Here is a 288,358-nt window from a genome sequence, read left to right on the forward strand (position 1 = left end):
GAGAAAAAATTTCTTATGTTATTAGGTAACTTGCTGCTTACTATAGACCCTAATGACCAACATCGTTGCCATTTATCTACAAAGCCTGGTTATGTATGTGTCTTTTTTATTTTTATTATTTTATTTATTTATTTATTCTAGAAACAGGGTCTCACTATATTGCCTAGGCTGGTCTTGAACTCCTTGGCTCAAGTGATCCACCCACCTCAGCCTCCCAAACTGCTGGGATTACAGGTGTGAGCCACTGCACCCAGCCATATATGTTTCTTTAATGTTCAAATAGATATATATTTGATAAAGTAACAGGTGGTCTTTTCTATATTATTCATGTTAATCTGATTAACAATTTGTGTATTTATGGTTTTCCCTTATTTTTGCTAACTACCAAAATCCCACATTTTCCTAAAACCTGGAATAAAAGCAGCAACCTGTTAGTTGGGCCTGGTTGTACATGCTTGTAATCCCAGCTACTGAGAAGGCTGAGGCAAGAGGATTCCTTGAGCCTAGGAGTTCAAGACCAACCTGGGCAATATAGAAAGACCTCATCTTTAGAAATTAAAAAGAAAAGAAACAAAGCAATATTCTGTTAATATAGAATGGGGAGCAGGGGAGGACTCTCTTTCAACCACCAAAAAGAAAATTTTTATGTGTACAGAAAGAAGAAAATTACCTTTAAAATTCTGAACACCTTTGCATCATTCGTTACAATGAATATTATTCATTGAATTCTTTCACCTTTCCAAGCCGAAAGGAGTAGATACTGGCTCAGTAACAACTACATCAAAAGTAAGAATATTGGCGGTTTCTCCTCAAGTTAAATGTACTTGTATTATAATGACCTAGTAATTCCACTCTTAGGTATTTACTCAACAGTAATGAAAACATATGTTCCAAAAAAGAGTTGTAAAACAATGTTTGTAGCTTTATTTAAAACAGTAAACCACTGAAAACAGCCCAAATGTCCATCAACAGGTGAATGGATAAACAATTGTGATATATTCACACAACAGAACACTGCACAGCAATAAAAAGAAGCAATAAATATATGCAAGAACTTGCATAAACCTCAAAAACAATGTGATAGACAAAAGAAGCATGCCCACTGCATGACTGCATTTATATGTAATGTTCTAAAACAGGCAAAACTAAATTATGGTGACAGAATTCAACAGAGTTAGGGCAGTGGTGAGAACTGCTGGACTAGAAAGGCATGAGGAATTCTTGATGATAACAGAATTGTTCTATAGCTTGATTGAGGTGGGCATTACATCAATTCTCATGGAACTGAGCACTTAAAACTTGTGCAGATACAGATAATAAAATAAATTCAAAATTAAATAAAAACTTTAAAAAAGAATAAAAGTAAAATGGCCACTTTTATTCAAACTATAGTTACGGTATGCTCTTGAGTGACAGCATTTTGTCTCTGCAACTCTATTTTACAAATACTTTAATGCCCCCTTTTCCCTCTCAATTCATGCTAAGGATGAACAATGAATGGTCTCTTGATGACCGTTTTCACTGAAGAACTAATATTAACTGAAAATACGGATGGGGATTTGCCATCCACTCACACTTCTCTGCCATTTCTACAATACTTTTTTTGCAGGTATTCAATGGTGACAAATGGTTTTACAAAGGGTAAACAATTAGAATATAGGATTCAGCACATTAAACAGACTTCACAGTCTCTTTATTAATCTTGAACTTGGTAATTTCTGAAAATTTTGAATCAATGTGTTTCTGGATACTTTCCAATGACATTTAACAGTTAGACTTAAAAATACAGAAGAAAGCATTATAAGTTTTATCCAAAATGATTATGGCCATCATTTGAATAAAATACAGATTTTGCAAGCTGTAAAGCATATCATTACTACATACTGGTCTAAGTAAGGTTTGGTTCACAAACTACAGAGCTCTAACCAAGTCATTGAATCTATCTAAAAGGGCCTCATTTGAGAAGCAATAAAATTTTTAATCATTTTATTATTAAAAGAGTGTTTAATATGTAGCTAATTAAATGCCAAAGGCAGGTTATCTGAGTTTAACCTTCAAAAAGAAAATGATGTATCAAAATCTGCCTCTGGCATCATGGGATAGAAATGTCATCCTCATAATCATTGCGTGACAACTAGCTGGTGGCCTTTTCTAGAGCTATACTTAAATTACCTGATTAAATTAATAGCCGTTTAGATGTTTTAGGAACTGCACAGACCTATACCAAATGAAAATTAGGTCCATTACATTTTCTGAGTGGGCTAGATAGACCCTAAAATAAAACACGTATGCCATTGCCCACATTACTTAGATTAAGCAATTAAAAGCTCTTTCTAAAAAGTGACTAATTCCCCATAATGTACAGACAACTGAATTTACACTAATGACCAGAGGTAAGTTTTTGGGGGTTTTTTTGGCTGTTTTTCCTTTTCCTCAGATAAAGTCTCTGCATTTGTTTATTTTAAAATAAGAGATTAAAATTTGAACATATCACTTAAATATCTAGGTAGATAAAACTATTTGTTCCATATCTGTAAGACAACGAACAATGATTATGTGTAAGTAAAACAGTAAAGTAGGAAATCATCCTGAGAATTCACCTTACCATCAATGAAGCATTCTAGGAAATAGCTTTCAAACTATTCAATCTCAATTATTTGGAAATAATTTTTAAAAATTAATGCACTCTTTCCTCACTAATTATTTCATATAAAATCCAGATCCTCAACTTATTAAATATATCACAAAAATGCAAACAATATGTTTGTTAATACATTTAAGAAGCAAACCATTATTCCTTCCATATTTCTCCAGTTGAAAATGGATATGATTGAGTGTGAGCTTCAAGAACAGGTTTGATCGGGTGTGATGACTCACACCTGTAATCTCAATGCTTTGGGAAGCTGAGTCAGGTGGATTCCTTGATTCCAGGAGTTCGAGGTCACAGTGAGGCTGCTACTAGACTCCAGCAGCCTGGGCAACAGAGTGAGACTCTCTCTCTTAAAAAAAAAAAAAAGAAAAAAAGTTTGGTCACTGTTATGCCCCAAGTACCTAGAACCGTGTCTAACATGTAGTAGGTATTCAATAAATATTTGTTGGGTTAAAGGCAAGACTGGATTTTTTTTTCAGTTTTAATTAGTATCATTTACTTAAAAATCATCTCAAAATCTTGAAATCCCGTATTTTGACAGTATGTTACAAAATTACAGCTTGGCAAGAAAGTTTTAGGCCAGTGTCATTTGGTATGCGAGTGTGCAATAAACTAACTGCATCAATGTAGTGGGTTCTTTTATTCATATTTAAGGTTTTGCTTAACTTCATTTCATTTCACTTCATTTCATATTTATCAAAGATACAATCTTATATCCTATTCGTGATCTTTAAGGGGCTCAAGATAGATATAAATCCTTAACAATATTTACCTTCAGAATCCTCCCTGTGGCTACAAAACTTTGATCTACTATAAGATCTGGTGCTATTTACAGATAAATTCCACCTGTGACATGTTCATGATGTTCCTAATATTACGTAGAAAGAACCAAGGGGACATTGATAAGATTATGTAAACACAATTCTTTTGGAATCAAAAACACTTACGTATAACTTAGTTGAATGTATATCAGTCTTTCTTCATTAAATTAACATTTAGTGAGGGCTTATGGTGTATCTGCATTGTGCTAGACTCTTTGTAGAAATACAAAGATTCCTAAAACAACCACTGTCTTAAATCTGGTGTGAATGAATAACTAAATTGAGTATGAAAGAGTAATAATAAAAAAAGTACATGGGTAATATTGGAAATATATACATATACGATGGCTATGGAGATGCAGAAAGGTTGAAGTTCCTAGTAGGTGGCTGAGGCAAATTGGGAAAGGGGTTGTAAGTGACTATGTTCAAAACTGTCATATGACAAAACAAAGAGGAAACTTTTACCTGAGGATGGCTAATCTTAAAAAATCCGTAAAAACAGTGTGTGAGAAACTAAATTCAACTTAATACAGGTCCTTTTCAGAAAATGTCAGAATCTGATTTAATGGATTGAGTTAAAAAATTATTTTATTGGCATATTAAAAAATAGTCCAAGTGTAATGCATTTGAACTACTGTGTGATTTTTCATAGTTACCATGGAAAAAAATTCCTACACAGGAACATCATGGGACAATTCCATAATAGAAAAGACAGAGGAATATCACATTTGTAGAAGAGCACAGAAATAACAATGTAAGATTTCCCGCCAGGCGCGGTGGCTCACGCCTGTAATTCCAGCACTTTGGAAGGCCGAGGCAGGCAGATCATGAGGTCAGAAAATCGAAACCATCCTGGCCAACATTGTGAAACCCCTGTCTGTACTAAAATACAAAAAATTAGCTGGGCGTGGTGACGCGCGCCTGTAGTCCCAGCTACCCAGAAAGCTGAAGCAGGGGAATCGCTTGAACCCGGGAGGCGGAAGTTGCAGTGAACCGAGATCACGCCACCGCACTCCAGCCTGGCAACAGAGCAAGACTCCGTCTCAAAAAAAAAAAAAAAAAGATTTCCAAGAGCTCAGGAGCTTTAGGATGTATTTTATAAATAGTGTGCAATATCTCACTGACCCCAAAGCCTGATTATCCTGGGAAGAAGGCTGCGAAGAAGGCCAAAATCTTGCAAGGATTTCAGTGCATGGTAATGCAGGTGGGAGAGAGTGGGAAGGAATAGCCAGGTTACCATAACAGAGATCCATTTTTTTTTTTTTTGAGATGGGGGGGTCTCACTCTGTCACTCAAGCTGGAGGGCAGTGGCACAATCTCGGCTCCCTGCAGCCTCCGCCTCCTGGGCTCGAGTGATCCTCCCACCTCAGCCTCCCAAGTAGCTGGGACTACAGGCATGCACCACCTTGCTGGGCTAATTTTTGTATTTGGGTAGAGATGGAGTTTTACTCTGTTGCCCAGGCTGAGAGATCTAAATTTTAAATGGTATTTTCAGCCTATGCCTGTCTTAGGTTTTGGTTGTCATGTATATTAAGAGGTTTGCTATTTGACATACAATAATATTGACAGGAAAATTCCTTTAATCATTCATAGAAGTCGGTCTCAGCCTAGATATTATTTTGAATGTTACTGGAGCTATTGAGAATGGTATTCAAGTTGTTCAGATGATTATATATATCTTCAAGGAAACCTAGGAATTAATTCATTGTAAGAGATGGGGAAATATTTCATCTCCCCCCTACTCATGATGTGTCTATTTCATATCAGATCTAGTATTGAAATATTGTGGGTAATAGTAATAACCACCATTCCCTGCCTACCTGCTCTGTGTGCTGTGCATACCAGGGTTTCTCAGCCTCTACACTATCCACACTTGGACCAGATAACTCTCTGTCATGGGGCCTGTCTTGTGTATTATAGGGTTTTAGCAGCATCGCTGGCCTCTACCCACCGGAACACTCCCTCCCTAGTTGTGATAACAAAAATATCACTAGATTTTTCCACTGCCCCCTGGCAGGAGGTAGGGAGGTAAAAATTATTCCAAGATGAGAACCACCGTTGTATTTGACACTTTATTTGGTTACCTGTCTATTCTCATTACAATCTTGCGTGGCAGGAATTATTATTCCTGTTTTTAAAATGAGAAAGCTGAGGTTCATAGAAGGATTTAAGATTTAAACCTGGGCATTTTCATCTTTATTCTCTTCACTATACCTGTACCATATTGTCCCCATCTTTAAAGATTTTTGTGCTCCGAATTTTCTAAAAGATTTAACACTAATTCCAGAAACATGCTCATGATACAGATCTAGAAATGTGGTAAAGCGTATAATCACGTTGAGTTTGTGAAGGGCAGTGGGTCCAGTCCAGATTGTCTTGTGGGGTTGCTCTGCCCTCCCGGGGCTGCCACCAAGGTACTCTCCTACTCTGTGACAGCCTTGTGACTGTTTTTAGATAGCAAGTGAAAAAGATCTGAATCATTGGCTGACATTGGTTGTTTTCTGATTTTCAAGCAAAGGGAAGGGGCATTCTTGAAAAATGCCCCTGCTTTTTCTTTGAATTAAGTAACATTTTAAAGTTTTAATTTGAGATCGTGAGCTGGGTCTCTATTTTGACATTTGATTCCAGGGAGCGCAAACATCATTACCAGAACGTTGAGTGAGTTTTCTTTTTCTAAATCCCCCCTGATGATATGGGTTGAGATTTCTACCAGTTATAAGCAGGAGGCCTTGAGTTAGTCTCCTAACCTTTCTTCGCCTGTTTTCTCTTATAGTAAACAAGTGCTTCAGCTATGATCTCTGAAGTCTTTTCTGGCATTTCTTTTCTGCAGCTGCTATTGGATTTTCCTTCTACAAAACTCAGACTTATTTTCTTAGCCTCAATATGGACGAGGGTTACAATCTATTTTAAAGATTTGTTTTTGGAAACTTTCCATCCGTTGAGCTGCTATTTGATTGTCGAAAGAAAGTTTCTAGGAATATCCCTCTTGCAAATAACTTTTCAAGTAGAGAGTTAGAATCCATAATGAACACAAGGAATAAAAGAATTTCACAATTTAAAAGAATTAGAGGTCAGGTGTGGTGGCTCACGCCTGTAATCCCAGCACTTTGGGAGGCCAAGGCAGGCAGATCACTGAGCTCAGGAGTTTGATACCAGCCTGGCCAAAATGGCAAAACCCTGTGTCTACTAAAAATACAAAAAGATAAAAAAAAATAGCCTGGCGTGGTGGCAAGTGCCTGTAGTCCCAGCTGCTCAGGAGGCTGAGGTGGGGGGATTGCTTGCTTGAGCCTGGGCAGTGGAGTTTGCAGTGAGCCGTGATTGTACCACTGCCCTTCAGCCTGGGTGACAGAATGAGAACCTGTCTCAAAAAAAAAAAAAAAAAAATCAGGTCATGACCATCCTAACAAACATACTAAGAACACATTTCCCACTAAGGATACCACAAATAGCAAAAATTTATTGGGTATTCACTGTTATGCTCAGTTCTCACTTCCCTTTACTTGATCTTCTTAGAGATCTCATCTACCATCATGTCTACCTTTGTTTTGTCACAGAAAATCTCTCTTCTGAGCCCCAGATCTATACAAACAATTGCATATTGGAAATCATTTTCACATTTGTTCCACCTTCTTGGTACCTAATGCAGTAAGTTCCAAACTGTTCTTTCCACCCACCCACTCTCTAATTCTAATCCTCTTCCAACATTTTCTACATATGTGAAGAGCTCTACAATTTCTCCAGTTTTCTGGAAGACTCTGAGGGCAGATAAAGGACAATGAAATTTGAAAACAGGTGAATACCAGAGCTGGGTGCAGTGGCACATGCATGTAATCCTAGCCACTAGGGAGGCTTCAGATGGGAGGATCCGTTGAGGCCAGGAGTTCAAGACCAGCCTGGGCAACAGCTGGGCAACAGAGTGAGACCCCTATCTCTGAAAATATAAAATAAACTAAGAAATAAAAATAAAATTAAAAAGATAAGAAAATAGTAAATACAAAAGACAAAGAAACAGAGGGTAGGAAAATAAGCAAGAGGTTGTTATAACTGACCAGGCACAATGGGATGAAGATTTGGAATGGGGAATGGGCTTGACCACTTTATAAATAAATGAATGAATAGGTGATTGGCTGTGTAATTTGTTTGTAGTGGCACATAGTTGTACATTATATGCTTGCATGTAATTTGTATGTAGTTCATTAACAAAAATAATAGGACAAAGAAGAGACATTGAAGGGAATAACACTGATACACTAACTCTGAAGTCACCTAAAATGCATGGTATCATTAATTCTTATTTTTTCGTTACCATGTTCATAGAAAGAGCATGCCCACTTTTATTAAAAGAGTAGCAGGAGGTGTAAAATCTGAAAGCTGTAATTATTTTCGAACTAATTGTGGCTTGGCTCAATATGGTTTGGGGCAAGGAATGACAGTGAAACACCTATTTTTTCAGTGTAGGCTTTTCACTTGGTGTCATTCCTTGGAAAAGGCTAGCAACTTATTCTTCCCTTTCAGGGTTTGTAATGACTTTATCAACAGCCTTGATGCATCTTTCTCAGTTCCTTTTCCTGTACCAAGACATGTGATGACATTTCCAAAAAGGTGATGTCAACATGTTAATAATTTCCCAGGTAAACACACATATTTCTGTGTCAGTAAATCACCAGACATGAATTTTAATTACATGTTGTTCTTAGTCACTAGTGTTGGTACTAGAACTCAGTACTCCTGACCCAACTTATTTCTCCCATCTTTGCTGTTTCCTGAATGAGGTTTCCCAGACCTAGTAAAATCACCAGAAGCCTTTTTGTCTCTCATACAAAATAGCTGTCGAGATCAATAAGAGTTCTGTGTCTAGAGCAGTCTCAGAGATTGCTTATGGGTTTTATTCCATCAATGGAAAAAACAGAAGAAGTGTACCTGCACTACTCTGATTTTGATTTATTTGCTTTGCCTTTAGAAGAAAAAATGAGTATGAAAAATATATGTTTTTTCTGAAAAATTTTCCCCTAGCATTTCCTTTTGTATTTCTCAGGCAAAGTTGGCTGCCATCTTAATGGCAATATAAGGTATCATGGCCTTTTTTCACCCACCCGTTACTCAGAGTCAGTTTTTCACCATCTAGAATTTAGTGCATCTTTGGTGAAGCCTGACAGGTACATGGAGGGTGAGCAGGGGGAGGTTGGAGAAAGGTAAGAGGGCTAAGAAAACAGCTATATAATTTACAATCCTCATTCCCATAAAAGGACAGCAAGCAGGTAAGGTCGAGTATGCTGTCAGAGGGGCACCAGCCAGGCCTCCAAAAGCTACAGGACCCTATTTCATTATCCCACAACCTGCATTGCAGTGCACCAATGTCCCACTCTAGGACCATAGCTAATCTGCTTTGATGAAAGAGGAAAACAATAACCAGGAACCTGAATATGAATGATAGAACTAGCATTGCCTGGTTGCCAACATTCATTTGGAGAACAGTAGTGACAAGTTAGGATAACTAGAACTTATGACCAGAGTCCGTGACATTGTAGCTGTTACCACAGTGCTTCATCAGTGCTAAGTGCATGGGCTTTGAGTCCAGACTCTGATTCTATCATTTGTGAGCTGGATAACCTTAACCTTTCTAAGTTTCAACTTCCTTAATAGGTGATTAGAATGAAGCCAAACCCTTAGAGTTGTTGAGAGAAATGACAACAATAAAAAAAAGTATTCACGTCAAATGCATAATACAGAGATTGGCACATGCTGAGCACACACTAAAAATTAGCTGTTATGATTATGACAGATACCTCACCAGTGTATCTGTGGTGTCAGGCTAATTTTTTGGATTTGCCTACGTAACTTTTGGCTATCTGCCTTTAGCTACTAGAGACTTTCCTCAGTTTCTGTAAGATAGTGTATTAGTCACTTCACACTGCAAACAAAGACGTACCCGACACTGGGTAATTTATAAAGAAAAAGAGGTTAACGAACTCACGGTTCCACATAGCTGGGGAGGCCTCACAATTATCACAGAAGGCGAAAGGCACGTCTTACCTGGCGGCAGGCAAGAGAGAGAAATGAGAGTCAAGTGAAAGGCGAAACCCCTGATCAAACCATCAAATCTCATGAGACTTATTCACTACCACAACAACAGTATGGGGGAAACTGCCCCATGATGCAATTGTCTCCCACCAGATCCCTCTCACAACACGTGGGAATTATGGGAGCTACAATTCGAGATGAGATTTGGGTTGGACACAGCAAAACCATATCAGATAGACTGACCAACTTGGCAAGACACAATAATTAAAAACTCATGCCTTGATCACATCACCACAATTATCAGAATACCCGAGAAGAGAGTTACAAATGTGTTCTGGAAAAGAGAGATGAACAAAATGTTCCTACTGTGCATCACACAGCCTGTATTCATTTCTTATAATTAGTTCTTATCCTTCCCTTGACATAGCTCACCACAGAATAGCATAAAAAGTACAATGAGAATACAACTATAGAAAAATAATCGCATGTGCTATATTGCCATTTACAAAACACAATGCCACTTACAGCAGTTCACAAATGCTGTCTTACAATAAAGAGTTCCATTAACATTAGAGAAACTGAATGTCTCATCCAGAGTGGCCTTTGTGTCAATGATTCCTTTTGTTAGTGGACAGGGAAACGAAGGGGGGAGCAGTAAGTGCTCGCTCTTAACATTTTAGATTTGTAAAGAAAATGATCCATGGGGATGTTTTTGATCTACAGTGAAATGTAATATTCTGTTCAGGAGTTGACATAGTATCACCGCATTGAGCAGGGCAGGTGGGGACAAAGAGGCCCTGCATATTTTTTGCTTGTTTCTTCTCTCATCGACTGGAAATGTGACAGTGTTAGTAGCAAACCTTCTATCCAGTGTATAAAAACCAGGCACTTAGGCATTTTTGAGTGATAATTCAATAGGATTAAATTACACTCATGTGACAACTCAACCTCACTAATGAGGTACATTTCAGTAAACTGTTGACAGAACTGTCTGGAAGCTTCCTTTAATTTACCAACATGTAACAACATGGGAAAAGCATTAGTCAACTAGATGAAGATGAATAAGCAGTGAGGTCTAGGGGTATTTTACATTAATACCCGACAACCAGAAAGAGTTTTTGTCACCTGCTGTATTTAGCCCAAGGCAGGCAGAAAATAACTGGTACCTGTTAGTGTGATTGACTTACCAAAGCAATGAAAGGAATTATCTTGAAGAGGTCTGGTTGGAAAATATGTCAGAAAAATTTCTTTTCCTTTCAGTTAGCAGGAAGCATGTTCCTTGCAAAGTGGGTGATGGTTGCAATGAAGTTGAAAGAATGCTTCAAATCTTTTCAGATGGCAACACCAACACTTTCATTTTTCAAATTCGTTGAGTGAGTCCTGATAGATTTTTAAAATCTGTCTGTATATATTTCTACCCCTGTGTTGATTAAGACTAATGCAGAGTTACCCTTGCCCAACTAAATAATTTATTCCAAGCCAAGAAAAGAAAGAAAATATAAGGAAGGCAGAAGAGCAATAAATAGGAGACAAGGAAACCTGCCTCATTGAAGCATCAAATGCTTATCGAAAAGTAGCTCAAGCTAAGATTATACTGGCTAATAAGAAGAGGGCTATGAAATTATTTGCATGCTTTGAGAAGTGTTCTGAAACTAATGCTTCTATAATGTCTGGCAAGCAATATGGCTGAAGGAAAAAGCAGATTAACTCTATGTGGATGAATACGGTAACCGTTAGGGGGCACTATGGATTCCCAAATGGATATTTAGGTCCCAGGATTTACTGGTCTCAATAGTTATTTTCCATACCTAATTTTTCTAAAAAATGAGAATTTACAGATGTATTTGCAAGAGAACGTGTGTCACAAAGAAAAGGTGGGGACAAAACTGAGACTATTATCTTACTGCATCTGTTGGCCATAAATTAAACAACTGTGCATTTAAGAAGAATTAACGCTTTGAGTATCAAACATAGTAGAGGGGAATGTTGGTTTAGCTAATCCAGACTGTTAGCTAATTCATAAACCATATCTATTTGGTTTTGAAAGCAGAATAGGTTTATAGGGTTTCTTTGCAACAAGTTACCTTTCTCATTTCACCTCAGTATGACTATTGTTCTAGTGAGTTTGCATTTCCAGAACATACAGTGATTTGTTAGAGACCACTGGCAGACAAAGTAGGAGGGAGATGATGGGAAGACCCCATGAGAAAGGAAAAGAACCTTTACAGTTTCAAGTGAGCCAGCTGAAACTGTGCATGGGAACAAAGAAAAGAAAATTATTCAGTGTGATTGTCAACACATTTGTATATAAAATTCCCAGCTGGACCATGAGTAAGAGAAAAGTTCTGCCAATGGATAAGCTCTAGTAGGTCTGAAAATACTGACAAGGTGTTTGTATAACAGAATGGGAAGTACTACAAAAGAGCCAGCTAATTTCAGAGATGAAAGAGTGAAAAAAAAAAAAAAAAGAAATGGTGCTTCTCCAGCCTACCTGGCAGAGCTTCTTCTGTTACTGGCCCCCAAGTACTATAATATCTCTGCCTCTCTGAACATTGTTTCCAATCTTGATAGGAATTATAATGACAATAATCACTAGCATTTATCCCATCCTCTATTATTCATAAAGAACTTTCATCATCTTATTTGTTCCTGAAGTAAGTAGGGCCAGTATTTTTTAATAACACTCGACAGATATTTTATAACACTTGACTTCAGCAACTGCCCTACTGAAGGTAAAAAAACACCCAAATCCTCTAATTCCAAATCCAAGTGCTTTTTTCACTGTGCCAAATTATCTCAAACTGTCAATCCTTGGAACATCCAGAGGCAAAGTTGCAGACTTTGAGAAGGGCTGGTCCAATCCAGGTGAGAATCAAATATCCCAGAAAACAATTGATTACAGTAGTCCTCACAGAGAATTCTAGCAGAGACTTCAGCTTTGTATAGTCAGGCTAGGCATCAGGGAGACAACTGACATGAAACTTGATTGTATCTTTCCTTTACGTTTGTTAAAAAAAAAAAAAAAAAAGGAAGAGGAGATCCAAAGTATTAAAGGCCAAATTTTTTTTAATACATTCACTTTATAGGAAAATACAAAATTAATAATAAAGTAAACTGGCAACAGAGAAAGAAACAATTAGGAATTTATACCTTTAAAATATTTTAGTATAAGGTCTCATTTGAAAATACTCACTTGAACAACAATACTCTTCTCTTCTAATAATGTATATACAGTAGTGGCTAACCTTTGTGTTAAATCTACTTATAAGACTATTCCAGTGTTAGGTCAAATTGATTGTTCTGTCTGTTATTATAACCAATTAACACTCAATTGCCAAGTAAGAGCTTGAGGAGAATAATTTAAAAATTAAAAATAAACAAACGTTATCTAAGATAAACTCAACTGTCTAATCAACTATTAGGACAGTTTTAATCATGTTAATAGCTGATAATAGTTAAGAATTGTGAACTGCTTACTATGAGACAGAAATTGCATTTACAAGCATTATGTAACTTCATCTCTCTATGATTCTATGAATATTGGTGCTGTTATTAGCCACATAGAGATGAGAAAAGATGACTGAGAGCCTGGGCAACTCACCTGCTTCACAAGAGTTAGTAACTAGTAGATCCAACATTTGAATCTAGGTATGTTTTATTCCAGCGTCCTCACCACACTGGCTTGACTTTACCTTAGCTAGATCCTGTTTCTCAGCTAGTTTTCTAATGTTCTGCCCTATTCCTAGTTTTCCTAATCTTTCATTTGTTTTGCTCTGTTCTGGTGATCTAACACAAACAGCTTAGTTTAGAAACATGGGATGAAGTTGAAGCAAGTGGGAGCAAATGGAGTAGATATTAATAGAAAAACCCACTTTTTTTTGATAGGGGAGGTTAGCACCAAGCTGAGTAGCCAGTGCATGGCTATGAATAATATCAAGAGTGATTTTTTTTAAAAAATAAGGAATTCATCTTCTTAATATACTTAAATTTGCATATAAAGATATATTACAAAGATTTTAATAATGTTTATAATAAGAAAGGATAAAAATCTAAATGGCTATCAAAAGGATTATATAAATTATGACAAATACATAAATTGGAATGTTGTGTTACTATTAAACGAAATGGATGCATTTGTGCTAATATAAATCAATCACCAAGACATAGTGTTAAGTGAACAATCAAAGTTCTGAGTAGGTTATGTCTAGTATGTTACCAAATACTTTTTTTTTTTTGAGACGGTGTCTCACTCTGTTGCCCAGGCTGGAGTACAGTGGCGTGATTTGGCTCACTGCAAGCTCTGCCTCCCAGGTTCACGCCATTCTCCTGCCTTAGCTTCCCAAGTAGCTGGGACCACAGGCACCCGCCACCACACCCAGCTAATTTTTTGTATTATTAGTAGAGACTGGGTTTCACCATGTTAGCAAGGATGGTCTCAATCTCCTGACCTCATGATCCACCTGCCTCGGCCTCCCAAAGTGTTGGGATTACAGGCGTGAGCCACCGTGCCCGGCCCCCAAATATTTTTTAAAAGATAGACATATAAACTAATATAGAATAGACTATCAGTGTTATTAATTGTTTCTGTAAAGGGTAACTGAATCAAAGAAAATAATTATTTGTTATTCTAATTATTTTTTATCATATGCATGAATTACTTAAAAGTATTTTAACATTAATAAAAATTAATAGATGCTCAATCAACGTTCGTTGACCTGAACAGTGATTAGAACACATGAGCCATGTGAATCCAGAAGCACTAGACTTGGAATCAGACGTCAATTTTAAATTTGGCTCTGTCACCACTAGCTGGATTTCTTTGTATAAGATCTGAATCTTTTAGTTTCAATTTCTTCTTAAGGGAAATTGGTATACTAATATCTACCCCACAACTCACAGGTTCTCAAGGATCAGATGAGGTAATATAAAGATTCTCTAAAGTGTAAAAATGGTATTGTTGTTATTTATGGGTGAGGCATGTTCTAGTTCATGCAGTCAGAAAGGGAAGAGTTAACATATACAGTTAGATTTGCTACATCAAGCAAATCAACCAAATATATGTCAAATATCCACTTGGAACCATATTCCTATTGTATTAACATCGACTGTGAAGACATTTTTCATCTCATAAAGGGGAAAATATTCACTTGAAAACATACTTGCGTGAATCTTTGTGATAGAAGGTAAACCACACAGGAGATCTGGGAAGACAGAGAGAAACAGTACTGTTCCTTGGAAGAAGAAGAGAAAGAGGAGAGAAGAAAGGATGATAACTAGATTAGTCAAAGATCAGGGGCTCAGCAATGTGACCCCACCACATCACTTGCCAATAAAACCCCGAAAGGGTGGAGGTGAGTAGATTGTGAAGAAAGCCAGTAAAAGGGCTAAGCACTACATTCAGGGAGCCGCTCAGAAAAAAAAAAAAAAAAAAAAAAAAAAAAGGAGAATTCAAGCGAGATGGAGAGAAAAGAATAAGGAAGTAAAAATGCAGAGCCCCTGGGGAATAAAAGGAGGAGTTTTGTAATGCCACTGACAAGGATTGAGATCCAGGCCAGACTGACTTTAGAAGTCTAAGGGGCAGGGGCCCCAGCTGACTTCAGGGTAACATACTATTTCCCCAAATATGTGCTTGGCCATTAAAGTTCAATACACTGTAACGTGAGTCTGCGGTTGCAGAATACAACTCCCGGATAGCCAGCCCAGTGGATTGATTATCCACAATCAGCAGGAACATTCCTAGGTGAAGTGCAAATTGCTTCCCTGGTGCTTGACCCTTCCAAACCATAATGATAATTGCTGCTGTGTTGCAAGCTGGGCTTATGAACAACTCCAGGGTTGGTGCCCTCCCCTCCAGTAAGGCTACCAAGTAGTGTGGACTATGTACATCTGATTGTGACAAATTACTGGTTTACGTGCTCATCAGTGCACAGTGGTAGGTACTTTGTAACGTCACCAAAGCAGAAAACAACACTCCTCTCTCCTCAAAATAATAAAACAAAATTACTGCTTCTATATATTTTTGGTAGAAAATAAAATAGGTTCAAATTTAATCACATAAGCAGTAAATCAAATATCAAATTTAAAACAATGAACTACAAAGAGCCTCCTCGAAGTCATTTAGCATTGATAAATTAGTAATGTATTATTAAATTATTCATATCTTTTTTCCTTTGGACTATAATGATATACTGTACACAGCACTGATAATTTACTTAGGCTGAGTCCTTTCATTTAATTATGCTGCTAAACTTGGTAGGCCAATTGGTCATCATGAGAATTTCCAGGCAAGCTAATCACAAATATATAGAACATGTCCCTTATTGTCCCCAGCGGCTAAGTGCTAAAATGCTATTTAGTGCTCAGAAGGTTAATGTCCTGCTTATGTAAATTGTCCAATTTAACATTCAGCAGCAGTATCATAAATTCTGGCTCCAGGATTTCATTAAACGTATGTTCAAACTAGTTGACCTTAAAGGTTAACAAGCACAAGTTAAACAGGACAATTATTTAACTCACTTCTTATCAAGAGACTGAAGCGTACTAGACATTTAATAGCTCTGCATACTTCACAATTAGAATTCTTATAAGGCCTCTGATAAAACTGCAGGTCATGAATTTTCATAAGGATGTCAGATAATAACTATTTATCTGCACTTGTTTTTCTTTCTTATAAACTTAAACTTTGCTCTTAACATTCAATTAGAAATGATTCCACAGAGAAAGACTAGGTGACTCAAAGAGCTAGTATTCACTTTCTTTTGGGGCTGCATGAAGATTTAAAACATGTTATCTGCATTGTCATTGATGGAAATTAATATAAAAGTCAGAGGCTCACTATCAAGTGCACAAGACTCAAGCGAGATATTTGGCCCAATGTTGAGTCACAACGTTGCTTACTGTTTTTGGACATTAGACTAAACATTTGATTATTTTCTTAAAAGTCTCCCTCAGTTCCTATTGATCTACCGGAGAAAATTTATTTTCCATTGCATTTATTTTGTTATGAGTTTTAATACGATGTGAAAGAAAGATGATGTGAGACATCCTTTTCCTCTCCAGTCTTGTTTTCTCTCCTTGTTCTCCTTGGGCATTGTGAAATATGAGCAAAATCTGGGAGTGATTGCCACAGTCTTGTTACCTACAGCTCAGGTGAGGCATTGAGAGAAGTCTGGGGGCTGGCTGACATTTCCACACACTTCTCACTGCGGCAGGATCAAGCAACGGCTTTGGGGATATATTAAATTGGTAATCATGCACCAGCAATCTCAATAGTTGAAAGCCACTGTACACCAGGAAAGGCACAGGAAGCATTATCTCCTTGCAGGTTCAACTGTTCATAATGCATGCTATTTGGAAGATAAAGCCACAAATAAGAGCAAACAGGATTTTATTAATAAACCATGAGCTGAATTTCTGTTAGGAGCTGAAATGGAGCAAACTATGTCGTAATTGCCTATAGGTAAATTTACTGGGTGCATAGTAACTTTTAAAATTTGGTAATGATCATTAAAAATAATTAAATGTAATAATAGAAAAAGAATAGTAGATAGATAGATAGATAGATAGATAGATAGATAGATAGATAGATATAGATAGATTAAATAATACCTATCCTTGGCCCAGTTCCTTATTCTGCACTTCTTATTTCCCCCAGAGGTTACTTATTGTTAGGAGCTGTTTAAAGAAATGATATAAGGAAGAAATATTTTCTAGCATGAAAAAGTGTGACAGTGTTTTATACCTTCTTGTGTTGCTCTTCATCCAAACTTCATCTTTTGAATATTTGCTTCAAATCCCGCCTGAAAGGGGACATAAATAAAGTGAAATGGCTAATGGACTAAAAACACTTATGATCAGGTTTTCATAACTAACATTATTGATAGCTTCTCTCACACATGTACTCGCACATAGTGCAATATCCATTTCTAAAATAAGATTTAGAGCCCTATTTGCAATAAAAAGGCGAGCGCATGCAAATAAAGAATGCCAAAGTGAGGCCTAGGGATGGTATTTCCCTAGAGAGGGAGAAAAGGACCTCCTTCTAAAGCAGAGCATCAGAGTTGACCACAGAGGGGGCACAGAATACTTTTTCAGATTTCAGACTTAGCTGTGCTTTTTTGTGTGTCCTCTGGAAGGGTCTTAAAAAGCAGCGAGTTGTGTCTTTCGTTTGGAAATGACTACTTTTTTCTACTTAATGGCACTAGTTTTTGAACTTGCTTGTGTAAATAGATTCCTATGTCTGTGCATTAAATACAATAACAAAGAGTGTCATGCAGGAAATGTGACACAGTACAAATAAAGAGGCTGGCAAGATGGAAATATTTTCATGGGATCTAGTGTTTTCTATTATCAATTTGAATGTGGTTTTCCTTCTTCTGATCTCTATTATAGCAAAGACAGTAGAAGAAATGCTTTTTCAATGCCTAGAAATTCATTTGGGGAAAAAAATAATTTTTATAAATCACTTTCTCTTTAAAAATATTTTAGCTGTAATTGCAATAAGAAGATGCTAACAAAGTAGAAAGCATTTTATCTGTTTTTTGCTATTTTAATATTTGGGGAAATAATTTTCTTTCATTTTAGGTTCTATTTTTCCCATGTCAGCAGAAATTTTTTTTCTTCAAAATCTGGACTTTAAAACGTTATTCTATAAACAATTAAATGCAGATTACATGGTAAACAGTAAATTATGTTGTTATTAAATTAATTTCAAAGAGCATAGTATTTGTGGGATTGATATACATAGCCACTCATGTTTACAGCTTCTATCATGGTAGGATACCCTCTCTCAATTATGATCAAAAAGTTCTAGCTCATCACTTAATAAGCTATAACCTTTGGCCAGGAAGTTTACTCCTTCATTCCACCAATAAATACTGACCATCCAGTACATTCTGGACTCTGCAATTTAAACAGTTAAACAACTCAAACATGAAACCTTCATTCAAGAAATTTTATTCTACTTAACTAACTTCTCCAAAGCTCAGTTGCTCCTTCTATTAATATGGGGCTATAAAACATCTAATTTGTGAGGAGCATGTGGGGTACAAGGAATGGATGAGATAATTCATGTGAAGGAATTGTAAGTCCCAATAAATCAGCTAATATTTCTACTGGATTATAATTTTTTTAAGAGTTAGAGCAGTTTCCTATTTACTTTTGTATCCCCTGCACTTTGCACAATGCTCAGCATTTAGTAGACACTTCGTAAATATTGGTTGCATAATTATGAACAACAAACATAGACCAAATTAGTCACTGCCTCATCCTGCTGTTCTTCTTACATTTGGTACGGTGCTTTTAACAATACCACACAAAGTGAGAGCATGTCTTGTTCATCTTTGTATTCCTCTTCCCCTTACCTGACACAATCCCTACACATAGAGGATACTTGAAATTTATTTGATTAAAAAGTCTGTTGGTTAATTATCATTGAAAATAGAAAACTTAAGCACTTAGGAGAAGTGGAGCAAGATGGCAGAGTAAGAACCTCCAGCAATCATCCTCCCACAGAAACATCAATTTGAAAAATTATTTACACACAAAAATGCCTTCATAAGAGCTAAGGAAAACAGGTGAGAGATCAAAGTACCTTGTTGTGATGCACCGAAGAGGATAGGAAAGACAGGTTTACATTACCTGTTTCACCCTTTCCCTAACCCCAAGCAGTACAATGCAGAGAGAGATTCTGTATGCTTGGGGGAAAGAGAGGGAAGTTAGCACAGGACTTGTCCCTGGACCCCACAGCTCCAGGGTTCAGGCTTGCATGGTGGACTTGATCTCTAGTCTGCATTGCCACCAGGCTGATATCAGTGGCCCTGGGCTCCAGGCAGCCCTCAATGACAGGCATCCTTCAGTGTGTCTGGGCTTCTTGCAGCACCATGCCAGCCACAGTTGCCTAGGGCTTCTAGTATGCCCCAGTGCCACCCCTGCTATAGAGCTTTCCCAGACAAAGCCAGTCTGCAAAGACTAGAATAAGTAGCTACTTCTTCAAATGTGCGGATATTGATGTGTGACTACAAAGATCAAGAACAATCAGGGGTATACAACCTCCAAGTGCTAAATTTTACTGGCTTAAAAAATAATAATAGAAAGAACAATCAGGGAAACATGTCATCACCAAATGGAAAAAATAAGGTACAAATGACCAACCCTTAAGAAATGGAGATGTAGAAACTACCTGACAAAGGATTCAAAATAACTGTTTTAAGGAAGCTCAGCAAACTTCAAGAAAATACAGAGAAACCCTAATACAGGTACAGAATTGAATGTGAATTTAGAATGAGAAAATAAATCACAACAATTTATTGGACTCTTGGGAAAAAAAAATACAGAGAAACAGTTAAACAAAATGAGGAAAACAATGTGACCAGAATTAGAAACGTAATGAAAAATTAAAATAATACTTTTTAAAAATAAAACAGAAATCCTGGAGCTGAAAATACAATAAAGAAAATGAGAAATGCAATAGAGAATGTCAACAAGAGAATTGATCAGGCATAAGAAAACTCAAGAACTTAGCCATGTCCACATGGACCCCTTTGGAACTGGTCTCCACCACAGCCCTATCCCATTGGCTAGCTGCCAATACTGAAAATTTTAAATCTGTAGTCTCAGTCCTACCCAGTATTTAAGACAATTCTAACAATGTGTGTAAGCATGTAAGAGGCTAGTTGGACATTAGTAAAGGTTTCCCTGAGGAAGGGACTTTTAAAGTAGCATTTAGATGATGAGTAGGAAGAATTGCAGGGGAGAAAAAACATCCTTCAAAGAAAATAACATGTACAAAGGATGATAAATGGAAGAGAAGATAGCAAATTTGTGAAACTAAAAGAAATCCAGCATGCCTGAAGCATAAGTTAGGAGAGTGGTCTGGATTTCTCAACCCCCGGACCATTGACATTATTTGTGGCCAGATAATTTTTTGTTGTGGGGGTGGGGTCCGTCTCGTACTTTGTAGGGTGTTTTGCAGCATACCCACTAGGTGGCAATAACACACCTCAATGTGACAATGAAAAATGTCTCAGATAATGACCCTCTGGAGAAAAACTCTCTGGGGTTGAAATACTGAGCTATTAGGCAATTGCGGAATCATGCAGGCAACGTAGGTTTTGAAGAGGAATGTATAGGAGATTATTATGATCTGACTTGCATTAAAAAAAAAAATTCCCTATATCTCTGAGAGCACGCAGACAGACAGGTTAGAGTTGATTCCAGAATCCACTGGAGGAGCGATGAGGTTTGGACTGAGGTAGTGGTAGCAGAATGGAGAAAAGCTGATAGATTTGAGAGGTATTAGGTAGTAGAATGCAAGTAGCATTAATAATCTTTATGACAATTTTCACTGTTTTATCTGATCTGTTCTGCTGGTTCTTCCTCAAGCTTTGAGCTGGGCTTCTGGTTGTGTTATAACTTCTGATTTCAATTGATTACATTTTTTTTTTTTTTAGATTCAGGAAACTTCTTTGCTTATTTATTTCAGAGGATAATTTTTAACTCTGCACTTCTTATTAAGTCTGACCGCGGACTGTGTGTGTGTTCTGAAAAACGTTGTTTGCATTTTCTCTTGAAGTGAAACCCAGGCTAAACGTGTACCTTTTGGTGATCTACCTGTTTTTCCTGAGAGTAGGATTACTAGAAGCTTGTCAAAGCAGTTCCTATCATTCCGCTGATCTTTATTTGACAAGAAAAACTCGGGGAGGAATCTCAAGTTTAAAGGAAAAAGCATCATTGTTGAGTCTTCCAGAGTCTAAGCATCTGCTAAAGTTGACAGAATAGTCTTTTGGTTATCTCACAGAAAAATCAACAATAGTCAAAATATATGTATTGCCCTATTTACTGGGTTTCAGTACAATTTTATTATGCCCACCCTCACACAGTACAAGGCCTTTTCCATTAGTAAAAGAAGGAACAAAAGGTCATAGCTTCCCTGCAACTTTTATCCACTAATTAGAGAGACCTTTTACTAGAGAACATAATTGGGCCATTACTAAATTTCTCTACAAAATAAAAAATATACAATTTCATTATTGTTGGTTTTCTTTTGAGTAAGACACAGATCATCCATGGATGTTCAAAAATTAGTAAGAACATTACTGATGGGTTTTCTAAATGTGAGATTCCAGCCCCAGGGATTCTATTAGTATTCTTTGTATTTAAAAGCCTATTGGCTAGGTAGGCATTTGGAAGCTGCTTCTTATCCAAACCATTCCAAATATATAATTTTACAATAATGAATCACATTAAATGTCAAGTGCAGAAATACTATTGGCACTGAGACAAAAAATATTTCATTTAGCAAGAACACTGAGGTTTCCTTAAAGCCAGCAATGTTTCATAAACAACATAAAAAGACCCCCTCATAAAGATCTGTGAGTAGACACATACAGTAACAAGATCAGTGGTACCCATTACAACCAAGGTTGTAGGTATATATCTGGATCAGCACATCCGAATCCAGCCTCCGAGAGCCAATTGCTTCACAGAGACATCTTCCTTGAGGTGAAGCTTCCTCTAAATTCTATTGCAAATGTCAACATTCTTCTTCCATTTTCTCCTGTACAGTGCCAAGTTCCTAGTGCAATGAGTTTGATGAAGTCAACACCCAATTGTGTCTAGTTTCCTTCTAAAGAAAATTAAATGTTAGGTTTTCTACTTTCATTTGAATAAGTTGATCTTAAATGGCAAAATGACCAAAGTTTTCTTTTTAAAAATTAGAAAATCCAATAGGCAATGTGATATAGCTTACTTTGTAAGTATTTGTTATATAATAGCTGGGCACAGTGGCTCATGCCTGTAACCCCAGCACTTTGAGGGGCCGAGGTGAGAGGATCACTTGAGACCAGGAGTTCAAGACAAGTCTGGGCAACATAGCAAGATACCATCTCTACAAAAAAAATTAAAAATTAAAAAAGTATTTATTGTAATAATGCCCATTTTCCATGTGTTGTAATAATGCCTATAATGAGTCCTGATGAAACACATGACTATCCCCATTTTTTCTTTTCTTTTTTTTGAGACAGAGTCTCACTCTTTTGCCCAGGCTGGTGTGCAGTGGCATGAAATCTGTTCACTGCAACCTCTGCCTCCCGGGTTCAAATGATTCTCGTGCCTCAGCCTCCCGAGTAGCTGGGATTACAGGAATGCACCACCATGCTCAGCTAATTTTTGTATTTTTAGTAGAGACGGGGTTTCGCCATGTTAATCAGGACGGTCTCAAACTCCTGATCTCAGGTGATCCACCCGCCTCAGCCTCCTAAAGTGCTGGGATTACAGGCATGAGCCACCTCGCCTATCCTGTATTTTGCTTAAGGAAAGTTCTTCCTATCAATACCACAACAACTCCTCAAGGTAGTGAAGTTCAAGAAACTGGAAGTTAATATGTCAGTAGAGGCTGGAAGAAAGTCTGAAAAAGCTAAGCTTGTTAGCCACGGAGAGGCAACATGGTGCAGAGGAAAGAGCACAGACATAAGAGTTAGACATATGAGTGCTGGACAGTTCCTCCTAGGTGGCCTTGGGCATATTTGTCTCAACCCACGTGAGTCTCTTAATAGTATATAGCTAAAGACTTCTCAGACATTAAAATTCTATGCCTATAAGAAAGAAATCCAGAAGATTACATGTTTTCTTTTGCTCTTCTCTGACTTTAGTATGGTCATAAGGGGCAACAAAAAAATAAATTCCCTTGTTAAGAATACACAAGTTTGTCTTTTGGTGATTAATTCCCTAATCTCTTTCTCAACTCAGGAGCTGCTTCACTAGACTCACTGCATATTGCGATCCCTTTCCGTTCAGGTCCAGGATTATTCTGAAAATGGAAATGTTTTTCTCTTACTGCTAGGCATCAAGTGTTCAGATCAAGCCTGGGAGGCTAAACAAATTTCTGAATTGTCAAAACTTTAAACTTCCTGTCACTACCCATCTGTGAATCAGAAATTCCACCAAGAGAATACCTACTTTCTTAGACAAAGAAGGCTGAGGGCTGAGTGGTGCATTGTGCCTCTTGTTGAGTTCATATTTTGATCCCAGTAAGTGTAGCCAATACTCACAAATTCGGTAAGAAAAAAAGACTGCAAAACATCTGTAGGGTAATAGCATTAGTCCTCTGTGCTTACCATCCTCTCCAGATACTGAGAAAAAAATCATACTTTAGTTCTGGCAATAGTGCAGTAAAAGAGAAGAAAATCTAATGATAGAAGTCCTCATCCTCATGTCGTGGTATAATGGACATTGGAGACCCAGAAGCAGGGAGAGGACCAGGCGCAATGGTTCATGCCTGTAATGCCAGCACTGTGGGAGGCCAAGGGAGTGAATCACTTGAGCTCAGGAGTTCCAAACCAGCCTGGGCAACATAGCGAGAGGCCTCCTCTCTATTATTATTATTATTATTATTATTAGAAGAAGAAGAAGAGAAGAGAAGCTGGGAAGGTGAGAGATAGGTGAGGGATTAAAAAAAAAAAAACACCTATTGGGTGAGGGCTGGTGGCTCATACCTGGAATCCCAGCACTGTGGAAGCCGAGGTGGGCAGATCGCTTGAGCCCAGGAGTTCAGGACCAGCCTGGACAATATGGCAAAACTCTGTCTCCACAAAAAATATGAAGACATTAGCCAGGCATGGTGGCATGCACCTGTAGTCCCAGCTACTGGGGGGCTGAGGTGGGAAGATGACTTGAGCTTTGGAGGCGGAGGTTGCAGTAAGCCAAGATCACACTACTGCACTCCAGCCTGGGTGACAATGTGAGACCCTGTCTCAAAAAAAAAAAAAAAAAGAAAAAGAGAGAGAGAAAGAAAAAGAAAGAAAGAAAGAGAGAGAGAGAGAAAGAAAAAGAAAGAAAGAAAGAAAGAAAGAAAGAAAGAGAAAGAAAGAAAGAAGAAAAGAAAAGAAAAGAAAAAAGAAAAGAAAGGTCACTTGTTGGGTACAATGTACACTATTGGGTTGACATTAAAAGCCCAAACTTCACCACTATATAATTCATCAGTGTAACCAAAAATTACTTGTACCCCTAAAGCTACTGAAAAATAAAATGAAATAAAAATTCTCATGTCACAATATTTAGGATACAAGTAGTATATATACCACAATTATGATCCATGTTATATTTAAATATAAATAAATGTAAGGTTCTTTCTCCATAAGCAACTTTTTCAAAATTCTTACAATGAAAATTTATTATTTTATTGTTAAAAAAAAAAAAAACAATAAAGGCCGGGAACCATGGCTCACACCTGTAATCCCAGCACTTCAGGAGGCTGAGGCAGGTGAATCACTTGAGGCCAGGAGTTCAAGACCAGCCTGGCCAACATAGCAAAACTCTGTCTCTACTGAAAATACAAAAAAATTAGCCAAGCATGATGGCACACACCTGTAATCCCAGATACTCAGGGTCTGAGGCAGGAGAATCACTTGAATCCAGGAGGCAGAGGTTGCAGTGAGCCAAGATTGTGCCACTGCACTCCAGCCTGGGCAACAGAGTGAGAAAAAAAAAAGAATTATCTTAGTTTGTCTCAAGCTCATCCATGGTTGGGCTCTGTGTCCTCACCTAGAATAGTGTCTGGCATATAAAGGGTACCCAACAATTTTTTTTTATTGAAAGATATTAACAAGTACATAAGACGATTTCATATCCCAGTAATGCTATGAAGATTCCTTATAATAACTATGGTTCTCAACACTTGCCTGAACTAAATATTTCCTACAAGGGGAGTCTGGATAATAATTTGGAGATATGAATTTGTATTTTGCTCTCTAACCCCTCCCTCCTTTTCAGTTTTAAGTAGATAACTAGGCCTTTGTATTTCCCTGACCTTGTGACTTGTGCAGAGTTGTAAATGAGCTGTCTGAAATCTGGTACTCTTCAAGTTTTTGTAAAATCATGAACTCACTCTAAGAGATTATGTGTTTGAGGGGTGTTGGAAGAGAGAATGCCTTTAAGAGTAACAAAGGAGAGGAGAGAAATTTCCTGTGGACTGATAACAGGGAGAGGGGGGTTATTCCAAGGCTGCAGCACAGGGAGGCCATGAATGTGTGGAAAAGGGTCACCCCCAAGTCATCACACCATCTTTCTTAGGTGAGACGGCCTGGCCCATAGGCTGCCATAGGATTTCGTAGTTGCTTCATGACCTCATATCTCCCAAAGAAAGACGTTCAACTGTATCTGAATTTTGACTACGTTCCACTAATTGATGATATGAACTCCATCATTATTGCATTGTATTAGTCAGGGTTCTCTAGAGGGACAGAACTAATGGAATAGGTATATACATATAAAGGGGAGTTTACTAAGTATTAACTCACATGATCACAAGGTCTCAGGCTGAGGAGCAAGGAGAGCCAGTCTGAGTTCCAAAACTGAAGCACTTGGAGTCTGATATTCCAGGGCAGGAAGCATCCAGAACAGGAGATAATGTAGGCTGGGAGGCTAGGTCTGTCTCTCTTTTCACATTTTTCTGCCTGCTTATATTCTAGCCATGCTGGCAGCTGATTAGATGGTGCCTACCCACATTAAGGATAAGTCTGTCTTTCCCAGTCCACTGACTCAAATGTTAATCTCCTTTGGCAACACCCTCACAGACACACCCAGGATCAATACTTTGTATCCTTCAATCCAATCAAGTTGACACTCAGTATTACCATCACATGCATCTCCCAGTTTCCATAAATCACCACTTGAAGCCTCCTAGGTCATCCATTTTCACCTAGACACTTGTCCTATGCTGCTTGGAAAAATCTCTAATGTGATCCAATATCTCTACTCCCTGTCCTTGCAAACCCATCTACTATTCCCTACATCAACCAAAATCTTCCATCAGCAAATTCCCAACCTCTTCTTTCAGAAATCCTTTCACATCCTTGTTCAACTGGAACTTGGCTGGCCTTAGAGCTCTTTCACAGGTAGGCTGTTTTTCCTTTTACTGCCACACCTAAGGTAGATGAACTATCCTTCACGTTTCTCTTTGCCAATCTTCTCCTCTTTGAAAACCAAGGCTTCTCTGAAGTGTCTGATCCATATTTGTCTTATAGTATCATCCTTCAGTCTCAGCACCTATTCATTAGGAATACTAGCACCTGTTGTCCACTTCGAAGACCTCAGCATTCACGTAGACCTATGGTTCTCACCCTCACTGTACATTAGAATAAGCTGCTTTTTTTTTTTTTAATACGACTGCTAATACTCTATCCCCAGAGATTTAGATTTGGTTATTCATGAATAGGACTTGACTCTCAGTAGGAAGCAGATCTTCTCGCCAACCCACCCCTAGTCTGTCCCATAGAAGCACTCTAATTTCCCTGCCCAGAGGTATTCAGGGAGAATAGACAATTGATTTTCAATTCACTGCCTAATAGAAGCAGGCAGTGCTTTGATGCTTTGATTCCCCTGCCAGGTGATGTAAAAGGCTGAATGGGGAGAAGTCTTCCATGCCCTGCTCTGCCATATGGTGCTCTGATTCCCTCACCAAGATAGTGTCAGTAGAGCCCAGCAAATAGCTGAGCCTCCACCCCACCTGGCAGCAAAAAGGCCTAGTGTCACTGGGGCCTTGCACAACAAAGCTTGTGTCAGATCACCACGTCTTTCCTCCTTGGAGTCAGTATGGTCCAACAGGAAGCTGAGCTTACCCCTCTACTCGGAAGCATTTGGTGGTATGAGTCAGTGTTCTAATTGCTGGGGTGGTATTAGTAAAGTCCAGTGGGAAAATGAGCACACACAGCTACTTGGCTCTTATGTTATACCTTAACAGGGGGACTGTCTGCTAAGAAAAGAAAATTAAACAGATCCAGAATCTCATAATATAACATCTAGAATTTTTAATAGGGTCTAGAGTCATAATATCATATCTAAGCAGTCCGAAATACAATTTAGAAAATCACCTGGCTCGGTGCAGTGGCTCACACCTGTAATCCTAGCACTTTGGGAGGCTGAGGCAGGAAGATAGCTTGAGCTCAGGAGTTCGAGACCAGCCTGGGCAACATAGTGAGACCTTGTCTCTGCAGAAAAAAATTTAAAATTAGCCAAATGTCGTGGTATGCGCCTGTGGTCCCAGCTACTCGGGAGGCTGACGTGGGAGGATCACTTGAGCCTAGGAGCTTGATACTGCAGGTGAGCTATGATTGTACCACTGCACTCCAGCCTGAGCAACAGTGTGAGACCCTGTCTCAAAAAAAAATTTTTTTTTAATTACTTATTGTCTTAGTCTGTTTTGTTCTGTTTAACAGAATACCTGAGACTGGGTGATTTATAATAAACAGAAATTTATTGGCTCACAGTTTTGGAGACTGGGAAGTCCAAGATTCAGGGGCTGGCATTTGGCAAGGGTCTTCTTGCTGTGTCATCACATAGCAGAAGGCAAGAGGGCAAGAAACGGTGACAGAGAGAGCAAGAGAGAACTAAACTTGTCCTTTTATAAGGATCCCACGCCCATGATAATGGCATTAATCCATTCATGAGGGCAGTTTCCTCATGACTTAAAAAACCTCCCATCAGGCCCCATCTCCCAACACTGCCACATGGAGGATCAAGTTTCCAACACATGAACTTTGGCGGACACATTCAAACCATAAAACTTGTCATAGTAAAAATCAGTGAAATCACAATTTGAATGGAAAGAGGCAGTCCATAGACTCCAACACCGAAAATCAGATGTTGGATTATCTGATAAAAAATTTTAAAAGAGGCATTATAAAAATGCTTAAACAAGTATTTATGATTTTTTGAAACAAATGAAAAAATAGAAAAATCTCAGCAAAGAAATAGAAGTTATAGAGAGAGAAAAAAAATGAAAATTATAGAAGTAGAAAATACAATAGCCAAATAAAATGCAAGAAATTGCCTGGATGGGTTCAATAATAGAGTAGAAGTGACAGAAGATGAATCATTGAACTTCATGATAGATCAATAGAATTTAGTCAATCTGAATAATGGAGAGAAAAACAGACAAGATCTGAAGAAAAATAACAAAAGAGCTAACACATATATCATCAGAGTCTCAGAAAAAAAGGAGAGAAAGGGAAGGAGATTGAAAAAATAATTCAAGAAAATAATGGCTGAAAACTTTCTAAATGTGGTGAAAGATTTAAATCTACAGATTCAAGAAGCTGAGCAAACCCTAATTAGGATAAATCTGTAGGAATCAACTCCAAGAGACATCATAGTTAAATTCGAAAAACTAAAGACCAAAATTTTATTTAATCTTAAAATCAGCCAGAGAGAAAAGACTCATTCTATATAGAGGAACATCAATTCAAACAACAGCAAGTGTCTCATTTCAAACCATCAAGGCCAAAAGGTAGTGGCACAATACTTTTCAATAACTGAAGAAAAAGAACTGTCAGCTGCAAATTCTGTATCTGATGAAAACATCCTTTAGAAATGAAGGGAGAATAAAGACATTTTCAGAAGAATAAAAAATCAGAGAAATTGTTTCTAGCAAGTCCTCCTTTAAAGAATGGCTGGAGGAAGTTCCCTAAACAGAAAGAAAATGGTAACACAAGAAAGCTTGAAATTTTAGAAAGGGAAGAACACTGGAATGGCTAAAATAGGAGTAAATATAATAGACTATGCTCAGGAATTTCTTAAATCATATTTTATGGTTGAAGTACAAATTTTAACATTATATGATATGGTGCTCAATGAGTATAAAGGAAATACTTAAGACAATTATACTTAAAAAGTGTGGCAGGTAAAGAAACCTAAATGGAAGTAAGGTTTCTACATTTCACTCCAAGTGGTAAAGCTTCAGTATCAGTAGACAGGGAAGTTATGTATGTCCATTATAATACCTTGAGCAAGCACCAAGAAAACTATGTAATATGATATATCCAAAGTACTATAAACAAGTCAGAAAGGAATCCTAAAAAATTTTAAAGTAAGCCACAGAAAGGTAAGAAAAGAGAAACAGAAAGAAATAAGAAACAGAGAAAACAAATAATGAAATGGCAAATTTACATCTTTGCATATCAATAGTTACTTTATTTATTTCTTTGAGACAGGGTCTCACTCTGTAGCCCAAGCTGGAGTGCAATGGTATGATCATAGCTCACTGCAACTTTGAATTCCTATGCTCAAGCAATCTTCCTGCTTCAGCCTCTCGAGTAGCCAGGAATACAGGCATGTGCCTCAATGCCTGGCTAATTTTTAAATTTTTTGTAGAGATGGGGTCTCACCATGTTGCCCAGACTGGGCTCAAACGTCTGACCGCAAGTGATCCTCCCACTTTGGCCTCCCAAAGTGCTGGGATTACAGGCATAAGCCACCGCATCCAGCCAATAGTTACTTTAAATACAAATGGTCTAAATAAACCTATTTCAAAAACAGAGATTGACAGAGTAGGTTTAAAAACGTGATTCAATAATACGCTGGCTACAAAAAATCTCACTGCAAATACTTCATAGGTAGGTTGAAAATAAAAGGAAGGGAAAAGGTATACCATGTAAATATTTTTGAAAAAACCCAAAGGGGCTCTATTAATATCAGGTAAAGTAGACTTCAGAGCAAAGAAAATCACTAGGAATAAAGAAAAGTATTATGTAACAATAAAATAATTAATTCATCTGGAAGATATAACAATCTTAAATGTGTCTACACCAATAGAGACTCAAAATAAATAAAGGCTGGGTACAGTGGCTCACACCTGCAATGCCAGCACTTTGGGAGACTGAAGGTGGCAGATCACGTGAGCTCAGGTGTTCGAGACTAGCCTGGGCAAAATGAAGAAACCCCATCTCTATAAAAAAAAAAAAAAAAAATTAGCTGAGTTTGGTGGCACGTGCCTGTAGTCCAGGCTACTTGGGAGGCTGAGGTGGGACGATCGCTTGAGCCTGGGAGGTGGAGGTTGCAGTGAACTGAGATCTCACCACTGCACTCCAGCCTGGTGACAGAGTGAGACCCTGTTTCAAAAAAGAAAGGAAGGAAGGAAGGAAGGGAGGAAAATAAATGAAGCAAAAACTGATAGAGCTGAAATCCATGGCTCAGGGCATCTCACTTACTATTTCTGACCCAAAATATATCCTCATCTGTAAAATGAGGATATTAAGAACCTATGTATATTTCCTGGTATATAGTAAGTACTCAGTAAATGGAGCACTGACAATCTTAGCTTCTGATGGCTATTGAGAAGTGTTACAAAATGGTATAGCCCACCTGATCTGCTTTACTCAAGAAAAGCCTCTCCTCTCACCATTGCAGCAGCTAATGATTGGGGCTGCAGCTCATCAGAAAACTCAGGGCTGCTCTAGCCAAGAGCTTCGTGGGACTCCACAAAGTTGAGTTTCGGGTTCCTGGCCTAGCCAAGCAAAAACAGGGATCTATATACTCGTAAGGAGATACAGGCACCCAGCAGGCTGCCAGGTTTAGCAGTGTAGTCTCTGATCATGACAATGTGGACTTCAGAGAGTATCGTGTCTGCGAAATAAGGCCACCTACCACTCATAAGCTTCTGAGATAGATGAGGTCATCCCCCTTTTACAGGAGAAGAAACAGAGATTCAGAGAGATTCAAAGAATTATGCAATTCATGTAAAGGTACTGAAAGCCTGATCTAACTCTAGGTCTGAGTTTTTGATGAAACCATAGGGATTGACAAAAAGAGAGGAGCTGGACATTAGATGTTGTGCTTACTTCAGGACATCTGGCAAAGCCTGGAGCCATTCATTTTATTCAATACATGACTACTGAGCACCACCTCATCCCCCAAGAAAAGCTAGGCAACTATTTATAGGTGTTCCATATCAAGAGGCTTTTCTTTGCACATCTTGTTCATTATATTGTTGGAAACTGAAGTTGTTGTTTTTTTTTTTTTTTGAGACAGAGTCTCCCTCTGTTTCCCAGCCTGGAGTGCAGTGGTGCCATCTCGGCTCGCTGCAAGCTCCGCCTCCCGGGTTCACGCCGTTCTCCTGCCTCAGCCTCCTGAGCAGCTGGGACTACAGGCGCCCGCCACCACGCCCGGCTAATTTTTTTTGTATTTTTAGTAGAGACGGGGTTTCACCGTGTTAGTCAGGATGGTCTCTATCTCCTGACCTCTTGATCCGCCCGCCTCGGCCTCCCAAAGTGCTGGGATTACAGGCGTGAGCCACCGCGCCCGGCCGGAAACTGAAGTTTTTATTTATTGTTTAGCCCTTCCACCATAACTTTCTTTCCCATTATTCTACCAGACACTTGACAAATTTCCTAATAATCTTCACTTAAAAAAAAATCTCATGGACACACCCTTATCCTCGCCTAGCTTGGCCTCACAATAGCATTTAACAAAATCTCTGCTTCCTTTTGAAACGTGAAGTTCTCTGGCTTTCCTCATTTCATGATTCTTTCTGCTCTTGATATACATTTGTATATGTTGTCTCCTCTACTTCTAAATATTGGAGTTCCTGCCAACTGGATTTTGGCTTCTTTTTCTTCTTCTTCCTATAAAACCTCATCCATTTTCTCGGCTTTAAAAACCACCAATATGGTGCTGTTAACATTTATACCTATTGTCTCTAGCCCTGGTCTCTCCCTTGGAATCCAATTACTTAATCAATATCTTTACTTAGATGTTTCTATAGACTATATATTTATGTCCCTCCTAAATTCACATGTGGAAATCCTAACTCTCAATGTGATGGTATTTGGAGGTGGGGCCGTTGGTAGGCAGAGCCCTTATGAATGGGATAAGTGCCCTTATAAAAGAGCCCCCAGAGAGCTCCCTCACCCCTTGTGTTATGTGAGGACACAGCAAGAAGAAAGCTGTCTATAAGCTAGGAATTGAGCCCTCTCCAGATACCTTGATCTTAGACTTCTCAGCATTCAGAATCATGGGAAAAAGGAAAAATTTCTGTTGTTTATAAGCCGCCTAGTCTGTGGCATTCTGTTGTAGTAGCCCAAGCAGACTAAAACAGATGTCAAGACCTTAAACCTAACAAGTCAGACTCTTTTGCTTTTCCTCATAAAAGCTGTTCTTCTCTGGCCTTTCTCATACTAGCAAATGCGCCATCGTCTACCTAGCTGTAAAGTCAAAAACCTATGTGTCATTTTTAATTCTTTCCTTCTCGTATTCAACCCATCAACAACAGTTTGTGTCAGGTTTCCACATCTAAAACATACCCTAAGTGTGTCCACTTTTATTTATCTCTGCCCTAGTCTAAGCCCTCATGGTCTTCCACATTAGGCTTCCACAATGGCCTAACTGGTCTGTGTGTTTACACTCTGACCCCCACATTCTCCAACAAAACTAAAGGAGCCTTTCAGAAATGAGTTCTGTCCTGTCATGACCCTGTGTAAAATAGTACCATGGCTCCCTAGGTCTCTTGGGGCAAAGTTGAATGTCCTTCTCATGGCCCTCAAGAGCACACTTGCCCTGGACTCTTCTCTCCCCTCCCCCATCCATGTGCACCCCACCTCCCCGCTCACTATTCCTTACTTACACTGTCTTTTCCTCCTCAAAGGGGCTCATTGCATTTTCCTGGAAAATTCTGTCCTAGATTTTCACATGCCATTTCAGTCACACCACTCCTATATCAGCTCAAATGTCACATCCTGAGAGCATCTCTGACCTCCAACTAGAGCAAGAGTCCCCAACCCCAGAGTAACGGACCACTACTGGTCCATGGCCTGTTAGGAACTGGGCCGCACAGCAGGAGGTGAGTGATGGATGAGTGAGCATTACCGCCTGAGCTCCAGCTCCTGTCAGATCAGCTGCAGCATCAGATTCACAGGAGCGGGACCCCTATTGTGAACTGCGCATGCGAGGGATCTAGGATTCTCCTTATGAGAATCTAACTAATGCCTGATGATCTGAGGTGGATCAGTTTCATCCTGAAACCATCCCTTACCAGTGGAAAAATTGTCTTCCATGAAACCACTTTCTGGTGCCAAAAAGGTTGGGGACCACTGATCTAAAGTGTCCCACACCAGCCACCTTTCAGTCCCCAAACCATTCTCTATTCTACTACTCTGTTTCATCTTCCTGATACTGCTTTCTTCAGCAATTTGTTCTATTTTTAAAATTTACAAGTTTATTGTTGTCTCACTCAAACAGAAGCAAAGCATCATAAGAACAAGGAATTGTCTGTCTTGCTAGAAATCCTCAGTGCCTAAAAAGAACTTAGCACTAGGCATATACCCGAAAGAAAGGAAATCAGTATATTGAAGAGATATCTGCATTGCTATGTTTATTGCAGCACTATTCACAATAGTCAAGATTTGGAATCATCCTAAGTGTCCATCAACAGATAAATTGACAGAGAAAATTTGGTGCATACACGTAATTGATACTATTCAGCTGTAAAAAGAATGAGATCCTGTCATTTGCAACAATATGGATGGAACTGGAGGACATTATGTTAAGTGAAAGAATCCAGGTACAGAAAGACAAACTTCACATGTTCTCACTCATCTATGGGAGCTAAAAATTAATCATTTGAACTCATGGACATAGAGAGTAGAATTATGGTTACCAGAGGCTGTAAGGATTTGGGGTGGGAGAGAAATGGGGTTGGTTAATGGGTACAAAAATACAGTTAGATACAATGAATAAGATCTAGCCTTTGATAGCACAACAGAGTGAGTACAGTTAGCAATAATTTGTTGGACATTTTAGAATAACTGAAGGAGTACAATTGGAATGTTTGTACCACAAAGAAATGATGAATTCTTGAGGTGATGGAAACCCCATTTACTCTGATGTAATTATTACACATTGTATGACTGTATCAAAAGAGCTTATGCACCCCATAAATATATACACCTACTGTGTACCCAAAAGAATAAAAAGTAAAAACTAAAATGAAGAGAACTTGGTACAAGGCTCATTGAATATTTTTCAAATGAGTGAATGGCATTTTGAGGAAGGCTGGACCCTGAGACTTCATCACTGGACAAACAATCACTGGTCCTGGATGACACGGCCACTCAACTTTAGAAGAATGGAATAAAAAGACTGCACTCTTGAGGCCTCTTTCAGTTGTGTCTCTGGTCTATTAGGGACACAGGTTGGGGTTAACTGTCACAATGAAAGGAAGTGGTAGTTCCTCATACACAACTCAGGATGCACTTTCTACTGGCAGAAAGAAATGTCTGAAAGTCTGGCAGGATCAAAGTCAGAAATGCTGGGCAATCTTGTCATTGCTGACGAATACTGCCTAAGAGACAGTTAAGTCCCATAGCGAGGTGAGTTTTTAATGGAAGGGTTTTATGCAAGGTGGAATATGTCTCCTTGATGCATGATAGTACCAGTCTCACTAATACAGGCTCTGAGACCAGGAGTCCAAGAGTAATTTGTTCAAATGAAATAAAGCCTATTAGTCTTGCCAGTATTCACCTGCTCCATTGTTTAACACCAACCAGATGATGTAATCTGTCCCTTTCTTGTTTACAGGGAGGTTTCTAAAGAGGCAATCAAACATAGTACAAAGGGCTCAGTGTGGTTAGTAATAATGAGGCCTGGGTCTTAATTATATCACATGCAGTAGTTCAGTGCCAGAGGAAAGTAAAGATAAAGAAGAAAGATATCTTCTTTAAAAAAAAAAAAAAAGTGTTCCAAAGGGCCTTTTTTTAAACACTGTCCTTAAAACTGAGTAAATTAAAACAAACCATAGTAAGCTGAATAATAGACCCAAAGATTCCCTGTCCTAATCCCTGGAACCTGTGAATGCTACCTTATACAGATGGTCCCTGATTTACAGTGGTTCAATTTAGGATTTTTCTGCTTTATGATGGTGTGAAAGTGATATGCATTCAGTAGAAGCTGTACTTCAAGTACTCATATGCTGTGATTTGAATGTTTATCGCCTTGGAAACTCATGTTGAACCTTAATCCCCAATGTGGCAGTATTGAAAGGTGGGGCCTTTAAGAGGTGATTGGGCCATGAGGTCAGAGCTCTCATAAATAGATTAATCCACTTACGAATTAATGGATTAATAGATTATTACTTTCATGGATTAATGGGTTTTCATGGGAATGGGACTGATAGCTTTCTAAGAGGAAGAGAAACCTGAGCTAGCCTCCTCAGCATGGGATGCCCTGTGTTGCTTTGGGACTCTGCAGAGAGTTCCCACCAGCATGAAGGCCATCACCATATATAACCCCTTGGCCGTGGACTTCTCAGCCTCCATAACTGTAATAAATAAATCTCATTTCTTGATAAATTAGTAAGTTTCAGATATTCTGTTATAAGCAACAGAAAATGGACTAGGACCCCATAGAACAATTTTGTTTTTCACTTTCAGCACAGTATTCAGTAATTTACATGAGATTATTCAACACTTAATTATAAAATAGGCTTTGGTTAGATAATTTTGCCTCACTGTAAGCTAATGTAAGTGTTTTGAGTATGTTTAAGGTAGGCTAGGACAAGCTGTGATGTTTAAGTGTATTAGATATATTTTTGACTTACTATCTTTTCAACTTAGGGTGGGTTTTTGGGATATAACCTCATCATAAATTGAGAAGCATCTGTACAGCAAAAGGGGCTTTGCTGATGTGATTAAATTAAGAATCCTGAGATGGAAAGAATATCCTGGATTATCCAGGTGAGCCCTAAAATGCAATCACAAGTGTCCTAGAAAGATGGAGGCAGACGGACGTTTGACTGCAGAAGAGGAGTAAGGAATGTCACAATGGAAGCAAGAGGTTGGAGTGATGTGAGGAAGGGGTCCTGAGCTAAGGAATACAGATGGTCTCTGGAAGCTACAAAAGGCAAGAAAATTTATTCTCCCATACATACACCAGAAAGCATCAGCCTGCAGACACCTGGATTACCCTAGTGAAACTGATTTTGGACATATAGCTTCCAGAACTGCAAGAAAGTAAATCTGTGCTGCTTTAAGCCACCAAGTTTGTGTTATTCTGTTACAGTAGCCATACAGTTTTCTCATATTTGGTTCATGTTTGTATTTCTTATTTTGTGTATTTCCCTAGTCAATTGTATGTATTTTTTACCAGCTATATTAAGGCATAACTGACTTACAGTAAACTGCAGATATTAAAGTGTGCTATTTTATGTTTCCTGGTATCTATATATCTATACTGGGAAACTCACCACAATCTAAATAATAAACATGTCCATTGCTTCAAAAAGTTTCCTTGTGCCTCATGATAACTCTGCCCCTTCATAGCCCTTCTAACCTCCCACCCCTTCAGCAGCCATTGATCTTATTTCTGTCACCATAGAAAAATTTATATTTGTAAAGAGCGTAAGGCCAGGTGCTGTGACTCATGTCTGTAATCCCAGCACTTTGAGAGACAGAGGCAGGCGGATTGCTTGGAGCTCAGGAGTTCAAGACCAGCCTGGGCAACATGACGAAACTCTGTCTCTGCAAAAAAATACAAAAATTACCTGGGTGTGGTGGTGCATGCCCATAGCACACCTGTAGTCCCAGCTACTTGGGAGGCTGAGGTGGGAGGATCATTTGAGCCCAGGAGATCAAAGCTGCAGTAAACCATGATCATGCTACTGCATTCCAGCCTGGGTGACAGAGTGAGACCCCGTAACAAAAAAAAAAAAAAAAAGGTTTAATACAACTGGAATCATACAGTATGCACTCTTTTTTTCTGGCATAATTATTTTCAGATTCACCTAGTTGTTTTGTAGATCCATAGTTTGTTCCTTTTTATTGTTGGGTATAGCTCTCTACTGCATGGTCATACCACAATTTATTTATTCATTCACCTATTGATGGATATTTGAGTTGCTTTCAGTTTGGAAGTATTATGAGTGAAGCTGCTATGAATATTCATGTGGAAGTCTTTACATGGAAATAAGTTTATGTTTCTCTGGGTCAATAACTAGGGGTGGAATGGCTAGATCATGTGGTAAGTGTATGATTAATTTTTTAAGAAGCTGACCACCTGCCTTCCCATTGGTTGACCATTTCACATTCTCACTAGCAGCCTGTGAGAGCTCTGGTTGTTCCACATCTTCATCGATGCTTAGTGTAGTTAGTCTTCTTATTTTTAGCCATTCTAAAAGGTGTATGGTCGTATCTGATTATGTGGTTTTCTTTCTACATTTCCTTAGTGACTTACAATGTTGAACATCTTTTCATGTGTTATCTGCCATTGGTATATCTTCTTTGGTGAAGTGTCAATATTCAAGTGAATACTGAATTGGAGAATTCTTTATGCATTCTAGACACAATCTTTTATCAGATGTATGCTTTGCAAATATTTTCTCCCCGCCTGTGGCCTGTCTTTTCATTCTTTATACTTTGTCTTTCAGGTAGCAGGTTCTAAATTTTGATAAAGTTCAATTTAACAAGTTGTCCCTTTATAGATCATGCTTGTGGTTGTACCTAGGAAATCTTTGCCTAACCCAAGGGCACAATGGTTTTCTCCAGTGCTTCGTATAGAAGCTTTATAGTTGCGTGTTTTGTCTTCAGGGCTATTCCGTTTTGAGTCAATTTTTATGTATGGTGTGAGGTATAAATTGAAGTACAGGTTTTTGTATATAGATATCCAATTTTTTTCTCTTTTCTTTTTTTGGTATATGAATATCCAATTGTTCCAAGAACATTTGTTGAAAATACTATCTTTTCTCCATTGTATTGACTTTATGCCTTTGTCAACAATCAGTTTTTCATAGATAGACAGATAGATAGATAGATAGATAGATAGATAGATAGATGTCTTTTCTTTATGCCCTATTCTGTTTAATTGTTCTATTTGTCTACCTTGATTTAATACTACACTGTTTTAATAACCACACGCTTATCATAAGTCTTGAAATCAGGTAGTGTTAGGCCTTCAAATTTTTTCTTCTTTTTCAAAGTTGTTTCTTTGCTATTCTAGATCATTTGAAATTCCATATAAATTTTAGGATAAACTTACTAACTTCTACAAAGAAGTCTGCTGGAATTTTTATAGGGATTGCATTGAATCTGTAGGTCAATTTGGGAAGAATTAACATCTTAATAATTTTAAGTCTTCTGACCCAGGAACATTGTATATCTCCATGTAGTTTGATCTTCTTTAATTTTGCTAAGCAATGCTTTTTATTGTTTAATGTACAGGCATTTATCCCTAATTATTTCACATATTTTTAATGCTATTGTAAATAGCTTAAAGTTCCTCTCCTGTAAGGCAGCCTACTGCATGTGGTGTCATCTGATCCTCTTTGTGTCACTCTGTGGGAACTGCCGATATGCTTCTACTGCTATTGTCCAGAACAATAAATTAACTGCCCATTGTCTCCTACCCAGGAGTCTTATATCTCCTACAAGCACTCATGAAATTTTGGCAGGCTATCTGTTAGTCTGCAAGTATGATAAAAATCTCACACCTTCATAGTTTCTAACAGGTACCCTAACCAGTGCCTAGTGGGAATGGAGACTATAATCAGCCTTGTGTATGTGTCGATAACAACTGTTGCCTCTAATTCTTTCTTGTGGTTCTTTCTCTGGCCTTGCGTAGTTTCCTCACATGTGTGCACTGGTCAGTAATCACCTAAATTCTTAAGGGATCCTCTTCGCAGATCTCTTGAGTTCTCTCTCTCTTCTCTGGCATTCTGCCCTTCCAACTCCAGTCACCTCGGTCTCGCCTGACTCTCAGCTATATCTCTTCAACTTGGAGAGTCTTCCAGGCTCAGCTTAGGTCCCTGCTTCCTGTGCTAGGGTCTGGAAATTTTCTCAAAGCAGTATGCTGGAGTAATTGTGGGGCTCACCTGATTTGCTTTCCATCTCTCAGTGATTATTAGGCTTCATTATCTAATGTCCAGTGTCTTGAAAACTGTTGTTCTATAGGTTTTGTCTGTTTTGGGTTGTTTCAAGTGACAAGGTAGATTTGCTCCCTGCTACTCCATCTTGATAAAGAAGTCCTATCCATGCCGAAGTCCCATGAATTCGTTATGTAGTTATTTCAAACTTGATGTTCTGTCTTATATTTATTTACATTCTATTTACCTTTAACTTGGAAAGTTGTTTCTACAATCCAGATAAATCAGATTGTCACTTATTTTTCTTTTTTTCTTTTCTTACAGCTTATTTTCATAATCCTGAAATTAATTTTAGGGTAAGACATGAGCCTGTAATTTTTTTCTCTCTTTTTTTTGTGTTCCTAGTCCCTCAATTAGTTAATTAGTTCATTGCTAATCAACTTTTTGTTTTTTATTATTTTTTTAGACAGGTTCTGGCTTTGTCACCCAGGCTGCAGTGCAGTGGTATGATCTCAGCTCTCTGCAACCTCCGCCTCCTGGGCTCAAGCCATCCTCCCACCTCAGCCTCCTGAGTAGCTGGGACTACAGGTGCTCACAACCACACCTGGCTTATTTTTTGTGTGTTTTTTGTAGAGACAGGATTTTGCCATTTGCCAGGGTAGTCTCAAACTCCTGAGCCCAAGCGATCCTCCCGCCTAAGCCTCCCAAAGTTCTGGGATTACAGGCATGAGCCACCACACCTGGCCTCTTTCTCTTCTAATCATCAATTTTATAACACAATTTTTGCATAATATATTCTTTTACTTGTAATACTTCCTTTATAATATTTTAAGATTTTACATATTCTAGGATTTATTTCATCTCCATTTAGTTTTTCTTTTGATCTATATATTTTAATTGTTGTAGATTTATAGTATATTCTAATACCTGAATGGGCAAATTTTGCCTCAAGACTCTTTTTCTATTTTTTTAATTATCCTTTACTTCTTTTGTACCTGATAATTATTTTAACAAGACCTCTCTCTCTCTGCTCCTCTCCTGTCAAAATTAATTCCAGTGAAATTTTGGTTGAAACAAACATCTTTAGAATATCTGGTCTATCCTTCTGGAAATACATATTTTTTTAAAGTTTTCCTTTACGTCTCCCATTATAGCGTCAAGTTAATTACATGTAAGATTTAATTAATGTATGTTAATTGTGTATGATTCCTTTTTCTCTGAGACTATAGTAGAATTTTTTTTTTTTTTTTTTTTTTTTGGTCCTCATTGAGAGGGAGTCTCGCTCTGTCTCCCTGGCTGGAGCGCAGTGGCGCGATCTCGGCTCACCGCAAGCTCCGCCTCCCGGGTTCACGCCATTCTCCAGCCTCAGCCTCCCAAGTAGCTGGGACTACAGGCGCCTGCCACCATGCCAGGCTAATTTTTTTGTATTTTTAGTAGAGACAGGGTTTCACCGTGTTAGCCAGGATGGTCTCGATCTCCTGACCTCGTGATCCGCCTGCCTCGGCCTCCCAAAGTGCTGGGAATACAGGCGTGAGCCACTGCGCTGGGCCAACTATAGTAGAATTTAACATCAGTGGCAATCTCTTTTTTGGGGGACTTCATTTCACTAGTGTTTAGGGACTTAGCACTGCTCTTCTCATAACTCTCTATCCTGATCTTTCTTTCTCGTTCCTTCTCAACTAGGAGCTCTGGTATCCTCTATAATTCTGAGATGTCTTCTTTCTCTTTACTCTCTCCCTTTATAGATCCTCTGTATGTAGAGAATCCCAAGAACTATTCTGTAACCAGAATCTCTGTCCAGGGCTCCTATCAAGTTAGCTTTATGCTCAGACCTTCCCAGAGGACCACCCTTCTGCTTGGGATACCCTGGGCAATTACCCCTCTCTCTTTTCTGTTCCATGTCTATTAGCTTAGACCACTTCGAGGCACTCATATCAGCCAAGCTGCACAAATTATTCAGAAGAAAAATATTTTATCTGTTATTCTTCTATAACTATTGGCATTTCAACAGGAAACTCTCATAACCACCCTGCCTCTGGCCTTTCCCAAAGTGAGAAACTCCCCGTAAAACTTTCTAACCATGCTGTAGGCAGGCAAAGAAGGTATGTGGGTGCTGATATTTTCGTTACAACACCCATTCTAGATTTATATCATTCAGGGCCACTCAGGAGACAGAAACTGCTTTAGTAATTTGAATAGGATAATTTAATATAAAGAATCATTAGCTATATCAGAAGGTTGAAGTAAAAAGGGATTGTTAGTAAGAGGTTAAGTAAACTCTATAGAATATAGTAATGGCAGATATAAGGAGCAGTGACACTGTAAAATGCAGCATCCAAGGAAGAGGCCTATCTTTCTACCCACAGCTGAGATACAGCTCTTGTGGGAGGGCACAGTTGTGGTTCACTGGGTGGCGGAGGAGTTGCTGTGATACTGCCCTGTCAGAACTTGTTGAAAATTGCCAATGGGGTGGCTTGCACCTGTGGTCCCAGCTACTTAGGGGGCTGAGGTGGGAGGATCACTTAAGCCCATAATTTTGAGGCTGCAGTGAGCCAAGATCATGTCACTGCACTCCAGCATAGGCAACAGAGTGTGATCTCATCTTTAAAAAACAAAAGCAAAACAAAAAAACTCGTTCAAAAATCCGCCTTCCTGAAATTTCCCTTTGAGGTGCTAGAAGAAGCTGTGGATGGCCAGGTGTCTCGCTAGAGGCATTCAGGAGTCAGATGCTGGAGAAGCCTTCTATGCTACAGGAGAACGTGAATATACTTCAGCACCCTGATGCTGGAGAAGTTTCCACAGGAGTCTGTAGAGAAAAGCACATCAGAACCAGGAAGATGGCCCCTTTTTCTTATAATGTCACTCTAATGCCCTCTACTGACAAATCTGAACATCTGGCCTTCAGGCAAATAAAAATATTTAAGAGCCCAGCTCAATTTTCACAGAGCAGCCAAAAAGGATGAATTTAGAGCCGAGAGGCAATAAGCTGATAACTAGCATAGGTTTGTTTGTAAAACTCTTACACAAGCATTTAGGTGACTTCAGTTATTTCCACCATACAGTGGGCATTCCGTTTCAATATTGTCAGCTATTTTGGTTCATTGTAACAGCAGAAACTATTTTTTTAATTCATGAATTCCAGTGCTTGTTAGAAATTTCTGTTGCCTAAATCAAAACCACAATGAGATACCATCTCATGCAAGTCAGAATAGTGATTATTAAAAAGTCAAGAAACAATAGACGCTGGAGAGGCTGTGGAGAAATAAGAATGCTTTTACACTGTTGGTGGGAATGTAAATTAGTTCAACCATTGTGGAAGAAACTGTGGCAATTCCTCAAGGATCTAGAACCAGAAATATCATTTGACCCAGCAATCCAATTACTGGGTATATACCCAAAAAATATAAATCATTCTACTATAAAGACACAGGCACACATATGTTTATTGCAGCACTATTTACAATAGCGAAGACATGGAACCCATCTAAATGCCCATTAATGATAGACTGGATAAAGAAAATGCGGGTACATAGACATTAGGAAATACTATGCAGCCATAAAAAGGAATGGGATCATGTCTTTCACAGGGACATAGATGAAGCTAGAAGCCATCATCCTCAGCAAACTAACGCAGGAACAGAAAACCACATACCACACGTTCTCACTCATAAGTGGGAGCTGAACAATGAGAACGCATGGACACAGGAAGGGGAACAACACACACCAGGGCCAATCGGGGATTGGGGTGTGACAGGAGGGAGAGCGTTAGGACAAATAGCTAATGCATGCAGGGCTTAAAACCTAGATGACGGGTTGAAAGGTGCAGCAAACCACCACGGCACATGTACACCTACGTAAGAAACCTACACGTTCTGCACTTGTATCCCAGAATGTAAAGTAAAATTTAAAAAAAGAAAAAACAGGAAGAAAAAAGGAAATTTTTGTTGCCTATTCTGACTGTATGCTAAGTGATAAAGCACAACCCTCTGAGTGGGCAGTGCAACTCCGTGGTTGAGCAGACTCTGCAGTGGAGTGCTTGGGTCTGAATGTGATTCTGCCATGTACTGGTTGTGTGACGGTCAGCAGTTATTTACCCTGTGCCTCTGTTTCCTCATCTATAAAATGGAAAAAATAATAGTACTTAACTCATTAGCTTATTGTGAAGATTAAATAAGCTAACATAGGTATCTCCAACTTAACAGCAGTAATCAATTTCTGAAAATCAGACTTCTGGATAAAAACCTGGATCCTATTTTATATTATTTTAAAGGAAGAAAAATGTGAATGTGTAACAAATCAGCCATTCCTACCCTCCAGGCAATTTCTTAAATTGCAACTAAACACAAAAAAAATTTCTATATATACGTAAACTCACATTAACATGTTAAATGCACAAAACATCACTTCTTGATCACTAAATAACACTAACATTAATGCAGGAACTTTGTGTTTAATATGCAGGAACATGTTTTCCATTGAACCACTGCAATCATTTTTTTTTAACTTTGCTTCCTTCTCTACAACTTTCTCCAGTGCATTCCCAACTTTATTTGGAACTCCTTGTTCCAATTTACATTTAGCCCTAGGCAAAAGCAAGCATTAGCTATGAAAGACAGCAAAAAAATAGGTTCCAGATCAGGACACAGTGGTAATGAAAGGATCACACTGAGCAGGATGGTGAGAGCTGCTGGGCATCAGCAGCATCCTAAAGGGCACCTCTAAAGTGCACCCCTTTTTATTTTGTCAAGAGTAAGGGTCTCACTTTGTCACCCAGGCTGGAATGCAGTAGTGCAGTCATGGCTCACTGCAGCCTCGAACTCCTGGACTCAAGTGATCCTCCCATCTCAGCCTTGGAGAAGCCAGGATTACAGGCTGGAGCCACCATACCTGCCATCTTGGCTCACTGCAATCTTTGCCCCTCCCCGCCCCTCTGGGTTCAAGCAATTCTCACCTCAGCCTCCTGAGTAGCTGAGTAGCTGGGACTACAGGTGCTCACCACCATGGCTGGCGAATTTTTGTATTTTTAGTGGAGACGGGGTTTCACCATGTCGTCCAGCCTAGTCTCTTAACTCCTGGCCTCAAGAGATCCTCCCGCCTCCGCCTCCCAAGGTGCTGGAAATACAGGCATGAGTCACCACGCCTGGTCAATACCTGCACTTTTTAAAGGTTTAAACTGGAATCTCATCTCTTACCAACTGTATTCAAAATGTCATTTTTTTTCTGCACAATTTTTTGTTGTTGGTGGTGGTGGTGGTAGATTTTGTTTGTTTGTTTTTGAGACAGAGTCTCGCTCTGTCGCCGAGGCTGGAGTGCAGAGTCGCGATCTCCGCTCACTGCAACCTCCGCCTCCAAGGTTCAAGCGATTCTCCTGCTTCAGCCTCCCGAGTAACTGGGACTACAGGCACTCGTCACTGCGTTTGGCTAATTTGTGTATTTTTAGTAGAGATGGGGTTTCACCATGTTGGCCAGGCTGTTCTCAAACTCCTGGACTCAAGCGATCCACTTATCTCAGCCTCCCAAAGTGCTGGGATTACAGGTGTGAGCCACCGCACCCGGCTAGACCCTCTCTCTCTTAAAAGACAAAAAAATTAAAAACCAAGTTTAAAAATGTTGTATTGAGTTTTTAGGATGTGAATATATATTTATTTCCTACATAAACATCTACTGGAATATGTCAAAATGAGGATTCTTGTTTTTGTTTTTGACTTATGGGTATCACAATCTATGAACCTCCTTAAGAGGGGAAAGGGAAAACGCTAAGTTTGGGGAAAGCCTTTAGAACAAGTCTAGCCAGTAAAGGTTTGCTGCATTATCCATCTGAGTCATTAACTTTGTCAATAGTTATATTCTGTCACTCATTCATTGATTCATTCATCCCTTCCAAAAATATTTTTGGAAAATTCACTTCAGGCCAACTTCTGTTGCTAACCTTGAGGGGACATGGTAAATGAAATACGTTCCCCTCCTGCGAGAAGCCAACATTTTAGGGGGGAAAATGAAGGCCGACTGTGGTAGGTGCTTCGATGGAACTAGGAGCTGGTGACAGAGGCTAACTTCAGAGAAAAGCTAGCCCCGGGTGGGAGGCAGGATCCTCGCGCGGATAGCAAGGTATTCGCACCCTCGGTCTGCACTGCGCAGTCGGGCGCCAGAAACCCTCCAGGCCCCAGCCGGGTCCGAGGGAGAAGGGTGCGGTTGGATTCAACACCCGCCCCAGGGAAAGAAGGTGAGTCTATTCGGTTTGCAAGAAAGGTCTCGCGTGTTATCTTGGGCGGGGGGATGATACGATCGTATTCTAATTATCGGCCCCCAGTGGATCTGTCCCGCGTCCTAGCTGCTGCGGCGTTCAGTGGGCACGTAAGAGACACCTGAGGAGGACACTAAACCAACATTAAGGCAGCAGACAAGGGAAGCCGCCGAGGCTAGGAAATCAAAGTGGACCGCGCTGGGCTGGGGACGGGCTGGGGACGCACTGGGGCGGAGGACCAGGGCACAGGCGAGCTAGCGGAGGAGTCGGCTGAGGCCATTCAGCCGCTGATTTTCGTCCTGGAACGGACTTCGCGTAAACACACCGAGCCATTCAGAGCTCTCTCCAAGTCACATTCTGAGGCTCCGGCCCCGGAACTCTGGGCTAGACGACCCCGCCCCGGAACCTTGTGTTACCGGCACTAAATGCAGAAGTTCCTCTGGTTGCCACCGGACGCAACTGTCAGGTGACGCTTCCGGCGCAGAAAAATGGCAGCCGCCGCTCCGGACTCACGTGTGAGTGAGGAAGAAAACCTGAAAAAGACCCCAAAGAAGAAGATGAAAATGGTAACTGGAGCCGTAGCGTCGGTGCTGGAAGACGAGGCCACAGACACTTCTGATAGTGAAGGTAATGTGGTAGGGCTGAGCTTTGGTGTCTGGGAGGAAAGGCGGGGCTGAGTTCGTGTCAAGCAGCGCTTGCGACTTCATTTGCTGCTAGCCACCTGGGTTTTATCTTGGCACCACTTCAGAGGGGCGACTTTGGCTTAGTGAGGAGGCTTGGGGAAGTCGTGTTCAGAGAAGTAACGCTGTCAACTGTAATTTTGAGTTTCCACATTCTTTTACTAGGTATTTTCAGGGTCACCATTATTAATTATAATAAAATGGGTGAAACACCTGCAGCTACCGAGAAACTTACAGTAGCAAAGGGTGAAAGGAAGAGGGTACTTGAAAACAGGAGAAGAATGGGTCTCATAGGGTGTAAGAAGCAAAAGGTTAAAAGAGGTAAGAGGAAGAAGGGGGTGTACTTGACTTTTTGTGCGGTAGATGTGTGCGTGTTTTAGAGACTAAATAATAGTGAATGAAAGAAGAGTTTGGTGGTTAAGGTCGATTAAAAACTGGTAGTGTTTGATAACTATGTCTCTCAGAGACGCTTGATAATAAAAGGAAGGAAGGATGTGTTTTTGAGGCTTTCAACCATGCTGTGTCTGTTGCTCCTCTTTACCATCATTCTTGGCACCAGCTTATTAGGTTACAAGGAATTGCAGGTAATCCCTGACTTCCTACTGCCCAGTTATTGCTCCTTTGTACCAGCTGATACCCAAAAAACAGACAGAGCTATTCTTTTATAACGTATTTCTAATTATGCCCGCTGTCTGTTTGAGATGATCCAGTGGCTTCTCATCTCAGTATATAATATCCAAAATCCTTAGGCTGTATGATTTGGGCCAGGTTGTCTGTCATAGGCCAATATGCCCCTCACAAACCACTAACTGTAATCATGCCATACCGGTATGCTTGTGTTTAACACCTTAAACATGCTCCCACACCATGGTTTCTTCATTTGTTGGCTCCGCTGCCTAGAATAGTTTTCAAATGCTTGGCATGTCTCTCCCTCACCAGCCTCTGATCCAGTGCCTTACCAGAGAGACTTGTCCCTGACTACCCTATGTAACGTACCACCACTACTCTTCTTCCTGCCTTCTTTTCTTCACTTTTTGACTTATTGCCCTGCTTTATTTTTTCTCAACCCTGCCCAAACCATTTGATGTATGTATTTGCTGCTTTCCCAATTGGAATATAAGTTCCATAAAAATAGAGCCTACTGTATCCCCAGTTCCTATTGCCTTGTGGGTCCTTCACAGATATTTAAGTAAATGAATGAATTAACCTGGACTTCCAGGACCAAGAAGAAAGTGTCATATGCTACTGCAATTCCTAGGTAATTAGAGTCTTCATCTCCTGCCACATTGTTAAGGAAAACAAACTATTTGTTGGGCCAAAATTAGAACTTCTGGTTCTGATATTTTTTAAATTCATTAGACTAGTTCAAACACTATTGTTCAAGAAGGGAAGAGTACTATATTTGCTATATTTGGAGCAAAATGTCAGTACTGCTTACAAATTGGATTTTTCTTTTTCTTTTTGAGACAGGGTCTTGCTTTGCCACCCAGGCTAGAGTGCAGTGGCACAAACAGGGCTCACTGCAACCTTGACCTCCTCCCCCACCGCCCCCCAAAGCGATCCTCTTGCTTCAGCTTCCCCAGGTAGCTAGGACTACAGGCGCATACCACTGTACCTGGCTAATTTTTTTTTTCTTTTTTTTTTTTTTTTTTGGTAGAGATGGGATTTTGCCATGTTGCCCAGGCATGTCTCGAACTCCTAGGTTCAAGTGATCCACCCGTCTCGGCCTCCCAAAGTGCTGAGATTACAGGTGTGAGCCAGCACACCTGGCCAAATTGGATTTTTCTATTCAAATACTGGATAATTCCAAGTTGGAACTGTTCTGACTTTTCAGCGTATTATTATAAATGCTGATTAGGTTTTAAGGTTCTCTTGCTGTTATAGATCAGCCACATTACGGGTTAAAAAGGTTTTTGGCCAATATGGAAACCTAATTTATCTAATTCAATTCAATGAACACTTGTTGTGTTCCCTTAGGTTCCAGTCACCCTCTAGGTGTTGAGGATACAAAGGATGAATATATTTCTGCATTAAAATTTCAGTTTTAGGAAAGATATTAAACACAGGACTGTAATATAGTGTATTAGTATAATTAAAAGGTAGTTTTCAAGATCATGGTTCAATTTTGGAAAGGTAAGGATGGAGACAGAGAAATTCATATCCTCTGGAACCCAGCCTAGGCGTTGCTTACTTATATCTTACGTGTATTATTGATAATATACTATGTTATTATATTTTAACATATCTCTCTCCTTATAGAGATAAGTTCCCCAAATGTCAAAAGTATGTCTTGTTTATTTTCACAGGGTCTTCTTTGCATACTTTAGTATTCAGTAAATTGTTTTGTTGAATAAATGTATAAGGTGGCATTCTATCTAGGCTTTAGAAGGATGAATAGTTTTCCTGACCTGGGAGTATAGAGGGCAGTTTTCTCAGACATAAAAGCATATACAGTGGCATGCGGTCTCTTAAAATTCATGGCCTATTTCAGACAAAGTAATCTTCTGTTATGGCTCCAGCTGTTCAGAGAAGTGACTAGAAGTAAAACTGGAAACAATGGTTAAAAGTAGATTATAAAGGGCCTTGTGTATTTGTAGGCAGCAGGGAGCTATTGAGAACTTTTAAGCAAGATGGTGACAGTTGTTTATAAATATTACTGCCAGATGTACGGTGACTGCCAAAGAGTGCCAGGACAGTTTGTAGGCAATTGCAAAATTCTATGTTAGGATCTGCACTAGGACACAGCAGTGAAGACAGAGAAGGGCCCCACTTGAAATATTTTTCAAAAAGAAAGTATTCAATTTTGCAAACAGGCAACTTTCATGTGAGCTTATAGCACCATAGGTTTTGGGCATACTACACTGTTAGAGGAATTGGATAATAACAATAGTTATACTTTTGGAACTTTCCTATGTGCCTGGTTCTGTTCTGAGTTCCTTCTATATATCAGCTCAGAGAATTCTGACAACTCTATGAGATAGATGCTGCTATTATCCTCCTGTTACATTTAAAAAACTGAGGCACAGAGGCTTATAACTTGCCCACTTCTGTACATAAGCAGATAAGCAAGTTGATAAATGATACAACAATTATTGAAGTTTGATTGTAGAGCTTATGCTCTTGACCACTACCTTAATATGTTTGAGGAATCAGGAGGACATAGATAATTTTAAAAAGTATCTGGAAAGTGAAAGCGTTGGGCCTTTGAATCTAAGGAAAGAAAGGATTGGGGACAAGGAGACTTTGGTATGGAGACAAACTTTTCTCCCTCCCACTCAAGAAGATTTCATCACCAAGGGACATTTTTGTGTTCAGATTTCTATAGCACTTCCAATGTTTATAACCAGAGTATTCTTTCCTTCCTTCCTTTCTCCTAAAATCCATATGTTATTTCTGGAAGCAAATTCCCCTGTTCACTCAATTGTATAAGAGGCACCTGTGATGGTACTACCTTTCAGAGTGACTTTGTGCTAGTTATTATTATCTACCCCAATTTCCTCATCTACAAAATGAGGATAATAATAATGTCTACTTTAGGATTGTTGTAACAATTAAATGAGTTTATATATGGTAAGCATTTAATATTTGGCACATGGTACCCACTCATAAATATTAGTGATGACGATGATGTCTCTTCTGACCTAAAAAAACTGCTAGTCCCATCTCTTTTTGCCAAATAAGTTTTCCCACCTTTGGTAATGTGGTATTTGTAAGCTGGAGCTCTCCCCAGAAAAGAGGTTTGAATTATTCTAGTAACCCTGTAAGGTAGCTGATGGCATTTCTATTTTACAGATAAGAAAAGAAGCTTGGAAATAGTGCTTCCAGTATATCATATTGCTTCCTAGTAGAAAACTGTTACCTCCATAGGTGCAAGATGTTATCTGTTATTCCACTCGTTTTATTCCATAATCTAACCATTAGATCATATATTTTTGGTAAAATTCAAGATCAGTGATAACGATGTTGATAACAATTGATTGTGTCTGCTTGGTTATGCCATAGACACATTTTCTTTGCCAAAGCTGCTTCTGTCTCTAAGAAAGACACTGCCATCTACTCCCATCCAAGCTGGAAACACAAGTGTCATCCTTTAGTCTTCCTGTTGCTTCCATATCTATTTGGTTTAATTAATCCATTTATTCTGTTGCCACTACTTTAGTTCTTGCCCGCATCTCTCTCTCTCTCTTTTTTGAGATGGAGTTTTGCTCTTGTTGCCCAGGCTGGAGTGCAATGGTATGATCTCAGGTCACCCCAACCTCCACCTCCAGGGTTCAAGTGATTCTTCTGCCTCAGCCTCCCAAGTAGCTGGGATTACAGGCATGCACCACCACACCCAGCTAATTTTGTATTTTTAGTAGAGACAGAGTTTCTCCATGTTGGTCAGGCTGGTCTTGAACTCCTGACCTCAGGTGATCCACCCACCTTGGCCTCCCAAAGTGCTGGGATTACAGGCATGAGCCACTGTGCCTGGCCTTGCCTGCATCTCTTTTGTTTACATTAGTTCATAGGGTACCTATCTGTTGGGCCTGTCATTGCAGCCTTACTCCCTTCAGTCTTCTAGGCAATTGCTTCTTTAACCATCAATGTTGAAGGACCATTCTGAGTTTTGTTTTTTAATCTCCAATCTGTAATAGACAGGTGTTTTTTTTAAAAAAAATCAATGAAAAAGAGTAACTGGAAACATGACCACATTGTTGGACATCATGGTAATATCAAATTACTATAAATGTTTATAAATACTTACTCTCAATTTGTGAATTCGCAGTTGATTCTAGTTACAGTAATGTTCAGTAAAGTTGCAGGAAACCCTGAATCCCTGAATTAGTGAACCATTGCTTCTAGAGGAAATACAGTTTTAGGCTCCTGTGAGCCTCTGGTCAGAACATTTTTGTCATTTTATCAATACATAACCTTGTCTTATGTGGATTTTTTTTGGGTTTTTTGTTTGTTTGTTTGTTTTTGTTTTTGTTTTCTGAAACAAGATCTGGCTCTATTACCCAGGCTGCTGGAGTGCAGTGGTGCAATCTTGGCTCACTGCAACCTCTGCCTGTTAGGCTCAAGCCATCCTCCCACCTCAGCCTCTGGATTAGCTGGGACTATAGGCGTACACTACCCACACCTGGCTGATTTTTGTATTTTTGGAAGAGATGAGGTTTTGCCATGTTGCTCAGACTGGTCTTGAACTCATGAGCTCAATTGATCTGCCTGCCTTGGCCTCCCAAAGTGCTGGGATTACAGGCATGAGCCACTGCTCCCAGCCTTATGTGTGTTTTTGTTTGAAGACAAAGAAGAGCTCCACTTGAAATGGTTTTCAGAAAGAAAGTGTTTGATTTTCCTTGGCCACATGCGGGGGGCATACATCTGTAATCTCAGCACTTTGGAGGCTGAGGTGGGAGGATTGCTTGAACCCAGGAGTCTGAGGCCAGCCTAGGCAACATAGTGAGACCCCGTCACTACAAAAAAAATGGAAAAAACTAGCTGGATATGGTGGTGTGTGCCGTGTGCCTGTAATCCCAGCTACTTGGGAGGCTAAGGTGGGAGGGTTGCTTGAGCCTGGGAGTTCGAGACTGCAGTGAGCTGTGACTGTGCCACTGTACTCCAGCCTGGGTGACACAGCATGACCCTGTCCCAAAAAATAAAAAATTTAGACTGGACATGGTGGCTCACACCTGTAATCCCAGCACTTTGGGAGGCCAAGGTGGGCAGATCACTTAAAGTCAGGAATTTGAGACCAGCCTGGCTAACATGGCAAAACCCATCTCTACCAAAAAAAAAATATACAAAAAATTAGCCCAACATGGTGGTGTATGCCTGTAGTGCCAGCTACTTGTGAGGCTAAGGCATAAGAATCACTTGAACCTGGGAGGCAGAGGTTGCAGTGGGCCAAGATTGTGCCACTGCACTCCAGCCTGGCTGACAGAGTGAGACTCTGTCTCAAAAATGAATAAATAAATTTTAAAAACAAAACTCTGAGATTAAAGAAAAAGGAAAAAAAAAAGAAAGAAATCATTGAATTTTCCTTTTTTTTTTTTTTTTTTTTTTGAGATGGAGTCTCGTTCTGTTGCCAGGCTGGAGTACAGTGGTGCTATCTCGGTTCACCACAACCTCCGCCTCCCAGGTTCAAGCAATTCTTCTGCCTCAGCCTTCCGAGTAGCTGGTACTACAGGCACGTGCCACCACGCCCGGCTAATTTTTGTATTTTTAGTAGAGACGGGGTTTCAACATGTTGGCCAGGATAGTCTGGATCTCTTGACCTCATGATACACCCACCTTGGTCTCCCAAAGTGTTGGGATTACAGGCGTGAGCCACCGCGGCTGGCCCCCCACTCCCCACCCCCTTTTTTTTTAAGACAAAGTCTTGGTCTGTTGCCTAGGCTGGAGTGCAGTGGCATAATCAGAGCTCTCTGCAGTCTTAACCTCCCAGGCTCAAGCAGTTCTCCCACTTCAGCCTCCAAAGTAGCTAGGACCACAAGTGCGTGCCATCATGTCCAGCTAATTTTTCATTTTTTGTAAAGATGGGTCTCACTCTGTTGCCCAGGCTGTTCCCAAACTCCTGGGGTCAAGTGATCCTCCTGCCTCGGCCTCCCGAAGTGTTGGGATTACAGGCATGAGCCACTGCACCCAGCCTTCAATTTTTCAAACAACAAACTTTAATGCAAACTCATAGCACCATACATTTTGGGCATACTGTACTGTTAGAGGAAGTGGATAATAATAGTTATATTTAATATACTTTGTTGATTCATTAACATTTGAACTCATGGATGGCCAATAACGTGCCTGAAAAAAGCTTATTCAACACATATTTTCTCTGAGAGGCACATTGCATCCTTGTGCTTAGGGACACTGCACAACCCGTCAGCATTATGCTTGTGGGCCATTTTAAACATTGCTGTAGCCAAGAAAAAGCACAGAAATGGAAAAAATGTGGCACTAAATAGCTGTAGGAAGAACACCAGTTTACAATGAGAAAGTTAAAACAAGGCAGAGTGTCTCCTTCAGCCTCAGCTAGGAGTGTGCATGTAGGGAGACTCCAACCCTTCACTGCTCTAAGCATGTCTGTGAATGACTGCAAAAGTGCCATGAGTATTGATTTGGGGTTACGAATACATTTTACTGAGTTAGTGAATTCTCAAATACAGAATCCACAAATAACAGTGATTGACTGACTGAATCTCCTTGTAAACTGGCAACAGTCTGCATACCCAACCTGTGTGATCTGACCACTGCTTGCCTCTCAGGCTCACATCTTGTCATTCCCTAGACGACTAGGGTCATAGCATTCTGAACTAGTTTCTGGAATACAGTCTGCTCTCTGTCTTTCTAGTCGTGCTTATGGTACTCTATTGGCATACTCTTTTTATTCTTTACTTTCTCTTAACCAGCTTTTCTCTATCCTTTAGGTTTCAACTTAAATGTCTCCTCCACTTTGTCTTTTACAAATTTTCCTATCTCTGCAATATAGATAAATAATAAAGGATCATATATTTTACTTATTATTTTAAAACTTTTTTTTCTTATTTTTTTTTTTTTGAGACAGGGTCTTGGTATGTTGCCCATGCTGGTGTGCAGTGTGGCATGATCATAGCTCACTGTAACCTCCAATTCCCATGCTCAAGCAATCCTCCTGCCTCAGCCTTTTAATAATTGGGACCATAGGTGCACACCACCATGCCTGGTTAAAGAGTCCTTTATTTAATACAGTTAGTAATATAGGTCTGTTGGTTAAAGATGGGACAATTCTTCTTTGGCTTAACTCAGAATTTGCTATTTAATATAAGAAATTGCTGTTTTCCGCTCATGAAATTAAGTATTTCTGTAAAGGTGACCCATGGAGGTGGATTTTCTAGTCAGGTAGTTGTATACATGTGGTCTTGGTTAAACTATTAAGTTATCAAAAACTTTTATATGATAGTACTGAGAAACTATAAAGGCAGAGTCTTCAGACCTATGAGGAATCAGTGTGTAAATTACAGATATATTTAAAGAGTACTGACTTGTTTTATCAGGAAACTGAATCAGGCACTTATCTTTGAATTTTAACTGGATTATAAAAATTGATAGGGATGTGCCCTATATCGACATTTGAAAAACTTCCTTTAGTAAGACGCTACTTGAGTTTCATAGAAAACCCAGATATAACCCATATGTTGTTTGAATTTTATTTTTCTGGCTTTAATTTCTTTTCACATATTGTATAAGAAAAGTAGAAGAGTGTGCTTTCATGAGAACAAAACTCAAAACTCAAGTATTGTTTGTTAGACTGCAGAAGTTTCCTAAGTTCCATGGGGACAGAGACCTTGTTACTGTGAGGACAGCTATATCTCAGTTTGACATAGAGCCTGATTCATGGTGTAGTACTTGATATCCATTTATTCACTGAATAAATTGGAAATTTCTCTTAACATGATTTTTTTAATACTCTTTTCTCATATACTAGATTATCATGGAGGTGAAATTAGCAGTTATATATATCAACTTGAATAATAGCAAAATGACTAAGATTGAATTTTTGGTGAATTGCAGTACTGTCAGTACGATTTGAAATTTGATCATAATAAAATTGAAGGGGATCACGAATTAGAGATATACAGCCGGTGAATGTGGAAAAAACACCACTCAGTGTGCTTTTCTCTATTTTCTCACTCAGCCACTCAACAGCAACAATCATCACAGAAGACTTCTGTGATTAAATGTGTATGGATTCATTCTCACACCCTAAGCAAGTAATCAATTCTGCAGTGGATACCACCTGTTTGCTCTCCAATTCATTTCAACATTATCTACCTGGAGGTAGTGTCAGACCCCACAGACTGAGGGCTCAGCTTCATAAGACTGCCCAAACCCTTCAGATACCAGTCCTAAATCCAGACCTCTGGAACTTCTGACCAACTGACTTAAAATTGGGGTTCCCATAATCTTCCCTTTGGGTTCGATTAATTTTCTAGAGCAACTCACAGAACTCAGGGAGACACTTAAGTTTATGGGTTTATTATAAAGCATATTACAGAGGATACAGATGAACAGATGCATAGGGTGAAGTATAGGGTGAAGGTGTGTGGAGCTTCCATGCCCTCCCTGGGTGTGCCGTCCTGCAGGAACCTCCAGGAGTTCGGCTATCCAGAAGCTCTCTGAACCCTGTTTTTTTTTTAATGTTTTATGGAGACTTCATTACATAAGCATGGTTGATTAAATCATCGAGGTGACTCATTTAACTTTCAGCTTCCCTCCCTTCCCAGAGGTTGGGGAATGGAGCTGAAAGTCCCAAACTTCTATTCCTGTCTTGGTGCATCTGGTGACCAGCCCTGATCCTGAAGCTGCCTTGGGGCTACCAGCCCTCAATCATTAGCATACAAGAAGATACTCCTTTGGAGATTCCAAGGATTTTAGGAGTTGACCAAATAGATATTTCACAGTATCACAGAAGGTAAAGTGCTACAGTCTGCATTTTAAGTAATATATAAATGACAAGTGTTATAGAGGGGAAGGTGATGGCCCTACCTGAGTTATCCCTGAACTACTCAAATTTATTGACTTGATACCTTGTTGGAAGTTTAGATACAATATATACTCGGTTCTTAAGCTTGTAGTCTTAAAACAATAAAAACCCCAAAACAGAAAAACAGTCTTCCTAGTCAGTAAATCACCTCAGGTGAAAAAATAACAGTGGTTGATGATATCAAGTATGATAAAGGGTAAGATGATAGCCCCTACCTCTGAGTTATCCTTGAGCTACTCAGATTTATGGAAGTTAAGATGCAACTCTAACTAGGTTCTTAAGATTGTAGTCTTGGGACAGGGTGCGGGGGAAGCGTCTGTTGTCTGTAAATCAACCCAGGTTAAAAAAAAGAAGCCTTGATTGTTACTCGGGGCTGTGATCTGATTGACTCCTCCCTCATAGAATGTGCCCATATGACTATAAAACAATAAGGAATATCATTTCAGGTTTTCCAGGCAGCTAAAAAGCCTGAATTGTTCTTGTTATGTATGTGAAAAATGGCCATCTACTTATAACAAAAGACTTGATAACAATTCAGGTTAGAAGGTCCTAGGAGATATCCCTTCATTTTTGATAAACTACAATGCTGTATTTAAGATATAATAACCTAGTGGATAAATGTGCTTTTCATCAAACTGTAGCTTATAGCCTCCTTTATCATTTAAGTTACTTGAAATAGCAAAGGAACATGCCTAAGAAATGAAGTATATCATAGTCCTACTTGAGTGGTTTAGCAATTTATAAGACAGGCTCAGGAAACAGACTACTTCCAGAGTCTATCTGTTTTGGCTTGCCCAATAGCACATGTAATCACATCTGAAAGTGTTTTCCCATGGTACCACTATCATTTTATTTTTGGTTATTTTTATGGAAACCTGGGATGACTTCATTTTTTCAAAGGTAACTTTTTTTTTTTGAAGTTTTAAAGCATCAATTTTGAATATTCTAAATTTAGTAATTGGCAGGAAAGACCATGTGGCATGAGCAGAACAGATGATTTACAGCTGAATGGGGAGCAGTAGTTTTAGAGAGCCTTGAATAACTAGGGGGATATGTATACTTAGGTAAAATCAGAATGAGGATGGTGAGCAGACTGTTCAGCTTAACTGAGGCTTAGATAGAAATTTTTTAAATTCAAGCTTTATTAAACTATGTTTTAAAATATTTAATGAGTAGTTACATTAGTTCAGTACACATTAGTCCAAATTGAATCTCTGATACAAAACTTTGTAGTGTCTCACAAGTTGACAGCCCCGTTAGCTTTGCCTTTTTGACTTTGAGCATGTTTTTAACTTTTCTAAGCTTCAGAATCATCACCTGTGTAAATACAATAATAAAAGCAACTCATAGAAATGTTGTGAAATGAGCTGGGTGTGGTGGCTTACTCCTGAATTCCAGCACTTTGGAAGGCTGAGGTGGGTTGATCATTTGAGCCCAGGAGTTCAAGACCAGCCTGGACAACATAGTGAGACTTCATCTCTACAAAAAATTAGCTCAGCGTGGTGGTGTGTGCCTATAGTCCCAGCTACTTGGGAGGCTGAAAGGAGAGGATTGTGTGAGCCTGGGAGATAGGCTGCAGTGAGCTAAGATTCTGTCACTATACTCCAGCCTGGGCGCCAGAGTGAGACCTTGTCTCAAAAAAAAAAAAAGGAAAAGAAAATAAGTGTTGTGAAATGATAATACATAAAAAGTGCTTTATAAATAGTGCCTACATCTAACTACATGTTAGCTAGTTAGTATTATCATTATTTTACAGTACTTTGGAAAGGTTGTAGCACAGAGACATTGGCCACTCTTGAAATAAGCAAAAGGTGGCCTGCATGTGATGATTCCCTGGCATACGAGTTATAAACTATAACAAGACTTAGGCAGCACTTTTATAATTGAAGTCACACTTATTTTCCCTCTATTTCTTGACATCAATTTTTAAGCTCTCTTCTCTGTTCCCCAGGTCCTCAGGATCTCTGTCTGTCCTCTGATTACTGATTATCATTTATTTAGTGCCTACTATTGTGCCAGGTCTGTGCTAAGCGCTTTTCATGTGTTATCATATTTAATCATCATAGCAACCCAGTGAAGTAGTTACTGTTTTTATCCCTGTTTTACTGATAAAGAAACTGAGACACAGAAGGGTTAGGTAACTTACCCAAAACTAGGCTATTAGAAAGTACTGGAATAAGAACATAACACCCCAAGTCTAATTCAGTAATCTGAGCTCTTAACCCCTATGCTATAACTCTCTAGTCATCTAAAGCTTCTCATTTAACACCTCACATGAATTCAAGATTCCCAGTACCAGAGGCATTCCTTCCTTGTTTCTTTCTCCTTCTCTACCACAGCCACATAAAAATTCTCATTGTATGTGTCTGTGAGTGTATTTCTGCATGTGTGTGTGGTGTGTAATCAGCATTTAAGTGGTGCTTACTAAGGGGTAGGCACTCAAAGAACTTTACATATTTTAATTATGAAAACCCAATGAAGTACCATTTTATTCCTATTTTTACAGATGAAGAAACTAAGACAGAAGACTTAATGTCAGAAAAGCCACTTAGATTAGTGTGTGGAGTTGAAATTGAATCCTGGTAGCCTTACTTCATTGTCCCTTACTAACTGTCCTCAATCACGTTTTTACCGGGAGTTCTGTTTGACTTAGGGCAAATTTTAAAGGTGTGAAGGAAGTTAAAGGTTAACCAATAGGCTTACCACTTTCAGGTGGTATTTACATTTTAAAAGAAAAACTGTAATAGAGAATGTTTTTAAAAGTAAGGACTTAAGATAAGTGCTAAGAGAAAAAATTCCAGCTATTTGGCCTTTTATTGGAAGCACACACCTGGAGTATGAACTTTTAAACTACTTGGTTTTAATCTTGGAATTGATGTGTATTGCATTTCTTGGATCATAAATCATGCTTTTATGAAATCCCAAACTTACTTTCTTTATGCCCAATTTTTACCATCCAATTCTCAAATCTTTTGTTTCAGCCAGTCTCAACTTGGTGTCATTTTATAAATATTTCATCATCTTTAACATTCCTATCCCTTTGGACATGCTGATTTCTTCTGCCTGGAATGCCAATAATAATATGATTACAATAGTAATTTTGATTTTCATACAGAGCACTGACTCAAATCTAGGATGTGTTTGGTTCTAGGTTCAGTGATCTTGCCGTCTGATCAACTGGCTTGGGTTATGGAATCTTACTTCCTTGGCTTCCTCCTTTCTTTTGTCATTCAAATTCTTGCATTAAGAAACAACTTGAATATCATCTTTGTAAAACTTCCTCTAAGCCATCCCAGATATCTCTGGTCACCCTTTCCTCATTGTTTTTCTTTAAGAACACCTACAAATTCTATTACAATTTGGCTATGTAATTTATTCACCCTACTAAACTCCTGAGTTCTTCAAGGAGAGAAACCTAGATTTAGATTTTTCCTTTGTCCTTTCTTGGCCATCACTCATAAGTGCTCAGTGAATGTTGAGGGACTGTGAGCCTTCTTAAAACTTTATCCCAGGCTAAGGAAAATGGCTCACTTTCCTGCCAGCAGCTAACCATTCGTATCTGGGGTCAGGGAACAGATGGCAAGTTTGAAAGGGAGCTGGAGGTTTGGGGGAAAAGGCAGCAGGAGATAAGAAATGCGTTATGACTACCTCAGTACGTCGGAGGTTTAGCCCTGCTCTGTTCAATATGGTAGCCTCTAGCCACATGTGATTTAAATTTAAGGTAATTAAAGAAAATAAAAATTCAGTTCTTCAGTTGTGCTAGCCACATTTGAAATACTCAATAGGCTCTTGTGGCTAGTGGCTACTGAGCAGCTTTAATAGAGAACACTGCCATGATTGGAACTTTTAGTCATTACTTCAATAAGCATCCTTTGTAGTCCTTTAAGTTCCAGATTTTTATAGTAGAATGCAAAATTAATGTTTAAGGCAACACACAGGACTTCAAAGGCATTTTTTACTTGTCTGGTGATTTCCGTCTATGCCCTTAGACACCTGGATATATCTGCTTCTGCTGTTATAAATCAGTGAGTGGAAAATTTTTTTAAAAACCTCATTTGATTAGGATATAATAATATTTTGAGCCAGTTCTATTTTCTGGTTTGCATAGTGATAATCTTTGATATCCTAGAAGTAAATCCTATTTTTTTAGTATGCTGGGAGACTTCATTACTTTGGCATTTTTAATTTGTTCATATTAAATGTCATCATTTTCATTGTCAGTGAATGCCTGATTAAAAACTTCTGAGATAGAGCTTCTTTAAGAAAATAATAAAATAAAACCATGACTTAAGGGAATTCTTCTGGATATTTTTTTAATTGGTGGGGTGAGTGCAGGTTGTATAAAATGGTGCTATAAACTTTTCATGGATTTATTGTGTGTTCATATTATGCATGTTGTGGTAGTCAAGCGGGGTAAGAAATGCACCAAAGAAAAATAGCCATGGTTTTGAAGTGGAGAATTGGTGTGGGTTACACCATCAGAAAGTGTTTCGGCTTGCTTTGGCTGCCTTTACAGTACCATTGAAAAACATGAAATCTGTGGCAATTTGTGTGTGAATACATCAGGACAAAACACTAGATGTCAGTGTTGCAGTTCTGACATGTTACCAGGAGCTAGTCAAGATTTTTCTGCTTTTAATCACCAAGATATTTTTTTATTGACCCAAACTTTTAAGCCATCTTGCCTCCTTACATTTAGTTAAATACTTACTACAGGAAGCACTTTTTCTAAGAATTGTTTATTTTGTTATTAGTGTCTGTGTAATGCTACTGACTCTGAAGAGTAAAACATATACAGTATTAAAATAATACAGTTTTCAGCTAACTATATTCTTCAAACTTTGTTTTCCAGTGTACTTTCCTGGGTACACTGGTCCTAGGAGATGCCTCTTGGGGAAACATTTTGTGGCCCTGGAATAAAATAATTCAGTCTTTTATTGAATTTGTTAATAGTGCTGCCAGCTTTTAATTTAGATACCTTTTTTTTTAGTGTTATGGGCAATAATAAGGTTCTTATATATTAACTATATTTGTATGTTAAAGCCTAGAGTCACAAATGTGTTCAGATTTCTTAAATTGACCCAGCGTATAAGATACAGAAAAAACTTCAAATTAAATGTTTTCATTAATTTTTTTGTCTTTATTAAGAAATATGCAGCTCTATTAGCATGATAGAATTGCAAGTGATTTCTTGTCTTTATAACATTTTCTTTTATACTGTTGGCATTTCGTGTTTTAAGATCATGCTTTTAAAAAATGTGAAATGTTATTGTTCTTTGCTATGTAATGTTCAGTTAGTTTTTTGAAGATACTTTATTTTTACTCATGCTCGAGGTTCATTTTTATATAGGCATGTTTTTATTTCCTACTTTCTAATTTGTTATTAATTTTTACTTGAAACGTATTAATGTTTTACATCATTTTTTGTTTCATGAATTTTCAGCACTGAAAAAATAAAGGTATTACGCAAAAATAATGCCCAAATTGCAAGTATTGTAATCACTTGCTAAAAGTCAGGTCTTTTTATGGCTTAAAGTCAAGAGAGTAGAGGGGATCACTCAGAAGGTAATACCTGACTATACACTGTCTTCCATTTACTTTGGTCATAACAATAAGCTGATATAAAAAGGCTAAGAGGATGTTTAAAGGCAAATTATGAACATTTTGTTGAAATTATTTAAAGAAGAAACTGAGCCTCGGAGTTGAAGAATAGATAATTTTGAAGCAACAACAAGACTCAATCAATAGACTTCTCAGAAGGTAGAAACAGCGGTTATGGTTCTGATGCTTGGCTTTGGTAAGGGTAAATGGACCCAGAGCAGCCTCACTGAAATGCTGCAGTGCTTTTGGCATATGGATTGCTTTCTAATCCTCTGCATTTAAGTGAAGGTTCTGATCCGGGTGGGTGGAACAGAATTGAGTAAAGTAAGGAGCAGCAGGAAACCTGCTTATGCCTTGGCCTTTTTCTTCTAGTGTTAAATAGTATTTTATCTTAATGCAAGTATATCAATATTTAAAAAAATACTTAAACTACTAATATTGTTACATTTGTAGAGGTACTTTGATAGGAAAAGTTTCAGCTAATGGCATTTTCTGTAATAATCTTTTGAGATTCAACTAGTTTTGGAGTCATCCAAAGAAAGTGCAGTTGTTTACCCAAAGACATCACTGCTAAATGGCAGCTGTTTGTATATTACTGAGTTTTCTTTCTTGTTGACTTCTCAGCCTTCTTTGTTAGCTCTTCTTCTGCTAATTAAAAAACACTCCAAGTTACTAAGCTATTGGATGATTGTCTTCTTCCAAGTATTTCCTAATAAGTTCTGCAGGTTTCTGAAGAACAGAAGCTCTCCAGAGGGCTCTGGATCATAGAGATGCATGCATGCAATGCTGGGTGCTTGTGCTCTCCTTGTTAAAGTGCACTTAATTTAAGAAGGTGAAAAAGAGCTGCTCAGCAAGTTGATTTGCAAGACAAGCCGCCTTCTGGACTATTGTTTCTGCTAATCTTCCTCATCCATTTGAATTTTAAATGATGAACTAGTTTGCTGGTAACCTGTAGGTGCTTTTTTTGGTGGTTCTCATGATAAAATTCAATGGTACACTTACACATTTGTATCTTCAATCAGAACTTGGTATTTTCATTCAGTCACTCAGTCCTACAATTGAATCTAGTATCTTGGGCACGTTGTTAGATAATTTTTTTTTCCAAAAATGTTAAAATGCCCAATTTTCTAATGTTATATGCAAATTCTTTTACATGAGGCTGATTTTTAGTTTTAGGCTTTTTTTCTGCATACAAATTCAGAATTTTAAATATCTGGGACAAATCCCTTAGAAGATTTATTCTGATAATACTGTACCTTTTTCTTATTAAAGTTTTCTGTTATTTGTTTTAATAACCTTCATTAGCCCCTTCCATTAGTTTAGTGACACAATTAAGGTTTGTGTACTTGAATATACCTTGCACCAACTCCATGCCAACATCTGTCACCATTTTGACAATAAGGACGTGGCAGAGGCTGTTGGATTTGTTTCTGCTGCCTGGGTCCTGGGTTTGGAAGCTGCTGTGACATCCCCTGTATATGTGGCTGGGCGAGGTCTCTGGGAGCTGATGGCAATGGGATAGATGGTCCTATTGCTCTTCATCATTACTGTAGCTGTGGGACTCAGAAAAGTACCCCCCTTGCAAAAATGGGGACAGGCAGAGCTCCAGGAAGGGTTCGGGGGGCCTTGGCAGCCTCTGCCTAGGATATTAAAGTTTAATTTGCCTTTACTCTTTGGTTCTATAGGAAGCTGTGGATCGGAAAAGGACCACTTTTATTCTGATGATGACGCAATAGAAGCTGACAGTGAGGGTGATGCTGAGCCCTGTGACAAAGAAAATGAAAATGATGGAGAATCAAGTGTTGGGACTAATATGGGCTGGGCAGATGCTATGGCTAAAGTCCTCAACAAGAAAACTCCTGAAAGTAAACCTACTATTCTGGTCAAAAATAAGAAGCTGGAAAAGGAAAAAGAAAAGTTAAAGCAAGAAAGACTAGAGAAAATAAAACAGGTATGTTCCACCAGTTCTCTTGTAGATTAGATTGTTTGTCTAGGCTAGCTCTTATCTTGACCGAACTGTTTCTTGCAGTGTTTGACCAATTAACGTTCCAGTTTTTAACTTGTTTTTTATGTGAAGGTGGATAACTAAGGTTATGTTTAGGAATTTAGTCTAAATTATTCCATTGAGCATGTTCACTTTTTAATCATCTATGCAAAGGCAAAGTAATAGAAATGTAAACGCTGAGGAAACATCTTTTTAAAATCAAGTAATTATACACATGGTAGTGATTCCTGAGCCTATTTTATTTGTTTTAGCTGTCTGTTTGCTGACTTTATTAGGTTGTGAACTAAGAAGCATGTTAGTTACTTTTTTTTTTTGCCAAAACTTATTTTACAATAGGAATCTGTGACAATGTCGTAACTCAAGGATTGGTTGTAGTTCTGAAAACGGATTATTTCAGTGTTAGATACAAATCAGTGTTGGATAAATTTGAATTCATTATGCTTTTGTTGAACTACTGATGATAGTTGTTAGACTAGGTATAATCTATTAATTAAAGGCCAAAAGTTGTACATAAATTTGTGGTTTATTATAAAAGCTAAAAATCCATGATAAGGCTTTCATATCACCTGTACTTGATGATCTCTGTCTAAAATACTTGGTTACTAAATTAAGCATGTTTTTTAATTAAAGAAAAATAACTTTCTACAAATGTACTGGCAGCATAGAAGTACTAATTCCCAAAGTCACTTCATAGGTAAAAATGAAAGAAACATAGGTTTGAACTGACATATATTTCCTTTTATGTTTACCATCTCCTTTTCTTGTTTCAAGATGAATGTTTTCTTTGTTCTTAATACTGGTTGCTCTGTGTGAAAGGTGGAAATTTTTAAGTATTGCTCTTAGAAACACAGCATACTCTATTATTAATTCAATATTCTTATTGTACTTTATTTAAGGTAAGTTTTGTCTTTAAATCTTATGGATAGCTTTTCAACTGAAAATTTGAATCTTTGTTTATTATCTGGCAAATGCTAGAAGAGGCTTCAAAAATATCAGAATCTTTGATTTCCTCTGGTCTCAGAGTTCTAGTGAGGGTAAGAACATTTTGAAGCCAAGAGGAATGAGTCTGTAACTCTGCTCTAGGCCAAAGCTTTGAGTGCTAGAGATGATACTGTCTCCATAATGCATGAAAGCACATGTATTGATACCAGAAGCAAGACATGGCAGCTACAAATGCTCTTTGTGTGTATTTCTTAGAAGAGAATATGTAAATTATTATTTCCTAATTTAACTATTATGGTTTTCCAATATATCAGCTACTTATTTCTAATCATAAATACAAAAACAAATTTCAGAGTTAAGAATGTTTCAGGATTAAGCATACATATTATCCTTTGAGTACGGAATATAATTAAGAATTGACTGTTTCAAACTTAAAAGTAAGATTTTAAAAAAAAATTCCTGTCATAATCTGACAGTGAATTTCATGACCACTAAAATGAATTGTCTGGTTAGGAGAATAATCTATTACTTTAGAAAGCTATCAGGCTAATCTTTATAGTGAGCGCAAGAATTTGGTTTTACTGTGATTAGACACTTTCATTAATACAAAATGAGAAATAGAAGAGTAAAGGCATAGATAAAAAAAGAAATTTTAATAAAAACGTTGTCTTTATTACTGGTTTTGATGCTTGCCAGCATTCATTGATTAATGCATTATATCATTATATTTGATATTTGGTTAAATGTTGGCCTGAGAAGGAGACATGAACATGCAATGTATCAAATCAGATTCCTGGGACCAGGATACTATTTAAAGACAAGTTCAAACTAAATTATGTTACCTAGGGAATTTTCTTATTTCCCACCTCCCCTTCTGCTTCTGTACAGTTTGCTGTAGCTTACAACTGATAAACCATATATGGCAAGACTATTGGTCAGATATGCTACGAGAGGAGAAATGGATTTAAATGATTCTCTGCATAGAAAAATAGTCATTGTATAAGTATCTGGATACGATGCTGTTCTTTTAAAAGCTGATACATTTTCTTAATAGTAATTCTGATGACTGAGGAAGTCATTTTCTGAAAGTAAAGATAAACTTATAATTTTCAAAGAGGGTAGTTTGGAATTCTTCCTTATGCTTCCCTCTGATGATCTGGTGATGGCAGAGCAGGCATGTGGCTCCCTCACACCCTATCTTGTACTGCCTGGCCGAATATGCTGGCAGCTCTCCAGGCCCCTGCTGTCAGAGGGCCTGACAGAAACTCACTTTGTGCCTCTCGCATGACACGCTGAGTGCTAACCACAGGCTCTCGAAGCTAAACCCCTAACATTGTGTTTTTTTAAAAGCCCCTGACAAACTAAGCCAGAATGATTTATTACCTTCACCCTTTCACAGAGTATCATACCAATGTTTGCTGCACTTTCAGAAATATCTAATATTCTTTCACATAACAATATTTATAACGCAGCGTGATAAGAGGCTGGAGTGGGAAATGATGTGCAGAGTAAAGCCAGATGTTGTCCAAGACAAAGAGACAGAGAGAAATCTTCAGAGAATTGCAACAAGGTAAGGTAGTGTTTTTGCCCTTTAAAAAATAAGTATACTAAAGCTATCATAGTGGTTCTATTTTTGACCCAATTTGATTCTTAAGCTCAGCCTTCTCAGAGCCAAGTGATATATATCTAAGCCTGCCTGTTCAACACTGAATTCAACCAAAGATTTTCCAGGTCTCGTGAAGCAAGAATATAATGTGCTAAGTGTATATTTGGTAAGAACCTATTTCAGATCATCTTGTTTTTATAGTCACGAGAACTGTGTAATCAGACCTCTTACTGCATTTCTCTTATGATGCTTGTCTAAATTTGTGGCACTCAATGATGGTTTTTATCTTGCATTATATTTATGGCATAATACATTACACATTATAGCTATTTCATGCTATCTTTTTACTCTGCTTATTTATTCATTGGCACCAAACGTTTACTTGATGCCCTCTGTGTCCAAAGACAAACAGGATATGGTGGCTGCTAGGTGGTCCTTGCCTGGTCATCTGTAGGAATTACAGTCTCTTTGAGAGTAGAATTATGTCTATGTGTTGGGAACATAGAACAGGAGATTGTCTGGGAGAGTTTGAGAAGGCATTACAGAGGAGATAACATTTGGGCTGCTGCTAAAGAACCTAGCAGTTATATTTAGCAGAATTACTTTTAAATTCTTGTTACCTAAATTATTTTGGTCATTTTCTAATCCATCTCGGTGTTACACAGTGCGATAGCGTGGTGTGGTGAATAAGGGCATGAGTGATAGAGCCAGTGCTCGGTTCAAATCGTAGTACTGGCTCTTACTAGCAGTGTGTCCCTGGGCATGCTACTTGATTTCTTTTTCTCTCAGTTTATCTGTAAATAGAGGATAATATACCTAGCCTATAGGGTTTCTTTGATAATTAAATGGATTAATACATATACAGAACTTAGAAAAGTACAGGCTCAGTACATGAGAGTGAGTGCCTCCTTAAAATTTATGTCCTAGGCGCCTCCCTTTCCTCACCCTGGTCCTGTCACTACTGTGAAGGGTCTGGAATTTTACTCTCCTTATAAGCTCATAAGCTAGCCTGTCAAAGTTTCCTGGATGCTGATAGAAGACAAGACACTTTGGATCAAAGACAAAGGACTTTATTATTCATGGCAAAAACAGTAGCAGAGCTTCATGTTCCCACTGTTTCCTTTGTCCCATAGAGGGAGTGCAGGTGTCCTAGATGGATGCCCGCATGTGCAATATGTTGTGTTACAAGAACTGGAACACTGTGCTTGGGATTCTATCACTTTTATACTGATTGGTAACAAGCCTGCTCTTTGTCGGGGGGAGATGTTACCTCATCCCTCAAGGTCACTACCTACAAACACAACCCTGAGAAATGGCCTGGATAAAGAGCAGTCAGGTGCATTCATTCTTGAAAAATCCAGCAACCATATGCAGGGATGCTCAAGGCCCAATAATTATTGGAAGAGGCAGATTGCCTCTTATTAGAGCAAGAAAATTCATAGATTGCAGAATTTTAGAGCCGGAAGGGATCTTAACAGTCTAAATCAACGCTATCCAGGAGAAATGAATGTGAGCTACATTCATTTGTAATTTAATATGTAATTTAAAATGTTCTTATAGCCACAATGAGAAATATAAAATGAAAGAGGTGAAATTAACTTCAATAATATTTTATTTAACTCTGCATTCAAAATATTCATCATGTGGTCAGTATGAAGCAGTTATTAATGATATTTAAGGATTCTATTTTTCATACTGAGTCTTTGAAATCTGGTGTATTTTCATTTACAGCACATGGCAATTCAGACCAGTCACATTTCAAGTGCTCACTAGCCACATGTGGCTTGTGGCTCCTGTATTGGATGCTGCAGGTCTTAATTTTCAGAATTTATCTTTGAATGAACTCAAATAAATACAGAACATAGTTTTTAAAATAAGTATTTTTTAAAGTAGGATTTTACAATGGTTTCATAACACAAGAGTTGCAGATAACGTAGCTAAATACTTTTTAAGCTACTGAGGCATTATTTTTCCAATTTACAGATGAAATTGAGATCCAGAAAAATCTTTCTTGGAGTGAAGCACAAAGTTATGTACCAATCCACATTTGTTATCTGTTTAGAAATTTATATTCATTCATTGAAATGTATATTCATTTTTCAGTTGTATTTATCAAATGTATTTAACCACTTATCCCGTTCTTTCCTTTGAGTACTTGTTAAATGCTTGCCTCTTTTCTAGACAGTGAAAATACATTTTTCCTATCCTCAGAGTTTGTATTCTAGGGTAATTATTTAATACATCATTCTGGTCATTTTATATTCTACAGGGGTGTGGTGCAATTATTTAATGCTGTTCAGAAACATCAAAAGAATGTTGATGAAAAGGTTAAGGAAGCTGGAAGTTCTATGAGAAAGCGTGCTAAGTTGATATCAACTGTTTCCAAGAAAGATTTCATCAGTGTTTTGAGAGGGATGGATGGAAGTACAAATGAGACTGCTTCAAGCAGGAAGAAACCAAAAGCCAAACAGGTAAAAACTTTTCTATAGGATTCAGTGTATCAGACTTTCAGCTCTAAAACTAGTCTTGAGATGGAAAACCAGACTATAGAATTACAGAGTTTTGTGTTTTTTTCCTAAATTTTATTAAAATTCCTCCATGCCCGCAACCTTTAGAGATAGGGCTTGCCTCTCTCCTATCTGAAATCCTGCCATTTTGCACATTTTGGAGAATAGAAGCCTGTGTGGGCCACAGCTTTAATTTCAGACTTTACCCATAGAGGGTGTGTAACTTACAAAATATGAAGAGTCAGAGAGTTTTAGGAAATAATGGTAGAAAGTCATTCTTGCATTGAGGCATCTTTAGTGATGTTTGGTTGAGAGATTAAGAGCATAAATACTTTCTATGACCTTTGGCATGAGAACTTTGCTTCTCCAGCTGCCTCAGTAGTTTCTTTCTTTCTTTTTTTTTTTTTTTTTTTTTTTTTTTTTGATGGAGTCTTGCTCCCTGGCCCAGGCTGGAGTGCAGTGGCGCGATCTCGGCTCACTGAAACCTCCGCCTCCCAGGTTCAAGCAATTCTCTTGCCTCAGCCTCCTGAGTAGCCAGGTTTACAGGCACATGCCATCACCTCCGGCTAATTTTTGTATTTTTAGTAGAGACGGGGTTTCACCATGTTGACCAGGCTGGTCTTGAACTTCTGACCTCAGGTGATCCACTCGCCTCGGCCTTCCAAAGTGCTGGGATTCCAGGTGTGAGCCACCGAGCCCAGCCAGTAATTTCTTTTTAATGTACCAGGTGAAAGGTTTTGAGATGTGCTTTACTTTTATAAGCGGTGGGTTTCTATTGTTGTCGTTTTAAAAAAGCAAAATATGTAGTTATATTTTGATGGCTTGATTTCTGTTGCCAAAACCAAAGGTACTTTTAATCAGTCAGGAAATGAGAATTTCTGTCATAAATTTTTTTGTTTGGGAAAATAATTGAAACCCGAGCAAGAAGAGCATTTAGGAATTTTATGCTAGCCTAGGGTTGGAGCATTTTTTAAAGTTTCTTAAGTTCATATTTTACCTAAGTGACAAAAGTTTTTGAATCTACTTGTCTCTTTCTTGAATATCAAAGGGCTCAAATTGTATTTTTATATAATAATAGTTCTCACTAGTGCTGCTATTTTAAAGTGTCTATCAGAAGTACTTGTAAATACATGAACACTGTGTTTGGGGATTTATACTTTTTAGTTCAAAGGCTTTAATAGGCTGTATTCTCGCTAGTAACATTTTACTGTAAGAGTTAGAGAAAGATTCAGCAACATTGGATGGGAAAGAACTAGTGGGAAGATGAAGAGACTTAGTTTTTTTTCTTTTTCCTATTGGTTTCAAAATAACATTTTATAGAAGCACATACTTTTGCTTTGGGATTATTTCTTTCATGAGTTATGAAAATACACAACAGATTCTTTCCACTGGCATTGTATTTTTTTCTTACCATTTGCACTTGCCCTTGACTTTCTTTTTTTCTACTTCAGTGATCACAGTATTTGTAAGTCTGGGACAAGGTCAAAAATTGCTTGAGACTTAAGCCAAAGTGATTTTGCTCTAAAAGTAATTTGTTTCTAGAACACCCTGCCCCATGCCATCAATACCCTGACATATTTCTTTCTTTTAAAAATGTGTGTTTTCATGTTGATTGCATATTTATGGAAAAACAGACTCCTTTTTAAAAATTTTGCTTGAGTTTGCATCTGAATAACTATGAAAGTACTACACTGTTTGAGATTGGATCAGTTACTGATATAAAGCATATTTCTTGGCTGGATGCGGTGGCTCATGCCTGTAATCCCAGCACTTTGGGAGGCCAAGGTGGGCGGATCACGAGGTCAGGAGTTCGAGACCAGCCTGGCCAACATGGTGAAACACTGTCTCTACTAAAAATACAAAAATTAACTGGGCATGGTGGCACCCACCTGTAATCCCAGCTAATCAGGAGGCTGAGGTGGGAGAATCTCTTGAACCCGGGAGGCAGAGGGTGCAGTGAGCCGAGATTGTGCCACTGCACTCCAGCCTGGGTGACAGAGAGAGACTCCATCTCAAAAAAAAAAAAAAAAAAAAAAAAAACATATTTATTAAGTGCCTGTTTCTACCAGGTGTTATCCTTGTTGTGTCCTTTAAAATCTTACAATTAAGATGGACAAATGACTTCAAGTAAATAAGTAAGCAAGATTAACTTGATAGTAGGCAAATTCTAAATTAGTATGTCAAGTACACGTTAACATTAGTTACACCAGCTCTAACAAGATGTACATTAAGTGGCTACCCCTGTGTGAAGGGAATTTCAGAGTAACGGTGTACTATTTATTTAGAGCATAGATCATTATATCTATGTATGTTACTTGAAATAGGTGAACTTTTAAGGTAGATCAAGGGAAGGCAGGGTGGCAAAGGTGAGCATAGATTTGATGTGCCAAAGTGCTATTCAGAAATGAATCATTGATGAGCTAAATAAAGGAAGAGATTAAGAAAGTAGAAAGTAATATTTGCCATTTTTTCTTATATTTAACCTTGTCCTAGCACCATAGCTATTGTACTCTTTCCTCATAGGTGTTCCTTCTCTCATCATAAAATGGAACAAAAGAAATCTTATTGTTTTCCCTTCCCTGGGCTGTAATGATATTCAGAGCACAGATTTTTAAATTCAATATTCCTAATATTGTGAAGTCTCTAAAATTGGAGGCCACCCACATATAAACTAGATTTCACTGGCAGCCATCTATCAGGATACCAATTTGGAAACACCTTCATTTTAATGACTTCAATTCTTTTTCCCAGTTATATGTGTTATTCAGTTTTGACATTAAAGTCTTATGTTCAATAATCAAAAGAGGCAGGAGTTTTATATTAAATATGGATAGAATTGTAATAATATAACATAGGTTATATACATTGAGCCCATTATAGTTAACCATACTTTAGGAGTGGTTTTGGTGTTTGGTTTTGTTTTCTCCTAATGTACACATGACTTGGGAATTTATTTTAAAGAACTTTTTTAAAAAATAATTGTTATAGAAATTTCATATTTCTTCAAGGTATAAGAAACAGACATTGTGATAAATGTTTTTTAACTGTGATAGGGCCCGAACAAGTCATTTTTCTTTTTCTTTCTTTCTTTTTTTTTTGAGACAAAGTCTTGCTCTGTTGCCCAGGCAGGAGTGCAGTGGAGCAATCTCAGCTCATTGCAACTTCCGCCTCCTGGGTTCAAGCGATTCTCCTGTCTCAGCCTCCCGAGTAGCTGGGATTACAGGCGTGCACCACCATGCCCAGCTAATTTTTGTATTTTTAGTAGAGACAGGGTTTCACCATGTTGATCAGGCTGGTCACGAACTCCTGACCTCAGGTGATCCGCCTGCCTCGGCCTCCCAAAGTGCTGGGATTACAGGCATGACCCACCATGCCCAGCCGAACAAGTCATTTTTCTTAGAGTCTTTTCTGCATTAGAATTTTATTATCAAAGCAATAGGAGCACAGTATGAAAACTGAATTTATGGTTAAATAAAATAACCACTGCCCTTTTCCATTCTTCTCTATACCTTGGCAACTCTTAGTACTTTCTTCTGGTATTTACCTCCATATCTTAAATAATATTTACACTATTTCTTTATCAGTACTAGATACTATCTTTCATGGAAGATAAAGTTGGTTTTCCTCACACCTCTCCACATTCTGTCCTTCCAACATAGTATATTAAAATTTCTTACACTAGATTGAATACTAGTATTCAATGTGAATATTGTTCACTGCTGAGCAAAATAATATACAATAATAATACTTACTTTCTTCAGCTTTGTTACAATTTTTATTTTTCCTGGAGTTATCACTTGCCTTTTTTTTCCTTTAGTTTTGTATATGCCAAAATCCTTCCATACTCTTCAAAAGAACTGTTAAGCCCTTCTCAGTAGTATATTTCTTGTGATCATCCTGCTGCTACTCTCTAAACTGGTTGTTCTTTACCTGCTGTGCACTGTCATTTTGCAACATTGCTTTATCCCCTTCCTGGGAATTCCATTTGCCTCTCGCCTCTCTCCTATGCAGTATCCTCTGTTTTTTCGGACTAAACGTCTTATTTTCTCTTGGCCTTCTCCTGCATTTTAGTGATGGCACAGTTTTCAGCTTTCTGGGAGAGAGTATAGGTGTCCTTATTTTTTATTGATATGTTGGCCCGATAGATGGCTTCCAATATTTGGAAAAGGGTTTTTGCAGATGCAGTTAAATTAATGATCTTGAGATGAAGGAGGTAATCTCGAATTATTCGGGTAGGCCCTAAGACCAGTGACAAGTGTTCTTAGACACATAGGAGAAATTTGACAGACAGAATCGGAGCAGGCAGTGTGACCATGGAGGAATAGGTGGGAGTGATGTGGCTGCAAGTCAAAGAATGCCAAGAAACACCAGAAGCTGGAGGAGACAGCAAGGGATGGGTTCTCCCCTGAAGCCCCAAGAGGGAGTGAGGCTTTGCCAGATATGGGCATCGGGCCTCCACAACTGTGAGAGAGTAAATTGCTATTGTTTTCAGCTACCTAGTTTGTAGCAATTTGTTATGGCAGCCACAGGAAACTAATAGAACATAGATGTCCATGTTGGAAAGTAATTTTCTCTCAGAAGTTTGAGAGAAATTTTTTCTTTCTTTCTTTTTTCTTTTTTTTTTTTTTAGCCATTGAGCGGTTCAGTGCTGCTCTGCTCGTTTTGATTCTTTTCTTTTTGGAACCTTTTAAGACCTTCTCTATCCCCGTTCTTAAAACATTTGTAGTGAATAATTGGTAGTCACTAATTTTATTTTATTTATATTTTTGTGAGATAGGGCTATGAAAAAAGATACTGTTAGTGGATGTGAGAAGACATAAAAAAAGAATGATTCTTAGCCAATAAATAGAACTTTGGGGTAAAATGTTGAATGTTAAATTCAGTGGAGATTTGGTTCTATGGAATGAATCAGATCACCACATATTTCATTTAGAAACAAGAAGAGGAACCTTCTTTGCCAAATTGTTTTAGTAGCTGTTCTGGGTGGTACATATATTGCTCACGAAATTAGAAAATCGTAAAGTTGGAAAAATTGTGATGTGGGGATAGTCATAGGAAATGTGACTCAGGAGGAAAGTACTTTAGAAGAATATAAGAAACTTAGCTTTGATTTTTAAAATGGCATGAAGTAAACATGGTAAGGGGGAAAAAGCCTGCCAGTTCTGTAATTTTTCAGATTCCTTATAGTTTTCTTTCCTGTTTTCTTCCATGGAAGTTGGAATGTAGGATGTTTGCTAATGAGTGGGGAGTTAGAAAAAGGGATTCTGAGGAAGTAGGTTGGCATTAGATTTGAAGTGTCCTATCTTGAGGAATCTGGACTTTATTCCTTACGCATTTGGAGGCCAATGCCATAAGGTAAGTGATCTGGTCAGATTTGATTTTTCTGTCTTTCTCTTTTGATTTATTTCAGCTTTTATTTTAGACTAAGGAGGTACATGTAGAGGTTTGTTACAAGAGTAATATTGTGCAGTGCTGAAGTTTGGGGAATGATTGAATCTGTTGCTCAGTTAGTGAAGATTTCATTATTTTTAAGGAAAAGAAAGGGCTGAAGGATGGTCAGAAGACCAATTAGTGGAAGACAATTGCCATAATTAAAGCAAGGGGAGAGAACGTGAACTAAGATTGTGTGGGGTAAATTGGGTTGGGGTGAAGGGAAAAGAAGAATCAGATTGGAGAGGCAATTTTAAGGTATAGATTGACTTGATTTGTGATTAACATGATGTAGAGGGATATGGGAGAGGGAGGATTTATTAATAACTCAGAGGTTTACAACTTGGGAGACTCAGAAATGGTGACAGCTTTCACCAAAATAGAGAATATAAAATATGGAACATGTCTGAGAGGTAAAGATTTTTGGAGGCAGTGACTGCTCCAGGTTATAATCAGAAATGAGAAGGATGACAGTAAAGATCAGGTTAACAGCAGCAGTGTGGCAGAAGCATTTGGTTAGTGCGGGAAATAGCATGGCCAGAAACAAGGAGGCAACCAGAATAGCAGAGTATGGTGAGGCCACCTGGGGCAGGCACTAATGAGTCCTGTATGTCTTAGTAGGGTTCCTGAATCTTTAAGAATGATTAACTTGTTTACTGAGTCAGGGAAGATGAATAGTCTATTTTAGAGAGTTTTCCACATGAATAAATGTAATATCTTCTAGGTTTAGATAACTAATTTTCAGTTATTTGGAAGGAATTCCCTAATCCAGAAGCTGTAATTCTTCGATCAAATACAGGAAGCATCATCCCAATTACATACCAACATGTGGCAAGGCATATTGACCAATATCTTGATGTTGACCCCGAGTGATTTTTATTTTATTTTATTTTATTTTATTTTATTTTATTTTATGTTTTGTTATTTTATTATTTTTAAAGAGATGGAATCTTGCTATGCTGCCCAGCCTGGTCTCGAACTCCTGGGTTCAAGTGATCCACCCACCTAGGCCTCCCAAAGTGCTGGGATTACAGGCATGAGCCACCATGCCTGGTGACCCTGAGTGATTTTTAAAAATATTACATTGTATTTAGAACACTGTTTAAGGAAGCAACAAAAACATATTTTTTAAGTAAAGTTTTATAAAAAAATTAAGCTTTAACTCTTAAAGGATTAATACCTCTGTTCCTCTATTCAAAACATGTTCTTATCTAGAGTGATTTGTTTCTCAGTATGTTAATCAAGATTTTATTAATGTAGAGGCATTAATTTTTTTTCTTAGCTTTCAAAGTTGTAATTATTCCTTTTAATGTTTTCTTGAAAAGCCAACTAAAATTCAATCAGATTTCTTGGAATGTAATTCTGTTACTCTAAAGGCCGACAGAAGCGGATGTGATGTTAAATCTGTGAGTCTCTAAGGAGAATATATTGGCTGCTCTTAGGAAAGCATTGGCTTTACTTGTACTCTTGAATTACAGACTTTCTACAAGGTTTTCATTTATTTGAAATTGCCAATATATCAATTTCAGGTTTTTTTTTAATAATGAAACTGAAATTATAATTTTATAGTAAGGGAAAATGCTAGCTGGTTTCTGTTAGAAAATGATTTTTTGGCGGGACATGGTGGCTCACATCTGTAATCTCAGCACTTTGGGAGGCCGAGGCAGGCTGATCACAAGGTCAGGAGATCGAAACCATCCTGGCCAACATGGTGAAACCCCGTCTCTACTAAAAAATACAAAAATTAGCCAGGCGTGGTGGTAGGGGCCTGTAATCCCAGCTACTTGGGAGGCTGAGGCAGGAGAATCGCTTGAACCTGGGAGATGGAGGTAGCAGTGTGCTGAGATTGCGCCACTGCACTCCAGCCTGGTGACAGAGAAAGGCTCCATCTCAAAAAAAAAAAAAAAAAAAGAAAGAAAGTGATTTCCTTAGTGATTGCTAGACAATAATTTTTAATAGAAGTCCCTAGGAAAAAGAGTTACTGGAAGAGTCCAGGTATTTATTTTTTCTGATTTTGTGGTATGAGCACTTTAAATGTCATACATAGAGGTAAGGTAGGGTACTCCTCTATTTCTCATTTATTTGTCATAAATGGCAACCTTGTAATTTCTTCATAGGTAAATAATTAGTGGTGAGAATGCTTTTGAAATACCTGGCTTCTTTGGTATCTTACAACTTAGACCCAGACTCCAAATTGCTATGTACTTTTAAAAATGTGCATTTCTTCTGGTTCTTAGATCTGCTGAATTCTTGCTTCTAAAGACAGAAGCCTAGGAAAGGAGGACTTCCTCACCCAGGTCCCTTGGTGGGCCTCTGGCTATTTTCATTATTTACTTTTGGTTTTTCTAAGGCAGGATCTCACTCTGTCGCCCAGGTGGGAGTGCAGTGTCACGATCTTGGCTTACTGCAACCTCTGCCTCCCAGGTTCAAGCAATTCTCATGCCCCAGCCTCTTGAGTAGCTGAGATTACAGGCGCATGCCACCGCACCTGGCTTTATTTTTTTATTATTTTATTTTTTTTTTTTTGTATTTTTAGTAGAGATGGGGTTTTACCATGTTGGCCAGGCTGGTCTCCTCGAACTCCTGGCCTCAAGTGATCCTCCGACCTGGGCCTCCCAAAGTGCTGGGATTACAGGCTTGAGCCACCGTGCCTGGCCAGGATTTAGCTTTTAAATCAAGTTGGGGTGTGGAAGGCAGGCAAGGAGGTAGAGAAAGATGCTGTCCTTAGATTGCCTCTGCATTGCAGGACAACAGTGTTTTACTCTCACGTAAAGCTCTCTAACAGGAATGTGTGGAATCCTAATTTTGTAAATAATTCAGCTTAATGTTTGTTTACTGAAAATGCCTAAATAGAGCTTAGGCAAAAGTGAGACTCCATGTTTGAAATGAGAACAAGCAGGATTATACATATTACTGTTGATGGGAATGGTTTTAAGCCAGTTTCCCATTGTATTTATGTCTTTTAAAATATGCTATTTAGTTTTCATGTAGGGTGGTTTCTGATTTGAACAACAGTTTTAATCAAAATGAACTTAGGTTTGGCAATATGGCACATGCAGCATTTTGACTTATGGAAAATATGGATATTAGTGAAGAATAAGAACTAGTTATTACAGAACTGCTGTAGAAATCTTTAGTTACTGTTAACTTAAAATTAATGGTGCCATACATCTTTTTGCCCCTATATGAATAAATGTGCTATTTGAAGTGGCTGCCTGTATTGGATTTTCTTTAGTGAGGCTGAGGCTTTAAAAAAAAATTATCCTGCACAGATGAGTCTATGCATTTGACTTTTAAAAATGCATTATATTAAGACATCAGTCTTACATGTTAGCACCTATAATGCATTTTTAAAAGTCAGAATAATATTTTATTGCATCTTGGTAAAAATTACCATTTTTGAGTAGTAGGCAGTTGAGACCATTTGTGGGGATATATAACACATAGTACTAAAGCCACAGATTCTAGAACCAGACTGCCTGAGTTCAAAATGCCTGTTATATATAGTAGTAATAACAGTCCCTACCTCATAGGGATGTTGTGAGAGTCAATTAAGTTAATATACATAAAGCACTTAGAATGATGCTTAACACATAGTAAGTGCTGTATAAATGTTTGCAATAATTTTTATTTTCCATTGCATGCCATCAAAACGAGTTCCCTATATTGGTGCTTATTTTTTCTCTAAAAATTGTAGTCAAAGATGAATTCCAAAGTTGGAAACCAATTTGAAGGGGAACTCTTACTACTTTTTATCTGAATTATTGAATAATCCAAAAACCTTCCAATAATTTGATTAAAATTATGTTTAGATTTGGATATTCTCACTCACGTTAGGTGTGATGGCTCTAGTAATGCATAATTCTTAGAAAATATAAAACTAGATTTGAAGGAACTAGAAATGTGTCCACTTTCTCTTGTTCCCCATTTCCACTTATGGTTGAACTAACTGTATTACTTACAAGAATTTACTTATTAAGATAAGTTTGGTTTTTATGGGGGTGCTGTCATACTATTTGAATGTCATCATCTTTGTGAATAATGTGCAGAACATCATTAGAAGATCATACCTGTCCCAAGTTGGGGATTACGTGATACACAATGACTCGGCATCAGCAAGTAAGGATAGTGAGTAGAAGGACTGAGAGGGCACTTACTAGCGTATGCTTTGTGCCAGATGCTGTGGCAGATGTTTTTACGTAATTCCACTTCCAATAGAAAACTTCTCTTCCTTCTCTCACCCAGATGAGCTGGAAGAACTGTGGCTGGCTGATAAGCCACAGTGTCAGCAAGACTAGGAAGAGAATGGTGAAGGAAGCAGCTTGCATTCTGCTTTTTCCTAGGTCTCTCGTGCTGCTCATTTGATGTAAAGCATAATGAAGTCTGACACATTTTAAAATCTGATTTCTCAAAACTGTTATGTAAGATAAAATGTTAAACATAGTAAGATATTTTCAAGTTATGAAACTCATAAAACCAACTTAGAAAATTATTTATAAATTCAAGTTAGAATTGACTTTCTCTTCATTTGTCAAGGAATTAAAATTTACTAGAAATCAAATGCATCATGTATTTGATGATTGTGTGTCGAATACAGATTTTAGAATCTTCCCCCATGCCCCACACCCTTTTTTTTTTTTTTTTTTTTTAATTTAAAGACAGGGTCTTGGTGTGTCACTCAGGCTGGAATATAGTGGTGTGATCACAGCTCACTGCAGCCTCAACCTCCTGGGCTCAAGTGATCCTCCCTCCTCAGCCTCGCGAGTAGCTAGAGCCACAGGCACCATTAGGCCCGGTTGATTTAAAATTTTTTTTTCTAGAGATGGGGGTCTCATCATGTTGCCCAGGCTGATCTTGAATTCCTGGGCTCAAGTGATTCTTCTGCCTCAGCCTCCCAAAGTGCTGGGATTACAGGCGTGAACTCCCAGCTCTTTTATAAAAATTGTCAAACAAGAAGAAAATTACAAAGAATAGTAATATAACCACCTATATTTCTGTATTTCTACTTAGGTTTAAAAGTTGTTAACACTTACTGTGTTTGTGTTAATAGCTATCTGCCTTTCTCTCCATCTAGTTTTTGTTTGTTTAGGTTGATTATTTGAAAGTATTACCCCCATGTGCCCCGAAGATTCTCTTTTTTAAAAAAAAATCAGTTTTATTGAGGTATGATGTTCATATACCATACAATTAAAATTTTTTTATAACTTTTTGAGAATTAGAATTCAATTAAGTCTCACCTATTACATTTGATTCTGTCTTGTTCTCTTTTGTTCTAGACCAATCCCTTGTCTTTTTTTTTCTTTTAAAGACTAGCTTTTTAAAGAGACAAGCCAGTTGTCTTGAAGAATGAATAATGAATCCAGGCCAGTTGTCTTGAAGAATGAATAATGAATCCAGGTTTATGAATTTGTCTGATTACTTCATTATGGTGTCATTTATCTTGTTCTATGCCTTTTTCCTGTAAGCTAGAAGTTAGGACTACGGGCTTGCTGAGATTTAGGTTAAACTTTTTTTGCCATAATTACATCATATGTGTGACAGCTTATACTATGTACTTGCTATTGTAACACATCAGGAGACACATTATCAGAATGTTTCGTGCTAGTGATGCCAGTTTCCACTTGGTTAAAGTGATAATAAATACTTTTTTTTTTTTTATTAAAGGTGCACCCTCCCCACCTCCCAGTTAGAAAGTAATTTCTGGGACAAATAGTTTCACAGGAGCAAGTGTACCTGTCTCCATCTTTTGCCTTTTACCATCAATTAGTGATCCTTGCCTAAAACAGTTAAGTGACTTGAGGTTACAGAATGGTGATTTTCTCATTTGTTTTCTAATTTATTAGCTGACACTTTTCAAGAGATGAATTAAAGTTCCTAAAGATGGGGGTTGTTTCATCCCTTTTAATTATGGTCTTCCAGAGTAAGGAGTTTAATAGTCACCTCCAGTCTCTTCTTTTTTCTTTTGTCTTTTTTTTTTTGAGATGGAGTCTCATTCTTGTCACCCAGGCTGGAGTGCAATGGTGCAATCTCGGCTCGGCTCACTGCAACCTCCACCTCCCGGGTTCAAGTGGTTCTCCTACCTCAGCCTCCTGAGTAGCTGGGATTACAGGCGCCCGCCACGACGCTTAGCTAATTTTTGTATTTTTAGTAGAGATGGGGTTTCACCATGTTGGCCAGGCTAGTCTCAAACTCCTGACCTCAGGTGATCCACCCACCTCAGCCTCCCAAAGTTCTGGGATTACAGACGTGAGCCACTGTGCCCGGCTTGTTTGTCTTTTTAAAATGTCATGGACATAGGGATTTTTATTCAGTGTTTACAGTCAATGAGTGTCATTATACTTTTTGTTGCTTAAGTTTGCAAATGTGGCTGTGAGAACCTGTGTAAACTGGCTCATGTGTCCTTTTGGCATGACCTCATTTTCTTTGAGTGATTCCTTGCATTCTGGGACAGGATGTCCAGCCCAAACCTTGTGCTTTCTGTGTCCCAGACCTAGAATCACCTGTTTCTCCAAAGGGGTCTGATGGGACCAATCTATTTATTTCTAAATTGTTTGTTGAGTTCAGTAGATTTATAGTGTGCATATTCCTTACTAGATGCAGCTTTGTTTTGTTTATATAGCATTTCATAGTTTTGCAAAGCACTTTTACATATGTTTTCTTATGTAAGCTTTTTAGCAAATTTGTGATATCAGGAAGACGTTGGTATCTATTTTTCAGCTGAATTCACAGCTCTGCTAATTTTTTATAAATCTGGATTTTCATTTATATGCTATATAATATAGCAGATAAAATGTGCTTTAAGAGACTAATTGGCAGAGTGTATCTGAATATTTCAAACAACTAATTTACTATGAAAATGAATAGAGCACTGTCAAAAGGCTCCCTGAAGTGTTACATTTGACTTTTCAGGTACCTTAGGTTTTTTTTTTTTTTTACTATGTTTTATTTCTTTTTTTTTCTTTTATTTTATTATTATTATACTTTAAGTTTTAGGGTACATGTGCACAATGTGCAGGTTCGTTACATATGTATACATGTGCCACGCTGGTGTGCTGCACCCATTAACTCATCATTTAGCGTTAGATATATCTCCTAAAGCTATCCCTCCCCCTTCCCCCCACCCCACAACAGTCCCCAGAGTGTGATGTTCCCCTTCCTGTGTCCATGCGTTCTCACTGTTCAATTCCCACCTATGAGTGAGAACATGCGGTGTTTAGTTTTTTGTTCTTGCGATAGTTTACTGAGAATGATGATTTCCAGTTTCATCCATGTCCCTACAAAGGACATGAACTCATCATTTTTTATGGCTGCATAGTATTCCATGGTGTATATGTGCCACATTTTCTTGATCCAGTCTATCATTGTTGGACATTTGGCTTGGTCACCTTAGTTAACTTTAACTTACTTAGAGTTCTTAAGATAATTTAAATGTTGAGGAAAATCAATGTTGAATTAAGAACTAAATGTATGGATAACAAGATGTATAATAATAGAAACCACCAAATAGAACCGCTTTGAACAAGGACATATGTAGTGGGTACATATGTCCACATTTTGCCATAAACGTTTATTATAAAATCAAGTTGTTTTCCACCCCATTCTGCACACTCTTCATAGCTCCTATCTCAGGGGCCGTAAATGAAATTAAAACAAAACAAAAAAAAAATCAGTGGGCGAAAAAAATTGAATCCATAAAGTATGTTTTTAACTACAATTGCAAATAGCTTACTGAAAATTTTTAACAACAAAGATATTAAGATGAATTTAGTCAATGTTAAGAACTTTTTAAAATTTAGGTGAAACTGAGTTAAAATGAAAACTGAACTTTCTTGTTAGGGAAAGCAATGAAATCAACTATTGTTGATTACTAAATATAGATGAGACTATATTGTTTCTTTCTTTATGGTTTGATTTTAATTATCCCCCACCCCAGCAAATGAAATGAAGTTAACCATCTCATTGGTGTGAGATGAATGTGTAATTCCAAACCTTCTTTTTCAGTGTTCAGTGGCTGCCAATGTATGTTTGCGCTTTGAAATGAAAGCTGATTAACATTTTTAAGGGTTGTCTTCACCTTCAAAATGGACACAGACTGCTTCTGTATGGTTTCAATTCAATATTTGTATAAAACTAGGCCAAGGAAGGTGGGGACTGTTTGTTTCCTTGCATCATGCAGTTTTCGTTAAGTTCTTGCATTTAGTCACTTTTACTTTTCATTTGATATAAGCAGAAAGAGTTGTATAGGTTGCTTTAAGTCTTTGAATCAGTGCTGCCTTGCAGCAACACTGAAAGACTCCGTAAGTTGATAAAAGTTTGGTTATTTCAGTTTATACTTTACGATTTATATTACAGTTAGTTATGTTTAACAGCTAACACAGCTTCCATCTATGATAGTAAATACCTATGTCTAACATGTACAGTATGGTTAACTTTATCTTATAGCTATAACCAGTTAATAAAAAATAATAAATTTTTTATTTCTTTCAAGGCCTGTACCTCTAAAACTTTCTAATTTGCAGTACTGGAGTCAATGGCTTATCTAAGATTCAAATCCAGAACTCTCTTTTTATTCCTTTTATAAAAAGAATATACCAAATTGCTACTTCTCTTTTACAAACAAAACAAAAAACCCTTCATTCTCAGGATGTCTTAACATTTAATGAAATCTATTCAGGGATCACCCCAAGCAAGCTTTTCCGATGAATGACACATTTAGAATTTGCCTCAGGCTTTTTTTTTTCTTTTTTCTTATATTAATCTTTGATCTACCTTTTTTTTGTGTGGGTGCTCCAAGTATTTAAGAAGTTTTTATACTTAATGGTAAATCATATTTATGGAAAAGATATAGCAAATTGAAATTATGTCAATCCAGTGTGTAATGTAATTTACTCCAAATCTTTTATGGAAATTACCTTAAGCATATTCAGCATTTTGCATGTATTTTAGTCCTCATTCATAGGTTATAACAGGTTATATAAGAACACAGTATATTACTGTATTGTGTTCATATCATCAGTTAAGTTTTAGAGAAGTTTAGTGTTGTGGAAAGAACATGGGCTTTGGAATCAAATGGATCTGTGTTTGGGTATAGACTCAGCTCTTTATTAACTCTGAACTTGAATAATTACTTCACTTCTCTGAGCCTTAGTTTTCTTATAAGGTAAGCATGATACTTGCTATCTGGCCAGGAATCTTAAGAGAATTAGAAATAAGGCAATATTATATAAAGTGCTTGGCACACAATGAGTTCATAGTATACTTATTGTGTTTGACCCTTTTTCATTTATTGTTAGGAAGTAAAACAGAATCATCATTGTTAATAAAACTAGAAGGATTTCTTAGGATATTTTTGGGACGATCTTGGTAGAAAAAAGCTTGGGAAACTTAGGATTTGTGGAAATGGTTTAGGTGTACTTTTTTTTTTTTCTGTTTCTTGCTGTCCCTTTTTTTTTAAATTCTTTACTTATACATGTAGTTTAAAAAGCCACATTTTGCCATAAACGTTTATTATAAAATAAAGTTGTTTTCCACCCCATTCTGCCTACTCTTCATAGCTCCTATCTCAGGGGCAACTAATTCTTAATTCTCTAGCTAGTCCTGCTGGCATTTATACATCTCTGTATTCTTAATGTTACAGGATCCTTGGGTGTCGCTTCACCAGCTGGAAACCTCTGTGACCAGTGGTGCCTTTGCCTGTTTTGCTCGGTCCTATGGGCTCGTTTTGCCCACTCAGCCTGGCAGTCTGCGCTCGGCTCGTGCTACCAGCCTGGATCCCATGCCTGCCAAGAGCGAGGGATGTATGAGCGAGAGTGGGGTCCTGCCACTGAACACAGCCAGGCATGCCAGCTGCGGCAGGGTCCATAGCTCCCGGCAATGGCATGGGCGCCGGCTACTTGCGAGGCTGCAGCTGGACCAGGTGTACTGTAAGCAGCTTCCATGGCCGACACCAGGGAACGTCGTGGCGTTCTGGAAGCTTGGAGATGCCAGTAACTGCAGAGCCCTAAAGAGGTGTCACAGCCCTGGCTCAGGGAGCTCCTAGGTCTGGGCTTCCCGAAGGGCTGCAGCTCTTCTCTCCTTCTTCTTTCCTTGTCACCTGCAACGTGGTGAGCAAGGGACATATTTCAGCGCTGTTTGTGTTACACCTCTTTTAGCCCCGCCGTTCGGCAGGTCCCGAGTTCTTGTGCTGCATCCAGGAAGAATGAGGTACACAGACAAGTGGAGGATGAGCAAGATGAAGAGGAGCTTTATTGAGCGATAGAACAGAGGAGACCCTGGGGTGGATAGCTCCTCGCTGCAGCTGGTGGTCTTGTTGTCTCTGGGTCTGGCTGAGTTCGGGGCTTTTTATGGGCCTTAGAGGAGAGGAACTGAGTACCAATTGGTCCATGGGCTACCGTGGATGGGCCCAGAAAAAGCACTACAAGTTCCCACTCTGGTCCCCAGGACTGGCAGCCCGGTCCCCAGGCTTCGGGCCCTCCCTGGCCTGAAGGTGGGGCCTCACCGGGGACCCTCCCCCTTCTACCCAGAAGCCTGTCTGCTTCCTGCCACTGCTCATGGCGCCCAGACTGTTCTGGCCAAGGAGTGCCTGCAGGTCAATGCTGAGCTGCCCTTAGCCCCACCTCGGCCTCCCTCTCATGCTTGTTGGCACCCAAAGTCCGGAGGGGGCCAAGGGGGCAGGGGCCTGGCATGTCAGCGCTGCCCCCAGTGTGCGTATACCCAGCTGGGCTGTAACAGTGCCCGGGTTCCGCTCCAACCTTGCTCTGAGATCAGAGCGGGCACTGGGAGCGGGGAGAAACCGGGCAGTGGGAGAAGATACTTCCGAGCCTGCAGGGGCAGGGGGCGCCTTCCTGGCCCCCTCCACTCCAGAGTGCAGCCATACCTAGGTCTGCAGCCGGGACTTGGGTTGCTGCAGCTATTCCTGCGAGGGCGGGGCTTCTGCCTGCTCCCAACTCCCACCAGCTCTGTGGAGCCTGGCACCGTCCCAGGCCCAAGTCCTCCTCTTGGCCCCTCTCAGCCTGCCCCTCCGTGCCTGACTGTGCTGCTCCTTTGCTGGCGGGTGACTTAGTCTGGCCCCATCGCTGTGATTCCCAGGAGCGGGCCTGGGAACTGGTGCCTACTCCATGTTTTCCCTGCAGCAGCAGCTGCAGGGGAGGTGCAGGTGGCATGGCCCCTGCCAACCCCGCACAAATGAACCCGACGCTCTGGGGGCTGGCCCCTTGAGTCTTGCCTGCACCTTCGGCCGGGTACTCGCGGGTTCCCAAGACGCGGCCGGCAGTGAGGTTGAGGCCATGGCAGAGGCTCCGGGCCTGGGAGTGGGTCCTGCCTGCCTGTGTGAGCGTGGGTGTGACACAATTATCTGCCTCAGGGACGCGGGGCACAAGGGTTCCAGCGCCGCCACTGCTGCTTCCGCTCCTGCTACCACCGCCTGCACCTCCCTGCTGCAACTGGTGTGATGGCAGCAGCCACTCCGGATGGTCGGCCACTGCCATCACTAACTCATGTGCATATGTGTAGTCGTATCTTTTGATTAATCAGTTTGAGGCATTATCTATTAGTTTTCTGTTTTAGTAGGCAAAGATTTAATTATCTTACACAGTCTCTTCTCCTTTGGCCACTCAATGTAGTTTACAATTATAGTTGTCAGTATTCAGCATTTCTTATTCGTGTGAAAAAATTATTTACAGCTGAATGTTGTAATATTCCATATTTATATGTTTCCTTTCTATTTTTCCTGAAGTTAATCATTGTCTTGACTTTTCATATTTAATTTCCTTTATTAATTTAGTTTTTTGAAGTCAAATGATCTGAAGTGATGTATCTATTTTAATTATTTTCTCTGAGATATTCTTTCCTAGAGGCCTCTATTTTCCTTTGTATCCCCTGATTGCTTTCTTGGGTTGCTTCACTCTTGTCATCTGGGACTTAAATTTTCTTTGATCCTTGGAATTTCTTCTGGATTGAATTCCCTATGTCTGGGTTCTTGGATCTTCCTTTTTTTCTTGGTTCACTCTCACTCTTTTGGTAAAGCATATTCTCCAGCGGTTTTGTCAAGTTAAAATAACATACAGTGACAGATGTCATGGTGATGACCGCTTTCAGCATGCCGTCCCACGGAGTCACTTGGCTGCAGGTTGTCCTTCATGCGTGATGTGTAGTTGTTATTTTGGAATCTCCATTCATTCTCATCCTGGCTGTTTCCTTCTTTTTCCTTTGGTGGGACTCCTATTTTCTCTATCCCATGTTTTCTTCTTTTTGTTTTACTCCATCTGTTTATGGAGAACATCCTCAGTGTCCTGAGAAAGGCTGCATTGGAAGTAAACTTTTGGGGACCTCGTATGTCTGAAAATACCTCTGTTCAGTATTCACATTTCAATAATAATGTGTCTCAATATTGAATTTTAGGTTGGATATTATTTTCCTTTGACATTTTGAAAGTATTTGTCTATTGCTTCCTTGCTTTCCAATATTGCTACTGGAAAATCTGAATCTTTCGATTTCTGATTATTGGTATGCATGTGACTTTTGTTTTCCTGGAAGCTTATGGGATATTCTTTTAGTTCCTGTTGTCCTGAAGTTTTACAATAATATTCTCATTGTGTCCTGGACACTCGAGGGCTGGTTTTAATCTGGAAATGTGTGTCCTTCACTGGGAAATTTTGTTAAAGTATTTTATTAATTTCCTCCTGTACATTTTTTCTCTGTCTGTAGAACTCCTATTATTTGCATACTGGGCCTCTTGGACTGGTTCTCCAGTTATCTTTTTCTTCCATTTTTCATCTCTTTTCTTTTAGTCTATTTTCTGGGCAATTTCCTCAGCGTTATCTTCTGACTTTTATAATGTGGTTTTTTGTTTTGTTTCTTCCACCATATTTTTAATTTTAAGCTCTTTGTTATTCTCCTAATGTTTCTTTTAAAATAGCAACTGTTGGCCGAGTGTGGTGGTTCAGGCCTGTAATCTTAGCACTTTGGGAGGCCAAGGTGGGTGGATCACGTGAAGTCAGTAGTTTGAGACCAGTTTGGCCAACATGGTGAAACCCCATCTTTACTAAAAATACAAAAAATTAGCTGGGCGTGGTGGCAGGTGCCTGTAATCCCAGCTACTCGGGAGGCTGAGGCAGGATAATCGGTTGAACCCAAGAGGTGGAGGTTGCAGTGAGCCAAGAATGCACCATTGCACTCCAGCCTAGGCAACAAGAGTGAAACTTCATCTCAAAAATAATAAATAAACAAGGTGAAATCAAATAACAACTGTTCTGATTTTATGGATGCAATATATTTTAACTCTTTGAGGATGTTGATGATATTTTTCCCTAAATTTTTTTCTCTTGAGATTTTTGTTCCTACAAGTCGTTTTTTAAATTTTGTGTTTGCATTGTTCTCTTCTTTCTGATAATCCTTAGTTGTGTGTTCATGATTAGAACAAATAGACCAAAAAATTCAACTGGAAGCTATGAATATATGGGTGTCATCCACCTTAAATTTCACTGTAGGGTTCTCTGGGTGAATTTATTAGCAACTTGTCAGGTTTTCAATAAAGTAACTCTTCCAGTCTCCTACTTAGAAGAAAAAGGTCTGCGTACCAGCATTTTGGGAGCCCAGTGTGAGAAGAGAGCTGGGATTCAATATCTGGTTGCTGTGTGTGTGTGTAACTTAATCCCATTTTTGGTTCTATACCTATGCTTTCATCTGTGCAAGCCCATTACCTCTTCAGAATTTAAACCTCCAGGTATTATGCCAGGTTATTGTGGAATGGGATGGGGAAGTAGAGCACTAAATGTTTCTCAAAGCATACCTTTCACCCCAGTGCTTTTTATTTTGGTTCTTCCACTTCAACCCTTAACTTCCAGAAGTCCCTGATACATACTGCCAGTTTCTGTTTCTTTTGCAGATTCTGCAGTGTAAATAGGGTTGGTTTTGTCAGTGTGATAGTTGCAGTCTTAGGATTTAACTTTCCTGGTGTCTTCTGGTCCATCTCCTTCACCTTCAAAATTGTGTTGATATTGTCTTTTCTGATCTTGACCTTCTGAGTTATGTCTTTAAAACAACAAATCACTTTTCTGTAGTTTTATTGAATATAGCAGTTGAGCAAGACTAGTTGTTTATGTTCAAACTGCCACTTTAGCATGGGCCCTCTGCCTTTTTTCTTTCTACGTGTGTCTTTAGCAAATGTAGGGATTAGAATTTAAAGAGTCATTCTGCTGCCTTTAAAACAAGGTTTTCTTTATTTTTTTGAGACAGAGTCTTACTCCGTCGCTCAGGCTGGAGTGCAGTGGTGTGATCTCGGCTCACTGCAACCTCCTCCTCCTAAGTGATTCTCCCTCCTTAGCTTCCCCAGTAGCTGGGATTATAAGCCTGTGCTATCATGCGTAGGCTATTTTTTGTATTTTTAATAGAAGCGGGGTTTCACCATGTTGGCCAGGCTGGTCTGAAACTCCTGACCTCAAGTGATCTGCCCGCCTCAGCCTCCCAAACTCCTGGGATTACAGGTGTGAGCCACCACGCCTGGCCTTAAACAAGGTTTTCTTGAGCTGCCATCTTGACAGATGCCATCTAACATACCTGTTTTTAAAATGTGTTAACAACACTTGTTTTTATAAATTTTCTATTGTGTCTTTTTTTTCCAAATTGTTGCTTCACAGTGTAAAAATGCTACTGTAATGATTAGCTTGAATGATGTCCATACTTAAGGCATACAGTGCTGAATTTTACATTAGATTTACAAAATCGAATATTAGATTTTCTAAAATCTTTCCCTCTCAGCCATAAAGTGTACTTGGTCTTATAGCAGTGAACAAAAACCATCACTAAGAAAAAATGTTTGTTTATGTAAAGCAAATAAATAATTATCTTTAACATGCACCGGAATCACTGACTGGCTTATAAAAACAGATTGCTAGGCCCCATGCCTGGAGTTTCTGATTTAACAGGCCTCGAGATTTTGAATTGCTAATAACATATTTTCAAGTTATGCAGATAATGCTGCTGGTGTAAAGATCACACTTTAAGAATCACTGATACAGACTATATTGATCCTTGAAACCAAGAAACAAAAACATCACCAAAATCCCCCTGTAAAGCTCTTCCTGTTATTCTTTACGTTGGACAATTGAGTAAAACGTTGTACTTAGTCTGTTGTTGCTCTTCTTGCCTAAAATACATGTTTACAGCAATCATCTTTCAAGACAAGCATGCAATATAGTTGGTGTCACCATTTTAATTAGTGAATTCCTTCCTTTGGTCTACTATTGTTCCTTTCTTTCTGAAATACACGTTTAAAGTTTTGTGGGCTGGGCACGGTGGCTCACGCCTGTAATCTCAGCACTTTGGGAGGCCAAGGCGGGCAGATCATGAAGTCAGGAGATTGAGACCATCCTGGCTAACATGGTGAAACCCCATCTCTACTAAAAATACAAAAAGATAAGCCAGGCATGGTGGCAGGTGCCTATAGTCCCAGCTACTCGGGAGGCTGAGGCAGGAGAATGGCGTGAACCCGGGAGGCGGAGCTTGCAGTGAGCCGAGATTGCGCCACTGCACTCCAGCCTGGGCGACAGAGCGAGACTCCGTCTCAAAAAAAAAAAAAATTTTTTTTTCCATGTTCCCTTTTCTTCTTCGTTCTTCTGTTGCCTGCGGGTTTTCTGATGCTACCTAGGAGAGGAGTAGAGGAGTAGCTCAGTCCAACTAGAGGTTGGTTGTCAGGGTGAGCTCTCTTGTAGAAACACTCTGTGTTGAGTCAGTCACATGGGATCAGTGTGCTCTTTCGGTAACGTGTTGATGGCATATTGGGTGTACTTGCCTAACATAGAGGCTTCACACTGAGATTGTACTTGTTCATATGTAAACTCAAATATCAAAGGCAGGATAGGTCTTTGCTAGTCAGCAATTTTGATATGGCTATACACTTTTCCGAATTTAATTGAAAGCTTTGAATTCTTACTTTGACAGGAGAGGTGTTATAATTGTTGGTTCTAAGTGGATTTTTGTTCACTGTGAACATCAGTTTTTTATTTAAAGAAAACCTGGGTTGGCTGGGTGTGGTGGCTCTTGCCTATAATCCCAGCACTTTGGGAAGCCAAGGCAGGTGGATTGCTTGAGCCCAGGAGCTCGAAACCAGCCTGGACCACATGGCAAAACCCTGTCTCTACAAAAAAAAAAAAAAAAAAAAAAAAAAAAAAAAATTAGCCAGGCATGATGGTGTGCACCTGTAGTCCCAGCTACTCTGGAGGCTGAGGTGGGAGGATCACTTGAGCCTGGGAGGTCGAGGCTTCTGTGAGCCATGATAACGCCACTGCACTCCAGCCTGGGTGACAGAGTGAAAATCAGGGAAAATGGCCTTTTATCCAGCTAGCTAACAATCTAATAGAAGTAGAATTTCAGTTTTAAGAGTAGGTTTGATATTGTAGAAATAAATGAAAAGTTGTTAATATACTCCAGTTATCTTCCTACGTTATTGTTCTCCTATCAGTGTGACGTGAGAAGCATTGGAACTGTTTTATGTTGGTTTTTAAATAGCACAGATGTTTTTTATTTATTTCTGTATGTTGGGTAAATTATAGTAAAAAGTGTGCTGATGTTTGATATACGAAGTCAGTTCTGAAATCTTTGCTTACATTTATATCCCATTCAGTCTTCAAGTTATATTTAAGCACAAGCTCTGCTTGATATTTTGACCTCAAGAAGACAAGAGTGAGCCAATAGGACAGTTTTCCTATTTGCTTGTAATAGTGGTCAATTTTTTTTTTTTTAAATGGAATGAATGTTTCAGGGCTATCTTTTTTTAAATAAAGGGAAGCTATAGCAGTTAGGTAAGTAATCTCTTGTAACCCAGCAAATATCTTTAATATATATTATATTTTAAACTGTTTTTATGTAGTTAATGACAGCATAATGATAACACTGTTTTCTAACCAAATGTCATGGGTTCTTGTACCTTAGGTTTTTACAAAATTTTGTATTTCTGTGATTGACATAAATAGATATGCATAGACTGTTAGCCCCCTGAAAACAGGAACTTCGTTTTGTTCATCACTATGTTTCTAACATAGTGCTTGATACACAGCTAATTCTCAATAAATATTTGTGGAAGGAATGAAAAATTTTGAGTGCTGCATCTATTGTATTACTTAATTGATACCACAAGGTGGTACTGTTGTACCATGAAATGAAAGGCTGTAATTAGTACCACATAAATCCTGTGACTAAATGAAACGAATTGACTACCTATTATGTTTATTGCCTGCTTCATTTATTTATAATTTCAACATACGATTAGTCTTTGATTACATGATTGGGTCAGGCAGTGAGCTCATAACCTAAATAAAGAACATTTGGTTCAAATTTTTATAAAAACATTAAGTGAGATGGCATCTTAAAAAACCTAGCATAGTACCAATGTAGTTTCTTTTTCCCACTTTTAATTTACTTTGGGTTAAATGCCTTTGTTAAATTGTCAGTTGCGGTGAAATAATTTGCCCAAAATTTTCTAGTAAATTATCACTGAAGGTTAAATAGTATTGTAAGTCTGTTTTTTGTTGTCAGAAGTGCTTAAAAAATTAATACCAAACCTAGATTTATATTTTTTCCCTCACTTCAAAAAAATTTTTTTATTTTGCTTTCATGTTTCTTTTATGGAGTCCATACAATATTTTATTAATGTTTAGTTCTTTATTATACATTTGTACATATATAATCATAGTATAATCATAGTGTATAAAGTAAGTCGATTTATAATTTCTCTTGGTTTTACCCCTATTTTAAAAACTAAGCATTGAAAAGTTTGTTTTGTAGCTTGTACCTTTTTGTTTCCTTATGATGGAATTGACTTTTGAATATTTTGATTCTATAATTTTCCTTAGACTGAAGTGAAATCAGAAGAAGGCCCAGGTTGGACGATCCTACGTGATGATTTCATGATGGGAGCATCTATGAAAGACTGGGACAAGGAAAGTGATGGGCCAGATGACAGCAGACCAGAATCTGCAAGTGACTCTGATACATAAAGCATCATAGGAAATACAATTGCAGTCGTTTTATTTTTTCTAGAAAAATATGTCATCCTCTGATAGTTGGGGAATTATAAGGATACCATTTGTAAGAAAGCCAAAAGACTTTTGCCAGATTTCATATTTCCCCTTTTCATGTACACTTTATATATACTTCATTAAAATTATATTTTAAACCCTTGTATAATTTTAAGCATTGTTCCTCAGAACATTTGTAAAAGGATATATTTCTGCTTGACCAGCGAGATGTGCATTTTGCCAGGATCATATTGGTCATGTCTATTGGTGTATTATTTCAGTATCACCAATGTTTTCAGAAATACAGTACTAATTCATCATTAAACTCTTTGAAGTTAATATTTTTCTGCCTTCTAACTTATAGACTCAACTATGTATCTGTAGTTTTTGGGAATGGTTGGTGTTTTTTGCTTTGTGTTGGGAAGTTATTGAGAAAACCTATATAATAAAATTTAAAATTATAGTTTTTCAGATTTTGGGTCGTGATTTTAGTTTTAGGTAATCTGGAAGATATGATTTAAGAAACAACAGATTTCAACTTTTTTTTTTTTTTTTTTTTTTTTTTTTTTTTTTTTTTTGAGACGGAGTCTTGCTCTGTGGCCCCGGATGGAATGCAGTGGCGTGATCTCGGCTCACTGCAAGCACCGCCTCCCAGGTTCACGCCATTCTCCCACCTCAACCTCTCAAGTAGCTGGGACTACAGGTGCCTGCCACCACGCCCAGCTAATTTTTTGTTTTTGTATTTTTAGTAGAGACGGGGTTTCACCATGTTAGCCAGGATGGTCTCAATCTCCTGACCTCGTGATCCACCCGCCTCGGCCTCCCAAAGTGCTGGGATTACAGGCGTGAGCCACTGCGCCCGGCCCAGATTTCAACTTTTATTTTATTTCCTTTCATTTATTAAATAATATAAATAATGACAGATTTATTTTAGGTGTTAGCCTATTTTTGCATGAGAGATTTACAGAGGTGGAAATTCTCATGCTTAACTTATGCAATGAGACAATTTCTCAGGAAGCAAGTTTGACATGCTTTAGTCTCTCTCTTCTTTTTTTTCCTCCCAAATATTTGAGTTAGCTTAAATTCTTTTTTATGGACTGCCCAACCAGTGAATTGATGCACTTAGACAACAAGTAATCTGCAGCAGAATATTGCATCCAATTTGAGACTTGATTCCATATTATTGCCTTAAAGGCTATTAAATTGGGTGACTTTTAGTATCCAGCTGTTAAAAAGAGGAAAGACTGTTTAATATCATTCCAAAATTTTTGTGAAATGTGGCCCAAGATCTAAAGTTTTTAAGGGAATTATTTTTAATAAATATGATCTGTCCCTTTTTGAAAAGGATCCATCCCTTTTCATAATAAAAATAATTCCCTCCTACCACCCAGTTGCACATACTTGCATCTGTTATGTATTGAAGGATAATCCCCCCCAAAAAAACTATCCAAGAGCAGAGATGTTTATATTTTGAAACCCATTTGAGTGTTACAGTATTATATGACTAAAGCTGAATCAGTCTGTGGCCTGGTATTTGTTATCATAAAGGAAGATGTACACCTAAGGTATCAAGTGGTTAAAACAGCAAAGTACAAGATGCATTTTTGTATTTATTCTAACTTTTGAACATTAGTGTCTTTCAGTATAAATAAATGTGAACAAATATACCTCAGTAGTAATACAGGAGAACTAAATATCCTGCTATAACTTAATACAGATACATATTTCAATATGACTTAACAAACACACAATTTTGAAAAAAAAAAAAAAAAAGTGCAGCAACTTAAACACATTTTTCTCCCCAGAACTAAGATTACACTTAATTTAATTTAATGTGTTTCTGCGTTATACTAGAGTTTTGCAGGAATTTTTCTGAATAGTACATTCACATGATAGATACGGATAAATACCTTATTTACTAAAATGTTTTGAAACATATTTTATAGTCCCTCATTTGATTTGAAAAAATTTGACAAGATCTTCACATTGAAAGTAAGGACGAGAATATTTGCAGATTTCCTTCGTTCCAAAATTATTTTATTCCAAAGAAAAATTGAGTTGCCACTATCAGGAAAAAAAAAATGTATCACTTCTGTTAGAAGGCTATGAAGTATATATAAATTATATGACAATTTTTATCATATAGATTTGATATCTTCTATGTATTCGTATTTTTGCATCTTGGGTATTAAGCAAAATACCATATGTATAAATATGAAACCAGGAATGTGCATATTTTAGAAACTAATTGTGTATCTTAAGTGAATGTTTTGAGTAGTTCTGTCACCCCTATTCTAAATATTTTACCTACAACATTTAAATTATTCTGATATCAATCAGATAAATAATCCGAGTGTATTTCATCTTTCTACATTGTCTTTGTGGTTTTTGTTTGTTTGTTTTTGAGACGGTCTCACACTGTCACCCAGGCTGGAGTGCAGTGGTGCAATCTCAGCTCACTGCAACCTCCACCTCCCAGGTTCCAGCTATCCTCCCACCTCAGCCTCCCAAGTAGCTAGGACTACAGGTGTGCACCACCATGCCCAGCTAATTTTTTGTCTTTTTGATGTAGATGGGGTTACCCCATGTTGCCCAGGCTGGTTGTGAACTCCTGAGCTCAAGGGATCCCCCCGCCTCTTGCCTCCCAAAGTGCTTGGATTACAGGTGTGAGCCACCATACCACCTGTCTTTGAATTTTTTAACGAGGGGAAAGAAAACTGCAATTCCTGCCTCCCCATTTATTTAAACATAACACCTAGGATTTTATTTTTGGTAACTACTTAGAATAATATAGTAGGTTACTTATCTTCGGTTAGAAAGAACTATGGAAAATAGGAACCAATAATTTGGAAGTATTATTTCCTTATTTCATATATAGAAATAATTATCTTATTTCCTTATTTCATATATAGAATATTCTAGATACTTGGATGGCTGGGGTTGATGTTCTTAGTATTTATCATAGTTTAGCATTGGTTGTTATTTTTAAGCATCAGAATTTGAAAGCCAATGATAATACCTGATTAGGACTGAAAATAGAATTATCTTAGTAGTTTAGCACTTTTTATAATGGAGTTGGAGCACTGAATTTATTTTCAAATTACCTAGAATTCTGCATTGCTCAAACATTATTCAATTGATTGCAAAATATACCTTGGAAACCCTTTGGATAGAACAGTTCAGAGGGTTACCACTAGTACTTAGAGCCTAAAGTCACTCAGTAGGAGGTTCTCAAAGGTCTATTTGAAGGCAATCCAATTTCTTTAAAATAAAATATTTTTTGCCTTTTAAAACAGATGGGTGAAGAAAGGGACGTATAAATTCTGGGAAACCTCTTATGTTTTCCTCCCATTTCCTTCTATGTCTCCATTAATGTGCTAACTTGAAGGAATTTAACTTCAAGGAAAGTTGACTGATGAAGTTTATGTAGAGCTGTGAATATTATAATTTGTCAATACTTTATTGATAATGTTAACTTTGTTTTTATTTGGAAACATTTTTTCCAGTTGACCAAAGCAGAATTCATTCTGTTCTTCCCTCAAATTCATCTATTAGGATCAATGTGATTGACATTTATCTCCACTCTGCATGTCACTGATATGGTATAGACGCTATAAGCCCTGTAGATATTATGGGTATGAAGACTATTTGAGGTGAATTGGCAGTGAGAGCAAATTTTGGAAACAGGAGAGAGAACTACTTCGTGCCTATAAAAAGCTCTCTCACTCCTTCCCCAAGAAAACAGGAGTCTGAATTTTGGCCAGCTGGGTATTTGAATCTTACTGACTGTTGCAGCACTGGTAGTCCTGGTAAATTTTTTCAGTGGGCGAGCTTTTCTGAAATTTGATTAAACATATTAGTCAAGGGAATCTGTGAATAGATTTAGAAGTAGAATGTTTGAGGTGGTTGACAAGACATTTAGAATTGTGATTAATGTTTTAATAAAATGCTAAGTTAGAATGAATAATCATAATTATATAGATGGAAGATATATTCTAACAGTTCTTAAATAATTTTAGATTCTCTAAATTTAGAGTGTTTTCTAGCTTAGAGAGCAATATTAATATTTTTTACCTAGTCTACTGAACATAATTTCAGGGAGTTAGTATTTAGGACTTTTTACCTAGAGATGCGGTAAACCTTTTAAATTTAAATTTGCTTTCTTAAAATACCTGTTCCAACATTGCTCACCTTTCTTCTCCCTCCTTTTTGCCCTCTCCTTCAGTGGGAGGAGCACATATTCAGCTTTCTGTTAAACACTCTTTGGTTTTCAACTGAGTAAGGCAAGCAAGGATATATGTTAGAAGAGTGGGCATAATACTTTATATTAAAATTATAGGGACTAAAAGTCTAAATCATTGCTGTCAATAGGACTTTTTTTGATGATGGAAATAATTTATGTCTGTGCTGTTCAATATGGTAGCCACTCGCAGAGGTGACTACTGAGCATTTCACGTGTGGCTTGTGATACAGAGGAACTAAATTTTTAATTTTACTTAATTACTTTAAATTTTAAAAGTTACACGTGGCTAGTGGGTCTATCCCAACTATGAAGAGAATAAAGCTACAGAGCATCTATCTAGTCTAATGAAACAACAGTGAATTTGGGAATTGTAAATCTGTCTTAAGCTTTTTCCATAAACTTTTATTGATATAATTTAGGCATATACAAATACTGGTGAAATTTTATTGATTGAATTATTGTTGACTTTTTTTTCAGTATTTATATTTTTAAAAAGATATGTTTCTTTATAATTAACTTGTATTGTAGGGTAACCATTGTCCTTAAATGTTAAGCCACTTAGTTAATAACAAATAGCATTTGGTTTTTTAGCATTATTTATCATCTGAGGCTTTCAGAATTAATGCACCAAACCTTAAATATTTTTGTTGTTCTCTAAAAGAATGGGTTTATGATGCACCAAAAGGACATTTTGAGAACTGCCGGAGCAACAGATACCACCATGTAAGGAGTGAATTCCCATGTTTTTCACTTATATCTAGAGGCCTACTTATTTAGGAGGTTTCCTAAGTAAGTGTATTTAGTTGTAGGACCTTAGAGTTGCCTAGGTCCATTCTATTCTAGCATATACTCAACATACTGCCAGAGCAAATGTAGGTTGCAGATTCAGGCAAAACACACACACACACACACACAAAACCCTGAAGAGCACAATGAGCATTATTAGCACAGCCAATTTAAAATGATGAGGTGTTAACCACATTTGTATAAATAATAGTTTCTCTAACCCTGAATCATTATCCTGCATTTTTAATGCAATCGGTTCATAAACATCAAAGTGAAAACACCAAATTTGTAAGAGGTCAGGACCAACTGGGGCTCTAAATGGAGAGACAGCTGAGAGCTGTGTCCCTATGCGTGGGTGGCCTTGCAGCTGTTGATTCACCCTCAGGCTACCAGACAGTTGCCTCTTTGCATTTGCAGAACCAGACTTCAATCTTAGGTAAAAATGTATCCCTCCCATGGACAGGACATAAACAATAGATTGACATCAGCTCTGAAAACAGTGCAGCAGCCAGACTCAGCAGTTGCCCTGAAATACTGAGAAGTACCAAGCATAACATCAAGACTGTTTCTACACAATAATATTTGTCTTTGTACAGCAACACTGGGTTCTCTTAAGTATATTATAAATATAAAAGCTCAAAGTCCAAAAGGTTCAATGTGATGATATCCTTCTCTACAAATGCCAGGAACACCAGGGTAGATTGCATGAGACATGACTGCCGTATCTTGGTCCTTACTAGGATTCCCAAATATACTCCTTAATAACCAGTAAAGTTATATTTACACTGGACATTTTAAGAAATACCAGTGTTCGTTGTTAGATGAGAGACAGCATAATTTTGGAATCACAACTGAGTTCAGAGTTCAGTTTTGAGTCCTACTAGTTTTGTTTCCTTGTGTAAGTTTCTTAACCTTTGTAAGGCTAGCATGTAAATCAGATACAATAATATATAGTTCAGGGTGTAAAGATTGGATTAATGTATGCAGTGTCTATCTAGCACAGTGCCTGTTATGTAGTAGCGTGTCAAGAGATGTTCTCTCTTATGCATTTGGAGGATTAGGTGCTGCACCTATAGGTTTCCATTCATTTCTCATCTATGTAATTCTGAGTCTTCCTTTTCTAGATAGAATTCCCCCCAACAAAAATTTAAAGTCTAACAGGTGGTAGGTGCTTATTGAGGCCCAGCAATTCTACTTCTGGAAACCTTCCTCAGGAAAAGATTCTGATGACAGAAAATGCTGTGTGAACAGTATTATATAGAATTGTTTTTAATAGCAAGAAATTTTTTAAAACTTACAAGTTCAGTGATATGAGGACATTTACATAAACTATCGAACCACCAGTCTTCTGTCAATTCCTTTTAAAATGATGGTTGTGAAGACTGATGAAAACACAGTGTCAATGATATGTTAACTGAAAAAGTAAGATTAAAAACATTATGGATAGTATAAGTTTCTTAAATGCCAACAATGCATGAGGTGAATAGAATAAGACTTTTTTTTAAAGAATGTAATTTTTGACAGTCTGAAAAGACAGGCCTTATATTTATATTGAGAAAAATGATCCTGACATTTAATGAGACACTAAAACAGTTTTTATTTTTTGCTTACTTATTCTGTTCTAGAATCCAAACTCTACATACTGTTTAATAGAGCATTATTGATATTAGCTGTATTAGATGACTGTATGAAGAGTCCTGTTTGCTAGAATCCTACTTTATCTTTTAAGTTTTGCTAATTACCCTGCAATGAATGTTGAACATAAAAAATTTGACTCCCTTTCCATGTGTCCACTGTTTCCTTGTGCCTTTTGATTAATAAAACTTTATTTTTAAGTGAGAACCTCTGTTTTCTTGATTTTTAAAAAAAGCCATTGCTATTTTGTTTTTAACCATCCTATTTTGCATAGTTCTATCACTTATTCAAGTAAAAGTTGGAACAGAACATGTAATAATAATAGCAAACATTTAAACAATATTGATTTTATGCCAGACAATATTTAAGGGTTTCATAATGCCCCTTAATTCATACCCTTTTCCTTATAACCCTGTTAGGTAGATGTTGTTATTGTCCCCATTATACAGATGAGGAAACAAGCAGTAAGTTTCAGTAACCTGCCCAAGGCCACACAGATAGTATAGTCCAATCCAGGTTTGAGTTACAGAGCTGCTATACACAATAGTGATTGCTCACATTGTAGATATTAATGTCTTATAGAAAATTAGATTCTAGAAATTGAACTCTTCTCTGGAAAGAAAAATGGGCATTCAGTATTTTGGTCTCATTTAACCATGACGTAAACCTATGGCCAATGGAAGGTAGTAGTAGATGCCATGCTCTTTCGGGTCCTCACTTCCAAGGTGACAAAAGGAACAATGATCATGCCAAAAAGGGTGGCAGCCACATGTGTGCCCAAGGACAGGGCTATTAAGAATTTCTTTATTCAAAACACAGTAGAGGCTGCAGCAAGTGTCTTCAATGCATATGTGCTTCCCGAGCTGTATGTGAAGCTACATTATTGTGTGAGTTGTGCCATTCACAGCAGGAAGCCTGCAAGAACTGAACATCTCCACTTCTATTTAGACCTGCAGATGCTGGCACCAAAGCTCATGTAAGGAGCTGAGTCTTTAAGGACTGAAGCAAAACTATCCTCTGGAGAAAAGTAAAATGGAAATAGTACTTAAAAAAAATTAATAGATGCCGTTAATCAGAAGGTGAAAATTTTCCTGGCTGTGTCAATTTAGAGTTAACATATCACCCCAGGCTGTTGTTGTCAGTTTATTCTGTAACTTGCTACTGGATAATTCATTATAGGTCTTGCCTGAGCATGTCTGATAATTAAAACTTTATATTTGAATTATCTGGATGCTGCAGAAATGGAACTACTCTACTGAAGTGGTATCCAATAATTTACTATATACAGCTATTGGTTTTTTATTCCTAAGATACAATATATTGGCTATTTGCTGCTCTGTTACTTAATGACATTAGATGACTCATAAATGTAAGTGGTTGACATTTTTGCTATTAAGAATTTAGATATTCAAATTATGCTTTATAAATGAGGATTAGATTTTTATCATGTTATTGCCTAGGAGATAACAGGTAACTAAAACTTGATAATTAAGGATATCCCATTGCTGTTGATCTAGCATCTTTTCTAAAAATGCATGTTTTACAATATTTATGTGAAACTAATTTTTATTTGATGTGCAGTAACAACAAATCAATGCAAAATTATACATTAATGAATTTAACAGTATGAAGTTTTAAGACATACCACAGCTTTCCTCTAGGTGGCATGATTTCAGCTATCATTGAGTCAACTGATAAAAATCCTTTTTCCCTACAAGCACACGAGTATGTAGTTTCTGAACAATCAGTATAAGTGTGACATTGATTAGATTTAATTGTTACAACTGGTTAAATAACCAGATTGACCTTATAATAGTCTATTGTTTAATGATCTTAAGTAACTTAAAATTGTAAGACAAAGTCCTCTTAAAGAAACAGATACAAAAAACTTGTTACCTCCAATAACCCAGCAGGCAAAATTATTTGTCTCTTCAGGTCACAATGACACACCCATTTCTGGATTTATTTCTTTGGCATATATTTATTTCTTATGGTAGATAGTGCTATTTGCTTGGAACAGTAATGATACTGCCTTTTTACTTAAAAGGACTCATATAGATGTAACAAATCTAAAGAGAAACCACAAATGGTAGGATTCTTGATCACAAAAATTTTCACGTTAACAGGAAACAGCCCCTTCAATTATGTGAAAGTAACTTTCCTGGTGTCCCTGGTTTTATGAAGCAGTTACTGTGTGCTAAACAAGAAGGATCAACATGTGAAAAGTCATTATTATGTGACCTGCAAGCATCAAACAACAAACAGAAACACTGTTCTTTTTTTTTCTGTACTGGCACTAAAATGGGAAGGGGGGCCAAACTCGTTTTTACCTTTGGGATTCTTTTTCTGTTGTTGATTTTCAAAAATTTAAAAATGAATTTCTCTGGCTATACAAAGAATACATAAAATGCTTGTTAATCCCATTATTGTTGTATTTATCTTCTCCTACCTTTCTCTGTGGGAGACTGCTTTCATGGAGCTCAAAAGAACTTGACCAAGCACCTCTCGGGGGTTCATTTTTGTGGCAGTGCAGGTTTATATTAATGCTAAAATTGTGCAAGTAGCATTTTCAAAATGTATCTCTGATGGTGATTTTTAGAATATGCTGCATAGGCAAAGGAAAAAAAAGGTCTTGGAAGTATGCAAAATATAATATCACCACTGTAACCGAAAAAAGGTGAAAGACTAACAGATGTATTCTTACAGATTTAAAGTGGCTTCATTTTAAATAAGGTAATTATCTGGGAGAGTCCTGATTTACCCCTGTTGTCTTAGTGTATCAATGAGTGGCATCCTCTTTACTGCAAAAAATGTTTGGATTTGTGTGACAAATGATGTAGCTACCCTAGTTATGAGAACTTTATTTTCTACTAAGATTTCAAATAATCATCAGTGAGAGTTTGTGGTCTGTAGTCTCCCGTTTTATAAATTATAACCATCTATATAGCTGTGCTTTTCAAAATACTTACATACTTAGGCTTTTAAAAATACTTATTTACTAATTTTTCCCTCTATCATAAACTACACTGAGGTTTTCTTTTTTTATGCAATTACTATTGACCCTTGGTTTTTATTTATTTATTTTTTTTTTAATTGCAGGCTAATCGAGGCAGCAGAACGGCATATTTGTTTGAAATGTAGGTTGGTAATTTTGGCAGTGGAAATTTAGACATTTGGAATTTTACCCAATCTATGAAGCCCACTGAGATGATGACAGACACATAAATTCATTTAAAGACCATGTATCTTTAAAAAAAAAAAAAAAACTTTTGTTATATTATACTCATTTTAATTATGAGAACACAGTCATATTTTTCTCTATCACTCACCTTCTCTTTTTCTTTCTCATCTTTTGTGTTTATTTTTAGTTGGCCAAAACACTCTCTCCATTTCTCCCCAGCAACCTCATTCTGGTTTCTTGCTTTGTGAAGTCTATCTGTGAACTTCTGTGGTGACAGAGTAAATGAAGGAGGAGTAGAGATTCTGTAAAGGTGAGTGTCAAGTACTGCCCTAAAAAATAAGGAAAATTCTGCTGCTGGTTTCTTTTTGTCAACATTAGGATTTTGTTAAGCACTTATCCATAGCGTTATGCTGTGTCCCAACTATTACCATATGTTCATTTATTTATATCAGTTACTAAATGCTATCTTAGTGGGTGAATTTCACCAGGGGCAAGAAACCAGAGGCTGCAGCTACAGGGATGACATAGCACAGGCCACTGTGAGACTGCCTCCCAAAGAAAGACTTTCCTGGAGAGCTAAAATTGTAGAGTTATGAGTGGCCCAAAAGCCACAAGCAGTAATCAATCAACTAATCATAATTCCAAAGGGTGAGATAATGTTCCCACAGTGTATCATTAGTGTGATGAGTTTATCTCTTTAAAGCCTCACAACCTGCTGATATGCTGTGGTTTTTCTTGGTCCTATCTCTTTATCTTTTACCACCTCTGATCTCTTTAAACCCACCCTGTTTCCATTTTCCTCCCCGCCCATTGTTTCCTCATTTTTCCTTAACACTTCTTCCTTAGATTAACCTTTAAATACAAATGGAAATAATAATCGGATTATTTTTTGTAAGGAAACCACCTTTCTGTTTCATTATTCATAACTAGAATAATGAAATAAAGCTGTTTATAGAAATGCATCTAGAACATGAGACAAAATTGATATAGACCAAACATTGTTCTTGAATAGTGGTATCAAATATAAAATTATAAATAAAATCTTAAAAGACTTTTGGTGTATTTTCATATTAAAGGGTTATTTTGCATTTATCAAGTATCACTATTTGGGGGGAAATGTAATCAATTACCGTCGTTCCATGTATTTCTTTTTTTCACCTCCTGATTTTTCATGCTTGAAACCGTTCTGGAAAGCTTCCAGAATTGTTACAAATGAAGTTATGCTTTGGTCAATGTTAGTAAGGACCTATGATCCATAGGCGTAAAACTCCAGGACAGGGATGAGTAGTTTTGTTTTCTTCAGCCTCTTGTAGAAATCCCACATTACTTAAGTGAATAGACCCATTGATGAGTGGAGAATGGCTAAGAGTGGAAACAGCTCCACTCTCTACCTCTGTAATTTCAAAACAAAAGATTCCATTTGAGGGCTTTAATAAGAGACTTTAATCGTGAATGCTTAACTGAACTTTGATAGTCATTTAGCATTTTATTCACCAAAAGTGTATTTTCTTGTCCTTCCCTCCTATAATTACTGGGGGCAAAATACCATAATATTTAAAATGTGCCTACAGAAACTACTAGGAGGCAGAACTAGAAGCAAATTCTTCTTGGGTTCTTTCCTGGCTTTTCAGAGAGAGCGAGAGAGAGAGAGAGAGAAGGCCAGATATTTTTATTATAAATTCCTTGACAGAAATAAAGACATGATAGGATAAGAAACTCACAGAGTCAGTGAGTAACTTGTTCAGGATCACAAAGCCAGAAAGTGACAGAAATCTGAACCCAAAAAACCATGACTGGAGCCTGCCCTTTAAACCACTGTGCTCTCCTGCCTCCTTGAAGTAATCAAGATGGGTGTATATCATTTAAATACCCTTTTACCATGAAGACTGTAGAGACCCCGGCACATAAGACCTCCATTAAATATAGAGATGAAAAGGCATTATAAGAGCCATTTAATAGAAGAAATGATTCATTTACGGTTACCAGGGAGACAGCTCTAGCAATCTTGCCGGTTAGGTCTTCAAAGAACTGATCATTTGAGAGGTGGAAAGGGGCTCCTCCTCTCCTGCTATACTCACTTACTGCACTTACCCATTCCAGAAGCTTTTACCAATACCTCCCGTCTTACCCTCCTGGGCTTTGGGGAAATTAAAGTAGCCTCTTATGAGTAAGTCAGGGGTCTCAGGTCTAAGGAGTTGTTAAGTGAGCAATAGGTACTCAGTAAACTAAGTATTATGAACAAAAGTGTGTATGTCTATGTCAGGAAGAGGGGTGGCCATCAGAATTTATGGCTTGCGCTGTTTTCCTAGAAGTGATGTAAATGAACTTTTGCTACTCTATCCACACTCTAATCTGAATCTACTTAAGGTGCATCAGTGTCTGTACCAAGAAGGTTGTCTATAAACATGAAAGATGCTCACTGGCTTGTGGAAGCTGAACCTGTATCCTCAGCAAAATACAGTGATAGCTAATTCAGGTAACCAGCCATATTCCACAGCAGCATCTTCTCTCAGTAGCTCTGGTTTGGAGCTCCTGCTCTGTGTCTATAATGGCCACAGGTGTAAGAATATTCACTTTTTGTCCAATCTGTAGAGCTAGCCTACTGCAGTTCTCAAACTGAACTCAGAGGGAGGACCTAACTGGATGAAACTACTAGTCTGACAGTAGCGCCTCTTGATTATCTTTTTCTTGGGCTACTGGGATGGTAGCTTTGCTTCAACTCAAAACTGGTATCAAGGAAAGGAACCTGCTGGTGCTGATTTATACATAATTTTTAGAATTATTCAGAAGTGGGTTGGAACAATTATTTTATTCCAGAGTTTTTCAATGTGTGATAATGGAAAAAATTCTGTATTCAAGGGAGTTTGGAAAATGCTGGGTTAAAAGAGTGAAAAGGTTTTCTCTTCTACAGGAGTTTCAGAGCCTTTAACATGATAATGTTCCAGAATGAGGAATCTAAGAGGACAGGAGAGTACCCAGTATCTCCCAAACTTGTTTGACTCCAGAATTCCTGTTTGTCAGAACATATTCTGGGACCATTGTTTCTCAGAAGTACATAGTAGGTAAGAACATAGTGGATCCTGACTGCAAAAATCCAGCTCTACCACTTACTGTGGTCTCGAACAAAGTACTTAACTTCTTTGTACCTCAGTCTCCTCATCTGCCAGATATGGATAATAAGACCCACTTTATAGGTTCATAGTGAAGATTAAATGACCATACACAACACACATCAAATTACTAAGTGTAGTATATGTTAGCTATTATTATTTTATTTATTCAGTGCTCTACTAATAACCTAGGCCCCATACACAACTGAAGTATAAATTCCAAAAGTGATAGAAAGTTCTTTGTGACTTTTCTGAACTCAGGAACATCTGAAGTAGAGAACAGTATAGAGATCTTGGGTTTGGGAGTACATTCAACAGAGTTTCCAGTTTAAATCATCTGTCTGGTCAGTATGGCTGCAGAGTCATGCCGAAATGAAAATGTTGACTTTGAGTAACTAAAGGTAAAATAAAAGAAAAAGGGAAGGTGGAACAGTGGTAAGAGTTATTCTTGTATTCATCTAATTTAGACTTAGTTGAAATTGAAAATGTCAAGTTATGAGTAGTGTAGAACAGTAGACATCAAACACTTAAAATTCCAGCTTCCTGGATTAATGCTATGGAAAGAATGAAGTTGGTTGATAATGTTTAGCCTAGCAAGAAGGTGAAGAAGAAAGCCATACAAGAAGTGGCTTAGGCAGCAAATTATAAAGGTGACCATTCATTCAAATCAGTAAAACAAACAAGTATACCTTATTCTTTAGGTAAAATTGATGGATCTCTGTTTTCCAGCAGTTCACAAACAGAGGGGTACATTGTAAACAACAAACTAACAAAATAAATTCTGGGATGGCAACCTGCTAAGGTATCCCAGAAAATAAGAGGTAGGACATGAATTTAAAAGATTGGAAGGTATGTCTTCAGTACTGGCCTGGCCCTGAGTAGACTAGTGCTCCCTCCCATAGGGGTGCGTGTGCACACATAATACAGGAGGGAAGCCTTCCCTTCTAGAGCAAGTGATTCAGCTTGGGAGGCTGTGACTGAGCTACACTAAGTAAAAACGGGAGACTTGATTGTCCTTCCTTCAACAGACCTGTCCAAAATGACTGGAAAGTAAATACCGTAAATCACTGTTGTCAGGGCGCACATTCCACCTCCTTCCTCCCTTACCCACAGCGGTCCTCATTTCCACACTCCCTCAACGGTTCGGGGAGAGCTCGTGGTCTAAGTAACGAGAGGACTTCTGACTGTAATCCTAGCACGTCACTTTGTTGAAGGCAGACACGTGGTTCAGAGAGAACTTATAAATCTCCCCTCCCCGGCAAGATCGTGATGTTATCTGCTGGCAGCAGAAGGTTCGCTCCGAGCGGAGCTCCAGAAGCTCCTGACAAGAGAAAGACAGATTGAGATAGAGATAGAAAGAGAAAGAGAGAAAGAGACAGCAGAGCGAGAGCGCAAGTGAAAGAGGCAGGGGAGGGGGATGGAGAATATTAGCCTGACGGTCTAGGGAGTCATCCAGGAACAAACTGAGGGGCTGCCCGGCTGCAGACAGGAGGAGACAGAGAGGATCTATTTTAGGGTGGCAAGTGCCTACCTACCCTAAGCGAGCAATTCCACGTTGGGGAGAAGCCAGCAGAGGTTGGGAAAGGGTGGGAGTCCAAGGGAGCCCCTGCGCAACCCCCTCAGGAATAAAACTCCCCAGCCAGGGTGTCGCAAGGGCTGCCGTTGTGATCCGCAGGGGGTGAACGCAACCGCGACGGCTGATCGTCTGTGGCTGGGTTGGCGTTTGGAGCAAGAGAAGGAGGAGCAGGAGAAGGAGGGAGCTGGAGGCTGGAAGCGTTTGCAAGCGGCGGCGGCAGCAACGTGGAGTAACCAAGCGGGTCAGCGCGCGCCCGCCAGGGTGTAGGCCACGGAGCGCAGCTCCCAGAGCAGGATCCGCGCCGCCTCAGCAGCCTCTGCGGCCCCTGCGGCACCCGACCGAGTACCGAGCGCCCTGCGAAGCGCACCCTCCTCCCCGCGGTGCGCTGGGCTCGCCCCCAGCGCGCGCACACGCACACACACACACACACACACACACGCACGCACACACGTGTGCGCTTCTCTGCTCCGGAGCTGCTGCTGCTCCTGCTCTCAGCGCCGCAGTGGAAGGCAGGACCGAACCGCTCCTTCTTTAAATATATAAATTTCAGCCCAGGTCAGCCTCGGCGGCCCCCCTCACCGCGCTCCCGGCGCCCCTCCCGTCAGTTCGCCAGCTGCCAGCCCCGGGACCTTTTCATCTCTTCCCTTTTGGCCGGAGGAGCCGAGTTCAGATCCGCCACTCCGCACCCGAGACTGACACACTGAACTCCACTTCCTCCTCTTAAATTTATTTCTACTTAATAGCCACTCGTCTCTTTTTTTCCCCATCTCATTGCTCCAAGAATTTTTTTCTTCTTACTCGCCAAAGTCAGGGTTCCCTCTGCCCGTCCCGTATTAATATTTCCACTTTTGGAACTACTGGCCTTTTCTTTTTAAAGGAATTCAAGCAGGATACGTTTTTCTGTTGGGCATTGACTAGATTGTTTGCAAAAGTTTCGCATCAAAAACAACAACAACAAAAAACCAAACAACTCTCCTTGATCTATACTTTGAGAATTGTTGATTTCTTTTTTTTATTCTGACTTTTAAAAACAACTTTTTTTTCCACTTTTTTAAAAAATGCACTACTGTGTGCTGAGCGCTTTTCTGATCCTGCATCTGGTCACGGTCGCGCTCAGCCTGTCTACCTGCAGCACACTCGATATGGACCAGTTCATGCGCAAGAGGATCGAGGCGATCCGCGGGCAGATCCTGAGCAAGCTGAAGCTCACCAGTCCCCCAGAAGACTATCCTGAGCCCGAGGAAGTCCCCCCGGAGGTGATTTCCATCTACAACAGCACCAGGGACTTGCTCCAGGAGAAGGCGAGCCGGAGGGCGGCCGCCTGCGAGCGCGAGAGGAGCGACGAAGAGTACTACGCCAAGGAGGTTTACAAAATAGACATGCCGCCCTTCTTCCCCTCCGAAAGTAAGTACTTATTTTGACTTCCATCCCCTGAGGTTTAGCTCTGCCCGGAGCTCTCAAAACCGCAGCAGCTCCCGGGATCGCCCTTCCCTCTCGCGGTTCCCGTTCGCTCTTTTCCCGTTCTCCTGTCCTTCACCCCACCACCTCCTTTTCAGTTGTATGCTTGAGGCCATCAGGCTTTAAAATGTTTACTTTCTACTTTATTTTCTCCATCTTTCCCTTCCCCCTAACAATTCGGTGCTTTAAAAGGCGTTATTCTCTTTTTCTCTTCCCTGAAGTTCTTTAGTCGGCCACCAGCTAGGAGTCAGCCCCACTCTGTCAAACTAGAGGTGCTCCCAGGGGCAGAGTTAAACTGAGGAATCTTGGTAGGTTTGTTTTCTTTGCTCCGATTGGCGTGGAGCGCGCCGAACTGGTGCACGAAGGGTTAAAAAAAGTGTCTCAAAACTAGCCTCTCCGGAAGGCGCCCCCTTTCCGTGCTGACCTATCAGCTGGTTCCCCAAGCCTTCTCTATTGTCTCTAACTACCCTAAAAATGTCAGCATCGCCGAGACAAAACCCGGTTTGGAGACCCCTCGAGAAACCTACCTGGCCCTCAGTCCTTGATGTATCATTTGCTATCACTAGGTGTTTCATTACCCAAAGGCAAAATCCTATAACCACGTTCCCTTTTCACTTAACCTGGAGTGTAGAAAGGACAACTCCGTTTCTGACTGTGTTTTAAAAGGTTTTGTTCACGTTATTTTTCAGAATACACTCAAACCTGCCTTCTTCACATCTCCAGTGTAGCAGATCATTTTTCTTACGGGTCTGTTATCCTGCTCCTGCCTTTTCGTAGGCTTCCTGCAGTTACTTCAATGCATTCCTAAAACTCAGAGTAGACGACAGCCGTATTTTTTTTTTTTTTTTTTACTGGCTTCTCTGAGAACAGTGTCCTCAAAACCAGCTGGCATACAGTAGCAATAGGAGTGAAATGATTTATTGCAGAGGAAGGGAACAGACAGTGTAGAATGATTTCAGAGTTCTTAAAAAAAGAAAAAAAAGAAAGAAAGAAAGAAAAGGGGCAGCAGCATCCACTTGATACCTGAGAGGGTTAAATACCAGGAAGAAGAAAAAGAAAAGTGGGGGCGGGGTGGGGGGAACCTCTTCAACATTTGTGTATTCCAAATCCCAAGTCATAAACTTTTCATTGGTTGCTCATTTCTCTCCTCCCCTTTCCATGCCCTGTATACTTGCTGGCTGCCTTTGCAAAGTCTCTGTGTCTTGCCTAAATAGATAATATAGCCATCTTGGTAATTTTCTCTTAAAGGTTCTAGTTGCAGGGTGGTGCTTTTCTTTTTTAATATTTATTTTTAGTTTGACAAGTCCTAGCTATGTGACCTGCCATGTCTTGTACTTGATGGTCTCAGAAGTCAGCCCATGTATCTAACCCCAGTCTTCCTAGTGACCCTTATTTTGCTGCAGTTTCTCCTGTTCTTGTTCAATAGCAGAACAGATGCAGAGAATTCTGGCAAGCAGGATGATTTTATTATTGTAATTATGGCACTATCCGCAACAGCGGTGATAAATACACTCCACCCCTGGTTATCCCCTTTGGGAAGTAAAGCTTTCTATCTGGGGTGGAGCCAAGGAGATATTAGGAAAGAAAGTTCATTGTAATTAGTCCAAAACCATTGAGACAAACAAGGAGTTCAGTCAGTTTGCTTTCTCTAGCATGTGCATCGGTTCTACCGGTATTTGGGCAGAGCGGAAAGTATGTTATGTAGAACCTGAATAACTCATCTTTCAATGTTTATATGCAAAAGGTCTAATAAACTGCCAGCACTTCTATAACACAGAAAGGAGCTCTGATCCCATTTACTGAATAGGTGTGGAGAGAGCAAGTAACCCAAGAGGGCATTAGTTCTTTGTTCTCTGAAGCACACTTCAGTCTGAAGAGCTGAGATGATCCAACCCAGGGTCATGGTCATCAACAAACTGGAAAAATTCCTAGATTATTAGGAGGATTTCAGAGTATGGCATTTAACATCAATGTGTGGATTCTCCTTTCCATTTCACCCCAGCCACCAAATAAATGAAAACCTCCGATACGTCCAAGATAAATAAAATATACTGCCAGTTTTCATACAAAGAATACAGGCTTTAAAAAGTCTGTATTCTGTATGGAAGTTTAGGAGCAGAAAGCCATATTAATAGCAGGTTCGATACTACTGTGCAAGGACTGGATAATTTTATAGAAAATAGGTTAACTGATTTTCCAGCACTTTTTAGTTATACTGGAATATAGCAAACCCTTCCAAAAAAAAGGAAAAAAAGAAAAAAACCATATTTTTAAAAAGCAAATTGAAAGTACAGCATTGGCTTATATACCAGCTTTCCCTCTTTAGGACTTTTCTGCCTAACTTTTAACTCAGCTGTCACTGAAGTGGCTGTGGGGAGGGAGTGTGCCTGTCATTCCTTGCAGTGAATCTGGCGAGGGTCATAAGCCCCAGAGATGAAGCCATGGGAAAGATCACTGGTTCATTTTTTACCATCAACTTATTAGCGTTCAGGGAGTGACTTCAGCTCAAGTATTACAAATATGCTCTAATTATACTCAATGAGCTATATATCATTACAGATTGCTGATAGCCCTTTGTGGGACATTTTATAAAGTTCAGACTACATATTTTTAGCAATGTGGAGATTTAAAAGTAAAAATATAAGAGATATTGTATATGCCCTGAGGCATATTTTGTCTTAAATATTATCCTTGGCCAAGTATACTATATAAATACAGTAAATATGAATAGAACTGGCCAGGTGCCAATCTCCTAGGATGAATTTTAGTCAAGAATGTATTTATGGGATATAAATAATACTGTGTCAACATTTAAAGAAGGGGTCTGATTAGTTTTGAATTTATTCATATTGATCTTTTCACGTGCTGTTAGTTTAAGACTCGAAGTGGAGTTATGCTAAGGTTTACCGATAGTTTGCCCACTGGGAATTAGTGGACCTCTAGTAGTTTAACAATCCATTTGAAGTTCGAGGCACATCTATTCGAAAGATGCTGCACAAGGTTTTAGAAACTTAGAAAGGGTGATTCAGTTATACACAGGAAGAATTCAAATAATTGACATGTAAGAATCTGTAGAGAGTCCGACAATCAAAAAGAGGAAGAGACACAACGTTTCATTTTCTTTCTTTTCTCTCCCTTTTTCATTGTAACCAATCAGCACATGTTGTGGTTCTAACCCTGGTGATTTTGTACTCCCCCCAACACCCGCACCCCTACTCCCACTGGAACGTTTGGCAATGTCCAGAGACACTTTGGGTTGTCATGACTGGAGGTGGAGGGGTGCTACCGGTATTTAGTGGGTCAGCCAGGGATGTTTCTAACCATCCTATAATGCATAGGGCAACCCCCCATTCCCAACATCAAAGAATTATCCTGACCACAATGTCAGTAATGCCTCTGTTGAGGAGCCCTGGTATTTGTTGGGGGTTACTGAATTCTGTTAACAGTACCATTTAGAAAATAATAACAAAAATAAAATATCTTTATGATCAAAGCATATTCAAATGAGAATACTGAATAGGAGGATAGTCAGACAGTTATCTTAATTAAATGGAGTGTGGATTAGACCATTGTATACAGTATGTACTTTATTTTTTGTGGTCTTAAAGCCCCTAAATTAGAGACATCAAAACTTCCCATTTATTTAGCTTAAGTGATGGTGTTGACCTATCCATTACTAGCTTCAGTCAGCAGCAGTGTGATGTTAGAACAGAGAAAAAAGAAGTGAGGAATTATCATGGATTCCCCTTGCAAGGGAAATAAGCAGTTTGTGTTAACAAAGAGTGGAATCTCCAAGCTAGGCAATGGAAGAAAGTAAATAATCATCTTGATTTATTCTACCATTTTGAAGTAGATACACTAAAAATATACAGCCTGAAAAATCACAATGAGATTCCCTTTGTAGTTGTTTCACATGAGTGTTAAACATTTAACATGAAGCAATCTCCTTTTCTATTTCCTCTGTAATTTTCCAAGTTAAATTGTGGAATGTAGAATGAATACCAATGACACTATGGTTTTGGGGAATGTGACTTAGCATTCAATTCATGAATATGTCTTTCTATATACAAGTTGCTGGTCTGTTGGCCACTTGCCCAATGAAGGAAAATGTTAGCGATTGCTGGAACGTAGTGGTATTTTTGCTTTATGTAGTAAGCATTTTTACTATTTTATTTTTTAGGATTCTCTATGTGTGTGTTTGCATGTGGGTGTATGAGATAGAAACAGAAAGAAAAAGAGAGCGTATCAAAGACAGACTTGAACTTCTTGACTTCCAGAATGATTGAGTTATTAATATACAACAGACCAAACTTTAATTCTCCCTTTTTTATTGCATCGTTGCTTGTACTAACTCTAGTGTCTAATTGTGGTTACATTTAAGTTAGGTCACATGCTCCTCCTTCAGGATTTCCTCTTTTTTTTACTTTTCAAAGACTAGAAAAACCTCTCAAAGAAGTATACTATTTATAACGAAAGCAGTTGGGTCGTCTTTGTTGCCAAGTGAGGCCAGCCAGCTTTATGCCTCTCCTGAGGAGACCCCACCCGATGAAAGAGGGGCTTTGCAGAGGTTGAGGGGCAGGTGGGGACCTCTCCACCTCACAGAAGGAAGGGGTTGGGGGAGCCCACTGCGTCTCCACAGCAACCCCTGTGGTCTACTCGAGGAGTTGCACTTTTTGAATGATTTCTCCCTGGTGAAAAGATGGTGATGTAACCTAGTCGCAGCATCTTTCATATAAAGATATGAAAGAATGACAGATCGTTTTTCCTAGAGGAAACTGAGATGTGAAAAAAGGGCTAATGACTCACTGTTGAACCCACATCAAATCTGGGTTAGAACCAAGGAGTTCACTGACTTGTAGGCCTTCGCCCAGAGATTACAACACACTTTAGGCTGCATATTTAGAAGGTTCGAGAAATTAGAGTGGAGGCTCCTGGCCCTGGGAGAGGTGTGCAGGGTCACCACTGGAGTGGGACTCTGGCCCACTGCCACTCCAGCCCGCCTCCCCCTGCCCCTTGCCCACAGCACCCCCACCCCACCCCGCCCCATTATAGGTTCAGGAGTAAGGTGAGCAGCCGAGCAAGAGACTGCATGGAAGAGCTCTGGAAATAGCCCCTTCCGCTATCTTGATGTAGCATTTCCGGTACTGATGGGCTCCCGGAGAGAGGATTTGGATTTGCCAGATGTGCTTGCTCTATTTAGGCAGCGCTTCTGCTCAAGGGTGGATTCCATTTTGCAGATTCTGCACAGCTTGATGAAATGTGGCTCTGCCCGAGATAAACAAATGCCCATTGTCATTTTGAAGGCATATGTGTGCTTTCATTTTAAAAAATATCCTTTAAACAATGATAGTTTTTAACCTGGGAATTCAACGTTCTCCAGGTATTTTATTTTAGATTTAATAATATGTTAGGGGATTCTTTGATGGGTTTGTTTAGACTGAAAAGTTTGCTTCTGTCATTTGTTTGGAATAAATTTGCATCATGCTACAACCACAAGCTGCTTTTGATGGTTGGCTGTTTTGTTTCTTTTCTAAGCGCTGATATCCAGAAGTGGGTGTTTAAGTGCCCCACACTCTCACCACTACCTTACTTCCTGAATTGGCTTGGTGGTCTTGACTCTGAATGAAACTGCCCCTTGGCCTCTTCCCTACCATCTCTAAATTGCCTTCTTTTCCTTCATTGTGATGGAATGTCTGCATGGATGGATGGTCGAGTGCTCACATATCATGTCCCATTTGATACTCTACTGAGTTTGTGGGAGACAGCACCCCCTTTACTTAACCAGGCCTCAGTTTCTTCCCTTGTAAAGATGAAGAAAGTAACACTGGCCTTCTAGGGTTGTAAGGATTGATGATGACATATGTGAAGAAGCACCTAGTGCAGCTGCTCTGGCATGGAGTAGGTCTTCTTTGCCTGGCAGCAATTCTCTGAGTCTCAAATGCCTTTGACTTCAGGGTATACCATTATTTTATGTGCCACTAAGAAAAAAATATCACTTCAGTGATCATGCCATTGATTTTAAGAGAGGGTCTGGATTTTAGGGAGATGAAAATGTGATTATGAGCGATACCCCAGGAACCACTTCCATTAACCTCGGATGTCTTGGAACCTCCAGCTCATTCTTTTCCTTTGCGATAGTTCCACTCAGTGGATCTCTTTCCTTTGCTCACTCAGTTTGTTCCTTAGGTGGCCTCTGACACTTCAGGGCAGGGATGGGATGGGGCTGGAAACAGAGAACATAGGGTTGGTAATTCACCATGTCTGGCACTATCCAGTTCTCCTATGAGAAGGCCTGAGAGTTTAGGCAATTAGATTCAGGCCTTTCAGGGTCTGGTCCCTCCTCCTTGCTCAGCCCCTCCTCTCACTAAATCCCTGCATGAAAACTATACTCCAGTCACATTGTCCTCTTTGCCTTTACCCAAATGGGCCATTTATTTTCATGCCTCTGGGGTCTTTGTTTATGCTGTTTCTTCTACATAGAGATCTATCTTTTCACACCTTTAAAAATCCTTCTGCCTGGTGTGGTGGCCCACGCCTATAATCTTAGCACTTTAGGAAGCTGAGGCGGGAGGATCACTTGAGGGCAGGAGTTGAAGACCAGCCTGGGCAACATAGCAAGATCTTGTCTCTACAGAGAATTTAGTTGGGCCTGGTGGTATGTGCCTGTAGTCCTAGCTACTTGGGCGGCTGAAGCAGGAGGATTGCTTGAGCCTAGGAGTTTGAGGCTGCAGTGAGCTATGACTGCCCCGCTGTCCTCCAGCCTGGGCAACAGAGCGTGACCCTGTCTCTAAACATAACAAAATAAAACAAAATATTTCTGGGCTTAGTCAGATGCCACCTCCTTAGAAAACCTTCCTTGATTGTCCTAGTCTTATTTAATTAGCTCTTCCTTTGCACTCTTACTATACTGATGGTTATCTCTATCTCTCCCTCTTTTCTTTTGATCTTAGTAAGATCTAACTCTGTTCTGGGCTGTCTTCTTCATTGGTTTGTAGACTGCCCCAGGAACAGAAATCAAGTCTAACTTATCTATATTCTTATAGAACTTAGCATATTGTGTTTGATCAAGGAATGTTTGACAAATGGATGAGCATTCCCTTTACAGAATGAGATTGAACTACAGGAAGAAGAAGAATCTGTGAGTTCAAAGAGGTGTCAGGGCCAGGAGATGCGGAGAGATGAAATGTTCTGACCTTCATTATCAGGGAAAATGTGTCTGATGGGTCATGTCACTATGCTAAAGAGCACAGGGATTCTCATAACCATAATATTTTCTGTTTCCAATTCTCAGATAATAATGAAGGTGGTGATAATGATGATTAAAGCTAACCTTTATTGAGGACTTTTTACAGGCCAAGCATAGCTAACCTTTATTGAAGACTTATAAACCAAGCATAGTTTTAAATATTTTACATATATGTACTCTTTAATACTCACAAGCAATCCTATGAGGTTAATACTCATACTGTCCCTTTGACAGCTGAGGAAATGGAAATAGCTATTTCTATTAGTGATGTGTTATGGAAATTAGACTTTCAGCCACCACAGGTAATAGGAGCCCTAATACAGAGCCCAGGAAATAGAGAGCATGACCTTTCTTGCCTTCTTGATAAATGATGTAATACATCCATGGAAGAATGGTGGCTCTCCTCTGTTAACAAGAATTACATTCACAAGCACTGAGAAAATATACCTCTGAAGCACACAACCTGGGTTTTTTTTTCTTGCCTCTTAACACATTCAACTTTTATTTCTGCACTTAATTGATACAAAAAGTGTGATTTATTAAGACTTTGGTTGTTTCTGTTTGTTTGTTTGTGAGACAGAGCCTTGCTCTGTTGTCCAGGCTGGAGTGCAGTGGCACCATCTCAGCTTACTGCAACCTCTGGCTCCCGGGTCCAAGCAATTCTCCTGCCTCAGCCTCCCAACTAGCTGGGATTACAAGCATGTGCCACCACGCCCAGCTAATTTTTGTGTTTTTAGTCAAGATGGGGTTTCACCATGTTGGTCAGGCTGGTCTCGAACTGATCTCAAGTGATCCATCCGCCTCGGTCTCCCAAAGTGCTGGGATTATAGGCCCGAGCCACCGTGCCCAGCCTTGGTTTTGTTTTTGAACTGCAATCATTTTCCTCACAAAAATTTTGATAAATTTTATTGATAGGGCATTCCTATTTCAGAGAATTAATTTATTTGGGAAGGCAAGATGATATACAATGAGCATGATGACTTTGGAGCTGGACAGACCCATTAAATAAAGAAAGGAGAATAAATAAAAGGGAATTGTACCAAAGGAATCTCAAAGGCTGAAATGGAAGCGGTAACATCAAAGACAAGAAATCCTACTCCAGGCCTGTGGCAGTTGTTAAAGAGTGGTCCTGTTTTGGTTAGCAACTTGGCTCTCTCAGTGCAAGTCATTAAAACTGCCTCATTGATATTTAAGTTGCTTCCTACCGAATTCAGATCTTGGCTCTGCCACTGTCGGCTTTGCAGCTGGATTTGAAACCCCTTCACTTAGCCCAGCCTCAGTTTCTTCATTTGTAAAGAAGAACATCGACTTTCTAGGGGTTGTAAAGGATGATGTGTGTGAAAAAGCACCTGGTGCAGCTGCTTCTGGCCTTCTTTCCACAGCAGCTATTATTCATCGAATCTCATTGACTTTAAAATGCACCACTATTTTATGTGCCACTAACAAAGAAATATCACTGCCCATTTAACTATTAGTTATAACATTAACTAAATGTCACTGCCAATTAACTCAGCCATTGATTATAAGAGAGAATCTGGATTTTAGAAATAATAGAATATGAAAAATATATAGAATCAGTGAAATCACATAAAGGTTTGTGAAATAAAGAATAGCGGTCTATGTGCACATGGTATAGAGTGCTATAGCAGAAGTACATGGAAAATGAAATTAAGTGGAGGCATGACATCTGCCCTCAGAAACGTTTTCTAGTTAATGAATGTTAGGAGCCCATCTGTGGAATCAAGAACAGGAGATCCACATAGTATATACTCCTCCCAGCCAGAGTCTTGGAAATCAAAATTTTTTTGTTTTTATTTTATTTTTGACATCTCAAGATTTACCATTTGTTTCAAAGGGTATATAAATTTTTAGGGGAATTTTTTTTTTTTCGAGACAGTCTCACTCTGTTGCCCAGGCTGGAGTAAGTGGCACAGACATGGCTCACTGAAGCCTCCATCTCCTGGGCTCTAGTTATCCTCCTGCCTCAGCCTCTACAATAGTTGGGACCACAGGCATGCACCACCATGCCTGGCTAATTTTTTCAATTTTTTTGTAGAGCTGGGGTCTTGTCATGTTGTTCAAGCTGGTCTTGAACTCTTGGCCTGAAGCAATCCTCCTGCCTCTGCCTTCTAAAGTGCTGGGATCACAGATGTGAGCCACCGCACCCAGCCGGGAAAAATTATTTAAACTATTTGAACTGATCTCTGAAGGTTCATATGTGTCACATAGTACTTGCCTCTTTATTTTTCTGGATCCCAAAGTCCAAAATCAAAGAACAGAGGGGATGTTGCCTATAAAAGACTGACATGCAGGCGGGGCTTCTATGTAATGTGCTTCTGGGGCTGGTTTCGCTTCTCCTCACAGGTGTCCTGTCTCTCATCACTTCCACTGGTTGAAAAGAAACCAGGACATTTGGAGTCAAGGCTGAGGCAGGTCAGGCAGCTGTGGTTATACTCATGTAGACCTCATCTCACCTCCGCAACCAAGCACTGGCCACAGCCGCCTCTTAGCCTTCAGGCAATTCATTTTAAAGGCGGCTTTAGCAATAGTATGACATTACGGTGTAGAAATCTAAAAGAGGAGGCCGGGTGCAGTGGCTGGCGCCTGTAATCCCAGCACTTTGGGAGGCTGAGGCGGGTGGATCACCTGGGGTCAGGAGTTTGAAACTAGCCTGGCCAATATGGTGAAACCCTGTCTCTACTTAAAATACAAAAATTAGCCGGGCATGGTGGTAGGCGCCTGTAATCCCAGCTACTTGGGAGGCTGAGGCAGGAGAATTGCTCGAACCCGGGAGGCAGAGGTTGCAGTGAGCCGAGATTGCGCCACTGCACTCCAGCCTGGGAGACAAGAGCAAGACTTCATCTGAAAAATGAAAAAAAAAAAAAAAGAAATCTCAAAGAGGAAGCTGGATGAGATGAAGGGGAGGGGCTGGTCGAGAGTAACTGCAGAGGGTTTGAGGAGTAGAAATGATATCAGAGAGGGGAAGCCACACTAAGGCCTTGGGTAGTTGTTCACAGTGCAACATATTCTCTCAGTGAGTTAGCATCCTGGCTTTCCTGGGGCAACCCAGTAACACCACTTCAGTGATGTGGAAAAACATTGCTGTCCAAGAGGAATTGAATTCACTGGCTTTAGTGTCTGTTAGGAGGGAAAGCCTCATCGTGCTGAGAAAGCGGTCCTCCCTGGGCCGGGACCATCCCTTCATTCTCTCAAATGAACGCTTGGATTTGTTACTGCCTGATAAGTCAGAAATGTTTGGCTTAGATGTTCCCTCAACCACAATGACTTGAGGAACTTAAGGCAAATGGAAAATGCTTCCTGGATATTGTAAAGTCCAAACCTTCTGGAAATAGTTTGAATGCATTTCCATCCCTCCACAGGCAGCTGTTTTTCTCTCACACTAGCATGTTCCACTAGCGTGTCCCCGTCCCTCAGGCCTTCCAAGCTATCTATATGTCGGTAATTATGAAACAGGTTATTTCTGAAGAAGAGACGCTGCGTTTCTGAAGAAAAAGTCATGGAGTAGCTATTTAAGAATAACACTGGTCTTTTGGAGTTGTTGTTTCAGGAAGTACTGTAGTATCTTTTTGGTCTTCTGAAAGAAAAAGAAAAACGTTGTGACTGTGACTTTGGCTCTGTTTATTTTACTTTTCTTATCTAACCCACACGACACTGACAAATACCACATCTGTCTTGACAAGCTAGTTTGCAAATAACTATTCATTCATAATTTTAGGCTATTGTAAGAATCCTTATTTGTTACTTCATCTTGTAAGCAAGAATGCAAAATTTGGTTTTGAGAAAGACACTGAAATGACCGCAAGTCCACTGGTCTTTGCAAATCTCTCCATCTGAAAAAGATGACTGTGTACTTTTTAGTGGATTTTCAGAGCTCTAAAATATTTATTGTTGCCAAAACATAGATGGGAATTTTCTGAGAAATATAATTTAATTTTAAAGTTTTGGATTCATTTCAGTGTTGGTAATGTCAGTGCTTCTTAGACCAAGTTTATCAGGGATTTTTCTGTTTACACCAGATGTAGCAGTAACTTTGTCATTTCTTCTATTTTGATTTTTTTAAAATATGATCATTTATTCCCCTATCTATTGGCTTAATCTCATTTTCACTTATTTTCACTTTTGCTTTGACATCTTATGGCAATATGACTGCAGTTGTTTCTACTTCCTTTATAGTGAACTCTTTTTTTTTTTTTTTTTTGAGACAGAGTCTCGCTCCGTCACCTAGGCTGGAGTGCAGTGGTGCGATTTCAGCTCACTGCAAGCTCTGCCTCCGGGGTTCATGCCATTCTTCTGCCTCAGCCTCCCGAGTAGCTGGGACTACAGGCACCCCCCACCATGCCCAGCTAATTTTTTTTAGTAGAGACGGGGTTTCACCGTGTTAGCCAGGATGGTCTCAGTCTCCTGACCTCATGATCTGCCTGCCTTGGCCTCCCAAAGTGCTGGGATTACAGTCGTGAGCCACCGCACCCAGCAGTGAACTCTTGTAATAAAACTGCTGGCTTAGAAACTCCAGAAAAGTGTGAATGACTTATTCTGATTCTACTTTAGACAGATAAAGAAACAATCACAGATGGAGGACTTTTCTGTGCAAAGGATGGGTGGTTTGGTCAAGGAACGGTCCCCCCAGAGGTCAGTCAGGGCTTTCTGTGGGGAAAATGTTTCTACATTCAAGTTCATCCTTGGCATTTTGGGCTCTGCAGGTTAACGAGAGGGAGACAGAGGAAGGAGTGCACCAAACCTCTGACTCCTACCTGGAAGTAGCCAAGCAGAAGCAAAGCTGAATAATAGCCATGACCTCAGGCTCTGAAGCAGGAGGTTCCACCTTCAGATGGATCTGTTAAACTTCACCACCCTGGGTTTCTTGTACCTGTCTTCACTGTTTTCTGTCTGAGATATCTTGAGGCATTTTTAAAACATTAAGTTGTTTTGGATAGTAATTTAGTCACTCATTTGTATCTCTTCATAGTATTAAGCCTTAGGTTATTATGTGTGTTAACTAAAATCACTGATCGGATCTCTAAACTAAGTCCTGAACTGCCATGATTCCACCTACTAAACTTACACTTTTCTTCTACGTAGAATGAGGTGACCGGTGCTAGTTTGTCCTGGAGAGAGAGGTATTTCAGAAGAATTCCACTGTCAGAAAATATCACCATCAATAATGAAACTATGTGTGTAAAGTCATGTCTAATTTTATTAACTGTTTGTCACAAGTACTCAGATTATAGAAAGAGGGTCTTGATCTAAGCTGACCCTGAATTGTTATACATTTGGATCAGTTTTCCCTTTCTTGCTGAGAATTCTCTAAGAAGAGTAGAAACTCATTGTAGTTCAGTGTTGGGAGGAATGATTGTACCCACTTACAGAGTTGCTATATCACAAGAGAGATGCATTGTTTGTTTGTGTGGAGAGGCTGGAGGGATTAGGGCAGGAGCTTATTTGATAGGGAGTTTAGTTGTACATTTGTAAGACATCTAATTTTACTTAAGATATCATTGCAGTAAGAATGGCTTTATCTCTATCCTATAGACCCTCACAGTAGACAAAACCACTACCTACTCAGAACAAATAGCCCTTATGAGGGAATAATTTTTCCTTGATTCACCTGATTGGATTGTTTTGAGGTCAAATGAGGTTCTGTAAAAGGCCTTGCTAACCTGTAAGGCATAATAACCTGTACCAGGGTTCTCAAATTTTACCATGCAAAATAATTACTGATGTACCTTTATAAATGTAGATTCCCAAGCCTTTGTCAGCCACTCCAATTCAGATTATAATTCAGTTCGTTTTAAGATGGGCTCCAGAAACCTGCATCTTGATAAGGCGGCCAGGTGATCCTTGTGCAGATAGTTCAGAAACATACTCTGGAAACACTGTGTATTTTTGTTTTGTTGCTTTATTTCTTAGCTGTGTCATTGCAGGCAAAAATAAACCCCAACATTGTTACAGTTAATTAACTTCCTAGTCATTTAATTACTTTGTAAATTACCCATGCGAAGTTTTAATTCTAGGACTGTTTCTATTTTATGACTTGTGTTACCCATAGTCCCCCATCATAAATTAGTGAGTGCCTGCGTTCTTCTAAAAATATCAGGTTTCTCACATGCACGTAGTGAGGGGAACAACACACACTGGGGTCTGTCAGTGGGGATGGGGTAGGGAGAGCATCAGGATTCATTGCTAATGCATGCAGGGCTTGATACCTAGGTGATGGGGTTGATAGGTGCAGCAAACCACCATGGCACACGTTTACCTGTGTCACAAACCTGCACATCCTGCACATGTATCCCGGAACTTAAAATAAAATAAAATAAAATTTAAAATAAAAAAAGTTATGTTTGTAAGACTATAAATGCCTCAGATTTTGAGAATTCTTTACATTTCTTTGTTACAAAGCCTTTTCGCATATATCCAAAGCCTCACTGTTCTAAACAGAGTGTATCCATACCTCAGTGCTGCTTCAATGATGTAGATGATTGAAAACTGATTTTTTTTCCTTTTTCTGAGACAGAGTCTCACTGTGTCACCCAGGCTGGAGTGCAGTGGTGTGATCTCAGTTTACTGCAACCTCCGCCTCCTGGGTTCAAGCGATTCTTCTACCTTAGTCTCCTGAGTAACTGGGACTACAGGCACGTGGCACCACACCCAGTTCATTTTTGTATTTTTAGTAGAGACGGAGTTTCACCATATTGGCCAGGCTGGTCTCAAACTCCTGACCTCGTGGTCTGCCTGCCTCGGCCTCCCAAAGTGTTGGGATTATAGGCGTGAGCCACCGCGCCCGGCCTGAAAACTGATTATTTTAAAACTAAGGTTTGCTTTCTGTAGACTGAACAATCATTAGCATCCTTACATCTCTATCTCATTCATGGTCTTAACTTCTAAGGCATTGGATCAGCACCAGAGCTCCCTGTCCTCCTGCCTTACTTAAAAACAAAAAAGAAAGAAAGGAAAGAAAAGAAGGGATTTTAATGCTGTTTTATAGCAGAGTGAAAGTAAACCAAAGGTGCATACTTGAGAACTGCAGGCTGGAAATTGCAAGTGACAATAATTACCTCATCTTATTCCCACACAGACTTCCTATGACCTGGGTGACCTTGGGATCTGAATTCTGTTTAATAGAATTGTCCCTCTTCTGCACCACGGCGTACACTGGCCTGAAGAAGGTGCTGTTTCCCAGGAAAAGCACTTAAATCCCCCCAAGAAATGCATAGGGCCATAGTTTGAAGAAAAAGTATTGCTAACCAAGTGACTTACTCTGCATATTCTACCTTTCTCTGGTTGTATTCTTTGAGATTTTTATTTAAGATAACTTTCAGCATCTCTTTTTAAAGGTCAGATACGAATGAGAAAACTTTGTCTGACTTGTTAATCTTGTGACAAACCGTTTATATCCAGTGTAGCTTCCTGTCTTTGCTGACTGGTTATTTGAGGGAATTTTCTTCCTGTAAGACTGTGGAGAAGCCTCTAAAAATAAACAGCATGGTTTCTTATTGGTGGGAACATATGTGAGCAGATGTCAGCTGGAAGCAGCATATGGTGGCAACATGATAGCAGTATGTGCTTATAGAATCCCCGCTGTTGGGTCTTCGTCTTCCATGCCACACTGGCCAGTCAGAGCCCCATATCTCAGTTAAAGAGTGTTCCGCCTAGAAGGTGTAATCCACACATTTGTGAAAAATCTGCCACTGGGATCTTGATAGTGGGCTGAATATTGGACATGGTAAGTTCCAGAGTATGGAAAAAGTCTTTGTTATCCATTTAAAAATCAAGTGATAAGAGGCACACATATGGCAAAAATAAAAAATAAATCAAGAGAAGAGTCCACAAAGCCTTTGTCTTGTGTTGAAAGAAGTTTTCAAGTCAGGTCTGAATAGTGGCAGTGTTACTTCTAGAAGACGTGCTCTATAAACATGGAAGGTGCATGGACTCCCAGTGTATGAAAGGAGCCAGGAAAGAATGATATTCATGCCAGGCCCTAATAGGCAGTCAGGGCTTCTTTTGTCACACAAGTTAGACAACTGCTCATATTCCTTGACCACCTTTTGTCTGTCAGTCTGTTTTAAATATATCATCTCATTTCAATTTTATAAAAACCCTCAGAGGCAGGGTTACGTCTGCCTCATCTTACAGACTTCTCCATGGATTCACAGGAAATCAGTGACAGAACAGGGGTTTGAATTAACATCTTCTTCTGCAAAAATTCTATATTTTTATTGACCTTACCACCAATGGAAAAAGTTTTGAACACTCAGCAATATTTCCTCTTCAATTTGAGATATTTTGTGGGGGAGGGGGTGTGCTTTCTTTTCTAAGAATATGGTGGGCAAAATACAAATTGGGTTGCTGTTACTTTAAAGAAAGTGAAGTTCAAATTTTCCAGATGTAATAACTATTGTGGAAGATGCGTTTAGTCCATTTCAGAGAGCTCTAGCTTTTTAAACTGTAGGTAAGTAGCCCCAAACCAATATTCACTTGTATTTTTGACTCATTCAAGAAGGAGTTTTCACATGCGGGTTAGAAATGATGACAGGTGGTTTTAAGAACACTGAAATCTAGGCCAGCCAAATGAAAACCAAAGTTTTATTCTTAATCGGTAGACTGTCTTTTGTCAAAGGAGGTCAAAGCCTTTCTTATTCATCTTTAATATAAATCAAGGTATTTATTTTACCGTTTCAGTATGTAAATTGTACTCTGTTATTTTAACATTAGAACGTGCTAAAGGGAAAACTGAATTCAGGAGTCTGACTGCTGGTTAAGGGATGCCAGAAGATCTGGGACTAAAATCTGGAATCCTCCTTAGATCCTCAGTGTCTAATCCCCTGGCCCCAGGTAGCAGGGACCTTATTTCTGGGGAAATGATAAGAACATTCAATGAGTCCCTCTTCTACTTTGAATCTTTGTATAGTTCTGTGCCAGGCATCTCTTCAGTAAAATAGCTAATGACTGTGCTTTTTAAAACTCCTAGCTGTCTGCCCAGTTGTTACAACACCCTCTGGCTCAGTGGGCAGCTTGTGCTCCAGACAGTCCCAGGTGCTCTGTGGGTACCTTGGTGAGTACACTTGTCTGCTTTATTCCTCGTTTGACATAGTTATATCAAATCCATCTTTAGTGTTTGTCTCCTGTGGGGAACTTGCCAGAGGCAAGATGAGATTCTGAAATGCAGCCTTGTACCTGAGCGATCACAAAGGTGCCTAGAATTTTTTTTAGTAAGAGTTTACATGAGAAAAACTGATGAATAGCTTTGAAGTAATGCAATGACTATATTGCAGCATGTAAAAGAATGACTTGTGGGGATGAGATATGTGTTTTAGGGGTCACAGAGTGATTTGACATACACCTTTCCTGATCCCCATGGAGGCCACTCTCTGGAGGGTTGGACAGCATGGCCTGAATGTCAAGGGAATGTTCCTTTTTATATCTTTATTTGTATCTATGTTCTTGTTCTTGACACATAGTAGTTGCTCAATTAATGTTTCTTGTCCTGAACCAAAGTGAAAGGAGATTTTCTCTCCTTTAAGGTTCTAGAGCAAGCTTGTCCAACCCTCGGCCTGCATGCAGTCCAGGATGGCCTTGAATGCGGCCCAATGTAAATTTGTAAATTTTCTTAAAAAATTATGAGATTTTTTTTTGCAATATTTTTAAAGCTTATCAGCTATCGTTAGTGTTAGTCTATTTTATGTGTGGCCCAAGACAATTCTTGTTTTTCCAGTGAGGCCCAGGGAAGCTGAAAGATTGGACGCCCCTGCTCTAGAGGGAGACCTGTCGGGGAGTTATGCTGCTGATTATTTGTGACCTTTGTATTGACATGTCTCGTTTGCTTAAGGAAATGGATCGTCATGGGTCAGGCCCTCAGCCAACTGGACCTGTGAGCTTGCCACTTGCTCAAACCACTTAGCCCTGACCCTCGGAGCAGGTGCAAGCTCCTCAGAGCCAGCACCAGGTGTTAGGCTGAGGGGTACAAAAGCCAGAAGTCCTCAACCCTTTCTTATTGGGAACACTGATTAATTCAGCCATTTATTGAATGCTTACTATATGCTGGACGATGAGTCCACAACAAAGAATAGAGCTTGGGTGATCCTGACGCTCAAGGAATTCAGTGGCTAAAGTTATCCCTGAACCATGCTCAGGAAAAAAGGAAACAGACTTGCAATCCTGGCATTGGTTCACTGCATATTTTTGAGGCCCTGAGAAGGTTTGGATTATGTTGATTCTAAGTGTGGGTGGAGGTCCCGGCTAGAGACAAAAGAAATGTTTTTATTATCCTAGGAAAAGCCTAGGTCACTGGATACCCTATTCTGCAATGTATCATGCCTACACATTGTTGGTTAGAAATCAGTATAGTTTATTTACAGTGGCCTAAGCTGGGGTTTCCTCAAAAAGAACTCATTCTGTTGAGAATATACGTTGATTTTAGTACAGAGAGCCTCAAAGTGGCTACAAGCTGCAATGTGAATAAAAAGAGTGAAAAGTTTAATCATGCCTTTAAAGCTCCCGTTTGTGAGTCATTACGTTTTGTTTTTATACTCTAAATTCTAATTTTATTTCACTAGCTCAACCAAGGAGTTAAACATCTGATTTTTTCCCCCTAGCTAACTGGCTATTTGGAAAGGAAAACGGGAGGGAATGAGAGAAAGAAAACATTTGTTGAATACCCCCTATGTCCCTGGTACTTAAGACACATCATCCTAATTTTCCCCACATTGGTTGGTCAGGGAGGGCCAGAATGACGATCCCCATTTTTTAGGAAATCGTGGTTTGGAGAGGTAAACACCTTGTCCTTGGTCACAGAGCTGGCTGGTGACAGAGCCAAAATCTGAATTCAGGTCTGGCCCAGATGCCACCATACCACAGAGACCCCAAACTTTTCCCCCCTTTTTTGGCTTTTCCTTTGGAATCCTGTCCTGTTAATTTTGTAACTTTCTTGCCTACTACTTGGGATTAATTTCCTTTTCATCTTTTCCTCCCATAGTAAACAAAGTGAGAGGCCTACCCTGGTTCTTCGGGCGGTTTTTCTTCTCAGACACTCCTCACTTGGGGTTATTTTCGGTCACTTAATTGCTGCGAGCTTCTGTCTTCCTTTGGTGAAAAAGCATTGGAAACCCACCCTGCTCCTCAGCGAGTCAGGGAAAATCAGGAGTGTCTGAGGGTGTGGAAGGGGAGATGGGGCGCAAGCTCCACATAGATTCCCATAACAGTGGGAGGCTCTTCCACCTTGCCTAGCTCGCAGGCTCTGGAAAAACCCTGCAGACCCCTTTCAGACCTTCCCTGCAAGGCTGCTGAGCAGTGGGGCTCTGCATTTTTTTTTTTTTTTGTCTCTGTTCTTAGAAATAGTAATTGAGTAAAAATGTAAGTGAGTGTATGCCAGGGGGCAGGCATCCAGGGTCAGGGTGAATTTCTCCATGCTGAGTGTGATTCTGAACACTCGTTAAGTGAAGTTGGCCTGTGCCAAGCAGCTCCAGGGCCATCCCTGTCACCTTGCGTGAACCGCCTCTCCATTCCAAGGAGATGTTGGGAGCGGCTGAAGTGAGCGTGAGGCCTGTGGCGCCTCTTGCTTTTCTCACTCTAACCTGGGTGTTGTTGATAACGACGTGTTCTGACACTGACAATTGGACTGGCAGCTCTGATGCTGCATCAGCTTTAAATTAAATACCCTGGAGGAGAAAATAGTCCATGCTCCTCACAGCCATGTGACTGCGAAATCATTTTTCTCTTTTCAAGCTTATTATCCCCAATAATATTGGTTAAGATGTGGTTAGCCTGCCTAAAGGTTTTCCTATTAAGACATAAGAATCCAGTGTGTAAGCAGTAGAGATAAGTCTCTCTATGAAGGAATGGATTAATAGTCATGAAGGCAAATATAATTTTTTAAAAAGAGTATTTACTGAATAAGAGGCTTTTAAGTAACTTGGTTAAGATTTAAAGGTGGTATTTCTCTCTCTCTCTCTTTTTTTAGAGACAGAGACAAGGTCTCTCTGTTGTCCAGGCTGGAGTGTGGTAGCATGATCATAGCTCACTGTAACCTCTAACTCCTGGGCTGAAGCAATCCTCCCACCCCAGCCTCCTGAGTAGCTAGGACCACAAGTGTGCACCACCACACTGGCTAATTAAAAAAAAAATTTTTTTTTAGAGATGGGGTCTTGCTATATTGCCCAGGCTGGGCTCAAACTTCTGACCTCACACAGTCCTCCTGCCTCAGCCTTCTGAAGTGCAGCGATTATAAGACATGAGCCACTGCGCCTGACCCGAGGTGGTGTTTCTCAAAGTGTGATATGCATTTCTGTCTCCTGGGACATCCATCAGATTTCTTGGCCCCATTTCAGAGCTGCCAAGTCAGAATCACTGGGGTGGGTGGAGCTGAGGACTCTGCACATTTTAAACAGGCACTGCAGGTGCTTCTGACGTCACTAAAGTTTGCAGCTGCTCAAGTCAAAGGATGCTCTGATTATGCACATCTGTTTACTCAGTCATACCACATGGATGGATTCAGATCCAGTGGACTCTCTGTTTGATCAGCTGGTCCTTCAAGTGTGACCCTGAACCTACAGCCCCTGTGGAGTTTTTGCCACGTGCTTTCCATTTTCCCAAATGCAGGCAAATATTGAGGTAGTTTTTAATAATATTACTTGTTATTAAGAGTACCACACATACCCTCTGCTCACTGTTCATCACAGAGGAGAACAATGAGTGTGCAAGGAAGTAAATTAATCGTGTGTGGGTGTTGGATGTTATGTATTTCTGCACTCAGATGCCTTCAACCGGGCAACGGTGGAGTGGGGAAGGGACTTTCAAAGCTAGTGTTTAATGCATAAGTGACACATACCATGTATAAGGTAATATGTAATTCCCTGAGGTAGCATTTGGCCAAAGCGCTGCTGACCTCTTGGTGGCCTGAATCGTGTTCTGAGACATTCCATGGGGTAAGGACCTAGCAAACAATGGAATGTAAACTTTACTATCTCAGCCAAACTCAGCTTTGGGTAACTGCAGGTTTCTCTTTCCAAACAGTGTTTTGTTCAACCAGAGGCATTAGAGCAGGCAAGAATCTGACCAACCTATTAAGAAGCAAAGTTAATGATAAATCACTTGGTATTTTCTTTGTGCAACCCTGTGCCCCCTGGTATTCTGATGTTTTTGAACCACCTAATACTTTGAAGACAACTGTACAGTATGGATATTCTATAACTACCGTAGATTTTTTGGCTATTGAACTATTTACAGAAATACCCAGTTCTCGTATGTGGTCTACATCACTAAATAATCTGATTGAAGTGTGAGAAGAATGACTTGATAGTGTTCATTTTACCTCCGCATAAGTCTTCAGTTAAAAGAGCTGTACATTAACTGCAAATACAGATATAATTTTAAGATAAATGTCAAATGCATGTAGAGACCTTTGGAAGAGAAAGGTGAAGAGAGGACGTTCATTTTTTTTCTTCTTCTTCTTTTTGAGATGGAGTCTCGCTCCTCGCTCTGTCACCAGGCTAGAAGGCAGTGGTCCATCTCAGCTTACTGCAACCTCCGCCTCCCAGGTTCAAGCAATTCTCCTGCCTCAGCCTCCTGAGTAGCTGGGACTACAGCCGCACGCCGCCACTCCCAGCTAATTTTTGTATTTTTAGTAGCGACAGGGTCTCACCATCTTGGCAAGTATGGTCTCGATCTCTTGACCTCGTGATCCGCCTGCCTCAGCCTCCCAAAGTGCTGGAATCACAGGCATGAGCCACCGTGCCCGGCTGAAGAGAGGACATTCTTATGATATATTAGTTCATTCAGCTGTATTTATTTTATTTTATTTTGAGACGGAGTTTCACTCTTGTTGCCCAGGCTGGAGTACAGCAGCGTGATCTCGGCTCACTGCGACCTCCACCACCCGGGTTCAAGCAATTCTCCTGCCTGAATCTCCCGAGTAGCTGGGATTACAGGCACACACCACCACACCTGGCTAATTTTTAGTAGAGACGGGGTTTCACCATGTTGGCCCCACTGGTCTCGAACTCCTAAACTCAGGTGATCCACCCACCTTGGCATCCCAAAATGCTGGGATTACAGGCATGAGCCACCGTGCCCGGCCTATTCAGCTGTGTTTATTGAGTATTTACTTGTATCAGGCAGCAGTCTAGCTGCTAGTGAATTGAATAGCAAAAATCCTTGCCCATGGGGAGCTTACATTCTGGTGGCATAGGATAGATAATCAATAATAAAGATGAAATAAGAATTTAGAATTGGATAAATGTTTTGCAGGGGAAGTAGAGATTGGTCACAGGGATGAGGATGTGAGGTGTAATTTTATATAAGCTGGGCATGGATGAATTTGTTAAGAAGGGAGTGCATGTAAGCAGACACTTGAAGGATGTTAGAGAGTAATCTGGGACTACCTGGGGAAGGGCATTCTATTCTGTTCCATTCTGGCAGAGGGAATAGCTGGTTCTGTTGTGACATGTTCAAGGATTGTCAAAAGTATCCTAGGGATGAGATTAGAGAGATAATGAGGGATAAGTGATGTGGGGCCTTGTAGGCCATCATCAAGTCTGTGGCTTTTCCTCTGACTAAAACGGAGAGAAGAGTGGTTTTAGCCAGAGGGCCGTGTAGCTGTTAAGAATGGTATGTTGGGCCGGGCACGGTGGCTCATGTCTGTAATCCCACCACTTTGGGAGGCCGAGGCGGGTGGATCACAAGGTCAAGAGATCGAGACCATCCTGGCCAACATGGTGAAACCCTGTCTCTACTAAAAATACAAAAATTAGCTGGGCATGGTGGCATGCATCTGTAGTCCCAGCTACTCAGGAGGCTGAGACAGGAGAATCACTTCAACCCCGGAGGTGGAGGTTGCAGTAAGCCGAGATCGTGCCTCTTCACTCCAGCCTGGGCAACAAAGCAAGATTCCGTCTCAGAAAAAAAAAAAAAAAAAAAAAAAAAAAAAAAAAAAAATGGTATGTTGAATGGCCAAGGTGGAAGTAGGAAATTCAGTGAGGAGGTCTTCGTGATGCATCAGGATGGCACTTGGCAACTGCATTTCTATAGCAAGAATCTCAAACAGACCTGCCTTATGCTGAGTTTTTCCTTTAGCAAACAGTTTGATAGGCAGGCTACAGTGGGTTTTGTATTTAGAAAATGTTTTTCTGTTTGATGGTTTTTAGTTAATAGTCCTTAGTTATTGGCAACTCACCCCCTTCCTTTCTGAGGAGCAGCCAGTTCTGCAGCCTTCTGTGTGTGAAAATAACCCCTTGGGTCTCCCATCTTGTGCTCACGCATGTGGAATGGCAGCTACTGGAGTTCGTACTCGCGGTGAAGCCTAGTCATGGCCGTCTTTGACATGATGGCCAGGGACATGTGGCACTATACCCATAGCTGACCATACTTTGGCCTAGGAGAATGTCAAACTGCCTTTTCCGGTGTGAAATAGAAAGTCAAGCTTGGAAGGATCCTTCTTTGGATCTGTCCAGCTGTGCTCTGCATGCAATAGAAGGGCTTTTGCCTAAACTTTGAAATGAGGTCATAAGCCAGAGAATTTGTAAAACTATGTCTCTTATCAGTCAAAAAGAATTTCTGTGGGACTGAAGTTTGCTTTCTAATTCTTAAGCTTTGAACAGGAAGACTTTACACGGGGATGTTGGTGTTATTTCTTCATCCATCTGTACAAGAAACATGAGTTGAGCCTACTGTGTGCCAGGTGATAGGTGTAAGAAAACTGCATAGATCCTGTCCTCAGGGAGCCTGCACTTAGTGAGGAAGTCAGGCAGACTAAACCAACCAAACAGAAACAAAAAGCCAACCCTGTGGTTGATGACAAGGAAAGCATCTGAGAGGCCAGAAAAAGAATTGTACAACTTGGCCTAGTGGTGAAGGAAGCCTTACTGGGGGAGATGATATTTACCTCTTGAAAGATGGCCTTTGAGATTGTAGTTTGGTAGTCATCAAGCAGCAATAGAAAACTGCTTATGTTTTCTGGAAGGAGATTTGCCCCTTCATGTAATTTCTTTCTCTGTGAGTTTGCATGACTACTGTCTTAATGAGTCATGAAACACCAAGAAATGCTTAGTGTGGTCTTTGAAAAAATTGATGTATTTTTACAAGGGAACAACTTTGAAATACTGAGACTAGAGAATAGGACAATATGGTTACATCAAGTATTTGTTATTCAAAGTTGATATATTCAGAAGACATAATGGGCCTATTGTATATAAACATCCATGTGATGATATAGTATACTGGGACTCTGGAATTTGGCATTATTTTATAAGCTCAGGGTCACTGTCTAGAGCTTTTCTCTCAATCTCAGTGAGTGATAAACAGCACAGGTTTCTCGCACGTTCATATAGATGGCCTTGTGGGATGGCTGTGGCTCTGTTCCATGAGCTCTTTATTCCAGGACCAGGGCTTAGGGAGCAGCCCCTAACCCAGGCATGCTGACCTCATGGCAGAACCAGGAGATGTGGCAGTTGTCTTTACCCACATTCCATTAGCCAAAGCAGGTCACATGGCCACACATGATTTCAGTAGAGTAGGAATTGGGTACAAGGGAGAGAGGCTGTGGGGATGGGCCCAGGGGAGAGGGACAGCCAGCATTTTGAACAAATGATACAGTCTACCACAGTGTAGGTGGAGGAGTTGGGGAACAGGGAAAGGTTTCGCCCACTTTAAAAAAACTTTCTGGCTGGGCGCAGTGGCTCGTGCCTGTAATCCCAGCTCTTTGGAAGGCCCGGTGGGAGGATCACTTGAGCCCAGGAGTTTGAGACAAGCCTGGGCAACATGGTGAAACCCCATCTTTACAAAAAATACAAAAAATAGCCGGGCCTAATGTGGCACGTGCCTGTGGTCCCAGCTATTCAGGAGGCTGAGGTGGGAGGGTCACTTGATCCCGGGAGTTGGAAGGTGCAGTGAGCCGAGATCGCACTACTGCACTCCAGCCTGGGCGATAGAGGGGAGACCCTGTCTCAATCAATCAATAAATAAATAAAAATTTAAAAACAGAAAAGAAAAACTTTCTGTTTTGTGGATATGACATGATTGGATCCACACTATTGCTGTGTCTGTGGGAATATGGGGCACTTTATTGAAATATGAATATTTACTGCATATTTGGTTGGTTTTATAAGACATGCATCATGTTATTTCCCTCCATTTTCATTAATGCCATTCTCCTCCAATCAAGATGAGTTTATCTATTTTAAAAGGCCCTGTTGGCAGTACCAGGTTTCTAAAGCAAGTCCTGATACGTTATATGGAGTTTATGTATGTCCGGCAGACTCTGAAACTCAGGCTTACCTCCAAAGCATGCAGTGATATCTTTGAGCCTTAGGTCCTAGATTGTCACTCTGGTCCTGATATGTCTGGCAGTGTCTGATAGATGTTGTCCACAATAAGAATTCAGGCGAGTTTCCATGAGGTTCTGTAGATGTTTAGCTGTTTGCCAGAAGGAGCATGGCTTTCCTGTTTCTTATCTGTCTTGTGCGAGTTCCATGCCATCTTAAACAGTGTGTACCATGTAGTTCCCTAGAACCCCATCTATAACTTGAACCTTAGTCTCTTGAGAATGACCCACCAGGGTGATTGTTTAGAGCCACGTTCCTACCTGTTGTTTCCGGTGAGCAAACTGGAAAGTAACCCTGCCTGGCATGGGGTGTCTGCTGTGTAACCCTCAACACAGTGACAGTGATCTGCTCTGACCGTCCCTGAGCGTGCTAGGTAGCTCAGGGCTTGCAAGTTCATAAATAATTATCTCCACAGCCTATTCTTAGTAGCAACAGATGCTGAGCTTTTCCAGCCTGCTCTCGGGGTCAGTGGTGGGAAAGAGAAGAAAAAAAATGAAAGCATTGTTTTGCACATGGCTGGACATCTGTATTTCTGAATTGCCCTGTTGTGTGTATGATGCAACTGCTGGAGCTGTTTTGCTGAATGTGAACTTTGTCAACCGACTGGAGTCTAAATTGGTTTTGGATCCCTCTGAAATCTAAATGGTCAGACCATATTTTTCTAATATTCAGCTGGATTGTATCTTTGCTCTGAAGTGGAGCTGACTTCGTATGTGTTCACAGTGGCAGCAGGGGTTGCTTCTCTGTTTTCCTGGTCTGTGTTGTTTGTTTTCCCAAGACTGCTGCTTACCTTGTCCATTGTCTATACTCAGGAGACCAGGAAGGTAACTCCCTATGGAACTGTGGCCACTGGGACTTCAAGGATCGTTAACTCTAGTGTTATTGTTAGGAAGAGAGCAGACTGTTTTTCAGAAATGAAACAGGTGAAGCACCAAGAATAGCTAACCTACTAGGTGCACTGGTACCATGGCAAAGACTTGGACTTGGACTTGGGATATCCAAGCACTTAGGTTCTTTGTTGGGAGCTTTGACAGTCAAGGCTGATGTTTCTGTTTGGTAGCTGTAGTGCAGAGGTTCTCAACTTCACTATGTATCAGAATCACCTGGGGAGCACTTAACATATTACTTATATTACTCAGGCCAGAGTCCAACTCCAGAAATTCTGACTCCGTTGGTCTGGAGTGGGACTTTGCATCTTTAGTTTTAGAAAGTTTCCCGGCTGGGCACGGTGGCTCACGCCTGTAATCCCAGCACTTTGGGAGACTGAGGTGGGCGGATCACCTGAGGTCAGGAGTTCAAGACCAGCCTGATCACCATGGACAAACCCCATCTCTACTAAAAATACAAAAAATTAGCTAGGAGTGGTGGCACATGCCTGTAATCCCAGCTACTCGGGAGGCTGAGGTAGGAGAATCGCTTGAATCTGGGAGGCGGAGGTTGTGGTGAGCTGAGATCGCGCCACTGCACTCCACCCTGGGCAAAAAGAGCAAAGCTCCGTCTCAAAAAAAAGTTTCCCAGGAGATTCTAATGTGCAACTGGAGTTGAGAACCTGTATTTTGGAGGCTTACAAAGCTTTTAATAAAACTGTGTGGCTGTGTCTAGATATCCATGTTAGGTTTTGAGTGAATTTCTGCATGAAGAAAAGACATCTATTTGGGTGGTGATGTTGATGGTTGGGGCAGTGGATCCTGTCTTTTATAACAATATGATTAGTAATAATAATATGACTAATATGATTAGTAATATGATTAGTAATAATATGACTAATATGATTAGTAATATGATTAGTTATAATATGATTATATTACTAATCATATTGTTAATAATACTAACTATCAGTTATGGAATAGTTATATTAGGCTCTGGGCTAATCTCCATATTAGCACTATATATAAACACTATTATTATTCTAAATTTTATAAATAAGGAAACTGAGGTGTAGTAACATCACGTGTAATTTCCTCACGATCACACAGCTGTCTGACTCCAAAGCTCATCCTATTCATCACTCCTCCAAGATGATTAATTTCCATTTAAATAAGGAAAATGTGGATTAAAGAATGAGAAGTCTAAAAAGGAGAATCCTCTGAGTGAGAACCATATGCATCTGTATGTGTCAGGGCATCATTCTCTTCTGATAAAAGGAAAAAAAAGACAAGTCTGGATGTGTTTCTTTTTTTCTCTTAAATGCAGTATTTTTTTCCTAAGAACCTGTGAAAGTTCAAGGCAGGCAGTAGAACCCAAGGGCTTGCATACTGGTATTGGAATTAAGCAGTGGCCTCTGAGCTTAGCTCATGCATGCTCTTCATGTTCCTCATTAGAAGAATGAAAATAGCTTCTTATGTGAATCTATATGGAGGATGAGTGTGTGCTTACAGTTATTTTCTTGTCTAGGCTGGGTAATAATTAGAGTGGGCAATATAAACTCCAGTGTTTTCATTTTGTTCCCTGAATAGGACAACTGTTTTGTTGTTGCTTTTGTTGTTGGCAGATTTGTAAATCAGAGTACATACTTCTTACTTAAAGGACTGTGTTAATTCTCTAATGCCTGTTAAAAGATTAGAATAGTACCAGCACCTATCAATAAGCAGGATCCTGGAAATTCCATAGCCAGTTCCTGATAGGCCCCATACTTATGAAGGAATGTTACATTGAGGCATCCAATAAATATTTATTAAATGAGAGAGTGAATGAATTTTTGCACATATGTACCATAACAGAAATAGCACCCCACGTATTGCTAAGGACTTCTTGGGAAAGGAGAGTGATTTTAGTCAATTGCTATGCTCCCAGTTTCTCCACGGGGCCCCCGTGGTCTGCTGACCAACTCCTAATTGCCTACCAGAAGCAGTTCTCTGTACACTAAACATAGCAATATTAGTAGGCTTTTAAAAAATCTTATCATCACAAGCTTCCGTTTATATCTCTCAGCCTTGATGAAAGGAAGCTGACTTTTGCTTTACTCTAAGTAGCATTCTTCATATTACAAGTTAGAAAAAGTTCTGTTGTCCCCAGGGCACATAAGGAACAGGAGAGAAGTTGCTTGCCAGCCCATGTGAAAGATGAGAAGCCCAACTTGGATTCATTCATGTCCCCTGCTACAGGGACACCTGGATGAGACCCTGCTCCCTCTGTGAGTTCAAACTGCTGTCACTGGAGTTATAAAGGGACATTTAGGCTTGTGTTCTTGGGTCTGTAGCCAGACAGCACAAGTATTTTTAGGGCTCTTTTTGTCTCAATCTGATTTCTGCTTGAAACTTTAACACATGCAGGCTTCACTGAAATACTTTTAAACTACTCTCTGGGCAGTGTAGGAGGGGTTGGATTAGTACTACAGCCTTTAAACAGTTCAAAAAAAGATTTTTTTTTATTGCTAAATATCCAACAGGCTGAACGGAGGAAATTCAAGTCTAACCCTGGAGGGACCCCTGTTTAGTCATCTGTCTAGACAGACGAGTTCATATAATGGGCCTCTATGTTTCTTTTGCTTTGTATAACAGACGGTGGTCCCTTCCTTTAAACTTTGTGAAGATGTCAACCTTTGGTTTTTTTTATCCCAACCTGCTGTTGATAAGCCAAGAAAGTGACTCACACATGAGCCAACAATAACTCTTGAGTGTGACAATTAGTCTTACAATTGAGTAGCAAGAAAATATAGGATTTGCATACAGGGGACCTGGGTAAAATCCTGACTGTGTAACATCGAGAAAGTCAGTTACCCTTTCTGAACTTTTTTTTTTTTCCTAAAATGAGAGTTAATTAAAAAAAAAAAACCCAACATTATTTCTTAATGGTTCTTCAAAAGAAGAAATTATCTAACACAGAAAAATGTTTTTCACATGGTAGAGGCTGAGTAAATTGTCATTCATTCAATCAATCATTTTAAGGTGATCATTGAAGACTTTAGCATTTTTGCTTTCTTATTCTGAAAACCATAGAAAAACTAGAAATTCTAGCCCATATTTTAAATCTCATGTCAGCATACATTGAGAACAGCGAGTGCTTTTTTTTCAGTCTAGAAAAGAAGAAAAGTGGTACCAATTTCTGTGAGAGGAAGATAATATTGGAGATAGTATTTTAAAATACGGGATATTGAGGGAGGAGGGAGAGCATCAGGAGGAATAGCTAATGGATGCTGGCCTTAATACCTAGGTGATGGGATGATCTGTGCAACAAACCACCATGGCACGTTTACCTATGTAACAAACCTTCACATCCTGCATATGTACCCCTGAACTTAAGAAGTTGAAGAAAAAATATGGGATATCTATAATTTATATTCATAAGTTGAATGTATAGAATCAAAGGGAGGATTGGTGGTTGCCAGGGGCTGTAGCGAAGGGGAAATGAGGAGTTACTAATAAATGGGCCTAAAGTTTCAGTTGAGCAAGATGAATAAGATCTAGAGAGCTGCTGCACAACGTCGTACCCACAGTCAACAATAATAGATTGCACACTTAAAAATGTGGTAAGTGCGTACATCTCCCGTTAAGTGTTCTTACACAATAGAATTTAAAATATTGTTAGAAGTGAATAAGGCAGAATGACATTCTTTATCTTGTTAGGAGGGCTGGAAGCTCAGACCTTGCATGAAAGGACAATGTGTGTTAGTAATGATTTCTACAACCAGGCGGAACATCAGCCACCTCAATTCCTTGTCATTTCACTTTAAGCTCTGCCTGGATGGTTCCTGAAAACCATGACCTACAAAATTTTGTTTTATTCTATTTAATTCAGTTATAATTCACCAAGCATATACTGCCTTAAGAATTTGGTGCCTGAATTATGCAGATGAATAAAAAATGAGATAGGTAGGGATGAGTCCCTCTTGGAAGAGGCATCACCAACAGCTCAGAGAGTACTAGGACCATACAACCTAGGTTTAAGTGGAGGCCTTACTGTTTCCAGTTCCATAGCACCGGGCAAGTTCCCTCTTTAAGCCTCAGTTTCTTATCCCCCACCTAAGTGGGATGAATCCAGATGTGTACCTGACAGCTGATGTGCTCCCAGTAGCTAGTAACATTGCTTTTGCTGTTATGCTTATTCTTTTTATTGTTATTACTATATTATCCCTGCCCTCAAGTAGCTTATAGCCTATTTGTGGAGACCCATTTGTACACACTACCCTGCACAAAGCAGAAAAATTAAAAAACTGCTGAATGACATTTACAAGCAAAGTTCAATCCAAACACATAGGAAGATGGTTGGTTAATGAAACCAGCTTTGTTTGTTTTGAGACACGGTCTTGCTCTGTTGCCCAGGCTGGAGTGCAGTGGTGTAATGATAGCTCACTGCAGCCTTGACCTCCTGGGCTCAAGTGACTCTCCCACCTCAGCCTAGGAGGTTAGCTGGGACTACAGATGATGCCACCACACCTGGCTAATTTAAAAAAAAAAATTTTTATAGAGATGAGGTCTCACTTTGTTGCCCGGGCTGGTCTCAGACTCCTGGGCTCAAGGGATCCTCCTAAAGTGCTGGGATTACAGGCGTGAGCCACTGTGCCCAGCTGAAACCAACTTTTAGGAGAAGCAGTCCCTACCATGCCTAGAACAACGTGTATTTCTTAAGTGCTTAGCCACAGCCTTAAAGTGAAAGGGAAATAGAAAAATCAGCCTCCTCTTTAGCTGGTACAGGACAGAAGCAAAACATAGATATCTATGTTGATAGCATAACTTTTCACATTTTGTAGTATAGTTCATGACATTCTCAGACACTGAAATTCCATTGGAACCCAGTGCTTTACGTGGCTTTGAATATGGTATGTGTGAGTCATGTCTCTTTCAATACAACTGCAATCAATAAAAACCCCAGTAAAATGTGGTTAACCACAAGGGCATCCCTCCCCACCAGCTCCACCCCCAAATCAGCACTATGATTCATTCAATGTAGTCCTCCTCCCCCTAATGTATTTTACATTGGGAGATACTTATGCTTCCTCAGCACAAAAATCAGAAATCCTACTCTTCTGCTGGTCGCCTGCCCCTATGTTGTGCCGTCTTGCCCCACCCCCGACCCCTGGGAAGTCCAGTCGTGGCCTATACCCTGGGTAGCTGTGGCTGGGGAGAAACTCTGCCCAGTTTCATGCAGAAGCAGGACAGATGCTTCCAAAGGATGCAGTCTGAGGTCCCAGAAGACCTTACTGAGAAAAAAGTCTTTTCTTCTTTCTTACTAATATAACCCCAGCATCCATCTTCCTGTGTCTTCCTTAAATTGAATCCTGAGATGAGGCTTCCCATTTGCCACCACCTCCTTCGTTTTAATTCATTACATATATTATAGTGTGTTTGTTTGTTTGTTTGTTTGTTTGTTTGTTTTTGATACAGAGCCTTGCTCTGTTTCCCAGGCTGGAGTGCAGTGGTGCCATCTTGGCTCACTGCAACCGCCGCCTCCCGGGTTCAAGCAATTCTCCTGCCTTAGTCTCCTGAGTAGCTGGGATTACAGGCCCCTGTCACTATGCCTGGCTAATTTTGGATTTATTTATTTATTTATTTATTTATTTATTTATTTATTTAAGATGGAGTCTTGCTCTGTCGCACCAGGCACTCTATGAGTGCAATGGTGCGATCTTAGCTCACTGCAACCTCCGCCTCCCGGGTTCATGTGATTCTCCTGCCTCAGCCTCTCGAGTAGTTGGGATTACAGGCGCCCGCCACTGCGCCCAGGTAATTTTTGCATTTTTAGTAGAGACGGGGTTTCGCCATGTTGGCCAGGCTGGTTTCGAAGTCCTGACCTCAGGTGATCCGCCCGCCTCGGCCTCCCAAAGTGCTGGGATTACAGGCGTGAGCTACTGCACCCGGCCATTTTTTGGGTATTTTTAGTAGAGACGAGGTTTCACCATGTTGGCCAGGCTAGTCTCGAACTTCTGACCTCAAGTGCTCCTCCCCCCTCGGCCTCCCAAAGTGCTGGGATTATAGATGTGAGCCACCGTGCCCAGCCTGTTCATTTTGCTGTTGAGACAGAGTCTCACTCTGCCACCCAGTCTGGGGTGCAGGGACCATAGCTCACTGCAGCCTGGAACTCCTGGCCCCAAAGGATCCTTCCGCCTCAACCTCCTAGAGCGCTGGGATCACAGGGGTGCTACACCACACCCGGCCTGTTTTTTTTTTCTTATACAGAAGGGACCTGAGGAAACAATATGCATTGTGAGTGCACACCAGAGGGATAGAGAAAGGCAGACAAGGAAAGGAGAGGAAAGGCGGGTAATGGAAGAAGAGGTGTGGCAAGGGCAGCAGCCTTCACATTGCTTCCTCGCTGGGTCTGTGGCTATTACCCTCCTGAGCAGCACCTTCTCAGGCCAGCTCGGTCTAGAAAGCTGTCTGCCAGCAGATTCTAGTTGTCATCCCAGCAGTCCTTAAAACATGACCTGCCACCCACAAGGGAAATCTGGTCTCATTAGTACCTTTAATTATAAAAGCAGACCGAGAACACATGGTACATTTTCTTTCTTTCTTTCTTTTTTTTTTTTCTTTTTTAGAGACGGAGTCTCACTCTGTCACCCAGGCTGGAGTGCAGTGGTGCGATCTCGGCTCACTGCAAGCTCCGCCTCCCGGGTTCACGCCATTCTCCTGCCTCAGCCTCCTGAGTAGCTGGGACTACAGGCGCCCGCCACCACACCTGGCTAATTTTTTTGTATTTTTAGTAGAGACAGGGTTTCACCGTGGTTCGCCAGGATGGCCTCGATCTCCTGACCTCATGATCCACCCGCCTTGGCCTCCCAAAGTGCTGGGATTACAGGCGTGAGCCACCGTGCCCGGCCAGTACCTTTTCTTTATTTTTTAATTTTATTTCTTTTTCTTTCTTTCTTTCTTTCTTTTTTTTTTTTTTACTTCTGCGAGCCTGGAACATCTTTTCTTTAATTTGATGCTGTCTTTCTTCCTCTCTAATGCTCAAATCTAGCTTTCATATTTTTTCTCAAGGTTGTCATTTGACAGGAGGTTTTATTTAAAAGTTCTGAGGTTAAATACCTGGAAGATAAGATGAAGCCAGTTGAAAACAGTGTCCTTTTTCTGTTCTCATGCCTGAGAGAAGTTCAGTCAGTCCTGATTTTTCAATCGGGGTAGACCAAAGTTTAAGTCAGCTGGCTGTGATACAATCTTATTTTACCATTTTCTTTCACATGCTTTTAGTTAATGGAGGAAGCTGGGTCTTAAAATATCCAATTGCATTTAACTTCTTTTACTTACTTAAGGAACCAGTTACCCTTTGATAAGTACCTATGTCTAGTTCCTTTTATCCACAGTTGGTATTTAGTCAATAATAACAATAACAACAATAATAATACCGATGCGGTGCTTCATATACTCCAGGCACTCTTCTAAACACTTTTAGAGACATCGATATTCATTTGATCCTGGCAATAATAGGTATTATTACTCTCTTTGTTTCACATGTGAGGAAACCAAGGCAGAGAGAGATTAAATAACTTGCCCAAGCTGTGAGATAGTAGAGCTGAGACATTTACCTATCAAAGTCGCTGCCATCGTCAGCACTCACTCGCATTCATTGGAAGCTCAAGTCGGTGACCAATCATGTGTCCCTAAAGCAGCAGTACAGTGTAATGATTAAGGGCACAAACTCTGGAATGAAAATGGCCTAGGTTTGTGTGTTTGGGGACGGACATTCCACTCTAGAAGTAGATTCCACCTGGCCTAAAATGTGTAAATCACTGTGCTATCACACCAAGTTAGAAACTCACATGGTGCACACACATGCTAAGCTCCTTACAGTCTGAAACTGGCAACAGTAATCAGCATGCAAAGTTCTCTTTAGATGGCCTGTTTTTTTTTTCCTAGCTAACCCCTTTGATTAGCAAATAGTACAAATGTTTATAGAGTTGGAAGATTTTTAATATCTTTATTTGAATTGCACAAAGCAGCCAAATGTAGTTTGGCCCTAGGCTGCAGAGTATATGTGTCCGGGTGCCAAGAAGCAACTGCACTCCGCCTGGGATGCCAAGCATTCCAGACCTGTTACCTTGTAAGTGTAATATTTACCAGATTTTTGCTTCATCTGGAGATGAAGAGCAGAGATGAATAGAGTGGGGGTGGGTCAGGCTGCTGGGAAGGGAGCTCAGTGTTGAGAGGAATCCCTGAATGAGTAGGTAGCTGGGAAGGGAACAGAGATTTGCCAGAAAAAGCCCTTTTGCTGGCAACTTGGAATCTAGGAAAAAATAACAGAGGCTAACATGCTGGGGTGCTTACCATGTGCCAGGCATAGTGCCAAATGTTCTGCTTTCATGAGCCTATCTCATCCTTTCAATTCTATGAGATAGATGCTATTATTATCCCTACTTTGTAGATGGGAAAAGTGCAGCTGAGAGAGTTAATTACCCAAGATCAATTCTCTTCTGTTCCAAGGTCTCTTTGTTACTTTAGTAAAACTAGTACAGAGCAAGGAATGACAGTGCATCAAGCCGAACCCCAACAAGTCAAGGCACTTACAGTATCTTCTGTTGGTTCTTACTTTCTCTAACCTTCGCAACTGCCCTGAAAGTTAGGTGTTGTTAACATTTTACAGACGAGGAAACTGAGGCCTTAGAGCTTAAGATATTTGCCAAAGGCACATTTTTGTTTTTGTTTTTGTTTTTTTTTTTTTTTGAGACAGAGTCTCGCTCTGTTGCCCAGGCTGGATTGAAGTGGCACAGTCTTGGCTCACTGCAAGCTCCGCCTCCCGGGTTCACGCCATTCTCCTGCCTCAGCCTCCTGAGTAGGTGGGACTACAGGCAACCGCCACCAAGCCCAGCTAATTTTTGTATTTTTAGTAGAGACGGGGTTTCACCTTGTTAGCCAGGATGGTCTGGATCTCCTGACCTCGTGATCCACCCGCCTCGGCCTCCCAAAGTGCTGGGAGTACAGGTGTGAGCCACAGCGCCCGACTGAAAGGCCAGATTTTTAAGTGGTAAATCCAGGAGTAGAATCTGGGTCTGCTGAATCCCACATCTTAAATCTCTTTGTGTTCAAACATGACGTCTTCATTAGGCACCAGTGACAAGATCACAAATAAAACAAAACTCTATCTCTGGACAAGCTCAATTTTCTGCGATGTTCCTAAAAGGGAAGGGGATTGAGGCAGAGCTCCAGGTAGCTTGTACTGAATCCTGTGTGTGAATAAACAGAGGTAGTAGATGAGATAGTGCTACTAGGTGTGTGTGTAGGGGTGTGTGTGTGTGTGTGCACACGCGCGTGCCTATGCACACAATGGGGCAGTTGTAGGCTGGAGCAGGGAAGATTTATTTTTAAATTGAAGAAATTAGTAGTTGCCAGAGAAGCACATGTGCAATGTCTTATGTTTTACTTTCATCATCTCTCCATCTGATGAATAAATTTTAAGGGGATTCCTGCAGGTCAGCAGAAAGAGAGGGTGAAATCTAGCCCTAGTTCTTTGCTGCCCTTACCAGATGGAGGCCACCATTAAAGCCCTCAACTCAACTGAAAAAAAAAATTTTATGAAGTATTTTTGTGAAAATTAAGCTATAGCATTGGAAACCACTCTTTACATCCCCCTCCCCACCTCCTGCAGTGCTCAAAGCTGTCTTCCAAGGAAGCTGGAAATATAAGTAGAAAAAATATCTTGCCCAGAGGCCCCTGGCAAGAGCTCTTAATCAGCTACTGGTACCTTTGCTTTTGGGGACTGTAGCTTTGGTTGAGTCTCACCCAAAAATCAATGTTTTTAGCTGAAGGCGGAAAATTATAAAAGCAAAGGTGTGAAGTGAAGCTCTTTGGTTAGTGCTGTCAGTGGAAGAACAGTCACCCCAGTGGAGTAATAGGTGCCCCAAGACACATACACACGCTTGAGCAGGACCACTGATTCATCCAGGCGCTCGCTGATGTGAGACTGATAAAGTGACTTATTTTTAAGCAGTTGATCATACTTCTGAATTAAAGTATTCATAGATTATTCAGAAATAATAAATTTGTTTTGTGGAAAGTGAGATTTTTTTTTCTCTACTTACTTCACAGTACCACCATGTCCCACTGGACATTTGGACACATAGGAACTGAATTCAAGGGATGATTTTCTATCACTTGAAATCTTAAAGTAGAAGAGAGATGGAGTGATTTGCTTGTGATGAATCGGCCAGTCTCTGGGTAAAAAAGTCAGGACTAGGAAAACAAGGACTAAAGTCACAAACTTCTGCTCCCAACACAATCACTAAGATCACCTTCAAATGCCACTTCTACTTCCCGTAGGAGTTCTAGTCTTTCATGAGTATTCAATTTTAAGCACTGGTGGTCTATATGGAGGTATGAGGTGGTGTTTCTCTTTTGGCTACTCATCTCAAATTTTGAAAATAAATGTTCATGGGGGTAAGAAGATTGTTTTATGACACTAGCCTACTGTAAATTCTTTTTGGAGTCTTCTTGAAAATATTTGAGTTTTTAAATTAAACACTAGGTGATAAGGAAAGGTTTCAAGGGAGGATAAAGTTAAAAAGAAAGGCAATTCCCAACGAAGAGGAAAGAAACCTATGTGATGGAGTCTTAAGCTTTTGTATTCTGCCCTTGGATATTACAGCAAGGCCCTAGGACTGGATTTATGATGCAACCAGGGGTTTAATTAGAAGACTATGAGCTCGAATGGAGCCACATTTAGACAGAATCTGAAACCTCTGTTTTGTCAATGCATAATTCTACAGGAATTTGCAAGTGACCTTTATTTTTTTAGGAGGGTCCAAAATTCAAAGCTGGAAAGCATGTGTCCTTTTTAATGTATAGTCTATTGCAAATATGAATCTGCCTTTAGAAAAACACAAGACCATTTTAAAATGCAATAATAGGGCTGCTAATTTGCCCTTCAGAAGTCATTTTTCATTTTCTTTGTTGGGAAAGCAGGTGCATGAGAAGTGTGTGTATGTGGGGGGTGTGGGGGAGAGGGAGAGTGTCCTCAGGTGTTCATTGTCACACAGCCCTCAAGTGGCTTCACAGGCAGAAAGTCCTAGCAAGAAATGGCAGTCCTTGCAGAAGCCCTTTGTCCCTTCAGCCATACTGTTTGTGAGTTTTTTTACTGAAGGATTTTCACACAGCTACGTGGCGAAGGACTTGCGAGATTTGATTATATATCCCATGAGTCAGGTTTCGATGGGTTACAGATTGCAATAAAATCAACCACAGGCTTTGGAAAAACTTTCCATGAAAGGCATTTTAGACTAAGAAATATTGGCTTTGGATTTCCCCATCTAGAAAGGTAGAGAGTAAACATGTACTGACAAAAAAGCACCACATTCGGGATCCCGAAAATAATTGTGAAACAACACAAGAATGCTTTTCCTCCTCCCTTTCCTTCCTTTCCACGTCACAGAGTTTGTCATTTATGACGATTTTGTGGTTGTTTTAACAGTTCTGTGAAAATGAGATACAGAGAAAGTATTTTTAAGATTTATTTAAATAATATAAGGTCACAGATATTCCCCCCTCTCCTCTTCTAGAACATCTTGATTCATTAAAAAGAAAAAAAAAAAGGAATTAAATAGCATAAGTATTTTGAATGCATTGGTTATGGGTTTTATTTTTAATAACTGTCTTGTCACTCATTATTTTATTGGGTTAAAAGTTATAATCATTTTCAGGTAGATAATTAAAGTAGCTATGTATGTAGGAATGGAGTTAGAATAATTTGGAATATCGTGGTGGAAAAAGCGTTAGCAGGTATGTGGGATATTTGAAAGCCTTAGAAAAACAAGCATGTTAAATGCTTCCTATACTATTATGTGTTATAAGACAGATTATGTATAATAAGAGGCTATCTTACCTTTTAAAATAAAGTACTAAAAGTGGTTCATTACAAGTCACTTCCGCTCTGGCTGTACCACTTATTAGCTGTGTGACCTTAGATAAATTATTTAATCCTCATAAGCCTTAGTCTCCTCATCTGCAAAATGGAAATGAAAACAGTATCTACCTCGCAGAGTTCTTGTGAGGCTTAAACGAGATAATCCAGGTCAGACCCAGCTGCTGTTATTCTTGGCCCTGTACATATTGAGAGAGGCTGGCTTTCCAGGCAGTGGATTTAACATACGTTTGCTTCATCTCATTTTTCCTTAAACTCAGGGGCTATGGACAGTCCATTCACACCCCTAGAGTCTCACCAGAAAAGGACAGAAGGCAGAATTCAAATCTGCTGAGAATGGATGGTTAACATGAAACGTGGGGGATGACTCATGGCAGGAGGAGGTTCAGTGAAGCCCGATTGTCTCTGACAGTTGAGGACAAAGTGGCTGCAGATGCTTCAGAGGCTGCCCCCAGAGCACATTGCAGCCTGTGCAGTTATTATTCCTAAGGCCGATGCCACAATGATGTCACATAACCACCCGGCAGATGGCTCGTATTATTATATGCATTGAAACCAGAGTGAACCCTTCCCATGTTTGGGATGGGTGTGGTGAGTGGGAGGAACACCTGTTAGGAGGTAGGATCTGGGTTTGATTCTATTTTTTCCCCCTCTCTTACTGGTACTTTCTGGTTGGTAGCTCTGAGCCTCAGTTTCCTTATCTGCAAAAGGGAGATGTACCTCAAAAGTTGTTTAGAAGGGTAGAGTAGAATTAGATAAGATAATGTAAGCAAATGCTTGGTGTTTCTGAATGACCTCTGGAATATGTGGACAGCATATTGTTATTCAATGATAATTAAGAATAAGTTGAAGTACAGTGATGCCACCTTGTACTTATCATTTTGCATTTAACAAAAGGACGTGGACATGCATTATCGTATTTGAGCTTGACGAAAGCCTGTGATCACCGGTTCACAGAGCACAGAGGTTTTGGGCCTTCCCCAAAGTAACACGACTTCAGAGGAAAATGAGAATTCCTGCTAAGAAGTGGCCATCCTTGGTGTATAAGCCCCTTTATCCCTTTAGCCATGATATTTGGGAGATTTTTTGCTGAAGGGTTTTAACATGACCCCATGTCAAGACTAAGACCAAGATCTTCTCACATAGCTGCAGAGGATCACACACAGAGGGTGTCTTTGGCTGGTGAGGGGCTCATGAGATGGAGCATAGCAGGGGCCTCCTAGTGTGTCCTTCAAAACCAAAATTAGGCTTTTCATAAGCTCAGTCTCTGAACTCAGTGCTGTCTGGCTCCTTTCCCATCTTTCCCCTTGGAGGAAAACTGAAGAATTAAGCTGTTAGAACTAGACTTCTCTAATAAGCCTCAGTGTCACAGGTTGTCACAGTTGTTGCATTTTATTTTGTTTTTATTTTTATTTTTTCTTAATTGGGCAGCCTCTCCCCCAGCCTTTTCCCCCAAACCAGAATAAGTTCAGAGAGACTCCCATGGTTGCATTTTAAAGGTCATCTAGTTCTGTCATTACTCCTTGAATCCTGTCATAAGATCCTGGCTACTCGCAGGGATGTTGCTTGAACCTTTTGTAGGTAACTCTGTTTGAAGGCTCTTCACTGTACTGAGCTTGGGCTGTTCTGAGATTTATCACCCCCACCCCATCCTTTAAGTACTACAGAACAAATCTTTATCAGGAGAGGTGGGGACACGGGACAGTGGAAAGAGTGTGGACTTGGGATCAGATAGACTTGATTTGCAAATTTCCAGCTACCTTTCTGTTTCAGCTGTATACTGTTGCACAAGTGACTTGCCTGCTGGAAACCTCAGTCTCTTCATTCACACAATGAGAATGGTGGGGATTGGAAATTATCTAGCCAACCTAGTAGGCACTATCAATAAGATAGCATTTATATGAGATTGCCAGATGTCATTAAAAATGAGATTATGTCGAAGAAAGCCCTTTGTAAGTTGTTTTCAAATGTAGGCACTGCTCCTAGAAAATCACTGGAAGTCTCTTTGTGTAGCTGATTTATCAAGTAATCTAATGGGCCAACAAAACTAATGACTCCAAGAATGGCTTTCTAAGATGTGTCCTACTGAATCAGGCTCAAGCCTGCCCACAGGTTCCTGATGCTAATAGTTACAAACTGAGGAGTAGAGGCAGACCCCAGGGCCATTCTGGTTTGTTTGATTCTGGATGGCAGAGAAAGGGAGGGCTTCCATCCACAAGCTTTTTGATACTGCTCCTGTCTTGAGATTTGTGACCTTTTCTATGTTCCTGCCTAGAAAAGTCTTATTGACATCAGATTCTGAAAGTAGGTGCACCCTTTCCTCTTTGGCTGTCAATGTTCTGTTAATAATATAAGCTTACGTTTACTGAGTACTTACTATGTTCATATTTATTACCTTATTTAATCCTTATGGCAATTCTTAGAGGCAAATGCTAGTATTATCATATTTTAAAGATACAGAAATAAAGTGAGTCCCTGCTCTTTTGCTGTTCCCGTCTATCAAGGTGAACACCTAAAGAGGCCACTATAATACACAGTATGATAAGTGCCAGGATGCAAAGAATGGAGAAATTCATTGTGCTCTGGAAGAGCCAGAGACACTTCTAAAAAGAGGTGACACTAGGCTGGACCTTCAAGGATGAATAGAATTTGCCAAATGTAAAGGTTTCTAGGTGAAAGACTGACATGGCATGGGTGTGGTGGTGCTTGGCATATTTGGAGATTGGAAGTGATGTGGTGCACTTAGGGGCTGGGGCAGAGTCCAGTATGGCAGGGGTGGGAGGGGAGTGGAGGGGAGACAGCAGGGTGCCCATTAAGCTGGAAAGGGAGTTTGGGGTCAGAAGGTACAAAAATTGACATGCCGTGGAGTTGTCTCTTTGGGATATCTGAAATGTATCAAGACTGTGCACTTGTTAGAGGTTAAGAGAGAGAAAAGGATGGTTAAGAATTGAAGTAGGCTTGCTTGGTACCATGCTGTCTATGTTCCTGGAAAAGGCATGCCCAGCTACAGAGGGTAGTGCTTTCTCACCTTGAACCCAGTAACCTCAAGGGCAGGTAGTGTCTCTCCTAGCCTTGGATGGAAGAGTCTCATCCAAGCCCAATTATTCTTTTAGACACGAGGGAACCGAGGCCTGGGAAGTTGATGATACCCTATATGAGATCTACAGAGAAATCAGTTGTACCACTACCTTCTCTTAATGCTCACTCCTGAAAAGCCCCTCCCATATTGCACATCTTAAATCCCTTCACAGCTCAAGTGGTTACTGTACAAGGCCTGTTCCCACCTGACCTTTTTGTTTCTTCTGCCCAAGGCAGACTTGTGAGAAAAGGTGGTCTGATTGAAGGCTGGGAAATTAGGATTGATGACTCTATGTTGCCTGGCTATGAGACTTACAAAATCCTTTTAGGATTCTGGGATCCTTCTCTGAGATATTTGAAAGGGTTCACCATGCCATGAAGTTCATGTCTTTTTCTATGTCCCCCCACCCCCACTGGCATTATTCTACATGGAAATGACTGTGATCTGGAAGGCCCATAGACAGCAAGAACACATCTGTGTCCTCTGCAAGAATAGAAGCTATAGTTAAAGGACCTGTGCACCCACAGAGGAATGGACGTGGAATTAGGCATAGTATATAATTAGAGTAGAGCTATGGAGAAGGCACATTTTGGCTCCTAGAGCTCCCCAGCTTCCTTCTGACAATAAAAAAGGGGTAATGTGCAGTTAGTTGTTTTCAATAAAAGGAAGCAAAGGGATCAACTGGAGTTTTTAAAACTCTGTCTGTGTTTAGGCTGCACCGATTGCCTGTCCAAGGCAGTCTGACCTGCGTCAGGCCATCCTGAGGGAAGAGAGGTCACAGTTGGCCCCCCCACATCCAGAGGGAAATTTTAAAGTTCAGTAAACTACTGGGCAATTATGGATTGCTTGGCACACCAAAAAGTGATTTTGTCTTTGAAGCTGATGCTCAGACAACATCTCTGAGTCTCCGCTGTGCCCACTGAGGTGGACCCGTGGCCCCCTCGCCCACCATGAAAGAAAGAGCAGGCTGTTCTGAAGACATCTTTATTCCTGCTGAAACATGGGGGACCTGGTCCTTTCCTTGCTTGTCCCTCTCTGGATCTTATCCCTAGGTCATTCCCAAAGTACCATTTCCAAAGAAGGTCACCGTATGTCGGGAGCCGCTGAATAGCTGATCCCTGAGTTGGCTGCCTGAACACTAATAACTTTCTCCATCCTGGTCCCTTCCAGACATTGTACACTCTAAGGCTGCTGTGCGTTTAGAGGAAGATACTTCCGCTCTCAGCACTAGTAATAACTATTCACAATCATAATGAAGAGAAAAATCGCTCTTGTCAGAGTATCAGTGCCAGTTGAAAAGGCAGCTTGTTTGTTTTAATGTTGCTGTATCTCTTCAAGTTGGAATATGATGGCGGTCTCAGAATTGGCCTTCTCAGCTGAATGTGCTTGCCCTTTAGAAGGCACTCTATACAGGGTTCGTTATTCCACTGGCTGCTTGATATCCTACAGGGGAGCCTATTCTTGAGCTCGATGTCAGAAGATGAGCGTTGGATTAGCACTGAGAAGTCTGGGGGAGTCACTTACATCGAATCATTTGGCCTCTGAATTGTGGTTTTCTCAACAGTAAAATGGGGGTAATCCTAACCTGGCTTACAGGGTTATCAGGCTAGGATGAAATAGTATATGTGGAGGTGCTTGGTGAAACACTATGAAGACCTAAAGGATTGGGATTAACATTCATCATTGTTATGTGACTTAGCTGTTTGAGAGCGATTAATTTCCTTTTGCTTTGTGATACATGTTGAACACCTATTGTGTACTAAGAGACCTTGTCCTGGGCCTGGAGCTAGGACACAGGAGTGGGAAGATGACAGATTCAGTATCTGTGCTTGTGAAACTTACAAAGGCACCCTCGCCCGATAGAGAGGCTGTTCTTCCTGTACCGGTCCCATATGCACCTGCTTTCAAGTAAAGCAGACCTCTGCCTAGCCTTCAGTGATCTCTAATCCAGTGCTACAGTCAGACAGCAGCACAGCTTGCTTCCGGCTGAAGAACATTCTCAAGTGTTTAAGATCACTGAAAAGAATTGAGAGGAGTTATCAATTTTCCCTGATCAAAACCCCTCTGGCCAATGAATGTACTCAGATAGTATCTCATGGGTGCTCTGTGGTACAGTGTATATGGGTGCTTATCAACTATTCAAGGAACATACGTTCTTTATTGGTAACCTTTCAGGCACTACACACATAGAAGCTGAATTAAGGTATTCAGATGCAATTGTAGAAGTCACTATTTTTTCACTTTTCTGACACAAGGAAATTTTTCAGACATGTCTAACCTTTAAGAGTAGATTAGTGAAACCAATGTAATATGTGAGAAATAAACATCTTCAGTGACATCACTGAGGCACCCTGACATACGAGAAGTGATTCCACTGACTTTAGGATATACTTGAGTACACATAGGTAAGCCCCATGCAGGCTTTGTGTAAAATTCCCATCTCTATATCTTCATTTGCTATTTGTTAATTTTTGTTATATATGTACCACTCCACTATGGTGCTCTATTTACTTTCACCCTCACACATTTATAAACCACTGGCTTTAATCAAGAAACACTTCTTTAAAGAGGACTTAGTAAATGCTTTTCAGGAAGCACAGAACAGCCATTGACTTGGAACTAACTAAAAGCATTTGTCGTGCCCCCACCCCGGTCTACACAACCACTAGTGAGAAAAGAAAGCAGGAAAGCTTTGGGAACCACCTGAGTTTTTTTTGCACCTCCATTGCAAAGACTTCTTGAATGTTCCTAAAGAAAACAGAGAGAGCTATATGACAGATCTTAAGCTTCCCCAAAGAAAAAAAAAAACAGCTTATTTTTTTCTTAAGAATTCTCCTTCCATTCTCAAAACGACTGTGCTTTCCAATAAGTTGGGACCCGCTGGATTAACTCCTTGGAGACCCTAGCTGCCATTTTTCAGTCAGTTTTTTCTCCCAGTGTCCCGAGAGCAGGTTAAAATTCAAACATTTTATAGCCTCTGTGCACAAAAATAATGAGATTGAAGCTAAACTATAGGGGCTTGCTCTCAGCTAGTTCAATTGAATTAAAATAACACATACTTAAACATTTTAAAGTACTTAGCCAGGGTCTAGTTCTGCAATGGAGATTCTTAATTTAAAGGCTGTTTTTCTTCCTCTCACAAACAGTGGCCCAACCTTGAAGAACAGAAAGCTGCTTAGCACCCAAATGAACATGATTCCTTAAAACAAGCATAACACCCTTGGCTCCATTCCAGATCTCGTTCATGCCACAGTTCATCTGGATTCCTATAATTCCTGTATGTTCCCATATCTTAATTGCCCATAGCTGTGTTGCCAGTACAAACAGGATGAGGGAAGAGTGCACACCCTTAATGAATACATCTACCAACCCTAAGAAAGCACCATCATTTGAAACTCTCAATATTCTTTCTGGCACTAAATGGCCATCTACTGAAGTGCTAATATGGATATCTGGTAACTTAACGTTTCTTCCGAGCAATGCTTACTCCCTACTATCTTTATATTCTAGATAGAGGGCTACCATTTGGCATAAACAAAAATTCAGACTTTCCATTCAGCTTTTCAAGGAAGTATATTTTGAAACGAATTCCTCAGAGTGCTGATTAATAGAGGATGGGCATTCTGGGCTAAGGTGGGTTCCAGAACCTTCCTGAGTTCTGTCCCACTGGCCATTTTCCTTGATGATTTGCAGTAGGACACAGCTGGCCTACTGGTCCCCCTTGAAGAAGATGTGCTGCTGGGCAAACTGGAAGACTCACTGTGGTGGTAGTGTGTGCCTGTACAGGTCCAGAGCCCCTGCCCGTAGACTTGGCTGTGTCCCTGGAGTTGAGCAGCACAGTGGGAAGTGCCTAGTACAGAAGAAGCACCTCAGAAGGAATAAGTTCTAGTGTGAATTCAGGTCCTTTTCCACCTAAACAAACTTGAAGACCTTTGTTCCTTATCTGTGAGTTTTGGGGATTGAATGAAATAACATCAACGATTCTTCATTTTATTACACAACACTGTGCCCTGCAGTATCATTTAACAAATGAATGCACAGGCTCACCACATCAGACTTCAAATCCTTCTCAGCATATTTAAAATCAGGACTTAAATCAAATAAGTATACCCTGAATAGGAGTATATTGTAAATATTGCACAGGGTGTAAGCGTAAGATGATGACATCTGCAAAACTGTTTGTGTGGAAAAGACCAAAGACTTGTAATTTATTAGACATTCAGAATACAAAGAATGTATGATGTGAGTGCAAAGGTCAAAAAATAGAATAATTCATTGTTGGGATGCATTCATAAAAGCATAAGTTCCACATAAGGAAGGGGATAGATAGTTCTACTCTATTCTGCCTTGAGAATTATGTTCAGATGTAATGGTTCAGGTTTAAGATTGGGGCAAAGTAGAGAACAACTAGAACAAGTGAATGGCTTTCATGACAAAATGTGAAAGGAAAGATGGGATGTTTGCTTACAGAAGAAAAGAGATGAAGAAGAGAAGATGCAAAAACTGGCTTCAAAAACTGGCTTGATCGGCCAGGCACGGTGGCTCACGCCTGTAATCCCAGCACTTTGGGAGGCCAAGGTGGGCGGATCACAAGGTCAAGAGATCGAGACCATCCTGGCCAATACGTGAAACCCCATCTCTACTAAAAAAATAAGAATAAAATAGCCGGGTATGGTGGCGGGTGCCTGCAGTCCCAGCTACTCAGGAGGCTGAGGCAGGAGAATGGTGTGAACCCAGGAGGCGGAGCTTGCAGTGAGCCGAGATCATGCCACTGCACTCCAGCCTGGACGACAGAGCAAGACTCCGTCTCAAAACAAACAAACAAACAAACAAACAAAAAACTGGCTTGATCTAAGTAGGATCGAGTGGAAAGGGAATAGATCATCTTATGTGGCTGAACTAGACCCACTTATGTGGTGTAGCTCTTGTAGAAAGCAGCTGTCAGCCTGAGGTAGGGAAGAACTCTTGTACTGTTGGAACAATGGTCAGAGGCTGAAGTGGGCCACCTGTCTGGGTTCTAAGTTCTCTGTCACTGAAGGGTTCTGAGAGAAACTGTCTTGTCTTGTCTTGTAAAGAAAATTGCAGTAAGAAGAGTTTGATGCTTATAAGAGAGAGCACCTAGTAGGTGCCAGGCAACCCCTTTGTGTGCTATCATTTCTAATTTCAATAAAGACTTGCAGAGAAATTGAACATCAGCTGTCTTTGCTTTTTACTTCTCTAAAACTGGATAATCCAGACCATGTATTCCTCTTCGTATTTATTCACTCTCAAGCCATTAATTTAATGTGCTAGTAATAACAGCCCATGCCACTTGGTTAAGTTGGTAAACAGCTTGCAATCCTAGCAGGGTGTGCCCCGCCACTTATTAGCTTAAGCTTTAGGGCAGAGCAACAAATCAGCACAGTGCCTCAAAGTAATTAGGCAATTCCCTTACAGAAAAATTAGCCCACAAGCAAGAAGCTTACAGAAAACACAAAGAAAATCTCACAGTACAAGACATGCATTGGCCATTACATGCATCACTGCTATAATTTTGAAAAGATTAGAGAAAGATTTTCGGCTAATAATGACCCGCTACACCCATTAAGCATGTCAAAAGTCCATACTAGTCATTACAGAGCTGCAGGGGAAAGTGCATTCGTTTCTGGAAAGGGGAATGTTGGCGTTTATTTGTTGTGGGATAAGAGTGCTTTCTTTGCAGGGATGAGCAAGAATGTCCAATGCTGAGCAAGGATGTCCAGGGCTGTGTGGTTTAAGTCCTATTTTGCCAATGCTTGGTGTCATCCTGCAAAGATTTTACCCTTCAGTTTCTTAATCTGTAAAAGAGATCAAAATAAAATGTGCTTCTAATCTATTAAAAGGTTAAGGATGAGATCCTAAATTTCCAAGTTTAATTCATTAAAGGAATCAACACAGGCCGGCTTCCTTCTACTGATCTTGTTTGAAGCCTTTACTGCATTCTAGAATGGTATATGGTTATCTGTGTCATGGGCTCACTGGCCTCATTAAAAGCCATGAAAGAACCAAAAAGATGACTATTTTGCTCCCTGGATATCACAGCAAACAAAAGCACAGATTGAAGGGAAGTGAGAAAAAGAGGAGAGAAAGAAAATGGAGCAAAGGAAGTAGAAAAGATAGGAAGGGAGAGAGAAAAAGAAAAAAATAAAGTTATCTGCTTTAAGGGATGAGATTATGGCAGAGAAGAGCTGCTTCAGTGGCCTGTTCCAGCTGTGAGGACCACCTGCCCCGATGAGGCCATTGGGAAGGGACATATCACATTCACGGTTTACCTGCCCACAAACGTGGGTGCAGCCATACTCTTCATGCTCATGGGCTCTGAGACTCCTCTACGTTAGGCATCGGCCTCTTTTTTTTTTTTTTTTAGACAGAGCCTTGCTCTGTCGCCCAGGCTGGAGTCCAGTGGCGCAATCTCGGCTCACTGCAAGCTCCACCTCCCGGGTTAACGCCATTCTCCTGCCTCAGCCTCCCGAGTAGCTGGGATTACAGGTGCCCACCACCATGCCTGGCTAATTTTTTTTTGTATTTTTAGTAGAGACGGGGTTTCACTGCGTTAGCCAGGATGGTCTCGATCTCCTGACCTCGTGATCCGCCCGCCTCGGCCTCCCAAAGTGCTTGGATTATAGGCGTAAGCCACCGCACCCGGCCGGCATTGGCCTCTTAACATCAACAGTTGGCCTGCCCTTTCAGCACCCAATGCTTTTACTGCTAACACCCAGTACACCCTACACAAACTGCCTGCACAACCCTGAGCCTGATGAGGAATGTAGAGGAACTGAAGTGAAATAGGTGTCTCCGTGTAGGTGGGGTTTTATGAGGATGATGGAAACTTTGGAATAGAAACTGGAAACCCCATGTCTGACACAGTTCAAGAAAACTAAACACCATGGGCCGGCACCACTGTTATTTTACTTTTTTTTTGCGCAGTGTAAGAAGGAGCCCAAACACTCATGCTGACAGTACGCACAGTCTCAAATAGCAGTTAGATGAAGGCCAAGTCACGTAAGCTGATGCCGACACAATTAGACTCACCATTGCCAACAGCTCGTCAAGTCTGATATCATCCCCCTCTCGGAGACTCTGTCTTTACATAGCAGATGCTCTGGTGCTGTGTTACATGTAATAGGTGGGATGGCCGGAGAGAAAATCAGAAACCACCGCTGATGCGCTGTTTATTTCTTAGTCATTTTATGTTAAATTGCTGTGACTTGAACGTCAGCAGTGTTTGGGATGTGGTAGTGAAATAAAATCCATATCCAGTGTGCCAAGACAAATTTCAGAAAACCCCAAAACACAATTGTCTTGGTTTCTTGCTGGCTGTGTCTGTGCACACACAAATAGTAGCTAGTTTATTGCCCTCCAACCACTCGGTGGGTTGCTTGTCTTGCCACACTCTGGGGAATGGCTAATGAACCCCAAACTACTTCCTTCAAAGCTGGGGATGTCAGGAATGAGGGGCCACTACACATTCATTAAGCATGTCAGAAGTCCACACCAGTCACTGCTGAGCTGCAGGAAAAGTGCAGTCATTTCTGGAAAGGGAAATGAGGGGGTTTGTTCTCTTCATTCTGTGGGCTTGTGAATAAGAGCCAGGGGATACCACTGAGAACAGCAGCACTAGGCACCAATGTATGGGGATCTGAAAGACCCTGGGCAATACTGGTATTAGTAAAGTGCTTCTCACTGGGAAACTTTCACACTGGGTGAGCCCCCAGGTCTCCACATCAGGTGCGTTCTCTTAGGGAGTATCCGTGAAAATACTATGGCCTTGCATTAAAGTTTTTCAAGCTTTACTTCAAGGTCAAACTTATCTCTAGTGGAGGAGGAGCTGCTGCCTTGTTATTTTATTTGTATTTTGTTGCCACCACGCTCCATTGCATGTGTTGGTGTTTCTGCCTGGCGTGGTAGTCATACCTTCAACTCAGGACTCCTTTGCACAGAAGGCAGGATATTATACTGAAAAGCTTTGGATTCAAAGGCTAGCCTCACTTCGACTTTAGCCCAAAGTTATTTTACTTTCCTCACTCTTGATTTATTTTCTTTTCTTTTTCTTTTTTTTTTTTTTTGTTGAGATGGAGTCTCGCTCTGTCGCCCAGGCTGGAGTGCAGTGGCGCAATCTCGGCTCACTGCAAGCTCTGCCTCCTGGGTTCACACCATTCTCCTGCCTCAGCCTCCAGAGTAGCTGGGACTACAGGCGTCTGCCACCACACCTGGCTAATTTTGTTTTGTATTTTTAGTAGAGACGGGATTTCACCATGTTAGCCAGGATGGTCTCGATCTCCTGACCTCGTGATCCACCCACCTCGGCCTCCCAAAGTGCTGGGATTACAGGTGTGAGCCACCGCGCCAGGCCTTGATTTCTTTATCTGTGAAATGGGGATTAAAAAATGGCCTTTGCAGTGATGAAGTTAGTAAAGGTATTATAAAATGAGAAGGGGACATAAAATAGAATTCTGAGCCTGCAGTGAAATCAGGTCATTCTTTTTGGAGTAGGAAAGGTAGGATGGACATTTTTCATTCCTCTCTAGCTAGTTCATGACGCTGAGTAACCAGAAGGGAAGCCTGGTCAAGTGCATTGTGGTTAGACCATCATAGTCTAGGGCAGAAGTTCTCAAACTTGAGTGTAAAAAAGAATTGCCTACTATTCACCCAGTAGATCTAATATGGAACCAAGTAACAAGCATATTAATAAGCCTATCAGGTGATTTTGATGCAGGGGGTGAGTAAACAAATATCTAACTAACATAGTGGAATTTAGGGAAGAAAAACAATTTTTGGAGGCTCCATCGGTGGAGAGCATGATGTAATGGCAGAACTGGAAGTGGGCTGCCAGGCCATCTAGCTCACCCTGCCACCATATTCAGGAAGCCCCACTGCATCTTTTGGGACAGACTGCGCCTTGTGAGTACACAGGTTCTTCCAGGGAGGCCAGTGAGGTGTGATCTCTCACAACCTTGAAAGAGAGTGAGTTGTTTGGTTTCTTTTTTTTTTTTAATCTTCTAAATTTTTAGAAAATTATTTTTATATTGAGTCAAACTGTGGCTCCTTGGCTATATAGAAAGTAAGTCCCTGAAATCTTTGAAATCCCTTGAGATTTGATATCCCTAAGTCTTCCCTTCTTCAGTCTGAGTACTACCAGTTTCTTTCAGTGAGGGGTGCTGATCCTGGCTGTACATTTAAAATCATCTGAGGAACTTAAAACTAAGTCCACCCCAGTCAATTAACTAGACTTTTAGGGACTTCAACCCAGGCATCAAGATTTTCAAGTTCCTCCGTTGATTAAAATGTGCAGTCAAGGCAGACTACTACTGCAAATCATAGAGGAATCCTATTTTTCCAGTTTAAGAGCTTTAGAACTCTTCCTCTTTTCTCTGTCTTACTCTTTTTTTCTAGGTATAAAGCCTGATCCAAAGTTTAGGTGCTTGAGCCAGGTGCAGTGGCTCACGCCTGTAATCCCAGCACTTTGGGAGGCGGAGGCAGTGGATCACCTGAGGTCAGGAGTTTGAGACCAGCCTGGCCAACATGGTGAAATCCCGTCTCTACTAAAAATACAAAAAATTAGCCAGGCGTGGTGGCAGGCGCCTGTAATCCCAGCTACTCAGGAGGCTGAGACAGGTGAGTTGCGTGAACCCAAGAGGCGGAGGTTGCAGTGAGCTGAGATTGCGCCATTACACTCCAGCCTGGGCCACAGAGCAAGACTCCATCTAAAAAAAAAAAAAAAGGCCGGGCGCGGTGGCTTATGCCTGTAATCCCAGCACTTTGGGAGGCTAAGGCAGGCGGATCACGAGGTCAAGAGATTGAGACCATCCTGGCTAACACGGTGAAACCCCGTCTCTACTAAAAAATACAAAAAATTAGCCGGGCATGGTGGTGGGTGCCTGTAGTCCCAGCTACTCGGGAGGCTGAGGCAGGAGAATGGCGTGAACCCGGGAGGCTGAGCTTGCAGTGAGCCGAGATCGCGCCACTGCACTCCAACCTGTGCAACAGAGCGAGACTCCGTCTCAAAAAAAAAAAAAAAAAAAGTTTAGGTGCTCCTTTGTCTTTCTGTATTTCTTTGTAGATTTCTTTTCTTCTGTCGTATATTTCAGCAGTTCTGAAATGTTAGGGTACATAGGAATTGCTCAAGGAGTTTGCTAAAATGCAGACCACCATCCATACTCTTTAAGAAAGACTGTTATATAGGATCCATATATCCACTGCAATGAGCAGGAACCTGTGCTGCTTTGTAAGCCTCGTTTAGCTTTGCCTCTAGGAGGGGGACTAGCTTGGACTTGATGTTGAGGTAATCGGTGAGTACCTCAGGCAGGAGGATAAACAAAACCTCCAGGCCACTACCAATTCCGTTCATACCCACACCTTCTGTGTTTCACTTTGAACTACTGACCTTTCTGGCTTATCTTGGAAAATCCCCCACGAGGACACTGAGACCAGTGCTTGTCTGTCCTTGACAATTGTGGTCAGTGCTGACTCCAAGAAAGCTGATATTAAACACTAAAGCCTCCTTCTTCTTTTCCCCGGACTTTATCAATCTGCTTTTAATTGTTAACTAGGACTGGTTTCACCAGCTAGGAGTCAACCAGTATGTAGTCACACATTGGTTCTCAAACTTTGATGAAATGGTGCCATCAGACTTTCCTGGATGATTCACATTTATCACGGATTCCTAGGCAAGGCTGATGCCGTGGGCTGGGAGCCTCACTTTAAGAACCACTGCTTTAGCAAATACAGCAAATACCTATAGGTTCTTGACCCAAGCATTTCAACATTCACGCACTTTCTTCCTGCCAGTTTTGTGGTGTAACCAATCTAAGAGGGAATAAACAATAGATAGATGGCTGAAGCATTGCCCTCCTGAAGGGCTGAACCCTAGACATCATTGGGGGACTTCTTGCAAGCCTCAAATCTACATTCTGTTTCAGAGCTCATCACATATGAGTGACATTGTAAGACCTTTATTCAGTTTTGTTTTTTTATTAACCTTTAACTTTATTTTGAAATTATTTTATTTTATTTTATTTTATTTATTTATTTTTTATTTTATTTTTTGAGTTGGAGTCTTTCTCCGTCACCAGGCTGGAGTGCAGTGGTGCAATCTCGGCTCGCTGCAACCTCTGCCTCCCGGGTTCAAGCGATTCTCCTATCTCAGCCTCCCGAGTAGCTGGGGCTATAGACGCCTGCCACCACGCCCAGCTAATTTTTGTATTTTTAGTAGAGACGGGGTTTCACCATGTGGCCAGGATGGTCTTGATCTCTTGACCTCGCGATCTGCCTGCCTCAGCCTCCCACAGTGGTGGGATTACAGGCGTGAGCCACTGTGCCTGGATTATTTTAATTTTTTTTAGAGACAGGTCTCACTCTGTTGCCCAGGCTTCAGTGCAGTGACTCAGTCATGGCTCACTGTAGTCTCACCCTCTCAGGCTCAAGTGATCCTCCCACCTCAGCCTCCCAAGTAGGTGGGAGTTACAGGCACATGCCACATCACCCAGCTAATTTTTTATTTTTTAATAGAAATGGGGTCTTGTCTTGCTTTGTTGCCCAGGCTGGTCTCAAACTCCTAGCCTTAACCAATCCTCCCACTTTGGCCTCCCAGAGTGCTGGGATTTTAGGCATGAGCCACTGTGCCAGGCCTGAAACAATTTTAGACTCACAAGAAATTGCAAAAATAGTACAGAGAGTTCCTATATACCCTTCAACAGCTTCTCCTAATGATGATCACAACTGTAGTACGTTTTCAAAGGGGATGGATAACCCATTTACCATGATGTGATTATTAGGCATTGCATGCCTGTATCGAAGTATTTCATGTATCACATGAATATATACACCCTTACTAGGTAGCCACAAAAATTAAAAATTAAAAAAAATTAGTACATATAAAAACCGAAGAAATCCAAGCCTAGTTAATAGTATTGTACCAATGTCAATTAAACTTTTTAATAAAAATAGTCCTAATATGAACATTGTAGTGAAAGGTGAAATTGCTTGATGCAGAGCTGTTTAGTGGAAAGTTAGGATTTCTCTTGTCACCTTTTCTGATGGTCAGGTTTATAGTAAAACAGGTGAAATGTTAAAGGATAGTGGTGGGGAGTCTGTGAGAACTTTGGGGACTGGAATTGCTCCCTACTCAGTGGAAAGGAATTAGAGTATATAGCGTCATGTATAAACTGCCCCAGGACACTTAGCTCCTCCTGTTCTTTCTCTCCTCTTCTAATTTGGTCTGTCAGGCTATCAGAGCACTGTCTCTCGGGGGCATTCATGAAAGGCCCACTGACCACCTGGCAGTTCTGTTACGGTATGGGAAGGGAGGCAGGGAGGAAACTGTGTGGAAATTTGTGCTAGACCCAGCGCTCCAACTTTCCATCTGCTTACTTATAGAATCCTGACAATATGACCCAATACATATGAGGTAGAAAATTATTTACTTCATTATATAGATGAAGAAACAGGCTCAGAAAAGCCAGATAATATCCCTGTTGCCACAAAACTAGGAACTGGTTGATTCAGTTCAACCAGTTCATTCTTAACTGGATTAGAATTCAGATAGCCTTGAAGGTCCTTTAGTACTTAAGAATCCTATAACTATATGAGGCTTCGGCAGGGCTAGCTACAAAATTTGCAGAATCCTTTTTCAATATGAAAATATGGGGTCTCTTGTTCAAAAAAAAAAAGAAAAGGAGTACTATTGAAGATGCTAAAATATAAAACTTTTTCCTTTGTTCCATGGTCTCCCTCTCTCTGTCTCTCTCGCTCTCCAACTGTCACGGTGTTTTTTTATGTGCTGTTTGATATTGTGCTCACTTGGGCATGGGGATGCTCCCAGAGTGACAGGAGACTTTCATGGGGACCTGAGACCCTTGCCCTAAAACTTGGAACATGTAGTCCAGCAGCTGCTGGGGTCCCCCTGCCACAAGCCCACAAGATTGATAACACATTGAGCCAGGTATCTCCCTTCCCATGGGACTGCCACTTCAACCCATAGGGTTGCAAACTCTGCACTGGGATGTGCTTGGTACCTGGATTAAGAGGGTGCATGAAAATCTCAGAAATCACCCATTAAAGAACTCATTCATGTCACCAAAAAGCACCTGTACCCCAAAAAGTATTGAAAACATTTTAAAAAAAGGAGTGGGTGAGAGACGTGCTTCTACTGGGTTGCTCCCTGAACATATTGTGGCACTGCCAGCTTGTGGTGGGGACAGCTGCCACCAGGCTTTTTCCTGAAATGGCATGGGTTGTGTGCCTGACCCCAACTGTCATTGGGTGGAGGAAAACAGTGGCCACTGGGCGGGCCAGGGAAGGCAGGGTGAGATTGGGGACACCAGAAGGCAAGGGGTAGGAGGCAGAGAGTCCTGGGCAAGTGGACAGGTGACAGGAGGTGGGATGGCACAGGGCTGAGGTCCCCAGCCCTCTGTGCATGCTCCATTGTCCCATAAGACCTCGCTTACAAAGCATCAATTCAAAAATAAAATGATTGAGAATTTCAAGATGGTGACTAGAGAGGCCACAGAGCACTAAATTCAGGTATGAGACCTTTCTGAGGATGGAGACCCTGTGCCCCTGTGCTGGCCACACGCTCATGAAGTGGAGAAAAACTATAAGGAAAGATTTGTGAGTTCAAAATACTTACATACAATACGTTGGTAAATTTTTTGGAGCAGATACAAGTCAACATATAATGTTCATACAGTAGTATGTGATTAAGTGCTGTATTTAAGCTTTTTGTATACTGTTACTTTGGAAATTAGTGACTAGTTAGATTTTCTCAGGTTTTTTTTCTCTCCCTTCCGTCCCCAAAATATGGTTTTGCAGGCATGTGTGGCCAAGGTTGAGGTGAGGGGGACACCACTTGATGACATACTGGAATCTTCTATGTGCAAAATTTTCCCCGGGAGGAAGGCCCATGAGAAAGCCTGGGAGGAGGACCAGAATCAGCCTCCTGGTGTGAAATCCAAAGGGTTGAAGGAAAATCGATTTGATTGAACTGAAAAAGTAGGTCAGAAATTGAGAGAAGGAGCGGGCCAGGATGTGAGTGTGGATAAGTTGGCAAAGGTCAAACACAAGTACCTGACCACCTGGCAATGGAATAGGAACTGGGATGCGCATTACAGAGGACTTTAGCGAGAACTCCCATTCCAAAGGGGGAAATGAGTTCTTGGAGGAAGCAGAGGAAAAAGCTCCATCCCTCCAAGACTAAGCGGGTGGATCAGAGCTGCACAAGCCATTAAGCCCCTACCCCGGGCTCCCTCAGTGGAGGGCGGGAGCCTGCCGCGTCCCGACTGGGCATCAAGGGGCCTTTTTGGGTCTCCCTGCTCCGTGTATAGGGTGTTTATGAAGTAAAGGCAGGGTCAAAGACTGTGCTAGAGCAATTGACAGTAATTTTGTTGTTTCCAAATGAGGAGACATTTGGCCAGTTGCTCATGTTCCTCAGCCAGCCAGGGGGCTTGTGACCCAGAGCAGATGACAGCACAGGACAGCTGGCATCAACCCCTGGAAGGGGTAGTTGGTTCTTCAGTTGACAGTTTTTACCACACTCTCGTATGCTGGAGCAGGAGTACAGGCAGGGAAGGCTACCGGCTCCTCCCGGCCTGGTCGCTTCACCATGGTTACAACACCAAAGCAGTGGCTGATGGGGGCTGCTCAGCAGTCCTTTCACTGTGTGTGTTAGCTACTTCTACTTATAAAACAAGGACCAAAAATGCAGATTTGTGTTATTAGACAGTTGAAATATAAACAGCCTAAATGCTTATAAGAGCCAGAGGGGAGGAGGGCTGTTTGCCAATGTATAGGAAGCCCAGCTGAACAACTGTACTTAACTAGCAAGCTACTCCTGTAAATATTTGCAAACTCCCCTTCAAAGCTCAAAAGCCTAGGACAGGATCATTGGATGATTTGCTTAGAAGAAGAAGAAACAAAATTGACCTCATGGTCTGAGGCAGCCATAAAAAGAAAAGAGTGTGGATGGGCAGAGGACCAGAAAAGGGGGGAAAAAAATGGTCCAAAGTTTAATAAACACAAAAGAGATAAAAATAAATCTCAAGAGCACTTATTTACAAACTTGATGGAAGGATAAGATTGAGGCAGGCGTGTGTGAAAGATGGGTGTTTGTGAAAGTGGAAGAGGCCTGCAGGGATTCCACTGAAAGAGGCGGGGAAAATTGAATGAGATGTTTACTCTTCCTAACGACAGGAAACACGCTAAATTAGCTTCTCTATTCCAGGATGCTCCTTCAAAGGATGTTTGAAGCTTCTGCTGTCTAATGCGGAGGCTCTGCGAAGATGAATGCAGCATCAGCCTGTGGAAGGTTTTGGCCAAGACGGTGTGCAATGCCAGAAAGCCTGGCCCCAGACTGGCCTAGGCTTCTCTGGTTGTCTGGCCTGTTTTCAGCTGAGCTGGTCGGCATAGGACCAGCTGTTCCAATCATGGGGGCGGGCATATTCCAGAGGAGAAAAAGTTCTATTTGTTCTCAGCAGCTACCTTGTCAAAATGCTGTGTGCTAGGGGGCTCCAAAAGCCTTTCTGCGTGCACCAGTGCCCCCTGGCCTGGAAGCCGCCCATCAACTAATTCGCAGTGGTGATGCGGCGGATCATCACCATGTCTGCATGAATACTTTTTTTCTTTGAAACCTGGATACTTTGGATTTTTTGGGGTTTTTTTGTTTGTTTGTTTGTTTCTGAGACTTCTGACTCCTGGGTTATAAAGCCTCAATTCACACAGTCATTTTCTGAACCAGTATGGAGGAGACTGGTGTAGAAATTCCCCGCTTCTCCGTGGGCCTGTGTGCTGAGAGTCACACATATATAGGGGAAGGAGATGGGTTGGGAGAAAGTTCCTATGAAGGAAAAAATTCAGGCTCTTAAGATGAGAAAATGTTGGTGTGTTCCTAGCATCTTTTTTTCTTCAGTGTAATCGTCAGGGCATGGATTTCCCAATAAATCACGGAAGGTATTTATTTCTATTTTAAGATCGGCAAGATGGCTCATTTATTTAATAAGAAGTTAGTGTTGCCAACAGTCAGATGCCTGAGTCTTTCAAGAGACTCCTGTTGATGACCAACTATGCAAACGGGATATTTGGTGAACCCTGTCCAGATACGTGGGAAAGAAGAAAGACCTGGCAAATACAGTCTCTGCCCTCAAGATTCTTAAAATTTCACAGGGGAAACAAAATAAACAAACATAATGCAGAAGTAATAAAAACATTTATAAAGAAACATGAACAACCGTGAATGATTATTTGTAATGAAGTCAGATAATTGAAGAGTGGGTAGAAAGAAATGGAGCCACTAGAGTTGGATGAAACACTCTGGAAAGGGGAAAGAAAGTGTGTAGGAGATTTTGGAAGAAGATTGTAGAAACATACCTGTAACAAGTGGTCTGCACAGTGTAGATGCTTGATAAATGAATATTGTATTTGAAAGCATGGAGTTAGAATAGGACCTGCTCTGGTCTTTGTATAGCCTCAGTTGCATATTCAAAGACATTGGCAGATTACAAAAAAAAAAAAAAAAAAAAGCCAGCACAACTCTAAAGCAACCCAGGAGCTTGATTGATTGATTGACTGATTGATATTTGAGATGGAACCTCACCCTATTGCCCAGGCTAGAGTATAGTGTTGTGATTTCAGCTCACTGCAGCCTCCGCCCCCGGGGTTCAAGCAATTCTCCTGCCTCAGTCTCCGGAGTAGATGGGATTACAGGTGCGCGCCACCACGCCTGGCTAATTTTTGTATTTTTAGTAGAAACAGGGTTTTGCCATGTTGGCCAGGGCTGGTCTCAAACTCCTGACCTTAAGTGGTCTGCCCACCTCAGCCTCCCAAAGTGTTGTTGGAATTACAGGCGTGACCCACTGTGCCCGTCCTTCCCAGAAGCTTTAAAATGTCATGTACCATCAGCAACTCTGTATTTTACATGGTTTAGAACTGAAGGAATTTGTGCCAATTCTTTTTCTTCATTAGCTAGGATGACCTCCCGCCAACAGACATTATCCTGCATAAAGAATTTTAAAACTGGATCTGGTATAAGCTAGTACGTGGGTTATACTTTTGTTTATTCAAATTTCCTCATCATAACTTGACTAGAGAATATGTTAAGTCATATGTGTGTGAAAAACTAAAATATTGAAGCCAAAAGAGATTCGATATATGAGCCTGGTTAAAAAAAGATTATTTGGATGACAAACTTTCAAGGAAAAAAAATACATGGGCAAACTGCTGGCCATTAGGAACTATTTTCTTGGCACATCTGATTAAAGTGTATGCAGGCCTGACAGCTCTCTCCAGGCATGAACTGTCATAAACTTGTTCCAATTCAAAACCATCTATGATTTCCACCAGTCTGTCAGCCTTCAAAGGATGGGGTTAACTGCATGCTTTCAAATGGAGTTGGAAGTGGTTTGTTAATCTCTATTAATTTGCTACTCCTGTAACTAAATGCACATGTTTATTTTATTTCTTTTTTTTCTGGTTACATTGTTAATGGTATTAAACTGGCCGTTGGAAACTATTCTGTAGATATTTCCCTTATGGTTTCTTGGGATTATCTCACGCTACAGTCTTCTCTGAAAGCACAATGGATTTTATCATTTTCAATGATTGCCCTAATTTTTTACAGATGCCATCCCGCCCACTTTCTACAGACCCTACTTCAGAATTGTTCGATTTGACGTCTCAGCAATGGAGAAGAATGCTTCCAATTTGGTGAAAGCAGAGTTCAGAGTCTTTCGTTTGCAGAACCCAAAAGCCAGAGTGCCTGAACAACGGATTGAGCTATATCAGGTAATGTTCATTTGTTGTTGTTGTTGTTGTTGTTGTTGTTGTTTTAGACAGACTCTCTCTCTCTCTCTCTGTCACAGGCTAGAGTACAGTGGCATGATCACAGCTCACTGCAACCTTGAACTCCTGGGTTCAAACGATCCGCTTGCCTCAGCCTCCCTAGTCAATGGGACTGCAGGAGTGCACCATCACACCCGATTATCTTTTTAAAAAACTTTTTTTAGATACGAGGTCTCACCGTGTTGCCCTGGCTGATCTGGAACTCCTGGCCTTAAGCAATCTTCCCACCTTGGCCTCAAAAAGTTTGGGGATTACAGACATGAGCCACCATACCTGGCTCATTTAGGTTGTTGTAATGGGCAATCAGTTTGAGGTCTTAGAGTAAAAGAATTCTAGTGTCTTAGATTTTCTTAGCTGATATAAGCCATGCTATATATTCACAATCGTGATATAGGCCCTCATTTACTATTACTGTTCTAGTAATAGCTTGTTCCTAATCACTCAGGAGGGAAGAACCCTTTAGAATGCAGTATTGAAGCTCTGAGCACACTTCCTCAGTTGCATGAACAGCTGGAGTATGTACTCTTCAGAGGGTTTGGTTCCAGAAGTCAACCCGTTAAACTATAAAGTCAGATAATGTAGGTCCGATTTCTTCCTGGGGAACAGTCAGTTGACCTTCCTTTATTCATCCTATAGCTGTTTCTTTCTCCTTTTCTATGATTTTCTCTTTGTTTTCTTATTGTCTTCTCTCTTCCTTTTTCACTTTTTTCTCCTCTCTTTGCAACCTCCTTCTCTTTATTAACTTTATCCCGTTTCCTTTTCCTTTCTAATTCTACCCACTGTCTCCAGTCTACCCACTCAATACACACACACACACACACACACACTTTCCTCCATTATTTGGACAGCCCTGATGTCTCCTGTTCTCATCTTTGTAGTGGAGTTGGAGTTGGTGGGCAGCTGCGTCAAAATGTAATGATGATGATGATGAAATGCCAACTTGCTGAGATTTTCAGAGATGTTCTTAAAAGCTTGTTACCCGAGTGTAGTCTACAGGGCATTTGCATCGGCATCACCTGGGGCTGTGAGAAATGTAGAATCTCAGGCCCCACCCTAGACTTTACAGAATCAGAATCCCCATTTTAACAAGATCCGCAGGTGCTTCTTGTGCACATTAAAGAACCACTTGAAAAATCCTGAGTCTGGTGCAGCCTTGTAAACAGGCAACTTAAATACATCCTGATGCCATATGAATAGTGGTACTTGCATATAGGGTATAGGCGGGGAAATTTCACCAGGGAGCTGACATTTTGATGAGGCCTTGAGACGTATCTATTAAAACCTGATGGGGGATCATCATTCTTGGCAGGAAGGGCAGGCACTGCAAAGACAGTCTTGAATGGGCTTGCTGAGGGTACCTGATGCATAGCGCTCAGTGCCTGGAGGTGAGGAGAGACTGGGGAGAAGGTGGCCCTCCAAAGATAGTGTGTAGAGTGACACTACAGAGGATTAAGAAAAAACCCCTTGGGATCCCCGTGATAAGGGGTATATATGTGTGACAATATGATTAAAACATGGGATTACTTGAGAAAAAGAAATTGGCATCTATGTGCAGAAACCGCTAGTTTTTCTGGACTCTAATCATTTGGAATTTGTGATAATTAGGATCAAAATTTTCTTTGTATTCATTATGAAAATAGAGAACTACCACACAAATGAATATGAGACCTGAAGAATAGTTTAAAATACTTAAAGCAGTCATTTTGTTTTCTTTTTCTGTTTTTTTGAGACAGCATCTTGCTCTGTCACCCAGGCTAGAATGCAGTGGTGCAGTCATAGCTCACTGCACCCTCAACTTCCAGGGCTCAAGCGATCCTACAGGTGTGCATCCCCACGCCTAACTCTAATGTATTTTTCTGTTTAATTTTTAGTACAGATGAGTTCTCGCTTTGTTGCCAAGGCTGGTCTCTTAATTCTTGAGCTCAAGAGATCATCCCACCTCTGCTTCCCAATGTGCTGGGATTACAGGCATGAGGCACTGTGCCTGGCCCCAGTTTTAAAGTACTAGTTCACATGTGTGTTCATGAAGAATAATTCTTACTTATTTAAATAGGCCCTCGAGAACCTGTTTTTGAGACTTTTAAATCCTAACTGGCATTCTGGGTAGCACCAATGGGCCAGCCGTTGCTCGTCGCCCCAAGGTCAGAGAGCATGCTTGTGTGACCAGACACTATGCTGAGCAAAGACTCAGAAGTATTGTTTCCAATGATACTCACAGCTATACTATGAAGTTTGTACAATGAAGTATTCTTTCTGCTATTATATTCTTTTCCATTTCACAGAGAATGGTGCTAAATCCCAGAGAAATTAAGTAACTTGGCCAGGGTCACACAGGTGGGAAATGGCAGGGCTGGGATACAAATCCACCTCGGACTCCCAAGTCCCTCCTGCCCCTCACCACATACTATGCTATTCCTAGCAAAATTTTCCCTTTCTCTTACCCTTGGGATCAGCCAGAATAGAAGAATAATAAGACAAACTAGGCTAGAGGATGAAGTAATATTTGGAGGGGAAGCAAAAACTGGTTCCTATGAAAAAAAGCCAGATTAAGGGTAGCCAGATAAATTACAAGATGATTTAAACAAACAAACAAAAAACATGATTATATCTCCTTTTTCTTCTCTTTTTTACCAATTAAATCACCCTTAAATTTCCTTCTTTGCTGACGATAGCATCATAGGTTGCTCTCTTTGGCCCTACTTTAGTTACATGGCTTCAGTAAATTGGAGGCAGGGTCACCTAGGTCCTGTTACCTGTAATGGAAGCTGCTAAGTCCCTATTTTTCTGTGGCCCCTTGACCCTGTCCTCTGAGGAGTAGCCTCTGCCAGCAGGCTTGCCAATGGCTTTTTTCCTCCCAGGGCCCATCCCATCTCCAGGAAAGGGTGTTTCTCTTGAGGCTGGCAACTTAGAGGACCTTAGTGAGTTCTTGGTAGATGTGCCTCAGAGGTTTCTGAAGCACCGGCTGCTCCATGACGCAAGTGACATGATGTGCATGGCTTAGAGTCCCACGCTTGAAAGAGGAACGGCCCAAGATGGAAGCTTTTAGTTTGGAGAAGCATGGGCACGTTCACTGTCACTATACACGGGCATCTGGAAGAAGAAGATTCTAGCAGAAAAATATAAAATAATAGCAATTTTTTTATCTTTCTGGGGCTCAGCTATACAACTCCTGAAGCACAGACAAGGTCCAGAGAGCAAGTCAAAGAGATCCTTGAACACCCGAAGAGAAGACAACTCACACACACTTTTGATGGATCAGAAAGGCAGCCTCTTGTCTTTTATTGCTTCAACTAGTTTGACTATCTGTAGGGCCAGAAGAAATTAGAAGCACTGAATTAAAAGAGGAGGGCTAGAGGAGGACACCGTGACATCAACAGCAGGTCCTTTAGACCAGCAGTCCCCAGCCTTTTTGGCACCAGGGACCAGTTTTGTGGAATACAATTTTTCCACAGAGCATTACTTTTATTGTGCACTTTATTTCATTGTAATATATAATGAAATAATTATACAACTCACCATAATATAGAATCAGTGGGAGCGCTGAGCTTGTTTTCCTGCAACTATATATGGTCCCATCTGGCAGTGATGGGAGACAGTGTCCGATCATCAGGCATTTGATTATCATAAGGAGCGTGCAACCTAGATCCCTAGCACGTGCAGTTCACAATAGGGTTCTTGCTCCTTTGAGAATCTAATGCCGCCGCTAATCTGACAGGAGGTGGAGCTCAGGCAGTACTGCAAGCAATGGGGAGTGGCTGTAAACACAGATGAAGCTTTGCTTGCTTGCCTGCTGCTCACCTCCTGCTGTGCGGCCCGGCTCCTGATGGGCCATGGACCTGTACCGTCCAGGTTGGGGACTTCTGCTTTAGACTAAAGATTTTTACCACTGTATCACAGTAACGCTATCTCAGATAATCAGACCACAGAAGCAATGCCTGTTGTGGACAAGTTTTCTGAATCTTACCCTGTTTATAGTTAACCCACTCTTTATCTCTTTGGCTTCCTGTCTGGCTTCTGACTTTTGCTTCTGGCCTCTTTATTTGGAGTCCTATTTTTAGTATGGTGTTCTCCAACTTTCCTTTTGTCTCCGGCTGCCATTTGGAGGTCTTTGTAGTCTTTGGTAATAAACTCCCATCTCTAGTCCTATTACAGGAATTGATGCCGATGGTAATAACCTTGAATTATGAAGATGAGGCTAAATTATAGTCAGGAAACTGAACACATGCAATAAATTTTACAGAGTTTCACATCCAAAATTGCTGAAATATTATTTTGGAAAAAAAAAACAGATTTGATGCTTAAATGGGCAGATCTTCAGCTATTTGGAAAGCTCAGCTCTTCAGAAGAACAAAACCTTTGAAGTTCTTGGATACCCTTTGATTACTGTACTACTTGACACACAATTGGCATCCTAATCCCTAGAGGAAAACAGGGTGACTATGAAAAGGTTCTCAGGTCGTTTACATGGTTGTTTGGATTATTTATTAGGACTCTTCAGGACACTGATGTTCAGTAGGAGGAGAGTATGTATGTGTGTACATGTGTGCACACGTGCCTGTGAACTTACATGTGAGCATAGGCACTCCACCAGGTTTGGAATCCCTGGGGGAGCTTTTACGAAGACTAACCACAGTTTCCTTCAAGGGGATTCTGATTTTCCCTGGAAAGGAAAATGAGAGTTGCCTCGGCACAGATGTTGGTTTCAAAGAGCTCTCCTGGTGACTCACATGTGTGATTGTTCAGATTTGGATCTTCCAATTGGAATTCGCAGATTTAAAATATAGCCCAAGAGTTTTGAGTCATTCTGTCTCATAAAAATGCCGCCAGGTATTCTTTTTAGAGTCACAATATGAGGCTGGATGGACGTAGGATAACAATTCTATACATGAGTTCAGGGTTTGTCTTGTCCAGAGCTGCGAAGGTCTATTGTTTCTCTCCACCTGGGATAGTTAGGAAACCCATGCTTCTGTTGAAGTCACTCTGAGCTTGTTTAAACCTGAAAGCTTGTGAACTTACGATTTTCATTACCCTCCCCTCTCTACAGAACAGTGTGTCAGAATATTAATGAATGATAGGAAAATAAAATCTTTCTTTCCTGCTTTCTCTAACCTCTTTCACGTTAACAAACTCTAAATAGCATCTACTGGTGTGATCAAGATAGGCTTCCCATGTATACCAATAATGGAGGGAATATGAGAGGGATAAAGTGTCTGAAAGATGAAGGGAAAGAGGAGAAAACAAAGATGAAAAACAACTGTTTTTAGATAGTAACGATCTTTGCCATATTTTTAAAGCTTTATGCCAAAGGCAGCCTTTATTGCGATATGTTCAGACAAAACTCCAGTGCTCTAGGAATGCATTCAAACCCATGATAGTTGTTATAGCTCTCAGCCCATTTGTAAATTTGAACACACCTTTCTTTGATTAAGTTTCCCCTGTATGTATGATTAAAATCATGACCAGAAGTATGAGGTAGAGGGAAAGAAAATAGGAAGGAGAATTCTCTTCAAGTTGAACATCTTCTATATGGGCAAGAACACCTGCTGTCTTGGAGTTGGATAAATCCCCATTTTACACATGAAGAAATGCTTGGGGAACTTAATGACATATCTAAGGGTACCCATAACTTCATGGCCCTAAACAATCCTTTGGGACCACCAAAGAATACTTATATTTAAATTTGCTAACCTCAGAGGACTTGGAGCTCTCCAGTATTTCTAGTTTCTTCTCACCAACTCACACCCTTTCAATAGTCATTTCTCATTTAAAACCTTACCACCTCCAGAATAGTATGATTCATACCACTGTCTGGGTTATCTATTTGCTGCACAACAAGCTTCAAAATGTTGTGGCCTCAAATAATAATCATTTTGTTATACTTCACAAGTTTTTGTGGGTCAGAAATTTCATCAGAGCTTGGCTGGATATTGTCTTGCTCCATGTGGCTTTGGCTGGGGTCACTTGGTAGCATTTAGATGACAGTTGGGCTGGTCTGGAGGATTGATGATGGCTTTGTGCCTATGCTTGGAACTTCAGTAGAATGACTGGAAGGCCGGGCTCAGCTGGGCTCCTCCCCCTAGATAGTCTCAGATGTCTCCATGTGGTGTTCCCAGAAGAGTAGTCTTGTTTCTTACATGGGGACTCAGGTGTGCAAATGTCTAAGGTAGAAACTGCAAGTCCTCTTAAAAACAGCCCAGAGGCTGGGCATGGTGGCTTACGCATGTAATCCCAGCACTTTGAGAGGCTGAGGCAGGTGGATCTCTTGAGCCCAGGAGTTCAAGCCTGGGCAACATGGTGAAATACCATCTCTACTAAAAATACAAAAATTACCCAGGCACAGTGGCACACACCTGTAATCCCAGCTACTCAGGAGGCTGAGGCAGGAGAATCGCTTGAACCCGGGAGGTGGAGGTTGCAGTGAGCAGAGATTGCACCACTGCACTCCAGCCTGGGCGACAGAGCCAAATTCAGTCTCAAAAAAAAAAAAAAAAAATAGCAGGCCCAGAAATGACACAGCATCACTTTTGCCTTACTCTATTAATCAAATGAACTACAGGGCAGCCCAGATTCAAAGGGAAAGGAAATAGATCCCATATATCAATGGGAAATGTGTCAAAGAAGTTGCAGCCATCTTTAATCTTGGAACACTAACCCACTGTGTAAAGTAAAGTAATAGTCAGCCGACTGTGAGTGTGCACCTCCTGGCATCAGCATCATACCTGGTGCCAGCCATCTGGAGATAAATTAGCCTCCACCTTCTGGTTACTCAGGGTCTTGTGAAGAAATGTACATATAAGTGATATCTGTCTATGAATAAACATATACCCAAGATACTCTTAGAGCAAAAGCTGGAGAATTCAGAGAAATGCCTCAGAACTCATTCTTGCCAGAAAGGGAGTTGTGAGAATTTGCAGGCAACTTGCCATCTTGGTTGGGCTCCTTTCGTGGGCAGACATGTAATTCCAAGGAACTGAGCCATATGCCTGAATCAAGAGATTCCTTTGAACCCAACAATATTTGTTGCAGAGATATCTGAATAGATTAGATTGAAACAGGAGTGGGTTTGGTTAATTGGTATGCATAGTATTACGTCAGAACGACCTTCCTCGTGTTTCAGTGTGCGTACTCACATCCCAGGATTTGGTGACTACGTCTGTCCTCCCCGTTTACCTTATTGAGGCAGCATGGCATAGTATGCAATGGTATGGGCGTTGTGACCTAAGCTTTCTTAGTAATTCCCAATTAGCTTGGGGTTTATTATGAGGGTGAAATGAAATAATGTCTATGACGGCCAGGTGGGGAGTGCGTGTTCAACATGTGTTAGTTCCCTTCCTTTGCTGTCACTGCTTAGATTTTGACTTCTATGTCTTTGATTCCTCCAGTGGGAAGAGCTCTCTCCTAAGTTACCTGTGAAAGTCAGTTGCCAGGTTGTTTTTAAGACTGATTTATTAGCTTCAGAGCACTGAATAAAGTCATACAAAAATAACTCCCTGGGGGAAGCAGAGTGATGTATTAGGTTCATACATCTTACAATATCAGGAGAAAAAGCCACTAAAATATTGCCTTTTCCCATGGGGCTGATAGTCTCAGGTGTCTCCATGTGGTCTTCCCAGAACAGTAATCTGACTTCTTAGATGGAGATTCAAGTGTGCAAATGTCCAAGGCAGAAGCTGCAAGTCCTCTTAAAAACTAGGCCCAGAGGCTGGGCGCGGTGGCTCACACCTATAATCCCAGCACTTTGGGAGGCTGAGGCAGGTGGATTGCTTGAGCCCAGGAGTTCAAGACCAGCCTGGGCAACATGGTGAAAATCCATCTCTACTAAAAAATACAAAAATTAGCTGGGCGCGGTGGCACATGCCTGTAAACCCAGCTACTCTGGAGGCTGAGGCAGGAGAATCACTTGAACCCGAGAGGCAGAGGTTGCAGTGAGCCGAGATCACACAATCTCTGCCTCCCGGGTTGCGTCACTGTTGGCGCTGGTAGAATATCATCTGCCAATGGGTTCCTGTTAATCAGTAGAAGAGAAATGTGCTGAGGTGAATTTAAAGGGGACCTTAGATTTCTTGACTGTGGCCTGAGAAGGCATCGGCGCTGTGCATTTCTACAGAGAGGCAGGGCATCCAGCTTCAGCTGAAGCCACCGCTAGCATGGCAAAGGGACCCCTCTCTCTACAGAAAACTGTCAAGACTTTGGCAAGTGAAAGTACAGATGGTCCCCTATTTAAGATTTTTTCAACTTTGTGATGGTGTAAAAGTGACTCAACTTACTTTTGTTCATACGTATGATATCAGGACACAATCCCGTTGTAAGTCGAGGAGCATCTGTAAAATAAAATCTGCCCCCCATTTGCTCTGACCTCTTTCCTTCGGATTTTAATGTCTCATTGCATTTGCATTTAAACAGTAACCAGCTTGTCAAATGTGATGAAATGTCATTTCTAGAGGCTATCGGTTGCAAGGATATAAAACAGTGGTGAAATCCTAAGTCATTTACATCCATTTAGTTTTGTATAGTAAATATTAACTGATTTTTCAGACTTGAGGATGATAGGGTGAATTGATGTTTATGGAGCAAAATAAGTAAGGGAAGATGGTAGTGGGGGGAGTGAATCATCAGCTACCTTTACTGGACATTGCATATGTAACATCTCTGCAACAGATTTTAAAATGCACGTTCTTAAGGTTTCATAGTGAAAGTTCAGGGTAGATGGCCTAGGCCTACCTTTTAAGGGATTCTGATGCTGCAAAATTGAAAGGTGGGGTTTTTGTCATACCAGGGAGCACAGCACTAATGGGGTTAATGAAAATTGCCTCTTTTTCCTAACCCTAAACACATGTGCACACACACACACACACACACACACACGCACACACGGTTCAGCTTTCATTTCTCATATTGCCCAAGAGGGTGTAAAATAAAAAGAGGTCAGCCAAAAAACTGTCTGTTAAATTAGACTTGCAAAAATGCTACTGACAAACAAACAAACAAACAAAAAGTCATACTGTGCTCCTGTTGTACATAATTTTACAGCATACAATCTTCTTAATACTGATCCTAGCCCCGGCGCCACATTGGAGACATACATAGCATAGTAACCCACCTAAAAAAAGAATAAAAAACACCATGAGGTATAATAAACACTTTGTTTGCACAAGGCTATTAATATCTCAGGGTTTTTTTTCAAACTGATCAAATGGCGTGCTTGCCTCATAAGGAAACTGGATTGTTACCATTTGCATTAGGTTATAACATTAGTCAGCAGACAAGACCCCCCAAAAAGTAGAATGAACAGCAGACCTTCTCCACTGTATTCAAATAAATGTTAGTGAATATGCAATAGTAACTAATAATCTTATTCTTTTTTCATAATGTGACTCAGTAACAATATTGATAATTATCGCTAATACATGCAGTGATTACTGTGTGCTAAGGTAGGTACTGGTCTCATCCTTATTTTACAAGTGAGGAAACTAGGATACAGTGAAGTTCAGTAGCTTGCCCAGGCCAGGCAGGTAGGAAGAAGCAGAGCCAGGATTTGAACCCAGGCGGTCTGACCCCAGGGATCATGCTCTTGACCATGATTCCATACTAGCAGAAAGAACACAGATTTTGGAGTTGATCAGGGTGGGTGCAAGGCATAGCTTTGGTCCTTTGGGGAGTCTGAGGAAGTCATGTCACTAACACTATTTCCACACCAGTAAAATGCAGATGAAAGCACCTACTTGGCAAAGATTTTATAAGGCATAGAGATAATGCATGGAAACTTCTAGCACAGTATCTGTATCCTCAGCGGTTACTATTATTATCATTACAGTTTCCGAGCATTGAGTTTGAACTGTTGTAAGAAACAGTGTGAAATTTATGATCTGCTCAGAATCTGTTAAAAATGAATGCTTCCCCTAGCCCTTCTTGCTGTAGGGTCTGGGTTCTTGGTTGCTGTCCCAGGAGTTTGCTTCAGGGTCTCCTTCAAGAATATTTTCCACTCACTCAGCTTGTGGTGGTTCATTAAGTTGCAGATGAGCAGGCCGGGCGCGGTGGCTCATGCCTGTAATTCCAGCACTTTGGGAGGCCGAGGTGGGTGGAACACTTGAGGTCAGGAGTTTGAGACCAGCCTGGCTAACATGGTGAAACCCCATTTCTACTATAAATATAAAAATTAGCCAGGCGTGGTGGCGGGCGCCTGTAATCCCAGCTACTCAGGAGGCTGAGGCAGGAGAATCACTTGAACCTGGTAGGCGGAATTTGCAGTGAGCCCAGACTGTGTCACTGCACTCCAGCCTGGGCGACAGAGCGAGACTCTGTCTCAAAAGAAAAAAAAAAAAAAAAAAAAAAAAAGTTGCAGATGAGCATATCAGAGTGGGAAAGGAGGAGACCTTTGCAGCCAGTCAGCCCTTTCTCTGAACCTCAGTTTTTCATCTGAAACTGGAGATAACATTTCTTGCCTAATGAGTTCCTGTGAGGAGAATGCCTAGGTTAAGTGTCTGGCACACAAGATGCGGAAGGAGTAGGTTACTGTCAGGATTTTTCTTGTCATCTTGAACATGGTTCATATTTCCCCTAAGGTTGGCTTGTGATTCTAAAACCACTCAACAGTGGTGTCAGTCATCTCTGCTTGGATGTGGTCTGATCTGTTTTCTGTTAACAGTGGGACAGAGCAGGGTTTTGGGGAACAGCCATTGTTTTATCACTGTGTACATTTGCTTTATCAAGATGTTAAGGGCTGCAGTGCTGAACTGGGGGCTGTGCTCTGTCTTGCTTCTCTTTTTGAAGAGTGATTACAATGACTGACTCCAATAGGGGTGTCTTTTTATCTCATCTCCTGTCTTGTTACTACCTCTCCCTGCTCCACCACCACACAAATAGGTTTGATATATGCTTCCCAATTGATTTTTAATAAGGTTCCTTTTTTTTTTCATGTTGTAAATGTTCAGTATGCCAACTATCCTGTAACCTCCTTTAGGGCAAAAGCTGTTTCAAGGGAGCATGCATGTTTTTTTTCTCAATGCCAACAGTACTCAGGATATTTTTTGGAACCCCGTTCTAGAACTGTGGCAGAGTCCAGCATACATACTTGAGAATTCCCCAAAGGAGACAAATCTGGATTTGCGAAAGGTAGTGTTGATTTTTGAAGACTGCCAAAGTTCTATGGAAGAGGAAAATGATAAGTCATTCAGCTGATTTTACTGGTTCTTATATTTCTGAAAGTCAGCCACCTCCCATGTCTCTGCTGTTACTATGCTTGTCCAAGCAGTTCTTGTCCCTCACCTGGGCCATGGCAGTGGCCTCCTGGTTGGTCCCCCTGTTTCCACCCTGGCCCCTTGATATGGTTTGGCTGTGTCTCCACTCAATCTCATCTTGAATTCAAATGTGTTGTGGGAGGGACTGGGTGGGAGGTAATTGAATCATGGGAGCAAGTCTTTCCCATGCTGCTCTTGTGATAGTGAATAAGTCTCATGAGATCTGATGGTTTTAAATAGAGGTGGTCCCCCGCACAAGCTCTCTTTCTCTTCTCTTGTCTGCCACCATGTGAGATGTGCCTTTCACCTTCTGCCATGACTGTGAGGCCTCCCTAGCCACATGGAACTGTAAGTCCAATAAACCCTTTTCTCTTATAAATTGCCCAGTCTTGCAGCAGTGCGAAAATGGACTAATACAGTGAATTGGTATCAGTAGAGTGGGGTGCTGCTGAAAAGATACCCAAAATGTGGAAGCAACTTTGGAACTGGGTAACGAGCAGAGGTTAAAACAGTTTGGAGGGCTCAGAAGAAGTCAGGAAAATGTGGGAAAGTTTGGAACTTCCTAGAGACCTGTTGAATGGCTTTGACAAAAATGCTGATGGTGATATGAACAATAAGGTCTAGGCTGAGGTGGTCTCAGATGGAGATCAGGAACTTGTTGGGAACTGGAGCAAAGGTGACTCTACGCTTTGTTTTAGCAGAGACAGATGGCATTTTGCCCCTACCCTAGAGATTTGTGGAACTTTGAACTTGAGACAGATGATTTAGGGTATCTGGTGAAAGAAACTTCTAAGCAGCAAAGCATTCAAGAGGTGACTTGGGTGCTGTTAAAGGCATTCAGTTTTAAAAGGGAAACAGAAAATAAAAGTTTGGAAAATTTGCAGCCTGACAATGTAATAGAAAAGAAAATCTCATTTTCTGAGGTGAAATTGAAGCTGGATGCAAAAATTTGCTTAAGTAATGAGGAGCCAAATGTTAATCCCCAAGACAATGGGAAAAATGTCTCCAGAGCATGCCAGAGGTCTTCATGGCAGCCCCTCCCATCATAGGCCTAAAGGCCTAAGAGGAAAATGTGGTTTTGTGGGCCTGGCCCAGGGTCCCTGTGCTGTGTGCAGGCTAGGGATTTGGTGCCCTGCATCCCAGCCACTCCAGCTGTGGCTGAAAAGGGCCAACATAGAGCTTGGGCCATGGCTTCAGAGGGTGCAAGCCCCAAGCCTTGGCAGCTTCTACATGGTGTTGAGCCTGTGAGTGCACAGAAGTAAAGAACTGGGGTTTGGAAACCTCTGCCTAGATTTCAGAAGATGTGTGGAAATGCCTGGATGCCCAGGCAGAAGTTTGCTGTAGGGGCAGGGTCCTCATGGAGAACCTCTGCTAGGGCAGTGCAGAAGCGAAATATGGAGTTGGAGCCCCCACACAGAGTTTCTACTGGGGCACCACCTAGTGGAGCTGTGAAAAGAGGGCCACCATCTTCCAGACCCCAGAATGGTAGATCCACCAACAGCTTGCACCGTATGCCTGGAAAAATCACAAGACACTCAACACTAGCCCATAAAAGCAGCCAAGAGGGGGGCTATACCTTGCAAAGCCATGGGGGCAGAGCTGCCCAAGGCCATGGGAGCCCACTTCTTGCATCAGCGTGACCTGGACTTGAGACGTGGAGTCTAAGGAGATCATTTTGGAGCTTTAAGATTTTACTGCCCTGCTGGATTTCAGACTTTCATGGGGCCTACAGCCCCTTTGTTTTGACCAATTTCTCCCATTTGGAATGACTATATTTACCCAATGCCTGTACCCCCGTTGTATCTAGGAAGTAACTAACTTGCTTTTGATTTTATAGGCTCATAGGCAGAAGGGACTTGCCTTGTCTCAGATGAGACTTTGTACTGTGGACTTTTGAGTTAATGCTGAAATGAGTTAAGACTTTGGGGAGCTGTTGAGAAGGCATGATTGGTTTTGAAATGTGAGGACATGAGATTTGGGAGGGGCTGGGGCAGAATGGTATGGTTTGGCTGTGTCCCCACCCAGATCTCATCTTGAATTTCCATGTGTTGTGGGAGGGACCTAGTGGGAGGTAATTGAATCATGGGGGCAAGTCTTTCCCATGCTGTTCTCGTAATCGTGAATAAGTCTCATGATATCATGATAAGTCTCATGATATGATGGTTTTAAAAAGAGGCATTCTGCTACACAAGCTCTCTCTCTTTGTCTGCTGCCATGCACTTAAGATGTGACTTTCTCCTCCTTGCCTTCCATCATGATTGTGAGGCCTCCTCAGCCAAGTGGAACTGTAAGTCCAATAAACCTTTTTATTTTGTAAATTGCTCAGTCTCAGCTATGTCTTTATCAGCAGCATGAAAATGGACTAATACACCCCCTCAGCAGCTGTTTACAGCATAGCAATCAAAGTGATTCCTGATAAAATATTGGTCAGATCAAAGTCTTCTCTTTAAAGCTCTACAGTGGCTTCGTATCTCACCCTGAGTAGAAGCCAAGTCCTTACCATGACTTAGGAGGCTGGCTCTGACCTGTTCCTTAGTCACCCACCCCTCAGCCATAATTTCCCCCTCATTCATAGGGCTCCCCCATTTGTCAATGACCTCTTTGCTCTTCCTCAGACACTGCACTCACTCCTTCCTGTGGCTTGTGGCCACTGTTCCCTCCACCCACAGTGCTTTTCCCAACTACCCATATGGTTGGTTCTCTTTATTTCTTTAGGTCTTTCCTTAGAGACCACCTGCTCAGGGAGACCTTCTTTGGCCACCGTACCTAAGATCTCAGAGTCGCTTTTCCCAACACATCCTAGCCCCAATGTCTACTGTGCTTTTCTCCTTGATAATCTTCATTATCTGCCATATTTGATCTATTCCATCTTTATGTTGTTTATAATCTTATCTCTACCTCTAGCCATAAACTACTGGAGATGTGTCTGGTCCACAGTGGGTGTTCAATAAGTGTTTTTTAATGAATTTAACTAAAATGTCAAAATAAGATTCAACTATAAGGAATGTCCTTCAAATAAGTATGTAACTTATAAAGGGGATTCTGTTGAGAAACATCACTCATTTATTCGGATTTGGAAATTCTGCTCCATTTGTTTTAAAGATATCTAAATATTGATGAAGAAAGAAATGTATATAACTATGCATCTTCTGTGACTTATTCAGAGCTAATTCTGATGAAGTATTTAATATTAATAGATAATAACCATGTAGGTAAAAAAATAAAATAAAATTATGTAATAAATTAATGAAACTGATATTCTTGGGTACCCCATAAACTTGATGTTTTCAGAAAAAACAAGCTCTTTATTTATTTATTTGGGCTTGTTAGTTTATAGTCACATGCCCTAAATTAAAGTGCTCACTTAAATTATAGTACAGGCCACATATGTTATAGGTGCCAGGAGGTAGGAATCAAGTTAGAAGTCTACTCCCCAAGTTCACATGTGTTAGTGTTAAAGTCAGAGTGGAATTGGAAGGGGGAGGTCAAATAAAAAATTAGAAGATATGGCTCCAGAGAGCTTGAGGTCTTGTGGACAGTCTTTCCCTCAATGGCAGGAAATAGGTAGGTCATTGTCAAAATTTATACTGCTGGGCTGTGTGGTACAGCCTCAAAGACTGTAGGAATTCAGCTAAGAAAAAGACAGTACAGTCTTGATTTAATTCTCCTTCAAATTCTACCATTACGTATTGTACTGCACCCCTCTCTCGCCTGGTCTATACTGATGTGGCTTTAGTCCAGTTGAATCCTTTTCTCTTTTGTGTGATTTATACCTGATGGTCTCATGAATGCTACTGAGCTGCAGCATCTGACAGACTTTCTGTTCACACAAAGGACTCCTTCATCCCTTCAACCTGGAGAAATGGATTTACTTGTTTATGCACATGTGCATTCAGCACAAAGGTTCATCTGTAAAGTTTTTTTTTTTAATGAAGGAAACAATAGGGAATTATAAGGTATTTCATCACAGAGGAGAGACTTTTCTGTGTGTGTGTGCATGTGTGTTGTGTGCGTGTATGTGTGTATGTGTGTAACTTGAAGGCACATCTAGTGACATTTCCATAAAGGTCATCAAAGGTCTGCGTATGCCATACTGTATCATAATTTCACATGGGTATGTATAATACAGGTGTATATCAATGTGTAATACTCTGTACTGTAAAGCGAAAGAGTTCACGTAGTGATGTAATAATGTAGCTATCTGAGCTCCAAAGAGACTTGTATTCTCAGTCTTCTGAGGCTGATATGTATTCCACGGGAGCTGACTGAAGGCCCTCGTGAAGCTCTTGCCAGGTATACATTACTTACGACCTCTTAGACAGATGCAATTATAAAGGAGCCATGACAATTACAGGACATGGTGATGGCAGAAGCAAGGTAAGTACTGGGTGTGTTAAGCCACTTCTGAAGGATAATCATGCAGTGTGTCGGTGTGGTAGGCACCCCCAAAGTGACCCAGCATAATCAAGGAGGCTACAGTTAGACAGGAAGAGAGAGCTCCATTTGTGCCTCCTTGAAATAAAAGCCACTGTACCCAGTTCTGATTCTCTATAAAGCTCCACTGGCTATTATTTGGAAATTCTCTTTCTTGCTTTCTCTCCCTCATTTCATTTTTATAATGAAATAAATAGAAAGGGTAAAATACAGTATTAAATTGCTTATTCTGTCTGATAATTCTTTCTGTCCTTCTTGATATATATAATCTCTGTGGTGGGTTTCTGGATGTGTTTAAAATTCCAAGAAGCAGTTTTTTTTTTTTTTTATCACTATAAAAGACCGATTGTTCAGGGGCTTATTTGTCACTTGATCAAATGTGTCTTTCTAATGAAGTCTGTTAACTAATAAGAATATACCAAGCAGGGATTGGGTAAGCTGCCATGAAAAATACTCTGTGGGGGTAATAAGAGAGAGAAAGAACATTTTTTGCTTTGAAGGAGCTCATAGTTAGATTGAGCATTATACTCCCCACAGTATAATTTATGAATCACTACTGTTAGAAGTGGGATTGTGTCCCTTCCCCTACACATAAAAAAAAGATATGTTGAAGTCATAATCCCCAGTACTTTGGAATGTGATCTGATTTGAAAATAGGCTCATTGCAGATATAATTAGTTGAGATGAGGTCATCCTGCAGGAGGGTGGGTCCCTAATCCAGTATGACTGGTGTCCTTATAAAAAGACAGCCATGTGAAGACTCAGTCACAGGGAGCCTGCCATGTGAAGATGAAGGCAGAAATTGAAGCTATGCAACTATAGCCAAGGAACACCAAAAATTGCCAGCAAACCACCAGATGCTAGAAGAGGCAAAGAAGGATCCTCCCTGGAGGCGTCAGAGAGATCATGGCCCAGCCAACACCGTGATTTCAGACTTCTAGCCCCCAGATTTGTGACAGGATAAGTTAGTGTTATAAGTCACCCAGTTTGTGGTACTTTGTTACTACAGTTCTAGGTTACCCATACACCTATCAAGCCAACTCTCCCTAAATCCTAGTATATATTGTTAGAAAAGATAAAAGGGCACTGAAGAGAGAGGAGGATGCCTTCCTTCCTTCCTTCTTTCTTTCTTTCTTCTTGTTTTTTTTGTTTTTTTGTTTTCTTTTTTTTTGTTTTTGACAGAGTCTCGCTCTGTCACCCAGGCTGGAATGCAGTGGTACAATCTTGGCTCGCTGCAGCCTCAACCTCCCAGGCTCAACAGATCCTCCTGCCCCAGCCTTTTGAGTAACTGGGACTACAGATGTGCACCACCATGTCCAGCTAATTTTTAAAAATGTTTTCATAGAGGTGAGGTCTCATTATGTTGCTCAGACTGGTCTCAAACTTCTGGGCTCAAACGATCCTTCCATCTCAGCGTCCCATAGTGCTGAGATTACAGGCGTGAGGCACCACGCCTGGCCTTGTTCTCCCTTCTAATGAACCAGCACATCCCTATTACCTGGACTGTGTTCTCTTAGTGCTGGTTTTTTGGATGTTCATAGTCATCCTTTTACACTCTCCTCTCTACAGGAAATCTTCCCTGACCTCATCTACCTGGCAAGGATAGATGCCCTGCCTGTAACATTTCCTGGTAACCTATGAACACATCGTTTTAAGTTTTTGTTGAGATGTCTATATTCCCTTACTACCCAATGCACTCCTTTAAGAACAGGCACCATCTTATTATCCTGGGGTATACGTATAATGCAATGCTTTGCTTACAGCCAGTGCTTAATATTTGTTGAACTAAACTGGAGGAAGTGAGGTATAAAATAAAATCAAACAAATGAATAAATGAGGACTCAAGTGCATACAAGATGCTCGGCAATGAATGAATGACTGAACAAACAAATTAACTGATCATATTAAATATTTGAATATTATTAGTTATTATTATTACTTTGAATGAGGGTAAAAGGCTCCTCCAAAGCCAATGAAAGCCTTCCAGAGTATGGATGTGGGAGTGATGTGTTGGAGAATCATTTGTTCCTGCTGTAGGTAAGCCAAGAAATGCTCACAAGAGTGTGTTCTCTGTGCCTGTCTGCCTGAGAGAAAATCTTGGTCTTTAATAACACGGTTTTGACCTAGAGAGTCAGATTTCTCCAAAATTAATCAATGAATATGTATTCTACCAGTGTCAGCAAACCAAAATATAAGGGTTTGTGGGGATTTAAATAAGTTTATGTTTCCCTCTCTCTTGTATGGGCTTAATATTCTATTGGAGGAAATGGACATTTCCACACATCCAGGATTACCCTTGAAGCCACTATGCGCAAGGGACCACATGCTCAGCAAATCCCGTAGCATTGCATGGGGAACTAGGGAAAGGGACCTGACTTTAGTTTAGAGTGAAAGTAAGCATGTCATTGAAAAACTGGGCTTCAAGTTTGGATTAGAAGAGTGGAAAGGCTTGTTTTGTTTTGTTTTTTAGGAGAAAACTGGAGGAGGGAAAGGCATTCTGATAGGGTTGCTAGTTAGAAGCCAAAGTTTGGAAGTTTGGAGTATATAATCCATGTTTTAGAGATATTGTTTAGATTAGGCTTCTAGGGATGAAAGGCGCGTGTGAGATGATAGGTTGGTGGCCAGTTGTGTTATCAATACTGAACTAAGGAATCTGGAGTTTATTCACTAGGCATTAGAAGCCTCTGAAAGTTTTTGACAAGGTAGGGAACATAATCATAACAATAACTCACACGTATTGAATACCAGGCAATGTGACTGATGCTCTCCCTACTCCGTGACACTTAATTTTCTCGACAAACATACAAGGTGCGTTTTACTATTCCTTTTCATTGATGAGAGAATTATAGATCCAGTAAGCCATAGTTTAGGCTTGTCTGACTCCAAAGCCTCTGCACCTTTTCGCTACGCTAATGATTTTCAAAGGCACTTGGCACAGCCCTATGGCTTCTTCAAAGAACTCTAAGGGACCACTGAGTAAATGGAATGGATTGATTGTCAGGTGGCCCAGATGGCCAGGACCCTTAGTCAATGAGTGAAATTCCACTTTTTTCTGCTGTATACCCTGCATATCACAGAGTGTTGATTTCAGAAATGGCCACCAGGAAGGAGGTAACTAAGAAGCCAGCAACAGGTTCTGGTTTTGGCCTTATGATTTTAACATTGTTATCACCAACATGATGAAGACATTGGCTGCACTGTTGCTAGTGCTCTGTGGCTCCGAAGAGTAGCTTATACATTGAATAGCAAACTGAAAATTCAGAGAGATTCCAAAAGGCTAAAACTTGGGTCAGATAATAGAGTTCAACATTAACAGATATATATGTGTAATTTGCATTTATGTTTGAAAAATGAATTATATAAATACAGGCTACAGCAGTGGTTCTCAGAGTAATCCCTGGTTAGCAGCTTCTACATCACCTGGGAACTTGTTAGAAATGCAGATTCTTGGGCCTCCACCTCATCCTATTAAATCAGAGGCTCTGGGGATGGGGCTTAGCAATCTGTGTTAATGAGCACTCCAGATGTTTCTGAAGCAGGCTAACATTGGAGACCACTGGGCTAGAAAGACCAACCCTCCTCCCTTCTTGCTTTGCATTATTTCTTTCTCTTTATTCCACCTCATTCCAGAAAGGATTTGGAGTGGAAAAATCTGACTTAACAACAGTTTGTGAATAAGAACAAAGGTTTTATTTTACAAAAAAATTTCTGTGACTCAATGATGTGTTGTGGCTGCTGCCAAAAGTAAATAGTTTGCATTAAAAGTAGTGACCAGAACAAGGGAAGCAATAGCTACTCCCCTCTTCACATTTGACAGGTTCTGTATATCTCCATATTCTGTTAGACCATATCTGGAGTTTGTTGAGGAACTAATTTTAAGAAGACATTGGAAAGGGTTTTAACAAGGATGGTGACACACCTTGAACTTTTGCCTTAAAGGGATCAGTTGAGGGAAGCCACCTCTTGTGACTAGAGCCTGACATGGAAAAGAAAGAATTTTACATCTTGCTCCAGAGGGCGAAAAACAATATTGGAAAGCCTTCTCCACTGGTATTAAGAGGGAAAGACATTAGTCCAGGCTCTTCCTGAAGGGCTTTGTTAACACACCTAAGTGCTTCAGGCTTCCGTTTTTTGTTTGTTTGTTTGTTTGTTTTTGTTTTTTATTTAGTTGGAGTCTTGCTCCATCACGGAGGCTGGAGTGCAGTGGTGTGTTCTCGGCTCACCACAAGCTCCGTCTCCTGGGTTCACGCCATTCTCCTGCCTCAGCCTCCCGAGTAGCTGGGATTACAGGTGCCAGCCACCACGCCCGGCTAATTTTTTGTATTTTTAGTAGAGACGGGATTTCACCGTGTTAGCCAGGATGGTCTTGATCTCCTGACCTCATAATCTGCCCACCTCAGCCTCCCAAAGTGCTAGGATTACAGATGTGAGCCACCGTGCCCGACCTGGTCTTCTGTTTCTTTTAGAATGCAGATAATAAGGGCCATGATGTTCATCCCACAAGATTTCTGTGAAGGGCTAAAAACATGGCAAAAAGTTCAAATATTTGAAAAACTACAATGGTTGTACAAATATGAGGCAATGGCGCTATTATTAAGGAAGACTAGTTGATGGAAATTTTAAGTCCAAGATAATGGAGAATCTCAACAATATGGATTGTCCAAAAGGGGGACGACCTTTCTCATTAAATAGTGAGTTCACGGTCATGAGAGGCCTTTAGACAAAGAGATGTTAGAGAATGAACTGTATGGGATTGAAGCAGATGGTTTCAAAGTGCCTTGCCAATGCCAGTATTTCATAATGCTGAAGTGAATGACTTGAGGTCAGGCAGATCTGAGAGACTCGTGCTCACAGCCAGCAGAGTGAATGTTTGATTCATCATTTGTTCATCACTACTTGCAAGTCACTGCAAACATTTAAAACATTTAAATACATTTAAACACTGAACACACTTAAAGATATTTAATGATTAAACATATTTAAAGCGTTAAAAACATTAAATGCATTTAAAAACAAGATGGGCCCACACTAATGAACCTGGTGTCAATTTTTCTCTACAGCACTATAGTTAAATTCCCTTTGCATTAGAAGTCTGATTGAATAGCCCCATGGTCTCCTGTGGATCTGTTGATGTATGAATTTGGAAAGTAACATTGAATTCCCAATGCTTTCTTATAACTCTTTGCAATGTCTCATAGACGTGTAAGAGATGTTGCCCTTAGTGTCTAACCCAAGTCCTGAGTTGTTTTACAGCATTTTTATTTTAAGGTTAAGATTTCTTCTGGCTATAATTTTGCATCTAGACTTCTACTTGTTTTTTCCCCCCTCAAACTATTGGGTAACATCAGTGACTTTCACCTTTATCCACTGCCCAGTTGGCTGCTTTCCAATGGCAGAGAAATGAATGGATGCTTTTGTGTAGGGAGTTGTGTAATTCAATGAAGAGCTTGGAGCCTTGCTGAAGGCGATATGTGGGTATTTCACACATATTATATCTAATGATTATATATCAGTAATGTAATGAAGGTGGCATTCAAACATCACTGTGGGTGGCAGCTAAGCCAAAGACAGCTAAATCTTATTTTTAATACATGAGAAGCCCCCTTTTCTAATTCAATCAGAAACAGTTGTTGGTCAGTTAAAGATTAAAAAATCAGTTAAAGCCAGGGATTAGAAAAACATAGGAGAGAGAAACAGAAAGAGAGAGATGCAAACCTTAAATTTTTAAAACTTAAAACAAATATATATGTATGTACATATGGATGTATACATACACATTCACATGCTGAGGCTGAGTTCTTTTTGTGAAAGGCCAAGGACTTTTCTTTGACATGGATGTGCCAATTACCAATCCATGTCATTTTGTTTTGTATAAATCACATTTATAGTGCATCATCTACAATTTCTATTTTTATTTTTCTGAAGTAGAGATGTTTAAGGACAATTGCTGAGCAACCTGAGTGTAGGATTCTTCTAACTTTTTATCGTATTATTTCTTCTGTAGCTGTCTCTCTCACACCTAAAATTAGAAAAAAAATTATTGTGATAAAATATACATAATATAAACATTACAGTTTAACCATCCTTTAAGTATACAAGTCAGCAGCATTAAGTACATTCACCACAATATTGTATAGCCATCACCACTATCCATTTCTAGAACTTTTTTTATCGCCAGCAGAAACTCTGTACCCATTAAACAATACCTTCTAATTACCTTCTACACCCCTACTAACCTCTAACCTCTATTCTGCTTCTTTTTTTTCTTCTTATTTATTTATTTTATTATTATACTTTAAGTTCTAGGGTACATGTGCACAATGTGCAGGTTTGTTACATATGTATACATGTGCCATGTTGGTGTGCTGCACCCATTAACTTGTCATTTACATTAGGTATATCTCCTAATGCTATCCCTCCCCTCTCCCCCCACCTCAGGACAAGCCCCAGTGTGTGATGTTCCCCTTCCTGTGTCCAAGTGTTCTCATTGTTCAATTCCCACCTATGAGTGAGAACATGCGGTGTTTGGTTTTCTGTCCTTGCGATAGTTTGCTGAGAATGATGGTTTCTAGCTTCATCCATGTCCCTACAGAAGACATGAACTCATCCTTTTTTTGACTGTGTAGTATTCCATGGTGTATATGTGCCACATTTTCTTAATCCAGTCTATCATTGATGGGCATTTGGGTTGGTTCCAAGTCTTTGCTATTGTGAATAGTGCCGCAATAAACATTCGTGTGCATGTGTCTTTATAGCAGCATGATTTATAATCCTTTGGGTATATACCCAGTAATGGGATGGCTGGGTCAAATGGTATTTCTACTTCTAGACCCTTGAGGAATTGCCACACTGTCTTCCACAATGGTTGAACTAGTTTACAGTCCCACCAACAGTGTAAAAGTGTTCCTATTTCTCCACATCCTCTCCAGCACCTGTTGTTTCCTGACTTTTTAATGACTGCCATTCTAACTGGTGTGAGATGGTATCTCATTGTGGTTTTGATTTGCATTTCTCTGATGGCCAGTGATGATGAGCATTTTTTCATGTATCTGTTGGCTGCATAAATGTCTTCTTTTGAGAAGTGTCTGTTCATATCCTTTGCCTACTTTTTGATGGGGTTGTTTGATTTTTTCTTGTAAATTTGTTTAAGTTCTTTGTAGATTCTGGATATTAGCCCTTTGTCAGATGGGTAGATTGCAAAAATTTTCTCCCATTCTGTAGGTTGCCTGTTCACTTTGATGGTAGTTTCTTTTTGCTGTGCAGAAGCTCTTTAGTTTAATTAGATCCCATTTGCCAATTTTGGCTTTTGTTGCCATTGCTTTTGGTGTTTTAGACATGAAGTCCTTGCCCATGCCCATGTCCTGAATGGTATTGCCTGGGTTTTCTTCTAGGGCTTTTATGGTTTTAGGTCTAACATTTAAGTCTTTAATCCATCTTGAATTAATTTTTGTATAAGGTGTAAGGAAGGGATCCAATTTCAGCTTTCTACATATGGCTAGCCAGTTTTCCCAGCACCATTTATTAAATAGGGAATCCTTTCTCCATTTCTTGTTTTTGTCAGGTTTGTCAAAGATCAGATGGTCGTAGATGTGTGGTGTTATTTCTGAGGGCTCTGTTCTGTTCCATTGATCTATATCTCTGTTTTGGTACCAGCACCATGCTTTTTTGGTTACTGTAGCCTTGTAGTATAGTTTGAAGTCAGGTAGCATGATGCTTCCAGCTTTGTTCTTTTGGCTTAGGTTTGTCTTGGCAATGTGGGCTCTTTTTTGGTTCCATATGAACTTTAAAGTAGTTTTTTCCAATTCTGTGAAGAAAGCCACTGGTAGCTTGATGGGGATGGCACTGAATCTATAAATTACCTTGGGCAGTATGGCCATTTTCACGATATTGATTCTCCCTATCCATGAGCATCTTTTTTTTTTTTTTTTTTTTTTTTCTGAGACAGAGTCTTGCTCTGTCAGCCAGGCTGGAGTGCAGTGGCACGATCTCAGCTCACTGCAACCTCCGCCTCCTGGGCTCAAGCAATTTTCCTGCCTCAGTCTCCCGAGTAGCTGGGATTACAGGTGTGTGCCACAACACCCAGCTAATTTTTGTATTTTTAATAGAGACGGGGTTTCACCATGTTGGCCAGGCTGGTCTCAAACTCCTGACCTCAGGTAATCCACCTGCCTTGGCCTCCCAAAGAGCTGGGATTACAGGCGTGAGCCACTGTGCCTGGCCTATTCTGCTTTTTATCTCTATGAATTTGCCTATTTAAAGTACCTTTTGTAAGTGGAATCACAATATTTGTCCTTCTGTGTCAGCTTATTTCACTTAGCATAATCCTCAGAGTTCATCCATGTCATGTAGCATGTGTCTGAATTTTATTCTTTCTTATGGCTGAATAATATCTTAGTGGATGAGTGTACTACATTTTGTTTATGCATTCATCTCTTGATGAGTACTTGAATTTTTTCCCACCTTTTGACTATTGTGAGTAATGCTGCTATGAACATTGATGTATAAGTATTGCTTGAGTGCCAGCTTTCAGTTCTTTTGGCTATATATCTTAAGAATGGAATTTCTGGATCATGGGGTAATTCAATGTTTGCCTTTTTGAGGAACTAGCAAACTGTTTTCCAAAAAACTTTCTTTCCTATAGGAACTTGTCTTTATGAAGACTTTCCAAGACAGTCAACTGGCTTTCGGAGAAGAAACAGCTCTCTTTACTTTTGGTCCTGCATTTCATCAGTTTCTAGACCATTTAATTAACTTGCATAATTACAATAACAAGTCCAAGTGTCATAAGCAGGTTTAGAAATGTATATCATTTCATGCTTTCTAGGGAAAAAAAGAAATGTATAAAATTGATATTTGTTAAGCATACAACTCAACTGGTAAGAGTGGAAGTGCTTGGAGAGTAACTTTCCCCAATGATCCCCAGTGTGCTTTGGGCATCAGCCAATATATATTATAAAACACAGAATTAATGGAGAATGCTGGTTACTCTGGCCAGTTAAGGGGAGGCCAGTTAAGAGAGCTTCTACTATTCAACTAAATTATCTTTGTCATGATAAGATACATAAAGAGGCCGGGCGTGGTAGCTCAAGCCTGTAATCCTAGCACTTTGGGAGGCTGAGGTGGGTGGCTCGAGACCAGCCTGGGCAACATGGCAAAACCCCGTCTCTACTAAAAATATAAAAAATTAGCCGGGCATGGGTGGCGCACACCTGTAGTCCCAGCTACTCCGGAGTCTGAGGCGAGAGAATCACTTGAACCCTGGAGGCGGAGGTTGCAGTGAGCCAAGATCACACCACTGTACTCCAACCTGGGTGATAGAGTGAGACCCTGTCTCAAAAAAAAAAAAAGTATAAAGAAATTTAGAAGCAAATGACTCATGAATCTAGAAAAACAATTAACAGCTACATATCCACAACTACTAACATTCAATACTCTTGTTGTTTGGAGACCTGAGAAAGACAGACAGCAAAGGCTAAAATAGAATGGGAAGTTGACTGATCTGGTCACTTCCTGTATAAACTTTTGAATGTAAGCAGCAGGTTGATTTTCCATGCCTTCTTCTCTTACAGTTCAATTTAGTGTGGGTGATAAATGGGAGATAAACAGAGGATAGTGAGGTTGTGCCTATTCTTAGGAAGAAGATACCTTTCAAGTTAAGATTCAAGACTTTACGATGTGATTAGAAGGTTTTCTAGATAGTTCTGAAGCAAAATCATGAAGCTGTAGGAGGAATACTTTTATATAGCATCATTCATCCTTGTTAGCAACCCAAATGATTAAAGGTTTGGGAAATTACACCTTTAAATATGGTCTAAAGGAACTGGGTTTATTTAGTTTAGAGAAAGCAAGCAAGCACGCTGAGGGGGACTTAATCATAGTCTCCAAGAATATGAGGGATATTCTCTGAGTGATGGAAAGCAGCTGTTTCCTGTTTCCACTAAGGACTGGATAAGAAGAATGGAGTTAACATGCAACAAGTGGGTTAAGAACTCTTTGGCCATGAAGTTCAAGACAACAAATCCACCAGACAAAAGTCGCTACTGTGTTTGAGAATTATGTAGCTAACTAACTGTATTTCTTGGGTGGTTTATATGTGGCCTGTTCATGAGTCTGGAGCTAGTGAAAAAGATCCAGAGGACCTTTCACCCAAGTGAGAGGATGAGATTGTCTGTTTTCTGAGCCTACCAGTGCTCTGTGGTTGAGGAAGCTCTTATCGTAGTTCTCCTAGTAGGATTTAAAAGAGAAAAAGCTTCAGAGTCTCTTTGCTGCTCTTTGGACTCTTTCCAAGTAAGATAATCTAAATGTACTCCTTTTCTATAAGGTGGAAGATTTATATAGATTTGGCATTATGTGTCTTTTCTGCTTATTTGGTCGATATGGCCATAATTTTTAAAAATTCTGTGTCTTTAGTGAAACTGGACATATATATACACACATATATACATGTATATGTATGTATATGTCATAGACATTTGACATGTATATCATAAGTAATTAATTCAGCAATGGAGACAATGTTTAGTTCTAGGTAGTATGTCTAAATGTTAGCTATGTGAATAAGATAATACACTGTGCTAATTAGCAGCACAGAAATATGCAAAGCATTTTGTAAAAATGCACTGTTGCAGATTAGCTAGGGGAAGAATTTAGAGACAAAACGATGAGTTCTGTGAATGTTACCAGTTTTTAGTCAATGAGGCAGATCAGAATGCCTGAAAACTGCTTCTCAACCATTGTTTTTCTTATTCCTGTTCCATAGTAGGTTAATTATACCATTTATTCAGAATTAGATAAGTGATGTCTTACTTTCCCAACTGGGAGTATTTTCAAGGCAAGGTTTGATTCCTAGGAGATGGACTGCTATTAAGCTGTATCTTTAAAGCTGTAGCTTTATGCCAACATTCATTGTGTATACGTTCCACTATCTTATATTTTCATCTTGTACCAGCATTTATTTTAATCTTATTTAAAAATCTTTGCCTCTGTCATTGAATGTTTTCTTGACTCAATAACTTGTTTGGCCTTTAAAAATCCAGCACTGAAGTGGGAAAATGACTCGGGATTGAGTTGGATCATCTCTTCACACTTGTTCACTGGGAGGCATTGGGCAAGTTAGTTAACCTCCTTGAGTTTGCTTCCTTAATCTACCCTACAGGAACATTTTGAGGATTAAATAAAATAAAATAATGCATGCCAAGCCCAGAGCGTAGTGTACCCAGCCCTCAAGTCATGTTTATCTGCTTTCTTTAATTCGCAAAGAACATTTCTTACCTATCATAGAGCCATTGTTGCCTCCACATTCTCTTCTTTTAGTGGAGGTTTTGGACCACAGGGGCAGATCTGTAGAATAAGTCTTGTGTAAAATTCATGAGGGCACCCAAGGGTCTAATTGTATGAATCTCCTTCCTTTTCTATATTTACTTAATCCAGAAAAAAGTCTACCATTATGGCAAGTATTTTAGGAAGCGTCTGTTGCCAAATTACCTGAAACAAATCATGTACACACATGGAAGGAAAGTACATTTTCAGATGAGTGGAAAGATGATGCATTTTTGTTTTACAAGGTTTAAAGGATAGTTAATAAATCTTCTAGATACTGAAATAAACATTTAATAGATATTGATTCAATTGAGTGCTATGGTTTGAAACGATATCAAATTGAAGACATGATCCCTGACCTGGGAAGTTTTATGAATTTGCTGGAGAGACCAAGCCCATAGGTATGGAATGACCACAAAACAGAGTAGTACAAAAATCCGGAAGAGTAGTACAAAAATGACAGCTTGAACCCCTAAGTACTGAGGAAAGGCAGCATACAGGGTTTCAGTAGGGATTTACTATAGTAGACTTAGAATCATGATTTAGTTCCTAAAACCACTATCATTTCAAAATAGAATTTTTTTAAAACCACCTAAAATATTCACTTCCTTTCGAAACCTAGGAACATACTACAGTTGCGCTTTACTCATTTGAGATAAATACACCTTTCTTGAAATGTTAACTTTTTCTTTATTTTTTTTGTTTTTGAGAGGCAATCCCACTCTGTCACCCAGGCTGGAGTGCAGTAATGCCACCTCGGCTCACTGCAACCTCCGTCTCCCGGGTTCGGGTGATTGTCCTGCTTCAGCCTCCCGAGTAGCTGGGATTACAGGCGCCCACCACTGTGCCTGGCTAATTTTTGTGTTTAGTAGAGACAGGGTTTTACCATGTTGGCCAGGCTGGTCTTGAACTCCTGACTTCAAGTGATCCGTCCAACTCAGCCTCCCAAAGTGCTGGGATTACGGTGAGCCACCACGCCCAGCCTGAGATAAATACATCTTCCTAAAGCCTCAGTGTTTAGGCTGGTTTGCTTTCAGATATTCATCTATGCACCATACCAAACTACTTCTGCTGAGATTCATTCTGAGTCTGCAGGGGATGGAATACCTTTATAAATCATAACAAATCACATTAAGAGTAAAATATCCCAGCTAGGGACTTACCTCAAAAGCTGAGGCATGACACATATTTTAATGGCAATGGATTTGGAAACCAAGGTTAGGACCGTTCTTTCTTTATTAGAAGGAGATTTATAATTCAGGGCCTTTGAGAGTGAGCCTGGGTCCTCTGAACTGGACTTCTCCTCTTGTCCCTTCCTGTACCCCAACTCCCCAAATTAAATAAGTAGGGAAGCAGAACAAGAAAACCATTAACTTAATAGCATAGAATTTATGGCTGAAATCTTGCAAAGCTTATGTCAGCAAAGTAAAATAATTACTGTCACTTTCTTTTAGACACTTGGCTTTATGGTTCCTGTCACCTTTATCATAACATGCAGCTGATTTAGTAGCTATTTTTTCATGGCAAATAGCCTGGTGTTGTGTTTTTATGCATGTGACCATGCAATTGAGATGACAATGCATGGCTATACTACAGTAGAGCTAAATTTAGGTAATGAATTAGAACACTGTTAATAGTTTTGGTTTAGTCATGCTGTCAGAATGCCAACTCAGCCTTTTCTCTTGCTCTTTTTCCCCTCCAGATTCTCAAGTCCAAAGATTTAACATCTCCAACCCAGCGCTACATCGACAGCAAAGTTGTGAAAACAAGAGCAGAAGGCGAATGGCTCTCCTTCGATGTAACTGATGCTGTTCATGAATGGCTTCACCATAAAGGTTACAAGCCACTCTCTCTTTTCCTCCCAAGATGTTCAGTATCCCTAAGTTACTTTAAATTGATTGCAGATTTAAGGGTATAGACACACATACAAATGACCTCCTTGACTTAATGTTTTCCAGACAGGAACCTGGGATTTAAAATAAGCTTACACTGTCCCTGCTGCACTTTTGTACCATCTAATAATTACATCATCCCAAATAAAAGTGAAGAACTAGAAGCAAGATTTGCAGGTAACCAAAACTTGGTCATATGAGGTGGGGGAGGGAAGGGTCTATATTGATAATCTCATGGGGGATAAAATCAGTTTGCATGTGAAAATGAGACTGGTAAGGCCTGGGGAGTTTCATTCATTTGGACAGTGATATGGTTGGATATACATATGTGAAGGGAGAAAGGATTGGAAGAACGGAATAGGTTCCCAGTTTATAATTCTCAATGCCCAGTGATGACTTGGTCAATAATAACTGATTAACTCATTAACCCTCCAGTAGTAAGTTAAGGCCTTTGTTCTTCATTGTAGCAAACCAACTTTCCATCTATACTGATATTATAGAGAAAGATAGAATGTGTTTAAGAAAATTCATTGATAATCCCCCAAACCAAATGTCAGGAACTGACAACCGTATTTCACAGAAGAAAGGAGTCTCCTCCTGCTACAGCTTCCATAACTAACCTTCCATGTATAAGAACATTCCACCTTTTCTAGTCCATACCCAGTATTTCAAGTGGGTTCCTTATCAGAATTTTATATTAGTTTATAAACACATAAAAATGTTTTGGCTTTCCCCACGCTTACCTTTAAGTAAGTTGGACAAAAGTCATGGAGAGTGAGGCGATACCAAGGGCTCAAGTCACTTCATGTATTAGATGATGAGTTGTTGGATGATGAGAGGTGAGAGGAAATCCATGCCTATGTGCCGATACAGCATCTGCCCACAATGCCAGGCCAGAGAATTGATTTCCCTGCCCTCCTAACATCACCCAGGACCTCCATCCACTTTTAGAAGACTACAGCAGCCCTTGCTCATGGAAAAATACTCCCAGAGGTCTAGAGATTTATTTCAGTCTCTAACCTAGTCATGATTCTCTGGAGTGTGGAGATTAAATGCTTAAACTGGCAGTCTCTTGAGCATGCTTTGGGGAGCTCAAGTTTCTAAATCTCAGATGGAATCAGGAAAGTGTTGAGGATGCCATAAAATAAATGAAAAAGCCCTTTCTTCACAGCTTCCCAAAATAGCATTAGGTAAGGGTGACTTCTGTTTCACTTGAACCTAATTCACTCCAATTCAGTTAAGTCTCAGTTTATGTTCATTAGGAAAGTCTTTTGAGTTTAGTAGTCTTAGGAAGAGTGTGAACCAGCGGGTGACAAGGCATGTTCTATTGCCATGTGTTCAGTTGTTGAGGGCTTGAACGCAGCCTAAACTGAGGATTGACTAAAATAAACTGCCTAGATTGCCCTTGGACTATAGGTCAAAGACTGCTTCTGTAGTGACTTTCATAACCAACAGCCCTGGCTTTGACACCGAACTGCCTTCTGACAAGAGCCCCATTTAGAAGTGTTAATTGTCACGTGGGTTAGTCGTAGTCCTGTTGTGCCATATCTATTTCCATGGGGAATAACTGTTGCCAGCTGATGCTGCTTTGGTGGTCATCACTGCTATTTGTGACAATATACAAAGGAAAAAAATATGGCTGACTATATTTGATGAAGGTGAAGCTAAATGTTTATTACCCAAATGCATTTTTTCAAGGTATTGATGGCACCTCCACATATACCAGTGGTGATCAGAAAACTATAAAGTCCACTAGGAAAAAAAACAGTGGGAAGACCCCACATCTCCTGCTAATGTTATTGCCCTCCTACAGACTTGAGTCACAACAGACCAACCGGCGGAAGAAGCGTGCTTTGGATGCGGCCTATTGCTTTAGGTAAAGGAAAGAAAAGTAAAACCAAGTAATTGCATCTGTTAACTCTTAAACTGCCTTTGCCCTTTCTTTTACTGTGTATTGACCCAAGTGGAACTCACTGCTAAGGCCAGATAGAGTGCAGTACAGCTCCTGTGTCTCATAATACCATTCTTCCCAGAGGCTTATATTCATCAGGTCTTTAGCAGTGAACCAAGTGTGAAGGGAGAAAACTAACCCCCTGAATTTTTTCCCCAAAATTCCTCTGAAGTTCTTTGGTGCTGAAGAAGAAAACAAGCTCTCTGCTCCTCAGAACAAATAAAAGCTTATTTGAGGTGTGTGATGTCAACTCCTTAATTAAGAAAGACCCACCATCTGGATGATGCCTTCATCCTCACCAAGTCCAAGTGCTGATAGTCACACTTCTTTCATAGTAACAGAGATGAGACAGCAGAAGAATGCCGTGTGTCACACCTTTAGCAACAGCATATGAGAGAAGCAAGAAGAATTTATTTCCCATTCCCACATGAGTGCATGGAGGGAGAATGTGAATGTTCTTATGTGGTCTCAGTAAGAGGAGGGCTCTTTCCTTATTTTGAGAGGTACAGGACAGGGAAGGGTCCTCACTGATGAAGTGCTCAAAATGTCAGAGGCCATGAGTAAAGTGGCACTTTTTGGTTGCCAGATCCAGTGGTTGCCCTCAGCAAGACTCCATGTTTCTTGATCTCTGGTTCATTCCTAGATCAGAGAACATGTGGTGAAACAAAGGATCAATTCTCAAAGGAAAACGCCTTAGATGGTTGTTTGAAAATTGCTGTTGTACTTCTTTCATTTTATATTTGAAAGGGCAATAGAGGCTGGATGGCAGAACTGCCCAGTGTTGATTGGAAAGGGCTTCATCATGCCCAGCCACTCTCTGCTTATATCTGGTCATCTGAAGGTAAATGTATGATTTTCCAGGTCACAGACAAGGAAGTCAGGGTATAGAACTCATAAGGGCAAGTAGTCCAGCAAATCACCACCACATACAACACCCTATCATGAAAGTCACTTGAGATTACAATAAAGCCATTAAAACCTGGCCCATGATATTTGCTCATTAGATGTTTGTTGAATAAATGAATGAATCATTTTTCTGGTTTGGGGTGAGGTGGTGGTAGAGTGAGGGTGGTGAATCAGCTTTAAAATCTCCATTGCTTTTTTTTTTTTTTTTTAACAGAAATGTGCAGGATAATTGCTGCCTACGTCCACTTTACATTGATTTCAAGAGGGATCTAGGGTGGAAATGGATACACGAACCCAAAGGGTACAATGCCAACTTCTGTGCTGGAGCATGCCCGTATTTATGGAGTTCAGACACTCAGCACAGCAGGGTGAGTGTTCAGCTTACCTGTTGCCTCTGTTCTTGGGTTACCATGTGCACCTGCTGATAGTATTTCCAAATGAGTTGTAATTAACCTCGTGCTGTCTTACCATCACACATGTATGGGTACTGGAGAAAAATCTTTCATTAGGTTGGTGCAAAAGTATTCGCAGTTTTTGCCATTGAAAATAATGGCAAGAAACTCCCCTAATAGATGAGGAGGAAGAATGTTAACTGTAGGTGAAATCAGAAAGTGACACTGATCGGTTACAAACCATAAGTCTCACCTGCCCAGTTATTAACAACTGGAGGGAAGTTTTGTTTACTTTTTTCTTTATTTTATATTCTTTTTCAAAAACAATTTTTATTGATACATAATTGCATATATTAATGAGGTACATGTGATATTTTGATACATGTATACAATGTGTAATGATGAAATCAGGGTAATTAGGATATCCATTGCCTCAAAAATTTATCATTTCCTCATTTGGGGAACATTCCAGATCATCTCTTCTAGTTACTTTAAAATAGACAATAAATTATTGTTAACTATAGTAACCCTACTGTGCTATAAAACATTAGAATTTATTCCTTCTATCTAACTGTATTTTCATACCTATTAATCAACTTCTCTTCACCCTTACCCTGTTCCCAGCCTCTGGTAACCATCATTCTACTCTCTGCCTCCATAAGTTTTATATTCTTAACAGCTATAAGCATAAATAGCCAAGAAAACACCCTTTTTAGAATCAATATGTCACATAGTATCATATATAGATAAAGTGTGAAGGGACCCAGGTCTCCATCTAAAAAAAAAATCTGCTATCATCTCCATCAGAGACTGTTATATTAGAAAGAACATTGGGGATTTCAGTTAATGCCTGGGAGTGTGTGATTATTAGTAAATACACTATCAATTTACTAATGTATGACAGAATGTAATTTAACATCTCTAAACCTCAGTTTCTTATCAGTAAGAAGGAATGTCTGTATTAAAAGTTATCTTTAAAATAATAATGCCAAACTCAAGAGTTGATATGAAGTACAAAAGATGATATACATGAAAATGACTTGAAAATTCGTTTCTCTACTTTTTTTTTAATGTAACACAAAGTAAATGAGAATCTGAGTATTTTATCAAGTTGTTTCAATGAAGACAGAGTTGATTCAGAAGGTAATTCCCAGATTGGATGGTATGAGTTTCCGGCAAGATTAGAGAAGAGTTTTTCTATGTAATAATGATATTTGTTCACATGCTTCCTCTTGATGGCTCATCAGGATTTTAGAGATAGAAAGGACATCTTATCCAACGCTTTCATTTTCTTAAAGAAATTGGGGACCGGGCGCAGTGACTCATGCCTGTATTTCCAGCACTTCGGGAGGCCGAGGCAGGTGGATCACGAGGTCAGGAGTTCAAGACCAGCCTGGTCAAGATGATGAAACCCCGTCTCTACTAAAAATACAAAAAAATTAACCAGGCATGGTGGCGGGTGCCTGCAATCCCAGCTACTCGGGAGGTTGAGGCAGAGAATCGCTTGAACCCAGGAGGCGGAGGTTGCAGTGAGCCGAGATCGCACCACTGCACTCCAGCCTGGGTGGCAGAGTGAGATCCTGTCTCAAAAAAAAAAAAAAAAAAAAGAAATTGGGGTCTAGATCATGTAGTCTAGATGATACCCAAAACCAAACAGAAAATTAGTGACAAACCAAGGCTTGGCATGCAGGCCTCCTTGTTTTATAACCAGGCCTCCATTTGCTCTATCTTAGTGGGTTTAATTCCTAAAATATGGTTACACGTTAGGGTTTCTATTCTGCTCTTTATGCCTCTGTAAATCTCCCTATTAAAGAAGCATTAGAAAAATTGCCTTCACTGCAGGGTAGGAAAATGGATCAGCTGCCAAAAAAGATCACATACTACATTCAGCTGAATTCATGAGTTTGGGGGTTATCAATTATTTTAGACAATCTGTATTATAAAAATTCCTCTTTAGTTCATATGAAAACTCATGTGTTCAGGGAGCATAAAGTATATTTATTTATAAATACCTACATATGCTGGAATTTAAATTGACAAATACGGCTCCTCTTCCTTCAGCTGTTTTCCCAACTCCCCTGTAGACTTTGGCACTCGGGGGCGACCGTGTGCTTGGCCATGTGAGGGAAGCTTGCTCATGCCTGTCCCTTTGTCTGAGCTCTCTGGCCAGGCTGCCTCCTCTGGGCTGCGGCAGCAGTAGCTGTAATGTGGGCAAGGCCCTGTTGCCAAGTAGAAACATAATTCTCCTCTCTGATACACAGAGGGAGTGTGTGAAGGCTGAGACCATGCTTGTTTTTCAAGGAGAGAGGAAGAATAACTGTCATGGTCACAAATATGTGGTTTGGACAGTTACCCAAGAAGCCAGAGGTAGCTTAATAAAGTAGTCAGTGTTGCTGTGCTGAACAGATCTTCTGTCTTAGGCTGAAAAAATTGCAGTGAATCTCGAGGAAAAGGTCACTTGCTGTTTGACTAACACATTAATGGCATCCTTGGAAATGTCTCTGTATCATCAGTGGGGAACCTACATACTTCCATTAGTAAAAGTCTCACACCCCTCTGATACAGAATGGGGTTGAAGGTGTAAGGCTAATTATAGAACCGTCTCTTCATTCTGTTTTCAGACTTGCCATTAACTCCTCCAACTCAGCAACTACCATTTACCGCATAGGTTAGTGGAGGGTTGATTATGATTGTGATTATGATTATGATCGTTTTAAGCAAAATGTAAGAAAGTGAATAATTATTTCTTATAGGAGATCTTAGAGATCACTTTTATGTCATTTCTAGCATCACTGTGTTTATGAAGCAATGGTAAAAAAACAGGCTTTTTTTTTTTTAATGAAAATTGAGGATACCTTAAATTGGCCTGAGGAGACACTTAACGTAGAAAGATTTCATTTCCTTCCTTCCTTATTTATTTATTTAAAGAAACAGGGTCTGGGTCTGTTGTCCAAGCTGGTCCTGAACTCCTACACTCAAGTGATCCTTCAAAGTGTTGGGATTACAGGCGTGAGCCACCGTGCCCAGCCTGTAGAAAGATTTCACATTGCATACAGGTGTCTTTTTCTATACCCAAAGGTAGATTAAAGCTCTTATGAGAGCTTTGATAAAACTTTTTATTCTTCTACTTATTCATGTATTCATTTCTTCACTTAGTACATGAATCTCATTTTGTCCAGAGAAGACTTACTAGGGCCACAAGATAAAAGCAAAGTCTGTAGAGTTCCTGATCTGGAGGGAGCTCTTAATCTAGATGGGATTGAAATGTATACTCAAGAAACAACTTCATTTACAGAGTAGTGTAGAAATAAGACCAAATGCTATAAGGATCAAGTTTTGTGGGGACCTAGGATGTATGTGCAGCCAAGCACTGATCAGAGGAAAGACTTACTGGAAAAACCGGGAAAATCTGTTGAATGAGCAATTTTTTCCAATCTGACTCTTACAGAATCATTTGCTTAAGATGTGTGGAAAACGAGTTCCGTGTGGGAAAATAATGACTTTGGTGATTGCTAAGGTCACATATCAGTTTGACTGTAATTTAGGAAATTAGCAACCAAAAATAATTTTAAATTGCCTACTCAGTGCTGTGACTGCTAACAATGTGGAATTCTTTTTAAAAACGAATTGCGTTCATTTTCCGTCTTTCCCTATGTTGTCTCTCCTCTCCTGTGTCCTTTCAGGTCCTGAGCTTATATAATACCATAAATCCAGAAGCATCTGCTTCTCCTTGCTGCGTGTCCCAAGATTTAGAACCTCTAACCATTCTCTACTACATTGGCAAAACACCCAAGATTGAACAGCTTTCTAATATGATTGTAAAGTCTTGCAAATGCAGCTAAAATTCTTGGAAAAGTGGCAAGACCAAAATGACAATGATGATGATAATGATGATGACGACGACAACGATGATGCTTGTAACAAGAAAACATAAGAGAGCCTTGGTTCATCAGTGTTAAAAAATTTTTGAAAAGGCGGTACTAGTTCAGACACTTTGGAAGTTTGTGTTCTGTTTGTTAAAACTGGCATCTGACACAAAAAAAGTTGAAGGCCTTATTCTACATTTCACCTACTTTGTAAGTGAGAGAGACAAGAAGCAAATTTTTTTTAAAGAAAAAAATAAACACTGGAAGAATTTATTAGTGTTAATTATGTGAACAACGACAACAACAACAACAACAACAAACAGGAAAATCCCATTAAGTGGAGTTGCTGTACGTACCGTTCCTATCCCGCGCCTCACTTGATTTTTCTGTATTGCTATGCAATAGGCACCCTTCCCATTCTTACTCTTAGAGTTAACAGTGAGTTATTTATTGTGTGTTACTATATAATGAACGTTTCATTGCCCTTGGAAAATAAAACAGGTGTATAAAGTGGAGACCAAATACTTTGCCAGAAACTCATGGATGGCTTAAGGAACTTGAACTCAAACGAGCCAGAAAAAAAGAGGTCATATTAATGGGATGAAAACCCAAGTGAGTTATTATATGACCGAGAAAGTCTGCATTAAGATAAAGACCCTGAAAACACATGTTATGTATCAGCTGCCTAAGGAAGCTTCTTGTAAGGTCCAAAAACTAAAAAGACTGTTAATAAAAGAAACTTTCAGTCAGAATAAGTCTGTAAGTTTTTTTTTTTCTTTTTAATTGTAAATGGTTCTTTGTCAGTTTAGTAAACCAGTGAAATGTTGAAATGTTTTGACATGTACTGGTCAAACTTCAGACCTTAAAATATTGCTGTATAGCTATGCTATAGGTTTTTTCCTTTGTTTTGGTATATGTAACCATACCTATATTATTAAAATAGATGGATATAGAAGCCAGCATAATTGAAAACACATCTGCAGATCTCTTTTGCAAACTATTAAATCAAAACATTAACTACTTTATGTGTAATGTGTAAATTTTTACCATATTTTTTATATTCTGTAATAATGTCAACTATGATTTAGATTGACTTAAATTTGGGCTCTTTTTAATGATCACTCACAAATGTATGTTTCTTTTAGCTGGCCAGTACTTTTGAGTAAAGCCCCTATAGTTTGACTTGCACTACAAATGCATTTTTTTTTTAATAACATTTGCCCTACTTGTGCTTTGTGTTTCTTTCATTATTATGACATAAGCTACCTGGGTCCACTTGTCTTTTCTTTTTTTTGTTTCACAGAAAAGATGGGTTCGAGTTCAGTGGTCTTCATCTTCCAAGCATCATTACTAACCAAGTCAGACGTTAACAAATTTTTATGTTAGGAAAAGGAGGAATGTTATAGATACATAGAAAATTGAAGTAAAATGTTTTCATTTTAGCAAGGATTTAGGGTTCTAACTAAAACTCAGAATCTTTATTGAGTTAAGAAAAGTTTCTCTACCTTGGTTTAATCAATATTTTTGTAAAATCCTATTGTTATTACAAAGAGGACACTTCATAGGAAACATCTTTTTCTTTAGTCAGGTTTTTAATATTCAGGGGGAAATTGAAAGATATATATTTTAGTCGATTTTTCAAAAGGGGAAAAAAGTCCAGGTCAGCATAAGTCATTTTGTGTATTTCACTGAAGTTATAAGGTTTTTATAAATGTTCTTTGAAGGGGAAAAGGCACAAGCCAATTTTTCCTATGATCAAAAAATTCTTTCTTTCCTCTGAGTGAGAGTTATCTATATCTGAGGCTAAAGTTTACCTTGCTTTAATAAATAATTTGCCACATCATTGCAGAAGAGGTATCCTCATGCTGGGGTTAATAGAATATGTCAGTTTATCACTTGTCGCTTATTTAGCTTTAAAATAAAAATTAATAGGCAAAGCAATGGAATATTTGCAGTTTCACCTAAAGAGCAGCATAAGGAGGCGGGAATCCAAAGTGAAGTTGTTTGATATGGTCTACTTCTTTTTTGGAATTTCCTGACCATTAATTAAAGAATTGGATTTGCAAGTTTGAAAACTGGAAAAGCAAGAGATGGGATGCCATAATAGTAAACAGCCCTTGTGTTGGATGTAACCCAATCCCAGATTTGAGTGTGTGTTGATTATTTTTTTGTCTTCCACTTTTCTATTATGTGTAAATCACTTTTATTTCTGCAGACATTTTCCTCTCAGATAGGATGACATTTTGTTTTGTATTATTTTGTCTTTCCTCATGAATGCACTGATAATATTTTAAATGCTCTATTTTAAGATCTCTTGAATCTGTTTTTTTTTTTTTTAATTTGGGGGTTCTGTAAGGTCTTTATTTCCCATAAGTAAATATTGCCATGGGAGGGGGGTGGAGGTGGCAAGGAAGGGGTGAAGTGCTAGTATGCAAGTGGGCAGCAATTATTTTTGTGTTAATCAGCAGTACAATTTGATCGTTGGCATGGTTAAAAAATGGAATATAAGATTAGCTGTTTTGTATTTTGATGACCAATTACGCTGTATTTTAACACGATGTATGTCTGTTTTTGTGGTGCTCTAGTGGTAAATAAATTATTTCGATGATATGTGGATGTCTTTTTCCTATCAGTACCATCATCGAGTCTAGAAAACACCTGTGATGCAATAAGACTATCTCAAGCTGGAAAAGTCATACCACCTTTCCGATTGCCCTCTGTGCTTTCTCCCTTAAGGACAGTCACTTCAGAAGTCATGCTTTAAAGCACAAGAGTCAGGCCATATCCATCAAGGATAGAAGAAATCCCTGTGCCGTCTTTTTATTCCCTTATTTATTGCTATTTGGTAATTGTTTGAGATTTAGTTTCCATCCAGCTTGACTGCCGACCAGAAAAAATGCAGAGAGATGTTTGCACCATGCTTTGGCTTTCTGGTTCTATGTTCTGCCAACGCCAGGGCCAAAAGAACTGGTCTAGACAGTATCCCCTGTAGCCCCATAACTTGGATAGTTGCTGAGCCAGCCAGATATAACAAGAGCCACGTGCTTTCTGGGGTTGGTTGTTTGGGATCAGCTACTTGCCTGTCAGTTTCACTGGTACCACTGCACCACAAACAAAAAAACCCACCCTATTTCCTCCAATTTTTTTGGCTGCTACCTACAAGACCAGACTCCTCAAACGAGTTGCCAATCTCTTAATAAATAGGATTAATAAAAAAAGTAATTGTGACTCAATCTGGTTGTCTTGCTTTGTCTAGTGAAAGAACTAGTGTGTGCCTGTTGTGTTGTCTAAACACCATCTAGAAACAAACCATCAATTCGAGTATTGAGATAGAAGAGAAAATGGTTCCCTTTTCTGCAGTCTCATCTGTGTTTGATCTTTCATAGTAAACTCATAGAGAGAGGAAGTTTGTCACTCTAAACCCATTAGTTCATGCTTCTGTGCAGCCTGGCTAGTCCCAGAGCTATCACCCCAACCCACATTATATTTAATTGATGAGTAAGAATAGAAGGTATTATAGAATCAGAGAGATGAAAAGAGCCACCTAACAGCCTTACCAACTTTGGCAAATTTGTCAGCAACTCTGGGCCTCTGTTTCTTTAAAATGAAGATGACAATCCCTGCTCTATAGCGTTTTGTCTGTGTGTTTTAGTGCCCTTGTTGTAGTTAAGTGAATAGACACGTGAAAAGGTACTTTGCTTAGTGTTTCTTCTGTAATTGGCAGAGTAAATGGCAGGCAGGCTTAACAATATTTCCAAGCCTGTTCTGTTTTTGGTTTCTTGGCAATCTTGTAATGAACTTTTAACCTCCAGACTATAACCTGGGCTCATATTTCTCCATCTTGATACTAAATGTATAAAACCTCCAGACCCTTATCTCATAAATTGATCAGGACATCAGTAATTCCTGAGAATATTCTATAACTCTATATGTTAACCTTTTGGTTACGGGACTGACAGAAGTTATTATAGGGAAAAAGTTCATTTTAAGCTTTACTGAAGTCCACCAATGAAAATTCAAAGTAAAAGAGAACAGTGGCTAGTTGAATGACCCACTCCCTAACATGATAATGCAGTATTGATAACTACAGTATTCTGAGCATCTACCAGACACTGTTCTCTTTTGATTTATTTAATCTCATATTTAATCCTAGGATGTAGGTTTTTAAAAGAATATAACTCCATTTTAAAGGGAAGTGAGCAGACTCAGAATGCTTAAATTACTTGTCCAAGACCACTCAGCTTGTAAGTGAAGGGTCCAGGACTTCATTGTCCATTATATTAGCCACTAGCCACATGTGGCCATTGAGCAATCAAAACATGGCTAATGTGAATTGAGATATGCCAGATGTGTAAAATATACACCAGATTTTGAAGACTTAGTACAAAAAAAGAGTGTAAAATGTAAAATGTCTTATTAATGATTTTTATATTGATTACATGTCTAAATAATACTATTTTGAATATATGGGATTAAATAAAGTATATTATTAATTTTACCTGTTTTTTTTCACTTATTTAATACAGTTACCAGAAAATTTAAAATTACTTATGTGGCTCACATTTGTGTCTTGTGTTCTTGTGTTTCTAGTAGACAGCTCTGGCAAATAATTTGAAAGCAGCTCTGTTTACAAACCATGGTTACATGATTCCCATAAGCTATAATATTACCAGCCTTTGTTTTTGTAATTTACATATGATTGAACAATATTAGGTCATATCTTATGAAAGTGCAGTTTTTGTAGGTCAGAATTTGTTGAATATTCACATTCTGTAGAGTTCAACATAAAAGGTGATGCTGACTGAAAAATGTGGTAATGAAAATACAAATATTACCTAAGCCCCACTGGCAAAGCCCTTGATGAAACTGATGGTTACGTACAAGCAAAGCACCACTAAGTGGAACAGCACAACCTACCCCTAAGCAAGTTGGGCTATTGTATGAAATGATTTCTGCCCTTAGAAATCTTCATTAATGTACCTGTGACAACATTTTCTACCATTTTTAGGGGAGAATAAAAAGAAGAAGCCAAAAACTCACTGTTCCTTGCAGTCACTAGCCTTGAGATGGCATTACTTTTCTATCTGGGAATAAGCTGAGCTGTGCTCCTTTTGCTAATAAGCCTTAGACTATGGTTGGACCTATGCTTTGTCTTCCTGAAACACATATAACGTGTGTGGGAGGAGGACTGCTTTTTTAAAAAAAAAAAGAAGCAAAATTTCAAATACAAAATTAGATTGAAAGTCTTAGGGCCCGTAAAAGCGAAAGACCAGGACTTCAAGCGCATCATGGCAAACCTGTCTCTGAACGTTAGCTAATACATGCCTTTGTTTCTATCAAAGTCTATTACCTTGTAATTCTAGCAAAAACTAGATTGCATCTCTTTTTGCTAATCTACTAAATCATCACTCTATTCTCTAGTCCTTCCCTTGTCTCTGCAACCGCATCCTCTGTACTGAACAAAGAAAACCAGGACCCTGATTTTACTAACATTCCAGGTCAGGTCAGAGATAGTAGAGGAAATGTTATTTTTGTGCCTCTTTTGGAGCATAATAACTAGATCTGATGAGATTCGAGAAATAATTAATGTAAATATGAGGTAATTGTATCAATATATATGAATAATTTTACTCAACGTTGCAAAGGTAATGCTTTTTAATTGCCTTTTTTAAATGAAAGAGTTGCTTCAGGTTTTTCCCTGATTGAGTCTTTATTTCCCTGAAATACTTTGTAGCTAGTTTCTTTATTTCAGCACGTAATGGTCATTTGGAGAAGAGATGAGTGTGTTCCTGTAATTGGGCAGAGACCTTGTAAAGGGAACAGAATGTACTGAGAGAGACTTTGTGCTGTGTGATCAGAACTAGGAAAATCATTCAGCCTAAGAGAACAGACATAATTAAACAGAAAAGCAAAAAATTAGTGGTAAGAGGCCCAATATAATCTCTTAGGCTTTCCCTCCAACATGGGATTTTCTCTCCTATAGATGCCAACCCAACTGAAAGAACACACATGTGTTCCTCAGGTGACATCACCGAGGTCTGGCCAGCCCTGGAGTTGGAAACCCTCTCCTCAGGCCCAAATCTCAATTCTGAAAATCCCGAATCTCAGGCTGTTGGGAGCAAACAAGCTAAGAAGTTATGTAATTCAATACTGCTCTAAAAGCGATGTGAAGTCATGCAGTTTGGCTTGTCCTCAAGCATGGGCGTAACACTAATTTCTTCATTTGAACCAAAATTAAACTCTACCGAAAACTGGGAGAATGTTAAATCAAGTGGCAGTTGTTCATTTAGTAAAGTATCAAATTTCACATCACCACGTGTGCACATCTTCCCCTTGCCCATAACCTGGCCCTCCAAGAAATCACTGACTCCATTCAAATTTCTGAAAGGTGAAATTTAGGCAGAAACTGGTGGGAGAGGCACCAAGGAGCCCCAAGGAAGTCCAGCAACCCCCTTAATATTACCCCTTTGTTACAAGCTCTGAGAGTTATCCATGAGGAATTATTCTTGTAGGATTTTTTCCACAAGCATATACATACATTCATATATATATATATATATATATATATATATATATATATATATAGTTTTAAATATGAAAATCATCAATGGGGCAGCACAGGAAACAATTTCAACCGAAACGTGCTAGAATGGATTTTGATTTATTTAATCTCTATCCAGGACCTGGAAAAGTGAGACCACCATTGAATACCTCAGGGCAAGATAGAAGTAGAAAGGCAGGAGGGACAAATGGAGTTGAGCCAGAAAGGGAGTTGGGAACCCTGAGCACTGACATTATGTGTGCCACACATTTAGTCGAGTTTGATGTCCTGTATATACCATTACAGCAAGTGTAGAGAGAAAAACAAAACAAATTGGTCAACTGAGCTTAACTTCAAGCAAAAGATTCAGTTGAGGAGTCTCACTGTGCCATTGTCTTTCAACAGGAGTCTTTAAAAGCCAAAGTGCTAGTTGTAGAAATGATGTGATGGGAAAACATCTCTCCTTGTTCTCAGTATCCACCCTGTTGTGCTGGGTTTTTGGGATTGTCAGACCCCATTCCCAGGGTCCTCCCTAAAATCAGTGAGTGTTCCCAGTCCTGTGCTTCTTACATGAGGCCATTCCTGATATGATTTGGCCCTGTGTTCCCACCCAAATCTCATCTCGAATTGTAATCCCATAATCCCCATGTGTTGTGGGAGGGACATGATGGGAGGTAATTGAATCATGGGGGCTATTTCCCCCATGCTGTTCTCGTGATAGTTAGAGTTCTCACAAGATCCAATGGTTTATAAGCATCTGGCATTTCCCCTGCTGGCACTCATTCTCTCTCCTGCCGCCCTGTGAAGAGGTGCCTTCCACCATGATTGCACATTTTCTGAGGCCTCCCCAGCCATATGGAACTGTGTCAATTAAAACTCTTTCCTTTATAAATTACCCAGTCGCGGGTATTCCTTCATAGCAGTGTGAGAACAAACTAATACAACTCCTTATTTATCCTGTTTCCAGCCTCTAGTACGCAACTGAGCTTATGGCAATTTGAAAAATGTTTGCTAAATTGAAAAAGGGCATAGATGGGACTATAGCTCCAGTTCTGCCACTGATACTATGGAAGTCAGTAAAATCACCTAACTTTCTCAGAGCTTTCTTTGTCAATAAGACAAAAGCATTGGATTGGATGACCTGTAAAGTCCTGTTTTGTTTACTTGGCAAACCTAGAACCTAAAATCTAAACAAAGTCTGACATATAGAATATGTTCAGTAATTATTTGTTGAATTAATGAATAGACGCTTGCTTCCTGTTCATTGGTACAATCACAGAAAAACACATCAGGGCAACCAAAGAATCAGAAACAAAAATTACAAATGACTTTACAGGTATTGAGAATACAGTGGTGTTGGGAAGACAGATACATGTGAATTATACTATTAGGTTGTAACATATGTGTGAGGTGCATTGAAAATATTGAGGTTACTAGTAACAAGAAAAAATGACTGGCTAAATCATTAGGTTGAACCACATGAACTGGGTTTTTGTTTTTGTTTTTGTTTTTTTGGTGGGCCAAAACTGAAAAAAAAAAAGGCTGACTATTGATTATTTCACATGAGGTTCACAGAGAATAGGACACAGGGAAAACAGACCTGGGGATTAGCAGAGATCAAGGAAGCCCTGGAGGGACTAGAGGCAGAAAAGAGGAAACCCAATTGACTGTTGCAGGAATAGAGGGTGTCTTGGTACATTCAGGCTGCTGTCATCTAGACTGGGTGGCTTATAAACAATGGAAACTTATTCCTCACAGTTTTGAAGACTATGAAGTCTAAGATCAAGGAACCAGCAGATTCAGTGTCTGATAAGACCCTGCTTTTTGGTTCATGGATGGTTATCTTTTCACTGCATCCTCACATGGTAGCAGGGCCAAGGGGCGCATCTCAGGCCACTTTTATAAGGGCATTAATTACATCCATAAAGGCTCTGCCTCCATGAACTAATTACTTCCCAAAGGCCCCACCTTCTACCACCATTACCTTGGGGTTTAGAATCTCAACGTAAGAATTTTTCGGGGACAAGCATTCAGACCATAGCGTCAGGGGAGTCACTGCTGAGACAGACACCACCACTCTGTGGAGGCTATGAGCATGGCCTCCTAATACTTCCTTACTCAGTGCTTCCCTCATTCAAGATGGAAAGTTCCAGAAGAAAGAAATCAGTTGGCTGAACTTAGGTCATGAGCCAGTTCCTTTGCTAGAACATGGGATTTTAGGGAAAGAATCTGAGTTCCTTGGCTTCTGTGGTAGGAAGAGAAACAGGGAGTAGTTACTCTCCCAGCAAGACTGCCTACATAAAGAGAAAATGGTTACACAAGAAAAGTTAAGTTTGTTAGGAAGAAATATGGAGGCTGGGCCACAATGTTTAGGTATTAGTTTGCTGGAACTGCTGGAACTAAGTACCACAAACTGGGTGGTTTAAACAACAGGATTTCATTGTGTCGGTTCTGGAGGCTAGAAGTCTAAAATTAAGGTGTTGACATGGGTGGTGTCATCTGAGGGCTGTGAGGGAAGATCTGTTTCAGGGCCTCTTTTCTTGGTTTGTAGATGGCCATCTTTTCCCTGAATTTCTTCACACTGTCTTCCCTCGATATGTGTCTGATCTTGTGTCCAAATTTCCCTTTTATAAAGACGTCAGTCATATTGGATTAGGGCCCACCCTAATAACTGCATTTTAATTTAGTCTCCTCCATAAAGACCCTATTTCCAAATAAGGTCATATTCTGAGGTACTAGGGGTCAGGACTCCAATCTATCCTTTCTAGAGAGGACACAATTTGACCTATAACAATTTAACTCTGAACTGCAGAAGAGAGTGACTATTAATAGTTATTTCTGGGGAAATTCAAGGAATAATAAACTGAATGAAAAATGGGCTTTACCAACCTGCTAAAGGCCAGATATTTCTGCCAGTAATGGGGAAAAATTTGAGTCAATTAGATCAATCTCTGTAACCCGGTCTTCTTTGTAAGACACTTTGAAAAAGTCTAGAGTTGTAGACTTTCAGAGCAAACCTCGCACATTTCTGTATGGATGGGCACTTCCCCCTGTACTCACTGATCCCAAACCAGGGCACACAACAGTCACCTTGACAGCTTCTAAAATTACAGATTTTCAGGTCTATCCCAAACCTACTGGGTCAGACCATTTGGGGGAATAGAAAGGGAATTTTATAGTAAAGGAGAAATATATTCCAGGTAAATCTGATGCAGTACAATGCTAGCATTTGTCAATTACTAACCAAGTGGGATATAAATGTATGAGGAAATCTTCGCAAAAATGAGGCCATTTCAATGAAAGATATTTTCATGATAACTGCAAATATTTGAACTACTATCAGAAGATGAGGATCTATGATGTGGTCTGGTAACAGACTCATACTCACTTCTCCAGGAATCTCAATCATATCAACTCCATGCTCTGTTAAGAGATGGTTGTATATCTGCCCAGATCTCTAAAAGCAATGTTGCCCATCTCTAAAAAAAGAAGCATCTTTCTCCCCATTCTATTGCATGGCAAGGTCAGGGTTGGAGGCCTTGGGAAAATGTCAAATATCAAACATGAAATGTTTAGAAGATCACGGTTTGTCATTTCCCAAAAAAGACGTATCCTAGGACAAAAAGGAGAATTGTTCCTTCACATGATGGTGCCTGCAAAAGGTTGCCATGGAAGTCTGGCGATTGGGGCAGTCTGTGATCCATCATCTCAACTAGACATTTCCTGTGGGCTTGAAGCTTTCTATGGGAACTTTTTTGAATGTTTCTCTTGTAGAGAGCCCTTCCCTGGTGGCAGCTTTTGATTTTACTTCCCCAACTAATGGTTTTGGCTTTGCTAGTAGTCCCCAGCCAACTCAGTCTCTTCAGTTAAAAAGAGCAATTCAATTCTGCAATTTTCTTTTCCAAAAATTAAATTAATGAGTTGATTAGTTTTAGGTAGCCAAAATAATAATTATTATTTTTACATGTTCAACAACTGTTTTGGTATCTGCATATGCACCTTTAATGAGGAATGTTTCTGAGGTAAGAGGAACATTATCTGAGCTTACTACATTTGAAATGAATGTTTTCCCTACTATGTTGTAGTGTTTGGTTCAAGCATCTGTTTTCCTCCCCAGCACCTGTCTGCCTGGTGCAGAGGAAAGGAGAATGAATAAGCAAAGAACTGATTTGTCTGCGTAGCCCAGTATTTACTACTTAATTGGTTGCCAGGGACCAGATTGCCACAGTTTATTTCTGAAGAAAACAGACGTTGCAATGAGAATGTAAGTACTTGACCTCTGGAGTCGTGCGATAAAATGTGTGAAAATGTCAACTCATAGTGCCTAGCACACAATAGGTGCTCCACAGATGTCCGTGTCCATTCTTCTTCTCCCTAATCATGTTATATGCTTACCTCATGACATCTTTCTTAGTGGCAAATCTCCCCCTACAGATAGCTTCTATGCTTTCTTCAAACCCATTCCAATGATGCTTGCTTGACAGCTATTACCTGGCCATCAGGCAACACTTGTGTAAGTTGCTCATCAATTAGGAGGCACTCACCAAAGCCAGCCCAGGTTCATAGATCCCTCTTCTATACTCACAACTCACCAATTACCCACTTCTTTTGGAAAGCTGCCCTGGCTACAACTGTGCCAGAGCACCCCAGAGGGGAATTGGCCATTGTCTGATGTCCTTGGAGGAAGGAAGGCATCTGCATTTTTAAGGGAAGGGGAAGACAGTGGTGTCCTGACACCTGTTGAAACTTTGGCATCCTGGGAGTTCACTCAGCTGGTTCTTAAAGGTTGTCTGTCTCTTGCCATGGCAGAACACAGTTGTTTTTAAGGAATGTTTGGATAAAACATTTTCCAGGCCACATTTATCCCCCTGCAGGACTATGTTATATGTGACAACATTCCAATTTTGAGGCATGACTTGTGCCAATCCAGACCGGCAATTAGAGCTGACACATTCCATGAGTTATTGGTCAAGCCCTCAAGAGACCAGAAAGAAAACAACAAAGGAAAACTTTACCAATAAAGGGAACCAATTGGAGTTGTGCATGAAGCCTTCAAACAGAAGTTTCTTCCTCAACTTCTCTTGTCTTGTACTGTCTTACTATGTCTTCTGCCTAAAACCTCCACAAGTCTAGGTGGGACATGGTGGTGTGTTGGATGCTGTGCAGTGTGGCTAAATGTGGTTGATCTTCGTGGTACAACACTTGAACATGGACCACCTGAGCTGGAACTTGCAAAACTCAGGAACCATTTCTGACAAATATAGTTCAAAACCTCAAGTCACATCCAGTGACATCAAAGCCTGAAAGCAGCCCTTACACTATAAAGTGCAACAGAGGTGCATGGAAAGAATCTGTCTGCCCCCACCTCCATGACAATCTACTAATCATCCGATGTACAACGTGCACAAATTATGTAGTGAACCAAAATCCCTTCTGGAGAAGGTGCTGTGACATCATTTTCTAATTACAAATACCATTAACTTTTACCTAAGTCTCTCACACAAACAAAATGCTATTTCAAGGTTTCTATGATCTTTGGAAAAATCAACCAGGAGTTCAAAAAGGAAGCCTATTCCATGGATGGTTGTGGAAATTTCCATAGTTCTAGGGGCCTGATTCTCTGATCACTGACCTATTTTTATCCCCTGAGTATCTATGCAAGTATAATTATAGGATGTATTCATTGAACCATTTGAATTAATAGGAAGTCTAAATGCAAGCTATCATTTAAGAATGCAATGTCAATGTTTTCAAGTATTCAGTGTGCAGTGACTCTAGAACAAAGTGTTATATAATAGAAGCTTTGGGAAATCACACAAATGATGTAGATAAGACGCAGAAGAACTATTTTTAATTGTCAGCTTTTGGTATGTAAACAGCTTTTGAAGAGTTTTAAATTATTATCACATATGTTTAATAAGTTCAGTGCAATCTTTTCAAGCTTTGTTAAAAAAAATTATTTCTGATACCACAGTCAACATACTGTCTTGGCACTATTTTAAAAATTCATGTTCTCTCCTTAAGCAGAATGAATTTATACACTCTCTCTACCGAGAAACAGTACACATTGTTGGGCCAGGCACAGTGGCTCACGCCTGTAATCCTAGCACTTTGTGAGGCCGAGGCAGGTGGATCACTTGAGGTCAGGAGTTGCAGACCAGCCTGGCCAGCATGGCGAAATCCCATCTCTACTAAAAATACAAAAATTAGCTGGGCAGGGTGGCACACACCTGTAGTCCCAGCTACTTCAGAGGCTGAGGCAGGAGAATCACTTGAACCTGGGAGGTTGCAGTGAGCTGAGATCATGCCACTGCACTTCAGCCTGGCAAGACTCCATCTCAAAAAAAACAAAAACAAAAAAAAACAGGCCAGGCGCGGTGTCTCACGCCTGTAATCCCAGCACTTTGGGAGGCCGAGGCGGGCAGATCATGAAGTCAGGAGATCGAGACCATCCTGGCTAACACGGTGAAACCCCCATCTCTACTAAAAATACAAAAAATTAGCCAGACGTGGTGGCGGGTGCCTGTAGTCCCAGCTACTAGGAAGGCTGAGGCAGGAGAATGGCATGAACCCAGGAGGCGGAGCTTGCAGTGAGCCGAGATCACGCCACTGCACTCCAGCCTGGGCGACAGAGCGAGACTCCATCTCGAAAAACAAACAAAAAAGAAACAGCATACATCATGATTATATATAGCAGCAAAATAAAATACTACATTAAACCACATAGACTATCCACAGAAATTTAATATATAAATCCAAAAACCCACATAGACTTATGATAAAGCAACAATAGATTACTAAATCAAGGATGATCTATTGTATGTGGGGGTGACTTAAGTTTGTTTTTACAAATATTATTCAATTTTAAAAGCAAATCATTATGCACTTGGACAGCATTGAGAGAAGATGAGAAATGGTTGCCAGAGAAACATCTCTGTTTTGGGTAAAAATTTAAAATATGATCTCTATTATGTTCCTTATGGTTCCACACATAAAATACCACATAATAATTTCTCTTATAGTCAACTGTTAATAAAATATAAATCTTTCCTGATGTCACAGGAAACTTTCTTAAATGAGATTATAAGAATAAAATGCATAGATTATCTGTTTTTATCTTGGCTGCCAGTGAGCTCAGAGCTAAATTTTATAGCTTACCACAGGCATTTCCTTAGCCTAGCCTAGGTTGTCAGGTAGAATTTTCTCCTTTTTCGTTCTCTGCTTTCTATTACTTAACCCCCATTCTGTTACCTCTCTTTTGCTGCAACTCATATTTTTCTGGAGATAGGAAGGAATGGGTAATACCAATAAAAGGAAAAATTAACATTAATGAAAATGAAGACCGTGCCAAGCTCAGTCTCCATATGTATAATTACAATTTCTAAATTAGTGGTGTTTTTTGTTTGTTTGTTTGTTTTGAGACAGAGTCTCGCTTTGTTGCCCAGGCTGGAGTGCAGTGGCATGATCTCGGCTCACTGCAAGCTCTGCCTCCTGGGTTCACGCCATTCTCCTGCCTCAGCCTCCTGAGTAGCTGGGACTACAGGTGCCCGCCACCATGCCCAGCTAATTTTTTTGTAGTATTTTCAGTAGAGACAGGGTTTCACTGTGTTAGCCAGGATGGTCTCAATCTCCTGACCTTGTGATCTGCCCGCCTCAGCCTCCCAAAGTGCTGGGATTACAGGCATGAGCCACCGTGCCCAACCTAGTGTGTTCTTTACTAATAGAGTTTTGCTTCATTTTTACATATTTGTATGTTGTTTTTGTATTTTATCTGTATTTCCCGTCTTCATAATCTAATTTTTTTCCCCCTTGGGATCATAGTCAGTGAGTAACACAATCATAGAAATCAGCAATTTGAGGGCTGTGAGATAGTTTCTTTATGTAGAAAGGCAACATTGAACTTCTTTTTTCTTCAGCTGTAAAATAAGGAAAAGAGAATTTTTTTTTTTTTTTTTTGAGACGGAGTCTTGCTCTGTTGCCCAGGCTGGAGTGCAGTGGCGCGATCTCGGCTCACTGCAACCTCTGCCTCCTGGGTTCAAGCAATTCTCCTGCCTCAGCCTCTCACGTAGCTGGGACTACAGGTGCATGCCACCATGCTTGGCTAATCTTTTTGTATTTTTAGTAGAGACGGGGTTTCACCATGTTAGCCAGGATGGTGTCGATCTCTTGACCTCGTGATCCGCCCGCCTGGGCCTCCCAAAGTGCTGGGATTACAGGCGTGAGCCACCGCGCCCAGCCAAGAGAACATATCTTTAAGAATTACAGATTCTGTCTATAAAATAGCTAAGACAGTTTCTGGCATGTGGTAGAAAAGCATCTCAATAAATAGTAGCTTTTATACAAAGAAAGTGCTCTAACTTTCTTCCAGTGATATAGTAGGAAAGTTCTGGACTCAAAGCTGTAAGACATTATTAGTCCGGTTTTAGTTTTGTTGCTCACCAGATACATAAATACTATGGATACACCATTTAGTCTCAGAGAAAGTACTCTCCACTAGGAGTAGAATGAAAACTGCATATATAGTTTAAATATTCTAGAATCCTGCTATGGTTTGAATGTGTCCTCCAGATTTCATGTGTTGAAAACTTAATTCCCAAATTTGCTTATCGATGGCATTTGGAGGTGGGGCTTTTGGGAGCTAAGTCAGATTAGATAGAGTCATCAAAGTGGTGTCCCATGATGGGACTGGTGGCTTTATAAGAAGAGGAAGTGAAACCTGAGTTGGCATGCTCTTGCCCTCACACCATGTGATGCCCTCTGCCATTTTACAGTGCAGCAAGAAAGCCCTACCCAGGTGCTAGCACCTTGATCTTAGACTTCTCAGCGTCCAGAACTGAGAAATAAAATTTCTTTTCACTATAAATTACTCAGTCTGTGGTATTCAAGTATAGCAATGGAAAACGAACTAAGACCAATTTATATTAAAAATGTGAAAAGAAGTGAAATTATTTTTAACAATATATTTTAACACAGTACAGCCAAAACATTATAATTCCAACGTGTAATTAATGTATAACCTTATTACTAATACATTTTATGTTATTATTTTTTAATCAAAAGTCTTCAGTATCTAGTGTGTATCTTACACTTAACCATACATCTCAATTTGAATAAGCCACACTTTATGTGCTCAGTAGCCACATGTGGCTAGTGGCTACAGTACTAGATAGCACAGAATTAAAACTTGTTTCCACTATTAAGAAATAGAAATAATTGTTAACAATACTGGCGAAGATGTGTGAAATGAACATCTTTCTGCAATGAAGTTAATTCATAAACATGCTTAACTCTTTTAGAACCAATTTTGACTATCAAGATTGTTGTAAACCCATCTGACAAGGGATTAGTAACCAGAATACATAAGGAGCTCAACCACTCTATAGAAAAAAAACTAATAATCCAATAAAAAAATAGGCAAAATATTTGAATAGACATTTCTCAAAAGAAGACATGCAAATGGCAAACAAGCATGTGAAAAGGTGCTCAACATCACTGATCATCAGAGAAACGCAAATCAAAACTACAATGAGATACATCATCCCAGTTAAAATGGCTTATGTCCAAAAGACAGACAGTAACAAATGCTGGCGAGGATGTGGAGAAAAGAGAATCCTTCTACAATGTTGGTTGGAATGTAAATTAGTACAATCACTATAGAAAACAGTTTGGAGTTTCCTCAAAAAGTTAAAAATGGAGCTAACATATGATCTAGCAATCACACTGCTGGGTATATACCCAAAAGAAAGGAAATCAGTATATCAAAGAGATATCTGCACTTCTATGTTTATTGCAGCACTGTTTACAATAGCTAAGATTTGGAAGGAACCTAAGTGTCCATCAACAGATGAACTGATAAAGAAAATGTGGTACATATACACAATGGAGTACTATTCAGCCATAAAAAGAATGAGATCCAGTCATCTGCAACAACGTAGATGGAACTGGAGATCATTATGTTAAATGAAATAAGTCAGGCACAGAAAGACAAATATTGCATGTTTTCACTTATATGTGGGATCTAAAAATCAAAACAACTCAACTCATGGACATAAAGAGTAGAAGGATGGTTACCAAAAGCTAAGAAGGAGAGTGGGAGGGTGAGGGGCAGGTGGGGATGGTTAATGGGTACAAAAAAAGTGGTTAAAAAGAATGAATAAGACCTACTGTTTGATAGTACAAGAGCGTAGATATAACTTAACTGTATATTTTGAAATCACCTAAAGAGTGCATTGGATTGTCCATAACTCAAAGTGTAAATGCATAATCTCCATAACGTGCTTATTTAATGCCTGTATTAAAACATCTCATGTACCCCATAAATATATACACTTATTATGTATCCACAAAAATTAAAAATAGAAAAAGATGGTTATACATAACTATACACATCCAGTAATGCTGTTTGTGGGAAATTATCTTAACAAAATAATCACAATAGCTCCAGGCACAAAGATATTCATTACAGTATTAATTATAGTTACAGAAAATTAAGATAATCCAGACTCCCAAATATATGGATTTAGTTAGATGTATTACTTATGTAATATATATAGCACAGTATAACCCTACAGGGTAATATTACATAGTGGTTAAGATCACTTTGCATTAGAGAGATGGAAGTATTTTCAAGCTATGTTTTGGTGATAGTTGCACAGCAGAATGAATACGTTAACATTTGTCAAACTATACTCTTATGATTGAGTGAATGTTATAGTATGTAAATTATATGCCTCAATCGAGCTATTAAAATGCTATAGCAGAATATTTAGCAAAATGTAAAATGCTCACAATTGTTGGTTAAATTTTGCCAAAATCTCTATATAGAAAAATAATGAGACACATAGTAAATTTGTAACAGTTGTTACCTAAGAGCAGTAAGATTTGGTGACACTGTCATTTTCTTTTTTGTGCTTTTCTATACTTTCTAGATTTTCTATACAAATATTTAATAGTTTATCATTAGAAAGCAGAAATGTTACAAAATTGTTCATGAAGAATTGCTGATATCATACAAAAAATATATCTAGTTCGATTTGAAGTGGCAAGCAGTATAGAAAAGTGCATGCAGAGAATAGCTGAACCTTGAGAAGAGCAAACACTTCCATACTGCTTACTTTATCAGGCACTGATTATCAGCACTATTAAGTGCTTCGCATTTATTAATACACGTAGTCTTTACAACAACCCTATGAGACAGAGTCTATTACAGTCTCCATTTCTCAGGTGAGTAATGTGAGATAACCAGAGAAGTAGATGGGCCAAAGTCATACAGGTCTTAAAAGGAGGAGCTAAGAATACAAAAGCAGGCAATGAGCTCCAGAGCCTACGCGCTGACCTGCTGCTATGCAATGCAGCAGAGAAACGGACCAAAAGGCTCACCGTTCTTATCTCTGTGTGATGCGAGACTAGTTCTTATCTCTTTGGGTTAGTATTATTTTTTGCTTTACTATCTTCACATAGTAAACACACATTATTATACTGACAGATATATTTTATTCAAAAGATAGAATCATTAAACCACATCAATAACCCAAAGCTAATAAGCACTGCCTATGTCAAGGGGTTTGGTAAGGATTCCATATAAACGGAAAGGCCCTCTCTGTGTAAGGTAATGTGACAATTTTGCTAGCATTGTGTCAGCACAGTGCGGGCCCTTGATTGTTCTTGCTGACTTTCTGAAGAGCCACGGGGTGGAGGGGATGAGGCCTGAAAGGGAAGTGCGTGGAGCTTACTTAGGCAGGTGGCCAAAATGGCGGCTTGGCCTCTGCAGCAGAAAGACACCGGGCAAAAGTGCATCTAGGATATTTGGGAATAAGATTCAATTGTCTCGAGTCCATTGCCTTGAACCCTGGGTCTATTTCTCTTTTGTCTGTAGCCTGTCATCTGAAAAGTGTCGTGTTCCAAAAACATTTTATTCATTAAATTTAGCCCCTGCCTTCCTCTCCTAAAAGTGGATCTGTGTTGTCCAGGTTTCTGACGCTCCCCCTCCTCTCCTGGAAGTCCCCTGGGCAAGACAGGAGTAAGTGCAGTGGTCGAGATCATGGCAGCAAAGGTGACCTTGTCTGCAAATTGCACATGTCCTTCCTTGCCACAGAGATGGGATTCCAAAACAGACCCGGTAAAAGCCAGTTGAGGAGTTTCACAGAGTCACAGCAGGGTGTTCAGCTTTATACATAGTTGTGGGATGACTCACTACCAAATGCTTCCTAAAAGAGACTCCTTAAGTTACGGTAACATTTTAGAATGGTATTTATAGTGCCAATAGAAAATAGGAGGGGCAAGTTATTTGGAGCATTGCCTTTTTCTGCACACTCTCCTCCCTGCCAGCTATTTCTCTTTTTCAGTTTTCACATCTTCTTTGTCCCCTGCCTGAAGGCAAAGCCTGCAAGAGACAGCCTTCTGATGGCCAAGGGGCTCTGCAGCTGACCCCATGTACTGGCAATAAACAACCTTTCAAATGTTCCCATTATATCCCCCTCTGTCCCAAATCCCCACCCTAGCCCCTCCAGCTAGACCCTCCAATCTGCTATGCTCCTTCCAACAGTTCTGTTCTCTGTTTATTAACAATTCAGATGTACTGTCTTGAAATGAGTGGAAATGCCAGAGGTTATTTGTTCTGGTTTCCTTCCACTGTGTATGCTCCGTTTCCGTGGCTGTCTGTTGGTTACCTAGGATATGGCCAGGGGAGGCAAAGGATTGGCCAGGAGCTTGGATGGATTCCCTGGGAGGCTGTGGAGCAGGGCTTAGTGGTCAGTAGGATGCCCTAATTGAGTGCCTGATTAACGACTCAATGACCCCTTCTGGGCTGGGCTCACAGTGTCCTCTCTAGGACTCCAGGAGTTCCACATCCATACCCCTGTTTTGGCTCTTCTTCACTGGTATATAAATTTGTCTATCTGTCCACCACAAGGCTATAGGATTCTCTAAAACAATGATTATATATTATTCTGTGTTGTGCCTGGCACAGTTCAAAGCACACAAATGGTGCTTGATATATGTAGGTCAAATTCATACCTAAATAAGCACTTACTCTGGTTTTTCTCTTTTTTTAGTTTGAAATAATTTTGGCTTTTAACATTCCAATAATGATTTTGATGGAAAATACACCGCATATTTATTAATCACCAATTGCATCGAGACCTTTTTAGCTCTATTAACTTCTTTACCCTTCAAAATGACTTTATGATAAAGTAGATATTATTATCATCCTCATCAAATTACATATAAAATCACCATGTTCAGGGAGTGTAAGTAATTTTGCCTGAGATCTCTGTTAGGAAGTGGCGAAGCCAGGATTTGGGTCTCTGGGTGTCTTATTGCTTACACTGCTCCGTAAAGCCCCCAAACTAGACTGCTACCTATATGTATGCTTTAATCATGTGAATTCAACTGGAAAAATGTGCTGTTTTGAAAGTCACTCAAAGAGTTAATACTGGAAATAAATGAATGGCTATGTGGAAATTTTAAAAGTTTATTATCATGGAAAATTTCAAACATATACAAAAGTAGCAAGAAGAATACAGAAGCCTCATGTATCCTTTATTCATCTACAACTGCTTTATTTACATTATTCTTCACTTTCCCTTTTCCTCCACTGGATTATTTGGAAAGAAATCCCAGATAGTGACTCAATTGACTAAGATCTTTAAAATTGTTAACACAATGATATTTCTGCTCCTGGAACATAAACATGCTTAGACAATTTTGGTAAAACCATCCAAAGAAACTGATTCCCTCTGGTTGTTAGAACTATTCAGCTGCTGTGTGTGTGTGTATATATATATATATGAGTGTGTGTGTGTGTGTATACGTATATATATGTATATACACACACACATATATGTGTATATGTATATATGTATATACACATATACACATATATGTGTGTGTGTATATACGTATATATATGTATATACACATACATATGTGTATATATAAACAGCAGCCAAATGGTTGCTGTATATATATATGGCTATATATATATATATAGCCATATATATATGTGGCTAACCGTTCACTATATATGGCTGACAGTTCACATTATCCTCAGACCCTATTAGTTCTTCTATTAGTTCTTTAGAGTATGAAATATACCCTACATAAGTGGAAAGCAAGAGATCCTCTAAAGTGTACTCCTCCGTATTTTAGATAGACTTACATTTGGGAAATAAACATGTAATTTTGCATGTCCCAAGTGAACCTCAACAGAGTGCTCTAGATCAGCATAAATGTATTAAACTTTCAGGTGCTATTACTTTCTTTTCCGTTGCAGATTTTATATGCAGTATCACATAAGTGAGCTTTTTCCATTCTCTTCAACGGAGTCTCTGTCCATTTTTTCAGAGGCTGGTTGTTGGTAGTAACAGCAGGAACATCGCCAGCATTTTACCATGACGCCCTCAAGAGTTCAAGACTGGTTTGGAGAAACATCCAACATTTAAATGTGTATAGAAAAACTTTCAACCACCCCAGCAATTTTTACAAAAGTTTTAGGAGAAAGCCTTATCAAGAATGATCTTTTATCTGGGGGAAACTGTTACAATTTTACTCTTCAGCATGATTTGGGTTTTGATCAAAACTAGAGATTGTGACAGTGGGATTTTATGCAGAGGTCTGAGGTGTATATGCACATGTGTGTGCATGTTTGTGCACATGCACGAACATACCAGACCAAGCAGGTGGGTGGAGAGTGATTTGTAAAAGTGACAGGAGGGGCACATGAGTGAGAACCATTTTGGTGTCTGTAGCTTTATGTACTTGGGGATGTCAGGTCTAAAAATAACTCTCCTTTGGAACCATTGTTGTTTATCTGTATCCTGGGTTTTCCCATTCTTAAAAATACCCTGACATACATAAAAAGACTGTATTCCAAAGGTTAATGCCCATTAATCCGAAGGGAGTGGTGAGTAAATTCCTTATATATCAGTCTAAGAATAGGTCTTGGAGCTATTCAAGTGTGTGCCATCATGTGAGCAGTTTCTTCTTTTTTTAAAGGAAGCAAATGGTAATGGTTGGGGAAGAAAAGGAATAAACGGTAAAAAAAAATGGATAAAAGGGTTTGGATAAAATAAAATTTACCCTAAACATGTCTCTGTGGCTTGAAAGAATCACTGCATAGAAAAGGTTTTATCTGGGGAGGGGTTGTGGGGGGAGAAGTTGTCTGAGAATATTTTCCCCGCTGTGGCATTTCCCATTGGAGCCTAACCCAAAACTCTGAAAATCCAAGGAAAGTGAGCACTTTTATTTTATTTCTTTCTTTTTTAAGGCTGCTTTGCACTGTGATTTTTTTGACTCAAGGGATTCTGATTCTTTCCTCTGCATGCAAGGATAACAGGCCCTAGCCATGTCCAGCTTGCCCCCTCAACACAGGTCAGAATCCCTTTCGGATTTCTGTTTCCAACAGAATGTCTGGCAACCAGACTTTCTGAATCAGCGTTGTTTCTGCACCGCTGCTCCCGACACGCTGGAGGCCAGGCAAAGAGCAAAATACAAAGAATTGAAACTAATTCCGCAAGGCTGCTAAAGGTTTCAGATACAGCCCAGTTTCCTCTCTGAATCCGTTGTTCTCCTCTGTGCCCCTTTATGCTTCTGGGCACCACACTCTAGGCGAAAGAGTCTCCTGGGACCAACACCTAACCAGGTTTCCTCACAGTACCTGTTTGTATGGTGAGTTAAAAACAAGCAAAATTTAAAAACGGTGTACATCTGGACAAGTTGGAAAGGTCAAATGGATTTTTTTTTTTTAAGGATGTATTTCTGCATGACTCACTGGGCCTTCTCACTTCCTGCTAGAATTATTACAAAATATATCTGGAAGACAGTGAGCCCGCTGATGACTTCCCTTCACGGACTACACACAGGCCTGCTGTGGTATCAGGCGCCCCTTGGCCAGCTGCCCTCTTTCTTGGTCCCCTCTCCAGGGTCACTAGCAAAGACACAGACTGGCCACAGATAACAATTACTTCTCCCAAGCTGGCTTGTTCCATTAAGCATTTTGGGAAAACCAAATGGCTATTGATGATGATTGAGATTTTGCTCATGTGCAGCCCTAAAGGGCGGGAAAAACACCACTCTGGAAAGGTATTGGATGATAGCTGTGAATGACATTTCTTATGACGACTGCTATTTTGAAATGTGCTTTGTAATAATATTTCAGGCACTCAGTTTAAATTTCAAGTTCTCAAGCAAAATTATATACAGTAAGGAGGAAACTTTCTGCTCCCCTTGCAAATTTTTGTTGGTGGTATTCTCATAATTCTATTTTTTTTCTTATAGGACAAATTTATGTGTCTTCTGAGATATTATTATTATTATTATTATTATTTTTAGAGGGAGTCTTGCTCTGTCCTTCAGGCTGGCGTGCAGTGGCGCTATCTCGGCTCACTGCAACCTCCGCCTCCCGGGTTCAAGCAATTCTGCTGCCTCAGCCTCCCGAGTAGCTAGGATTACAGACAAGAGCCACCACACCCTGCTAATTTTTGTATTTTAGTAGAGATAGGGTTTCACCACTTTGGCCAGGCTGGTCTGGAACTCCTGACCTCAAGTGATCCGCCCGCCTCGGCCTCCCAAAATGCTAAGATTACAGGCCTGAGCCACTACACCCGGCCCTGAGATATTATTTAGATGTCTCCTGAGATAATTAGTTGTATGTTCCCACCCCTCCTCTTTATTTGTAGTATTTTCAAAGACAGATCTATTTTAAAATGTCACCAATTTAGATAAAGATGGGAACCTTTTAAGTACTTATAAAACATTAGTGTTCATGCAAAAAATAAATGTTATAACAACAGTTATGCTATATCCAGTCCCAGGCCCACCTCTTCTCTTAGATCCTCCTCTTGCCCAGTCCTTGGAATTATTTATTCACATCCAGTGCTGCCAGCTCACCACTCTGAATCTTTAGCCCTAACCTCTCCCCTGAGCATTGTTCACCCATCTCTAAGGGTCAGTTGAATAATTCACTTACATGACCAGTCACCTAAACCTTACGGTTCTCACCTGAGGTGATTTTGCCCCTCAGGGGATATTTGACAATTTCTGGAGGTTTTTTGGTTGTGGAAACTTAAGGGAAAGGTGCTATTAGCATGGTGGGTAGAGGCCAGGGCTGTTGCTAGATACCCTAGAATGCATGAGAAAGGCCCTCATGACAAGGAATTCTCTGACTCACAATATCCATAGTGCCTAGATTGAGAAATCTTGCCTTAATCTAAGAAGAAATTTATTCAGTTTTTCTCCTAAATCCCACTTTTTCCATTAAACATTTTTTTCTGAGTGGGGAGCAGTGGCTCATGCCTGTCATCCCAGCACTTTGGGAGGCCGAGGTGGGTGGGTTACTTGAGCCCAGGAGTTCAAGATCATCTGGGCAACATGGTGAAACCCTCTCTCTACAAAAAAAAAATAATAATAATAAAAATAAAAATAAATTAGCCTTGTGTGGTGGTGCACGCCTGTAGTCCCAGCTAAGCAGGAGGCTGAGGTGAGGTGGGAGGGTCACTGGAGCCAGGGAAGTCAAGCCTGCCATGAGCAATGATTGTACCACTGCACTCCATGCACTCCAGCCTGGGTGACAGAGAGAGATCCGGTCTCAAAACAAAACAAAAACCTTCTCTGAACAATTCTAGTTATTCCTTCCTTTGAACTCTACTGCGTATTTGTCACTAAATGATGTACTGCTCTATATTATTTTTTTGGATGTGTGTGTGTATAGTTCGTCTCCCTAAATGAATTTGAGATTTCCTGGCAGCAGGGCTTATCTCCTCTTTTCTTTTTGTGCTTTGAACTATGCCCACCCCAGTGCTCTGCACTTAGCATATACTCAATATGTTTCAGATAAATGAATATATCTTCAGTGAATGGTTGAATCCTAAAGTTTAAAGACGATACATTGGGGTGATGGCAAGGCTTTCCCAAGAAACTTAGACAAGGGGTAAGAAAGGTTGCTGTTAGAAATCTAAAGAAATTAAATAAGCATATAACAGAAATAGCGTGTCTTCTGGGGTTTATAGAAATAGTAATTAGATGTTAGTTAACTATAATCTTAAACTTTTAAATAAAGACATGCAGCACAAGAAGAAAGGAATAACAGAATTAATAATTTACCTTCAATCTTAGAGGATTGAGATGGCTGAATTTGGGGGACACATATGTGGAGGATTGTTCTCTGTGATATGATGGAAATTTTATTGAACCATGTCTTCACTTAGATGACATGATCCTTGAGACATTTCCCTTCCATTTGTTTCAGTTCCATGCCAACCAAACAACATTCAGATTAATAACCCAGTTTCCCAGCTGGGAAGATGGGAACGTTTCCATCAGCGTGTGCAAAGGGATACCTTAGCTAGGAGGGGCAAACATTCAAGACTCTGGACAGAGATATCACCCATAATAAATTAGTAAATTGGTCTTTTGGCTTATATATTAATCTCCTGTGGACTAGTGTGTGAGTGGCTCCCCAAGATTCTGACCATGTCTGGGATTATTGATAAGGTCCGTTTGCTGGGCTGCAAAGTCTGAGGGCCAGATCCTGGCTTGTGACTCATTCACTAAAGCAATGCCATGTTGAAAACTGCTTGACCAATGGCTAACTGGCTGTTCCCCTGTGACATCCCTGTTTTGCCCCAAGCCATTCTTCTGAGCTTCAACAAATCTTAATGATTTCATCCCAGATCCTGAAATTATCACTTTGTTTTTTAATCTCCTAAGTACTTTGAAAATTCCATTCATACTTGATTTGGAAATATTCTATCGGAAAAAAACCAAAATGCCCACATGCAGCTTCTTTTTAATAAAGGAAACGAAATGGGAAGGTCAAATTGCTTTTAGAACTTTTTATAGGCCTGGCAGCACTGGAGACATTTCATCATTGAAGAACGTGTGACAAGTAACTGGGACCATTTGCTGAGGGTTTCTCGGGGACAGACCAAGAATAGCAAAAGAGATCTTTTCTAAAACACTCCATGATTTGATTCGGTTTTCCTGAGAACAGCTAGGACTAATTAGAAATAACTTACAGCTTGTATTAGTTACATGTGAGCATTTGTTACAAGCTCTCATATGCAAAACAAAGATTGAGTTCAACTTGATTCATCACTCTAGTTCTCTTTCCATGTTCTGCTCACATCTTTTCATTTAATTGCAAGAGTTTCTTGTTTAATGTCATTAATTAACAGAGGAAGTTGGGATGAAAATATCTTGAGTGCTCCACCTAATTATAATCCCAGTCATGAATGCTGGAGAAAATGTGGCTTCTTACTAAAAGGAAAACAGTCTAGAACAATATTATGCAGTTTATAAATTCCACCGAACCGCTGTACAAATAAACAATGCTACTGAATCACACAACAAATCATCTCACAATTAGGCCACACAAGACCAGCTGCTTTATAAAGGAGACTGTGAGCCCAAGAGAAGGACTTTGAAGATAAATATTGCCATATGTGAAAAGGGAAAAAATTCCCAACAAACCTTAATTGCACGGAGCTTCATTTTCAAATGCTATTTGCCATGGGAATAAAGGATTTCGTGTTGTGACCCGTGACTATTGTAAGCATCATCTAAAGTGTGGGAGATAGAATGACGGATCTGATTGGAGGCCCTGTACGCCTGGCTACATGTGAAATGTGCCTCCTTGCTTCATCTCTTCTTCCCTTTTCTCATCCCACTGGCATTTCTCAACACTCAACATATACAATTGATTTCCCATTAATTTATGTGGATTGTCCACTTTGTACCTCAACTGAAGAAAAATGTGAAATGCAGGCTGGCCTCTCAGAACTATAACTTGGTGGGTATCCCCAGGGCTCAGACTTATTTTAATATTTGTTAGAGTTCAGCAAGAAGGCTATCTAAATTTGATGATCCATTCCAAAGCTAAGCATTAATGCCCTCGCTTAACTGCAATTCTTAGATTCTCCTTGCATTTGACAGTAACTGCAATTCTTGGATTATGCTTGTTATCACTTCCTTTTTTTTATACCCTTGACAGTGACTGCATTTTTATCTTCATTTCTCATTTATGTCAACTGGTAGCCAGAGTAGGACAATCATACAGGAAAAAAGAAAAAAATACAAATAAAAAACCTAGAGAAATCCCAAGATACTAGAAGCTTAGGGAATAGAGCCAAGATTTGCAGGTCACAGCCACCATCATGAAGCCCAGAGTGTAAAAGTCACCCAGAAGACTAGAAGGAAAATTCAAGGGATAGCTGACTCCATTTTTAATATTTTAATCTTTGTAAATGCAATGCTAGAACTTTTTAGAAGAAAATGACGTCTTGTTATTCTTACGTATATAATGTTGATGAGGCTACTGTCTCTTAATTCATAGGTGTACAACCTTTCCACTTATAGGGAGCCTTCCTTTGGTCCATGATGGGTGAAGTAGCAACATGGACATTACAGCTGTGCTTTTTCCAGTGTCGTCTTTGCACTCTGTTTCCTGCAACATGTTTTGTTTTGTTTTGTTTTGTTTCGTTTTTTGTACTTCATGAAGGAATTTCTTCTCTCTCCTTTTATTTTCTGTATATAAGTTCAGGGGTCAAACCTGCCTGAAATAAATTAGAACCTCCCAAAAGGACAACCAAGCTTATCAGATACCCATAGTTTATAAGTGTCATAATATGATGCAGAATGTTTTGAGGTTGGTGATGGAATAAATGTTATGTTTTTTGAGCAATTACCATCATCTGTATAAAGTTTTATTTTAGAAAGCCTAAGAAGAAAATTAAAAGGTCAAGAAGAGACCAAATCCTTTATTCTTTTACTATGGGAATGTGTCATTAACAGAAAAAAAATTGTGAAACACTTATTTACTTTAAAAGATACTTAGAATTTAAATTATATATAATCTGGGAGATCTTTTCTCCTGTGTAGTTAGTTACTAGTCACAGGTCATTATCTCCAAGAGTGTAAATCAGACTTCCTCTATTGTTATTTTCTCAGAAGCTGCTTAAGTCATAGCTCTTCCTTTAATTCCGCTTTATACTCGTAATTAGAAGTGCTAACACGATAAATGTCTACAGTGATGTTGAAAAGAATGATGGTCACCTGACCTTTTCTTCTATGTTAAATATGCTAGTTCCTGTTTGTTATGACAGAAGTGTAGCACAATAGTTAAGATTATGGGTTATGGAGACACACATATTTTTCTCATAAAGTCATGTGTGTGCGGCTGGGTACAGTGGCTCACACCTGTAACCCCAGCTTTTTGGGAGGTTGAGGCTGGAGGATTGCTTGAGGCAAAGAGTCTGAGATCAGCCTGGGCAACACAGCAAGACCTCGACTCTACAAAAAACTAAAAATAAAAAATTAGCCAGGCTTGGTGGCACATGCCTGTAGTTCTAGCTATTCACTACTTGGGAGGCTGGGGCAGGAGGATCACTTGAGTTCAGGAGTTTGAGGTTACAGTGAGCTATGATTGTACCACTGCACTCCAGCCTGGGCTGGGCAACAGAATGAGATTCCATCTCTTAAAAAGAAAAGTCATATGTGTATAGAAGTGCTCCATTATTAAAGGAAAATGGTATAAATGAGATCAGCTTGAAGCAGGTATTGAAGGCAAAGGTAAATTGCACATGCAAAGGCACAGATGTTGACTAAAGAAGAAACGATTTCAGCCTGGTTTATAGATCGCTCTTGATGATGTGTGGTCAATGCCCAAAAGTAGATAGCTATATCCCTATAGCCCCACTCTGGGGTGGCCCTAAAGACTGTGGTAAGGAAAAAACCTACCAGCAGGCAGAACTTCAACAAGTGCACCTAGTTGCTCATTTTGCTTGAAAGGAGAAAGGGCAAAAAGTATGGATGTACAGTGACTCATTGACTGTATCTATGAGTATATCTGGAAGGTTAGGGACTTTGAAGAAGCCCTATTAGAAAATTAGTGAAAAAGAGGTCTGGGGAAAAGATTTGTCGATGGACCTCTTTGAATTTGCACCAAAGAGCAGTCTAAGCAGAGGAGGATCTCAATGATCAGGTGTATGAGATAACCTGTCTTATGGACATCAGTCAGTTTCTCTCTCCAGCTACCCCCATCCTTGCCCAAGGGGCTCTATGAAGAAAGTAGGCATAAAAGAAAGGGTAGAAGTTATGCATGGGCTCAGCAACATAGATTTCTACTCATTAAGGCTGACTTGGCTTCAGCCACTGCTAAGGGTCTGTCCTACCAACAGCAAGAACAACACTTGTATGGCACCACTACCTGGTGGGTTTAAGAAGGCACCTGGTTGGAGGCTGATTATATTGGATCAATTCCATCAGGTTACAGACAGCACCAGCACTTTGTTGTTACTAGAACAGACATTTACTCTAGATTTAGATTTGCCTTAACTTCCTGTAGTGCCAATACTACCATCTATGAACTCACAGAATGCTGCTATCACTACACATTGCTGCTGACAAAGCAATTCAGTTTACAGCAAATTAAGTGCAACGTGGGGCTCATACTCATGGAATTTAGTGGTCTTTCTATGTTCCCAATCACTATAAAGCAGTCGGCATGGTAGAACAGTGGGATGGCCTTTTGAAGACTCGGATACCGTGCCAACTGGATGTAAATAACTTGGAAGACAAAAGTAATATCCTCCAGGATGTTTTATTTGCTCTAATTACTGACTAATATATAATGCTCTTTCTGCCAGAGATAAGATTTACCTATTTAGGCAAATGCACCTCTCGAATCCTGGAATGGCAAATCCTCTCTATGGGAATAATAGTTATTCTCCTAGACATAAACTAGTGGAATTTTTGTTTCCTGTTCCTGCTCCGTTAGTCTAGAGGTTTTAGTTTCCAAAGGAGTGAGCACAGTAATGATTTCAGTAAACTGGAAGTTGAGAATGCTACCTGAGCAGTTTCATATGGAGCACTGTGGCAAAGTAAGCCAGTTCTTCTGCAGGTTATACACATATCACTGAAGTTGAGGTTTGGGGGTGAGAGGATAACACAGGTTCCAGTTCATCCTCATAGATTCCAGCTTATTCTCATGGATTTAGTTTGTCTTTGCTCTTCCCTACTTTATGTCTGTCTTTCTTTCTTGTCAGCCTGCTCTGTGGACTTTAAGCCCAGCACCAAATGCAAAAGCAACAGCAGTAAATAGTCTAGCCCGTTCCTCTAACTGTATGATGTCAAATATATATCACTCTTAATAATTTTCTCTGATTGAATCTTAACTAACCAATCAATTGGGAATCCAATATCTGCCTCTAACTATACATGTGAACTTAGGCGAACATCTCTAAGCCTAGGTTTCCTCATTTATAAGATAGGAATAACATTAACTACCATATAGGATTGTTGTGAAGATTTTATGAGCTAAGGGCTGAGAACTCTGCAAGGCATATAGGAAGCACTCAGTAAGTAGTTACCACTATTTACAAAACTTGGCTTTGACTCCAGCTGATTTTACATAGCATCATGGAGTTTTGGACTGGAAGAGATTTTGAGAAGTCATCTGAACCGGTAGCTTGGCCTAAAAAGTCCAAACTTCCCAGATCTTACCCTTCCTGGCTTAAAGTCACTATACTCAATGTAATTTACAAGATGTGTACTGGAGCGCAATTCATTATTGTTTATTACCACTGAGAGAGAGGTTTTAAAACAAACATTAGATTTTACAATTTGAATGTTGTTCTTCAAAGTAACTTTTCTAAATTTGTTTCCTTCTTCTTCTATAAATAAGGACATTGGAAAAATTTATTTTCAAAGTTCCTAAACTGTAAATTCTAAAATTCTGTAAAGATTAACTGAAAGGCTATTTATTCATCTAATAAAGATGTCTTTGCTTTAAAGATATTTTTGGGGTGTTTCTGCTTAAACATCGTCTTCAGAATTGGTTTTTGAGGCCCATCCAGAATAAGTATCTCATTTCATTATCGCTAAATCTTGTTTGTGACTTAAATGCAGTTTACATTATGAGATGGCATGAGAAGACTTGGGGCTGTTTCTAAACATCTAAGGATGAAGATGGACCATCATTACAAATGTTCTGATAAACATTACCAAAAATGAGGTTCCAAAAATCTTTTGGGTGGTATCAATACTTGAAATATCATTAGAGTTTAATTTAATATTTACCTCGGTAAATCAGAGGAAGAGGAGACTTAGTATATGCCCTAAATTGGAATCTACTTAACAGTTAAGAAGTCTAAATTCAAGTCCTGGTTCCAACATTTACTTGGTGTATTCTCTCAGGAAGCCACTTCATTTGTGGAAGTTTTAGGAACTTCATCCATAGGGTGGGAATAAGGTATCTAGCCAGGCTTCTCATAGAGTTATGGTGAGACGTAAATGACACAGTAAATGTAAGAACACTTTGCTCCTTTGAAAGTACTCAAGACTCTAAAACAGGGGTTGGCAAACTATGGCCCATAGGCCAAATCCAGCCTGTCATCTGCCTTTGTATAGCCCCTGAGCTAAGAATGGTGCAGATGAACATTTGCACCAGTTTGCTAATGGGAAACATTACATTTAAACCCCAACTATAAAAAATATCACTTCCTCCAGGCCCCCTTTAAAGAATTTCTTTCTTCTCATTAGTAGATTGGTATTACAAAAAATTGTGCTAAATTACTGTTATTATATTTTGCATTTCATTAGTAAAAATTTTGTAGATATTTGTATTCTCCCTTGTATAAGCTTCTATTTAATATCCTCTATTTTACCTCTTGGTTCACAAAGACCAAAATATTTACTATCTTATCTTTTACAGAAAAAATGTGTTGATCTCTGCTATAAAGTGTTGTGCTTAAAAGGGATTTGTATTATTAGTAATAAATATAGTCATTGTTCACAAGCAAAGGTTGCTGTAAACTATTTGTTTGCTTTTCCTCCTAGTTATATTAAATCTGTTTGTTTATACCTTTAATTACTATAATACAATATTCTTTCTTACAAACAGCAAAAAAAAAATGAGAGAGAGAGATATCTGTTACTTGCCTAATTATAATCTGAATTTTGTAATCTTTGTTTTCATAAACTGAATTGCAAAATTCTAGATTTGTGTAAATCTGAAGAAAAAAATTAAATTAAATTAAAACATAAACAGAATCCGAAGAACTAAACACAGAGTAGAGATGTTGGCCTGCCCCATGCTCTGAAAGACCATCTGAGGGCTTCTGAGCCTGGTACACCCTGGGGAGTTCTCAGAGAGAGAGAGGGATGTTTAGATCATGCACCAGAGGGCCTCATGCAAGCAGGTACAACTACAGGAGGTCCCTCACCCATCTCTGATGGTAGTTATGGCAGTAATAACACCCTGATGGGTAGTACAATCTTAAGCATGAGACAAAATTAGTTTTGTATGAAAATGGTTTCAAATGTGGGTGTCTTTATTAGAAATCCAAAATATCAAAGTAATCTTCAGAGGCCACGGTTTCTCTTGTGTCATTTCATGATACATGCTGATGTCTTCACATAGGAAAAGAAAAAAGAAGAATAGGGATCAAAAAAGAGGGAAGGTACAAGGAAAGGAATAAGAGATTTTCAAATGTATGCCACCTGCTTTGAATGTTGTTCAGATATGTGTCTTACAGTATGCCTGGTGTGCCTTTGTTAGAGATTAATTGGACAAATTTGATTTTATAGATGATATGAGCCAGAATTGCAAAGGTGGTGTTTCTCCTCTTATGTGAAGAGGAAGTCAGGGGGAGATGAAAGGGAGAATAACCTTTACCTCATAATTTCCTTTCCCCTCCTCTCTGTGTAAGCCACATTAGTCTCTCAGCAAAGGTACTTGGAGAAACTTGCTAAAATTTTCCCTCATGCTTGAAATTTACTTACCCTGGGTAACAGGAAATGTGGAGTCTTGTGATGTAGATTGTTATACCAGATGGTAATCTTAGCACATGCTATTTATGTAGATCAGCCATGTGTGTGAGTCATCCATGTGAGGCTGACCTCAGCCACTGTGAAATCGGGTTCCATACCGCCATTATTAATAAATAATAATAATGGTACTGATTAGGCATCATTTTGATGCACATCTAATGAGGCCATTACCTTTATATGATATTAAATCTGGAATTGTTTTCTTTTTCTAAATAATACTTTATTAACAACTGGCCATGTTGTTAGATTGCTATTTTTTACTGGCAAGGGCAGGCACACAATTTAACTCAGCTAAGATTAGGTAATTAAGGTATCTGCCACTTGCATTGCGCTATTCATTGAATGCCCTAACTACTTTGTTCTTTCTTTGAAGCAAATGCCTGTCCTTATTTAAGTCATCCTCTTCTAGGTCCTGTGGTTTGAGTTATTATTTTACTGATGATAAATTTGAGTGGGTAATCCACACTCTTTCATCTTGTCTCCCTTTTAACCACTAGCTAATTTAGCGATGGAGAATAGTTTCGCTTTTATTACAGCTTTGATTATCTGGTGGTTGCAAATAAGTCAGATAGGGAAGCCTGCGCAAAGATAAATGCTTTAAAAGCAGGAAGTGTGTTTTATTTCCTTTCAACTAGCCATCTGTTCAGGATTCTTGCCTTTAATCCTTCCCTATTTTCTTTCCGCCTTCTTTTCTTGCACTTTCCCTTCATAGTGGCTAGAACTGTGCTCTGCACAAAACAGGCAATATCTTTTTGGCTTTGTAACAACCGCAGAGATTTTCTAATATGACCCACTTTTCCAGAATGTTTCCTGCTTGTCTCTTTGAGAGACATGCCGTCACTTTTTTTTTTCTGTTTCTCTTACCCAAAGATAACATTTCTTACCCAACATCATTAGTGTAAAGATTCTAAGGTTTTAATGGTAATGCATTACATACATTTGTTTTCTCTTGGCTCGTGATTGTGGCTGGAGTCCTTCATTTTGTGACTGAATTCAGATCAGAATACAAAGATAGCAAGTTCATTAGGGTTTTAATTTGCACACAGTTCCATTGGAGCAGCAAAATGATTAAGGGTACAAAAGAGACGGGTTTCAATGAGAAATAAGAGGCATTGATTTACCTCTTGCTAGTGGGAGTTAGGGAGTGAATTGTTACAGAAATTGTGCTGCCAATAATACTTAACCCGAATTTTAGGTAATTTTTTTTCTTAGTTGCTGTCCTGAGTGAGGCGTACAGCTATGAGATGTACGGAATTCTTTAGAGCAAGGTCCTGTATCATCAAAAACTTGCTAGGCATAGATTTCCCTGAGGGCCTACAGTGGAACCCAGGAGCACATCCAGCTCTGTCTTGGCAGTTCACCCTCTCTCTCTCCTGCTTTATAGAAGGAAAAAGTGAAAAGCACCCATTTTTCCTTCAGAGGAAACAACTCTTACAAGTTTATCCAGATCTAAGCAGGGACTCATCTGAGACAGTCTCATCTCAGCACTGGTTAAGTGGTTAAGAGATGAGGCTTTGAAATCAGATCAATGTGGGACTGAGTTCCAGCCCCAGTGACTGTAACCTTTGACAAGTGGCAAAACCTCTCCTTGCCTTGGATTCCTCATGTCTTACATAGGAATAATATAGCACCCATCTCATAAATTGGCTGTGAGTATTCAATGAGAGAATCATGAAAAGTACCTGGCACCAGCAGATGGCAGCTATTTTTATCTATGATCCACTAGGTAGAACATTTCTGTGCTTTCCCCAGTCTGAAATGGAGATGCCTTTACATCATCCTTCATGGCTATTCTTAATTACTCATGTCATTTGACTTTTAAGTGCCCATCATTAGCTTTCTATCAAGCCAAATGCCTATGAAACAATAGGGATAATAATTATATAGGCAGTCTTTGCGGAGCTTTGGAATACTGACATTTTGTCAGAATTTCTGGATCCCTGATCAAGATAAGCAAAAAGCAGAACATTTCTGGTTGAGGATTATTATCAATATTAACCACTTCTTCTGCTCCTGACCCTCTCCCCTGTCCCATAAAATACTAAACTCCTATAATTACACAAGATGCCTAGGTAGTAACAAACGCAAGTGGAACTTAAGAGATCAAGACTGGAGTCAGGAGAGTTTCAGAGCTGGCTCATTCAGCCCTAACATCCCATGATATGTGACTGTGAACTTTTTAGCTAGATTATAAACTCCTTGAAGGGCTTGTTGATTTCTGGAGGGAGGAAGGTGGGGTTAGAATTTGCAGTGATCTGAACTAGGATAACTTCCTATATGTCTTCCAGGGCTTATCTGAAAATTCCACTTGTCTCTGAAAATGAACTTCTTATTCCCAAATACTTAACTTTATTATAATCTCTATACATAGCAAGCATCTATCTGGTGCCTAACAGATCTCTTATTGTACAAAGCTCACACTTCATATATGAGGAACTTACACACTAAGTTGAAGGTGATTATAATAACCTGGTTAAGGAGATAAACAATTCAGTCTTGAAATGTGAAGAACACCCATTAAAAAGATTTTAGGAACATAGACTGTACTTGCCTTCTCAATTTTCCTTAACACATAGAATAAATATTTGATATTGAGTTATTTTGGTATTTTCAGCAACTTTTAAAATTATTTATTAAACTCCTAAATATCATCTTTATAAGATACTGTAGGAAACAAAAATTAGAAAATTCTTGAATACGATTATTATTGGTGTCTATTTTAAAGGCTAGTCATTTGTTAGTTTGAGATTCTGTGTCAACAGATATCAACGTGACGGCTGATCAACATGATGATCCTGTTAGAAAATACCATGAGTCCAGAGACACTTTTGTAATGAGTCATTGCTATTTAGCTTCTTCCACAAATGGTCTTAACTTGAGCAGGACTCTTAAACCAACAAATGTTAGTTGCTAGAAAGGCATTTGGATTTAACAAAGAAGATATTAATTGTTTTGCAGCTTCTATTAGCAGTTCTTTAACCTACAGCATAAAATTTGAAATCTGAAGGGGACTTAGAGACTGAGACAAGTCCTTATCCAGCATGTAACTCCCATCCCAAACTATCTAGAATTGTCTAGCCTCTTTTACTAACTGTTCACTAGAGATAGAATGTGAGCCAAAAAAGCAAACCACATATGTAATTTTAAATTTTCTAGTAGTCATGTTAAATAAGTAATCAGACATAGGTGAAATTGATTTTAATACTATATTTACCTCAATATGTTCAAACGATTACTACTTCAGCATGTGATCATTATAAGAATTAATGAGTGTATTATTTTGTTCTCACGTTGCTATAAAGAACTACCTGAGACTGGGTAATTTTATGAAGAAAAGAGGTTTAATTGACTGGCATTTCTGCAGGCCTAATAGGAAGCATGGTTGGAAGGCCTCGGGAAACATAATCATAGCAGAAGGGGAAGCAAACAGTTCTTTACTATGGCAGAGCAGGAGAGAGAGAGAGATAAGGGGGAGCCACTGCATACTTTTAAACCATCAGATCTCCTGAGAACGAACTCACTGTCACAAGAACAGCATGGGGGAAACTGCCCCCATAATCCAATCACCTCCCACCAGGTCTCGCCCCTGACACATGGGGATTACAATTCCAGATGAGATTTGGTTGGGGACATAGAGCCAAACCATATCAGCAAAGACACTTTTTTTTTTTTTTTTTTTTTTTTTTTTGAGATGGAGTCTCACTCTGTCACCAGGCTGGAGTGCAGTGGTGCGATCTTGGCTCACTGCAACCTCTGCCAACTGGGTTCAAGTGATTCTCCTGCCTCAGCCTCCTGAGTAGCTGGGATTACAGGCACGTGCCACCACGCCCAGCTAATATTTGTATTTTTAGTAGAGACGGGGTTTCACCATGTTGGCCAGGATGGTCTCGATCTCCTGACATCGTGATCTGCCCGCCTTGGACTCCCAAAGTGCTGGGATTACAGGCGTGAGCCACTGTGCCCAGCCATCGGTGAGATACCTTATATTTCTCTTTTTCATACCAAGTCTTCAAAATTCAGAGTGTATTTTACAACTAAAGTACATCTCAATTGGTACCAGCCATAATTCAGGTGCTAACTAGCCATATGTGGTTAGTGGACACTGTACTGGACAAGACAGTTTTATATAGTCACAGAGGAAGAATTCACTCCAGTACTCTCTGATTTTCCTCCAGAAACCCATTACGGTGTTAAACAGTTCTCAATATCGGAAAGTTCTTCCTTGTGTTGCACTAAAGCCTGCATACCATACTTTCCATTTCTACCTTAGTCTTTGTTCTACTTTCTCAATCATATTTTTAATACTACAGAAAATGTCATATTATAATAGCTTTCAGTAGTGGCAGTATATTGTGATATAACTCTCGTTACTTTCAAGTATTCTCTTCTTGAATCTCATTTCACCCTGGCTTACTTTTGAAATTGGAATTTTTAGATCAGCTACAGAATTTTCTACTCAGAGCTATTATACCCATTGCTCCAGAGTGACAAAGCTTCTTTTGGAACAGAATTCTTTCAACTAACTAATCAGGTATCCCTCTCAGCTTATTGTTTTCTATGTATCTATGTAGTCAACACACTGTCAGGATTCTCGTTTAATTCAGTGGTAAACACGTTGACTGAGATAAGGCATAAGACAGAGGAAGAGCCATCCATGGCTCACTCTGAGAATTCTTCTATGTTAAATGCCCTCCATAGTCATCCCACTTAGGATACAGTCATTCGACCAGTTACAAAGTCACCCATGGACTGGTCATCTCAGCCCACATTTCTTCATCTTCTCCACAAGGACATCATGACTCACCTTGTCAACTGTCCTTCCCAAACAGTCAAAGTTCTCAGTTGTCAGAACAGGAAATAAGTTCCTATTTCTTGCTTAATTCGTGAACCTCATGGTGGGCTTGGTCTGGAACCACATTTTTTCTTCTCCAGTGTTCTGTCACCTTTCATATTCTTCATAGTTCCTCAAAACAATTGCTAATGGTTCATGGTTCTCAGCTTTTGGTTTCTTATCTCAGGGATCTTATATAAAATAAATAGTTTTCACTCTATTTCAGCATAAATTATTTTCTATTGATATTTATTCTATGCTTTGGGTATAAAAGTTATTGTCACACATTCTGGTATAGGTTATATGACTATCAGTTTTTAAATAGTTTCCATGGTTAGTTTATGGAAACAGGTGTGTGTGTGTGTATTTTCCTGTCATTGCAAATTTCTACAGTTCGAAGTATCCTGTAATTAGGGTCATGAGAAAGTGTTTATTTCCTGGGTCAGAGGCAGAGAGAAAGCAAACTTTTTGCTATGGAAACCATGATTTCCAAGAGTCTACCAATACCACTTTCTATTTTCTTTATCTTTTTCTCCCCTACCAATTCACTTTTATTGGCAGCACTGGTTGTTCTACTATTCTCTTTCTATTATTCCAACTTGCTGATTCTCTTCAAGTTAAAGAGATGGGCATCAGTTTCTACTAACATGACCAATGGGTCTGAAGCTCTGTCTTTTTGGAAGCACAGAAAATCAACCACTCAGAAGCCCAGTGGAAGAATACAGTCTATTTCTCTAGCTCCTTTTGAAGTCAGGTCTTATGTGTGTCCCAAAGCTGGGTCATTTTGTTAGCTTATTATTGACTATATTGTTTTAATATTCTGCTTTGGTGTGTGTCTCATCTATTGTTTTGTGAACTCCTGGGCTATGTTATGTTAGGGGCTATATTTTTATCAATCTTTGCATTCTCTGTACCCTATGATTACTTAATAAGCACTTCATAAATAATGTGTTATGAGTGAATAAATTAATAAATGAATTGCTTATTTGACACACACACACAGTTTCCACTGGAAAGCTTCCTGTTGTGAAATACTTGTTACTTTGCTTGTCAACCCTATCCAACAATGTTGGATAGCTCTAATGATAGAAAGCTTTTATTTTGTATTAACCTAAATCTTACCCTCAGAACTTCCATTTTCCCATAGAAAACATCTTCTCTTTCCCAAGTATTTATTTTATGTATTAAACTGAAGGCTTCAGGCCTGACAAAGATAGCAATTTTGTTTTCAACAGGAAGTACTGTGCTTATTCCTTTGCTTGTTCAACCATCTTCATTCCAGTGGCATTCCAGTGGCAAGCTTCTGGCATGCCCACCACGCAGGTCATTTAGGGAGAAATCCAAATTCCATTTAGACACATTTTGAACTCCTCTAAATATTGTGCTTTCTCAGGCTTCCAGGGAGCCAGTGTTTATCACTGGATGAATACAGTTACAGAGAGATCAAGGACTTAGTTTATTCTGGGTCACATCCATTATAATGGCATAGTTTAGGCCAAGGAATCCTCTTGTCCCCAACAACTTTCCCAGGTCTAAGACTTACATTTTCTGCTGTGTTGCCCTCCTTTGAGGGATAAACCCATGTGGCCAGGCTGGGACTGCTCTTTCTTTATTCTAGAGCAGCAGGACTGCTTTGCGTAGCTAGCTCTTCCTCTCTCCTACACTCATTGCCAGACAATACAGTATGCAGAACCCAGCATCTGACACTCATACTTGGCTCAGGGCTGGTTTGTGAATCACATGTCAGAGCAGGACTTCAAATCTCATGTCCAACACAAAGAAAGATGACGCCAGTGCTTTGAAATGTCTTTAAACACGAAATATGTCAACTTAGTGACCCCTCAACTCTGTCCCCTCTCTCTCCCTTGCACTTTTTTTCAAGATGTTTAGAAACTGTGTCATCTTTGTTTCTGAAATATTGTTTTAGGATTAAGGTTTGTCAGCATCATGAATCTGCACTAAAAATACTGCAAGGAACATGAGACCATAATTATATCAGCTTTGATCACACTGATTCCACTAATTAAAAATTCCACTGAGAAGAGTGCTGCGGAATCATGTAAACCCTGTGAATTACCTAATAATGATAGAAATATTCAAAGCATTAGTGATTAATGAACAGATGTGAAGAGGCAATACAAGCTTATGGGAAACCATTTCTAATGATGATGTCAGCAAGGAACAATTTGCAGACATAATTACTGAAAAATTATCAGAGACTTCCTTGTCAAGTATTTTGTATGTTTATAAAGCTGTTGGTGACTCATTTTAGAAGTCTGGGAGACTTATTTGATTTGGAATCAGGATTTTATTATAGCTTAGCTGTTATGTAATAGTTTACTCAGACTGATGGGGAGATATTCTTCCATGTCAACATAACTTGTATGGTGTGCAATGAGATTTCCTTGTAGTTATTTCAGCAATTCATATCTGAATGCTTTCCCATATTTTCAGTCCTGAAGTATATTCTCAGTTTGTAAAATGGAGTGCAAGACAGGCTGTGAGATAGATTAATTGTTCAATGATTTATCACGAACTCTAACAGTTTACTACATTGGGACAAAGTTGTTTTGGTTTATAAAGCTGGTAGTGTCATATGGAATGGCTATCTCTGGCATGCCATAAATTCAATATATGAGTGTTTTGCCATACATATGTGTGCTTTACTGTGGTCAGTATCATAATTAGCCAAGCTTTACCCACATGCCCCAAAATTCCAATGCTTGAGAGCAAAGTCATCTGGATACAACTAGTTTTTATGTTGGCTGGGGAACTATTGTTTGATCAACATCTCTAGTTGCTAACTAGCGGTATTTCATTTGGAGTTTCCAAAACACTAATAGCAACCAGATAGATATTGTGTCTGTCCCTTGCCTCAAATTTTAATCATGTTGTTGTCTCCAGAACAATTCCAAAAGAAACATAGCCCGAAAAATGTGGTGCTTTCCAAGAAAGGTTGGGTGTTATCATTGCTCTGAAGGGGACAGTGTGGGGAAATAATTAAATAGGATAAGCAGGGAGGGCTCCCGTATTCCTTTCCTGGCTCTTCAACTGCCTAGCTGCTACTGTACCATTGTTAGTTTTTCTGGTTTCTCTCTAAATAAGTTTCTTTATCTAATGACTAAAGGAAGAAGAATTTAACCATGAGACTACATAATTAGCTTGAGTATTTGCCTACATGGGTTTATATGCAGATATGTGGATCTCATTTAAACACTTTTAAATGAATTTATTTTATTTATGTATTTATGTATTTATTTATTTATTTATTTATCTATTATTTATTTTGAGATGGAGTCTTGCTCTGTCCCCCAGGCTGAAGTGCAGTGGTGCGATCTCGGCTCACTGCAACTTCTGCCTTCTGGGTTCAAGCGATTCTTCTGCCTCAGCCTCCCAAGTAGCTGGGACTACAGGTGCACACCACCACGCTGGGCTAATGTTTGTATTTTTAGTAGAAATGGGGTTTCACCACATTGGCCAGGCTGGTTTCGAACTCCTGACCTCATGATCTGCTTGCCTTGTCCTCCCAAAATGCTGGGATGACAGGTGTGAGCCACTGTGCCTAGTCCGAATTTATTTATTTATTTATTTTATTTTTTGAGATGGAGTCTTGCTCTTTCACCTGGCTGGAATGCAGTGGCATGATCTCAGCTCACTGCAACTTCCGCCTCTGGGGTTCAAGCGATTCCCCTGCCTCAGCCTCCCAAGTAGCTGGGATTACAGGCACGTGACACCACGCCCAGCTATTTTTTTTTTTTTTTTTTTTGTATTTTAGTAAAGATGGGGTTTCACTATGTTGGCCAAGATGGTCTTGATTTCCTGACCTTGTGATCCACCTGACTCAGCCTTCCAAAGTGCTGGGATTACAGGTGTGAGCCACTGCACCCGGCCCCAAATTTATTTTATCACTTTATACTCTATTTGATAGTCATTTCTGTCTATGCTGTATATATTAACACAGAGAGGAGGAAGAGTGGAAGTATGGGATAATGGAAGGTAGAATTTAAAGCAGCAGAAAAAAGAAAGGCACTTTTTCCATTGAATAAATGAAGGTCAATAATATATTTTGGATGATAGGTACATAATTCTTCAACACTAACAACAGAAATGCCTCTGTTTTATAGTAATGAGTAACGAAGAGTATTTTATGATCCAGAAAAGTCACAGTACAAAGGCACTATTTCCTTTTGGCTGGTTTTTAGTTTTCAATCAACAAAGCTTCTATTTTAATTCCTGAAGTACACACTGTGATGCAAGAAGGCCCCAAGAGGAAGAAATTCTGCTTCCTTTTGGCATCTTTTGGAAATTCTTTAACGCAGTGATGCAACTCTATTATTTCATGGTGAACATCTGTAGATCCACGTAATACTTTGTGGCATAAGGCTGAGTGAGAACAAGTGTCCAAGGACCTCTAGTCAGTGTTCCATATACACAGTCAGAAATCAAATGTACTTTGTTGGCCAGGTGCGGTGGCTCACGCCTGTAATCCTAGCATTTTGGGAGGCTGAGGTGGGCTGATCACTTGGGGTCAGGAGTCCGAGACCAGCCTGGCCAACATGGTGAAACCCCGTCTCCACTAACAATACAACAATTAGCTGGGCATGGTGGCGCATGCCTGTAATCCCAGCTACTCGGGAGGCCGAGGCAGGAGAAGTGCTTGAACTCAGGAGGTGGAGATTGCAGTGAGCCATTGCACTCCAACCTGGGCAACAGAGCAGGACTCCATCTCAAAAAAAAACAGGAATAAAGAAATAAAATGTACTTTGTAACTTAGGAGGATGGGCTGGCGAGGTGGATAACAGCATAATCATCAACTTTCAGGAGCTGTTAGAGAATTGAAGTTCAGTCAAGGACAAAAGAGAATAACCAGATTAGTGTTGGAGACAAGAAAGGAGGTTCAGTTTATTGACTGTGTATGAATGCGACTCTGCCTCCCAGTGGTTTTTATTATCCACTTCCATGGATATTTCTTCTTTCTCTCTGATGATCCCATTTTCACTTGATCTTTGTTTGGAGGTTGAACAAGACAAATAATAATAATAATAAAAATAGCAGTTAACCTTTCCTGAGTCTTCACTATGTGGATAACATTTTACTAAATGATTTAATGTATGACTTCATTCAGTCCTTTCAACAGCCTTATGAATTTGTATTATCACTCCCATTTTAAAGATGAAGAAACTGAGGCTTAGAGAGTGACTTGCCTAAAGTCACCAAGCTAGTCAGTGGCAGAAAGGGATTCAAACTCAAGCAATCTGACTCCAGAGCTGATGCTCTTGAACACTATTCTTTATAGTCCCTTGCATATGAATTTTGAAAGGTTTGATACCAGAGAAGACTGATGTCATTGGCCAAAATGCAGAAAGAATTTGAATAATCTGTGGATTCCAGGCCTGTCACGGTTGGCTCATGCCTATAATCCCAACATTTTGGGAGGCCGAGGCAGATGTATCACTTGAGACCAGGAGTTCAAGGTCAGCTTGGCTAACATGTTGAGACCACATCTCTACTAAAAAATACAAAAATTATCCAGGAGTGATGGCACGTGCCTGTAATTCCAGCTACTCGGGAGGCTGAGGTGGGAGAATTGCTTGAACCTGGGAAGAGGAGGTTGCAGTAAGCCGAGATCACACCACTGCTCTCTAGCCTGGGTGAGAGAGCAAGACTCCATCTCAATAAATAAATAAATAAATAAATAAATAAATAAATAAATATAATCTGTGGATTCCAAATGCGTATCTTCCATATTACATCACTAAGTTTTTGCTTTTCATTCCTATTGCTAATATCAGAGCTCAGGTTGCCATTACTTCTTACTCGAACTTCCTTGAAAAATGTTATTTCTTACTACTTAATATTATTACATTTTGTCAAAATTATGGAAAATACGGAAAAATTGGCATCAAAAGAAGCTTCACCTACAAGTTCACTAATTAGGAATAGCAGTTATATTTTCTTTTAGCTATTTTTCCAATTATATTTCAGAGTTATACACACACATATGTATAGTCATGCACCGCATAATGATGTTTCAGTCAGTAATGAAAGGCATATATGATGGTGGTCTCATAAGATTGTAACGGGGATGAAAAATTTCTACTGCCTAGTTCTGTTATGGTGACCCTGATGCTGTAGCGCAATGCATTATTCACGTTTGTTGTGATGCTGGTGTAAACAAACCTACTGCATTGCTACTCATAGAAAAGTATAGTACATACAATAATGTACAATGCATACTAGTTGATAATCATAATACGAAACTATGTTAGGGGTTTATGTATTTACTATGATTTCTTATCATTATTTTTGAGTGTACTCCTTCTACTTATTAAAAAAAGTTAACTGTAAAACAGGCTCAGGCAGGTCCTTTAGGAGTTATCCAGAGGAAGGCATTGTCATCATAGGAGATGACAGCTCCATGCGTGTTATTGCCCCTGAAGACCTTCCGCTGGGACAAGATGTGGAGGTGGAAGACAGCGATACGGATAGTCCTGTCCCTGTCACAGGTAGGCCTAGGCTACTGTGTATGTTTGTGATTTGTTTTTTAACAAAAAAGTTTAAAAAGTTAAAAAAAAATTTAAAAACATAAAAAAGCTTTTAGAACAAGGATATAAAGAAATTATTTTTGTACAGCAGTACAATGTGTTTGTGTTTTAAGCTCACTGATAATACAAAACAAAAAGTTAAAAAACTTAAAAAGTTTATAGAGTTAAAAAAGTTACAGTAAACTAAGGTTAATTTATTATTAAACAAAGAAAATGTTAAAAATAAATTTAGTGTAGCCTAAGTGTACAGTGCTCATGAAGCCTACAGTAGTGTACAGTAATGTCCTAGGCCTTCACATTCACTCACTGACTCACCCAGAGCAACCTCCAGTTCTGCAAGCTGCAGTCATGGTAAGTGACCTATACAGGTGTACCAATTTTTGTCTTTTATACCATATTTTTGCTGTACCTTTTCTATGCTAAATTTAAATAAACAAATTCCATTGTGTTACAGTTGTCTACAGTATTCAGTACAGTAATGTGTTGTACAAATTTGTAGACTAGGAGCAATAAACTATACCGTATATCCTAGCTGTGTAGCTAGGATAGTCGTAGCTGTTGCTGTGTAGATAGCTGTAGCTGTGTAGTAGGCTATACCTTCCAGGTTTGTGAAGTATGTGAAGGATGTTTACACAATGACAAAGTCACCTAACAGTGACATTTCTCAGAGAATATCTTGTTGTAAATGATGCATGAATGTACATACATATATATGTGTGTATATATATATATAATTTGTCTCACAAAATTTTAAGTTTAACTTTATAAAATAGTCATTTTTTCCATGTAATTACAAACTCCTAGTAATCATATTTTAATGGTTGAGTAATAATCCAACTTATTCTTATATCAGTCCTTATAGTAATATTTTTGTGTGTATTTCTGTATTTTTTAGTAGAGACAGGGTTTCACTGTGTTAGCCAGGATGGTCTCAATCTCCTGACCTCGTGATCCACCTGCCTCAGCCTCCCAAAGTGCTGGGATTACAGGCGTGAGCCACCACGCCTGGCCAGTAATTTCTTACTTTCTACCTAATATAAATAATTTAATAATGAGAATCTTTGTGCCAACATCCTCTTCTCTCTTCCTCTTTTCTATGTTTCCCTACTCACAACCATAATGGCAGCTACCAAGCAACTTTCCTAAAACATGTGCCTTGCCTTGATGCAAATCCGCAACATCAGCAAAACAAATTTAAATGCCTTAGCCTGGCATCCAATATACTTCATACGCTGATTCAGTCTACCTTCCAAGTCTCATCTTTGACCTCTCCTGTATTCTAAACTCCAGTCATACTCACAGCTTGGGAAAAGCCACATGCACTTGCAATTCTGCATAACTGTTCATGCCATTCCTTCTACCTAAAATGCTCTTCTCTCCATGCCTATCTGTGAAACTTCTGCCCAATGACCAATCCTCATTCCAAATTTCATTTTCTCTTTCAGCTCTTTCTAACCATATTAAGTTGCTGTGCCTCCTCACTCCTCTGTTTCTCTGAACTCAGACTGTCATGCTTGATTTTATGTTTCATTGTTGTATTTGTGTGTCTGGAACCGTTGGCTCAAAATGTTATTATAGAAGTGAATGAATTGTGTGTGTTTTATATACGTACCTACCACGTTACCTGAGGACAAGGCCTAAGATATATTTATCCATGTTGGCTACAGTGTCTACCAAGGTCCATGCATATATAGGTCCTTAATTTTCAAATAAATTAATCTGTGCTGCTTGGCTTGAGCCCAGGAAACTACAGGAATTTGTAGCTATATAGGCTGAAATTGGAACTACAAGTTCTTGGATTATTGATTATCTAAGGTTGCTAAATTGATGCTATGAAGGACTTCTGAAATATTAGGATATTTACTGAAGTACATAACTATGCTAATGTTACAGACTTCCTAAAACCATGTTATGATGGAACTGTATGGGAACTTTGCAGTCTCTGGATTTGACTATTTAATTTTTTTGATAAGAAAACGGGGCCAGGGAGGTGCCTGATGCCATCAGCCATCACTGTTAGAGCGAGGCATGGGTCGAAAGTCTGTGCTTCTGGTCCAGGGCTCAATTGCTGCAACTTACTGTCTTGATTTTCTCAGGGCAGTCCCTGTTTTGATCCTTTATAATTAAAAGGAAGATCATCTTCAAAAAAACAAAACTTATCTAATCAAATTTAAGTTACCGTTTGTGTCTGGCTTGGGAAAATGGGGCCAATACTCAGAACGTGTAGTTTCTTTTCAATTTAATTGTGATTATTCATGGCTCTTAATTTTGTGTTACTCCTATTAGACTAGGTATTTGCATTTGAAAGCAGGTACCTGATTCTTCGGGACACTTCAAAGGTCAAATTTCACTATTAAGCTACATTTCCCTCAAAATACATGTTTAGGCCAGGTGCGGTGGGTCACGCCTATAATCGCAGCACTATGGGAGGCCAAGGTGGCGGATCACGGATCACGAGGTCAGGAGATCGAGACCATCCTGGCCAACATGGTGAAACCCCTTCTCTACTGAAAATACAAAAATTAGCTAGGTGTGGTGGTGCATGCCTGTAGTCCCAGCTACTCAGGAGGCTGAGGCAGGAGAATCACTTGAACCCGGGAAGTGGAGGTTGCAGTGAGCTGAGATCGCACCACTGCACTCCAGCCTGGGTGACAGAGTGAGACTCCATCTCAAAAAAAAAAAAAAAAAAAAAAAAAAAAAAAAAAAAAAACCATGTTTAGGTGCCAGAAATTCCTTCTAGCTGAGTAATGAATGTTTCTGAGTATTAAATAATCACAGTCACTGGAAGTTAGAAAGGATCTTAAGACTATTGATCTCTGTGATCTTATTTTATATTCAGGGAACTGAATTTTAAAGAGGTAATGGCTTTCTGAAGGCTCCCATAGCAGTCAGGAGCAGGAACAGAAGTCTTTCCAAGATAACACTCAGTTATCATCATCTTTGGGTAAAGTCAGAGGAAAATGAAGGAAGGCTTTGCCCTTATGAGGGTTATATAACAATGTGATAGTTATTGGCCACCTCATTAGTTAACAAGCATAGTAGAGATATTTCCAATGGAAAACAAGCCAGATTCAGACATTGATACGACCTGGATGATTCAAAGATGAGTGTTAAGAGACATCAAGTAGGGTGATGATGGAGATGCAAGCTGTTATTAAAACAACCCCTTGCCTTGTCATGGCCACAGCCTTCAGTCAGTGAGCTCACAGAGGTCTGGCACTTTCTTCCATTTGGTATCTCCAGCATTTGGAACACTGTCTAGCTCACATTAGTGAATGTGTTTCGAATGAATGAAGGGTCTGATGAGAGAGAGGTGACTAAACAAGTATGGCTTTGTAATTAAGAAAAGAAAGGAAGAGAGAGAGAAAAAATAAATAAATAGCAAAAACCAAAACTCAAATATATTTTTGATACTGAGTTATAAACATATAGTGTCTCATTAAGGCTTTGTTAAGTAAATCTGGCTTGGGAAATTGTACTTCAATCACTTAGATATGAAATACGAGGGAAAGATGAGTAAACTACACAGTATTGACCACACAAACAGTGAGTGAGAGACCAGATACAATCTACCCAAAGCTGGACTCCTGGGTATATATTTGCCCAATTATTTATTTATTCATTCATTCATACAACACCTGCATAAGTGCCATTTGGTTCGATACAAAACTGACAAGGTGACTACTTTTAAGGAGCTCACCATGTATCTACTCCAAATATATTCAGCGACTTCCCTCTCCACCCCCACTCTAAATGTGTATGTTCTATAGCATAAAATAAAATGAGAAAATACTAAAAAGACAACATTTTAAGGGAGTTTGATACTATTCTTTATGTGTTGTCAATAGGAATTTAAGGATGCCCACTTAATTCGTGATTTTGTCCCCAGACCTGGGAATTCACAAATGATTCTGGAATTTCCTTCAAACAAGATACCTTTCCTCCAAAGGCATTTGTACATCTCAGGAATGTAGTTAGTGGCAGCTGCTCCCCCCCCCCCCACCCCCGCCACCAACCAGGTCTAATGTCATAAACTCTGCAGGAATCCTGTCTGTGGTTCTGCACATTCAGGACTCGCAATCAGTCCTTACATGGGCAAAAGCTTGTTTGCTCTGCACTTGCATTAACCTCAGATCAGTTAAGCAAACCCAAAAACACAATGGCTTGGGTATAAGATACCATTCTACTTAGAGTGGCCTAAGATTTCTAAAAATGCCCACAGCAAGCAACTCAGGATGACTACCCAAAATGTAGATAGAGTAATAGGGAGATGTGTTCTAGCTAAAATCAACCAATAAACAGAAAACTGGTAACCCATGTCTGATGTTCTAATCCAATGTTGTTGTTGTTTTTATTTCATTGTTCTTGGTGAATTCTATTGAAAAGCAAAGATTCTTTTCAAATTCAAAGAAATTTTATTATATTATACAATGACTGTGTAAAAATTAAGATTATATAGTGAAGCACACTGAGCAGGGATGATAAATAAAATATTTCACTAGAAATGCATTCAACAGTCAGAACAGATACTGACCATAGACAACTGCTATGTTTGTACTGGTGCATATTAATACCAGCCCTGCTTCTGTGCTGAGCTCACTGATTTGTGTTACATGAAAATCACACTATATATCTCTTACAGGTGAAGATCAACACATAAAACATCTAAATTACATTTAATGCCCATTATACAGGTGAATAACAACATCAAACACAAGAATATTTATTCTTTGTCCCAACTTCATCCATTTCATCTTCTCTACTAGACTATTTCTATTAATATAAAAGCATATTGTATATTATGTCTTCCTAGTTAAAAAAACACAAAAAAAAGCCCAAAGCAAAATATTTCCTTTATACTATACTATCCTCTGTCTACTCTGTTCTACTTCTTTTCCTTATAGCAGAATTTCTGGAAATAATTTTTTCACACTCACTGTCTTCCTTTCTCTTTCTTTTACTTGCTCCTGAATCTCCTTTAATTGGGCTTTCCTCCCTCTTCTGAAAATGCTCTCATTAAAGTTACCAGGGTCATGCTCATTGCCAAATCAATGGGCACCTCTCAGACCTCCTCCGTGTGAATGTTTGCAGTATTCAATGCAGTTGCAGTTGGTTTCACTCTCCTTATTGAAGCATTCTTCTTAGCCTTCTTTGCTGAATCCTTCACTTTTCAGTTTTGAATGACATGTACACTCTTGGAGATCTCATCCAACTCCCAGACTTCAGTGACTACTTCTACAGAAACCTCCCCAACAGGGAGGCCTTCCTTGACCACGCACCCTGCAGTAGCAACCATTGCCTGTCTTTAGTCTCTTGCTCTGATTTGTTTTTCTTCATAGCACTTATTACTACCTACTGTTCTATGATCTATCTAGCTTATCTCTATTGTTTGCCTATTGTCTGTCTCCTCTGCCAGAATACAGCTCCAGAGGATAGAAACTATCTTGTTTACTGATGTTATTTTAATACCTGAAAAAAGTGCCTGTCCCAGAGTATGGACTCACTAAATACTTGCTGAGTAAATAAATGAATGTTCACAAATGGGGACTAAAAGGCTAACAAGCAAGATCTTTTTCACGCTATGTAAATTTATGAAAAGTGACCTTATTTTAATTTGCAATGGCAAATTATGGAAGGGCTTGGTCAGGTCTGCCATGGGTCAAATCCAGCCATGCTTGCTTGCTTGCTTGCTTGCTTGCTTGCTTGCTTGCTTGCTTGCTTGCTTTTTCTTTCCTTCCTTCCTTCCTTCCTTCCTTCCTTCCTTCCTTCCTTCCTTCCTTCCTTCCTTCTTTCTTTTCTTTTCTTTTCTTTTCTTTTTTTTTTGAGACAGCGTTTCACTCTGTCGCCCAGGCTGGCGTGCAGTGGTGCGATCTCAGCTCATTGCAACCTCTGCCTCCCAGGTTCGAGCGATTGTCCTGCCTCAGCCTCCGGAATAGCTGGGACTACAGGAGCATGCCACCATGCCTGGCTAAATTTTTGTATTTTTAGTAGAGACAGGGTTTCACCATGTTGGCCAGGCTGGTCTCTAACTCCTGACCTCAAGTTATCCACCCACCTCAGCCTCTCAAAGTGCTGGGATTACAGGTATGAGCCACCGTGCCTGGCCTACACATTTCTTTTACATATTGTCTGTGACTGCTTTCCCATTGCAGTGACACAATAGAGTAGTAAAGGCAGAGATAATGTATGGCCCACAAAGCCAAAAATACTTACTACCTGGGACTTTCCAGAAAAAGTTTGTTGGCCCCTGGTTTATTATACACATTAGGTAGGCAGTAAAATGTAAAGGTTAAGAGTATAGCTCTGGAGCCAGATGTCCTAGGTTCAAATGCCATTTCCTCCTTTGCCCTGCTGCAGCCTTAGTTAAGTCACCTCTCCTCATTCTGTCTCAGTTTTCTCAACCATTAAATGGAGATAACACCAATACTAACCACACTGGGTGGTTGTGAAGATAAAATGAGTTAATACTTGTGAAATACTTAAAATCTTCCAGAAATATACTCATGAATATTACTGTATGGTGAGAAAGTAATTGAAACTGGTTTGAAAGAATTGAGGGCAGGTATATCAAAGTGTAGCTATGTGCATTTAATTTATCCTGACAGACATATTACAAACGACTAAGTTCATTTCCCTCCTTCACTGGTTCATTCTGTTGGATCTTGGGTTAGTTGGTATGAACAGATACATTTTCCTTCTGTTGCAGATGGAAAAATTTACACGTAGACTGTGTTTTTCCTTAACTAATTTTTGCGGGATACATACAAAAAGCAAATAATCGGTGTGTCATCTACTGTCTGTTTTGATGGAATTTGGGAAAAAACTCAGCTGAAATCAGACAGACAGGCACTGTGTGGGAGTCTCTATGACGATTTGTCTGGTGGTCCCCTTTTCACTGGATTTTACCCTGTTAGGTGGACAGTGTCAAAGGCATCCTAGGATGACTCCCCAAGCATCCTCGTAAATTTCCTCCTCTGGTCTTGGTCTTCACACTTGGAATCTCTGGTGTGATTTGTCCTGTCTGCTCTTCAGTGTCCAGGTCAAGTTCTTCCTCTTCTGGGATGGCTTCCAGTGAGCTCTCCATTCTGTCAATGCCTGTGACCCATTCACTTGTCCCCTAGCTGAAGGCACTTGTTAACTTTTTAATTTTTAATCTTCTAAAAAACATCCTATTTTCACTAACTAGAGTTCTATTTGATTGAGGTAAGGGATTGAACCTTCCTCCTTGGTATGCTCAGCACGTAAGAAGAGTGCCCTACACAAAGCATCTGCTTGGAATTGGCTACCATCGATCTATCAATGGAAATTCTTTTTTTGTTTGTTTGTTTTTGAGACATAGTCTCACTCTGTCGCCCAGGGTGGAGTACAGTGGCATCATCATAGCTCACGGCCCTCATGAACTACTGGCCTCAAGGGATCCTCTAAAAGTGCTTGGTTTAACAGGCATGAACCACTATGCCCAGCTAATTGACAGTAGTTCTTAATGTGGTTTCTGGGGTGCAGCACCTGCCAATGTCTTCTGCCTCCTGCATCTTGTTCTCACGTTCTGTGCTCTGGCTATCACGCTCCAACCTTCCATGCTCACGTCCTCCTCATGCTAGTCCCTATGTCTGAATTGCCCTCTCCTCATCTTCACATTGTCAACTGCCAGTCATCTTTCAGATATGAGTTCAACAGTCACTGCTTCAAGGAAGCTTCTGGAACAGGTTTTCTCACTGTAGACCAAGACCATGTTGGGGCCTCTCCTCAGACTGCTCTGCCTTTTCCTTCATGGTACCATCATATCCATAGTTATAGACTGAATTTTTATGTGGTTATCTGGTGAATGTCTATCTCTTCTACTAGAGTGAGCTCTCCATGATGAAGAACAACGTTTGCTTAAATGACATTTTATCTCCAAGATCTAGTGTAGTGATTGACTCATAGTTTTTGAATGAATGAGCAGTGAGTAGCTGACAAAGATAAGGGGATTATTACACTCTTGCATAGTGGGAAAATGTATTCCATAAAATTTTGCTGACTCTCTTCCATGTGCCAGTGCTGCGCTGGGTGTTGGGGATGCAGCACAGAACAAAGTAGGGGTGGGAAGAGGTGAGATGCAAATGCACAACTTTCCACTTTATATCTGTGCTTAGTCCAGTGGACAGCGAGGGTTTCTCTCTTAGTGAGCCTGGCTTGGCTTCCCAGGTGTAGAGAAAGCAACTATTTTGTCTAGAATTTTCTGTCATGGTTTCCCAATATGGTCATTAGTGAGAAGGTATTAAGTCTGCAAAACTGAGGCTTTATACCAGGTACCCCTCAAAGTCACTATGGCCAATTAAGAGCTTTTTATGCAAGAAGGACATTTTCTAATTGGCTTATATCTTTCTTCTCTCCACATTCCAATCCATCTAATATTAAACACCAGCAATTGTGCTGCTTTTTCTATTATCCATACTTTACTAATTATTTGCCCTCATACACTGCTAATTATGAGTTTTGTTTAATCCTTTCTGTTCAAATTTGCATACGTAGTATTCTTATTTTTTTCCTCTCAAATGACCATTGTGTTAAAACATGTACAAGGCAGTCATACTACAAGCTATTAGGGTAATTAATCTAGTTTCCATTTCTGTTTGCCTGTTTGTTTTATTGCACTGACTAGCGTTACAGGTGAAGGATAGAAACTTCACTGAATCTGGACTTACATGTATTCCTTTAAGCACAATGTCCAGTACAGCTCCATTGTATAAAAGCACCAATATCTGATAATAAGGTGTCATAAGTCACAGAATCCCATAATGACAAGATACTTGGGGACAATCTATCTGGTTCCCTTATTTTGCAGATGAGAAAACAGAGATCCATTGAGATTAGATAACATGTCTTTTGAATCTGGGACAAAATCCCAGGTTCTCCTGATTCCCATTCCATGTGCTTTTGATATTTCATTCTATTCTTCATACTACTTTTCAAATCTTTATGAAGTGAGAGATTTCCCCTTACTAGCAAGAGTAGACCTTTGACCAAAAAGCTGAAAAAGAGAAGTGCTGTTAAAACCTCCCTCTGTGCTTTTGTGCCACAAGGCCTTTTTCACATCGTTTAGAGAAAGGAGATTGCATTGCAGGTTGCTCCTTTGTGGCATTTAGGGATCATTTCTCTGTGAGAATAAGACCCTCAGTGGAACTGTTGATTGCGTGGTATATGGTGATTGATGGATATCAATTTCTGCTTACATATCTCTGCTCTATGACATCATGCATTTGGAGACATGCCTCCAAACACACAAGGTTGGCCAAGGGAAAGAAAGACATTTCTCAGCCCAGCCTGTTGACTAAATAGCCATTATATTCTTGAAACCAAGATGATATTGTTTCTCTGAGCTTTTTCTCAGGTTGCTACCCTCAGCTTGGTCTGGAGGCACTAAGAATGCTTTTGCTATACTACTTGAACATGCCCAGTTGCAACTTCTGAGTTTCGTTAGTGGCTTACCAACAACTTTCTGGCACAAAACAAAAGAATGCCTTCCTGAATGGTAAGTCGGGAAAGCCCAGCACCTGCTCTGCCTTTGTATTCTCCCCTCCAGCACCCTGGGGATAACTGCTTTGCAGAACAGGAGCTGGTCTGTGCTGGCTGCCAAATGGAGAACCCTGATTAGAATAATGCCCAGCAGGTTTCTGCTCTCTCTTCTCCTTTCCCACCCTTAAACAAACTAGAGGATGGCTGTTGCTAAGGGCCAAAATAACAAGACCTGCGTGCTTTTAACCGTTATTTTAACAATTAAATTAACGGCTTTTTAATTGTTATTTGGAAGTCCATGAACCGTCATCCACGGGAAGGAAAATTCAAGATACTGGAAAAGTTAAGGTAACTTCCTGAACTTAAAGAAAGAGAGCAATTTATTCAAAGAATGAACAAGGAATAAATACATTTATATCTGAGAAGAAACATTCTCTGTTTTAACTAATATTGGCCAGATCAGACAGTGTGTGAGTGTGGTCAGTAATCCAGTCAAAGTGGGTGATTTAAACACTGTTTTAAATTAGGATTTGAACTTGGGGCTAGGTGGGGCTTTGACTCTTTTAGTATCTTTACTTTTTCTCATTATATAGATGAGGGAGCTGCTTCTCCGGGCTTCTTCTTTCTTCCCTTTCCTTCCATTCCTCTCGCATCCTCTTCTCCTCCTAAAGCTTAAGCAGAGCCCGAGTTGGGGAATAAACAGCAACTACTGAAGTGTCCATTGTTCCCCCACTTCAAGTCCTGCATAAATGTAATGATGGTAGTTCCCAAACAAAATACTTCCTCACTGACCAGACACAATCTATGTAGGGTCAAAGGGCCCTCTGAAGGTTTGCTGAAAAATCAACTCTTGAAAGGCAGACTGATAGGAGAAAAGGTATACAAATTTATTTAACATGCATACATGGAGGGTCTTCAGAATGAACACCCAAGGATACAGAGGAAATCGTCCATTTTTATGCTTGGGTTAAACAAAATATGGACAGCCGTGTAGAAATATGATTAGGCAAAAGGGTTATGGTCTAACGCTAATAGACTGAGTGGGGAAATCCAGCAAGGCCTGTCTGCCTAGATTCTTCTCGGCCTCTCTGATCATCCCTTCTTTCCTTTTAAAAAGGTGGGGTGGGGCCCTTTCTGGAATGGGGGTCTTATGACCTACAGTCAAACAAGGTAGGTCAGATCATTTCTTTATGGCCAGGTTTTACACAGAAAGGGAGAGGGAAAATGAGAATAATATTTTTAGGTCTTATGGCTGGCTTTGGGGCAAAGGGGTTTTGTCCTGGAGACCCGCTAGAAAAGAGGGATTCCAGTTTCTATGCTAGCCTTAGGAGAGAATAAGAGTGAGACAGGAGGGCAGGAGAAGGTCAGAGAAAAACGTCTGCTTTCTGAGGCTGTTGCTGAGGCTGTCGTTTTGGGGTATTCTTTCTTGAGGCCCAACATCTATACAGATTTCAGTAGATAACATGTGTCAACTGAAAATGCTTTTCACGTGAAAATTCCAATGACAGGTCATTTAAGAATTCTAAAAATACTGTCTATCTTCTCTTATGCATTCTTTCTTGGGGACACATTTTTGTAAGAAAATGTGAACTCAATAGGAAAGTTAGACACAAGTAAGTTAGAAGAGTTAGATATGTAATGAAGTCAAAGGAGAGGCAAAAAACTATCTGTATTTTTTGTTGGTATTCAACCAACAAAAAAGCTAAAAGTATAACAAAATAAAAACAAAAATCTTAGAAGATAGTGTCTTTATCATCCAGAGTGGTCAAGCTGTAATCTTGGCCAAAGAAGTAAAGGTGCATTAGAATGGAATATTACCTTGTTCTGTCTATAAATTGTTTTATTTTTTTTTTCTTTGGATGAGATCAGATACTTCTTAGAACACAACTTGATGAGGTCTTGTTAGAATAGAGAGGAATGGAGAAGCAGAGGGCATTAGGATATTGGAAAACATTGCAAGACCCAGCAGTTTTAAAAGCACTTTTTTCCCCATCCCTATAAAAAAAAAAAAAAAAAAGAGAGAGAGAGAGAGGGAGCGAGAGGGAGATGATCTCATTCGATCCTGTGAAGGACTGCTACTCAGTAAGGAAGAAGTCCTGGGCAGTGTGAATCAGTTCAAGTCAACATCAGTGATGACTTATGTTCTGGGCATTTAGGGGAGGGTGGAATTCCAGACCATCCTGCTGGTAACCTCAGAAGGCTTGTGCTCACAGTGACTGTATCCCTTAAGGCAGTTAGAGGCTGAGAATGTAGATGGAGTAATGATGATACAAATGTTACTAAACTTTGTCCTCTGAGAGGAGCCTGGAGTGTTGCAGTATAGGAAGCTGTTGATTATCAAATGATTTTTCCCTCTTGGAACCTTAAGAAGAAAACACTAGTGTGTGTCTTCAGTAAGTCCTCTGATTTATAGGGCGCTGATAATTGATTCAAGAAAAAGAAAGTATAGATTTATATATACACACACATATAATACCTATGCATGTATATCATATGTATATGCATGTTTATGTATGCTTTGTGTATGTGTAAACATCTTTTGGTAAAACTTATTAATGAAATATGAAGTTGATGTAAATATCTTTGGGCTGAAAACAGTTCATATATATATAACAATTAATAAGGGCATAATTTTTCACTTTGCAAAACATTTTTTTCCTTCACAAAATGATTCCTCACAAGATTATAAATGAATGAACTAATAAACTTCCACATGTCTCTTAAAATAGGATTTGCTATATTAGTATTTATTATAATAATAATAAAATTAACATTTTTAAACCTTTTGTGCCAAGTACTGAGCTGAGGGCTTTATGTGAACTACCTCATTTCTGTCTCCCAGTCACGCTAGGATGTAAGGTAACATCATTATCCTCTGCATTTGAAAACTTGAGGTTTACACCTGTTCCCAAAAATCTATTGAAATAAAATAAAAATTAAAAAAATTTTAAAAAGATATTCAGCCTAGTTGAAAAGCAAACAAACAAACAAACCCTTGAGGTTTAGAAAATTTCATAACTCTCCCAGAGTCACACCTTAATAAGAGATGTAGCTGGGATTCTGACCCCATAGCCTGTACCTCCCTCTTCTCAACAGTATTTCTATATTTTGGGATACCATGACTCTTATGCAAAGCAACTCATCTGTACAAATAGCTTGGGCCAAAGCAATCAATCATGTAACAAAGGTGTAAATAGAAATAAAAATATTAACCCTTGGCTTGGATCCAAATGTCATTCATTTTAGCCAATGTTTTCCTTTCCATCATTAAGAATTCTGCTTTTTTTTTTTTTAAGTTTGGGAAAATCTGATATCAAATAAATTCATTGCATTCTTTCTGCATAACCATGTGGTAAATGCTAGTCCCGGGCATGGAAAGACAGGCACAGTAAGCAAAGACAGAATGAGGAAAAACTGTGAATCTAGATTTTTTCCTCTGTGTAAGAAAGTATAGTTCCCTTGGTAGAGAATGCAGAGACTAAAGCCTTTGACTATTGGACAAGAAACTGTTGACATTGCTGTAGTGAATCATCCGTCATACACAGCTCTTAATGGGGATGGGACAAATTACAGCATTTCATGATGCTGCCCAAAGATAATTCAGTCTAGCACCTGGATTGTTTGGAAATCCACTGGATCCCTCCTTGACTCTCACATGCTCATCCTGCATATACACTCCTTGTATAGCAACAAGCATGAGATTGAGCGATAGAGTTGGACAAATGACCAATATTTATTCAGTTAATAAAATACAGAGTTGTTTTCCTAGAAACACCAGCAAGGCAAAGGGAAACAGAGAGAGGAATCCTGCTCCTACCAGAGAGATGAATGGGTGTGAGAAAATGTGAGGGAGACTCATTGCATAAACATAACTGAGGCTAAAGATCGCTGCAGCCCCAGCCAGGCTAAAACATGGAGAAGATGACCATGCGAGGCTGGGCAAGTGGGGTGCTATCTACCGAGGAGTGGGTAGGACAAGGGGTCCAGGCCCCATGCTTATCTATTAGGTGAAGTTTTGATCTCAAGGCTGGGAAAGACATGGCCAGAAATAAATGTTTAGGACATAACATTCTTTCCATGTTAGGACACCACATTCTTGCTATTTGGTGACAAATGACTGAACCGGGAGCTTGGTCCCATTTATGATCTAATTCTATAAAAATGAAATCCCGGGCATCTGGTTCAGAGCATTCCAGGAAAGAGTTAAAGCCCAATATTGCTGCCTCACTCTGTTCTTCCTTTTTGGTGAATGATAGGCTAGGACGTGAACTTGCTGCCTTCTGGAAGTGCTTTCTCTTTCTTTCTGTGGATTTTATTTTCTGCCTTCTATGGGAGAGAACAGCTCTCTTGCCTTTCCACTTCCCCTGGGCTTGAAAACACTCATAGTAGAACATATACCTTCTATCTGAAGACAACATATAGAAGGTAAAAGAAATGGAAAATCATCTGCATAAAGAAGAAAAACAGAGAGTGAGTGAGCATATGGGCGTGTCTGAGTGTGCGTGTTCAGTGTAGGAAGTGTCTGAAGAGAAGTCCAGCTACAAGAACTTGCTGCAATAATTCTCTAACAGCATGAACAAAGACTCCAATAATAAATGGTGACATTTACACAAATATTTGTGGTTGTGCTTTCCATTTCTTCTTATAGGAAACAAGTAAGATTTTTAAATGCTTTAGTGATGTGATCAGTAGACAGTAGTGGGAAAGAATTTCCCTGAAACCTGACTTGCAATCAAAATAAGGAAGGAAGATCTGAGAGAATTGAGAATATTTCAGCTAATCAGGATATGGCACTTTCCGGCATCTGGGTGTCCAAACAAGTGTTTTGAATTCAATACTGTTAACATGTGTCACTTTAATGAATATTTTCCTTTGAAGTTGATTGGATGGTTACATTTTTGGCAATAATCTTGTGGTCTGTTGCTTACATTACCTGACCCACAGTCCATTTTCCTTGTGTTGGCTGTGGGAAAGAAAAAGAGTGAAAAATATCTCAGAACCTGGGAAACAGCACTGAGAATGCGACTCATCTTTTAGTTAAACCACTTCAGATAGAAGCTCTCTAAGGATTGCCTCCTCACTGTCTGTGATATGTGTAACCAAAAAAAAGAAATAAGTTCCCCCGGTGTCAAAAAGATAAGGGGAAAAATCCACAAAATGAGATGAGGCTATTTTTCTTTTTTAAGCCTGAAATAGGAGGTCAGTCCTTTGCACTCTTCCTTTTGACTTCTAACAAAACCAATCACAGTCAAGCTATTCTCTTGAGTTAAAAAGTGTTTTCAGGAAGTCCATAACATGTTCTAATTGATTATTTAAAAATCCCCACACAGGAACATCCCCTCATGGTCTGAATGTCTTTTTAGCCCTCTGCTATTTGCAGAACCTTAAACAAATTGTAAGAGAGAGTCCTTGGCTAACTCCAAGGACCTTTATGAGGAGTGGGAGAGAAAGGGGAGGATGTGGATTGGATGCAGCAAAGTGCTCTCTCAAATCAGCATGAGGCCGGGCATGGTGGCTCACGCCTGTAATTCCAGCACTTTGGGAGGCCGAGGGGGGCGGATCACCTGAGGTAAGGAGTTCCAGACCTGCCTGGTCAACGTGGTGAAACCCCGTCTCTACTAAAAAAACAAAAATTAGCTAGGAGTGGTGGTGGGCGCCTGTAATCCCAGCTACTCAGAAGGCTGAGGCCGGAGAATCCCTTGAACCAGGGAAGTGGAAGTTACAGTGAGCTGAGATCACGCCATTGCACTCCAGCCTGGGCAACAGAGCGAGACTCTGTCTCAAAAAATAAATAAAATAAAATAAAATAAAATAAAAAATTAGCATGCATTGGGAGAGTTTCTATGGGTGGGCAGCCCTAGTGATGTGTGTGTATATGTGTATGTGTTTGTGTGTGTGTGAATATGTTATGCATGTGGGTATATGTGTGAATATGCGTATGTGAGTATATACATATATGCATATATACGTGAATGTGTGTGTGTTTATGTGTATATGTACATGTGTATGTGTATGTGAGTATATGGGTGTATATCAGTGTACCTCTATATGTGACTGTATTTTCTATAAGACTCTAGGCTCTTTCAGGCAGTTTATCAGAATATTTAAAGGCATAGACTTTGGAATTATAGAACAAGGGTTAAATCGAGGTGCCATCATTCTCTAGCTGCATGACTGACTGCAGACATGCTGCTTAATCTGTCTTGGCCTCCGTTTCTTCACCTGTAAATGGTGATGATAGTAACACCCATCTTATTAAGATTGCTGCTATGAGAGGGTATGTGAGAAGTGATTTGCACAGTGCTTGATATAAGCAGTTCTCAATAGTGAGATCTTAGATATCATTAATCGGCAATCTCCTCCCTCCACAGATCCAAGAGCAATTTTCCTCTCCCCTCCCCTCCTCTCTCTTCCCCTCTCTTTTCCTTCTTTCTTTCAGGTGGATGTTTCATGTATGTAGCTGATAGTCTGACTCACAGCAGTGTGAGGATTTTCGTTTCAGAGAGCCGTCTCTCACAGCCATCCAGAGAAGCACTGTCACTCCTGGTTCTGCTTGTATAGCTTCCCACGTAAGGCTATGGGTGCACACGACACACAATTCTGTGGAACTAACACCGGAGTCCTGTATGTGGAGGGAGGGATTCTCCCTCCCTCCACACCATGTGGCCCAGAGCACAGAAAGTCCTCTACAGATGGAGAGGAAAGAAGCCAAATCTAAGGAATGCAATGGGCTTTTAGTTCCAGGGGATCATTTTGTTTCATACAGACTTTAAATACCATCGAGTGGCCTCTTAAGTTCCCACGTGTTCCACTAAGACTCTGTAAGACAGAGACTTAGAAGGCACATGGCCCTTCCCACTTGAGATACATTACCATGCTGGTTTGTTTAAATGCTTTCCTGTGGGATAAATTCTCTCTGGTTGATCATGGCAGTCACTTTCTAGCCACCTTTCATATCTTCAATTTTTGTGTTTTCTAAATTTCCTTTGTAGGGAATGTCATATTTGGAAAGCCAAATTACTTAATTATGGGTTCAGAATTAATTATTGATTCATTCAACAAATATTTATTGAATACCATCTAGGTGGTAGGTACTGGGATGAATACTAGAAGAGAGTTGCTAAAGACACCTTCCTGACCTTCAAAGTACTCACAGTGCAGTTGAGGAAAAAGAGAAGTAAGTGAGTGATTTCAATGTAGTGTAGTAAGTGCTGTGATGATTGTGGTAGCACAGGGTTTAAGGGATGGTGGGCAGAGAAAGGAGAGGTTATGTATTCTGGGTCACAGAGCTTGTGGGGTAGAGGCAGGATTCAATCTCAGTGTCTATGACTATGAAATCTGTGCATGTATACACTAAGATTGATGACTCCTCAGTTGCCCACGTCACTGACTTTGAATAATTAGTAAATAATACTTAGATTCAGAGATAAAATAATACCATGATCATACTCATGTGGGCCATTTCAGTGGAAAATGTGAAATTATGCATTATTTTTAAGAACGAAAATTTTAGCCTGTAATCCCAGCACTTTGGGAGGCCGAGGCGGGCAGATCACAAGGTCAGGAGATCGAGACCATACTGGCTAACACGGTGAAACCCCGTCTCTACTAAAAATGCAAAAAAATTAGCCAGGCGTGGTGGCAGGTGCCTGTAGTCCCAGTTACTCAAGAGGCTGAGGGAGGAGAATGGCGTGAACCCAAGAGGCAGAGCATGCAGTGAGTTGAGATCAAGCCACTGCACTCCAGCCTGGGTGACAGAACAAGACTCTGTCTTAAAAAATAGAAAGAAAATTTTATAGATAATAATAGTGACTGGAAGCAGACTAATAGAGTGGTAGAGCCTAACACATACAACCAGAAAGAAAATATGAATTATTTATAATGTGTCTGTCATGTCTATATCCAATTGCACATAAATGAAACCTTCAGGAGATCAGGAGATTATCCTATCTGTTAGAATTGTGTTTGGCTACGTGTAACAGAAATTTGACAGTTCAGAGCTGGCAATCACTCAAGGAAGCCATCAGGGGCACAGCCTCTTTTTTTTTTTTTTTTGAATTGAGGTCTTACTCTACTGCCCAGGCTGGAGTGTAGGAGTATGATCATAGCTCGCCATAACCTCAAACTGAGCTCAAGTAATCCTCCTGCTTCAGCCTCTCAAGTAGCTGGGACTACAGGTGCATGACACAATGCCCGGCTAATTTTTTTCTTTTTGAAGAGACAGGGCTCCGCCATGTTGCCCAGGTTTGTCTCAAACTCCTGGGCGCAAACAATCCTCCCATCTTGGCCTCCCAAAGCGTTGGGATTACAGGTGTTAGCCACCATGCCCAGCCAAGGGCACAGGCTTTTTCAAACTTCCTGTCCCATCATTCTAACCATGTGCTTTGCATCCTTACATAGATGACTACTTCACTTCCAGCTATTGCATCTCTATTCAGGATGGAGAAAAAGGGAGCAGAGCTAAGAGTAAAAGATGCCTGCCAGCTGAGCTTGGTCTTTTTATTAGGAAAACAACCCTATCACCTTGCACTTTAATTTCAATGTCCTGTGCTGGGTAAGAAAACCACCTTGAGCTGCAAAGAGTCTGGAAAGCTGAATTCTTTTACTGGGCTAAACTGCTGCCCTAAACAAAATCTGGGCTCTGTTAGTAATGAAGACTGGAAGAATGCATATTGAATATGCAGCCAGCACTGTCTGCCACATTCTCCTAAGTAGCTTAAATATTCACTTAAACTCATGTTTATACCACTCACTCTCATAGAATAGATTAAAATATATATGGGGCAAAAATACACTTCAATTCAGGCTTTGTTTGAATTATCACATAGTCTAAATAAGTTGAGTGTAAGTTACAGAATTTGACTGCACAAGGGGAACAGATACTTTTTTTTTTTTTTTACCTTTTTTTTGTATTGCTACAGTCACAAAATGTTCTTTTTTGGTGACAGTGAACTAGTTTCCCAGTTATTTTATGCTTTCAAATGAAATATTACCATACTTCTTTTATTATTTGTTTTTTTAATTTCCTAATTTGTGCCATTAGGTATTTTCCTTGGGTTGTAACCAGAGATTTTGTAAAATATGCCTTGAATTTGGAATAAAAATTAACAGAAAAAAACCGATAGGATTATGAACAAAGAAACCAAAGGATTTAATAATGAATCAATCAACACATATTTATTGAACATCTTTCATGGCTAAGACAATTACATTATAACACAAACCTTTATGATTTCCCTCAGCACCTGGCATACTGGCACATGATGGTCAATAAATGCTATGACTGACAAAATTGCATCTGCCAGAAGATTTAAATAGTTAGATAAATGTATTAGTCCATTTTAATACTGCTATGAAGAAATACCTGAGACTGGGTAATTGATAAAGAAAAAGAGGTTTAATGGACTCACAGCTCCACATGGCTGAGGAGGGCTCACAATCATGGCAGAAGGTGAAGGAGGAGCAAAGGTGTATCTTACGTGGCAGCAGGCAAGAGAATGTGTGCAGGGGAACTGCCCTTTATAAAACCATTAGATCTCATGAGACTTATTCACTATCACTAGAACGGCATGGGAAAAACCCGCCTCCATGATTCAATTACCTCCCATCCAGTCCTTCCTATGACACATGGGGATTATGGAGCTATAATTCAAGATGAGATTTGGGTGGGGACACAAATATGTAATTTTGTAATAGAATGTAATTTCACCTATCATCATCATCATCATCACAGTCTTTACTAATGGGAAATTACAGAATGCCAGTTTTAAAGTGAAGTTGCCAGCTGAGCGTGGTGGCTCATGCTTGTAATCCCAGCACTTTGGGAGGCCGAGGCAGGTGGATCACGAGGTCAGGAGATCGAGACCATCCTGGCTAACACAGTTAAACCCCATCTCTACTAAAAGTACAAAAAATAAGCCAGGCGTGGTGGCACACTCCTGTAGTCCCAGATACTCGAGAGGCTGAGGCAGGAGAATTGCTTGAACCGGGAGGTGGAGGTTGCAGTGAGCCAAGATCACGCCACTGCACTCCGGCCTGGGTGACAGAGCGAGACTCCGCCTCAGGAAAAAAAAAAAAAAAAAAAGTGAAGTAGGTGTAATCTGGGATTGTTCAGAGAAAAGAATAAAAGTTCTGAGCTGGTCAGGAGTCCTGCAAAAGAGAAGTGGAAATAAGCCTACCATCCACAAAGGATCTAATGAAGATCTTCCAGACATTGTGGTGCTGCCACTTTTATTGCTGATTGCTAACATGGTGAAACCCCACCTCTACTAAAAATACAAAAAATTAGCTGGGCGTGGTGACAGACGCCTGTAGTCCCAGCTACTCGGGAGGCTGAGGCAGGAGAATGCCATGAACCCGGGAGGCAGAGCTTGCAGTGAGCTGAGACCATGACACTGCACTCCAGCCTGGGCAACAGAGTGAGACTCCATCTCAGGAAAAAAAAAGTCAACTGCATTTGTTATAGCCCATCTAGAAACCTGCCCATTTGCAGATAGATGCACCTCAGCCTGAATAGCTGTGTAAACCAAGCCCAAATTTAGAGTTGCACTTGAGATCCTTCAAGGAGAACTGAAATTTCAACATGTTTTGGAAGAAGACATGGTAATAAAAATATCAATTGTTTCATTCAATCATTAACAAATATTTATTGAGGGTCTGTGACTTGTCTGGCACTATGTTAAATGCTGTGAATATAGCAGTGAACAAAAACTAAGTTCCTGCTCTCATGAAGCGTCCATTACGGTGAGAGGAGCCAGACAATTAGCAAATAAATAAATAAGTAAAAAGGCATGTACATAAAAACACACACAAAATCAGGTAGTGCTAAGTGCTTATAGGGAGGGTGCTATTTCAGATAGGTTAGTTAGAAAAGGTCTGATAAGGGAACATTAGGACAGAAACCTGGAGATAAGGGAGTAAAATATGTCTCTCTGGAGAAAGAAGCTTCTGTAGTAGAAGGCAAAAGAGACAGGAGCTGCATGGCTTGTTAGAGAAACAGCATGTGGAAGATTCCGTGGATGAAAAAATGAGACAGGGTAGTTCAGAGGCCTGGTGCAATACTCCAGGTGTTGTTTTTGAAACATTAGGGGTTTGATCTAGGTCCTACTTCTCGCCTTGCCACATAGCAAATCACTGAGACGTCAATTATTGCCAAGGAAGAAAGCTTTAATTGGGTGCTGCAGCTGAGGAAATGGGAATTCAGTCTCAAATCCATCTCCATGATGGACTAAAACTAGGGCTTTCTATAGCAGGGAAGAAATGTAACATTGTGCAAGAAAACAGGAACTGGGGAAGGGCAAGAAGCAATCATGATGAATGAGGGGTACAGCATCTCATTGTTTTGATGTGGTGATCTGGTGAGCTTCAGTTTTTTGATACTTTTTTTGTAGAGACCTGAAGGCCCTTTCCTGAGGAAGGAGCTAAGACAAAACAAATATGTTTCAAGCTTTAAGACCAGAAAGGTCAATTTCTTTCTTTCTTCTTCTTTTTTTTTTTTTTTTTTTTTTTAACTTTCTTAAGTTTGGAGTTACCATTGCTGGTTTGTTACATAGGTAAACTTCTGTCATGGGGGTTGGTTGTACAGATTAGTTAATCACCTAGGTATTAAGCCTAGTATCCGTTAGTTGTTTTTCTTTATCCTCTCCCTCCTCCCACCCTCTAACCTCCAATAAACCCCAGTGTGTGTTGTTCCCTTCTGCATCCCTGTAAGAACCTGCAGTATTTGATTTTCTGTTCCTGTTAGTTTGTTAAGGATAATGACCCCCAGGTCCATCCATGTCCCTGCAAAGGACATGATCTTATTCTTTTTTTATGGCTGCATAGTATTTCATGGTGGATAAGTACCACATTTTTCTTTATCCAGTCTATTATTAGTGGGTATTTAGGTTGATTTCATGTCTTTGCTATTGTGAATAGTGCTGTAATAAACATATGTGTGTAATATGGTCTGGCTCTGTGTCCCCACTAAACTCTCATCTTGAATTGTGATCCCCACATGTTGGGGAGGGATCTCATGGCAGGTGATTAGGTCATGGGGGTGGTCCCCTCATGCTGTTCTCATGATAGTGAGTGAGCTCTCATGAGAGCTGATAGTTTTATCAGGGGCTTTTCCCCCTTTTCTTGGCACTTCTCTCTCCTGCCACCATGTGAAGGAGGATGTGTTTGCTTCCCCTTCCACCATGACTGTAAATTTCCCTGCAGATTGTAAATTTCCCTGAGTCAATTTAACCTCTTTCATTTATAAATTAACCAGTCTCAGGAAGTTCTTTATAGTAGTGTGAGAATGGACTAATACAGTAAATTGATACCACAGAGAGTGGGTGCTGCTGTAAAGATACCCGAAAATGTTGAGGCAACTATGGAACTGGGTAACAGACAGAGATTGGAACAGTTTGATGGGCTCAGAAGAAGACAGGTAAATGTGGGAAACTTTGGAACTTCCTAGAGACTTGTTGAATGGTTTTGACCAAAATGCTGATAGTGATATGGACAATGAATTCCAGGGTGAGGAGGTCTCAGATGGAGATGAGGAACTTGTTGGGAACTGGAGTAAATGTCACTCTTGTTATGCAAAGAGACTGGTGGCATTTTGCCCCTGCCCTAGAGATCTGTGGAACTTTGAACTTGAGAGAGATGATTTAGGGTATCTGGCAGAATAAATTTCTAAGCAGCAAAGTGTTCAAGAGGAAGTAGAGCAAAAAAAGTTTGGAAAATCTGCAGCTTGTGGATGCAATAGAAAAGAAAACTCCATTGTATGGGGAGAAATTCAACCCAACTGCAGAAATTTGCATAAGTAATGAGGAGGAGCCAAATGTTAATCACCAAGACAATGGGAAGATGTATCCAGGGCATGTCAGAGACTTTGATGGTAGCTCCTCCCATCACAGGTCCAGAGGCCTAGGAGGAAAAAACGCATTCCTGGGTTGGACCCAGGGCCCCCCTGCTGTATGCAGCCTTGTGACATGGTCCCTGTGTCCTAGGTGCTTTAGCATCAGCTGTGGCTATAAGAGGCCAAGGTACAACTCAGGCTATTGCTTCAGAGGGTGCAAGCCACAAGCCTGGGTGGTTTGCACAAGGTGTTGGGCCTGAAAGTGCACAGAAATCAAGAACTGAGGTTTGGGAACTTCCACCTAAATTTCAGAGGATATATGGAAATGCCTGGATGTCCAGTCAGAAGTTTGCCGCAGGGAAGGAGCCCTCATGGAGAACTTCTGCTAGGGCAGTGTGGGAGGGAAATGTGGGGTCACAGCCCCCACACAGAGTCCCCACTGGGGTACTGCCTAGTGGAGCTATGAGAAGAGGGCCCTCATCCTCCCATCCTCCAGACCCCAGAACAGTAGATCCACCAACAGCTTGCATGGTGAGCCTGGAAAAGCCATAGACAATGCCAGCCCATGAAAGTGTGTCCGGAATTGGTGGGTTCTTGGTCTCACTGACTTCAAGAATGAAGCCGCAGACCCTCACGGTGAGTGTTACAGTTCTTAAAGGTGGCATGTCCAGAGTTTGTTCCTTCTGATGTTCGAATGTGTTCGGAGTTTCTTCCTTCTGGTGGGTTTGTGGTCTTGCTGGCTCAGGAGTGAAGCTGCAGACCTTCGTGGTGAGTGTTACAGCTCTTAAGGCGGCGTGTCTGGAGTTGTTCATTCCTCCTGGTGGGTTCGTGGTCTCTCGCTGGCTTCAGGAGTGAAGCTGCAGACATTCGCGGCGAGTGTTACAGCTCATAAAGGCAGTGTGGACCCAAAGAGTGAGCAGCAGCAAGATTTATTGCAAGGAGCAAAAGAACAAAGCTTCCACAGTGTGGAAGTGGACCCAAGCAGGTTGCCACTGCTGGCTCGGGTAGCCTGCTTTTTTTCTTTTATCTGGCCCCACCCACATCCTACTAGGCTCATAGGCAGAAGGGACTTGCCTGGTCTCAATGAGACTGTGAACTTAAGACTTTTGGGTTAATGCTGAAATGAGTTAAGACTTTGGTGAACTGTTGGCATAATTGTGTCTGTTCTCATGTTGCAATAAAGAACTGCCTGTGACTGGGTAATTTATAAAGGAAAAAGGTTTAATTGACTCATAATTCCACAGGGGCTCAGGAAACTTACAATCATGGCAGAAGGGGAGGCAAATGTGTCCTTCTTCACATGGTGGCGAGAGAGAAGTGCCAAACAAAGGTGGAAAAACACTTGATAAAACCATCAGATCTTGTGAGAACTCACTTGCTATCATTAGAAGAGCATGAGAGAACCATCCCATAATCTAATCACCTCCCATGAGTTCCCTCCCCAACAGGTGGGGATTACAATTCAGATTACAATTCAAGATGGGATTTCAGTGGGGACACAGATCCAGACCATATCATTCTGCCCCTGGTCCCTCCCAAATCTCACCTTTCTCACATTTCAAAACACAATTATGCCAACAGTTCCCCAGCATAATAAAGTGCACAATAAATGTAATGTGCTTGAATCATGCTGAAACCATCACCTGCCGGCACTCCCCCTGCCCACCCCCTATGGTTTGTGGAAAAATTGTCTTCCACAAAACCAGTCCCTAGTGCCAAAAAGGTTGGGGGACTGCTGATCTATGGGACTATTGGGTTGGTTTCAGTGTGAGGTGCTGGTGACTGGCACCAGAGTGGGAGCAGTCAATACACCAGGGTATTATCATTGGTTGTCTCTGAGTGTTAAGATTATGGACTATTTTTCTGCTTCTTTGTGTATTTTTAGTCTTTGCACATGTTCTACAAAGAATAAATTACTTGTGTAATCATAGGAAATAAATACTACCTCTTACCCTCTCCCCTGCCCCAGTCTGGCATAATTGAAAAATGAACGCTTAGAGAAAGGAGGTCACCCAAGATCAGACTTCAGAATTCAAATTTAATAAGATCTACTTGTTATTCACGATAGAGTTTGTCAAACATTTTCACCAAATTTTAGCAACAAGTTTGAGTGCTGCAGGAGATAACGAGAAGTGAAAAGATGGTGAGGGAGACAAAACAAAACAAAATTGGCAAAGAAAAAGATGGCATTTTAAATAGCAACACGAACAGTCTGCCTAAGGACTAATCTACTGTGTGAGAAAATGATTTTTAATTGAAAAGTTCTTTTTGAGAAAGTTTTTTAAAAGTCTTATATAAAAATATGGAATATATAAGAATTTAACTAATACCTTGTGTTTAGGGTGCATTATAACTGTATAAGGAATTTTTACATGAAAATTTGGGAGAACAAGAGAGAACATCATGTAATAATGTGATTAAACTTGTTACTCAGCCATTTTACAAATTCTGGAATATAAAGGACAAGGTAGAGTATGTTCCAAGGCAGGCAGTGGCCACACACTGCTTGGCTTGTAGGCCCTATTAGGGATTTTGGTGTTTCTCCTAAAAACCAGTGGAAAACCACTGAAGTATTTTAAGCAAGAAGTAGCTTGATCAGGCTTGAGTTTCAAAAGGTTCACTTTTTTTTTTTTTTAAACAGGGGTCATATCAGAAAGATATGTTTGATGAAATTAACTACAGAATCAAGAAGTATATACTCAAAAATGCAAATACTACAATATATAAGACAATGTAAGTACATTTTCATTAAAAAATGAATTGTGTGAGTCCCAGAAGTTACAAGATTACACCGAGAAGAACGAGTGATCATAAAGTAAAAATATTCACGATTGAACTGACCACTTATGGAACTAACCCATGCTGTACTTTCTCCCACAACGTGGCCCTGGTTTCTGTTTCTATCGTCTCTGTTCCACCTCTGTCCATCTTATGTTATCTGTCTCTCATTGACTGTTGGTGGTTGACAATACCATGTGAACACAGAGTGAAATTACATCTCTTACAAAATATGAAGGATTTCATACAGACAATAAAGGTGATATTGGAGAACTGCTTCACCAATCATGGTCATTAACTGTGAGGATCTGTGAGACTTTAACCAGCACAGCATCACTGTGGCTGACTCAGCAATTTTTTTCCACTACCAATGATTAACCTAAGCAGATGATGGTAGTCCTGTTCCTTTTACCACTTATTTATTTCAGAATGAGTTAAGCAGGCATTAAAAGCGGACTATAACTGAGGGTCTCTTTTTAAGATTTTCAAGTTGGAAAATTCTGCTTTGATGCTAAGAGGCAGAATAAAACCCAGAAAGATTCATTCAATCTGACTTATTAATATTTGGAAGAGGTCAGTTTATTCTGCTCAGTTCAATTAAAATCAAATAACTTTAGTGGATAGGAATTATTCAAAAGTTTTTAATACTAGGATCTATTACTCTAGGCAAGCCATACCTAAGTAATCTATACAGTTAGGGGCAGGCTAATTTCAGGCAGCAGGAAACAGTCAGCTAAAATAGAGCAGAGACGGAGGAAAATACCACTTGGAGTGCCACTCACATGTTTAAGGGCAGACATGAAAAGGTAGGCAAGTGTTTCTCTTTCTTTTGGCAAGCATTTTATAGGAAAAATTCTACAAAGCTAGGAGACTACCTGGTAAAGCTAAGCCCATTTAGAAGGGGAGGGAAGGAAGAAAATAATGCAAAAAGTCAGAGTTCAGTATTGACAAGGGATCTTTTCATTGCATGTGATTGATGACTGACGGTTTGCCCCTGCTTTTTGATTCCTGTTTGCTGATTTCCCATTTTATTTACCCATAATCCACTCATTACTCTGATAAACCATGGAAGCAGTGGTCCACAAATCTGTGTTAGTTTCTCTGTTCTCTCTGCAGTCTTTTAGAGGTACCTGCTAACACAGCTTTAAAGATCCCCTGTAAGTCAAAATTAGCTATGCTTGGTGGCACATGCCCATAGTCCCAGCTACTTGGGAGGCTGAGGCAGGAGAATTGCTTGAACCCGAGAGGTGGAGGTTGCAGTAAGCAGAGATCACGCCTGGGTGACAGAGCAAGACTCCATCTCAAAAAAAAAAAAAAAAAAAGAAAAATCCCCTGTAAGTTAATGACTTCCACTTTCTATCTCTTGCCTTGAACGCCCATACTTCCTTCTCCCTACAGATAATCTACCTTGAAAGAATTTGCCACCATCTCACTAAACAGGTCAGTTTAATAAAATCATTGACTCCTAATAATCTTTGCCGCTGCGGTGTTCCTGGGCACTAGGCTGGTGCTTCTTAACTCTGGCTGCATGGTAGAAATGTGTGAGGAGTTTTTTTAAAAAAAGACTAATATCATCTCAGCTTGGAGAGACTAGAATTTGATTGGTCTGGGTCGGTTATTTGGTGATTTTTTTTTTTTTTTTTTTTTGACAGAGTCTCGCTCTGTCGCCCAGGCTGGAGTGCAGTGGTGCGATCTTGGCTCACTGCAAGCTCCACCTTCCCAGTTCACACCGTTCTCCTGCCTCAGCCTCCCAAGTGGCTGGGACTACAGGCGCCTGCCACCATGCCTGGCCAGTTTTTTTTTTTGTTTTGTTTTTTGTTTGTTTTTTTTTTTTTTTTGTATTTTTAGTAGAGACGGGTTTCACCGTGTTAGCCAGGATGGTCTCGATCTGATTTCGTGATCCGCCCGCCTCAGCCTCCCAGTGCTGGGGTTACTGGTGTGAGTCACCCCACCTGGTCTATTTGGTGATTTTATTGTGCAGCTAGGGTTAAGACAACCTAACTAAGCCCTGGGTTTTGGCTGCTCTTCTGCATGGTTTGTTCACTGTTCTCTGTGCATTTCTTCAGTCCTCTCTCCTTTGCCTGCACTCCACAACCACAAAGCAAGATGGCGACCCTCTTGCTCTCAACATTTGTGTAGAACCTTTTACAGAGTTGGGCTGTTTTTCTCCTATAGCTCTATTTAGTTGATACACAACAGGAAGTTGTCTTCAAGCATACTTTCTATCAAGGCATTATGCTATCCAGAATTCTGTATTGAATTCTGAATGTCTACTTTAAATAATTAAGATAACAGAACTCAAGGTTACCAACTCATTGACCTTTCCAGGTCCTTTTCCATTTCTCTTTAGAAATTGATCCGTTTTCTGTAGATTTCAAGTAGATTGATACTCTCCATCTCCTTTTCTTTTCTTTTCTTTTTTTTTTTTGAGACAGAGTCTCACTCTGTCTTTCAGGCTGGAGCGCAGTGGCACGATCTCGGCTCACCGCAACCTCTGCCTCCCAGGTTCAAGCAACTCTCCTGCCTCAGCCTCTCTAGTAGCTGGGATTTACAGGTGCCTGCCACCACACTGGTCTAATTTTTTTTGTTGTTGTTTTGTTTTTAGTAGAGATGGGGTTTCACCATGTTGGCCAGGCTGGCCTCGAACTCCTAACCTCAAGTGAACCACCCACCTTGGCCTCCCAAAGGGCTGGGATTACAGATGTGAGCCACTGTGCCTGGCTTCTCCATATTCTTTATATCATTTGTTCCTCCTGTCTTCAATCATCATCCTTTCTATTTTCCTTTCCTTATTGTTAACTTTTTATATTTTAGTTGCATTCTCCTTCACTAACATAATTTATTTCCAGTCACTCCTTAGATAATGCTACTCAATTCAGACAGTTCATTCTGTACTCACGTCTTCCTTTGTACTTTTTAATTGCTTATTTGTTGTTTTTGACATCTTAGTGGAATTTTTGAGCTACTCAAAAGTGAGTGCTGTTTTAACTACCTCTTATAACCAGTAAGTGTTCTGTATACATAAAGCACACAATAAATGGCTAATTAATATCCAGTTTTCTGTTGAACAAGTACAATACTTAAATCTTTTCTGCCTGAGCCAAGTCCGAGATATAACTCTCTTATCTACTATAGTGACTGGCCTGCATAGCCATCTGTCTAAACCCTGAGACTGAAATTCTTTAATGTGGAGATCTCTATCTGCAGACATGAATATGGCTTGATGATGATCAAAAATACTCCCCTCACTGAACACACAAGCCTTTGGTTGGCAGCCAAAGGCAATTATGTGTACAATCTGAAGCTATTTCTAATTCTGAGTTTCATGTCTTCAATGCTTTCTCCAAGAGCCACCCTATTTTCAAGGAATTAGCATCAGGGCAGCCATTGGCTGCCATAGATGTTTAGTGATCCATAGATCTTTTGCATAATTTGAAAATATGCATTTTCCGGCAGGGCGTGGTGGCTCAAGCCTGTAATCCCAGCACTTTGGGAGGCTGAAGCAGGTCAGGAGTTTGAGACCAGCCTGGCCAACATGGTGAAACCCTATCTCTACTAAAAATACAAAAATTAGCTGGGCATAGTGGCACACATCTGTCATCCCAGCTACTCGGGAGGCTGAGGCAGGAGAATTGCTTGAGCCCAGGAGACAGAGGTTGCAGTGAGCCAAGATAGTGCCACTACACTCCAGCCTGGCCCACAGAGTGAGACTCTGTCTCAAAAAAAAAAAAAGAAAAGAAAAGAAAGAAAATATGCATTTTCCCTGCACACCTAAATTGGAATTGACTGATCTCTGCTAACCATATGTAATAGTCACATGGTTCTTTGTATGAGTCTGGCCTAATCACAGTGCAGCATGGTGTTATGTACTTTTTTTTTTTAACTTGTTTTAAGTCTATATGTAACTTCTTGAGGATAGAGAAGATTGTATCTCTCTAGAGATAGAATGGTACAGCTACCAAGACTGGTACAGCTGGTAATGGCTCAATTTTTGTGGCTTAGCTGATCGACTGGACCAATGAGAGCTGAAATTATCAAGGTACAGGAGGTGATGCTGAGTGGTCCTCAAGCTTTGATATGCTTAGAATCACCTGGAAAACTTTTGATTCAGAACTTTTGATGCAGTAGACCTGGGATTGGTGGGAGGATTTGCATTTCTTTTTGTTGTTGTTGTTTTTGAGACGGAGTCTTGCTCTGTTGCCAGGCTGGGGTACAGTGGTACAATCCTTGGCTCACTGCAACCTCTGCCTCCCTGGTTGAAGCGATTCCCCTGACTCAGCCTCCCAAGTAGCTGGGACTACAGGTGTGCGCCACCACACCCGGCTAATTTTTGTATTTTAGTACAGATGGGGTTTCACCATGTTGGCCAGGATGGTCTCGATCTCCTGACCTCGTGATCTGCCTGCTTCACCTCCCAAAGTGCTGGGATTACAGACGTGAGCCACTGCGCCCGGCCAGATTTGCATTTCTAACAAGTCCTTAGGTGATGCTGCTGCTGCTGCTCCAGGGATCACACTTTAAGAATCACTGCCCACAACTGTACCAGGAATTTAGCTTGTCTTTTGGGAGATTGGCGGGCAGAGCAGGATCTTGTTGAGTTGCAAGTGTCTGACAGCCTGACCATAATTTATGACTAGAGAGTGGTAGTCCAACCTTCCTCTCATATGTCCATGGGAGTGAACAAGCTGCTCTGTCTGTTTCATGAACACTTTTATTAGTTCGTCTCTGAGTCATGTTTAACATACTTGATTACAATGTTAGGACAGAAACATTATGCTCAAAGCTCTAGGGATACTTCCAAAATGTCACCATTGAAAAGTACCAACCCAGGCAGCAGGGTTAGGATTGCCCATCTCTTTAGTACTTGGACTATTACCTGTGGGTCTTGAACATTTTTGCAGGATATACAGGCAGAGGAGAGGAGGATGTTAGAGAAAGACTAAAGACTTCTGGAGTCAGCAGCCATGCAATCATGGTATTTAAGCACTCTAAGACTCATTTTTCTCTTCTTAAAAGCAGTATATTGGCCAGGCATGGTAGCTCATGCCTGTAATCCCAGCACTTTGGGAGGCCGAGGCAGGCGGATCATGAGGTCAGGAGTTCGAGAGCAGTCTGGCCAACCTGGTGAAATCCCGCCTCTACTAAAAATACAAAAATTAGTCGGGCTTGGTGGTATGCACCTGTAATCCCAGCTTACCCGGGAGGCTGAGGCAGAAGAATTGCTTGAACCCGGGAGGTGGAGGTTGCAGTGAGTCGGGATCACACCACTGCAGTCCAGCCTGGGCAACAGAGCAAGACTCCATCTCAAACAACAACAAAAAAAGCAGTATATTAATACTTCATGAAGAAGGTATAAGAATTAAAAATGTATAAGATCCCTCTTTTTGTATGGAACACCCAATATTTCCTAATAAACAGTGACTAAGTTCCTATCTTTATAACTTTGTCATGGGGTCCCTATCTGCTCTGCAGAGATAGCTGGATGAGTTATGCCTCTGAGAAGGCAGGGGTGGCTGCAAACTGTGGATTTTGTCAGACCCACTTAAAAGCAGATATAGGGAGGCTAGTGATTTGAACAATTGGTATATAAGTACTAGATGAGAGTCTCCATGATACAGAAACTATGGCTCATGTAAGTGTTTTTTTGCTTTTTACTGTTGACAGGGTAAGCCTTGGACAGGAATTGGGAGTCCTTCAAATTTGTCTTAATGGTCCTGACCTCTCCATTCTATGGCTCCTTTCTCCCAGTGTCTATCTCCCTATCAAATCTTACTCTCTGAAAGCTCTTTGCTCTCCTAATCTCAACCTGGTGAGATTGACTGTTACCATAAGCTCCTATTACGTGTGTCATATCCTTCAGGTGTACTCAGGTGGAAATAGACCAGGTGGAGAACCACTGTTTTTGCATTTTCAGTGTTAATCCTTATTGCTAACTGGGAATTGAAGGGCTCTCTCTTCTACTGAGGGAATCTCAGATACCAGCAAGCAGGTAAGAAAGACTAAAGTGCCTTAGATAGCTTCTACATGTAGATAAGATTGACCCTGTGTTCAAACTGAAGCTAACTATGTTATGTCCTTCTAATATGGACACGTAGCATCAGAAAAATCAAAATACATACATGGTACACACAACTGCCATTTGAAGCCAGTTTTTCTCATTGTAGGAAACTACTACAGGGGCAATCTCCAACCAGATTCTTTTACTAAAACATAGCGTTTTGTTAGAATAAAAATGCTCTTAGAGCCTCTGTTAAAGGAAATAACTCTTTTGTTTTCATGATTTGAACCTCAGAAACTGAAAACACCTCGGGAAAGAAAAAGGACCCCTTCAGCTCTGCTGGGATTCTGCAGTGTGGCTCCAGCATGTCTAGGGGTTTCAAACCTGATGCTAAGACCATCAGTCCTGCGATAAGGAGGAAGCTTAAAATAGCAGGAACAAAGGACAGCTTATACAGTCCATAGAATATGAAGTGATGACAAGCACAGCAAAAAGAATTTGAGAGTGAAAAGGAAATTGCACAAGAGGGCAGGATAAAGAGATCCTAAATACCCCTAGTTTCAGTTTCTAGGAGGGGAAAAAATTCAAAGAATATTCCTACCTTTCAAAGGTATTTGTTCAAATGCAATGGCCTCCACTTAGTCTACCAGAGTTCTTTATCTCAGTTATCTAACTCTTTGGATTTGCTCACGTGAGCTGAAAATCTCAGAGGCTTTTTTCCTGAGGTTCTCGAAAGACCCTGTTGCAGGCTTGAGGGGAAGATCATAGCTTTTTGTTTCGTTACCACTAGAATGGGTGACCAGGTGCTATGCCATTTCTTTTAGCTTTACAATAAAAAGGAGCTTCTTACCCACTCTTTTCTCAGCAGTACTATGGCAAGAGATCCCCAGAAGGAAAGACAGAGGGAGCTGAACAGTATTTAGTAAATCTGAACCACCTGGGATGTTTCTTTTCGATAATACACCCTCTCTTCAGAAAAAAAAAAATGTTCCACATTATATGCCGATAACATCCTCTATTCTCTGCTTAGTTTGATCATTATGGGTACTTTGGGAAAGCATCTTATACTTTGTAAGTGACAGAGCTACCAAGACCTATTTGTATCGGGTACCAAGCTAGATAGAAACTGTATATAATTCACTCACTACATTCTTGTAGAAACAGAATGTGGTAGCTATTTTTGGTCCTGTTTTGAAGTGACAGAATTGAGGCATAAAGAAGTTAATTTGTTTAGCCCATGCTCACAAATCTTGTAAGCAGCAGGATTCAGACTATGGTACGTAAGATTATAAACGCCTGCATTTCTCTGGTGGCCGTGAGATGTAGGCAACATAATCAGCCAAGGAACAGAAAATTAGACACGTGTTGAAATTTGGTAATGAATCATTCTCCTGTCTCCCTCTAAATTCTAAACCAGATAGATAGTGGGATAAGATAAATGAATATCAGTCTTTTTTTTGTACTGGAAATAGCAGATTCGGAAACATGGCTTGGAGGAGAGGCTATAATTAGGTTACCTAATTGCTTCCCCATGAGTTGAACCAATGTACTCACCAAGCTGCAGACAGCCCAGTAAGAATACTGCAGGCTTTCCCCCTGCCCTAGCTTTCTTGCCCAGGGAAGGAGTGAAATTGGGACATGTTGGAATCTGTTGGAAGGGGCTGGTTACACTGCCCTTTCCTCCATTCTTGCCAGTGTTCAGTTCCTTCTTCCATTCTTGCCAATCTGATAATTTACTCTTCTGCTCTTAGGAAGTAAAGAACAGATAGAAAGGACAAAAACGCCTTTCCCATTTTTTTCCTCTTTGGAATGAAATGTATTTTTTTTCCCTTCCAAGGAAATATGAAGAGGTAGTGTTTAAATGTCTCCCTAAAAGTAATGAAACTATCTTTTTAGAAGTTTCTGTTTTGAATTCGCAGGAAAGATTTGAAATTGTTTCTAGTTGAGCTGAGTTGATTTTAATGCCTATAAACTTTGTGATCAGAGACAATACTTTAGCTTCCAAATTGCAAAATTAATGTTGGCTCATCTGCTTAAAGTCAGATAACTCTACCCTTTGGGTAAGCAAGTGAAACACCCAGTCATTTTGGTGGAGAAAAGCAGTGGAGCCAATTGTTTAACCGGATTGGCCAAAAAAGAAATGAGAGGGATAGATTTCAGATGCAAGCCATATGCTTCTGTTCCAAGGGGAGAAAAGAAAGCAGTCAGAACATTTGGTGGAGAAGGAGGGCCTGAATGCAAATTTACATGAACAAAGGAACAGCCAAGGAGAAAGACATAGAAAGATGATATAACAGCTGCAGACAAATACGCAAGTTAAAGATGACTTTGATACTGGTGAAGAATGCTGACTAATTTTGTCAAGTTTTTGATGCTGAGACAACATCAGAAGCAACTTTCACCTTGTTCAGGGATGACCTTGTGTGTTCAAATTGCAAAGAACTTTGTGTGAGTCAGCAGCACCATCTTTGCATTTAACACAAAGTTGCTTAATTGAGGGACAAGATGATGGTCAAGCTCCAGTTTGATGCTTTTTGAGGGACATTGTGGCCAACATTTAGATTACATACTGTGTTTTTCCTCTTGGAGCTATGATTTCCACTAGAAGAAGGTCAAGAGTGTGACTTTGGCATATTGTGAATAGTTTGGTGATATATCCCAGATTTGTCTAGTGAATTTTAACATTTTGTTGATTAACATTTACTGAGAGTTCTTCACCTGATCTAGTTATTCTGAACATTCTTTGACATGGTTATACTCTCTTTCATCTTGAAAACACATGTGTCAGTCAACCACATAACAACTGGCCCTTTACTGGAAGCAGATCAGAATTTTCATCCCAGGTCTGACACTCACCTTTCTGTGAGCCTGAGGAAGTAACTTTATTCATTCTTTCAACAAATATTTTTTAGGTACCTACATCTTTTCAGCACTGGAGATGATTTCTGCCTTCATGGACTCTAAGCTGAGTGAGGAAGACAGACCATTAAGCAGGTCATTAAAACCAAGTGCCATAAGAGCTATTTTAGGGGACCTACAGGAAGGAGCCTATGGCAGTGCAGAGGAGACACGTCTGTCTTAAAGGGTCAGAGAGAGCTTTCTCATGGTTTAAGCTGAGTCTGAAGAGGTTAAATAAATATCCGAGGAGCAAGTGCTTTGAAAGAAAGGAACTGCGTTTTAGACAGGGAGAAAAGAGAGCTGCAAGCAGGGAACTTGAATTCAGAGAATTTCAGTTTGCTGAGAACACGAAGTGTGAGGAAGGCCAGAGGGAGCCTGGAGAGGTTGGGGGAGAGAGATAAGAGGAATGTGGTGGGAAGTAAGCTGGAAGAAGTAGGTAAGATCTTTGGTTCCTTTAAACACAAAATAGTAATAATAATGTCCACTACACACACAAATTCTGAGAATCAAAGGAGAAAATGTTCACAGAACAGTTTTGTAATCTACAAAGCACTAGACAAAGGCAAGAAGACATTCTGACTGGGGTGTTGGCTGTAAACTGTGGTTCACTTTTCCAGGAGCAGGAACAGTTCTGCCCAGAGTTATGCTCTGAAGATCTTTTTGACCAACGTTGCAATGTGACAGGAGTTTTTTGTGAAAACATAAATTGCAATAATATGGTGTATTTGTGTATTTGTTTTCTATTTCCTTATACATTTTTTATAGATGTCTTTATTAGTTACTATTGGCAATGCCTGGTATATATGGCCAACCAACATGAGAAACATTTCCCAGAACCCTGAAATCATATCATAGAGGCAATGATCACACACAGAGGTGGTTTTAAGTACTCCCTGGACAATTGCTGTTTGCTCTGTCACCATCAATTCTAGGGTCTCTCGGTTGATAGCTGAATCAAGCTTAAGTTTTTTTTTCTATGTCCCAATTCATCCCTTCTTTCTGGTTTTGTTCTCAAGAATAAATTTTAGCAATGCATTGTGAGTAATTTTCTTCAGAAGAGCCAGCCAGTATTTCTCCTCTGTTGGTTAAACCCAAAACCTGGGTTTTTGCACCCAGCTTGTGGCTCAGGTCACTGTGTAAGCCTAGGACTCGTTATTTTTATATTTTCTTCCTCTGATAAGAGAGACTCGGGACACATAAGTGTTAAGCCTATCTAAATGTTTCACCCTGATTTCAAATGGATTTGTCATTTTCTAAGGAAAGGTATGTGTAGCTGGCGGATAGCTATAGTATGTGTACACACTTATAGTATGTGTGAACACTTATAACACTATAGTTTCGCGTAATTTCAGTACCTGGTTTCCAAGCTGCCAAGTTTCTTGAACAGAGAACGTGAGTGAAATTTGAAGCCAGAGGGAAGATGCGAAGAGATTATTAGCTTTTCAACTCTGTTATTTACAATTCCTGTATTTCTCTTAAGGATCCAGAAAAGGAAGTGTCTGAAAAAAAGAACATTTTGCTTAGAACTGATACTTTGGCATTTGGTAATACTTACTTCTCTTGTTTTTTATTTTTTTAGATGGAGTCTTGCTCTGTTGCCCAGGATGGAGTGCAGTGGCATGATCTTGGCTCACTGCAACCTCTGCCTCCCCAGTTCAAGTGATTCTCCTGAGTCAGCCTCTGGAGTAGCTGGGACTTCAGACATGGGCCACCATGCCCGGCTAATTTTTGTATTTTTAGTAGAGACGGATTTCTCCACATTGGTCAGACTAGTCTCAAACTCGTGATTTCAGGTGATCCACCCGTCTTGGCCTCCCAAAGTGCTGGGATTACAGGAGTGAGCCACTGCACCTGGCCAGTAAGACTTATCTTAACACACTTTTTGTTGCTGTTATTTTTGGCACAGACCTTTTTTTTTTTTTAATCATTTTTGGAATCACAATTGTCTTTTTAACTTTGAAGTGTTTTCCCTTATATCTGGAAGACGGGGCGGGTGGTTCAGTGAGGTATCTGAGTTGGTGGAGATGTCTATGTTGGAAGGCAAGTTGGGAAGAGCAACGCAGAACATGGAGAAGGCTACTTTGGGAAGTTGTGGGGGTGCAAATGATATATTTTCTGCTGTTGAGAAGTCCGGTTAGCTTTGGCTTTTGAGAGCGTCACTCTGGGAATGTGCATATGTCTGTGTGTGGGGGCAAGAAGGAGGCCACACCAGTGGGATTATAAAGAGGCTTTGAATTGTACCCCCACCACTCCACCAGAATTGTTAGAAACTTAGTTCCCAGATATCCACTCAACCCTCTTTGGCAGGATCCCTGGGAGGCTCAGTTGTCCTTCTTGGAAGCCAGTAAAATTCTTTGTTGGTGGTTGTGGAGGCCAGCATCTGATCAGCTGCTCAGTAGCCATAGCTGCTGCTTCTGTTGCCCTGGCTGCTGGACTTGGAGGCTTCCTGGTTGCTAGTGACTTGGCTTGCGCGGCTGCGCCCTGTCCCTGCTGGGGCTGGTTTATGTGGCTCTGATGGTTATACATGCCGAAGTCACTCCTCTCCTATGTGTTCCTCAAGTGCTCTTCACAGTGGAGCCAGGAGAACCTTACTGTTCTTTCTTCAATTCCCAGTATGGCCTCACTCTGTTTCTTGCAGCGCCCCCTAGTGTTAGCACACTTTCATTCAGTTATCTTTTCCATCTGTCTCTTGGCTCAAGTTCCTACAGATCAGGGTAGGAATCACATAGGATTGTCCTATTTAGCAAATAAAGATAGAGAATGTCCAGTTAAATTTGAGTTTCAGATAAATAATGAAGAATTTTTTAACATAAGTATGTCTCAAATGTCACATGGGACATACTTATACTAAAACATTCTTCATTGGTTATCTAAAATTCAAATTGAATTGGGTGTCCTGTATTTTATCAATAAATACTAGATTCAAATTAGTGATCTTCCCATTTCCAAGCCCCTCGTTACACTTAGAATATTGCTAGTGTAACAGATCGCATATGGAAAAGAAAGAAATTGGCTCCTTTTTAAAGCAAATTTTAGTATACAAGTACTCTGAGCAATGCAGCTGTGGACCAGGGCTAAGTTAATATGCTTTTTAAGAAGCATGGTTTCCTTAAAGTTTAATATCCAAAAGCTAGCTCCATAGTATTATAGTTTGAATTTCCAAAAGCGTGGACATTGAATTTGGCTTGCGAATAAATCTTTAGGAATTGAATAACTTTTTATTTACATCAAATGAGTAGTAGAATCTAATGATTCAGACATCTGAATTGTGAAAAGTCAAAATATTTGTATATTGATTGGGTCATACAAGGTCATTTTATGGGAAATGTAATGTGAGCAATTATTTTCTTTTTTTTTTTTTTTTTTTTTTGAGACAGAGTCTCGCTCTGTCGCCCAGGCTGGAGTGCAGTGGCATTATCTCGGCTCACTGCAAGCTCTGTCTCCAGGGTTCATGCCATTCTCCTGCCTCAGCCTCCCGAGTAGTTGGGACTACAGGCGCCCGCCACCACGCCTAGCTAATTTTTGTATTTTTAGTAGAGACGGGATTTCATCGTGTTAGCCAGGATGGTCTCGATCTCCTGACCTTGTGATCCGCCTGCCTCAGCCTCCCAAAGTGCTGGGATAACAGGCGTGAGCCACCGCACCCGACCTATTTCCCTTTTTTTTTTTTTGGATGTAAAAATGTAATTCATTTTAGGGGGAAGGGACATTGTGTCTGCATGGTGGCAACAGTTTAGTGAACAGATCCACAAACGTCTGTCAATAAAAACAAACAACTTCCCAAAAGTCCATCAATGGGACAGCTCCACATATCCAGATAGATAGATACATCGAAAGATAAATAGATAGATAGATAGATAGATAGATAGATAGATAGATAGATAGATGATAGAATGAATAATATTCAGCCATCAAAAGAAAGGGGATTCTGATACATGCCATGGCATGGATAAACCTTGAGGACATTATACTAAGTGAAATAAGTCAATTACAAGAGGACAAATATCACATGATTCCATATATATATATGATAAGGTATATTCTAGATGCTTATAAAAGAAAGGTACCTAGAATAGTTAAATTCATAAAGACAGAAAGTAAAATGGTGGTTGCCAGGGGCTAGGGGGAGGGGAGAAATGGAGAGTTGTTTAATGGTGTGAGTTTTTTATTGTATTTATTTATTTATTATTTATTTTTTAAGACGGAGTCTCATTCTGTTGCCAGGCTGGAGTGCAATGGTGCAATCTTGGCTCACTGCAACCTCCGCCTCCTGGGTTCAAATGATTCTCCTGCCTCAGCCTCCCAAGTAGCTGGGACTACAGGTGCGTGCCACCACCCCCTGCTAAAAATAAAGACAAAAATAAACTGAGTCTGCAGAGGTTAAATAAATATTCGAGGAACAAGTGTTTTAGACAGGGAGACAAGAGAGCTGCGAGCAGGGAACTTTAATTCAGAGAATTTCGGTTTGCTGAGAACATGAAGTGTGAGGAAGGCCGGAGGGAGCTTCAATAACTACAAACATGTTGCTTTAATAATTTGATTACAGATTGAGAAAAAAGGTTTATTTTCTTACTTACCCATCATTTTGACAAATTAGAGTAATAAGGGAGATGTGTGGATAAGGATTTCTGACAGCACTGGCACTGGGGAAAACAAATGTCACTAGCTATCTCAGTAGGAGCTGCACAAAATGCAATTTCCTTTTTCGTTCCTTTTGTATTTCCTGATTTTACCTACACGTGTTGTTCTTGCTATATGAAGTCATAAGAATATTTAACTTCTAAATGGGGGACAGAAATAAATGAGAATAGTCAGACTCCAAATATAACCATTTAGAGCAATGATAAAATGATATTTCAAATTAATGAATAAATCATTTATTACATGCTACTTCCTTAAACAATGTCTTTAACATGATGTTAATGACTCTCTTTTAGTAAATTGTTCTCCAGGTAATTCCCACCTGATATTTTTCTCCAAGAGACAATTTTAGTCCCCAGGAAGAAGCCTACATTTTGACACTTTTGCAGCCAAAAGACTGGGCGGTTTTTTGGCTGACACCATAATTTTAAGAAGTGGTTTTTCTTTTGTAAAAGTAACCTGGAGTCTTCAAACAGCTGGCAACTTTTGGATTTTTGTGTAAAATATTTAGGGAAGAAATGTGAAATATTCAGTATAAAATATCTCAGTTCATAAGCTGAGGTGCTACTGATTTAAGTAAAGTGGAGAATAAAATAGAGTCAGTGATTTACTCAGTTTACTCATTCATCCCATTCATTGATTCACTGGGCAAATATGAATCAAGGATTTACTAGGTCAGGTAGTATTTTGAGTTTGATTTTGGTGGATGAGCAGTCAGGCCTTTTGAGTGGAGATACTGTGAAGCTTTTGTTTCCCTGGTAGTTTTCTTTTTTGTATGAATTATCTAGATAATTGTGTAAACCTTCATATTAACTTTGGCTGTATATTGAAGCAGATAGTCTGAGTCCTAACACTGAAATGATACTCCAGTACATTGAGAAGGAAGAAAGCAATGTTACCGATGCTTAAATGCCACGGCATCCTGCCCACAAGAGGCTCTTGGGCATAGCTTACATTTCTCTGTCTCATTGCACACTCATGGGGATATTCTCAAGCCCTCTCCATGTGTGCTCTGCCTGAGTGCCAAACTCGCTGCTGGTCACTGATGTGATCCCACAGCTAGCAGCCTGGCTATCCTCCCCTTCATTTGAACAGAGGAAGTTCTTCACCTTTTAGAACCCAATATTCACTCCCAGCTTTCCTACTTGAAAATTCGTTTGTTATCCTTCCCATATTTTCTCTAAACAAACTTTCTCAGAATGTTGTTAAAATTCTGAAAGGGATGACAAAAACTGTTGGTACAGGAAGGCGGCAGAGCAAGGATATGTCCAGTGGGAGAAAAGTTAAACCATTGCATGCCAATAAACAAAGGTGAGTGCTGGGAAGCCAACTGACCTGCTATGTGGCACGAATGAATGAAACAAACCACTGTATTCCAGAAACAGGAAATAATGTCCATTAAGAAATAACTGTTTCCCGTTTTGTTCCATCAGTCATAAAATGTCATCACGTGAGTTGTGATCAGTCTGTAACTCTATCCACATGATGCTTCAGCTTTTGTTCTCTCTTTTTCTTTTTGTCGGCCCGGTCTTTGCCTGGGAGGACTTTATGGTTCCACTGGGAGAGAAAGGGAGAAAAAGATCTTCTTGGTACTATTAAGCTTTTAAAGGACATTTGCTTTTTTTCTTTTCCTACAGACCGCAACCAATTGCTCTTCCTTCCCATTGAAAGAAACCCAGGCTGTACCTGCTCTTTCATCTCCTGTGTGGAAAACATCTATCGGCTGGAAGCCCTGAGTCTTCATTTTCAAGGATTTTAGTTGTAAGCTGTTTAAGGCATAAGCTAAAGTTTCAGGCAGAGGTAATTTTAGTAGTTAAGCCTGATTTTTACTTCCACCCTCTGTCCTCCAGGGCTATATGGGAAGCTTTCTGTGAGTGGATAAGCTCTTTAGCTAAGATGTAAACATGTTCCCTGCTATCTGATAAAGGTTCCTGGAGACTGACACTTTAAAAAAAAAAAAAAAAAGAAAGTGAGGAAAAAAAGAAAAGGAGAAACTGAATCCAAGGCTTACAAAGGGATTAGAAAACTGTACCCCAGATGGAAAATTTTATGGGCTCTGGAGAAAATGTGTAAGTGAAATATCGGTATCATAAAATAACAGGAAATAGTGTAATCTACCTGATGGAGAAAATTGTCACTTTAAAAAAACTATCCTAATTTCCTTCAAAATTGTTCTTGTTTTTGAGCCAATAAACTTCAGCTAAGCTCACCATGGGTCTTTCTTCTGCCAAACTCCTACTTACCAACAGAACCTTTGTGTGTTTACAATTGAAACTTTTCCATTCTATTTTTTTCTAATTAAAATAAAGCCACCCAGAGGCGGACAGAAATCATACAATAAGGAAAGAAAATTGCTAATGATCTGGGTAAATTATGATCCAGAAGTTTAGAGGAAAATTAGAGTGCATATTATAGCAAAGAACTCAAAACAAATTTGGGGTCAACCCAAAGAAATGTATAAGGGGGAAATCCTAAGTTTTCCTTTAATAAGTAATAATGATAATACAATTAGTTTTAACTATGTGCATGGTAGAAGATAAATCAGCAGATGAATGCCTGAGGCACTTACTATGGGGAAATGTGATAGTCATGTAATTTTTGCTTTGTTTTTTTTCTTCCCCTTCAACTGCTAGGATAGATTATATGACTTAGTAAACCATTGCTGAGTATACGAGGAAAAACTTGTTTGGTTGCTTAGACCACATATTATCAGGATTAATTTCCTCTTATCTATGCAGATTATTCTGACTGTGATAATTATGGCATTCCCAAAGGTAATGGTTTGAATTGATTTCATAATCCATGGTCTAAACATACACACACATACACACACACACACACACACAACCTATTCAACAACATGAAAGTTGGCCAGGCCTTGTGCTAAGTGCGGTGGAGAATAGGAAAAAGATGAAATAGAATTCAAAGACATAAATACAAATGCAAAAATAATTCAAGGTAGAAAGTGATAAATGTCGGCCGGGCGAGGTAGCTCATGCCTGTAATCCCAGCACTTTGGGAGGCCGAGGTGGGTGGATCACGAGGTCGGGAGATCAAGACCATCATGGCTAACACAGTGAAACCCCATCTCTACTAAAAATACAAAAAATTAGCCGGGCATGGTGGCAGGCGCCTGTAGTCCCAGCTACTCAGGAGAATGGTGTGAACCCAGGAGGCAGAGCTTGCAGTGAGCCGAGATCACACCACTGCACTCCAGCCTGGGTGACAGAGCGAGACTCTGTCTCAAAAAAAAAAAAAAAAAAAAAAGAAAGGGGTAAATATCACGGGTATGGGCAGATAAAATATTATGAGAGTTCGAAGGACGGAGGGATGATTTAGACAGGATGAGGTCCAACAGAGTCTTCTTAAAGAGATAGCATTTACAATGCACCATTAAGATTTGACAGGATTGAGACATGATCTTCAATAGGTTTGCATAAATTTTCAATAGAACACTGCACATTTATTGACGCATTTGCTCATTTAATAAATGTTAATGCTACTGCAGGTATTCTAGGTTCTGGGGGTGGAGCATTGAACCAAACAGTCAAATATTCTCCATCAAGTTGACATTTTGTTAGGGTGGGGTGGTGGTATTTGAACATTTTATTTTCTTCAAACATTTGTTGACTTTAGACTACTGGTATTTGCTGCAAATGGAGCAAGGTTGTTTTTCCAACTAATCAGTTTGAACTTCTTAGAAGATTTTAGAGTAGGTGTCAGGGAAAATGCTGAGATAAAGTTCAAGTATGCACAAATAAAACTTCAAGCAAAAATTATAGAAGTATTTAAATTTCCTAAAGAAACAATTAGAAAAAATCACATGGATTGTGTACAATCTGTCAATAAATTAGGAGAAAGGAAGATGATAGTGGTTAAGAAACTTTAGCTTCTACCAGAGGTAAAGAACAAGAATTAAAGCAATAGGAATGAATGGCTTGCATCATTTGTAGTGCTTGATGCAAGGCAGAAGAAATATGAAGTGTATGGGGTTAGATTAGGAAGCAGAAGGTTAGATTTAGAAGAAAAATTCTCCTAATGGCCACTTGAGAATGTGCGAATTA

The 288,358-nt window shown here is 39.9% G+C and overlaps 2 protein-coding genes, 3 long non-coding RNA genes and 1 pseudogene across 11 annotated transcripts, besides 8 other annotated features; 5 read left to right on the top strand and 1 right to left on the bottom strand.

Annotated features, from left to right (window-relative positions):
• Positions 45,196-45,265: an enhancer, noted in NCBI's record as "active region_2539". NCBI's record gives its function as "activates an Ori minimal core promoter by ATAC-STARR-seq in GM12878 lymphoblastoid cells {active_cell/tissue: GM12878}" and the evidence as "EXISTENCE:reporter gene assay evidence [ECO:0000049][PMID:35858748]".
• Positions 45,796-46,075: an enhancer, noted in NCBI's record as "active region_2540". NCBI's record gives its function as "activates an Ori minimal core promoter by ATAC-STARR-seq in GM12878 lymphoblastoid cells {active_cell/tissue: GM12878}" and the evidence as "EXISTENCE:reporter gene assay evidence [ECO:0000049][PMID:35858748]".
• RRP15 (ribosomal RNA processing 15 homolog) lies at positions 45,818-98,508 on the top strand. Of its 4 annotated transcripts, none has more exons than XM_047421798.1 (5): positions 45,818-45,980; positions 62,810-63,084; positions 65,553-65,650; positions 67,956-68,157; positions 91,473-98,508. In XM_047421798.1, exons 1-5 carry the CDS (start codon positions 45,842-45,844, stop codon positions 91,614-91,616), a joined length of 858 nt encoding a protein of 285 aa, XP_047277754.1. In that variant the 5' UTR covers positions 45,818-45,841; the 3' UTR covers positions 91,617-98,508. The 4 variants fall into 4 exon arrangements, with proteins under 4 accessions (XP_047277754.1, NP_057136.2, XP_047277753.1 ...); NM_016052.4 differs by having other exon boundaries at positions 62,819-63,084; XM_047421797.1 differs by lacking the exon at positions 91,473-98,508 and adding an exon at positions 83,261-88,479.
• RPS26P17 (ribosomal protein S26 pseudogene 17) lies at positions 99,071-99,356 on the top strand (annotated as a pseudogene).
• On the bottom strand, positions 104,721-106,203 carry TGFB2-AS1 (TGFB2 antisense RNA 1). The gene is made up of 3 exons (NR_046268.1): positions 106,128-106,203; positions 105,700-105,913; positions 104,721-104,987 (listed from the first exon to the last, which is right to left on the bottom strand). It is a non-coding gene; the product is annotated as a TGFB2 antisense RNA 1 (long non-coding RNA).
• Positions 105,789-105,848: a silencer, noted in NCBI's record as "silent region_1819". NCBI's record gives its function as "represses an Ori minimal core promoter by ATAC-STARR-seq in GM12878 lymphoblastoid cells {active_cell/tissue: GM12878}" and the evidence as "EXISTENCE:reporter gene assay evidence [ECO:0000049][PMID:35858748]".
• Positions 105,861-205,144, top strand: TGFB2 (transforming growth factor beta 2). Of its 4 annotated transcripts, none has more exons than NR_138149.2 (8): positions 105,861-107,572; positions 123,859-123,942; positions 165,694-165,857; positions 194,607-194,739; positions 194,863-194,973; positions 196,610-196,672; positions 197,868-198,021; positions 201,729-205,144. NR_138149.2 is itself a non-coding variant. In NM_001135599.4 (8 exons), the coding sequence occupies exons 1-8, from the start codon at positions 107,227-107,229 to the stop codon at positions 201,885-201,887; spliced, it is 1,329 nt and encodes a 442-aa protein (NP_001129071.1). In that variant the 5' UTR covers positions 105,861-107,226; the 3' UTR covers positions 201,888-205,144. The 4 variants fall into 4 exon arrangements, 2 of the variants coding, with proteins under 2 accessions (NP_001129071.1, NP_003229.1); NM_001135599.4 differs by having other exon boundaries at positions 196,495-196,672; NR_138148.2 differs by lacking the exon at positions 123,859-123,942.
• Positions 106,229-106,278: an enhancer, noted in NCBI's record as "active region_2541". NCBI's record gives its function as "activates an Ori minimal core promoter by ATAC-STARR-seq in GM12878 lymphoblastoid cells {active_cell/tissue: GM12878}" and the evidence as "EXISTENCE:reporter gene assay evidence [ECO:0000049][PMID:35858748]".
• Positions 107,410-107,910: an enhancer, noted in NCBI's record as "H3K4me1 hESC enhancer chr1:218520227-218520727 (GRCh37/hg19 assembly coordinates)". NCBI's record gives its function as "activates a minimal SCP1, AML or CMV promoter by ChIP-STARR-seq in primed H9 embryonic stem cells {active_cell/tissue: H9 hESC(primed)}" and the evidence as "EXISTENCE:reporter gene assay evidence [ECO:0000049][PMID:30033119]".
• Positions 203,151-204,520, top strand: TGFB2-OT1 (TGFB2 overlapping transcript 1). The gene has a single exon (NR_125715.1). It is a non-coding gene; the product is annotated as a TGFB2 overlapping transcript 1 (long non-coding RNA).
• Positions 219,704-220,703: an enhancer, noted in NCBI's record as "NANOG-H3K27ac hESC enhancer chr1:218632521-218633520 (GRCh37/hg19 assembly coordinates)". NCBI's record gives its function as "activates a minimal SCP1, AML or CMV promoter by ChIP-STARR-seq in naive H9 embryonic stem cells {active_cell/tissue: H9 hESC(naive)}" and the evidence as "EXISTENCE:reporter gene assay evidence [ECO:0000049][PMID:30033119]".
• Positions 219,704-220,746: a biological region, named in NCBI's record as "Sharpr-MPRA regulatory region 8131".
• Positions 220,452-220,746: an enhancer, noted in NCBI's record as "tiled region #8131; K562 Activating DNase unmatched - State 8:EnhW". NCBI's record gives its function as "activates a minimal TATA promoter and a strong SV40 promoter by Sharpr-MPRA in K562 cells {active_cell/tissue: K562}" and the evidence as "EXISTENCE:reporter gene assay evidence [ECO:0000049][PMID:27701403]".
• On the top strand, positions 270,620-286,503 carry LINC02869 (long intergenic non-protein coding RNA 2869). Its single transcript, NR_146760.1, has 3 exons — positions 270,620-270,712; positions 283,878-283,975; positions 285,932-286,503. It is a non-coding gene; the product is annotated as a long intergenic non-protein coding RNA 2869 (long non-coding RNA).
• The last annotated feature ends 1,855 nt before the right edge of the window (positions 286,504-288,358 follow it).

The sequence above is a fragment of the Homo sapiens genome, chromosome 1 (genome assembly GCF_000001405.40).
Source record: "Homo sapiens chromosome 1, GRCh38.p14 Primary Assembly".
Classification (NCBI taxonomy): Eukaryota; Metazoa; Chordata; class Mammalia; order Primates; family Hominidae; genus Homo; species Homo sapiens.

Coding starts and splice junctions, on each gene's coding strand:
- RRP15 (XM_047421797.1), top strand. CDS start 45,842: ATGGCAGCCGCCGCTCCGGACTCACGTGTGAGTGAGGAAGAAAACCTG. Junction 45,981..62,809: donor AGACACTTCTGATAGTGAAG/GTAATGTGGTAG, acceptor CTTTACTCTTTG/GTTCTATAGGAAGCTGTGGA. Junction 63,085..65,552: donor GACTAGAGAAAATAAAACAG/GTATGTTCCACC, acceptor TTTATAACGCAG/CGTGATAAGAGGCTGGAGTG.
- TGFB2 (NM_001135599.4), top strand. CDS start 107,227: ATGCACTACTGTGTGCTGAGCGCTTTTCTGATCCTGCATCTGGTCACG. Junction 107,573..123,858: donor GCCCTTCTTCCCCTCCGAAA/GTAAGTACTTAT, acceptor TAAAACTCCTAG/CTGTCTGCCCAGTTGTTACA. Junction 165,858..194,606: donor AACGGATTGAGCTATATCAG/GTAATGTTCATT, acceptor TTTCCCCTCCAG/ATTCTCAAGTCCAAAGATTT.